Raw genomic sequence first — 280385 nt, 5'->3', positions numbered from 1 at the left:
TCCTGAGTGGTGCAAAAACAAGTGCTTCTTATTAGGGTAAACAGGAGGGCCAGAAAAGGAAGATACATAATGCAGATCAAAGGGCATCATCGTTTCTGGCAATCAACAAGGACTATATAGTGTGAATGTCAAACAGATTGTCCAGGGGAAAATACATAACCAGACGCCGTGGAGCAAGGAAAAATGTAATATAACCTGTTAATGTTCTCAGCAGACCAGACCAAACATAATACCATGCCCATTCCCTGCACGTGGTGTGTGTAGTTTGTCTGTGAGCTGCTGGTTGCCCTTCTTTAATTTGCTTGTATTTAGCACAGTAAGAAAATCAGGATTTGAAACCAAACCTTAGTTGGAATCTGTTGCATCATTTATTTACCTCTAGTTGGCGTTTGGCAGTTAGTAGTCGCTTAATACACTGCAACTAATACTGACTTTTTAAAAAATTAATACCAATATCTGTTTCTATATATCACAATTACACTTTTAAAGATTTTATTTATTTATTTGACAGACAGAGACCACAAGTAGGCAGAGAGGCAGGTGGGGGCGGGTGGGGGGGGCGCGGAGAAGCAGGCTCCCTGCTAAGCAGAGAGCCTTTGCAGACCTGGGATCATGACCTGAGGGAAAGGCAGCGGCTTAACCCATTGAGCCACCCAGGTGCCCCTAATACTGACATTTCATTTAACCCTTGCCACAAAAATGCGGGATTTCAGTTAATTCGGGTCAATCCTTATGCAATATAATTCCTCAAATCTTGGTCATTTTGGCTGTCTTTCTAGCTTTCTCTTCTTCCATGTGAGGTCTCTAAAAGGAAGGAAGGAAAAAAGTTCTGGCTGTAGAAATCCTATAACGTGTTCGTTGTCAGAAATTTGAAAAATACAGAGGGCATAAAAAAACTAAATCATATATCTTTGAACACATTCTGTAGAGATCTGTAGCCTGTTTTCTTTCTTTTTTTCCTGGTCTATCTCCCATGTTGTTACTTTTCTTTTTAAATACCATTTCTAATTACTACCAGTAGTCCACCATAGGGATGCACCATCAATTATTTTACCTTTTCCTCATTGTTAGAAGCTTAGGTTGTGTCCTCTGTTTCATTGGAACGGTAGTGAATGTTCCAGTACATAAATCCTTATCCCTATTTCAGATATTCCCACAAGATAAATTCCCAGAGGCAGGTGAAAGGGGGTAGGATCATATTTATGGCTTTTGCTGCCTGTTGCCAAAGCCTTCCCAGAAAAGTTCTCTGAGTACAATCACTCCCGCAGCGAGACAGCTACACTGTGCTATCTGCCACTTTCTTAGGGTTGGGAGCAGAATTGCAAAGGCATCCCAGATCTCAGGGCAGCACAGTAAAGACAACAAGCAAGTTAGATTGTAAAGTCATGGACAGGCCCTGTGTCATTTACCTTCATACCTCTACCTCCTAGCATAGGGCCTTGTCCAAAATAAGAAGTTCGTAAATGTTGATTGAATCGGTGGATGGATTTTTCTGTTGGTTTCTAATTCTTCCCCAGTTATTACGGGCCTGTCTAGTTGCAAGAACCCACAAGACCACTCCCACAATTCTTGCCTTACTAGTAATTATTTTTCCTTTGTTCGCGAAACATTAACCAAAGGATTCCACCCTTTCCTGGAAGACAATAGTAGATATCAGTCTTAAATTCATTTTAAAAATATACTTGTTAACATATTATTCCAGTTAAATATATCTCCACAGGGCACCTGGGTGGGTCAGTGGTTTAAGCCTCTGCCTTTGGCTCGTGTCATGATCTTGGGGTCCTGGGGTCGAGCCCCGCATCAGGCTCTCTGTTCGGCATGGAGCCTGCTTCCTTCTCTCTCTGCCTGCCTCTCTGCCTACTTGTGATCTCTGTCAAATAAATAAATAAAATCTTAAAAAAAAAAAAAATACATCTCCACAAGTGCTGTAAGAAAAAAACTGGTATGTAAAGTGCTACCTAAAGCTTATGACCGAGTTAGAGTATAGATAGCTCTTCAGTTGCCTAAGTCAGAAACTGGGAGTCAGTGATCTATGTCTTACCTTCTCTCCAATTGATAATGAGCTCCACTGCTTCGCCTTCTTGACATCCTCAACCCGGGCCCCTTGCCTTCTTGCCCTGCGCCATTATTTCATTAGGACTCCCCCCTCTTTCCTGTACCATGGCCTCCTGGGCTGCTGTCCATCCTCCCCCTGCCGCAGAATGAATCCTTCCGAATGCAGATCTAAATAGGTCATGGCCTTGAATGAAACCCTACTTGCTCCTCAGTGCTTTCAAGATAAAACCAAATTCTACCAGGAGATACCAGACTCTGCAGGAGTTTAGTCATTCAAAACTACTTACAGTTTCCTGAACCTCTAACCTTGAATCTTCTGAGTCTTTGAACATTCCTCCCTGGTGTCTGGCAGGCTCTTCTTCCAAGACTGTTGCATACTTCGTTGTCCCTCCCCATCCACTCAGAGAGAAGCCAAATTATATTTATCCTTCGAAACTCAAAAGTTATTGCCTAATTGCCTCTGTCCTTCCTACTGCCTGAGTTTGTCCTGCTAATTTATCACATTGTCACATGGTATTGTCACTGGGTTGGTTTGTTTCTTTGTTTTACTAGTCTCATATTTCAGACTTACTAAAGGCAGGGTCTCTGTCTCACTTATCCGTGCTTATTTTACTCAGCAGTTATCCCAGGTCCTGACCTAGAACCCACCTCAACAAAAGTGTATTAATGGAAGAACAACTACCGCCCTTCCAGAACCCCATCTTGATGATAGAGCTTACTCACTTGTCTGCAGGAACACCCCCACACAACACACCTACAATCCTCTGAATGAAGCTCACATACCATTCTCCTGATCCCACATTTCAGAGATTATCTGTAATAACTTTTTAGGGAGAATCCTGGGTGAATAACAAAATGCAGAAGATTGGTTTTCATAGGTTCCTTAGTCCATCCTGCTCCTCTAGCATGCCTCTCTCTCCTCCCTCCTCCCAGGACTGCCTTGTTCACCCCATCGAGTCCCCCAGGAGCACCTACTATTTCTGATCTTTGCTTTCGTACAAGTTACCTATTCATGCATAACAAATCTCCTCAAAACATAGTGGCTTAAAACATAAATCATGGGGTGTCTGGGTGGCTTAGTCAGTTAAGCATCTGCCTTTGGCTCAAGTCATGGTCCGAGGGTTCCAGGATCAAGCCCCACCTCAGGTTCCTCAAATAAATTAATCTTCTAAGAATTAATTAATTAATTATAAATAAATAAATATAAACATTTAAAATATAAATATAAATAAATTATAAAATATAAATATATAAATTATTAATTAGTTAATTAAAATTAGTCTTCTAAAGAAGATTTTATTTTTAAACAATCTCTACACCTAACCAAAGCTCAAACCCACAATCCTGAGATCAAGAGTCACATGCTCCCCCAACTGAGCCACCAGGCACCCCTTAAATAATCTTAACAAATACATAATTCTGGGGTGCCTGGGTGGCTCAGTTAAGCATCTGCCTTCGGCTCAGGTCATGATCCTGACGTCCTGGGATTAAGCCCCACATCTGGTTCCCTGCTCAGTAGGAAGCCTGCTTCTCCCTCTCCCTCTGCTTGTGCTCCCTCTCTGTGTCTCTCTCTGTCATAAATAAATAAAATCTTAAAAAAAAAACAAAACCCAAATATATAATTCTACTAAAAATAAACAATTTCCCAAAAGCCCTATAGGTAAAGCCCTAGTAAATACTTTTCAAGTCCAGGGCAGCCCTAAGGGGTAAATTTTTAATAGAGTTACAAAATTGAACTTGTTTACTCATCCTTTCTATAGGGTTAGTCAAGTTTAGGCTTATGCCTCCCATCTATTTTGATGCCGCTATATTTATCACTGTATGACTGTAGCTTATCTCACCTGGCCAAGCTTTTTCCCCGTCTGCTTCAAAAATGGAATACCATCAGAGATAAAGAGAAACATTTAAGGAAAACCTAACAATTATAAATAAGAAACGGCATCAAAATACATCAAGTGGGGTGCCTGGCTGGCTCACAGACTCTTGATCTCAGGGTTCCGATTTCATGCCCCACATGGAGTGTATAGATTACTTTAAAAAAAAAAAAAACTAACAACAACAAAACAAAATACATTAAATAAAAACAGAAGTAAACAGAGGCCTACACAAACCCACAGTCTTAGATGGAGATTGCATAGCCTCTTTCTCAGTAAAGGATAAAACGCAGGAGGAATGTCAAAGATTTGAACATTACCAATCATTTTTACCTAATTAATATGTGTAAAGTACTATACCCATCAGGTGTAGAATACACATCTGTTTAAAGTGTACGTAGAACGGGGGCACCTGAGTCACCCAGGTGCCCACAGAAGAAAATATTCATAAAACATATCTGACAAAAGACTAGTATCCAGGATATGTTAGTAACTACTATAACTCAATAAAGACAAATATCCTGATTTCAAACTGGGCAAAAATACAGACTTTTCAACAAATGATGCTAGAATAATCTGTAAGAAAAAAGAAAAAAGGAACCTCAACCTAAGCATCACACAAAAATCAATTCAAAGTGGATCATGGATGTGGTGCCTAGGTGGCTCAGTTGGTTAAGTGTCTGCCTTTGACTCAGCTCATGATCCCAGGGGTCCTGGGATGGAGCTGGAGCCCTACATGGGGCTCCCTGCTCAGTGGGGAGTCTGCTTCTCCCTCTGCCCATCTCCTGCCTCTACTTGTGCTCTCTTTCTCTTGCAAAAATAAATACGTAAAATCTTAAAAAACAAAAACAAAAAACAAAGTGGATCATGGATCTAAATGTAAGACATAAAACTATAAGACCTACAGAAAAAAACATTTGGTAAAATCTTCATATCTACTGCTAGGCAGACTTCTTACACTTGACAACAAAAATACAATCTGTAAAATAAAACAATGATAAATCTGCCTTCATTAAAATTTAAATATTTTTGCTCTTGTGAAAGACCCTGTGAAGAGGATGAAAAGACAAGCTACAGTCTGGAAGAAAATACTTGCAAATCACATATATGACAGAGAACTAGTATCTACAATAAGCAGTTCTCAAAACACACTGGTTAAAAAAACACACAATTTGATTAGAAAATAAAAGAAACAGGCATTTCACCAAAGAAGATATACAAATGGCAAATAAATGCATGAAAAGATGTTCAGCATCATTAGGCATTAGGGAAATGCATATTAAAACCATATGAAGGGGGACGCCTGGTGGCTCAGTCAGTTGAGCAGCTGCCTTCACCTTAGGTCATAATCCCAGGGTTCTGGGATCGAGCACCACATTGGGCTCTCTGCTCAGTGCGGAGCCTGCTTCTCCCTCTCCTTCTGCCTGCCACTCTACTTGTGATCTCTATCTCTCTGTCAAGTAAATAAATAAAATCTTTAAAAACAACAACAACAACCCATATGAAGGGGTGCCTGGGTGGCTCAGCTGTTAAGCATCTGCCTTCAGCTCAGGTCACGATCCCAGGATCCTGGGATCAAGGCCCACCTCAGGATCCCCGACCAGCTGGAAGTCTGCTCCTTCCTCTCCCTCTCTCCCAGCTTGTGTTCCCTCTGTCACTGTCTCTCCCTGTCAAATAAATAAATAAAACCTAAAAGAAAAAAAGAAAGAAAAAGAAAAAAACATAGGGAATCTCACTCCACACATCTGAGAATGGCTAAAATTAAAAATAGGGATTAATTGTAAATGCTGGCAAAGATGCAAAGAAACTGAATCACTCATACATTGCTGGTGGGAATGTAATTTGGTATATTTTACCATGTTCTCTAGAAAACAACCTGACAGTTTCTTGAAAAACTAAACATGCAATAATCATACAACCCAATAATTATACTTCTGGGCACTTATGCCAGAGAAATGAAGATTTATGTTTTCTCAAAAACCTGCACATAAATGTCTATAGCAACTTCATATGCAATAGCCACACATGCTACTGGACCAACAACAGTCTAGATGTCCTTCAATAAGTGAATGGTTAAGTAAATTGTGGTGCATCCTTGCCATGGACTATTACTAAACAATAAAGAGGAATAAGCTATTGGAACAGGGCATAGTCTGGGGTACCTGGGTGGCACAACTGGTTAAGCATCTGACTCTTAGTTTGGGCTCAGGTCATCATCTCAAGGCCCTGATCTCAGGGTTGTGGGATCCCGCCCCATGTCAGTGTGGAGTCTGCTTAAGATTATCTCTCCCCTCTTCCTCTGCTCCTCCCAGCTCAAAAAACCAGATAAGTAAAATCTTAAAAAGAAAAAGAAAAACAGGGGACCTGGGTGGCTCAGTTAGTTAAGCATCTGCCTTCAGCTCAGGTTGTGATCCCTGGACCTGGGATCGAGTTCTGCATCGGGCTCCCTGCTCAGCGGGGAGCCTGCTTCTCCCTCTGTCTCCCCCCTACTCTGTCTCTCATAAATAAATAAATAAAATCTTTTAAAAGGAGAAAAAAAAAAGGATATTGGGGTGGAGGGAAGTTAGGTGTGACTATAAAAGGGCAACATGAGATCCTTATGATGATGAAAATACTCTGTACCTTGATTGCATCAACAGCAATATTCTGGTGGTTATAGTGTTTTGCAGTATTTTATTTTCAAGATATAGTTTTGTAAGCTGTTACCATTAGGAGAAATGGGGTAGAAGGCACACAGTTCTCCCTGTACTATTTTTTACAACCGCATACAAATTTACAAATATCTCAAAATGAAAAGATTAATTTTTTAAAATTTAATTTATTTATTTGACAGACAGAGATCGCAGGTAGGCAGAGAGGCAGGCAGAGAGAGAGGAAAGGAACCAGGCTCCCTGTTGAGCAGAGAGCCTGATGCAGGGCTCGATGAGGGGCTCGATGTGGGGCTCAATGCGGGGCTCAATGCGGGGCTCACTCCCAGGACCCTGGGATCATGACCTGAGTGGAAGGGAGAGGCTTTAACCCACTGAGCCACCCAGGCACTCCGAAAAAAAGATTAATTTTTTTGAACGGTCAATTGTATTTTTCCAACTTTGTAATAGTACAATTGAAAAAAATTTAAGTCTAATTTTTAAAAAATTGGGCAAAAGATTTAACAGACCACCAACAAATTCTAAGGAATGGCCAATATGTACCTTAAAAAGTGTTCCACATCATTAGTCATCAGGGAAATGCAAATTAAAACCCCATGCATTACACCGGAATGGCTAACATCTTGAAATGTTTGAATTAAAAAGACTGACAATGTCTGCTGTCAGGAGATTGGGGAGCAACTACTGCTCTCATCCATTGTTGGTGGAAATGCAACAAGGAACAACCACTTTTGAAAACTGCTTGACAAGGTCTCAAAAAGTTAGAAAGATACCTATCATATGACCCAACAACTCCATTTCTAGGTATTTACCCAAGGGAACTAAAAATATATAGTTACAAAAAATTTGTAGAAGAATGTCCATAAAGCCAAAAGTTGGCAACATCCCAGAAGGATGTTGGCAACCATCCGTAGGAGGATGGGTAAACAAATCGTGGTATAGCTACATGATAGAATATTATTCATCCATGAAAAGGAAGGCACTATTGATAGACATATCAACATGCATGAATCTCAGAAAACTTATGCTGCGTAAAACAAGCCTTACACAAAAGAGTCATGCTATAGAATTCCATTATATGAAGTCCTAGTACAGGGAGAACCAACCTAAGGTGAGGGAAAAAACAGATGAAAGAGAACAGTGTTTGCTTTCTGGGTATAGGCAATGGGGATTAACTGGGAAGAAGGATGAGGAAACTTTCTAGAATGATGGTAAAATTCTCTATTTTAGAGATTAGGGTTACACGGGTCACACTGTCACAACCCAATGAACGTACACTTAGGATAGGTGTTTTTCACCTGTGTCAACAGTATTGATGTATAACTAAATATGTCCATGCTGAAAAATGGGGATAAGAGTACTATTGTATGCAATTTATTTAAAAATGCATCTTATTTTATTTTTATTTCTTTAAAGATTTTTTTAAAAATTTATTTATCAGAGAGAGAGAGACCACAGGCAGGGGGAGAAGCAGGCAGAGGGAGAAGCAGGCTCCCCGGTGAACAAGGAGCCTGATGTGGGACTCGATCACAGGACCCTGGGATCATGATCCAGGCCAAAGGCAGACATCTAACTGACTGAGCCACCCAGACATCCCTCTTTAAATACTTTTTTGTTTTTAAATAATCTCCACACCCAACGTGGGGCTTGAACTCACAACCCCAAAACAAAAGTTGCATGTCCACCGAATAGGTGCCCAGGTGCCCCAATAAATAAAATCTTTTAAAAAAATGTCCAACAGGGGCACCTACGGGTCTCAGTCAGTTAAGCACTGGCCTTTGGCTGAGCTCATGATCCCGGGGTCCTGGGATTGAGTCCTTCTGTCTCTTCCTCTGCTCCCCCCAAAATAAATAAATAAATAAATAAGTAAAATCTTTTTAAAAAATGTCTAACAAGCACATAAAAAATAGTGCTAAGATCACTTATCTAGTAACCATAAACTAAAACTACAATTAAATACAAGTTCACACTAGAAGGAGTAAAGTAAAAAGACTCACAACAGCAAATATTGACTAGCTAGGCTATGGAGTGACTGAAACTGTCATGCAATTGTTACATAGTGGTTGCCCAGTGAAATGAGCACACTGAAGAACTATTTAGAACATTCTTAGTAAGTTATAGCTGTGCCTAGTCCTAATGATTTATCCAAGAGAATGAATACAAATGTTCATCAAAAAACTTGAGCAGGAATGTTTGCAGCAGTCCTATTCATGATGACCTCAAACTGGAAGTAAGCTGAATGTGCATCAGTGGGAGAAAGGGTAAATAGAGGTATACTGATTCAATGGAATACTACTCAACAATAAAATAAAATGTACTGAGATCAGCTCTTCCAAAAGACAGGACAAAAACCCCAGGTACATGTAGAGCAACTGTTTCTGAGAATGACCCAAAGACTAGCATAATAGCTCTTCCACAGCAAATATATAAAGAAAAAGTCACATCAGAAGGTAGGAGAGGCAGAGACATGGTGGTCAGGACCCACAGGCTCGGTGCAGGGACCCACAAGCAGGAGGGATAACACAAATGTGAGGTCCTCCCTGAAGAGGGAGGAGTTTAAGTCCCACATCAGGCACCCCTGTCCTGGAGACCTGCGCCAAAAGATGAGCGCAAGTAACACCTGGCTCAGGAAATCAGCAGGGCTTGACGCTGGGAGAACAGAGGGCCATTGGAAACAAAGACTCTACTCTTAAAGGGCACTTGCACAAAGTTATTTGCTCTGAACCCAGTACAGAGCCAGCCATTTTATAAGGATCTAGGCCATATGAGAAGGAAATTTATTGACTAATTTTAGGGCATGTGCCAGAGGGGCAAGGATCTGTAGGAACTTTCTCTGGGAATGGAAGCTCTGGCAGGCACTGTTCTACTCACTCTCTTTCTATCTAGCTGGCTTGGCACTCTCCATCTACTTGCTAGCACCCCTCACCTGCCAAGTATGCTGCTGCGGACCTGACCTACCCAACCCACCCACCCTAGTAGATGCCCCTCCAAAGTGGTTTCCATCCTGCTGCCCATGGGGAGATGGGGGTCAGCCCTGCCCACCACCACACTCCATGCCTACATCCAGGCATCAAAACCAGCCAGCTGGGAACCAACCTCATGAACCAGCTGCAGCCCAGCCACCACAAGGGGCACCTTGGGCACCTGGTTCTAGTGACGAGGAGGGACCACACTTCTGGGCCCCACAGGATACCTTCTACGTAAGTCCACCTCTTCAAGACCAAGAGACATAGCTGATTTACCTTACACATGGAAACAAACAGAGAGTCAAGCAAAATGAAGAGACAGAGGACTATGTTCCAAACAAAAGAACAAGACAAAATCTCAGAAAAAGAACTAAATAAAATGAAGATAAGCAATCCACCTGATAGAGTTCAAAGTAATGATCTTAAATGCTCACCAAACCCAAGAGAAGAGTGGATGAACATAATGAGAACTTCAACAAAGAGAGAAAAGACATAAAAGAAACAATGAGAGCTGAAGAACACAATAACTGAAATGAAAAATACACCAGTGGGAGATCAAAAGAAGATTAGAGGAGGCAAAAGAATCATTCAGGGACCTGGAGGACAGGGTAGGAGAAATCACCCAAGCTGAAGAGCAAAAAGAAAAAAGAATTTTAAAACATAAGGATTTCGGGAGGGACCTCTGATACAACAAATGTCAAGTGTACCAACAATGGTATTATAGGGATCGTGGGCAGGGGTGGGGTGGGTGGGCAGAAATAGGTGAAGGGGATTAAGAAGTATAGTCTTCCAGTTTTAAATGAGTCATGGGGCTGTAAGGTACAGCATAGGGAATATAGTCAATATTATTGTAACAACTTTGTATGGTGACAGATGGTAACTAGACTTACTATGGTGATCATTTCACAGTGTATACAAATGTCAAATCACTAAGCTATATCCATGAAACTAATATCATATAGTATGTCAACTATACTTCTAAATAAATAAGAATACATGCAACAATATAGATAAATCCTCAAAATATTATGTTAAATTTTAAAAAGCCAGCCATGTAAAAACTATACATGACATAATTTCTCTAATATAAAATCTAAATATAGACCTAACTAATTAGTGGTAAAAGAAATCTGATAGCAGTTGTAGGGGGGTTGGAAAGGAATTGGTTGGAAAAAGACAGGAGAAAACATTCCAGGGGGATGAAACATTTTACACAGTGTTTCTACAGGTGTGAGCAATTGTCAAACTCATTGTACTGAATATCTAAGATCTCTGCATTTTATTGTATATTTATTATATCTTAATTAAAAAATCTGAAAGTTGATCACTTTTCATATCCTAGCAAAAATCAGTTGGAAAATAAAATAATTCCATTTAAAATATCACAGAAAGGGGCACCTGGGTGGCTCAGTGGGTTGGACCTCTGCCTTCAGCGTGGGTCATGATCTCAGGGTCCTAGGATCCAGCCCCGCATTGGGCTCTCTACTCAGCAGGGAGCCTACTTCCCCCTCTCTCTGCCTGCCTCTCTGCCACTTGTGATCTCTCTCTCTCTCTCTCTGTTAAATAAATAAATAAATAAATAAATAATCTTTAACCAAAAAATCACAAAAAGACTCAGAAATAAATTTAACAAAAGACTTTGCCCTAAAAAATTACAAAATTTGGGGGCCACCTGGGTGGCTCAGTCAGTTAAACATCTGACTCTTATTTTTGGCTCAAGTCATGTTCTCAGGGTCTTGAGATTAAGCCCTGTGTCTGTGGCTCTGTGCCTAAGATTCTTTCCCCCTCTGCTACTCCCCGTGCTCATGCTCATGCTAGCTCTCGCTTTCAAATAAATAAATAAATAAAATCTTTTTTTTTTTTTTAATTACAAAATTTTGTTAAGAGAGATTGAAGGAGATCTAAATAAATGGTGACATATAATCATATGAATGGATTGAGAGGTTTGGCAATGTTAATAAGTCACTTCTCCCCAAACTGATCCATATAGTCAAAACAATCCCAATCAAAATCATGGAGAACACTTTTTGTTTTTGTTATTAGAAATTGATAAACTGATTCTAAAAAAAAAATTTTAAAGATTTTATTTATTTATTTGACAGAGACAGACGTGGCAAGAGAGGGAGCAGCAGAGGAAGAACACAAGCAGAAGAAGTAGGAGAGGGAGAAGCAGGCTTCCTGCTGAGCAAAGAGCCTGATGTGGGGCTCGATTGAAGGACCCTGGAATCATGACCTGAGCCGAAGGCAGACACTTAACTGACTGAGTCAACCAGATGTCCCTAAAATTTTTTTTTTTTAAGATTTTATTTATTTTTCAGGAAGAGAGAGAGAGCACACACAAGTAAGGGGGAGCGGCAAACAAAGGAGAAGCAGGCTCCCTGCCGAGCAGGGAGTCTGATGTGGGGCTCGATCCCAGGACCCTGGGATCACAACCCAAGCCAAAAGCAGATGTTCAACCAACGGAGCCACCCAGGTATCCCCTGATTCTAAAATTTACATAGAATATAAAATGCCAACAAAATCTTGAAAAAGAAAAATGATAGGGGACTTCTCTGACACCCTAAAGCTATAGTAAGCAAGACTGATTTTCGTTAGGATAGACACGAAATTATACAGAATAGAGTCCAGAAATTGACTCACACTTAATACAATCAACTGATTTCAATGAAAAGGAAAATATTTCAAATAATAGTGGAACAAGTGGCTATTTGCAGGAAAAATAATGAGCCTTGACACATACCTGACACTATCTACAACAATTAATTCATGATGGGTCATAATGCTAAATGTAAATGTTAAAACCATAAAATTTTTAGAAGAAATCATAGGGAATATTTCCAGGGCCTGAGGTTAAGCAAAGATTTCTGAACAGGACCCAGAAAGCAGTAACAATAAAAGAAAAATACGATAAATAAGACTTCATCAGAATTTTAAAATTCTGTTCATCAGAAAATGGATAGCCATGAGGTCATAGGGTGCCTGGCTGGCTTAGTAGGTAAGCAACTCTAGATCTCAGGGTCGTGAGTTCAAGCCCCATGTTGGGGGTAGAGTTTACTTTAAAAAAAAAAAAAGAAAGAAAAAAGTAAAAAAAAAAAATGGATAGCCAAGCCACAGACAGGGAGAAAATATTCACAAAATTCTATTCCTGGTAATAGTAATATTAATAAAAGTATTACTGACAAAGGACTTTATCTAGGATATGTGAAGAACTCCCACCATTTAATAAGAAAAAAGACAAAAAATGGGCAAAGTTGGGGTGCCTTGGTGATTCAGTCAGTTGAGCAATGACTCTTGATTTAGGCTCAGGTCATGATCTCAGGGCCCTGGGATCCAGCCCCATGTCAGGCTTCATGCTCAGTGGGGAGTATGTTTGTGGATTTTCTCTCCCTCTTCCTCAGCCCCTCTCTCCATCGCATCTCTGTCTCTCTCTAAAGATAAATAAATAAATCTTTTATTTTTTTAAGATTTCATTTATTCATTTGAGACAGAGAGAGAGAAAACAAGCAGGGGGGAGGGGCAGTGGGAGAGAGAGAAGCAGATTCCCCACTGAGCAGAGAGCCTCAAATGGGTCTTGATCCCAGGACCCTGGGATCCTGATTCCAGGACCCTGAGCTGAAGGCAGACATTTAACCAACAGAGCCACCCAGACACCCCCCAAAATAAATCTTAGAAAAGAAGAAGAATGGAGTTAAGATTTGTGTATTTCAATTTTACCCAAAAATGCCTGCATTAAAAAAAAAAAAAATCTAGATAGATGACTGGGGTGCCTGGCTGTTGGTAGAACATGAGACTCTAGATCTCTGGATCATGAATTCAAGCCCCCCGTTGGACATAGAGTTTACTTAAAAAAAAAAAGAAAATCAAGGTGACTAAAATAACTGCAGTACGTCCTCCTAAATGGAACAGTACTCAATAACAAAAGGGAATGAATTACTGAAACATACAACATTATGGGCAAATCTCAAAACACGATGCTGAGCAAAAGAAGCCAGACAGAAAACATTAGATAAATGATCCCATTTATTTATCTAGTGTTCTGGAAAAGGCAAAACTAGATCAAAACAGCAGTTGCTGTGGTATCAACCACAACAGGGCAGCATGTGATATCTTTCTGAGGTTATGGCAAGGTTCCATTCGTTCTCTGTGGCAGTGTGGTCGCTGTGCAGACCCAAGTTCAGTCTACTATTTCCTGCAGGTGTTCAAGTGTTTTCCACGTGGCCAGCACTCCTGGTCAAATCTCTCTCTCCCGCCCTGTGCTTCTGCCATTACATCTCCATCTCTACCTCTCCTCTCTCCCTCCTTCCTTATAAGGACCCTTGCAAATGCACCATGGCCACCCACATAATACAGGATAATATGATTATACGGGATACCCAACTATATCTGTGTATCAAAACTCAGCACTGTACCCATATAAAGGATGAATTGTAATTGCATGTAAATTATACCTCATAAGCCTGACTTTTTAATTTTTTTTAAGATTTTATTTATTGGGGGGGAGGGTACAGAGGAAGACAATCTCATGCAGACTCCCCACTGAGTGTGGAGCCCGATGTGGGACTTGATCTCAATAAGCCTGACTTTAAAAAAAATAACTAAGGGGTGAGCAGGGAGTGGGTATAGAGATGGATACAAGACAGCAGGGGCATCTGTCAGTTAAGTTTCTGACTCTTAGTTATGGCTCAGATCTTCCAGATCTCCCAGCTGTGGGATCAAGTCCCACATTGGGTTCGTGCTCAGCGCAGATTCTGCTTTGGATTCTCTCCCTCTCCCTCATGCTTGCGTGTTCGCTTTCTCTCTCAAATAAATAGATAATATTGTAAAAGAAAATACAGCAACGACAAGAGAGGCAGAATGCTGGTGACTGGGGAAGCTCGGTGGTTGGTATGTGGTCGTCTCTTCTGCTCTTCTGTTTTATTTAACATTTGAAATTTTCCATGATAGGAAGTTGTGGTTGTTCATTTTGAAGGAAAGAGAAATTGTGTGATGGAGGCAAAGATGTCACAGAGTCATTGATTGTTCATCCCTCAGGACACTTTCTGCACATGAATGAACTGATGCCCCTGGAGTGTCAAACTGACTTCCTGTATCACCACCGGGCCCCCCCATGTCCCGCCACACACACTTAAATAAGCTAGAGTTCTTTCCTTTGACAGTTTTTGCTGGTATTCCTAAAAAATTTTTAATGCCACTTGATTCTTGGCTGCCACTTTTTTTTCCCCCTCTGTTTTAAGGTCTCCTTATTCCCTGGGCTTGGGTATCCTCTCCCGCTTAATATTTATTTTTAAAGATGCCCTTTTCCTCACAATGGCCTCTTTGATATGTCAGTAAACCATGCAGGGCTTATTTTTCAAGTGGCTGTTCTTTTGGATTTGTGCCATGCATTTATCACGGGCTTCCAATAAAGCACTCTGAAAAAGAAATAGGCTCCAGGCTTTCTATGGGCTGTAACTTTTTTAAACAATTCCTTTCATTTCTCCCCCTTAATGCCCTCATTCTGTCTCAGTTTCCCTTTCTAAAACTGAGCAATCAAATGATGGATTCACCCCCTCCCTTTCCCGTTAGCAGGCTGAATGTGTATTGTGGTCACTATTGACGGAGTGGTTTACCCATGACCACTCAGTGCTCCAGTGTGGTCACTGTGCAGACCCAGATCTGGCCTCCTATTGCCTGCAGTTCAAGTATTTCCCAAGCAGCCAGCATTCCTGGGCACATCAATCCTCACCTTTATATTGTTAATTGACTCTCTATCATCTTGAGATAAAAATCCAAGCTCTTCCCACCTCCTAGAATGGCTCTGATAAAAAGACTGAACAGGCCAAGTACTGGTGAAGAGAAGGAACTGGAACTGTTGCACTGCTGATGGGAAGTGTGAGATGGGGCAGCCGCCCTGGAAAACAGTCAGGCAGGTCCTCAAAATGTTAGTCAGAATTACTGCTAGACCCAGTGACTCCATTCCTAGGCAGATACCCCAGAGGGCTGAAAATGTACGTCCACACAAAAACTTGTGCATGGGTATTCACAGCAGCGTTGGTCACGGTTAGCCAAAAACTGAAAACAGCGCCAAGGCCCAGCAACAGGTGAATGGATTAAAAATGTGTGGCATAGGGGCACCTGGTGGCTCAGTGGGTTAAAGACTCTGCCTTTGGCTCAGGTCATGATCCCAGCATCCTGGGATAGAGCCCCACATCAGCTCTCTGTTCGGCAGGGACCCTGCTTCCTCCTCTCTCACTGCCTGCCTCTCTGCCTACTTGTGATCTCTGTCAGATAAATAAAATCTTAAAAAAAAAAAAGATGTGTGGGGCTCCTGGGTGGCTCAGTGGGTTAAAGCCTCTGCCTTCATCTCAGGTCATGATCCCAGAGTCGAGCCCCGCATTGGGCTCTCTGCTCAGCGGGAAGCCTGCTTCCTCCTCTCTCTCTGCCTACTTGTGATCTCTGTCTGTCAAATAATAAATAAATAAAATCTTAAAAAAAAAAAAATGTGTGGCATATCCACACAGTGGAATTCACACACAGCAATAAGGAAGTACTCAGGCAGGCCACAACACTGGAGTCTTAGAACAATGACGCTAAGAACCCAGACTACAAAAGAATGCATTCCTTACAATAAAACTCTAGAAAAGGCAAACTTACCTATATGACAGAAAGCAGAGCGCTGTTCACCTGGAGATGAGGGTGGGGAAGAGCAAGGGCTTACAAACAGAAGGAGACTTCTGGAGTGATAGATATGTTCATTACCTTGATTTCATGAGCATATCCGTATGTAAAAACCAATCAGATTGGATTTCTAAACAGATGCACTTTATTGTATGTCCATGATACCTCAGTAAAACTGAAAAACAAAAGAATTGAAAATAAGACACTTCCTAGACTTGGCCAAGGAAGCCCCAGCCTTCTCTAATACTCCACGGGGCACCAGCTGGGCCAGCCACCATTATTGCTTCTTCCTATTAGTCCAAACTGTAAGGTGTACTTCAGGTGGTCATGGTGACCCACGGGTCACAGAAGACCCACCAGCCTTCCTGTGGAGTGCACTTGCTCTCTCCTCCCTGAAAGCCACCAATACAACCAACCATAATGGCTAAGCCACTTATCACTTAGTGTGTATTTCTAGGTCTGCCTTCCCTAATTCTGGAGAAACTCTGTAGTAAGGATGTTTCTCAGTTACTTTCATATTCCCAATTTAGTTTTGAAGAGATTTTTTTTTAATTTTGTAAGTGTTCTTTCCACATAAGGGGATAATACAACATTTCAGAGACAACTCTTTAAGGACATCATTCATGCAGCTAAGAATTACGAAGGAGCTACTGCTCACGACGCACTGAGCGAGGCCCCCAGAGCAAGGCTCAGTGTCACAATGGAGAAGAAATTTTCACAGTTTCAACAGCCTGTTCAAGCTAAGAGATGCTGCAGGCACTAACGAGACACCTCATTTGATGTTAAAGGAGTAACTTCTCTCAGGAAAGGCTTCTTTGAGGTGATATTTAGTCTGAAGAATGAAGAATGAATAGGAGCCCTGAGTGGGTTGGGGTGGGAGAGTTTCCCTGAAATGGACCACTGCATGCAAAGAAGCTGAGAAAGACAGCAAGCTAGGTTAGCTGGGTCCTGGAACTTGGAGCCTTGTTTTGTTTGGTAGGCAGATACGAAGTTTTGATGCACCTTTCAGGCCATGTAAGGAGTTCAGCATTCGTTTAGATTCTAGAAGACTCTAGAAGGCAACACAGAGCTTTTGAAAGATTTTAAGCTGGGGAATATCTTGTTCACATTTGTGTTTCCAAAAAATAACCTTGGCAGGGCAAAGCTGGAGGCAGGGAACCTCTTAGGAAGGGATTACAGCAGTTCTGGGAAAGTTACCGGCTGCCTGAGGCGCCGGCAAGGAGGAAAGTTTGCAACAGGAGGATCTGTTATATGTTTGCTTCCACCTCCAGCCTGGTTGTCTGTTTGCTGGTAGATCACCAGATTCCTTCCATAACATCCTAAGACCACGTCCTTGTCCTGACAGCCTAACCAAAAATGGCCCTCTTACCCAAGTTGTTGATACTTTCTCTGAGAGCCAAGAGTCCTTCACACTCATTGGAAATAGACAAACCTTGTTCCCAGGACAGTGACCAAACCAGGATCTCTCTCACCCTTGGGCTTTGAAACAAGTGCTATCAACAAGATTTTCTCCCATCTTTCTCCAATGTTTTAAGAAGTAAAAGGATCAACCGATTCTAAGGGTTCAGCATTAAAGCAGCAAAAGTCCATGACCCCACGTATTCCCAAACTTTGGAGAAGAGTTTGATCATGAGTGAGCCTGTCTTTTAGTTCTGAGAGGCCTGGCTTCTGGAAACAAGGGCAGGGATGGGAAATCCTAGCCACCATGGGCCCACGCTGCCATGCTGGAGGCCCAGGCCAGGCACCCGAGTAAGGAGTGTCCCAGAGAGCCCTCATGTTTGGGGCTAGAGGACACATCCTTCTCAAAAACATCTGTCTCCCAGCCCCTAACATAGGCATATGGTAGTTGCTTCTTGAAGATCTACAGTTAGGACTTTAAGCGAATCACAGACTTAAAGCTGCTACTGGCACTACCTATAAGGGAGACTGTTTCAGGGAAAGGGGGTTTACGTATTGGAAAGTCAGTGTTGAACTAGGAAAATTTATCTTCAGCTGTCAGCACCCCAAATCCCTTACAAATCCTTAGCAACCTTTGTTGGTGGTAGTAGTGGTAGTGGGGTTTAGCTGGTGAGCTTCCAGGCTGGTGGGGAGATGTGAAGCTGTGATGCAAACAGACCCTGGATGATGGACCAGGTTGCCCCAAAACTTGCACCCACTACAGGCTGTGCTCCAGGAGGCCTCTCCCTGCCTTCTAACCGGCTGTATAGGTGATCTTCCTAGGCATTTGTAATAGTCAACATCCGTTTTTACCCAAAAAAAAAAAAAAAAAAACACAAAACCCTAATTTTTGATGAGAATTTCCTGACACCATCCGACATTCTGGTTTTCCTATAAAGGATGGAAAGCATCTTCAAGGTGCCTGACTGGTCTCACCCTTCCCCTGCTCCACAAACCCTACTCTGGGTCACTCCAGCAGTCATTCATCCCTTCCGCCCTGCACGTAGAATTCACTCTGGACATAATTATTTACCACTTAACAGTAGCTAGCATACACTTTTAAAAATTAAACTCTATGCCCAACGTGCTTGAACTCACGACCCCAAGATCAAGAGTCACATGCCCTACAAGCTGAGCCAGTCAGGTGCCCATGGCATACAGACTTTCAGTGTTTAGCTTTGGTTTTGTTTTCCTAGGTAGACTTAAGTCTTTTAAGGCAAATCTTGAGGCTTGTTTCCCAGAGCACTTATTAGCACTGATCCCTGAACAGCTAATCAATGATTATTGATTGGCAGTGGTATTCAATCTACCAATGTAGGGAGAGGGGGCTGGCCAGCAGCAGAAGAGCCACCTCTGTTGGCTTCTTTATGTCCACAGGCTACAATCCTACCTTGTATATTCCTTGGGTTTTCCCAGAGTCCTTGAGTGATGTTGGAGAATATATCCTGGAACTAATTTAAGTCATGAGGAAAGGAGTTGGCAAGGAGCCCTAGCCAAGAAAGTGACATTTAAGGGCCAGAAAATCAGCAAGGTTATAGAAGAAACCCATCTGCTTGCTCGCTGGCTTTGGTGGGAAACAGAAAGGCCGGGAGCTACTAGCATTTCATAGTGGAATCCAGGTTAAACAATCACAAGGCGTGTGAACACAGGCAAACCACTTGACATCACTTGAGCCAGCAGAAAAATTGGATAAAAAGCAATCTTTGGCAAGGAAGCCAAGGCCGCACTGAAACAGCTTCCCCAAACACCACCTCTTTCTGCCAAAGCAAGCTTCTACTTATTGGTGGCTCAGAATACAAAGCTCATCTCTTAAAACTAGTGTTTTAAGTCCTCATTTGGAGTTGCTGTCTGCTGCCACCTTGTGGTCCATATTACAGCCGCCTACCGAGACAAACAGGTTGCTGCTACCAGCACAAAACCACCTGTTCCCAAATGTTATGAATCTCACTTTGCTAACTGTCCAACTCTGCACAATGCTTGGCCTCTAGTATCGAATAAACAGGACTCCCAAGTCCCCCCACGCCCCTAAGATCCACTAGTTACCAGTTCCACGGAGAAAACTCACCTTGGCAGACACGTCCTGAGTTGTTGGCCCGAAGCTGCTGCCTCAAAGCCTTTGACCCCATTCCTGTGTACTTCCTACAACCATCACCAGTCATGGTTCCATCTGTAAGCCAAAGCCAGTATTTGACCCAGCAAACCTCTGCAGGATTATGCCCCTGAAATTCTCACTGGCTGCACCTTCATGGCACCAACAAGGTCCCTTGGGATCTTTACCAAGATGGCACTTGGCCCCACTGGGGAATGTCACCACTCTAATCCATTTACTCCCATCACATGTAGGGAGGGCCATCACTTAAAAAGGCTCCAGGACACTGGACAAGTGTTTCCTCCTTTTGAAGGAGCCCTGGACTGGGGCACCTGTGTGGTTCAGATGGTTAGCATCTGCCTTTGGCTCAGGTCACAATCTCCAGGTCCTAGGACAGAGCCCCATCTTGGGCTGCCAGCTCAGCAGGGAGTCTGCTTCTCCCTCTCCCTGTGCACTTTTAAATGAATAAATAAAATCTTTAAAATAAATAAATAAAGGAACCTGGGATGGCAAGAGTTCCAACCAGCTATTGTGATTATGTAAAAACAAAAACTCCCATGGGTTCTTCCTATGGCTGGTGGTTCCTTTCAGGTGTTTGTGCAATTTTAACTGTTTTCTCCTTCCATTCATATAAACCTTAAGCCTTGAAGGTTGAGACTAAATTCTGGGGTTAACAGAGCAGCAACATGCCCCCATTGCAGAGCTGCACCAGCAGGAACCACCTAGAGAAGATGCCCCGCTCTCCAACTAGCCCCCGAAAAGCAACCACACTGGACAGCACTCAATGGGACAGCATGTCCTGGAACACAGGGCCAGGACTGCATCCCTAAACAGCCACATGTGATGCCACCCTGCATGGGGATGACCCCTTACCCCAGTCCAGTCTTGCCCCATTTACATTGTAATCCTTCTGTCATTCCTGTTCAGGCCACATAATGCAAACCAAATAGGACACAACAAGATTAATTTTTTTCTGGCTACAAATTTATTCAAAACAAAACAATCTCCAACTTTACTGAGGTGGCTGACCACGTCCACGACCAAATCCGCCTCTCTGCAAGAGAAAACAGACGGCATGAGCATTAGTAGCAGGCTGAGCAGCAGGCCTCGTTATCACAGGACAGGGCCCCGTGAAGCTCAAGAGTTCAGGCCATAAATTCAGCCCTGCCTTTTACTATGAGGCCACATTCACCACCCAGGCCGGTTTCCACATCTGTAAAATGGGAATATGGATACCCACGCAAGGGTATGTTTACACACACACACACACACACACACACACACACACACACACACACACACCCTCAGCACAGGACAAGACCTTGTACCTGCCACACACACCACCTTCCCACAAACGAGGCCACAGAGAACACTTGTGCCATGATGACCTGCCACAGAACAGCTGTCACTCCAATAGGGCTACGCCCGCCCCTGTGCCAGGCACTCTGCCTAATCGCACAAGCACCTGCCACAACTACAATTGGAACACCTAATTTAAAGATGAGGAAAATAGAAGCACAGCAGGGATGTGTCCAATATCACATCATCTGAAAAAGAATGAAGACCCTGACCCCCAGCCATCTTGGTTCTAGAACTCATTCAATCTCTAGTCTGGAGTTCTTAACCCTAAATCTTAATTCATGAAAATAAGGGAGTCACAATTACGATGCTCACTAATGAAGAAACCAACACTATGCCACATGTAGTACTGATTTGGGAGACTCATTTCAGTAATATATCTATTTACAAAAGTTTACATACTCCATCTTCATGTAAAAACTCAGAATTCATGTTATTTTTGGGGGGGATCCACTGTAGCAAGGGGTGGACCCACCACACTGCATAGGATCCCTAGAACTTGTAGGCCCCCAGGACCGGGCCAGAACAATGACTAGGGAGAGCCAACAGGGATACTCACGAACTGGAACTCAGTTGCTGAACCAGCCCCGGCCTCAGCTTTCTTGTCGGCACCAGCTGGAAGGAGAAATACCAATTCGGAGTCATCTTATGTTATGATCTGTTACAGAGCAAGGGAAGACAAGGTCTCCAGGATGATTCTGCAGGAGAAGCCATGTCCGCAAACGTACCCCGGGAAGTACAAGTAAGTTACACCGAGTGGTGGGAACACCCTGTGAACCGCTCCTGCCCCCTCCCTTTCCTGGGGCAGCTTTCCTTAAATCATCCTTCCAAACTCACAGCCCAAACTGTCACTTCCAGAAAGGCTGCCCAGACCACAAAGCCTGGGATATGTGCCCCTCTCTATGGCCAAAGAGAACCCTCGTTTCCCACCGAGTTACTTACATGCTTCAGATTGGCATCTAGCTTACAGAAGAAGAGATAAAGGACACGAAGGCCCACAAAAGCAAAACCAACCAGCAGCATGACCATGATAAAGAGTAAGATGAAAGACCCAGTGCTGCCCTGCCTGTACGGTGGCCACTAGTCCAAACTGAGGTGTGTGCAACATACATGTAAGTTGTCAAGATTTAAGAGGATGCAAAACATCTTGCTAATGTTTATACAGATTACATGTTAAAATAACATTTTAAAATATACTGGATTTAGGGTGCCTGGCTGGCTCAGCCGGTAGAGCATGCAACTCTTGTTCTTGGGGTTGTAGGTTTGAGTCCCATGTTGGGTGTCTATCATTCAAAATTAAAAAAAAAAAAAAATACAATAAACCATACTGGATTTAAAAAATTATTGCTGTAAACTACCTTCCACTTGTCTTAGGTGTGGCCACTAGGAAATGTTATGGTTCACGAGGGATGTGGATGGGGACAGCACCATCAGGGGGCGTAGTCTCACTAATATCTCAACTGGGTCTCTCGCTGGCCCATTTCAGACCACATCCATCATTAGGCTCTTGCCCCTCACTTCCCTGCAGCCCAAGCTACCATGTCCCCAACTCTACTTTTGTTCAGGCTGCTCTCACCCCACCTCAACTTGGAGACCCATGAGGCTCAGGCCCAACCTCGTCTCCCTGACTGATTCCCCACGTGGTGTGACCTCTAGTAGGAGCAACCATTAACTTCTTCTGAACTGAGAGCCTGTTTGTTTGAAAAATTCTTACTATTCAGTAACATACTCAAGTCAAGTAATCACTTCTATTTCATGTTTCAACAATTAGCAGCCATGACCAGAGACAGGCAAGAGTAAAGAACTTAATGAAAATTCCCCTTCATGGGGTGCCTGGGTGCTCAGTGGGTTAAAGCCTCAGCCTTTGGCTCAGGTCATGATCCCAGGGTCCTGGGATCAAGCCCCACATTGGGCTCTTTGCTCAGCAGGGAGCCTGCTCCCCGCCCCCCACGACCTCTCTCTGCCTACTTGTGATCTGTCAAATAAATAAATAAAATCTTTAAAGAAAAGAAAATGCCCCTTCATACTTTGCTTTCATATCACCATCAACTGCCTCTCAACAAAGATATGGACTATTAAAAAAAAGTCCCAAGCCCTGGGATGGTTAAGTCACTCACGGTGGCTCAGTCAGTTATGCATCCGCCTTTGGCTCAGGTCATGATCCCAGAGTCCTGGGATGGAGTACCACATCAGGCTCCCTACTCAGCAGGAAGTCTACATCCCCACCCCCCGCCTGTGCACTGTGACAAATAAATAAATAAAACCCTTTAAAAAATAAATAAAATAAACCCCATGCCCTACCATGGCCCACAGAGCTATGAGACCTACATCCTCAATATGACTCTCCCACTGCCTTCTGCTTCAGAAAGCCATGCGCCTTCATGGTCGTCCCCCAGGGAGCCACTGGCTGACTCCTTCCTTCAGGTGTTTGCTTATTAAATCGTACTTCTGCAGCTTTCCCTGAAAACTGCACCACTGATCCCTCTGCTTGAATTTTTCCCTGCAGCACCCATGCCATGGACATACTAGACAGTCCTTTCTGCTTACTAGTTTCCTACTCAATTTCAATGAGAAACGTCTTTTGTCTGTTATGCACACTGTCTTTGGCTCCCAGAACAGAGCCTGGCAAGTCAGACACTCAATGTATATACATTATCTGAATGAACAAACATCTGTTATTCCAAATCAATGCAAACACCTGCTGTTTAAAAACGAAGTTTTTTTCTGTTTAAAACTATTTTTTAAAAAACAGTAAGGATAACTTAAGTGGGCGCCCTCAAGAATCTGTGACACAGGAACACAACTACAAAACTAAGAAAAGCATGTTGCTTTCTTCAAAGTTTTCAATTTTGCTCTAGAGGTCTTCAACAGAACTTGTTTTTGTATCCCCAATGAAGCAGGCTTTTGTCCTAACCCCACCCATCAAACCCCTGCAAGGACTCCAGCTAAAAAGGACCTGAAGATTGAGACCAAGAATCTTTCCTGGTCACCTTGGCACTTTCAAGGGCTGAGCCCCAGCCAGGGTGCCCAAGAATCCAAGGACTCTTCCCCAATGCCCCCCACAGAGAGGATGCATCACTCACGGGGCACAGCGCTTCGTCTGTAGGTGTCTCTGTCAGCTTCCCCTCGTGTGAGTCTTGCAGGTCGCTCTCCCTCCAGACCTATACAAATTAAATGACATGTGAATGTAGGGCAATGTGCAGACTCTGTGCCCTTCAGGATGAGAAAAGTGGAAACAACTTAGTTATGCTGGGTCAAAGGGGACAGAACTCTTGGACCCAGAGCTATCAGCTAGAAATTTTGTCATCACTGACACTGGCTTCTCCAGAGCCTAGAACACGCAAAATTAAAATGCCACCCATCTGTAAAAGGATCACTTTTTTCTGTTCTATTTCTCAACCCAGACACACATTTTCCAATTACTCGGCAAATTAAGCAATCCAACCGTTTCTACAAACATCTGAACAGCCAAAATTTGAACATTACCCATCTATGAAGTGGAAAATCTCCTGGGCAAACAGAAAAGGAGGTACCATAAGCTGAAAGCCCCACTTCCAATAGTCAGGGTGTAAATACAGAGGCCACCAAAGAGTCCTTAGTTGCTCTGGGCTTCTTCACACACCTCACTAGATTGTGGATATAACGGCAGATTTAAAAGCTACTCTTAAGGGGCGCCTGGGTGGCTCAGTGGGTTAAAGCCTCTGCCTTCGGCTCAAGTCACGATCTCAGGGTCCTGTGATCGAGCCCCACATTGGGCTCTCTGCTCAGCAGGGAGCCTGCTTCCTCACTCTCTCTGCCTGCTTCTCTGCCTACCTGTGATCTCTCTGTGTCAAATAAATAAATAAAATATTTGTTTAAAAAAAGCTACTTTTAAGATACTCTCAACAACACTGGAAGTTTAATCTGGTACCTTCACCAAGTTACCCTGGAACTTTCCTTCAAATCCACATGATTAGAATATAGATCGTAGTTATCTTGAATATCACAGGTTTGAACTGCATGGGTTCACAATCCCTTTTTCGATGAAAGTATAGTAGTACAGTAAATATGTTGATTATTTTCTTAATGTTCTCTTCTTTATTTTAAGGCTATCAATCAACTATTTCTCATCAGTAAGATTCTGGTCAACAGCAGGCTATTAATAGTTTTCAAAAAATCAAAAATCTTGGACAATGGTGGGGGATGGGAACGGGGACAATGACGTCACAGGCGCCCTGACCGCTAAGTTGTTCCAAGGGTCAACTATATATTTTTTTAGTATGAGAAGTTAGATTGAACCTGTAGTGAGTGACTAAAATAAATAAATGCCAGGTCCCATCTATGCCAGCCAAATCAGAATCAGTGGGGTCCAGACAATGGAACTTCCCCCACCCTGGGATTCCAAGATGTAGTGGAGAACCTTTCCTCCACTGATACATAATCCCACCCAACCACCAGAATCCCACCAGGAAGCTGTCATAAAAAAATACAAATTCCTGAGCGCTACCAAACCTGTCTCCACGGGAATCTGGGCAGTCTGGTGATCTGTTTTTAGGACCCTCTGCACCTCATCACCCAAGCCCACAAACTGCTGCTCCTACAAAGTTCCTGTGATAAGTTCTTTCAGAACCTAAAGAAAGAGAACCATAACCTTGACAACCTGCAACTGTGAGCCAACCATGATCTTGAGCCAGAATGTAATTCATCCCCCACAAGCACATCCTTTCATGCTACAACTATATACACACCCGTCCTCCCGTATCTGACTTTTGTTTTTGCTCTCATTGCCAAGAAACTCTAGAACACTCTCCATCTCTTTCACATGTGGTAAACAGCTTTGCTTTGGTCTCAATGCCCAACCATACATGCCAGGACGCAAACTATGCTCTATGCCTGAAGACCTGACCTGATCGCGGTTCCATGACAAGTCCCATGCCAGGGTACAAAGGTTCCAGGACTTGACCCAGGTCCGGCAAGCCAGAGCCCCCTCTTAAGTGGACACCAATGGTGTATGGTAAGACCTCGTCTGTCTGATCCCCCCCAAGTTTCATATACACTCCCCCAGAGAAGGATCAACTTCAGAGCAGGCCTTTACACGGGCAACATACCTTTGGGCCGTGGTCTGCCAGTCTCAGGGCGGCTGCGGCGCAGAGTGGCAGGCACAATCTCAGGGGGCAGGTGGAGGTAATCACGCAGATACTGGATACCCTCGTTGGTAAGGTACCAGTAGAAATGTCTCCAGGCAAACTGTTCCTTTACGTAGCCTCGTGATTTGAGAGACTGGAAGACAGAACACAACTATCAAGACAGAACCAGAGGCTTCAATCTAGAAGCTTGGCGCAAAAGGAAGCTAAATTGCATAGACGAGTTTTCATGGTGTATCTACCTCAGTGCCCTTCAAGGCAGCAAGCAGCTCTGGCTGTCCTGACCTCTCCTTGGAATGCGCCTCGAACATTTAGTGGAAAATCCCTCCATCTGCACCCCACTCGAGCAGCCCCCAGGCTACCTGCATGGCCTTCATGACGTGAAGATTGGGCACGTTCTTGTCTGCCAACTCAGGGTGTTTGGGCATGTGGACATCCTTCTTGGCCACCATCACTCCCTCCTTGAAAAGGAGTTCATAAATGGCAATTCGGTTCTTCTTGGGCATCAACATCTGGAAGGAAGCATATCATCAGGAACATTTCTGAGCAATGAAGCCAGGGCCCAGCAACCAAGTTCAGGACCCCAGAACGATCCCCAGGGAATCCCAGTCCAAGGGGCGGGTACCTAAAACCACACCGTGATCAACTTAAAGAGAGAACTTCAAACCCTGCAAAACTGAAAGCCCCCGGTTACCCTCCTCCACCTCCCAAACACGCTGGAGGAAAAACTTGCCATGATGTTTGAGCAAAACAGGAGTAGGGTTACTGCTCGCTACAGACTTTACTCTCACACCCACAGAAATATAACGTAGGGGCGGGGGGCAGCAAACCTTGTATTCCCGGACTATTTGGGGAAACATCAGCAACTGTACCTAGCGCGGAATACTTGCAGGGGCAAGGACGCAAGGTGGGCCTGGAGGGGAGCCCTCCCTTCGTGACAGGCCGCTGACCCCAAACCAAAAGGCCAAGGCCTTAGCACCCTCATCCCCTACCTCTCTTTCCTCCAAACCAGAGCTCCAGGGCCACCAGGAGGCGGCTAAGGATGAGGGACTCCGTAGCGAAACAAAGGCGGGCAAGGGGGGCCGCAGTCTCCCTAACCTCGCCAGAAGAGTCGCCGCTGCACCAGGGTTTCAATCCTCCCCTCCTCGACCTCCGCCAACCGGCCGCCAATCTTCTACCAGCTCCCCCCCGCCTCCCCCCGCCGTGCGCCCCCGGCCCATCTATTCAGAAATGGGCGCGCGGTGAGCCACAGGGGCTCCCCCGCCCCGACGCCGAGGACGAGCGGCGACTACGACAGCTGGAAAGCCAGGATGGACACCGATAGAAATCGGACCGCAGAGAAACGCACCTCGGCGGCTGCTACGTCCGGGGCCGGAGCTGGAAAGGAAGGGGCATGCGCGACGCGGCGCGGCGTCTCTTCCGGGCTGGCGTGCTCCGCCCCCCGCGAGGACCCGCGGGCTGCCTGGGGTGGCCTCGGAGGTGCCTAAAAGGGGCTGGATCGGAGGCGGCCGCGGACGCTGACCTCCCGGACCAGACGCGCACGTGGAAGCCCCCGCTGGAACTTGTGAGCCTGCGTGCTTGTTCGGAGCATGGTTACTTTTATGCTTGGACAGGCACTTTAGAAGCACGCCACTTCTTTATTTCTTATCGACAAATTAACATTATCATGGAAGTAATAGATGTTTTTTGAGCGGGGAGAGAATATATAGACAGAACAGTAACAGAAATAAAAGAATGAAACAGAATCTTATATAGGCTAAAGATAATGGCCATTCACATTTTGGTATATGTTTTTCCAAACTAAAACGCACCCAAGCAAATATATGTATGTATTTGAGGAAAATACATACCTGTGTTATGTAAGATGTGGTTGGTGACCTGTGTTTTTCTACTTAACAATACATTGTGAATCTTTTCATGTTAGTTAATATCTAAATTTGTAATGACAGTAGTCCACTGTAGGATAGTTTAATCAACACCCTATGACTGGATATATATTTTTAAAGCCCTTCACTATTATCAGTAATAATACCACACACATATGTGCACAATTGTCCACTATTTTCGTTAGAATATGCTCCTGGAAGTTGTAATTATTGAGTAACAAAGCACACATTTGTACATTTTTGACACAGTCTGCATTGATTTCCAGGAAGGCATTATCAATTTCATGCTAGGCAACAGTGACTAACAAGGCTCACGTTCCTATTAATCCTGCTAGGATTGGATAATATTCTTATTCATTTTTTATCACTCCGATAGTAAGAAATATTAATTTAATTGCTCTTTTAATTCACTTTCATTGACTACTTCTGCAGCTCATCATTTGTATTCCTTCTTTTATTAATGGTTCATTTCCACCATCAGTTTTCCTATTGAAAGTTTTTTCCTATTAATTTGAAATCACTTTTTACGTATAAAAGTTGTTAATCCTTTGTCACATACTTCTTCAAGAATTTACCCCATTTTTTCATTTGTTTTGATTTTCATGATATTTTGAAATGGAAGTTTCACATTTCTTTATATCCAAATCTTTATGGTTTCAGACTTTGGTACAATGTTTGAAAAGTCACTCAGCATCTCAAGATTATATAAATATTCACCTAGTTTTTCAAGTATTTTTTTGTGGTCTTATTATTTAAAAAGAAATATTTGTGGGCGCCTGGGTGGCTCAGTAGGTTAAAGCCTCTGCCTTAGGCTCTGGTCATGATCCGAGGATCCTGGAATTGAACCCCACATTGGGCTCTCTGCTCAGTGGAGAGCTTGCTTCCCCCTCTCTGTCTGCCTGCCTCTCTGCCTACTTGTGATCGTTGTCAAATAAATAAATGAAATCTTTTTTTTTTAAGATTTTATTTATTTATTTGACAGAGAGAGATCACAAGTAGGCAGAGAAGCAGGCAGAGAGAGAGGAGGAAGCAGGCTCCCCGCTGAGCAGAGAGGCTGATGCAGGGCTTGATCCCAGGACCCTGGGATCATGACCTGAGCCAAAAGCAGAGGATTTAACCCACTGAGCCACCCAGGCACCCCAAATAAATGAAATCTTATTAAAAAAAAAAAAAGAAATATTTGTCAATTTTGCAAGATGGGAAGAGTTCTGGAGCTTGGTTGCACAAAAAATGTGAATTAATACTACCGAAACTGTATCCTTAATAATGGCTAAGAGACACCTGGGTGGCTCAGTTGTTTGGGTATCCAACTCTTGATTTCAGCTCAGGTCATGATCTCAGGGTCCTGGGATCAAGCAAGAAGTTGGGCTCCACACTCAGCCTGGAGAATGCCTGAAGATTTTCTCTCTCCCTCTGCCTATCCCCCTGTTCATACACATTCTCTCTCTCAAATAAATAAATGCATCTTTTAAAAAATGGTTAAGATAGTGGACTTCATGTTATGTCTATTTTACCAAAATTAAAAAAATAAATACTCATAACATGTTTACAGTAGTTTTTCAGAAAGAATCTTGAACATATAGACTAGAAGCAACATAATCTAAGGACTGGTCAAGATTTGAAAACATACAGTAACACTTCCAGATGTGAAAATAAAAATGATTGAAATTTAAAACTTAATTTAAAAAGAATAAGCTATAGGGGCACCTGGGTGGCTCAGCAGGGATCCTGCTTCCCTTCCTCTCTCTCTGCCTGTCTCTCTGCCTACTTGTGATCTCTGTCTGTCAAATAAATGAATAAAATCTTAAAAAAAAAAAAAACAATAGATTTGGCATGCTTGAAGAATGAACAATACTTTTCACACGTTTCAGTGAAATGGAAGATAGAAACGAAAAAAAAAATTCAGAAATGCAGTCCAGAGATTAAAAGAGATGGGATATTTGAAAGAAAGGATAAGAGGTCTGAAGGTTAGAGAAAGTCTCCTATATGTCTAAGTGAAGTCTCATAGGGAAATAATAAAGAATGTAAGAAAGAGACCCTCAGAATACCTTCCAGAATTATTAGAAGGTGATGCACTTCAGATTCACCGAGCTCATCAAATCCCAAGTTGGATTACATAAAAACATATCCATCCCCACAAACAAAAAACCCCAAATATCCATGTCATTCCCTTGCTTAAAATCCCCAATGATTCCCTTGTCGCCTGCAAAAATATTCACTCTTTTTTGTGACATTATGTTCAGATCTTTTAGCCTCCTGATATGTTTTCTAATGTAAATTTTTGCCCTCCAAAGGGTTAGCTGCCCTCTCAACCTCATTTCCTCAATAAGCTAAGCTTCTGTTTCTCTGAAATAACCACTAAATTGTTAGGAGAGATTAATCCAGTTTTAGATTTTGCTGCATTTGTGCCTATGAGACCCACTGGTGAAAATACCAGTATAATCTTATTTTATTTTTGATTTTTCAGATTTTTATTTTTTTTATTTTTTTTAAAGGTTTTATTTATTTATTTGACAGACAGAGAACACAAGTAGACAGAGGCAGGCAGATAGAGAGGAAGGGAAGCAGGCCCCCTGCTGAGCAGAGAGCCCGATGTGGGACTCGATCCTAGGACCCTGAGATCATGACCTGAGCCGAAGGCAGCGGCTTAACCCACTGAGCCACCCAGGCGCCCCCAGATTTTTATTTTAATTCCAGTTAGTTAACACACAGTATTATATTAGTTTCAGATATGCAGTGTAGTGATTCAACCCCAGTATAATTTTAGATTAAGAGCTCAGAATTTGTCCTATGGGAGAGAGCTGGGTTAGATTAGGTGAGGGAATCATCTAAAATGTCGTAAGGATCTGAGATCATCTAGAGAGGGTGTGGAGGGAGAAGAGGATGAGGAGGTACCCCACAGAACTTCCCATCTCACCATTAGATGAGCTGGGAATGCACATGGATGGCATTGCTGTGGGTGTCTCCTTCCCTGGATAGAGCCTTCTGATGGGCAAGGACCATGCTTTTCCCTCTCAGCGTCCTCTCCAGCCGTGAGCACAATGTCTCACACGACAGGTATACTTAATAAATGTTTCCAGAATAAATAGCAACCTCATGGGAAGCAGAAAAGATTAGAGGTTATCGAGAAGGGAAGACTAGAGGTTACTGAGGAGGGAAGGACAATAATATTCTCTGACTTCCCGGAACACTTCTCCTTGAGTTCACTTGAATTCCATTCAGCAGTTCCGCACTGAGCCCCTAGTGCTGGGCCAAGGGGGTGGGGCAAGGGTGGGAGCAGTAACATACATGGATCACATGCCAAGCATCACATACCTCTGTTACGTGCTGGGAGCTATGATGAAAGTGATCAGGGAGACACAGAGTAATGGGGAGTGAGAAGATTGAAACCTATGGAGGAGTTGAGCGTGGGTTGAGAACAGGCTGGTTTCAGGCTCCTGCGAAAGGCTCTGCTGCAGAGGAGTGCTTGAATTGAAAGGCAGCCAGCATGGCTAGGACCTGGTGAACAAGGAAGGCACACTGGGACAGGCGTGAGTGGCCTCAGGAAGGAGTTAATGAAAAGCCACAGGTTTCAAGAAGTAGTGACAGGGGGTGCCTGGTTGGCTCAGTCCATAGAGCATTTGACTCTTGATCTCAAGGTTCTAAGTTCTAGCTCCACACTGGGGATAGAGATTACTTAAAATAAAATGTTAAAAAAAAAAAAAAGAAGTAGTGACAGGATCAGATGTAGGATTTAAGATTAACTTTGTAAAGATCAACACCATTTTTACCATTCCAATGCTATACGGTGCCTACGGTACAACTCTGACACCTGCCACTCGTTAAAAACACAGAAACCCCAAAGAACCTGGGTGGCTCAGTCAGTTAAGCATCTGACTTCGGCTCTGGTCATGAGCGCAGGGTCCTAGGATCGAGCCCTGCATTGGGCTCCCTGCTCAGCAGTGAATCTGCTTCTCCCTCTCCCTCTTCCAGTCGGCCTGCTTGTGCTCTCTCTCTCAAATAAATAAATAAAATCTTAAAAAAAAAAAAAAAACCTAAAACTGAAGCTTAGAGAAATAGTTGTTTCTTTTAGATCACAGAGGTAAGAAGTGATGGAACCGTGTCTGACTTCTGCCTTAGTCTGTCCCTCTACAGTGTTTTATTTTGTGTGTATTTTTGTTTGTTTGTTTGCTTGTTTTGTTTTTTTCCTCTGACCAAGGGCAGAGGCAGGGAGCCAGAGCCCAGAACTCGGTGCAGCTAGAGAAGGGGCTCTGGTTCATCCGGGATTTAGTCTCACCCTCATTCCCAGTTAGAATCCCTTGGGAGGTTTTTAAAAATCCATTCATCTAGGCCACACACCCCAGACCAATTTAGTCCACCGCTCTGGGGGTGGAGCCCCAGCGTATTTTATTTTCCCATTTTTCTCTGTGTGTAATGTATGTATAGTTAAGTGTACAACTCTTAAGCTTCCAACTCAATGTATTTTTTTGTGTGTGTGTGTGGATGTGAGCCCATGTTAATGAGCATCTGGATCCAGAGGATCAAGAGATGGAGTATGACCAAACCCCAAAGTCTCTAGTCAACACCCCACGCCCACTCCCAGGTCCAGCTATCCTGACTGATGGGTGGCTGATGTACCTGCTTGTGTCTGGTTCCGCCCACTCCCATCATTAATCAGGTCTGTGAGAATCCTCGCTATTGGGATCAGCCGTTTGTTGCTTTTTGTTGCCAGGTGATGTGCATTGTATAGACATATCACAAGTTGTTTATCTGTTTGCCAGTTGGTGGACATCTAAGTTGTTTCCAGTGTTTGGCCCCCATTAATAAAACTGTTGAGAATGTTCTACCCACGTCTTCCGGTGGACATGGGCAGCAGCAATTTCTAAAGCTGCTCACCTTGAGAACCACCAACTTGGAAGAATCTGTAAACTCAAGAGTGCTCTTGCAGAGGATGGAAGTCAGGGTCTGGGTTCCTGGGGCGCTGGGGAGCTCCAGGTCGGAAAGGAGTAAAACCGTGGCTTGTAAAGATTGCCTAGTTGCAGTTCCTTCCGCGTTGAGGTTCCAGAGCCTTTCGTAGGAATTCGTAGAAAAGCGCCAAGAATGGAGGAAGGCTTGGAAAGCAGTGCCCCCAATGGCTAGCACGGTGGCCTGGCCTCTATTTGGGAGTCTCGGGGAACAGTGTGGACACGTTCTTTCACAGCCCAGGTAAGGTGAGCGCCCCCCTCGCCCCCCGGGGCTGTAACAGCAGGGAATCACATGTCCCTGGCAGACACCTGGGACCTCACCGGTTCCCCACATCTCCCTTCACCACATCCAGAATAGCTTTCTAATCCTGTAGCCTGGTACTTCCTCCCACTCCTGAAGAAACCTCCTCAAAAGAGCCATCTGTGCTGCGAATTTTCATTTATAGCTTGCGCAGCATATGTGAGTTTGTGGTATGTAGGTAGATGGCTGCTGATACATTCCTGGACACACACACACACACACACACACACACACACACACACACTCACGCGCGGGCGCGCGCGTACATGTATGTATGCGCGCGTCACCCCCTTCGGGCGCTGACGGTGGGATTTCTCCTAGCTCAGTAGCCTCTGAATGGAGCCTGACCATCGCCTCCACGTGGGCAAACTGTATTAGAGACAACCTCTCCTTCAGTGACTGTCACTGCTTTGCCTGTCATTGTTTGGGGCAGCTCTTCTGACCTGCTTGGAGTGGCCATGATTATTCCCCTGAGTTATTTGATAATGATCAGAGTTGAGGCAAAAACGGTAGGCAGAGGTCAAGGAATGCCCCATTTTTACAGTCTGCTGGATCTGTTGTCTTGCAGTCCTGCTCTTGCTATTGCTGTCCGGAGATGAGCCACGTTGCTGTCAAGGTCTGGTTCGTCTCTTGTCACCTGCAAACCTCTGAACATTTCTCATACTCCCTCGTCTCTTGTCACCTGCAAACCTCTGAACATTTCTCATACTCCCTTGTCTTCTTTTTAACTGCCGAAATACATTTTTGAATACCTGTTTATAGCTGGGAAAACTGATGCTTGGGAAGTTTGGGAATGTCAGGTTCATGAGGGCAGGGATTTCTTGCCAGGAGAGTGTGCAATGGCTGAGCAGCCCAGGCCAGTGTCTGGCAAACAGGAGGGGCTCAGTAAAGACTTCTTAATAAAGAAAGCTTGTGGGTCATTTTGGTTTTGAAACTCCTACTTTGGGGCGCTTGGGTGGCTCAGATGGTTAAACGTCTGACTTGGGCTCAGGTCATGGTCCCAGGGTCCTAAGACTGAGTCCCATATCGGGCTCTCTGCTCAGCAAGGAGCCCGCTTCTCCCTCTCCCACTACCCCTGCTTGTGCTCTCTCTGTGTCAAATAAATAACTAAAATCTGGAAAAAACAAAAAAACAAAAAACAACAACAACAGAAAAGAAACTCCTAGCTCAATATCCTCTCCCTCCTGAGCTTCCTTCCTCCCGAGCACAGTCCACCAGATCAAGCAAGGTAACCACGCTTCTCTCTGGGATTTCCTCTCCCAGCGCCTGCTGGAACCTCTCTCTCCACCTTTGCAGTGGAGAGCACAGACTCCTACTCAGACTGCTGCAAATCTCAGCTCTGCCACTGTCCCTGTGGGGCCTTGAGCCAATCTCTTAGCCTCTCTGTGCCTCAGTTTCCTCGTCTCTCTTCTGGAAATAACAGTAGTACCAACCTTGTGGAGTTGTGGGAAGGATTATAAGAGTTCACACAAGTGATGCATTTGGAACAGTGTCTTGCACATGGCGAGCACTCAAGCAATGTATCATCTTAAATTTTTAAAAATTTATCTTTTACTATTTTATTATAGGAAACCACAGAAAATAAAGGTATAGGGGCAACTGGGTGGCTCAGTAAGTTAAGTATCTGCCTTTGACACAGGTCATGATCCCAGGGTCCTGGATCAAACCCCATATGGGGCTCACTGCTCAGCAAGGAGCCTACTTCTCCCTCTTCCGCTGCCTCTTCACCCTGCTTGTGCTCTCTCAGTCTCTCAAATAAATAAATGAAATCTTTAAAAAAAAATTTAAAAAGAAGAAAGAAAGAAAGGTATAGGTTTGTGAATTTTTATAAGGCAATTGCCCTTGTAACTACCATCTGGGTCAAGAAGCAGAACTTTGCAATGCCCCGCCCCATCCAGAAGCCCCTCCTTCCCCCATCCCAGGTACAACCCCTGGTTCCTTCCCACATTGCCCACCCTCTCGACTCATAGTATTCATTGCCATGGAGGGTTATCCCCTATGTGTGCATCTCTAGACACTGGAATTCATTCTCACCCAGTTTAAAAATTAACTTTATGGAGGTATAATTTATGTCCAAGAATATTCACCAATTTTAAGTGTGCAGTTCGATGAGTTTTGACAAATATATGCAGTCATGTAACCACCAATCATGACATAAGGACATTTGCATCACCCAAAACTTCCCTTGTGTCCTTCTGGGCCTCACAGGGCCCAGGCAAGTACTTCTCTGCTTTGTCACTACAGATTAAATTTCCCTTTTCTAAAACTTTATATACTTGAAATCATATGGGGTATTCTACACATATCTATGTGCTTATGCATTCCACTTTTGACAGACATCTGGATTTAGCAGTGTCGCTATCATGAATAAATCTGCTGTGAACATTAGTATACAGGTTTTCGTATGGACGTATGCCTCCATTCTCTTGGGTAAATCCCCCAGGAGTGGGATTGCTAGATTGCATAATAGGTGTGTGTTAAAATTTACATGAGGGGCGCCTGGATGGCTCAGTCAGTTAACCATCTGCCTTCGGCTCAGGTCATGATCCCAGGGTCCTGGGATTGAGCTCTGCATTGGGCTCCCTGCTCAGTGGGGAGCCTGCTTCTCCCACTCCCTCTGCCAGTCCCCCTACTTGTGTTATCTCTATCAAATAAATACATAAAATCTTAAAAAATATATATTTTGCCCCTAGGGCACCTGGGCAGCTCAGTAAGGTAAGTGTCCAACTCTTGGTGTCAGCTCAGGTCATAATCTCACGGTCATGGGATCGAGCCCCACATTGGACTCCCCACTCAGTGCAGAGTCTGCTTCAGATTCTTCCTCCCCCTCTGCCCCTACCATCTCACACGCATGCCCTCTCTCCCTTTTAAATAAATAAAATCTTAAAATAAATAAATAAACAAACAAGCAAATAAAATCTTTTGCCCAATACGATATTTTAAAATTGCGGTAAAATATGCATCCATAAAACTTATCATCATAACCATTTTAAGTATATGGTCAGTCTTTTGCCTGTTTCTAAACCTGGATCATTTCCCCTCATTACTGAATTACAGGAGTTACTTATATAATCTGGTTGCCAGTCCTTTTTCAGATACAGGTGTTATGAATATTTTCTCCTGCTCTGTGGCTTTTTCTTTTCATTTTCTTTTTTTTTTTTTTTTAAGATTTTATTTATTTATTTGACAGACAGAGATCACAAGTAGGCAGAGAAGCAGGCAGAGAGAGAAGAGAGAGGAGGAAGCAGGCTCCCTGCCGAGCAGGAAAGCAAGATGTGGGGCTCGATCCCAGGACCCTGGGATCATGACCTGAGCCGAAAGCAGAGGCTTTAACCCACTGAGCCACTCAGGTGTCCCTCTTTTCATTTTCTTAACAGGGTCTTTTGAAGACCAGAAGTTTTAAAGTAGTGAATTAATTATTCATAGTCTAATTTATTAATGTTTTAACAACCATGCTTTTGTGTTCTAAGAAATCTTTGTCTACCTGAAGGTCACAAGGATATGTTTTCCTTGAGAAGTTTCTTCATTTTAACTTTTACACTTACATCTATGATCCATTTCAAATTAAATTTTGTGTGTGATATAAGGATTGAGATTCTTTTTGTTTCCAATGGACATCTAGGTCTTCCAATATATTTGTTGAAAAGACAATTCTTTCCACATTGAACAACTTTGGCACCTTTGCTGAAACTCAACAGACCATAATTTGTGGATCTGCTTCCGGACTCTCCTCTCTTTCTATAGGTCTGTCCTGACACCAGCACCACACTTCTTCGAGGCTTTTGCTTCACAGAAAGTCTTGAAATCAGGTCATTTCTTAACTTTGTTCCTTTTTTTTTTTTTTTTAAGATTTTAGGTATTTATTTGACCGAGAGAGACAGTGAGAGAGGGAACATAAGCAGGGGAAGTGGGAGAGGGAGAAACAGGCTTCCCTCGGAGCAGCGAACCCGACTGAGGGGTTGATTCCAGGACTCTGGGATAAGGACCCGAGCTGAAGGCAGACGCTTAACGACTGAGCCACCCAGGCACCCCTTAGCTTTGTTCTTTAAAAAAAAATTGTTTTGGTTTGCTAATTTAAAAAAAATTTTTGAGGGATGCCTGGGTGACTTATCCTGGAATGGAGTCCTCTATCAGTCTACTTTCTCAGCGGGGTGTCTGCTTCTCCCTCTGCCTGCTGCCCCCACTGCTTGTGCGCGAGCTCTCTCTCTCTGACAAATAAATAAATAAAATCTTTAAAAATTTTAAAAAATTTTGATAAGCATCATTAAAGACAAGGAAAGACTTTTTTTTTTTTTTAAGATTTTATTTATTTGTCAGAGACAGCCTGTGCACAAGCAAGGTGAGCAGGTCGGGGGCAGGGGGACTCTAGGAACCTGGAATCATGACCTGAGCTGAAGGCAGATGTTTAACAACTGAGCCACCCAGGCGTCCCCCATCAGTTTGTTTTCTACAGTTAAAAGTCCCTTCTTTCCTTCCTTCCTTCCTTCCTTCCTTCCTTCCTTCCTTCCTTCCTTCCTTCCAAGATTTTATTTATTTATTTGAGAGATAGTACAAGCAGGGGGAGTGACAGGCAGAGGGAGAGGCAGGCTCCCCACTGAGCAGGGAGCCTGATGTGGGGCTCCATCCCAGGACCCTGGGATCATGACCTGAGCCGAAGGCAGATGTTTAACCGACTGAGCCACCCAGGCATCCCAAGAATCTGTTTCTTGGTTTGTCTCTTTTTTTCCTTCCTTTGTTCATGTGTTTTGTTTCTTAAATTCCACATGTAAGTCAACCCGTATGGTATTTGTCTTTCTCTGATGGACTTATTTCACTTAACGTTATACATTTGGGTCCATCCATGTTGTTGCCAATGACAGGATTTCACTGTTTTTTTTAATGGCTGAGTAATATTCCATTGCATATAAATACTGCATCTTCTTAATCCATTTGTCTGTGGATGGGTACTTGGGTTGCCGTCACGTCTTGCCTGTTGTAAACAATGCTGCACTAAACATAGCGGTGTGTGTATCTTTTCAAATTAGTGTTTTCATTCTTTGGGTGAATACCCAGTAGTGTGATTCCTGGATCACATATTTCTTTTCTTTTTTTTTTTTTAAAGATTTTATTTATTTATTTGAGAGAGAGACAGTGAGAGAGAGCATGAGCGAGGAGAAGGTCAAAGGGAGAAGCAGACTCCCCGTGGAGCTGGGAGCCTGATGCGGGACTCGATCCCAGGACTCCGGAATCATGACCTGAGCCGAAGGCAGTCGTCCAACCAACTGAGCCACTCAGGCATCCCTGGATCACATATTTCTATTTCTCATTTTTTGAGGAACCTCTGTACTGTCTTCCACAGTGGCTGCACCAATTTGCATTCCTACCAACAGGGCAAGAGGGTTCCTTTTTCTCCACATCCTTGCCAGCACTTGTTATTTCTCATGTTTTTTATTTGATTTTATTTAAAAAAATTTTTTTTAAGATTTTATTTATTTATCAGGGAGAGAGAGGGGGAGAGAGCAAGCACAGGCAGACAGAATGGCAGGCAGAGGCAGAGGGAGAAGTAGGCTCCCTGCTGAGCAAGGAGCCCGATGTGGGACTTGATCCCAGGACGCTGGGATCATGACCCGAGCCGAAGGCAGCTGCCTAACCAACTGAGCCACCCAGGTGTCCCAATTTTTTAAAAATTTTTAAAGATTTTATTTATTTGACAGAGAGAGAGAGAGAGATAGGGAGAGAGGGAACACAAGCAGGGGGAGCGGGAGAGGGAGAAACAGGTTCCACGCAGAGCAGGGAGCCCGATGCGGGGCTCGATCCCAGTACCCCAGGGTCATGACCTGAGCCATCCAGGTGCCCCTGTGTTTTTTTATTTTAGCCATCCTGACACATGTGAGGTGATACCTCATTGTGATTTTAATTTGAACATACATTTATTATCTCATACCTTCCGCAGGTCAAGAGGCTGGGCATAATTGCATAGGGTCCTCTATTTGGGGTCTCGTAGGCTGGAAGTAGTGTGTTGGCCAGGCTGCATTCTTATCTGGTTGTCCGACTGGGGAAGAATCCATGTTTAAGTTCATTTAAGTTGTTGGCAGAACTCATTCCCTACCAGTTGCATAACTGAGAACCCCAGCTGTTTACTGGCTGTCAAATGAGGCTGCCTTGAGGTTCTAGGAAGTGCACAAAATTTCTTGCCATGTGACCCTCTCCATAGGCTGTTCATGGCATGGCTGTTTTCTTATTCAAAACAAATAAGAGATTCTCTCCCTCCCGTTAATATGGAGTCTTCATTAATAAAGCACAGTTGTGCTAGTGACATCCTATTCACCTTTGCCACACTCTCTTGGCTAGGAGCAAGTCACGGGTCATACTCGCATTCAAGAGGAAGCGATCATATAAGGGCATGACTCATTGGGGGTCATTTGGGTATGTTGGCCACACACCCTACCCACTTCTCTTCTTAACAGTTAATTTGTGGAAGTATTGGGCTGTTACTGTAGAGTTTCCCAGTCAATATTTTCTTTCTTTTTTTTTTTAAGATTTTATTTATTTGTTTATTTGAGAGGGCACATGCATGATTGAGGGGAGGGGCAGAGAGAGAAGGTGAGGGAGAGAGTTTCAAACAGACTGTGCTAAGCATGGAGTCTGACATGGGGCTTGATCTCAAGACTCTGAGATCATGACTTGAGCCGAAATCAAGAGTCAGATGCTCAACCAACTGAGCCACCCAGGGGCCCCTCCGGTCTAGATTTTCTAGTTGCATGCACAGTTCAACACGTTCCTCTGTCTCCTGTGTTTCTGGCAAACTGGAAGCTGGGCTCAGAGGATGGATCAGACTAAGGTTGGATCCCTTTGGCAGAATTTCGGTGGCAGTGTGATATTCCCCCAGGAGGTGTTCAGCATGTGGCTGTCTCTCATTGTGATAGTTGCAGCCGTTGACGCTCAGTGCCTCCATCAGTTAATTCACAGGATGTAGTGACACGAAGATGTTCTATTTCTACTAGTTAATGTATTGGTTGCAATGCTTTTATAAAGAGAGGCTTCTCCTCATCTATTACTTGTTTACCCAGTGGCATAGCTCGTAGAGGGAAGGCAGGATAAATGCTTGAGTCATTTCTTTTGTTTACTGATTTCCAAGACAATAAATTGGTTCCCTATCGAGGTGGCCGATTATTCGAGGGGTGGGGAGGGGGATTCACTCCATTTTTTTCCTAGAGCCATGGCCACTCAGGGTTGTATCCCAAGCCTATAAAGGGCAAAACCCAACTCCTCCTTGGTGTAAACTTTCAGGAGAAGTGGGTCAGCACATTTTGGAGTTTCCCAAACTGGCTGGTGACGTGCAAGGTCAGGTTGTCCTGAGAACCGGGGCATGGCCAATTATTATTATTTTTTTAAGATTTTATTTATTCATTAGAGAGATAGAGAGAACACAAGTAGGCAGAGCAGCAGGCAGAGGCAGAGGGAGAAGCAGAATCTCCGCTGAGCAGGGAGCCGGATGTGGGGCTCTATCCCAGGACCCTGGAATCATGACCTGAGCCGAAGGCAGACGCTTAACTGAGTGAGCCACCCAGGCATCCCCATTGTGAACCCATGGGTTTAAGCCTATGTGATTGATTTGAATCCACTGCATTTCTTTTCCTTACTGAAGCTCACAGGGTCTGTGAGTCTCTCCAAACTGGCTCCTGAGTCTTTTTGACATGATGCTCTTAGTCTTCAAGATTTTCCTGCTAGCTGGTCCATTGAGGCTCACTGTGGACAGTGCACCTAGGACCCTCCTTCTCCAGACTTGAAACCACACATTTCTGCAGGAAGCCTGATTTCTATTCTCAGGAAATGATATTTCAAGACCATCATCTGGGCTCATCGCTGTTGGGTTGATCACTGTGTCTAGCTTTTTTGGTGGGCAGACTAGGAAATCTATATAATTCCTCACGAGCTCGTCTGATAGGAAGAAGAAACAAGGTGTTGTTGCTGAGAGGCAAATGAATTCATAACTGGCACATGCCCTTTTTCCCCTGGCCCTTCTCTTTCCTTCATTTCTGTTGTCCCTGCCCCGTGGCTCAACTTTGTTCCATGACTAGCAGCTTCTCCCCAGTGTAGGGAGAGGAGAGGCAGGGAGGCTTGGATTGACTCTCCAGAAGTTTATTTATTTATTTAAAAAAATATTTTATTTATTTATTTGACGGAGAAAGATACAGTGAGAGAGGGAACACAAGCAGGGGAAGTGGGAGAGGGAGAAGCAGGCTTCCTGCTCAGCAGGGAGCCTGATGTGGGGCTTGATCCCAGGATCCTGGGATCATGACCTGAGCCCAAGGCAGATGTTTAACGACCGAGCCCCCCGGGCACCCCCTCCAGGAGTTCATAGGGGTTACACCATAGCCCCTTCAAGCACCTTGCATATGGCCACACTCTAGTGTCAGCTGCTCTTGTCAAATTGGATGCCGTACTTTCCACGAATATCTGTTGCTTATTTTGGGGTTCTCCTGTTTTCAGGTCACCAGATGCTGCCCCCATTGCTTCATGCTGCTTCTTCCCCCACAGATGCAAGTCTCATAGCGTCTGCAATTTGTCCTCATCCCCTTGCATTTGAGGCTGCGTGGAGACAGCTTGTCACCAGTTGTGTTGTGAACCTTGTCTGTGGCTTTTGGTGACAGCTAGGGTCACTCACTCAGCTGGTCGCCAGGCTAGACTGGAAGGTCCAAAACGTCTCACTAAGCATTCCCCCGCATGGCCTTTCTCCCCACATGGTGGCTCTGCCTTCTGTCGTCAAACCTTTGTTAAAACATGGTGGCTGCTTCCCAGAGAGCAGAAGGCAGAAGCTGCTAGGTCTCCTGAAGGTCACCCCCACTGCGTTCTGTGGGTTGAGCCACAAGTCCCTCCCAGATTCAAGGAGAAGGAAACAGATTCCACCTGGTCAAGGGAGGAGCCTCAGGTGCAGGCGTAGGGAGATGGAGGGGGTCCTCTTCGGAGATCCCATGCCAGCTTATCTGACCCAGAGCCCAAGCAAGTATCATCCCGGCCCTTGGGATATTCACCTGGAGCCATCAGAAGCCTGTGCCAGTCACTGTCACTAAGAGGTGAAGTGAGGAGGGAGGAATGGGGGGGCTCCTGGCCTCCAGTTCCAGAAGGGAATCCTGGTGTTCCAACTCTACCATTCTCCACCCAGGTTGGAGTTTCCACCAGGGGTTCTGGGGAGCACCAGGATGGGTGGGCCTTCCACTTGGGGGTCAGCACTGTGAAAAGGGAAGGAATTAGCTCTCATCTTTCCTCCCCGCCCCTGGCACTCATTGGCCCTCTGCGGGCTGCCAGGACATATGGCCCTGCCAGTGGTAAGTCAAGCTGGGAGCCCTGCCAGGGAGGCCAGATGGAGCTGGAGGAAGGCACAAATCAGCCGGCAGGGCCGGCACCATAAATAACACTCCTGGGCGTAGTGGCTGCTCTGCGGGCCCATCTCACTGGCCTGGGAGTATCCTGGAGGTACCCCCTCCCTCCCTCTGGCCTGAAACAGCAGGGGCGGCCCGCAGTAGCTCCTTGGAGCCTGCAGGGCGAGGACAGCTGAAGGGGAAGGCAGATAATGTAACTTGTTAGGGCCACTCCAGAAGTCATCATTTGATTCCTGCCTTGCTGCTTCCCTGTGCGTGGGAGTGAGTCTCCTGGCTGAGTATGGAGACAAGTCATTGCCCAGAGCCCCGGCACAGCAATGGAGGAAAGGGCAGGGCATTTTCCTCTCTGATGCCTCAGCTTTTGTTCTGGGGCTGGCTGGGAGTGCCAGCAAGGCTGATGCCATATGGCAGTTCTACTTCCTCAGCAATAGAAGTGGGTTTTTTGCAAATTGGAGAGCAGGTCCTGAGCCATGTTCCAGCCGCCTTCTGTGCCTGGCTTTTCCCTTCAAGGTGACGATTTGACTTTCTGCCTCCAGTCAAATTCCACAGACTGAGCCTTTCATCCTGAAGAATCAGAAACAGGGAGTTCTACTTGTCAGGACTCCCAAAATATCTTCGCTGTTGGGCTCATGATGAGCTACGGTGTCAGCAGGACCACAGGAGGCAAAGACGAGCCAGGCTGAGTGTGGAGCCCACATTAGCTGTGGAGGGTCTGAGCGACCCCTGCTGCTGTCCAGTCCTGGTGCTTTTGCCCCCCACCCTAGATCTGGTGTCATTGGTATTTTTTTTTTTTTTTAAGTGGGAAACATCTTTGCGCTCTGATTCTCAATGTGAAATGTGAAGCCCTAGTCTCCTACGGGAGTCACCCGGGAGCTTTAGAAAATGTCAGGTTCCAAATCAAAACAATGAAATAGCTCTTCACAGACATTAATGTGACTACTCTCAAAAAAACCCAGAAAATGGGGCACCTGGTTGGCTCAGTCGTTAAGCGTCTGCCTTAAGCTCAGGTCATGATCCCAGGGTCCTGGGATTGAGCCCCGCATTGGGCTCCCAGCTCAGCAGGAAGCCTGCTTCTCCCTCTCCTGCTCCCCCTGCCTGTGCTCCCTCTCTTGCTGTGCCTCTCTCTGTCAAATAAATAAATAAAATCTTAAAAAATAAAATAAAACAGAAAACAACAAGTGTTGGCGTGGACTTGGAAAAATTGGAGCCCTGTGCACTGTTGGCAGGAATGGAAAATGGAGTACAGAGGTTCCTCAGAAAATGAAAATTAGCATTATTGTATGGTTCAGCAATCCTGCTTCTGGGTATGTCACAAAAAGAACTGAAAGCAGAGTCTCCAAGAGACATTTGCATACGCCATGTTCACAGCAGCCATCGTTCACAGTAGCCAAGAGGCAGAAGGAACCCAAATGTCCAAGGCTCAGTGAAGAGGGGGAGAAAATGTGGCATATACACACAAGGGAATATTATGTGGCCTGAAAAAAGATGGAAATCCTGGCCCGAGCTACAGTATGGATGAAACTCAAGGACATTATGCCAAGCAAAATAAGCCAGTCACAAAAGGACAAATGCTTTATGATTGCACTGATAGGAAGTGCCTGAAGTAGTCAAAATTATAGAAACGGAAATTGGGTGGTTGCTAAGGGGAAATTAGCATTTAATGGATCTAGAGTTTGGCAAGCTGAGAAAGTTCTAGACATCTATGGCACAGTAATTTAAATATCCTTGGGGTGCCTGGGTGGCTTAGTTGGTTAAGCCTCTGAGTCTTGATTTTGGCTCAGGTCACAGTCTCACGGTTGTGAGACTGAGCCCCTGGCTGGGCTTTGTGTTGGGCGAGGACTCTGCTAGAGATTCTCTCTCCCTCTCTTTGTGCCCTCCCCGTGGTTTCTTTCTCTCTCCCTCTCTCTAAAAATAAATAAATAAATCTTTAAGAAATAGATACTTAACACGAGTGAACTATGCACTTACAGATGGACCACCTCACTCCAACCCCTGCCTTCCTCTCTTCTGTAGTCAGAAGCCTCTCCCTCTTATAAGGACCCTTGTGATTATATTGCGTCCACCCAGATAACCTAGAATAATCTCTTCATCTCAGAAGCCTTAATTTAATAACTTCTAGACACTCCCTTTTGCCACATAAGGTAACACATTCACAGGTTCTGAGGATTTGGATGTAGACATCTTTTCGGGGGAGGGTGGTGGTGGCCATCTTTTGGCCTACTGCACAGGGCCCAGAAAAAAGGAGGAGTGAGGCAGGTGATCAATCATTAGTATCTTCTGGCCTCAGGTCATTGCCAGTTAGCTATGTGATCCCGGGTAAGGTGTTCCCAGTGTCCTCATCTGTGACCCGGGCATAATGATAGAGGTTATACAATGAGGGTGAAAGAGGTGAAAATGCCAGGCCAGGTCTGTTCTGTGAGTTTGCTGAGCAATGTGCAGAAACTGAGGTCCCTCGGGGGAGCACAGTGCAGGGTGAGGCTTGAGGAGGTCCCCCACAAAGATGGAGGAATTGGCAGGGTGCAGAGGCACGCTTGGCCTCTGGTGGATCTGGGATTCAGGCCTGTGTTGTCTCTGGGCCCAGGCGCCAGCTAGGCTCTGTGGCAGGGCTTTGGGGGCTCAGGGTGTTGGGCTATGTCACAATTTGAGTAAAGGCTGCAACTTTGGGAGATGGGACAGGGAATCTGTCTGTGGATGAGAATTTCACAGTTACCACAGCTGCTTTTCTTCCGTCATGGAGTTCAGAGCCTGTGGTATGCTCTCACAGGTGGACCTTATACTCAGCTCCTGCCTTGGCCTGCTTCACTGCAGGTGGGGTGAAGGGGACAGAGCGGGGTGGGGGGAGACAGACAAGGCTCAGCATTGCCATGGCCTGCCCAGCTTTCTCCTGTCAGGCCAAGTACAAGTTCAACTGTCTGGGGCAGGGACCCAGACCCAGAGAGGAGCAGAAGAACAAGGGCTCTCCTCTTTGGAGAAAGCACCAAACTCTCTTTCCCAGCCATAATCCAGATTTTATAGAGGTGGACATGCTGTGCGATTAGTGGAGTAATCACCACTACGCCCTCACATTACTAGTAGTCTCTCTGACAACACTGGCAAAGAGGTCCCTGTTTGCTCCATGTTGCAGGTGGGAAAGTTGAGCCCAGGGGTTCAGCCTGGGCTCAGGCTCATCTCACACAGCCTGCAAATGGAAGAGCAACAGTAATCAAATGGTGTGGTAATGGCATAAAGACAGACATAAGATCAATGGAACAGAATAGAGAGCCCAGAAATAAACCCTTGTGTGTATGGCCAAATGATTTTTGAGAAGGGTACTAAGCCTCCTCAAAGGAGGAAGGACATTCTTTTCAGTAAATTGTTGGGAAAACTGGTAGTCACATGCAAACAAATGAAGCTGGATCCCTACCTCACACCATATACAATAATCAATTCAAAATGGATCAAGGACCTAAACATAAGAGCTAAAACCAGAAAACTCTTAGAAGAAAACTTCGGGGAAATGCTTCACAACATTGGATTTGGCAAGGTTTCTTGGCTACAACACCAAAAACACAGACGACAGAAGAAACTGAAAAAGAAACAACAGACCAATTGGATTTCATCAAAATTAAAAGCCGTGTACATCAAAGGACTCTATCAAGAGATTAGTGAAAATTCTGATCTTGTTTTTTTACAATTTTGTAACCAATATGTAACATATGTAATATGTACATGACATAATAAATGATATGAGACATTCACAGAACATAAAATTCACCATTTACTTATTTATTAAGATTTTATTTATTTATTTGACAAAGAGAGAGCACAAGTAGGCAGAGCAGCAGACACAGAGAGAGGGGGAAGCAGGCTCCCCGTTGAACAGACAGCCTGATGTGGGGCTCGATCCCAAGATCCCTGAGATCATGACCTGAGCCGAAGGCAGAGGATTAACCCACTGAGCCACCCAGGCACCCCTAAAATTCACCATTTTAAAGCAGACAATTCAGTAACATTTAGTACACTCAGAATGTTGGGTAACCATCACCACTATCTAGTTCCAGAATATTTCCGTCACCCCAAAATAGAAGTCCTGCACCAATAGGTGTCACTCTTCATTCACCCCTATCTTCATCACCTGGCAACTGATAATTTACCTTCTGCCTGTACAGATTTGCCTATTGACTCATTTTTAAATACAAAATTTTAATCATATTGTTTCCATTATCAATTTTCACTGAGAAAACATTTTCTGGAGTGAATCGTATTAAGATGAGATAATTCTTTGAACAAGTTTCTAAAGTATATGGTGAAATTTTGTCCACTGTGATTTTTACTTTGTTGAGATTATTATCATGGGATCAATTCTTTTCTAATAATTTTTAAAAACCCCACGTGATTTATTGCCTATTTTGTGGAAGGAAAATCCATATCAAGTTTTACTGTCTAGCGCTCCTGTGATCGTGAGTTTTCTCTGTGCTCATATTTCTACCAACTATAATTTCCCTGATCAGATTTTGCAGATGTGAATTTTGTCTTTTGATTCTTTCTTAGAGTCATTTTTATGTTGTTTTGATGACTTCTCAGGAATGTTCATTGGGTCCTGTTATTCTTTGTAGCACTTATAACCACCTGCTACCTCTCTAAGCCTTGGTTTCCTCATCTGCAAAATGGGTTAATAATGATGCCTGGCTCATAGCTTCATTGTGAGAAGTAAGGCAGGTATTGTCAGTGGGGCACTTGGACTAGAGTCAAGGATAAAGCAAACCCATGGGAGTGGTGATTATGATTATTACTCCCCGTGGTATTTATTTCTACCTTTAAAATATGTAATTTAATTTTTTTTAAATAGGTGACACGCTGAAATCGTTCAGATATCAATAAGGAATACAAGTATCCAGCCACATGCTTTTCTTCCCAGGAGGTAAATTTCCAGTTACCTTTCCAGGTCCCCTGCTAGAAATACCCTGTGCATTTTTAAGCATATGTGGACATATATTATTCCACTACTACTTTCTTTCTTTTTTTTTAAATGTATTTTAGAGAGAGAGCAGGAAAGAGGGATGGAGAGGGAGGAGGAAAGCATCTCAGGCAGACTCCCCACTGAGCATGGAGCTGACTTGGGACTCCATGTCACCACCCTGTGATTATGACCTGAGCCAAACCCAAGAGCAGGAAGCCCACCAACTAAGCTACCCAGGTGCTGGGTGCATGCAACTCTTGATCTCGGGGTCGTGACCTCAAGCCCTGATTTGGGCGTAGAGTCTACTTGGAAAATAAATAAAAAAGAAAAAAAACCATTTCATTGCTTGGCTGTGTCGTGGTGTCTCTGATACACCCTCGGGGGGCAGGGGGCACTTCGCTGGGTTGCAGTCTTCAGCTCTAACACACTATGCTGTGATCCAAACTTATTGTGTGGATGAGGAAACCTGGGTTCAAGAGGCAAAATTCCTCTCCACCCCCACCCCAGGTCACATGGCCACAGTTGGTGGCGGAACCAGGATCAGCTTCTAGACCCCTGGCTCTGTATGCCATGAGGTATACTCTCATCCAATCTTTGAGCTCTGGGATTGGGGGTGGAGGGGGACCAGCATGAAAGGGGACACGTGGCTGGGGACGGAGGTGGTGAGCAAGCCAATCTACCAGTGTTGTGTTTTTCTCCTCCTAAGCCGAACACTGGCTGCGTGCTGAAGAACCAGTTGGAAGCAAGACCCCAGGCCCTCAGAGTGGAAAGCAGCCAAGCAGAGACCATGGGCTGAAGGGGGCGTTTTGCTGCAGGGAGCCTCATGGCCGTGCCCCTGCTTGAACCTTATTGCTCCTTCAGGTGGTGTTTGCTTTGGAGGAAGTAGAACCTGGAGCACAGTCCTGGGGTGGAGAGGAGCCCAGCCCTATAATTCAGGAGACCTAGGATCGAGACATGAGTCACTGACTCATGGAATCCTTGGGCAAATCACCTAGTCTCTCTGGGCCTGGAAGTTGGAAGCTTGACCCAATGGGGCCTCTCCAGTTACAAGATCTAGGTTTCAGAGCTGCCACTGAGATTAGGTTTCCTTCCTTTTTTTCTTTTCTCTTCCTTTTTTTTTTTTTTTTTTTAAAGATTTTATTTACTATTTGACGGAGAGAGACAGCGAGCACAAGGAGGGGGAGTGGCAGAGGGAGAAGCAGGCTCCCTCATGAGCAGGGAGCCTGACATGGCACTCCATTCCAGGACCCTGGGACCATGACCTGAGCTGAAGGCAGATGCTTAACCGACTGAGCCACCCAGGTGTCCCTGGGATTAGGTTCAATGCCAGCTCAGTCAAGGCTCCTTTGAAAAGTCTCATTCTCTCATTAACATAGAAGTCAAAGTAATACCAGATGTGTTAAGAGTCAAATGAGATAATGTATATGAGGGGCGCCTGGGTGGCTCAGTGGGTTGAGCTGCTGCCTTCGGCTCAGGTCATGATCCCAGGGTCCTGGAATCGAGTCCCGCATCAGGCTCTCTGCTCGGCGGGGAGCCTGCTTCCCTCTCTATCTCTCTGCCTGCCTCTCTGTCTACTTGTGATCTCTGTCTGTCAAATAAACAAATAAAATCTTTAAAAAAAAAAGAGAGATAATGTATATGAAATCCCTTGGAAAACTAAAAAAACTAGAAAATGGTATTCATTTTGAGGCTGATAATGGTGAACTCTGCCCATTACCACATATTCAATGTAAAAGACTATTAGTGAACCACATCTCTGTATTGTTCAGGACACAGAAATTAAAAATCCAAGCCAAAACACAAAATATTTGTTGGGTGTCAAAGTTGATACCCAGCATCTGTTTAGGTAGTCTGCCTGCATTTAAGGTACAGTGCCACTAGGTGGCGATGGTGTCCAGGCCACTGCGCAGTGCTCCAGAGCAGAAACCCTACCGACCATCTGGAAGTCCTTTGCTGTACTTTGAGAGGGCTTGAATGGAGACCTCGGTTTCCTCATCTGTAAAATGGGGATAACAGCCTAAATGAGATCATGTAAAGTCTACCTGTGCACAGTAAGACCTCAGGAAGTGTTTGCTTCTTTCCTACTTAAGTGATTAAGAGCTTGGTTTTTTAACCAGACTGCCTGGGTTTGAATCCCAGCTCTGTTACTTACCAGCTGTGTGACCTTGGGCGAGTTACCTCACCTCTCTGAGCCTTCGTTTTTCCCTGTCTGTGAATGGGGCTGGTAATTGTACCTATCTCTATAGTTAATATGCACAAAGGGCTTAGAAAGTGTCCAGCCCCAGAAGAGTGCTCTGAGTTTGCTGCTGTCTGTGTGTGTCCTAGGGCAAACCCTCTTTCATGCATAGCCTGGGTCCTAAATCTGGGCATCTCCCAAAATACAGTGCCTTGTCAAGACAATAGGTCTTCAGGGCATTTTTAACCCCCCTGGCATGAGTCATAACTAGAGAAAGCTACAATTCCAAGACTTCCAACACCCTGGTCTCTGGATCAGGGGCACAGCTGGCAACAGCCTCTGTCCACCAGGCAAGTGTTGGAAACCGATTTGCAAGTGTGAAGCCAGCTGGTGGGAAGATAAGGAGAGGGCAGAAGGGGCTGTGAGGCTGTTTTTCAAGTACTTTTGTCCCTTGGGGTTGTCTTGCTTACCGTTGCACATGCTGTTGGCAGGCTGCTCAGAAAATAAATCATGGGCCACTGGGCCAATAGCTCCCTCTCCCCTCCCCCTTCTGTCCTGCCCTACCTCTGTGCAGGTTTTCGGGGGAGGTAGAGGCATCTGGTGACGACAGCACCTGACCAGAAGTCAGGAGACCTGTTTTTAGCCCAGCTCTGTCTCCAGTGTGCTGTGTGACCTTGACGAGTCACTTTTCCTCTCTGGGCTTCAGACTCCTGCTCTGCCCAAATTGGGACACACTCCCTGCCCTTCCTTTCTGATCAGGGATGTGGTGCATATAGAGAAACTCCTCCAAACCTCACCTCCTCCTTGAAGCCATCCATATTGGATGGAACAAAGGGGACTCCAAATCTTTCCCATCTCCCCTCCACCTCTCCCAGTGTTAATGGATCACTAATTCATTATTCGCTCCTTGATTTATTCCACAGGCTTGCTCAGTGCTGGTTTCTCCTCCTGTCTACATGACCTTTTTATCTTGTCTGCATTAGAAACTCATCTGGGGAGGGCTGTGGCTGCCTCCTGGCTCTGAGGGGCATGCAGAATCTAGCAGAGGAGATTAGCATGACCAAGGCATGGTTTTGGGGCTCTCAGTGAGGAGGAAGTTCCGATTGAATCCCAGATGGGTTGGAACTTAGTAGGACTGAGAAAAGTGAATTGTCGGGGAAACAAGAGATATGAGAAGTGCCTTGTGGAGCAAAATGGATAAAAGTCTTACTCTCTGGATGGGGCAGAGAGTAAGAGAGGGAGAGGGAGATGGAGGGGTCAGCTTTGAAGAGCATAAGTTTTGCAATCAGAAAATCTAGATAGAAGGAAACTAGTTCAATTTTAAGAAGCAGGGAAGTTCTGTATCAATTTCCAAAATAACATTTTATTTTGGTTTACACACGGACAGGTGTGTGTGTGCATGTGTTTTCTACTCTCATTTTTTTTTTCACTTGGGCATACCTCAACTCCAAAGGGAATAAGCCCAGCTCCTCGGCTCCCTCACCTCCACACCCTTCCCTCCATCATCTGCCTGATCAGGTTTGTCTCTCTATTTTTCTCCCCACAGTTGCCCTCACTGGTTCCAGCTCCTGTGAACCTCCAGCCCCCCAGCGTTTCTTACCATCTGCCTGGGATATGCCTGTACCCTTCCCACTCTCGCCATCCTCCACCAAATGCCTGAGCGCCAAGGGACACTGAGCATCTTTGATCAGTCCTGTGATCAGCGGTGATCCAGTCACTGCTTTTTCAAAATGTACCAGTCCTGGGCTCTATTCCGTCTGCGTCAAAGTCCCCCATGACACACTAGGCATGCTGATGTAGGGGAGGAGCGGGTATCATATCTATCCATCCTAGAGTGCACTTTTAAGAGTGCTTGGGGAATTAGCCTCTTCACACTGAGAAAATTCTGTCCACCAGGGGAATTTCACAGCGCTGTGGAGACTCAAAGGGGAGAGATTTAGGGGTATGTGTAGTTAATGATAATAATCGATATGATTTATTGCACACCTATTATGTGCCAGGTATCAGGCTAGGTCCTTTACACCCTTTGCCTAATTCCAACAACCCTGCAAAGCAAGTGTAATTATCAAGGTAATAAAAACAACAAAATTCTCTGAGTACTTATGTGCTAAACAATTCGTCTTTGTTGTCTTGGGTAACATTCACACGACCTGTGAGGCAGGAGCTGTTGCTGTGTCCCTTTTCCAAATGAGGGAACCAAGGGAACCAAGGCACAGATCAATGAAATAAGCCGACCGTACAGCTATTAAGGAGGCTGAACCTCAGAGGGGTTAAGGAATATGTCCTTTTTAACCCAACAAACAAGCAACTGTGTGAATCTATGTTTTCCCCCCACAGCATGCTCAAAACACCTCCTCCTGGCAATGAGAAACTCCATGCTGACCAGGAACTTTTGGGTTGGGGAAGAGCATGGGATTTCCTAGTTCCAGACACGAGCACATCCCTTACACGGAGGCGGTCCAACACGGTCCAGGACCCCAGCCCTGCCATCTGCCAAATGTCTCCTGGCTTTGCTGGCCTGTCTCAGTAATCCTTCACTGCCTCTTGCTGCATCTTGCTCATCAGAATCCCAGCACCCTCATTGGAATGCTGCTTCCTTCGGGAAGACTTCCTGGTTGGCCCTGAACCACAGCCCTTTGACCTTCTCTGGGACACTCCACTCCCTTGGTTGCCCTCTTCATCCTTGCCTTGGGTGCTGTCATCTCACCTCCCTGACTAGGTATTGAGTACCTCTAGGCTCTATACCTAACATGGCATCAGCACTCAGAGAATTCTCACTGAATGAATAAACAATGGGTCATGAGTTTCCATGCCTCTGGTGAGGAGGAGTGGGGGTGGGTGGGTGGCAGGAAATATGTGTGGTTATCCCAGGTGCAGACAATAAAGAGTGGTGAGGTCTGTGGCAAAGGAGAGTTTCATGCCTATCCGAGGGGCTTACAATCAAATTCCACCACCCCCATTCCCCACTAATGTCTGGGACCTGATCGCCCTGCCAACGCTCTATCTTTCCCTTCCCCTGCCTTTATTGTCCTACTTTGTATGCACCATCTTAAAATATCATATATATAAATATATAAATACATATTTTATATAATAAATACATTTATTATATTCAACATCTGTTTTCTTTTACAAAGGCCAACTATACCCGAGGGCAAAGATTTGGTCTGTTTTGTATTCTGCTGTAGCCCAGCCCGCCCAGGCACCTAAAAGACCCTTAGCAGACAGGCATTGAACAAATCATCAGCCGCTGGCAGGTATCTGCAGTGGAGAGAGCTGCCCCAGTCCCTCTGCAGGTTCCAGGCTCCCGGAAACACTCAGGGTTCAAGTCAAGGAGAGTGAAGGCCTTTGGGGGCAAGTCTCCCGCAGAGCCCCAAGGAAAAGGCCTAGAAGGGTCTGTCTGGATGACAGCAGATGCGGCAGGAACTAAGGCACGAGGATTAGTGGCTACCCTTGGGGGGTTAATGGGGGCAATTCTGGGCGAAGCTGATGTAGGGGGGAGGGGAGAGCGCCCCCCCACCCACACCACCCACACCCACCACACACGCACCCGCTCGTACCAGAAGACGCAGGCTTGGGAGAGGCCAGAGACCGACAGACGGATTGTCAGACGGGGCCGAAGGAATGTCCCAGAAGGTGTGGAAAGGGGAGTGAGGGGAGTGGAGCGACACCCCCGCCCCCCCGCCCCCCCCTTCCGGGGAGCGCTTGTAGGAGGGCTGGGGAGAGGAGGAAAGGGGGGGTGCACCCGGCGCCCGCCCGTCCGCCGCAGAGCCCCAGTGGCCCAGCCGGAAGCACCCCCGGGAGGCGGCCCGGGAATTGGGGGAGCCCCCCCGCCCCCCACCCCAGGGGCGCCTGCTAAGCCGGGTGCTGCCTCCTCAGCAGCCTCGGCGCTTCCACCTGCGCAGGCACCGCGCCGCCCTGCGCCGAGCTGCCATTGGCTCGCTAAAAATGCCTCTCTAATCTGCGCCCATCTGTGCACGCCTCCCAACCGCCCCCCCACCCTCCGCCTCCTCGGCTCTGACCTTCCTCCTTCCCGCAGCCCCGGCGCGGTCCGGAGAGACGCGGTGGCGGCGGCGGCGGCGGCAGCAGCGGAGGCGGCGCAGCTTCCTCTTCCCCCGGGAAGTCGTCCGGGCTTGAGGCCGGCCCCTGACGCTCCGCTCTGCCCCGTGGCGCCACCGATGCTGCCGGGCGCATCTGCCCCCAGGTAGGGGGTTCTGACCCTGGGATCGCCGGGTGCGCAGGGAGCGGGGAGCCAGTCCGGGAGTGCGTGTCTGCGGCGGGCACAGAGGCTGACGTCTCCAGGGAGCGCTGGGGAGGACCGGGCAGTTACCTGGAGAGAAGCGGGCGCGCGGCCGGGGCTGCTTTGCGGGCACCGGGGCTCGCAGGCATCCCCCAGGCGGTGTCAGGATGCCCCTGCGCCGGACCCCTTGGGAAAGGCAGCTAGCGGTGGAGGCCTTTACCCTGGGTAAAACGCAAGAATTGGGTTCCTTGGGACGAGTCTCTGGCCTGGGCGGTCTGGGTCGCAGCAGGGTGTGGGGGGGGGCGCTTGTACCAGCGTGGTGCGTAAGCTATTTATGGCTCAGAGTGGGCTGGAAGAAACACAGCAGTTGATGCGTTCTGTGCTCTGTCTGGTTTGCAATTAGAGATATTTTTTTCTGTCCCTCCACCCCTTCCTCCGTAGCTGGGATGGTGGGGGGGAGAGGAAAAGGAGGTGATGCTACATAGCCTGCAAATAAGCACAAGCCGTGGTCTTCCCGGCACCCTCCCCTCCTCACTCCCTAGGCGACTTGCTTCGGGTTGGAACTACCTCTTTCTCTTATTTTTGCCTTAGGAGGGCATGACAAGATTCAAAGGTCATCTGGGTGTGAGGGCTGCGCTGGCGAACCCCGGAGCCTGGCCAGACCCAGCTTCAAGCAGCAACCACTCCCTGCCCCCACAGCCCAGCTCTTACCCCCTCGTTCAGGGACACATGTGGCTGCTTTTTTCTGGGCAAACCATAAATAACCCACATCCCCAGCTCCCCCGGGGTGCAAACAGCACTGTCTGTCCGCGATGTTGGAGGTGATGTTGGAGGTTCTGTCTCTTACCCACCTGACCTTCCTGTCACATGCAAATCACCACTCACAAGCCGCCCCCTCCCTGAAGCTTCCCATACCCAGGTGAGATACTTGCCTCCTGCCCTGCCTTCCTCGACCTAGTCTGCCTTGTGGTTTAGTTATTTATGTCCCTTCTGTCACCCTCTAGACCAGAAGTGCCTTCGGGGCAGGAATCTGTTTGATTCATTTCCGTCATTGACCCTGCGCCTGACCAGGGTCTGGCACCAAGTGAGTGTTTGTGGAATGAGTGGATGGATGGGTTTGAACTCTGGGAGATAGCTGGTAACCTGCAGGTGGGGACTGAGCCTCCTCTTGGTATATGTGCTGCCGAAGCGAGCACCTGAGCCTCCTCTTGGGCTTTCTTTCCATTCCCCAGGGCCAAGATCCACCAAAGTCAGACAGTCCCATTAGGCCCTTTCTGGTCCTGCAACTGATGGACACCTACGGCATTTGGGGATCAATGGCACAGTCCCAATGGCTCCGGAGGGTCTTTCTGGGCCCCTGGTTTGAGGTCTTGGCCTAAGCCAGGTTCGATGAAGGTCTGGTGAAGGTCTGGCTTTACTTAGGCCCCTGGGTTGACTGGCACTCTCTTCCTGGGGTGCTCAGATCAGACCGTGGGTGTCTGTCTCTGTCCCAGCACTGGGGCATCTGGGAAGGCCCCAGCCGGGCTGCCCTCAGCCTCTGGGGGTCCTCATGGTGAGCTTGAAGCAAATCTCACAAATACATTGGGGGCAGGGGAGGAAACCCAGCCAAAAGAACAGGCCAAGGATTCTGGGCTCTGTGAGAGACATTTAGCAGACCTTTCTCAGCCCTTGCTCCTTTGACAGCCATGCCAATGAGACATTTTCGAGATGTTCTTGTCCTGGCTTTATGGTGGCTGGGTGTGGGGGCGCGGAAAGATCGAGGCCCAGAGAAGGTCAGCAGCAGAGGCAGGGGTGACGCTTAGTTTCTGGCTCCAAGTCCAGTGCTCACTCCCTGGAGCTCGAGGGACCTAGGGTGAGGCCTCAGAGTCAGGTCTAGGTGGGATTGTTCTAGAACCCAGAAGTTCCCCCTCTCTGGCTTTGTCTTCACCCCTACCTAGTCATGGTACGAGGAAGAGAGTATGGAAGGGATGCTTCAGGGAGGAGGGGGAGGCAAATGGAGAATGGGTTGGTTAGTGCCTGCTTGGGGTCGGCCCTGGAGGGGTCTCCAGAAGAGGGTGTGGTAATAGCAGTAAAAACTAACAGCACATGTCATTTGTCACATGCCAGGTCCTGGTCCAACTATAACTCCTTCAGTCCTCACCATAGCCTGATGAAGTAGGTCCCGTTATTAGCCCCATTTTACCAATGAGGAGACTGAGGCACAGAGAAGTTATCTAAGATCACACAGTTGGTAAAAGTGGAGGAGCTAGGATTTGAACCTAGGCTCCAGAGTCTGTGCTCTTCCCCTGTATTCCCTATTGGGAGAGCAAGAGGGCTGTGGAGCTGCCGGCTGGGGCTTGCTGTCTCCAGGGAGATCCAGGTTTCAGGTGCACCGTGGCTCAAGTTCACAGATGGAGGGTGGGCTGCGCCCGATGGTGACTGTGGGTTGTGGCTGCGGAGAATAAGAATCCACATCAGTGAGCAGAAGTGGGACCTTTGTAGGACGCACACCTGACCCTGGCACACCTGACCCTGTGTCGCTCCCCTGCTTCGAGTCCTTCAGTGGCTCTCCATGGCCCTGAGGACAAAGGGCAGTCTCATTAATGTGGCCCTGTTGTCTTCCCCAAGTCTGGGTTTCTGCTTTCTTTTCACCCTCCCTCTGCCCTCCAGCTGCTCTGAACTGCTCTCAGTTCCTCAAGTAAGTCATGCTTCTCTCACCTGCAGACCAGCGCACAGGCTGTTCCCTGACTTGAACACTCTCCCTCCTCCTCCCCTCCGTGTTCCTTCTCACCCTGGCTGGGGGGTGGGGGTTCTGACTGGACTTCTGTTCCTCCCAGAAGCTTCCTGACTTGGGCATCTTGCTCACCTCCCCTCACCCAGCACCCTCTGGGGCATTGGGATGTTGCCCTATCTTCCCACTTCAAGACTGTGAAGTTCAAGGGGGCAGGTCCGTGTTCTGTCCCCAGTGTCTCCAGTGACCCCAGCGCCTGGCACCGGGTTGCCCTAGCTCACTTGTAGTATGAATCAGTGCGCGTTGGTCCCTCACATCATCAGCCTCAGGACACATAAAGCATTTTTCTTCTCCTGATAGGAGTTGAGGAAACCACTCATGAATTTGCATATAGCCCCCCAGTAAGGATAGGCTCGTGGTAGAAAGCCCTCACTGGAGAAGTGAAACAGCCTGTGGGCCTGGTGGGACAGGGGTGGGAGATTTCGCTGATCTGGGAGGAGTCCTCCCTGGAAACAGGTGGGAGGGATGTGGGAGGAGTGAGTGTGGAAGAGGAATGCTTGATTGGGTTTTACATTTTTCTGAAGTTTTTTGAAAAAAAGCTTTTATGTTCTTATTACCAAAGTAAGGTGTGCTTGTTGTGGAAAATTTAGAAAGTACTGGAAAGCCAAAAAAAATCCATCAGCCAGCACCACACCCACCTGATGTAGGCACTTTGTGGTTGGTTTCCAGCCCTGGGTATTAGTAGACTGGGGCAGGAATGGGGGTGGGGTGGGGTGGGGTAGAGATGGGGGAGAGGGGAGAGGGGAGCGGAGGTGGGGGGACAGGTAGGGTAGAAGGTGGAGGGAGGAGTGCAGGTTGGGAAGTGGTCCCTGAGCCTTGCCTGAGGTCAGCCAGGTGGGAAGCAGGCAGAACACGGTGAAGGAAAATGTGGAGCTCCGAAACAGCCCCGACAGGCAACCTCAGGGGCCCAGGGTGCACTCTGGAGCTAGATTGGCCCTCTGGAGCCAAACCTGGGAACCTGGGCCAGTCAGACCTCTAGACCTCTGTAGGCATCAGGCACGGGTTGGGGGAAGGACTTGCTCTCAGGCAGGTGGCTCTGGAGCAGGCTGCCACCTAAGGGTCATGTGCCCACATCACGCCCTCCCCCCTCCCCTCGCCAGCAGCTGGGGTGAGAGGTAGTTTACCCTCAGAAAGAATATGTGGGAAGGAACCTGCATGATGGGTCAGGGGAGAGGTGCAGGAAGCTGGCCCCAGCTGGCTCTGAGGGGATGGGAACTCCAATGCCAGGGAAGTTGGTGGGGCCATCTCTGGGCGGAGAGTGTGCTGTGGGGGTAGGTGTGATGCTCCTGGAGACTTTTCTGGCTGGGAGGGGCAGCAGGCTGCCTCTGCTCTCTGAGCATGGGGCAGAGGAGGCCCTCAGCCACTGTTTAAAAATCACTTGATATTAAAATGCTGGCTGGGGGCTATAGGAGGCTTACGGGATAAAATCGCAGTTATATCCCAGTTACGAGATAAAATGCCCAGTTATATTTGACCTCAGATAAACAACGAATTTGTTTAGCATGAGCGTGTCCTAAATATTGCATGGAACGTACTTTTATAAGAATTTTATTTGCTGTTTATCTGAAAGCCACATTTAAGTAGGTGCCCTGTATTTTGAGATGCTAAAGCTGCCTACTCTAGACCAGGATGGGAAGGAAGAGAGAGAGACAGAGAGAGAAGAGGAGTGGGTGGTCCTAATTTTTTCTTCTTTGGTATTGTGGGAGGGGTCAGTGGATACTTGCCTGAAGTTGACAGTTAAAAAAAAAAAAATTAACCTGTCCATTTTTAGAAGTCAATGAGATATTTCAGATTTTGCATCTATAAACCGTTTACTGTCTAGAGAATGAGTCTCCACTTGTGGATTTGGGTTCCCTAGGGTGGCTCAGAAATAAGAAAGAGTGCGCCCTCTCATTTGTGCAGGAGGGACAAAAGGAGAGTTGAGGATCCAGGGCGGAGTCCCTAAATAGTATTAGTTCATTTGAGAAATAAAAGCTTTCATCTTAATAAACCTCGGATGTGGCAGAGGGTGTGGGAAACTGGGAGAATAGGTTGGCACCGCCTTTCTGACATTAGTGATTAGAGCTGTGACCTGGCAATTTCTCCCACAGGTGCCATCTTCACAGAGTGCCGAAACAGCTGGGTGGGGATGGTCAGTGCAACAGAGCTATGTGTCCGGCAGGAGGGCTGGGGCATAAATAGGACATCTCTAGCCGGGGCGATTTTAGGCAGCTGATCAGTTCTTTCATTTGGTCAGTGACTCTCTCCACTGCCTGTCTCCTGTGTGCCAGGCACTGTTATAGATGCTGGGGGACGCTGAGAGAGAATAGATGGTCAGAATGTATGGGCAAGTGAAGGCAAGCGACTTGGTGGAATGATGTGTTTCATATGATCCCATTTAAGAAATGTACGTATGTGTCTGTGTGTGCTTATCACATAAAGATGTTTAGAAGGCTGCCTATCTGATTTTTATTCGAGCTTACCTCTGCGGGCAGGTAGCAGGAGGCTCAGTGCCAGAAAGGATGGGGAATATTTCCTTCTTCTTTCAGACATCCTGTGCAGTTTGCATTTTATACAGCAAATGTCATCCCTCATAAAAACATCATTGGGGCGCCTGGGTGGCTCAGGGAATTAAAGCCTCTGCCTTTGGCTCAGGTCATGATCCCAGGGTCCTGGAAGTGGGCTGCATCGGACTCTCTGCTTGGCAGGGAGTCTTTCTCTTCTCTTTCTCCGCCTGCCTCTCTACCTACTTGTGATCCCTGTCTGTCAAATAAATAAAATTTTTAAAAATTTTTAAAAAATCATTAAAATTACACTTGATAATAGCTGGGATTTTTCTTAGAAGTCTTAAAAAGGTGAGCATTTAAATTGCTTTCCCCTGGAATGCCTGGGTGACTCAGTCGGTTAAGTGTCTGTCTTTGGCTCTGGTCATGATCTTGGGTTCTGGGATCGAGCTCCACATCGGGCTCCCTGCTCAGTGGGGAACCTGCTTGTCCTTCTCCCCGTGGCCCTCCCCCTTCTTGTGCTCTCTCCCTCTCTCTCAAATAAAGAAATAAAATAAATTTTGAAAAGATAAAAAAAATTTAAAAAATTGCTTTCCTCTTAGTTTGATGGTATCTGACTCAGAGGCTGCCACTTGGGATTATATATTGATTTGTGGCTGGTTTTGAACTGGTCGCTGCATGGGTTTCTCTCTCCTCTCCTTCCTTGAGTTCCTGGGCTGGATGAGACCTGGTGGGATGGGCATGTGGGTGAGGTAAGTCTGGGTACCAGGAAGGCAGAAGCCAAGTCTCCGTGAAACTGGTGATTGGGTGCCCATGGTGTGTGTGGTACTGTGGTGTCTTGGGTTGGGGGGGCCCCACAAAGGAGGAAGATGGGCCCTGGACAGCAAAGCCAGGGGACCCCTGGGGGCCTGAGGTCCACTGACATTGGCCAGGCACAGTTTTGTTTATTCTTGTTTTTGAACTCCTATTTAGTTTTCCTCAGTAATATTATGAGGTTATCCCCATTTTACAGCTGTGGAAACTGAGGTCAAGTGACTTGCCTGAGGTTAAACTGCAGGTAAGTGACTGAGGCAGGATTCACACCCATGCAGTCTGGACCCAGAGACTCTGCTCTTTTTTTATTTTTATTTTTATTTTTTTTAAGTTTTTTTTTTTTAAGATTTTATTTATTAACTTGACAGAGATCACAAGTAGGCAAGCAGCAGGCAGAAGGAGAGGGGGAAGCAGGCTCCCTGCTGAGCAGGAAGCCCAATGTGGGGCTGGATCCCAGGACCCTGGGATCATGACCTGAGCCGAAGGCAGAGGCTTAACCCACTGAGTCACCCAGATGCCCCTCTGTTCTTTTTTTTTTTTTTTTTTAAGATTTTATTTATTTATTTATTTTAGAACATGGGGAGGGGCAGAGGGAAAGGGAGAGAACCCCAAGCAGACACCTTGCTGAACGTGGAGCCCGATGTGGGGTTTGATCTCACCACACTGAGCCAAAACCAAGAGTTGGACGCTTAACTGACTGAGCCACCCAGGCATCCCTAAAGGCTCTGCTCTTAACCTCTATGCTACGACACCTCTCGTTAGGGAGCACAGATAGGCATGCTAGTGAAGCCTGAACGTGGTTGACCATGGAAGGTCTTCTTCGGGTAGATCTGGAAGAAAAGGATGGTAGATTTGGAAAGTGCCTTCCAGGCAAAGTGACAACAGGGACAAAGATGCAGAGGTGGGAGCGTGAGCGGTGGACTGTAGGGTCTGGGGAGGAAATCAGTGCAGGAACCTGAGGGAGGAAGTGACAGATGAGGCTGGGGGGGCAGATGCCAAATACGTTAAGCTATTGGCCTCCTTGAACTTTCCGGAAGAGGTAGACTTGTGTCCCTCAGCCCCCTACTGTCCTGGCTGGCCCTCTTCCGAGGCTATATACCCTATCCCTGGTCTGCCTGGGTCCAGCCTTGGACTGACCACTGGAGAAGGAGAGAGAGATAGCTGAGGCAGAGCAAGAACACGGGTCTGGGAACAGGGGGGCCCGGGATGAGATCCTGGAGGGGCCTTGGGCCATTCGGCACCTTGCCTGGGACTCAGTTTCCTCTTCTGTTTTTTTATTTTGAAACTTTCTCTTATGGTGGGGGTGTACCCGGGTGGCTCAGTCATTAAGCGTCTTCCTTCAGCTCAGGTCACGATCCCAGAGTCTTGGGATCGAGCCCCGCATCGGGCTCCCTGCTCAGCCTGCTTCTTCCTTTCTCTCTGCCTGCCGCTCCCTCTGCTTGTGCTCTCTGTCTGTCAAATAAATAAATAAAATCTTAAAAAAACACTTTCTATTGGAAAATACAAGCCTTTGCAGAAATAGAGAGAGTATGATAATGTGCTAATGTACCTACCGTTCAGCTTCAACTTCTCCCAGCTCAGGGCCAGTCTTGTTCTATTTCTGCCCCTACCTCTGCCCCCTCCCAATTTGGACCAAATCCTGGACATCATTTCATCACAAATACATCAAGATGTGTCTCGAAAAGATAAGGACTTTTCCTAACATAACCACAATGCCATTATTCTACCTAAGAAGAAACTATACCTTTATAATGTCGCATATCTACCGAGTGTTACAGACATGTCTTCATTTTGTTTTGTCTTATTTTGTTTTTTTGCACGTAGTTTGACTCAGGCTGCAAATAAGGGCCACACATTATGACTGGTTGATATGTGTCTTGGTCTCTCTTAGTCGATAATTTCCCTCTTCAACTTCTCCTCTGTTCACGGCAGTTGATCTGTTGGAGAAATCAGATTGTTTGTCCTGTAGAATTTCCTGCAGTCTGGATTTTGTTGATTGTATTGATTGTATCCCCAGGGTGTAGTTTAACACATCCCTCTGTCCCCTCTGTAAATTGGGTAGTCTGCTGCATCTGTCTTCTGACTCCCCGTGATGCAGTCATCAGGAAACCTTCCTGACTTTACCTTCATGACACCCAGAATCGAACCTCTGCTCCCCATGTCCATTGCTGCCCTCCCTTCTGAGCCTGACCGTCGCTTTCCTGCCTTATTGCAGCAGCCTCTACCAGGTCTCCCTGCCTCCCTCTTTGTCCTAGCAGCCAAAGAGACTCTTAAAACCTCAATCAGATCCATCCCTCCTCTGCTCAAAACTTCAAAGACTCCCTTGTCTTTGGAAGAAAACCCAAAGTCCTATAAAATGTCCTGTAATGGCCTTCAAAGCCCTGGGTGACCTAGCTGCACAGTTCCTCTGACCTCATCTCACACCACTCCTTCCTCAGTCACTTCCCGGCCATTTTTTGGATGTATTGATATCCCCTGCCTCAGGGCCTTTGCATGGCCATTCTCGGGGAAGTGCCTAGTTGGAGAGGTGAGCATGGCTCGTGATGTTCACATCTCTGCCCCGTGTCACCTCCTCAGAGAGGCCTTCCGAGAGCATTTCACCTAAAATAGCTGCTATTAACTGATGAATTATTGAACTTTACATCTGAAACTAAAGATGTACTATATACTGGCTAATTGAATTAAAGTTAAAAAAAAAAAACCACACACATGCTGCTGTTATTCTCTATCCCCCACCCCTGCTTTAGTTTCCTTCTTAACACTTGCCCATCTTTGATGTTACAGTCTTGTTGCTTCCCCCCACCCCCACCCATCTGTGAGCTTGGTGAGGGCGGGGCAGCAGGATGCAGAAGTCCCCTTTCGCTCAGGTGGCTCTCAAGTCAGCTCCTCTCTTTTCAGCATTTCCTGGAAAATAAAACAATGCTTCAGAGTTTACAAAATACTTCCTGTCCTAGGTCAGATGCTGGGAAGCATAACCCAAGACAAGGATTCCTGGGCAAGTGATTTACTGCAGGGAAGCCTGCAGGAGGGAGGGAGGGTGTCTGCAGGGCAGGGAAGGTGTGCCTTGAGAGGGGGAAGCAAGTGCTGGGGAGGGCCCCTGCCTGGAGGCTTAGGCCAGGCTTCTTGGCTCGGCTTACCAGACAGTCACTGGCTGCCCCCAACCCTGGGAGGAAGGCATAACCTCCCAGGCATCTTGGGTGAGGCTGCCAACTCTCAGGAGTGGGTGGGTGGTGGTACAGGGCCTCTGGCACCCCTCCCCCACTTTCTTCGATCCATTTGCTGCTCTGAGTCTGGCCATCAGCTGAGAGGGAGGGGTTTATTATTTATTTATTTATTTATTCTTTTTTTTTTAAATTTTATTTTTTAAGATTTTATTCAAGAGTGAGAGTGAGAAAGCAAGAGACAGCATGAGCAGAAGGGGAGGAGCAGAGGAAGAGAGAAGCAGGCTCCCCACTGAGCAGGGAGCCTGCGGCTGGATCCCAGGACCCCAGGATCATGACCTGAGCCTAAGGCAGATGCCTAACTGACTGAGCCACCCAGGCGCCCCGAGTTCTTGGTCATGACCGGTATTTTGTGTCATCGATGAAGAAGCCCAGGTTTCTGGGGGGCAGGACGGTAGAATGACTTGCCTGATGTGGCACAGCCAGGAAGGGGCAGACCTGGGATTTGAACTTCTGTTCTTCCTTGAGTCAGTCTTGGTGGCTTCGGGTTCCTATCATTCCTCTGATACATTCGTTGAGCAAATAGGTATCCCGTGACGTGTGCTGTACTGAACGGGGTGCTGGCCGTTCCGGGGCGAGTGACCGTCCACACCCTGCTTACCCTCGGGGAGCCCTGAGCTTCAACCTTCTGTAATGACAACACGCAGCACCTGTGGGACACTTTGTGCGCCAGGCACTGTGCTAGATGTCCCCCCCATGTGGGTTAGCACATGGCAGCCTTACAGCACCCCATGTGGGTGAGCTGAGGCTGCAGAGGGGCTTAAGACTTCGGGCTAGGGTCTCTGGTGACTGCGTGGTGTAGCTGGGATTCACACTGGGTCTAAACACAGCTCTCCCCACTACCACCTGCCCTGCCCTGGCCCCACCCACAGTGGGCTATCTGGTGTCACCTCTATCAGCAGCTCCATCGGACACCAGGCTGCTACCTTGTCCTGCTCCCCAAGTGTTGGGTGACCAGCTGCCATCTCACCTGCCCCACTTGGCCAGGTCCCAGACAGGGCACCTTGATGGGAGGTCTCCCCTACCCTAGGGCCCTGGATTCCTGCCTCTGCCCCTTCCCCCAGCCCTTTTATCACTGGCACTGACTGGTGGGGTGGGCCCTTGGACCAGCGTCAGCCAGCCTGGGCATTGGGGGCCCCTCCCCCTCACACCAGCTGGCCTGATAAGCTGCAAAGCTGGCTTGGCCTGGGTGCCCCTGAACGGCGCTGGGGAGGGGGGGTGGCAAATCACAGCGGGCTTCCTTTGCGCCTCATCACTCCCCAAACAGGGTCCAGACGAGGGAGAAATCAAGTCGCAACATTGCATTAGGTTGTAAGGCTGGGGAGGGTCCCCTCCACCCCGCCTTGGGGACGGGGGTCTGGGACGCAGTAGAATGCGGTTGGGGCAGACCCGATTCCCGAGATCCCTGCTGCCCCAGGACTTTTTTCTATCCCATCCCCAGGCTGCTCTGTACGACTGCTCAGCTGAGCTGGGTGCCAGCGGTCAGGCTCTTTCCCAATTTTAGGCCTCGAGGCTTCCCTCAGGGGCTACACCCAGGAGGGGTCTGTGCCCCCTTGGCAAGAAGTCCAGGAATATTTGTGCTAATTCTGGACATGGAATAGCATGCAAAGCACATGGAAAGAAGCCCATTGCCCTGCTGGTGTGGCTGGTGGAGAAGTTACTCGGCCCATAGCCTGGCCTGGATGCTGGAATGCTCTGGGCTGCAGGGGAGTAAGATGCTCCCCACAATGGCTGCAGGGGTGCAGGGAAGGGGGGAGACCTGAGAGCTGTGGCCACCCCAGCCTTCCTGCAAGTTAACATCTGATTTCCATCATCTTTTCCTCCTCACCAGATGGTGATTTTCTAATTTGATCATTTTGTTTGCATTAGTTAGACTTCTGTAAAGAACTTTCCCTCTTCATTTATTCTGTTATTTTGAAATATGGTATGTATATTAGGATGAAGGCTTGATTCTTTCCCTTTATTTATCAGTTTTAAAAAGAAATGAGTTGGGGGAGTGCCTCGGTGGCTCAGTCAGTTAAGGATCTGCCTTTGGCTCAGGTCATGAGCCCAGGGTCCTGGGATCAAGCCCTGCAACAGGCTCCCTGCTCAGTAAGGAGTCTGCTTCTCCCTCTCCCTCTCTGCCCCTCCTCCCACCCCCCTGGGCTTTCTCTCTTTCTCAAATAAATTAACAAAATCTTTTTAAAAAATGAGTTGGTGCTCTAGCAACTTCCAAAGGTGAACAGTGAGTATTTTTCCCATTTTAAAATACAAAAGTATATAAAATAGGTTGTACATTTTAACAAATCAATATAAAGCCAATATCCAAGTTGCTACCATGTAGGTCAAAACCTGAGAATGACTCTAGTTGCAGAAGCCCCCCTATGCCCTTCTCCCCCACTGGTCCTCCCTCCCAGAGGGACCCACTATCCTGATTAGTGTTATTAACTGCTTTATTTTTGGCTTTACGATGTAAGTAGGCATCCAGAACCAAATAGTTCTGTCTTTGAATTTTAATTAATAAAATTACTATTCTTTAATAGTTGGGTTTTTTCTTTCTCTTTTTCTTTTAAAGATTTTATTCATTTATTTAACAGACATAGAGCATGAGTTGGGGGAGGTGCAGAGAGGGAGAAGCAGGCTCCCCGCTGAGCAAGGAGTCCAACGCAGGGCTTGATCCCAGGACCCTGGGATCATGACTTGAGCCAAAGGCAGATGCTCAACCGACTGAGCCACCCAGGTGCCCCTGGCTGTTTTTATCAATTAGCATTTTCTTTTTACCATGCATCTAGAGTGTTCTTTGTAGTAGTCATTCTTTCATTTTTTTCCTTGTTGTATAGCGTTCTGTATGTGAACAGACCCTTATCCAGGCTAGCATTTACATAATCAAGGTTGTTTCTGATTTGTGGCTATCGTGAAGATTGCTGCTCTGAATGTTCTCTGAATAAATCACTCATGCTCCTTTTTTTTTTTTTTAAATTTAAAGATATTTATTTATTTATTTGAGAGAGAATGAGAGAGAGGGAGAGAAGGAGAACACAGAGGGAGAAGCAGGCTCCTGGCTGAGGAGAGAGCCTGATGCGGGGCTCCATCCCAGGACCCCAAGACCATGACCCGAGACGAAGGCAGATGCTTAATCAGCTGAACCACCCAAGGCGTCCCTGCACTCATGCGATTCTGCAGGGTATATACCTAGGAGTGGAATGGCTGGGTCATGGGGTCTATCTTCAAACTTACTGGATAGGGCTAAACAGTTACCCAAAGTGGTTCTACCAGTCTTCACACATACAAGCAGCATGTGCTAGATCTCCATGCCCCACATTCTTTTTTTTTTTTTTTTTAAGATTTTATTTATTTATTTGAGAGAGAAACAGAGAGAGTGAGTGAGCGAGCATGAGACGGGAGAGGTCAGATGGAGAAGCAGACTCCCCACTGAGCAGGGATCTCCATGTGGGACTCGATGCTGGGATTCCAGGATCATGACCTGAGCCAAAGGCAGACGCTTAACCAACTGAGCCACCCAGGCACCCAGTGCTCCACATTCTTGTAGACATTTGGTTATGAACAGACTTTTAAAGCTATTTTATATTTTGATTTTAATTATCATTATGGATTTTTATAAACTTGATGAGTTACATTCCTTGTATTCGTTACCCTCAATGATGCTTAAGTTGTCCCACCTTTGGCCAGTGGGAGCCTCTTTAAGTTGTCTCTGGCATCCTTTTCACACAAGTGAACTGGTGCTTGGAAGTGTCCTTGCTTTCTGGAATGAAGATGTTCTAGGCTCCTCAGAGCTGCAATCAGACATTTCTTCAGGGAGCTCTGGGTCATTATATATATATATATATATATATATATATATATATATACATACACACATATATAGGTGTATACACACACACACATATATTTTTTAAATTGCAATATAATTCTATATCCTAATTTCATCCCTTTTAAAATGTACAGTTTGGGGGCACCCTGGTGGCTCAGTCGTTAAGCGTCTCCCTTCAGCTCAGGTCATGATCTCAGGGTCCTGGGATCAAGCCCCATGTCAGGTTCTCTGCTCAGTGGGGAGCCTGCTTCTCTCTCTGCCTCTGCTGCTCCCCCTGCTTGTGCACTCTCTCTCTCCAATAAATAAAAATAAAATGTACAACTCAGTGGCTTTTAGCACATTCACAAAGTTGTGCAGCATCACCACTGTCTAATTCCAGAACATTCCATCACTCCAGAAAGAAACTGCATGCCCTTGAGCACTTATTCCTCAAGCTCCGGGCAACCGGCTATCTCCTCTCTGTCTCCATAAATCCACCGATTCTGAATAACGAATGCCTAGACAGTAAGTGGACTCACACGAGATGTTTCTGATTGGCTTCTTTCATTTAGCATACTGTTTCTTTCTTTCTTTTTTTTTTTTTTTTAAGATTTTATTTATTTGACAGAGACAGAGATCACAAGTGGGCAGAGAGGCAGGCAGAGAGAGAAAGGGAAGCAGGCTCCCTGCTGAGCAGTGAGCCTGTCCTGGGATTTGATCCTGGGACCCTGAGATCATGACCTGAACCGAAGGCAGAGGCTTAACCTACTGAGCCACTCAGGCGCCCCTAGTGTACTGTTTCTAAGGGTCATGCATATTGTAGCCTGGGTCAAGACTTCCTTTTTATGATTGGATAATATTCCATCGTACGGCTATCCACATTTTTTTTTAAAGATTTTATTTATTTATTTGACAGAGATCACAAGTATGCAGAGAGGCAGGCAGAGAGAGAGGAGGAAGCAGGCTGCCTGCCGAGCAGAGAGCCCAATGCGGGACTCGATCCCAGGACCCTGGGATCATGACCTGAGCCGAAGGCAGAGGCTTTAACCCACTGAACCACCCAGGTGCCCCTGGCTATCCACTTTTTAGCCACGCATCCAGTAATGGACATTTGGACAATCCACCTATTGGTTGTTATGAATAATGCTTCTAGGAGCATTTACGTACAGGCGGACATAGGCTTTCATTTCTCTTGGATCTATACCCAGAGTCACATGGTAAATCTACCTGTAACTTCTTGAGGGTCTGCCAACCTGTTGCACAGACATTTCACAGGAAACATTTCCTATGAAATGTTCGCATTCCACCAGCAGGTGCACATTTCCACGGGTAGGGAATGAACGACCCAGTTTCTTCTCATCCTTCCCATCTTTTTGATCATAGCCATCTATTGTCCATCTTTTTTTTTTTTTAAGATTTTATTTATTTATTTGACAGACAGATCACAAGTAGGCAGAGAGGCAGGCAGGAAGAGAGAGGAGGAAGCAGGCTCCCTGCTGAGCAGAGAGCCCGATGTGGGGCTCGATCCCAGGACTCTGAGATCATGACCTGAGCTGAAGGCAGAGGCTTTACCCCACTGAGCCACCCAGGCATCCCTAAGGTCCATCTTTTTGATCATGGCTGTCCTTGTGGCTGTAAGGTGACATCTTCTTGTGGTTGTGATGGGCATTTTCCTAATGACAAAGGATGTTGAGCGCCTTCTCCTGAGCTTATTGGCCTTTTGTATATCTTCTTTGGAGAAATGTCTTTTCACATCCTTCCCCAATTTTTAATTGGTTACTTTTGTCTTTTTATTGATGAGTTTTTATAGTTCTTTATATATTCTAGATATGAGACACTTATCAGATATATGACTTGCAAATTTTTTTACTCATTTCTGTGATTTGCCTTTTCTCCATGGATCCATTTAATGAGGAATGGGAATTAAAGACTCAGTCTGGATGTTAGAGGCATTATGCTTTCTGAATTCTAGAAATCAACCTAAGAACCTACCCATAGCCTCAGAAGCTCTGGGCAGTAGGGACCAGCCTTGCCTGATCTCCTTGTTTTATAGGAACACTGAGAGGTGGAACACTGTTTTATAGGAACACTGAGGGGTGGGGGGTGGTTTGCCCAGGGGCACCCAGTTTTTATGTGACTATGGGGCACCAGAGTCAGGTCCCCATTTTAGTTCCCATTACTCCTCTTGGGGTCCTCACCCTAGTCCAACCCACATCCTTCAAGCCCCCAGACCCAACCATTCTCTTTATTTCTGTGCCTCTAGCTCTGCTTTGTGGCTCTCAACTTTTCTTCTTTTAAAGAAAAGCTTCCCTGGTTGTCCAGCCCAGAGGGCTTGTCTGGGATGAGCTCCTGTGGCTCCAGGAAGTGGAAAGTTGCATTGTCTGGTGCACTGGATGCATTGCCAGTGGTCAAATTTGGAAAAAACCAGATATACCCAAGGTAAAGAGTTTCCTTTATGCGGGACTCATCAGTGCCTTTAATCTACTCTTGTTTATTGTGAACGTCAAGGTATTGAATTGCCAAAACTTAGAAGCAAACCAAGAATAGGCAAATGGATAAATAAACCTTTATGTCCAGACAATGGCATACTAGTCAGGACTCAAAAGAAATGAGCCATCAAGCTGTGAGAGCCATGGAGAAGCCTTAGAGAAATTAATAAGTGAGAGAAGCTGGTCTGAAAAGGCTACATACTTTGTGATTCCAACTACATGACATTCTGGAAAAGGCAGAACTTAACGGAGACAATAAAAGGATCATGGTTGCCAAGGGTTTGGGGAAAGGGAGGGAGGGTGAGAGGGATGGGTAGGTCAATAGATAGAGCACAGGGGACTTTCAGGGTAATGAAATGGTAGACGGATACGTGTCGTTACATGTCTGCCAAAATCTGCAGAACATACCACACCAAGAGCAAACCCTGATGTAATATACGGACTTCGGTTGGTAATGTTGTGTCAGTGCTGGTTCATTGATTACAACAAGCACACTGATGGGACGTTCATGGGAGGGGAAACGAGGGAGTAGGATATGTGGGTATTCTCTGTATTTTCTGCTCAGTTTTGTTGTGAACCGAAAACTGCTCTAGAAATAATGTCTATTAATTGAAAAAAAAAAAACACCTCAGGGAGTGATGAGTGTTACAAAGGGAAAATAAAGCAGAAGGGGCTAGGGAGTGACGGGGTGGACTGGCTATTTTAGATGGGTTAGGGGTCAAAGACATGAATTAGAGATGTAACAAGGCAAGGAAGTGAGCCTTGTAGACATCAGCGGAGGACCATCCCAGCACTGGGAAGGTGCATACAAAGGCCCTGGGGCAGCAAAGAGCCTGAGGTGTGTGAGGGACACAGAGGGGACAAAGTGCCTGGAAGGGAGAAGGGGATGAGGGAGTGGCTGGAGGTGAGAGTAAACACAGAGGTTAGGGCCCTCCGTGTCCCACCTGTCGTGTCCCACCTGTCGGCAACGCAAGCCCCTGGGTCTTGTTCTCAGTGAAATGGGGAGTCCCTAGAGGGCTTTGGTGGGGGGTGTGGCAGGTCAAAATTGTATTTATGATTTAAAAAGAGGAGTGTCTGGAAAATAGATGGTAGGGGGCAAGGGTGGAAGGGAGAACTTTTAGGGGGCTGTCCTGTCCTACAAGCGAGAGATACTGTCTGTGTCAGAGGGGGTACAGAGTATCTGAGGGGAGAGTCAGTGGAATGTGGGCGTGAGGGAAGAAGAGGAATTTACATGGTTGGTTTGAGCATTTGGGTGAACAGTGATGTCATTTTGGGGGATGGAGATGGGCAGGGTTGGAGTTGACTCCAGGGCAATCAAGAGTTCTTTGGGGACAGGTCAGCTTGTTGGACATCCAGATGGGATGCTGGGGAGGTTAGGTTTATGAGGCTGGAGTTGGGTGCTGGAGTTGGGACTAGAAATATAAGGAGGGGTACATTTAGAGCCATGGGCCTAGAGGAGATCTCTTGGAGAGTAGATATGCCTGAGAAAGAGAAGAGGCCGCAGGGCTGAGCCCTGGTGTGTGGGCCACAGGGAGTCAAGAAAATATGGCAGCGAGAGTGTGGTATCCGAAGCAGGAAGGCCACAATGTCAGGGCTGATGGGGTGGCAGTGGGAGGGGGATTAGAGAGGGGCTGGGCCTTTGGTACCGTGGGGGCCAGTGGTGACCAGTGAGGGCCGCAACCTGATTGGAGGGGATTTGGGAAGGAGGGCCTGTGGAGGCCTTCCCCGAATGTCCTCCATGAGCCGCAGGAGCAGGGTGGGGTGCCTGGGAGGCAGAGCTCGGGGTGGGCGGGGGCGAGCGAGTGCGGGGGTGTTCTCGGCAGACTGCTCCCATTTTCTCCTGACGAAGGCAGCGGCGTCAGCTGGGAGCGAGGAAGGAGGAGGTGTTGTGAAACATTGGTCTCCGTGGCAGATCTCACAGCCGCCCTGTGAAGTAGGTGCCATCATCCCAGCCTTGCAGAAAATGAGAAACGAGAAAATGGGTCCAAGGGGAATTGCCAGAAAGGGGCAGGACCAAGATTGGAACGGGATCTGCTGGGTTCCCAGGGCACTCCCCGGATGTCCATACAGGAGTATGGCCGCACTCCCCACCTAGGGCAGCCCTTCCCCCGCACAGTGGGCACCAGGGCCCAGGCAGGGGAGGTGACTGCCCCAAGGTCATACAGAGGGGCATAGGGTGGACGCAGTGGACTCCCCCAGAGCCAAACTTGGGCCAGAAATCCATTGGGCATCTGGCCTCCATGTGCTCCCACCAAACAGGGGACCGTGATGAACGTTTGGGCCCCTGGACAGATATCCATTTGGACCCTGTGTTTAATAGTCCTTGAACTGCCTGTGTATTCTTCCTTCTCCAGTGATGCTAACCCAGAGAAATGGCTTGGAAAGTCCCTCTGGGGAGGGATTGGTCAAATTCTTATCACATGTATTTGTTCTGGGGTCACAGGGTCCTTCCTTGTGGGGACCTGGTCTCTCCTTCAGTCACTTAGATCTGAAACCTTGCTTAGGTCTGGAAATCGGGCAAAGGATCATTAGTCTTACTGATCCGCAGGCCTTGGTTTATTTTTTTTCCTTTTTTTTTTTTAAACATTTTATTTATTTATTTGACACAGAGAGATCACAAGTAGGCAGAGAGGCAGTCAGAGAGAGAGAGAGAGGAGGAAGCAGGCTCTCTGCCGAGCAGAGAGCCTGATGTGGGGCTCGATCCCAGGACCCTGAGATCACGACCTGAGCCGAAGGCAGAGGATTTAACCCACTGAGCCACCCAGGCACGCCCCTTGGTTTCTTTTGATTCTGTAGAGAGGACAGTGTCCTCGATGCCTGCACATCTGGCTTGCCCCGGGGCCGCTGGGTTCTGTTAACAATTCCCATAGCCCTGCGAGTCAGGCTAACCCAGCCATGGCTCTGACCTTGCCAGTAGCTGTGATCATTGCACCCACCTTGCTTCTGACCAGGAAGCGTTGCCACCTGCCTGCTTACGGGGGGATCCTACCATCTCATGGCTGTGGGGGGCGCCCAGTTTTGTAACAACAGCTCCAACTCTCGAGTCTTTGAAGGACACTCACCCCGAAGCTTGTCAGACTGCTGGGACCCCTTCAGGCCACCACGTTCCTTACGGCTTTGGCAAAGGTCGGGGGTTCTTCAGTCCTGCAGGAGGTAGACTCCCGGTGGGTTTTCTGGTGAATGTGCCCACGGGGCTGAGAGTTTGCCCCCTTCTTCCACTGTCTGACACGGCAGCCTGGGCGATTCTGCCTCACCTGCTGTGGTCAGTGCTTTCTTCCTCTAACCCTTACATGTGGAATTAACTCTCCTTCATCCAGCTTCGTGGCCCCCCCACCCCTTGATCCAGTCCTCAGATGGCTCTCCTGGCTTCTGCCAGGGCATGGTGGCACAGTCTGGAAGCCGGGCTGGCGTGTGCCTTACCCTAGTTACTCGGCTGGTGGCCAGGGCGGGGTGGGGGACAGAACTGAGAGAGGATCCTCAGCGCTGTCTTCAAGGGGAAGGCTTGCTAGGCTCTGATAGGTCACTTCCAAGTCCCACTCCTTTCAGAGCAAGGCCTGACCTTGGTGTCACAGACTCATCATGGGCTGAGAATTCAACCTTCTCTGACATTCTGCTCCCCTTACCATGAAGCCCTGTGTCTATTCCTTGGCTGTTCCCTCGCCATCAGCTGCAGGGGAAAATTTAGGTGCCGCTAAGGAGGCCCATGGCTTTCATACCTGGCTTTGAATTAGTGATTCATTGCTCTCAGCCTTTCACTGTCTTTTTCCAGGGCACAAGCCGGCCCGTTACTCTGGCTTTATAAGGAATGACGACGACTCCCCCAGCCTCTCCCACTCCAGAGGCTTCTCCCCTACAACCCCGCAAAGTGTTAGCAGCTTTCCAGGGGTCCTGCATTAAGGTGAGGGGTCTGGGCTTGGCAGCAGCCAGTTCCTGGATGCCAGCTGCCTGCCTGGAGAGGTTTATAAGGTGGATGGCCATTCTTGGGGAGGGACTGAGGCTTGTCAGCAGCAAGCACCCCCCGCAGCTGGGGTAGGGGCACCTTTGGCCTGAAGCAGGGCTCTGGGTGGCGTAGCACACACCACTGCACACAGTTCAGTCTCTCCACTGTCAGTGGACATTTGGGTGGTTTGGGCTAATATGATACCATCGCAGTGAGCATTCATGTACGGGGCTCCGGTGGCCATGGGCACTTGTGACCGTGGGCAGAGTCAAGGGAGGAAGTGTGGGCCTAAGGTGTGCATGGGGTAAACTTTGGTAGACATTTTCAAATGGTTTTCCAAAGTGGCCATTTTTCGCCCCCCACCAGCAGGATCTGAGAGTTCTGGTTGCTCGGCCTCCTTCCCAACTCTTGAGATCATCTGTCCTTTTATTTTAGCCACTGTGTTGGTCCAGATAGCACTGGTTCCTATGTGCAGTCAGGTGGGGAGCCACCCTGGGAGGTGGGTGGCTGTTAGATTTGGGGAGCCTGGAGCACCCCCACCTGACTGTCCCTGCTACCCATTTCCGAGGGTCTTCTTCAGATCCTGGCAGATGCATTAGAATGTTATCGGAAAATAACACCGTCACGTGACTTGGTTTGGCCACCTCCTTTCAGCCTGAGATTCCAACTCCGAAGGGTCATGGGAAGGAAACAGGTAAGTTTGGCTGCCTGTGAGGCCAGGCGTATGCGGGGTCTCCTGAGGACACCAGGAAGGAGCAGCAGTGACTCACTCTCTCTAGTGGTTCAGTTTCCAAAATGCTTTCTCATCGTAGCTCCTTTGGGCTCCATGACAGCCTTCACATTAGTGGTAAAGGGAGCCCTGCAGCTAGTGATGGACCCCCAAGTCCAGGACCCCCAATTTACTTCATCTTATTGGCCTATGCCCCCACTCCCTTCCTTTAGAAAGCAGCTCAGGGCCAGCTCAGTGGTGGGGTTTCAACCCTCCCCCAGTCCCCTTGCTTGTTTTATGAGGTACCCCTGCCCGTTGCCCCTTATGTTCTCCCAGAAGTACATAACGCTCTCTGGGGCTAACTGCTGATTGGACTAGAGCTTCTGAGGTGTTCAGAAGTCTCCCAGGGATTTTGCTAGAAGATTCGGAGTTGGAGGATCTGGTGGGCCCAAGCTTCTGCATTTTCCACAAACATCCAAGGGATGCCAGCACTGCTGGTCCGCGGACCACACTTGGGAGTTTCGAGGAATTAGATCGGTACCCAGCTATGGACTGTGCTTGGCCTCCCCAATGGAACTCAGGCGGACACTGGTTAGTTACTGTCCCAACTTTGGCACGAGTGTCAGTTACTACAAGTTCAAGCCTCTCTCTTTTCCCATTGGGAGATGCCAGTCAAGTCATTTGGCTCACTTCAACACCCCTGACTCTTAATACCTCTCTCAGGAGCATCTCTGTTCCCTCCCTCTCCCTCCTCCTGCTCACTTCTCTTTCCTCAACATTCCCCCGCCTTTTTTTTTTTTTTTTAAAGATTTATTTATTTATTTATTTGTGAAAGAAACAGAGAGCACCAACTGGGGAAGGGGCAAAGGGAGAGAATCCCCTCAGACACCCCACTGAGAGTGGAGCCCGACGTGGGTCTCGATCCCCTGACTGGGCCGAAACTGAGAGCTGGATGCTCAACCAGCTGAGCCACCCAGGCTCAACACTCCTAATTTCCATCTCCTCTTCCCCTAAATGGGCAGAATGTCAGCTAGACATTAGGCAGAATGCTGGCTGAGTAAACTTCTTTATACTAAAGTATGAATGACTCACATTTCTTCCCTTACCTCTTCCAGGGGTTATTTAGATGTGAGGAAGAAGGTGCTTCGGATTGTTAGAAAAGTCCACAGTGAGGGAAAGAAGAGAAAATATTTAGGAATTCTTTCCTGTGCTTCCCAGCATTTTCCACGCTTGGGCTTATTATTGAAATCGTGTGAGAGAACTTTGAAAAAAAATGAAACAAAACAAGACTGAGACGCTTAGGTTTTACCCCAGATCAGCAGACTTTGGGCTCTCCCGAGCGGGGACTAGGAATGTGCATTTTCTTTGAAAGCAATTTTGTCACACATCCAGGTTTAGAAACTGCTTCCCTAAATTACACCACGGGTGCTACTCGTGCATCCATTCCCCTCTGTTTCTGGAGGAGAATGACTCAGAGGGTCTTTCCGCCTCACCCAGGAAACTGTTGAGTGGGCATAAAGGGGATCCAGATGAGGTGTGAGGGGCCAGGTTCCACCCGAAATCAGCTGCTGATGGGCCACTCACCCTCAGTGAGGAGGGGCCTCTCTTTGCTCATCTCAGCAATGGGGCTGAAGCCAGCCACCGGCAGCCTACCCTGTGGTTGTGGCTGGAGAGTGGAAAGGTTGTGCACTTGCAGCAGATTATGCCATGGGACAAAAGGCAGCCTGTGGCTTGGGGGTGGGGGTGGATGGTAAGGGGAGGAGGCAGAAACCAAAGCATGTAGGGGGCTCGGCACCTGTGCCGAAGCCTGGTCACAGTGGCTCACTGGGAATAATTGCTGTGGTAATTATGAAGATTGCGCAGGCAAATGGATTCCACTTTATATTCTGCTCCCTTGCAAAGGTCATTCGTAATTGCCTGACTTCCTCCCCATGGCGGGTAGGAGGCTGTGGTGGGGGCCCTGTCGGGGGCGGGGGGTCTCTGGGATGCAGGCCCAAGCTGAGGGGGTGGGGGGACTGGGAGCCCCTGGGATTGACCTCGGTCAGCCTGAGCTGGGGAGCACGTGGCTCAGCGCTCAGTGCAGAAGCTGCTTTTCCTCTTCCTCCAGGATAACCCCCCAGGCTCCCGACTGCACTTCTAGCTGAGCTGGCTGCAGTTTGGGGCTCTTGGTGCATACTGATCATGGGGAGACTGAGGCCAGCGTGGTGCTCCGTCCTGCCCATCAGTCCACCTGGAAGCCTCAGCCCCAGTTCCCCTTCAGCCTGACATACTGTGGGGCTCAGAGACGTCACCAACCTTCTCGGGTTATCTGTCTCTACAAAACAAAGGAGACACGGTGGGGGGCTTTGGGAGGCCCCCTTCCAGCTCTGGGTTTTAGGAATCCAGCATCTGTTCCCAAGTTTTGTGGAAGATTTGTGCACAGCTTTGGAGTCAGACAGAATGGGGTTTTAATCCTGGCTCATTCCTGCTGGGTGATATCAGGCCACTGACTTTACCTCTCTGATCCCCAGCTTCCTCCTTGGAAAAACAGAGACAATGGTTGGTATCCATCTCCTAGGGTCACTGTGGAGATTAAAGGAGATATTAATGACGAAATACCTGGTCAGCACTATTGACTGCTTCTTCTGAGTCAGGGTTCCAGGGCTTTTCCTGGCCCAGGTCATGTCCTCCCGGCTGCACGTGCACCAGGAGCTGCTGTTTTCCCTAGTTAAAGGATGAGGAAACAACAGTGGAAAGCACAGGCAGAGAGGCTCCCAGCAGATGTCAGCTGCCGGTAGCATTACTTCCTTTTCTGTCCTCCTTGGGAGACTCCTCCACCTTTGCTCCTGGTGTACTCACCTCTATGCCTCTGTTGGAGTTCCTCTTCTGAACTCCACTCTCTGCATGGCCCTTCCAGGCGGTACCCCAGCCCTGCCTCCAGGCAGCCCTCCCCAGCAGCCAGACCTCTCTGACTCCATGGTGTGGACAGCCTGCGTTGCACTGGCCAGCACCCTATTACCGTCAGACTCTGGTCTCTCCTGAATCCACCTATGTTGCCCTGGAGCTGACTCCATGGCCAGATCTTATTTATCTTCCTACATGCACCTGGCATGGCATGGAAGGTGCTGGAGAACCATATGTTTGGAATGTTCTAGAGCCAGAATCTCCCACAGTCCCCGCAGGCCTGGCATAAACCCCATTGAATACCTCCATGGGCCACACCTGTGCTAGAGACTGGGCTGAGATCAATACAAGATGACCTGGGTCTAAGATCTCAGGGCAGCAGGACAGCGGTTCACAGACCAGGATATATTTGGGAAATGCCTAAGGAGGTTTTCTTTTTTTCTTAAATGATGCTTAGGCCCACTGTAGAGATTCTGGGGCACAGCCTGACCTCAAGGAGTTTTGAAACTGTCTTAGGTAAGAAAATTGGATATCCACATGCAAAAGAACGGAATTCGACCTTTACCTCACCCTGTATACAAAAATTCACTCAAATGGATCAATGACCTAAATGTTAAGAACTGAAACTATAAAACTCTGAGAAGCAACAGAGGGTAGTCTTCGTGACATTGAATTTGGCAATGTTTTCTTGGATATGGTAGCAAAAGCACAGGCAACAAAAGAAAAAATTAAATAGGACTTAATAAAAATTTAAGACTTTTGAGGCACCTGGGTGGCTCGGTCAGTTAAGCATCAATTCTTGATTTTGGTTCAGGTCCTATTCTTGGGGTCGGGAAATCGAGCTCTACTTTGGGCTCTGTGCTGGGTGTGGAGCCTCTTTAAGATTCTCTTTCTCCCTCTCTCTCTGCCCCTCCTCTAAAATAATTAAGACTTTAGTGCCATCATAGGACACTATCAAGAGAATAAAAGGGGAACATGCAGAATGGGAGAAAATATTTGCATACAGTACATCTGATAAGGGATTAATAATCAGAATATATAAAGAACTCCTACAACTCAACACAAAGGACCATGAACTGTGTTTAAAAATAAGCAAAGGACTCAAATAGATATTTCTTTAAAGAAGAGCTGCAGGTGGCAAATAAGCATTGGAAAATGTGTTCAACCACATTAATCATTAGGGAAATGCAAATCAAAACTGTGATGAGATACCACTTTACAGCCATTAGGATGGCTATTGTTAAAAAAAGAAAGAAAGAAAGAAAGTAACAACTGTCGGTGAAGATATGGAGAAATTGGAACCCCTTCTGCATTGCTGATGGGAATGTAAAATGGCACAGCTGCTGTGGGAAACCAGTTTGGCAGTTCTTCAAAAAGTTAAACACAGGATATGACCCAAAATTTCACTTCTAGGTATCTGCCCAAAAGCAGTGAAAGAACTCAAAAACAGATACTGGAGGCACCTGGGTGACTCAGTAGGTTAAGCCTCTGCCGTCAGCCTGGATCATGATCTCAGGGTCCTGGGATCAAGCCCCACATCAGGCTCTCTGCTCAGCGGGGAGCCTGCTTCCCCCCTTCTCTCTCTGCCTGCCTTTCTGCCTACTTGTGATCTCAATCTGCCAAATAAATAAATAGGATCTTAAAAAAAAACAAAACCCAAAACAGATGCTGAAACACAATGTTCGTAGCAGTGTTATTCACAGCAGCCAAACAGTGGAAACATCCCAGTGACCTTGGGCAGGTGCATGGATAAAGAAAAAGGGGCCTTAAAAAGGAATGGAGTATTGACCCAAGCTACAATAGGGACGAACCTTGAGAACATGAAGCTAGGTGAAAGAAGCCAGCCATGAAAGATACGGTGTGTGATCCCACCTCCAGGTAGAATGGTAGTTACCAGGGGCCAGTTGAGGTGGGGGAATGGGGAGTTTATTCATGGGGACAGAGTTTCAGTTTGGGATGATGGAAAAGTTCTATAGATGGGTTGTAGCGATGGTTTCCTAACAATGGGAATATACTTAATTGTACTTACACATGGTTAGAATGGTAAATGGTATGTTTACGTGTATTTTACCACAATTAAAAAAAAAAAAGTGTTCCCGGTAATTCTTACGCACATCTGGGTAGAAAAGCACTCTTAGAGGGACCAGCAGATAAGCATGAAAGTGATAGTTGCAGTTAACTATTACAGAGGCTGGGATAGACATGAGTGTGTATGCGGAAAGAATGGACACGTCTGTGTAGAAATTCAGGGGGTCAGGGGAGATATTTTTCCCCACCAGGCAGGCTGCTATAATCATTTAGAAGTCAGTTCCAGGGCCAGACTATTTGGTTTCAAATCCCAGCTAGCACCGTGGGTTTTGTGCAATAATTTGGGCACATTATTGCTATGTGTCTCAGTTTCCCCATCTGTAAAATGGGGATTCTAATAATGCCCGCCTTAGACGGATGCTGTGAAGTTAAACAAGATAATTCATGTAAAACATTTATAAAAGGCAGAATCTGCTCAGTAAATGTTAACTAATGTCAGGGTGCCTGAGTGGTTCACTGGGTTAAGTGTCCAACTCTTGGTTTTAGCTCAGGTCATGGTCTCAGCGAGGTGGAGCCCTGTGTCAGGCTCCATGCTCAGTGGGGAGTCTGTTTAAGAATTCTCTCTCTCTCCTTCTCCCTCTGACAAGCTCTCAGATAATGTTAATGTTGATGCTTCATCAACCACATTTCGAGTGGCAAGGGTTCTCAAACTTGGCTGAACATTGAGACACCCAGGGAAACTTAAAAAAAAAAATACCGATTCTTGGATTGTATACTCAGAGGTTCCAACTTAATTGATAGGGTGAGTTTTGAAGTTTCCCATGTATTCTAATGTGCAGTAAAGTTTGGGAACTACTTGCTTAAACTAAAAGGAAAACTTGCTATTTGCTCACCAGGATCTCCAGCATTAGTTCTGTGACTCAGCCACCACCAGGAACAAGCTTTCCATCTTCAGTGGGTAGGTTTGGCCCTCAAGCTAGCTCCTCCTGGCAGCCCAAAATGGCTGCCACGGCTCAAGACATCACATGGAGATTCCACAATGTTCAATAAGAAAGGACTGTTTTCTTCTCCAGTGCCTCTTATCATCAACAAAGGAACATTTCCTGGAAGCTCTTTCTCTCTGGTCTGATTGGCCAGGGGAACAGGAATGCCACGAATAACTTAGACCTCTGGTTCTCCAAGTGGGGTCCCTGGACCAGAGCATCAGCATCACCTGGATGCTCAATTGACATGCAGATTCTCAGACCCACCATGGATCTATTGAATCAGAAACTTGGGGATGAGGCCCAGGAGTCTGTGTTTTATCAAGTCCTTCAGATGATCCTGGTGCATGTTCAAGTTTGAGAACCACTGGCTTAGAGTTTATGCCTTAGGCCAGTGGTTCTCCACCTGGGTTAATTTTGCCCTCCCCTGAGGAGACATTTGGCAATGTCTGCAGAATCTGTCGTTATTATAACTCGGTGGGGGTAGGGGCTGCTATTGGCATCTAGTGGGTAGAAGGCAAACCTACAAAGCAGGACAAAGCAGGACAGCCCCACTAACCCTAAACCAAGCGTCAGTAGTGCTGAAGTTGAAAAAGCCTGCTTTAGGCCATGCAGCCTTTCTTCTGAGTCTCATAAAGCAGCCAGGGGTCTGGCCAGCAAGTGCCAAGGAGCACCTGCTCTTGGTTAGACAACCAGCGGTGTCTGCTCCTAAAAATTACTTTCACAGTAAATCAGATAGCCCACCGTCTTTCCCATGCTGTCCCCTTGCAGGGCAGCCCTTTAGAAAGAAACAACCCGGGCGCCTGGGTGGCTCAGTGGGTTAAGCCGCTGCCTTCGGCTCAGGTCATGATCTCAGGGTCCTGGGATCGAGTCCCGCATCAGGCTCTCTGCTCAGCAGGGAGCCTGCTTCCTCCTCTCTCTCTGCCTGCCTCTCTGCCTACTTGTGTTCTCTGTCAAATAAATAAATAAAATCTTTAAAAAAAAAAAAAAATAGAAAGAAACAACCCGGGGCGCCTGGGTGGCTCAATGGGTAAAGCCTCTGCCTTTGGCTTGGGTCATGATCCCAGGGTCCTGGGATCGAGCCCCGCATTGGGCTCTCTGCTCAGCAGGGAGCCTGTTTCCACCTCTCTCTGCCTGCCTCTCTGCCTACTTGTGATCTCTGTCTGTCAAATAAATAAATAAAATCCTTAAAAAAAAAAAAAAAAAGGAAGAAAGAAACAACCCCATGGGGCTGGCAGGGTCAAAGAAGTTTCTATCTGTCAGGATGAGCAAAGGCCCCTGCTCTCTTCTTTTTGAGGGTGGGGAGAGTCCTAGGGGGCAGGTTGTGGGTAAGGGTCATACTTGGTGGCTTACTCCAGATATTATTGGTCATACAGTTTTATCAAGACCTTAATCATCTTTTTTAAAAAAGATTTTATTGATTTATTTGAGATAGCAAGACAGAGAACACTGGGGGAGAGGGCGGGGCATTGGGCAAAGGGAGAGGGAGAAGCAGGATCCCTGCTGAGCAGAGAGCCTGACTCAGGTCTCAGTCCCAGGGACCCTGGGATCATGAACTGAGCCAAAGGCAGACACTTAACTGACTGAGCCACCCAGGCACCCCAGTCATCTTTCTTTAAACTTAGTACATGATTTGAAAGGTTGGCTGCATCCCAGGGTGCCTGGCTGGCTCTGCTGGTAGAGCACGTGACTCTTGATCTCGAGGTTGTAAGCTCAAGCCCTACGTTGGGTGTATAGAGATTGCTTAAAAATAAAATCTAAAAAAAATATATGGTTGGCTGCATTCCTAAGTGTGATTTTTCGCACTGTTTTAGAGCCAATTTTTTTCCCCCAAGAAATGCAGTTCCGTTGTATCATAGAATAGCAGAGCAGCTAGAATGTGATGTATAGGAACTCTCCTTTTGAGCCCCATCGAAGGGATAGCATTCGACATGCCTACAGTTGTATCTTTTTTTTTTTTTAAAGATTCTATTTCTTTATTTGTTTTAAAGAGAGAAAGAGAGAGAGATTGGGGGCAGAGGCAGAGAGAGAGAGCATGGAGCCTGATGTGGGGCTTGATCTCACGACCCTGAGATCATGACCTGAGCCGAAAACGAGAGTTGGATGCTTAACTGACAGGAGCCGCCCAGGCACCCCAAATTTTCAATGTTTTTAAAATTCTACTGAACTTAAATTTAAATAGCCAAATGGCCCTAGTGATGACCACAGTGGACAGTGTGTCCTTAGGCACCCCGCGTTTTCCCTGGGGTGCAGGGCAGTGTGCTGGCTGGTCCATTTCAGCTGGAGGCCGCCGAGATTACAGAGAGGAGCTCAGATATTTTGAACATTGCCAGAATTGTCCCCAGACTGAGCATTTCCCAAACCGAGGGAGTTCAGTCTGTCAAGTACCTCGGAGCACTTTGCCTTGCACAGGAGTTTGATCAGTTCAGTGTAGAAATGTTGGTAATGTCGTGCTGATCAGAAACTCTACCTTGTAATTAACTGAGTCAAAAGTAATTTGTTCTCTGGTTTTTAAAAAAAAAAAAAAAAAAAGTTTTAGCTCACGCAGTTCGTTTGGTAGACAAAAGTCTTCCCAAACGTGGAGCTCCTTGGGTGAAGAAATCTGGAAAGGGTCCCTTGGTGGTACAGAAGTTAGAAATCGTCCCTCTGGGCCAACCCCTTCACTTTTAGGGGAGCAGATTGACACCCAGAGAGGGATTGACCAGTGTGAGGCCACCTGGCTGGACTGGGGCAGAGTCAGGAGTCAAAGTCAGAGTCGAAACCTTGTTGGAGAAGCTGGTATTGAATAGTGTTCCTGTGACCCAGTGGGGGTGTGTCTATCCTGGGCTGTCCACCCCCCGTCCCCCGACAGTGATTGTGTCTGTGACATTCCCTTTGATCGGTGACCAGAACAGGTAGGGAGATTTAAAAGCCTCTTTGATGTTGGTGTTATAGAACAGGGGTAGGAATGGGATAGGACCAATTCTTGCAGCGGTCCCTGGAACACCTGTATCCCCATCACATCACAAAGAAGGACATAAAACATGCAAATCTATGGGCCCCACCAGTGAGCTACTGTGATGGTCTGGTACATTGGTGCTCACCACTGTCACCTGTGAACCCCATCTCCTGCTAGGTACGGCCTAGTGTAGCACCCTCCCCCATGCCTCCACCCTCGTTGACTCCGGGCTTGCTCTGTGACGTGCTTTGGGCATGTGACATTGGCCGGCAGAGGCAGAGGCTTGATGGATAATTTGAAAGACAAGTTGCACACTGGAATTTGTCCTTCTGCATGTCTACTCTTGGAGCCCTGAGCTGGCATGTAAGTAGGTCTAAGGTCCCCTGCTGGAGAGACCACAGCCTGGGAGGAAAGGTGGGGAGGGGGTAAGGGGAGGGGTTGGCTCAGCTGAGGGCTGCTCAGGTGAATGAAGAAGATGTCTGGGACACTACAGCCCCAGCTGAGGCCTCGTTAGGAGAGACAAAACACCCAGGTGAACCCAGCCAAGCCACAGAACTGCAAAACACAATAAATCATTGTTTTAGGTCAATAAATTCTGGGGAGCTTTGTCACGCGGCGACAGACAGCCGAAACCCCTACTGCATCAGAATCTCTACGGCTGTGGCCAAGATCTTCATTTTATCCAAACCTCTGGATGGTTCTGGAGCTTCCTAAAGCCTGATAACCCTTGGAAGAGGAAGGGCCTGATTCAGATCATCATGAGCTGTGTGACTCCAGACAAATTCCTGAGCTTCTCCCATTTTCCTTTTCCTCTTGGGAGTAAGGACAGTTTGCAGAGATTCAGGGAGATGAGGGGTTCTTCAGCCACCACTTTCTCTTCTCCCCCTGGGACTCTAACCGCAAGAATGTTGGCTCTTCTGTTAAGGGCCCACAGGGCCCTGAGGCTCTGTTCATTGTTTCCCCCCAATCCATTCTTTCTCTGTTATTCAGTCAGGGTCATTTCTATTGTTTTATCTTCAAGTTCTCAGATTCTTTCCTCTCTTGTCTCCACCCTGCTGTTGAGCCCCTCTGAGGACCTTTCGGCTCTCAAATTTCAGTTTGATGCTCTTTGGTGTCTTCTGTTTCTTTACTAAGGCCTTCTATTTTGTCATTTGTTTCCAGAGTGTTCCCAGTTGCTTGTTGAAGCATTTTGAAGACAACAGCCTTAACTTCCTTGTCAGATAGTTCCAATATTTGTGTCATCGTGCCGTTGGCATATGTTGGTTGCCTTTTCTCATTCAGATTGAGATTTTTCTGGCTCTTGGTATGACTGATGATTTTTATCTTGTATCCTGGACATTGGGGTGTTGTTATGAGACACTGGCTCTTATTCAAATCTTCCATCTTCGTCACAGGCTGTGCCTGTGGATGACAGGTTGGGGTGGAAGTCTAGTTCCCTCCTTGACCTCAGTTGACAGCCTGGTTGGGGAGAAGGCTACCTCCTTACCACTGGGTGAGTGGTGGGAGTTCTGGCTTCCCACCAGACCTCCGGTGATCTGTTACTGCTGGCGATGGCAGAAATCCTAACTAGGCCTCCTCTGTCCCCACCCAGCATAGAGGGGGAGGGGCACCTTCATACCATTGGTTGGGGGATGGAAGCCCCAGCTCCCACCTGTTCTTCTCTGTAATCTATTGGTGGTAGGGGAAATGGGACACTGGTTACACCAGACACAGCTCCCCACTCGGCGTCTGGTCCTGCAGATGGGGTGGTGCTATAGTTTTTTCTATGGTGTTTGGCTAGAGTAGGGCATTTATTGTTTTAAAGAATGTTTTGTCTTGCTAGACTGTGCCTTTCCTAGTCCTTCAGCTGGGGAGAAGAGGCTTTCTTGGGGCTGTTTTTGTCCACACTCATAGGTATTTCTGGGTTGCTGACTCCCCCAGCTCCAGATCTGAGATATGTGGGGCAAAAAAACCCCAAACAAACAAACAAACCCAGAGAAATCACCCCTGTGTTGTTCCTTGGGTCCTGAGAGCCCTAGTCAGTCTACCATCTTCTCTCCATTTTTAGAGTCTTTGTAGGTTTGTTTTATATATAATGCCCAGGGCATTAGCTGTGCTTTGCAGGAGGAATAGGGAGGTGTATCTGCTCCATCTTGCCCAGGAACCAGAAGTCAAGATGAACTTTGTATAAATAGAATCTACTTCATATGTTCTTTTAAGCTCAGCTTCTCTTGCTCAGCATGGTATCTTGAGATTATCCATGTGGTTGTGTGTAGTCCGATGTTTCTCATTGCTGTATACGATTTGACGGTGTGGGGGCGCCTGGGTGGCTCAGTCAGTTGGGAGTCTGTCTTCAGCTCAGGTCATGATCCGGGGGTCATGGGATTGAGCCCTGTGTCAGGTTCCTTCCTCAGTGGGGAATCTGATTTTCCCTCTCCCTCTGCCCCTCCTGCTTGTGCGCGCTCTCTCTCTCTCTCTCTCTCTTTCAAATAAATAAATAAAATATTTAACATTAAAAAAAAAAAAAAGTTTGCCAGTATGAACCAACACACCGTTGACTTTGCCCAGTGGAATCCTATGTGACCATGAAAAAGCAAACTGCCTACTTCGACTATGCAACAAACCACACAATTTGCTGGTTAGTCCTTCTGTAGATGTCGTCTGGGTTGCCTCCAATTTGGAGCTCTTATGAACAAAGCTGCTTTGAAGAGAATTTGCTGTTATGAACAAATGTTCTTGGGTGTGTGTTTCAGTGGCCACAGCACTCCTTTCTGTTGGGAATGAATATTTCAAAAGCCTCTTAACTGGTTTGCTTCCTTCTACTCATCTTTCCATGTGAAACCCACGTCGATCTTTTGAAAATATAAATTGGATCTCTTCTTCCCCTTGCTCAAAAATACCGAAGGCGGGACGCCTGGGTGGCTCAGTTGGTTAAGCAGCTGCCTTCGGCTCAGGTCATGATCCCAGCATCCTGGGATCGAGTCCCACATCGGGCTCCTTGCTCAGCAGGGAGCCTGCTTCTCCCTCTGCCTCTGCCTGCCATTCTGTCTGCCTGTGCTCGCTCTTCGCCCCCCCCGATAAATAAATGAAATCTTTAAAAAAAAAAAAATACTGAAGGCTTCGGGGTGCCCGGCTGGCTCATTTGGTGGAATGTGCAACTCTTGACCTTGGGATTGTGAGTTTGAGCACCATGTTGGGTGTAGAGATTACTTACAAGTAAAATCTTAAAAAAATACCAATGGCTTCCCTTCATACTTAGAATAAGATAGAATCTTCCCTATGACCTCCAGGGCCCTGCAGGATCTATCCCTTGCCTGCCTCTTCTTTATTCCTGCCTTATTTACTACCTCTCTCTACCTGCCATCCGTTTGTCTACTCAACAGTCCGCCCATCCAGACATCCATTCAGTTCTGGGGAGTCAACAGCGTGCCTGGCTTACTCCTGCTTCAGGACTTTGTCCTTGCTACTGCCTCTGCCAGAAAACACTGTACCTGCAAATCAACACATACTTGCCCTTCCCCTTTATTTAAATCTCTGTTCAAATATCATCTTGTTGAAGAGGGATTCTAGTGTGGGCCCCCATTCATCCTCTCTCTTTGCCCACATTATTTTTCTTGATAGCACCTAACACTACTTGAACTGCTATTGTGTATTTGTTGGGTGTCTCCCGCTTTGGGAGAATGTTCGTGAAATGCCCACAAGGTTTACAGATATCATGTGTCTGGTTGTCTCCTGGGTCCCTCGCCTAGCGCAGGGCTGCCCATAGTAAGTGCTCAGGAAAGAACTGTTAATTCGGGATTAACTGGTTCAGGCACCCCTTTTCTCTCCCAGCTGTGTGTATGTGAGGGCAGGTCCCTTAACAAGTACTTATCCCACCCTAGTCTTCCTGGGCCCTTGTGGCAATGCAGACTCTGATTTGGGGTCTGGCGTGGGACCTGATATTCTGCATTTCCTCCCAGCTCCTGGATGATGCCCCAGCTACTGGTCCTGGGATGCAGGTGTTGAGTAGCGGGGCCTTAACAGCTCTGAACCTCAGTTTCCACATCTGTAAAATGGTTCGCTGTGAACCATTTTAGCACTGTGCATGGACTTAGCAGGTGCTCAGTAAGTGTCTACTGCTCTTCCTTTGGGTGCCTTCCTGGGTCTGAACCTGGAAGTTGCCTCGGTTTTCTCCTTCTGCCCTTTCCCGTCCATCCGTGTTTAGCCCCCTACACAGACCCTCAGTGGAATTTTGTCTGTTTTATTTCTCCAGAGCTGCCTGTCATGGACAGGGGTTTGGGGAGGATTCTGGCATTTTGACAGTCGTGGGAACATTATGCAAATGAGATGCAAAGCAACAGCTAATGAGCCCTGATTGCATTTGCCCTGGCACTGGGGAACTGTGGGATAGCTGTGCTGGGCTGGGAAGGGGGGCAACGAATGTTTCTGGGTTGGATGAGGAGACGGTGACAGAAGGGGGTTGGCTTCTCCTGGGAGGCATGAGGCCCCCTCCTCATAGGTTGAGTGCTCCTGCCCGTGGGACTGCAGTATGGTTAAGGTCCAGGGATAGGGCTGAGGTCAGGCATGGTGTGTGTGTGTGTCCCTGAGCCTGCCTGAGCCCTGCAGGTGGGAGAGTCCAGGGCTGCACTGTGGTGGCTTGGTGGCCCTCCCCATAGCAGGAGAGACTGGATCAGGCTGACAGTGGGACAGCGTGGAGGTGATGATCTGCCGGCTGGGCACAGAGGGGGCGACAGAGGGCTCAGCATCTCCCACAGAACCTGTGTGAACATGGGTGGGAAGAACTCGGGGATCTGCAGGGCAATGGGTGGGGCTGGATCAGGCTGATGGAGGGGTGGTGCTGGGGACAGCTCTTTTTGGAAACCCAGGTTCTTTAGGGGAAAGATGATCTGGGGCTGGGGGGCTGGCACATGGGCAGGGGGTTCTGTTTACAGAGCCTGGAAGCCTAATACCTCCTCGCCCCCCAGCTGAGGTCTCCCCACTCTCCAGGGAGCCCCGGCTCTTAGCTGCCAGGCATCACCACCTTCCTGGCCTGGGCCTTGACTTGACCCTTCACAGAGAACCTCCAGGCCTGGGGACAACTGTCAGGCTTCTGGCTCAAGGATGATCAGGCTTGAAGTCACTTCTGAGGTCATTTGGTGGGGATGTCTTCACTTACAATCCAGTTCTTCCCCCCCCCCAATTATTTTTGTGAGAGAGAGAGAGAGAGCGAGAACAGGAGCAGAGGGAGGGGCAGGTGGAGAAGCTGATTCCCCTCTGAGCGGAGAGCCCGATTCGGGACTTCATCCCAGGACCCTGGCATCATGACCTGAGCCAAAGGCAGATGCTTAACCGACTGAGCCACCCAGGCGCCCTTGCCCTCACATCAACTTCTTGACTGGCACTTCAGATACATACGACCCCGTCCTGCCTTTGATCTAAGCATGAGAAATACACTTGGCTCTGAAACTTCTCGAAAATGGGTGGCTGTTGTGGTGTCACCTAATCAGATCTTAATGGAGCCAATGTAGAGCATTGGAAAAAGCTTGGCAAAGCTGTGGGTTCGAGTCCCAGCCCAGGCACTTACTGTCTGTGTCACCTGGAGCAAGTTGCTCGGTCTCTAGAGCGTCTGTCTCCTCGTCAGTTCTGTGACCTCACCCGTAGGGCTGCTGTGACAGCCAGAGGCACTGCAGGGAAACAGGAGGTCAGCACATCTACTAGCTCAGCACCCTCGAGGGCAGGCACTTTGTTTTGCTCGTGGCTGTGTCCCCATCCCTAGAACAGCCCCTGCTACCTGGTGGATACCTAGTAGCATCTGCTGAATGAACGAGTGGACCGGTTTCAACTATCCCAACATGATTCCACCACCCCCCCACCCCACGTTGACAGCTCTGATATTTGGATGTGCCGTCTACCACTTACAGCTTTGGTTTAATCGGCAGTCTCATGGTTGAGGGGGATCTTAATGGGACGAAATATGGAAGAGGCTATTATTGTTATTATTAACAGTTTTTTGGTGAGCTTCTGGGTCTTTCTGATTGTATCTGTCTTTTCTGGATGGTGTGAGGCCCCTGAGAAGTGCTCTGGGGCATGGGGTGTGGCCATGATCTTTGCCTGGGTCTTTCTGAGGTGGTGCTTGACTAGGGACCATGCATCCTGTGGGACACACTGTGGTTCCTGGGCATTCAGACCCGGCCTCCAGCAGATACTGCCCTTCCCAGGAGACAGCAAGGTTCTCGGAGCCTGGAATTCTCTCCAAGGATGAGGTGCCCATTTTACTGTATTTGTCATAATTCCAAGTCCCAGGACCTGACAGCCACTTGGAGGGGGTGAGGGGGCTCTTGGTAGGATTTAGTCTGGATGGGAGAGGCAGAGAACTTTGAGAATGAGGGAGGGACACAGGGGAAGGTGTGCCCTCTCTCAACCCCCACCCTGGGCCCCTTGGGCAGCAGGGCTGAGATGCTGAGAGGAGGTAGGCAGATCAGCGTCTGATCTCTGGAGGACGGGTGTGGAACCGACAGATCCTTTCCTGGAAGTGGATTCTGGTTCAGTCTCCTGGGTGGGACACTTGTTTGTGTCACTGAACCCCTCTCATGGGGCTAGTGCTGGGGGCTTATGTGGATGGCTATTGATTTTCTATAGAAAGGGCTTGTGTGTTGCATGTCCTGGACCCATGTAGTTGGGTGTACACGTGTCTTCAAGGTTTGCTTTGGAAGGGGGTGGGGTGCGATGTGATAGCCGTGGCCTGTGAGAGCAGCCCTGGAGCTGGAATCCCAAGGCTTCACTGCCAGTAACCAGCCCGCGAGCCTCGGATACCGGAAGGAGTTGTCTAACTATGCTGGGCCTCAGTTTCCAATCTGCAAAATGGGATAAGACGGTAGGGGAACATCCCATACTCCGTCTGACCCAGAACAGGTGCAAAATAAAATTGTGAGGACTGATCGAGGGAGTGTGAAGAATGAAGCAAACAAACGTTTACAGAGCAGTGGGTGGCAAGGTGTAAGGCAGGTGCAGGGGAAGGAGTGGCTCCCAAGGTCTGGAAGGGATGTTGGGAGGGTGGGTCTTGGGGAGAAAGAGAGGAGAGGCGCTGCAGCAGGGCCCCCCACAGTCAAAGGTGGCTGTGTGAGCCCGTCTGTTCAGCTGCGTCTCCGAGAAGGTGAAGTGTGCATGCTCCGCCCGAGGTGATGTCCTCCAAGCATGGAAGGCGGGCGTCCCCTGGTGTACAGGAGGGAGGCTGGCGGTGCAGCATTGCCCGGTTGCCATAGAGACGAGCAGAAGGAGGTGGGTGGCTGGAGAAGGAGGCGGGTCGGGAGGAAGGAGGGGAGGAGGCAGCGGTGGGGGGCGGGGAGCTGGCTTTTGCTGTTCTGGCGCTGCTGCCTTCCCGAGCCAGCAGTGGAAGGGACCCGAGAGCACCGAGCCCCCAGCCCGGGCACCAGGCCCCCTCCTTGCCCACCACCACGGATGAGGAGGAGGACAGCCAGCACCTCTGGCCCTGGCCTGGCCCAGCAGGGGCAGTGAGCTCTTACCTGCCCCCAGCTTGATGCCCAGACAGGCCCAGGTAGGTAGGCATCCCAATGGGAACAGCTGGAAGGGGCGGCAAGGAGAGTGGGGGCCCCCCTTCTTCCCAGGAGCACCCGGTAGGAAGTGTACAGTCTGGAGGGGTTGGGGTCAGGGGACCTGGGTGGGGAGCAGCCTGCATCCTGGGAGGCCCTGTCCAAAACCTGGATCCTCAACAGGAGGACCGGCCCTGCTGTCATCTTCCCCCTCTGCACCTCTGTCCCTCTCTCTCCACCACGGCCACAGGTCCTGACTGTAGAGATGCTCCCCTCTCCAGGGAAGGGGCCCGAGGGGGGCTTGAGCTTCCGGGGACCCATGGTATCACCATTCTCCAGGCTGAAGCTTGGGGGAGAAGTGAGGATGCCCCCTGCCCCCGCTCAGGGCACTGCTCAGGAAAGCTGCAGACTCACATCACCCCCCACCCCCGCCACACCCGCTGCCTCCAGTGCTGGCTCCAGATGGTCTCAGGCATTGGACTTAGACGCCCTGGTCAGGCAAGAAACATCTTTCTCCTCCCCCAAGCTCAGGCTCTTTTCTATCTTCATTCTCTCCACTGTCCTAGAGCCCCAGATGGCCCAAAGGACCCCTGTCCCCTCCCCAGCAAGTCCAGGGTCTCCATGTTGGAGGATCGGGTGGGGGTGCCTGTGGCCCTCCCTCCCCTGTCGCTGTCCCTCTGCTGCATTGCTCCTGGGGACAGATCAGGCTGCCGCTGGGGAGCTCAGGCACTGCAGAGAAGCCTCTGCCCACTGCTCAAGAGGGGGCGGGGCTGGGGCCTGGGGAGGCTGGGGGCCCTGCACTGCTTCCCTCTGGGAAGCAAAAGGATGGAAGAGGGTGTGGGGTCATGTGGTGGGTAAGTTGCTCCTGGTCCAGGTCTGTCCTGGGGCAGAGCAGAAGGTCCTCCTGGGCTGGCGTGTGTTAGGGGGAGATCCGAGGCTGAGAAGGGGAGGGAATTGGCACGCGGGCAGCCAAAGGTCTGTCTCCTTCTCTCACTGTGCTTCTCTCTCCGGTATATCCCACGAGCCTGGCTGGGTCCTTTGCTGGGCCCGGGCACTACATTATGGGGCTCCCTGTTTCTGTGGGCCTGTGGGGGGTCAGAGTAGCTGGCGTGGGGGCCAGCGTGGGATCTTTGGGCCTGCAATAGAGTGGGAGAAGCCTCATCAAGAAACTCATTCATTTCTGCAAACATTAGTTGCACCTGCTGAACGCACGGGGTGGGGGGCTCCCGCTTTGTGGTTCAGGGCCTGGGGGTGAGAAAGCCAGACAAGATGGGCGATGTTGATCTGCCCAGGGGCCGGCGACCAAGTAACCCATATCCACTGTCACTGTCAGCCCCCTCCCTGCTCCTCTGCACCCCACCACCCTTTTTGCTCATCTCTCTCCTTTGTAGGGAGCTAGAGAACCCCCCTTCCCCACCAGAGGCTGGCACGGACATCTGGCCTGCTTCACCTTCTACAGCCAGGCCTGCCTCCATCCCAGCCAGAACAGGGGGCTGGTGAGGCCCAGAGCTGAGCGGCAGGTTCGCTTGGCAAGAGCTGGAGGGGGCTGTCCCTTCCCCAGGCCCTCCAGGCCTAGGCCACCGGCTGCCTCACCTGCCTTCTCTAGGCTACTTTCCCCCTCTTCATTGTTTTCCGCCCCACATGTCCCTAGGGCATGTGCTTGCAGATCCTGGGGCAGAGAGCCCACCAGGATGGCCTCCTGAGGCACATTCCCCAACTCCACCCCCATTGCACCCAGTGGGGCCACAGTGGAAACCAGTTTGAGACCCAGGTGTCCTGCCTCAGTCTTCCCCGCGTCAGAAGGGGGTTGAAAGGAGGCCCCAGGCCCACTCAGAGGCCTGGGATTTAGTCATAGGCTGGGACGGGCTAGAGAAACAGTTTGGGCCCTGGGCTGGCCCCTCCTCACAGGCCTGCTGTGCTCATCCAGCTGCTCTTTATGGGCATCTCAGGGCGACAAAACCGAGGTCCTGCTCTGCTCCCCATCTCAGGACCCAGCACTCCACCTGCTGGTTGCTTGGACCCAAACCCCAGAGTCATCCGTGTTTCCCTCCCCGCCAGCGCTCTCATCCAGGCCATTAGCAAATCCCGTTGGCTCCAGTGTTGGTCTTTCCAGACTCCAGCCGCTTCTCGCTTCTCGTTCCAGCGCCTTCGGGGAACCCTGCCTTCTCTCACCCAGACAACCGCAGCCACCTGCCTGCTGGGCTCCTGCCCTGCTCTCCCCTGCTCTCCCCCAGCAGCCAGCGGTCCTTTAAAACCTGAGCCCAGTCACATCCTGCCTCTTCTCAAACCCCACAGGGGCTCCCAGCTCCCTCAGAGTTCTCAGTCTGACCCACAAGGCCTTCTGCCTCAGCCCCCCCTCCCCAAGCTTCCTATCCTCATCCCTTCCCTCTCTCCCTCCTCACTCTGCTCCAGCCACGCGGCCCTTACTCCTCAACCACAGCAGCCACGCTTCTGCCTCAGGGCCCCTGCAAAGGCTGTTCCCTCTGCCCGGATGCTCTTCCCGCAGATACCTGCATGGCTCCCGCCCTTGCCTCCTTCAGGTCTTCAGGCAGATGCCACTTCCTGAGAGTGGCCATCTCTGACCGCCCCAGCTGAAAGAGCATGACTGCTAGCGACCACGGTCACTTGTCCCCTTCCCTGCCTTGCTGTCCACTGCACTCGTCACCATCTGACACACCTGACCATTTCCTTATTCATCTGGTTTCTTGTCTGTCCAGCCCTTCCAGAATGTCAGCTCCATGAGGCTGTGGTGGGGGCTAGGGGGTGGTCTGCACTGCTGGGGTTGCCGAATACAGCTGGGGCTGGCCTCCCCCTACCGGCCAGGAAGGGGAAGAAGGGGAGCGGCTCGCATTCCACCCCCGGTGCCACAAAGACACCGGCCACCTTCCTCCAGGTCAGAATTCATCCCAGAGTTCAATGACACTGGGAAAGCAAGCTGTGCAGCCCTCAGGGGGGCCCTCTCAGAGCAGGCTGACTTGGGCCCTGCCCTGCAGGAGGCAGTGGTCTCAGGACAGGACTGACTCTTCCCGACGAGCCGTGTGTGGGGTGACTGATCTCAAGGACAGCGATGCACCCAGGACAGAGAGGCTGGGGGCCTGGGTATTGCCAGCTCCCACTCCTGCGCCCTCATCTGTGGTATTACATTTGGGCTCCAGGCGGACCAGGAGACCAGGATATGATTGGAGAGATGGAATGGCTTTACCCACTGGCTTTAACCATTTTCCAGTAAGGATGAGCCAACCTGGTACCCCCGACCCTGAGCCTCTCTGGGGCCCTCCAGCATCAGTGGAGACCCAGGCTCTGCCCTGACCCCAAGTTATCCCATTTGTGTTTCCATCGTCTTCCTTCCTCCCTACCTGGGGCGTCATCTCTGAAGGGAGGGCCCTTGGGGACTGCCACATGGACCTTACCTTAGAAGAGATTTTACAGCCAAAGAGAAGGTCAGAGGAAGGCAGGCCTGGGGTCTTTTTTTCACAGGACACCTGGAGACCTGGGGGTCCCAGAGGAGGCCCAACAGTCACGGAAGGGAATCTCCACTCAGGTGGCCAGGACAGAACACCATAGACTGGGTGGCGTGAACACCGGCTATTTATTCCCAGAGTTCCAGAAGCTGGACGTCCAAGGTCAAGGTGCTGGCCTGTTGGGTTCCCGGTGAGGCCTTTCTTCCCGGCCTGCGGACGGCTGCCTTCTCGCTGGGTCCTCACATGGACTTCCCTCAGTATGTGCACAGAGGGAGACAGGGAGAATCTCCCCTTTCCTCTTCTTGTAGGGGCACCTGTCCTGTGAGATTGGGACCCTGCCTTTCCAACGTCATTTACCTTGAATCACCTCCTAAAAGCCCTGTCTCCAAATATAGTCCCATGGGGCCAGGGGTAAGAGATTAACATACGAATCTGGAGGGGACACAAGTCAGTCTTTAGCAAAGGTCTCTGGGGCTATTGGCCCAAAGAGAGGAAAAGGGGGTGTGAAGTCATCCAGAGAGATAAACGTTTCCTGCTTCAAAAGCTCTGAAGGTAAAAAAAAAAAAAAAAAAAGCTCTGAAGGTAAAAATACCTCTGATACTAAATACTAATACTAATACTAATACTACTAATACTGATAATAACAATAATAGTTAACACGGTGCCTCTTAAAACACCAGACACTCATTTCACAATAACCCTGTGGGCTGGTATTCTCACCTTCATTTTGCCAATGGGGAAACTGAGGCACAGATAGTTTAAGCAACTTACAAGGTCGCACAGCTGGCCAGGCTGGGATTTGAACTCCATCCTTCTGTCTGCCCCCCTCCCCCCACCAAGCAGCACTCTCAACTGCTGTTCTAATGTAGCAGAATTTTCTCTATTTGTTGGGTGGGAACCAGTGAGATGTGGTTCATGGCAGGTGTGACTAAGAACTGCACCAGGGTGTAGAGGGGAAGTAGGTGAGGACTGGGGTATTCAGGGAGAGCTTCTTGGAGGACGTAGAACTGAGTTGGCCCTTGAAGGGAAGCAGGGTTATTTTATTTGGGGGAGAGGTGAGTGATAGGACAGCGTGCACCCCAGGCAGGGGGGAAGGCTTGAGCAAAGCAGCAGAAGCTGGATTGAGGAGGGGGTGGGTATGCATCACACGGAGGGGTGGAAGGACAGCGCCTTACAGCTGACCTTGATGCTTCTTCGGGCATCTGCAGCCCCAGCCAAGGCTGGTTAGAGTCCTGGAGTGGCCCCAAGTCAGGTGCAGCGAGCCCATCCGTCTCAGGGTAACGTAAGGAGCGAGGCTGCTGCTGGGAATGTTTGTGGGACCTGGGCGAGGGTGAGGCAGCTCTGGCTTCCCATGGCCCTGCCAGGGTTTGACCCAAGCCATTCCCTTGGGAGAATGTCTTAGGCCAGGAGGGCTGGTTCTGCCCTGGGTGCCTGGCGGGGGGCAGAGAAAGGACTTGCCTCCGACTCTGTGTCCTCCCTGCTGTGTGACATTAGACGAGTAATTTAACCTCTCTGAGTCTCTGAGAAGACAGGGAGGTCACTGCCCATCTCAGTGGGCTGTCGTGAGGATTGGAGATGAAGGGTACGAAGAGGCTGGCACGTAGCAGGTACTCAGAAATGGCTGTCATAGGTGATGTAAAGGGAGAGTGTGGGGGGGTAATATAACAGCCTATTCTGTGTGCTTCAGATCCCTGAGGAGGGAGGACTCCCCACTGAGGGCAGAATTGTCATGGGGGATCAAGGAGGAGGAGACCCTGGAACTGGACCCTGAGAGTTGGCCAAGAGGAGAGGAAGGGGAAGTCCAGAGAAGCAGGGGGCCTGAGAACAGAGGACAAGTAGGATCTGGGTGAAATTCTGGCTTTTGGTTGTATCACCATCATTATCAACATTTTTTTGAATATTGTGCAGGTGACTTTGTTTTTGGCTCTAGGGACAATATTCAGTATTTCTACTATTTAATGAATGAGTGTTCCAGAAGGTGCTTGGCATTTTTCATTCACCAAAAATGTACCGTGCATTTAACTGCCAGGCCCTGCTCTGGAAGCTGAAAATACAGCAGGGAACCAGACAGACAAAAACTACTGACCTTAGCAAGCTGACATTACAGTGAGTGAGGAAGACACAAACATGATGAATTCTTGAGGGTTGGGAGCCTGGCATATGGGAATACGTGCTATGAAGAATTATAAAGCAAGGAGGGGAGACTGGAAAGTGCTGGGGGTAGGAAAAGAGTGCCAAGTGAAACGCAGGGAGGTTAGGACATTCGAGCAGACATAGAAATTCAGGGCAGGGAGGCACTTCTATCAAGTGCAAAGGCCCTGGGGTTAAAGCAGCAAGGAGATCAATGGAGCTGGAGGAGATACAAGTGCCCCTGGAAAGTGATTAGACATTTTCTTGGAGGAAATGAGGAATCACAAGAGGATTCCAAGTAGAGTAGTGGTGGGATCTGACTTAGGTATTACCTGTGTCCCTCTTGTTGTTGCGGCAGGGAACAGACTGGAGTTGGGGCAGGCTGAGGGACACAAGGTTGGAGGCAGGAAGGTCTCTGAGGAGAGTGATGGGGCTGGGACCAGATGGTTGAGAGCAGGGCCCAGGATCTGCTGATGGGTTAGGTGGTGTGTGTCGGGGAACGTGCTCCTGTGATCGATAGTGACTCGTGCATGCTGCAGAAATCTACATGCCGCCTTTGTCCACAGCTGGCCCACCCTCTCTGGGCCCCAGCTCTTAATTTCTCTGTCCCTTCTTCAAGCCAGGGGCGGAGAGAACATGCCCCAGGCCCCTGCCTTCCAGGGGCATTTTAGAGGCAGCTGGCAGGAAGCCTGGGGCCCAGAGGAGGCACGCTTTTCACCCTGGGACTCCTTTCTCCAAAAGGTCAAGGCCAATGTGCAAACTTCACACTTCCATAAATGGTCTGCATTTTTCAATAATCGCCTTTTACCATTTGAGTGTCACATGAGACTGAAATATTGTTTTTCCATCCAATGAGTTGGAAAACTGAGATCCCATCAGGAAGTGGTGGGGCTGGAGCAGAGCCCATGCCCCCCTCTACCAGAACAGCACCGGGTGCCCCGCCTGCCCGCTGTGGGACAGCCGCCCCCACTACAGCAGCGATGACAAATCAATAACGAGAGCTGACAAGCTCTTTCAGTCACGTCCCAGCCTCTGGGCCCTCTCTGCAATAACGTCGGGGTGAAGTGGCACCTGCCGTGTAGGGGTCCTGGCAGGATGTGATGAGTTAAGACACTTGGACAGTCCTTGGCACCAAGTCTGTGCTCCATAAATGCCAGCTGTTATTCTCAACGATAAAGGGCTCGCAGGGTCGCAACTGCTTTATAAGCACTGGGGAGAAAAGTCCGGACGGCACCGTGCCCATTTGATGGGCTCTGCTCGGAGCGTGTCAGGCTCGTTCTTGGGCATGGCAGATTCTGGCTGTACCAGCTTCCTGACTCTGAGAGAAGCTGTGTTTTTAGTGAGGGCGGCTCCTGACCACCATTCAGGAGGGACCTGGCATTGGACCAGAGTGAAGCCTCCCCTCAGCGCCCAGGGTAGGGGGATGAGGCCGGTTTGCAGAAGGCAGGCACAGGGCTGGAGGTGAGTCTGGCAGGTGGTGCTGGGGGTCCACATCCCCCCTCCCACATCCTCTCCCTGATGCTCCCTGCCTGTCTTCCTGAGCCTGCCCCTGTGCGGGTCCAGCCTGGCCCCTCGCCATTTCCTCCGGTCCTTGCATTGGGTCTTAGTATCCTCATTTCACAGCGAGGCCTGTCACAGTCATGTGAATCGCCTAAGGTCACACGGCAGTTTGGTGACCGAGCGGGGACCCCCAAGGCGAGAGCGACATGTGCTACCCCAGCTGGGACCCCAGAGACCCTTGACTTGCCCACACTGAGGAAGGGGCCCCAGCAAGTCCCATCCGGGTCTGGACAGAGTAGAGATTGGTCTCTGCCCTCGTGCATTCCCAGACTGTCTGACACCCCAGGGCTTAGCTGCACGGTCCCTTTTGTGTCAGTGTACTCTCCGTCCGAGCTCCCAGCTTCCTCAACGCAGGCCAGGGCGTTATAAAAACTGCAGTTTAGGTACAAAGCAAAATTTAAAAGGCATAAAAGAACAACAGTGACAAATCTTCCCATCACATCTCCCAGCCACCCAGTTCCCTGAAGGCAGCCTCTTCTACCGGCTTTCCAGAGTGTTCGTGTTTGTATATCCCCCTCTCCCCCACACCCACAAATGGAAGCATCTGAAGTCTTCCTGTTCTGCACCCTGCTCCTTTTGTCTCAGCGTCATGGCTTGGGGAGGGCTCCAGTCAGGACCAGAGCGTTCTGTTGCCTAGCTGCACCAGAATTTACTTAAGCAGTCCCCTGGATAGGCAGCCGGGATGTTTCCCTCCTTTGGCTTTTTACAAGCCGCGCTGCAGCAAATGGAATTAGGCAGCATCAGTTGGCCCCACTGGCTGGAAGGTGAATTCCCAGGAGAGGCACTGCAGGATGAGGGAGGAGAGCCTCTGTGGTGGGGAGAGAAGACACACCCCCGCCCCTCCCATCCAGGCTTGTCAAGTCACCTCCCCCCTGCCTGGGGTGGGTTTGACCCCCACTCTCATGAGGGTCTGTCCCTACCCTCCACCCCCTCCTGCCCCTACAGCCAGCCTGCAGACAGCTTGCATTATTTGGATCCAAAGAGCACAGTTCAGTATGATTTAAGGGCTCTGTGCAGGAGTTTGTGGGAAAGTTTGTCTGAGGTTTTGCAAAGTGGAAAGGGATATATTTAGGGCCCGGGAGGGCAAGGAGAAGGCAGAAATGGGTTATTACTGCCCCTGGACAGATGGGGGACCGAGACCAGAGAATGGAGGGATATCCTTGACCAAGGATCCTCATGATCTGCTCCCTGAGCCCGAAGATGAGCGACTGGAAGGGCTGAGCATCCCCCGGGGTCCCCAGGTTAGGCTGAAGTTTGCTGAGGCCAGCCCTCCCCCAGTATCCTCATGGGATAGGATGCGTCGTCCCTGAACAGTGCAGAGACAGGGAGGCAGCCCCTGTTGTCCTCTGCCTCGAGGCTGGCAGGTACTCATGGGGTCATTTCCAGCCTGGCCTCACTGCCCCTTTGATGACCAGGTCCCTGCCCCTCTGGGTCCTGTCTCCTGACTACTGAGCCATTCTTGCTGGGGTGGGGGGGAGGGGTTGGCAGCAAGGCCTGGGTGGGGGATGGGAGAAGGCAGCATCCCCAGCCCTGGGGCAGCCCATGGCCTAGATTGGACCGCCGTGATGCCTGCCGACAGATCCAGGCCACGCAGAGCCGCTCCAGTGCTCACACAGATCACAGTGGTCTGACCTGTAGGCCAGGAAGCCACATGTTTGGGGCTCTTTAAGGAGACACGTAAGTGGCTAACAGAGGCTTTGAAGGTTGGGCACCAGGGCAGCCAAAAGGACTTACAGGGGCGAGGGCCGGCCAGAGATGGGAGGCGGGCCCTGCAGCCGGCTTCCCAGGGAACGTGGGTCCAGGCTCCAGGTGGGGCATCTGGGAAGGTTCTAGGGGCTGAGGTTGGGGACTCTGTTGGGTGGGAAAGCTGAGGAGGGTATTTTGGGTCCAGTGCAAGGGTTCAGCCAGATCAGGGTGAGGGACAGTGGGAAGAGGGGCAGATTGACAAGGCAGCTGGGGCTCCCCCACTGGGGCTCTGTGGGGTGCCAGGCCCTGGGGAGGGAGTGCAGGTCATGCACAATGATTAGGCTGCTTGCTGGCTTTGAGGAGCCCCGTGTGTCTGTGAGACAGCCTGCAAGCTCGTATGCAGCAAATACATGATTGCATTCCTTTAATTTAGCTGAATCCTGGAGCCCAAGACAGTTGTAGCTGGGGTGGCTGCCATACTGGAGCTGGGGAATGGATCAGGGGGAGAAGGGAGGGAGAAGATGTGGGGTGAAAGGCTCATGAAGGCGGGGTGGGGATGCGCACAAGGAGTGCTAAGAACTTACTCTTGGGATTACCCGGGTGGGAAGTCCCCAACCCAGTGCAAGGCTTAGGCCTGTGGAGCCCTCATCCCCATAGGACATGGGGGCCACAGGCCTGGAATGGGGAACGTGGGGCCCTTCCCCACTCTCCAGGGATCTCTCTTCTACCCTCCCAGCTCATGAGCAGCCCCGCCTGCTGACCACCAGCGCACACCTGCCTGTCCTTACCCCCCCACGGCTACACCATGTCTGGCTCCTACGACGAGGCCTCACTAGCTCCAGAGGAGACCACTGACAGCTTCTGGGAGGTGAGACAGCTCCTGTGGCGGTCCAGGCTCCCCTCACCTCCCCTCACAACCTCAGGCCTTGCTCCCTAGCCCCTCGGGTCCCGCCAAAGGCCTTGGTGTTCCATGAGATGGGGTAAGATGACTGCCCTACGGCTGCCCCTGGAGAGATCCTGCAGAGTTTCTAGATGTGCGTGAGACTCCTCCTGTCCGTCTGCTCTCAGACCTGGGCACCTCAGACCCCGGCTTTACTCTTTCCACAGGGGCTCCCCGCCTCCGCCCCTGTGGCATGAATTCCAGAAGCCCCACAGCAACAAAGAGGTGGCGACAAGCTTAGAAGCCAGCATTTCAGGAGCCTCCCAAACTCTTTGAGACCAAGAAATACAATTTTTTCGATTGGCTTCCAGAACCCAAAGCGAAAACTGCCAAACCTATATTAATAAGTGTTTAATGAGGTGTCTACAAAACATAATATTATGTCAAGAAGCTGCAGCTCAGCTCAACACTTACATGACTCTATAAATATGATACATTTAACTCACAAGAACAAAATGAATAATTCATTCTAGTCTGGGTCCAAATTATAAAAATCTTGCGCTTTGTGGCAGCGAGGAAGTTATGTGTCAAGTGGGGTGAGGGAGTGTATAGACCGTCGGGTGTGATGCAGGGCGCTGGAGCCCCCAAAATTGAGAGTCGGGGGAGCCCCCGCGGTTCGGCAGGGCGGCGAGGCGGGGAAGGGCGGGGGAAGATGGACGCGGCGGGCGCCCCCTACAGGACGCGGCGTCGTGGGTGGCTTGGGGGAGGCGGGGAGCCCGCGGGAGTCGTGCTCGCTCCTTGGCCGCCAGGTGGGGAACTACAAGCGGACGGTGAAGCGCATCGATGACGGCCACCGCCTGTGTAACGACCTGATGAACTGCGTGCAGGAGCGCGCCAAGATCGAGAAGGCGTACGCGCAGCAGCTCACCGACTGGGCCAAGCGCTGGCGCCAGCTCATCGAGAAAGGTGCCCCCATGCCCACCCCGGGCGCATCGCCCCGGCCCTCTCCGGCTGCCCCCAGTCTGGGGCCCGCATGCGCCCGCACCCTTCCAGCCACGGGGCCTTTGAAGGCACCGTCCCCACCCCCGCGGCCTGACCCTCCTCCCACACCCAGTCAGGTCTCCCTGTCCCTGTTCAACTCGACTTTGTACAATTTTAGGTTGGATTAAAAAGACAAAACAAACCCAGACAAACCTTTTATTTCCAAATAATTTTAATTTAGAGAAAAGTTGCAAGAATCCTGGCGAGAGCTACACAATCTTCGACCAGATTCACCAGGGAACGTGTTTTCCCAGTCCCTCTTTCTTCGATGCCAGTGTTTTTCTGAACCATTTAAATGGGAGACCTGCCACTTTACCCTAAATCCTTTGCGTAGCTCCCAAGAATAAGAACATTTGTTTACATAACCATAGTAAAGCGATCAAACTGGGGGCACTTAATATAGTCCATATGCAAACTTTATTATAGCAATTGTGCTGGTCCAGAAAGCAATCCAGAATCCAGACTTTTTAGTGGTCTTGGCTCTCAATTCTTTGATCTGGAACACTTTCAGTTTGGGGTTTCTGTGTAATTGTTAAACTTTTTTTTCTTCCACGAGACCTGAACTCCCAGGGCAGGGGCTGAGCCTGGTACTCCCCCGCATAGTGCCTGGCACAGAGCTGATCCCCAGTATACAGACCAACAAATGACTGTGGAATGTCTGGTCCCAGTGGCCTCCTGGCATCTGTCACCAGCTGCTTCCTCAGTTTTATGCTCAGTCAACATTCCTGAAGCTCTTACTGTGTGCTTGGTGCTGTACTGGGCTTGTGAGGACTTGCGGGTTCCAGGCTGCCCCTCATGGGGCTCACCAGCTGACAGGGGAGCAAGGGAGTGGTCACAGAGGCGGATGCTGTATGAAGAATTCAGTGAGGGCTGCAGGCTGTGGGGTGTGAGAGCAGAGCAGTCAGGGAAGGCTTCCTGGGGGAGGTATGTGGGCCCTGAAGGACAGATAAAACTGTAAAGAGAGCAGGGGAGGGCATTTCTGCGGACATGGCAAGTACAGGGAAAGCCTGGGAGAAAGGAAGCATGGGGGAGGCCCCTGGGCAGTGGGTGATGAGGGCTTCGTCACCCCATGACCATTTCCTCAGGTCCACAGTATGGCAGCCTGGAGCGAGCCTGGGGGGCCATCATGACGGAGGCAGACAAGGTGAGCGAATTGCACCAGGAAGTGAAGAACAACCTGCTGAACGAGGACCTGGAGAAGGTCAAGAACTGGCAGAAGGACGCCTATCACAAGCAGATCATGGGCGGCTTCAAGGAAACCAAGGAGGCTGAAGACGGCTTCCGCAAGGCCCAGAAGCCCTGGGCCAAGAAGATGAAGGAGGTGCCCAGGGGGTGGCTGCTGCCGATGGGGCAAGGGTGGGCAGCTGAGCTTGGCGGACTGGGGGCAGTCTGATCAGAGGGGGCGAGCCAACAGAGGGAGTGGGCAGGACATCTCCCACTGGGGTTGTGCCTGCGGGGGCGCAGCACTGCCTTGCTGGCTGAAATAGCCACATGGGGCAGGCACAGCAGGACCTGACGGGAGGGTGACTGTGGAGGCAGCAGGCAGCGCCACGCAGGGAAACATCCACAGATTGGTGGGCACGGCTCCCAGATACCTGGAGCCGGGTCCTACATCCCTTCTGCCTCTTCTGAATCTGTGCTCCCAGCCCCCGGCAGGTGGGAGGGCTTGATGAGGGGCCGCATCTGTTCCCGCGCCTAAGTGGGAGCTCTCCCTCCTGTTCTCTCCGCCCCACAGCTAGAGGCAGCCAAGAAGGCCTACCATCTGGCCTGCAAAGAGGAGAAGCTGGCCATGACGCGGGAGATGAATAGCAAGACGGAGCAGTCGGTCACGCCTGAACAGCAGAAGAAGCTGCAGGACAAAGTGGACAAGTGCAAGCAGGACGTACAGAAGGTGCCCCAGGGCCTGGCGGCTGAGAGCCCCTCGGAGTGGGTGGCAGCGGGGAGCTGCGGGCCTGGGTCTCACCCTTCCTTTGCTCCATTGCCCACAGACCCAGGAGAAGTATGAGAAGGTGTTGGATGACGTGGGCAAGACCACGCCCCAGTACATGGAGAGCATGGAGCAGGTGTTCGAGCAGTGCCAGCAGTTCGAGGAGAAGCGGCTCGTCTTCCTCAAGGAGGTGCTGCTGGACATCAAACGCCACCTCAATCTGGCCGAGAATAGCAGGTAGCTGGGCGTGGGGGCGTGGTGGTTGTGGGCACGGATGGCTGAGGGTGGAAGTATTGTGCAAGGCACCCTGGGCCCTGTGGTATCAGGACAGGAAGGGTAAGAACAACAGGGACCGAGAAGGAAAAGGTTCCAAAGACAGTGGCTGTCTGGGTACCAGCCGAGGCAGACTAGGCATGAGAGAAACAGTGAATGTTGCTCTGGAAGGATGGGGTAGTGGCTAAGGCAGGGATAGGGAAGGGGATTACTTCTGGACCAGCCCACCTGATCCCTAGCTGGGGGGCCTGCCAGCATCTTGGTTCTCTGAATGGGCTCCCTCTGGCCCTCAGCGAGGACAAGAAGGGGCCACGGTGCATCTCGCCCCCCACCCAATTCCCCATCTCCCCCGCACACAGCTATGTCCACGTGTACCGGGAGCTGGAGCAGGCCATCCGGGGGGCGGACGCCCAGGATGACCTCCGGTGGTTCCGCAGCACCAGCGGCCCCGGCATGCCCATGAACTGGCCCCAGTTTGAGGTGAGGAGGTGTGGGGATGGGGAAGGGAAGTTCGAAAAAACCTGGAAGCTCCCCTGCCTCACTGCTCCCCTGGTACCCACTAGGAGTGGAATCCAGACCTTCCTCACACCGCCACCAAGAAAGAGAAGCAGCCCAAGAAGGCAGAGGGGGTGACGCTGACCAACGCCACTGGAGTGGTGGAGACCACATCCCAGGCTGGGGACCGTGGCAGGTGAGTGCAGGAAGCTCCTGCAGAGCTTCCTGGGACCAGAGGGGCCCACATACCCAGGGAGATGAGTTTTACCTCAGGAGACAAGACATGGTCTAAATCACAGCGACCTCGAGCACCTACTCGGTGCCAGGCACTGTTGTAGACGTTTTCCATATATTAACTCATCGAAGCCTCCCGACACTCTGAGCAGCGTGTAAAGCGTCCCATTTTGCAGATGGAGAAAATGAGACCCGGAGAGATTAAGTGACTTGCCCAAGGGCACAAGGCTAGTAAGTAAGCCTCAGAGCCAGGATGTGATGTCCAAGAGGTCAAACTGCTTAACCACTAGGTGCCCTTCTCAGATGAGGGGTCAGATGTTCTCAGGGGTCCCTTTCAGCATCCCAACTCAAGGACTGGGTAATAATGCTAACTGTCCTGCCTCACATTTGTCCAGTGAGCTGTCAGTGAGGATCACTGGCTTGGAACCACCTCTTACAGGACCCATCCCTGCACCAGCCTCGGTGGGTTTTGGGGCCAGATGTCTGACTGGCAGGAGGGGGTTAGTGTGAGGGGCAAGGGGAGTGGCAGTTCACGCTGGGTCCTCTCCTTGCGTCTCAGCGTTAGCAGCTACGACAGGGGCCAGCCTTATGCCACCGAGTGGTCAGACGACGAGAGCGGGAACCCGTTCGGGGGCAGTGAGGCCAATGGGGGCTCCAACCCCTTCGAGGACGACGCCAAGGGGGTGCGTGTGCGGGCACTCTATGACTACGACGGACAGGAGCAGGATGAGCTCAGCTTCAAGGCCGGTATGGTGGGCGGGAAAGGGCGGGGCCTAAGGTCAGGGGATGCCTTGATTTGCCGGGAAAGCGGCTGGGGGCGGGGCCTGGTGCGTGGGCGGGGCCAAACCTGGAGTGGGACAAGGGAATGGGGTGGGGGGCGGGGTCTGAGGCCAGGGGCTGCTTGCAGAAGGGATAAGACAGGAAAAAGGAAGCCAGGGGCTGGGCCTGGGCTTGGGGGGTTTGGCCCGGGGCAGCACGTGGGTGTCGGGGTGTGGCTGGGGCTGGTCTCCAGGGCAGGCATTGGGGCAGTCTTGGGAGGGCCTTGGGATCAGGCCCAGAATATTAGTATCGGAGAGCTGACTAGCATTGTGGGGGAGTGGGTAGCCCTGCCTGAGCCCCCATCGACATGCTCCTTTGTGTCCCCTTCCTAGGAGACGAGCTCACCAAGCTGGGAGAGGAGGACGAGCAGGGATGGTGCCGCGGGCGGCTGGACAGTGGGCAGCTGGGTCTCTATCCCGCCAACTACGTGGAGGCCATCTAGCTGCCCTGCTCCCCTCCATGCCACCCTTCACTCCTCGTCCACTGCCTCCTCTCCCTACTCTCTCTCGTCCCTCTTCCCTCGCCATAGAGTTCCAGACATATTTTCCGATCAAGCTTTTATTTTTTTAAAAGTCAAAACAGAACAAAACAAAAAATACAGAGACAGAAGCATTTGCAGGGTCGCCTGGAGGCCAGGGTGGTGGGACTCAGGGTGATGGCCCCAGGGTAGGTGAGGGTCTTAGTATTTAGCCCAAAAGAGACGTTACAACATCTGCTCTTCAGATCCCACCAAAGAGTTTCCCGGAACCCTGAGGGTCGTCTCCTGGACCCTTCTCTCCTGCCTCACTCCCCACAGACTACGCTTCCCACTCCTTCCCCCAAAACCCAGGCTGCCAGCCTCTGTCCCCCTCCTCTTCTCTGGGCCTGGTTTTCTGACCTCTTTCTTGTGCCCCACCATGCTCCCCTCCCTCCACCACCCTGCTGTCAAAGCCTCCCCTCCGACCCCAGAGAAGGTGGGGGCCTCCTAGTTTTAGTCTTCCGTTTTGCCCTGAGGAGTACCCTTCTTCTCCTGCCCTCACTCCTAAGGACTGGTGGGGCTGGAGGAACAATGGTCTCTCTCTTTTCCCATAGACTTTTCCCGGGATCCCTAGACTCTCCCAGACATGACAAGGAGAGAGCTGGAGTTGATGACAGTGTCACCGGTGTGTAGGAGGGTGAGTGAAGGGGGCAGGCCCTCAGTCCTCCCAACGCCAGCTCAGCTGAGGGACCAAGACCCTGCTGGGGCCCTTCTTTCCAGCTGTTAGCAATTTGGGGCCAGGCTCTTAGAGACATACCCTGCGGTCACTTGCAGAAACCCTGCCCCGCTCTCCTAAGTCCTCAGTCCAGAGGCCTCAAAGCCCAGGGCAAAGCCAGCAACAGTAGCAACCTCCTCCTATTTTCTGGGGAGGAGGGCACCTTGCCTGCCTGCCTTCCCTCCATGGGCATCTAAAACCACAGACTCACCAGGTTCAGCCAGCCTCCAGGAGATAGCCTTGTGGCCTTGCATCGCTCTTTCCCCTTCTCTGGCCTTCCCGAGAAGACAGGGCAAGACCCAAAGGAGTCTCCAACCTGGGACCATCAGAAACCCTGTAGAGCCCCTGGGAAAGACTTGGCTTTGGCAGGAGGGAGGCACCGAGGCTCTGTGGAGCAGGACAGTCCCGTGTCTTTCCTCCTTGTCCCTTTCTCCCCACCCAGCTCTTGCCCCTGGAGCAGCTTTCCCCCTGGCTGACAGCCCCGCCGTATCTCTAGGCCCCGGTCTCAGTTAAAGGATTTTTCGGGGGAGGGTCAGGAGTGGGGAGGGGGCCAAGAGCCTGCCCAGAGCCAGGGCGTTTCCTGGGGTGGGAGAAGGAAAGCACTGCTGGGTCACTGAGTCACAGTACCTCGTCCCAGCTTCCACACATGTGAGCCCCAGGAGGTTTGGGAAGAAGACCAGGGCAGGACAAAAGCTCAAGGGGGTGAGGGGAGGGTTAGCTGGAAAGAGGAGTCTTTCAGGAACCTCTGGGTTGAGGCCCTCGGACTTCTTGAGCTCAAAGAGAGCTTCTGGGCCTCAGGACTGCAGACACTCTACGTAACCCCTTCCTCAGCACCTGGCCCCCGGACCTCCAGGTAAAGACAGTGTGATACCCCAGCTCTTCTGGCCCCCCTCAGTCCTCTTTTGCTCCCTGCTTCTTCCCCCAGCGCTCCACTGATGGTCTCTAGGCCCTGACCTCATTCATGTGTGCACAGAGGATCCTGGCAGACTCTGGCGGGGGTTGGGGGGGTGCCTGAGCTGGCCAGGCCTCAGTCAGGGGGCCAGGGGAGTTTGAGGGTGAGGACAATGGCACCCCCAGGGACAGGCAGACTGTGACCCCCACCCCAGCCCCCCATTTCCTGTCACTGCTCTCTGAGCATCTGCTGCCGCCTGAGATCTGCCCTAGGCCTCTCAGAGCCCAAAGCAAGATTTCAGAAGCTCTCTGCCCTCCCAAATCTAGATCAAAAGCCTCTGCAGCTTCTCCTCCAGATGGGAGTTGAGGTTAGGGGCCTTTGACCTTCACCATGTATGTACCCTTGGAAGGCAGGAAGCTGTACAGCCACGCCTTGGGGCCTGGGTTCCCTCTCTCCATGCCAATGGCTTTCTAGCACCTGGGGAGGGTCTGTGGTCCTATTTGGACCCCAGGCCTGCCCCCTCAGTGCTCCAGCTGCCCATTCCGGGGCAGGGACTTGAAATCCCATTCTGTCTGAGCAACCACCTCCATGGCCCGGTTTGGGACCACTGTCTCTCGGTCCCCAGGCTCCTCAGGACCCCGGAGTGGGATGGTCTCCCACCCAGCAGTTCCCCCCACCCCCAAGCTCTAGGGGCTCAGCCCCACCTATCAGTGCTGGTGTCCGGGTACTCACCACCACATGGGAGGGCCACGCCCCTCTCTGTGCCCGCCACCTCTTGTAGCCCCCTCCCTGCACCCTCAATGCTGCGCGGGCCCGCTCTGTGGGGCTTGGCGACTCGTGTGTTCGGTTCCCAGTTAACCACCATTCTGCGGCCTGGCTCTGCCAGGGGCCGGGGCTGCCCTGCCGCCCGCCACCTGCTGCCCTAGGCTCCCTGACTCCATTAGTCCGACACTTGTGACCCTCCAAGAAGTGCTGTGGTCTCAGCAATGCACATGTTTTGTACATGATCGTGTAATTTAAAGGTCTATAAATACAAATATATCTCTCTCAGTTGTGATTGTATGACTGTGGATAAAATCCAGAACTGTGTCAACCTGGCTGGATGTGGTCCTCTTGAGTCTTGTGTGTCTTCCGAACTCTCTAGAGCTATCTGTGGTGGGGAGGTCTGTCAGGGAGGTGGCGCCCAGCATGCTGAGCGCTGACCGGCTGACCGCCAATGAGCTGAAGGACTGAGGGCTGGACCTTTAACCTTTCAGGACCCTGAGCCCTGTCTGTGCAGGGTGGGTGACGGATGGTCTCTGGAGACTCCTGAGGCCGTGGCCCCAGGGTTCTGTGTGCCTGAGGGATGAACACTGACCAAGAGCACTAGGGGCTTTCGGGGTCCCAAACTCACAGTTCAAGGGTGAACCCCCCAAATAGGTGTTTTCTTTTTAAAAAAGATTTTATTTATTTATTTATTTATTTGAGAGACAGTAGTGGGGGAGGGAGAGGGAGCAAATGGAGAGGGAGGGGGAGAAGCAGACTCCCCGCTGAGTGCAGAGCCCCACAAGGGTCTCAATCCCGACCCTGAGAGTCAGGTTGTCTTATTTGTGCAGGGGCCCTGCCGGCCTGTTGGGGAATATCTGGGCCAATGGGGTTCTGATGGGCAGGTGTGCAGGGGAAGAGGAGGGATTGGGAGTTTGCTGTCGGCACAGGAGGTGTCCGTGGACGTGTGTGCACCGGCCAAGGAGTTGTGTGCCTCGTGGCGAAGCTACAACAGCAAGGAGGGTGCCTCACCCCACCACCCCAGACGCCCCTTTCTGGAGGAGCTCCAGCTCCCCACTCCTAGCCATGAGTCCCCTTTCCTCTCCTCCCTCCCAGCCCCAGCCTGAGACCCCAGGCTGCTCCAGGCCCAGATCCAGCTGGGGGCACGCCAGCAGGTGGCTCCAGGGACTCTGCTTGGGGGCAGGGCAGGAAGGCTGGAGACAAAACCAGTTCAGCAGAGCTGAGCTGAGTGCTGGCCAGAGTCCCAGTGGGCCCCCTCCCTGGGAGGAGGCAGACAGCCGGGGGCCCAGAGAGGCACAGGCCTGGGGCAGGGCCCCCTAGTCCTGTCCCAGTCCCAACTGACAGATGCCAAGCTGTTGTTTGCTCACTGCCAGGAGTAAACTTTCTTCTGGAGACAATAAAATTGCTGGGGGCAGAAGGCAGCAATATGGGGCAGCATTTAACCCTCAGTGGCCTGGGCAACACTGGCTGGCTCCCAGTCCCATCTCTTGGGAGCCTGGCATCAGAAGTGGAGGGTTATGGGAGCAAAAAGTGCTGACCAATCACAGAGCAAGAGGCATGGAGGGGCAGAGAGAGCACTGTCCTGTGGGTTCAGTGTTTGGTTCTGTCGCCGATCGACTGTGTGACTCTGAGTAAGTCACTTCACGGCTCGGAGCCTGTTTCATCGTCTGCAGAACAGCAGGGTAGCCCCCAGTTTTGTTGGGAAGGTTAATGATAGAAAACCAGTGCAAGCACCAAGTATGTATTCGGTACTCAGGACACGGGAGCTGGCTGAACAAATGTGAGGAGGCTGAGACATGCTGCCTTCCGGATAGTGGGTGGGAGGTCCCCATCTACCCCAGCGCGCAGGACTCCTGACCCCACTGCTCCCCATCAGTGTGGGGTGCTTCACAGGGAGCATCGCAGAGGTCTGTGACTCCTGCCAAGAGAGGGACACCGCAAACAAGCCAACCTCTCTTCCACCCTGTTTGCTGCTGCAGAGCCAGGGTCCCACAGCAGGGGCTGTAGAGCCCACCTTCCCTGCACCCCTGCTGTCCCGTCTCAGAGCCCCCGGGGTTGGCCAAACAGAAGCAGAGGCTCAGGATCCCCTTGCAAGTCCCCTCCAGCTCCAGTCCTGCTCCCTCCTTTGGGCACCCGCCTGGGAGGGGAGGAGATGAGGGCCATTCCAGGCCCTCCTTGGCCTTGATGGCTCACTGCCTCTCTCCCACAGCTTCTACCAATCAACGATCCCTTTCCTTGTAGGCTCAGCCCAATGCCGCCTCCCCCAGGAAGCCTCTTTTGACCACCCCAAGGGCACTGTGACCACAATGACTCTGAGAATTGGTGGCCTCGGGGCTGTGTCATTCACTTGCTGCACAGACACTGCTGTGTTGGTTCTCTAGTATCTTTATTACCCATTCCCAGGAGCACCCCTGGCTTCCCAATGCAGGGGACAGATGTGTCCCACACCACGCCAAGCATGGTGCAGAATGGGTGGCAGGGAGCACTGGACTACGAGTGGCCTTGGCTAAGTCATTAGCTATTTGGCTGGCTCCGCTCTGGAAATCCGAGGGTCAGAGCCTTCCCCGGGGAGCCATGAATACTGAGGATGGCCTGGATCCTTCTTCCATCCTCCAGAAGACCGAGCATGTGAGCAGTCAGACCCAAGGAGGAAGAACTGCCACCCTGGGGTCCCTTGGGCCCCAGAGAGCTCCCTTAGACCCCTGGGAGCTCTGGGCTGCCGCCTCCCTGACCTTGGACTCCAATGCCAGCAGACTGCCCTCTCCTGCAGCTCCGGCAGAGGCAGGGGCGGGCAGGAGGGAGGGCTAGTGAGGGCGAGTTTCAGGCCTCAGGCCTGGCCTGCCTAAGGCCTGGCCTGGCCCGCAGCCCTCAGATGGGGTGCACAAACTGGTAGACGAGGCGCTGGGAGATGTCCGGCTTCCGGATGATGCCTTTCTTGTAATACTGGCGGATGGAACGGCTCAGCTTGTCGTAGTTCATGGCAGGCCGATTCTTGCGGATGCCCCACAGCCGGGCCACCTGGGCGGAGTCCTCGATTTTGAAGATGCCTGAGGGGGGGGGGGCATGGCAGGAGGGCAAAAGACTGAAACCAACAGGTCAGACTCAGAAAGCCAAGGGGGCCAGTGTTGACTGGGAGCAAGGGCTAGACTGAGGGGCAGGGGACGGGGGCGGTGGGAGCATAAGACCTCTTCCCAAGGTTGCGGTGAGGGTCAAAGACATCTGTGCAGAGTACGTCATGGGGACCAATAACTTGGGAAATGCTACCTGGAGTCTCCCACCTCCTGAGTGCAGGGTGAGCCTGCGTTCGTTGTTGGGTTATCAGGGGCCCTGAGGGCCTGGCCCCTGCCAGCCTCTGCTCCTGCTATGGGGTTGGTACACCTGATCCAAAAGCCATGCGGGGCTCTGCGTTGTGCCCACGTCTCATCTGTCAAGGTCATCCACAACCCCACCACTGCGCCCGCGCTGGCCGCCTTCTCCAGCAGTTCCCAAGCCTGAAAGACCTCTTTGCCAGTCTCAGACATTTAAGCTAGCACGCCCTTTCTGGTAGGATCCATTCAGAGGATTTGGAGCCAGGCTGACCTGGGTTTGAGGCCTGGCTCTGCCATATTCTACCATTAGAAGCTGTCCCCTTAGGGCACCTGGATGACTCAGTGGAAGCCTCTGCCTTAGGCTCAGGTCATGATCCTAGGGTCCTGGGATGGAGCCCCACATCGGGATCTCTGCTTAGCAGGGAGCCTGCTTCCTCCTCTCTTTCTGCCTGCTTCTCTGCCTACTTGTGATCTCTGTCTGTCAGATAAATAAATAAAATCTTTAAAAAAAAAGAGGAAGAAGAAGAAGAAGCTGTCCCCTTTCTCCAGTTGGTGGAGGGGGCTGTAGTGACTACCATTTTTGAGTGGTGACAGAAAGAGCTTACAGTGGAGCGTGAAGGAGCTGCTCCTTGAGAGGAACTGTTACATGGTTTACACCCCAGGTCTCCTGGGAAAAACGCAGGTCAACATACCCCCTCCAGGAAGCCTTCCCAGATCACCCCACCCTCCCTTGATCTCCTTCCCCTGGAAGTCTATCATGGTCTATCCCTGAAGACCGGCTCACATTAAGTTTCAAATATGTACTTCAAATATACAATATATTTCAAAAAATACAATATATTTCAAATATACATTTCAAATATGCAGGAACTTCTCTCTACCCACCTCTAGCCCCATTCATCCTTCCCACTCAGCCCAAGTCACTGCCCTCGTGAAGTCCTCCTGGACCAAGGCACAGCTGCCCCCACCACCCTGTCACAGCCCTGCCATGCTCTGTAGGCCAGCTCCTTTCACGGCCAGCTTTCCCACAACACTGCAGGTCCCTCAAGGATGGTGTGCAGCCAAATTCTCCCTAGACCATGAGGACACTAATTCTCCATTAATGTTGCCCAGGCAAGTGTGCATAGAGGAAGTATTCAATGAGTGGTTGTTGGATGAATGGACCCAGTCCATTTTCCAGATAAGAAGACTGAGGTCCCATTACCCCTAGCTACAGATGACAGGATGGGGACTAAAACCCAGATTTCTTGACTCTGAGTGTTTTCCAACACTCTCTCTCTCACACACACACACATCTAGTCCTGTCCAATGAGGTAATATGTGGCCTTGAGCACTTGAAATCTGGCAAATCTGATTGAGATAGGCTATAAGGATAAAATACACATGAGAGTTTGAAGACTTAGAATATCTCATTAATAATTTTATATTGATTATATGTTGAAATTTTAATAATTTATAATAGCAGATTAAATAAAAGTAGTATTAAAATTAAATTCACCTATTAAAAAAGGCTTATGATGGGATTATGGGGAAGTCTAATACGGCCTATGCGGATCGCATGGGGTTTCTCGCTGGACCCCAGCGGTCTCCCCGATGAAGCTAACAATGTGTTGCAGGCAAAGACTGTGTCCAAGTCCCAGCCTTAGTATGTCCCAGGCACCGTGAGGAGTCAGTGTCCTAAACAAGACAGGGCGCGGCCAGGAGACCGGTTCGGACCGAAGGCACACAGTCCCCCGGGCCAGGCCCGGATTGCCCAGTGTCTGGAGTTCAGGGCCACGGTGGGGGCCATACGGCCTCTCTGCCCAATCCCCAGCCCTCCCCTGTGTCTGGCGCCAGGAGGCCGGCAGCGCCCGCGCCCGCCCCCGCCCCCGCCCAGGGCCCAGCTCACCCTTCTCCTTGTTGAGCCACCGGATGAAACGGCCGTAGCTGTGAGGCTTGAGCAGCAGCTCCTTGAGGAACTGCCACAGGTGGATGGGCTGCCCGGAGCAGGAGGAGTCCACCTCACTGTCGGTCCAGCTGTCCTCGCTGGCGGAGGCTAGGCAGCGGGGTAGGGTGACGGTGAGCGGCAGAGGCCGCCTGCTTCAGGGCCAGTCATCCCTCAAGCCCCGCCCCCAGACCCCGGGCCCCCTCCCCCTCTACCCTGCGGGCCCTGGCTCACCACAGTAGTGGATGGTCCCGGGAGAAGTCCTCTCTTTCATCCAGGCCGCTGCAGGGCAGGGAGAGAAGGCTGGAGACCCAGGGCCAGCTCCAAGGGTGGAGGAGGGGGCTTGGGTGGGACTGTGGGGCCATAGCAGCCACCCCCTGTGGCCAAGCAAACGGGGCGTGGAGGCAGTGGGCTCCTGCCCCCATCACCACCTGGCTCTTGCTTGGCTAGGACTGCTCCTACACTTGCCTGCCCCTGGGCTGGGGTGGGACACTGGTCTCCGCTGGTCATATTGGGTGGGTCCCATGCCCAAGGGCGGGGGCCTTGACTCTCAGCAAGCACTGCCTCTTCCAAAGCTCATAGCTCTGTCCAGGACATCCGGTGGGATGAGAGACGATTTAAACATTAAGGGGATGGCACCCAGCCATTAGAAATAGGGCGGATGTAGAGATGCTGATGCGGGAACAAGATCCAAGATACACGGAGCGCAGAACAGTGCGATTCTTTGGAGCTATTTATGTTACAAATGGGTGAAAACCTCACGTGTGTGTTTGCTCGCTGTGTGCATAGACTCTCCCCAGCAAGGTGCCCAGGAAACAGGTAACTGTGTTTGCCTCTAGGGAGGGGAACCGGGGGTCGGGAGTGAGCGGGAAAATTACTTTTCATAGTATTATTTTTCACTATTGTCTTTTTTTGAAAATTTAATTTATTTGTTTGACAGACAGATTACAAGTAGGCAGAGAGGCAGGCAGAGAGAGGAGGAAGCAGGCTCCCTGCTGAGCGGGGAGCCCCATGCGGGGCTCGATCCCAGGACCCTGGGACCATGGCCTGAGCCGAAGGTAGAGGCTTTAACCCACTGAGCCACCCAGGTGCCCCCACTATTGTCTTTTTAAAGATTTTATTTATTTATTTATTTGGCAAAGAGAGAGGGAGAGAGCACGAGCTGGGGGAGTAGTAGACAGAGCAAGAGGGAGAAGCAGGCTCCCTTCCAAGCAGGGAGCCCGATGTAGGGCTCAATCCCAGGACCCTGGGATGATGACCTGAGCCAAAGGCAGACGCTTAACTGATTGAGCAACCCAGGTGCCCCTCACTATGGTCTTTTTAGAAATCATGCACATGTATTACCTCACTACTTGTTTAATGAGAAACAGCACAAAATAAACAAATGAACTTTAAAAAAAAAAAAGGGACAAAGAGGGGCTTCATAGTACCCACGGTCCCCATCAACTATGCCATCTGTATTCTGCCTTCTAACTTACCCCATGCCCTGCCCTAAGTTCTGTGGGCTTGAGCGGGGCTGGGAGCGGGTCGAGGCTGGAGAGTTCGTCCAGGATCCCTGGAGGCAGTTGCCAGGGGTACTGAGATTTAGAACAAAGCCCAGACTGGGAGCAAGCAGCTGCCGCCCCAGCAGCCAATAAACCTGGCTAGTGTTCTGGAACGATCGCCCCCACCCCCAGTTCCCCCTACTCCGTGTCAGGACCTGGAGCTTGGGAGGCGCTGCTCTCCCAGGCCATGTCCCACCTGATTTCCAGATGTCCAAGTGGGCGTGGAGCACGTCGCCACCCAGAGGAGAGCGCTGGCGGAACTGCTCCTCCGACATGGCACACAGCTCCTTGCCCCCCAGCTCCTGGAAGGCCTTGCCCACGGGCGGCAGCCGGTACTGGTGCTCCGTCCACAGGAGCCACTTCTGCACGTTGCCAGGGCTCCAGTCTACGGGGTCTGGGCAAGAAACACTCCCTCAGTTCCACAGGCGGGCGGAGGGCATCACCTACATCTCGTGGGGTGCCCCTGGGAACTGGAAGCAGCTTGGGGCCAGGACCAGAGGCTCCGGGGGTGAGAACAGGCCAGACCAGACAGGCCTGTGGAGGGGGCACCTGAGAAGAGAGGGGAGCAGGAGGGAGCAGCCAGGGCCCTAAAAACAAACTTGGCTCTGGGCAGGGTAGCCTGGGACCTCTGCACCCCCCACCTCACCAGGACCTCAAGTCTTCCCGACCCCTCCAGGCCCTCCAAGGGGCCTTTCAGGAAGCCCCAGTCCTGGAGGGGAGACTGACATTGGTGACATTAAACCAGACACCTGAGTTTGTCTCCCAGCTGCCTCTTGCCTTCCCCAAATCCTTCAAGGAACCAGAAAAACAAACAGCTAGAGAGTAGTCCTACAACCCCAAACTGTGCTGCGTTTTACAGATGAGGAAACTGAGGCACAGAGAGTACTAGCCCCTTGTCCAACACCCAGCAAGGGGCCGGGTACATAGTAGCTGCTCACTGCGTCTACAGTGAATGAATAAATGGCAGGGCATCAAGCCATCGGGGGATAGCTATAGGCCTCAGGGGCCAGGAAGAGAATCACTGGTTAGGTCCTGGACATCCCCCTGGAGAGCTGCTCTGGGCTGAGCCCTGCAGGACTCATGGGGGGAGGCTGGGCTGCTAGGCATGGTCCCAATGGGGCCTCCAAGTGCACACTCTGGTCTAAGCTGTTGCCCCAGCTAGGTGACCTGCAGGCTGGGCTACCCCCACTTAATAAATTCGTTTTCCTTCCCAGGGTCAAAGCAATTTGTTTCTGTCCCCATTGTTCAGAGGGCAGGCCCCTCCTCAGCCCAGTGTGGGAGAGGAGGCACCATGGGAAAACGTCCAGCAGTGGGGACTGGCAGGGACATTGGGTAACTGGAAGACGACAGGGGTAGGGGAAGAGCTGCCTGGGGTGGGGGCGGGGGTACACCAGCTGGGATGGTCTGGGGGGACGCGCAAGTCCAGGATGACTCTGAGGAGGAAGGGCTGGGCCTGAGGGATGCCTGAAAGCAGCTGAGACCTCAATGCTCAAAGGCCGGGACCTAGCACCCAAGGAGATGCATCAGGTCTGCCCAAAGCTGGAGGGACGGTGCAGGAGCAGGAGGCTGGAGGCCCACAGCATCAGTGCCATAACCACACTTTCCAGCCTGCGACAGGTACACAGGTGCCTGTGTTCCTAGTGCCCCTTCCTCATCAGAGCCTTCATGACGACCAGACCAGGGACACACTTATCTCCGTATCTCTGATCCGTTTTCCTCGCTGTAATGTCAGCTTCCTGAAGAAGGGGGCCCTTGTGCAGTGTTCACCACTTAATCCACCCCCCCTCACCGTGCTAGAACAGGGCCTGGCATGTTAAGAAACTACTGTTTATCAAGCATCTACTGTGTGCAAGGTGCCATCCTAGGACCTGGGGATGTAGCCATGAACACAACAAAGGAAAATCCCTGCCCTTAGGGTGTGTACATTTCAGTGGGGGAGACAGACAGCAAATACGGTCAATCAATAAAATACGCAGGGTATCAGTACATGCAACAGGAGAGAGAAAGCAGGGAGGAGGAATCAGGTGGTGTATGGACAGTAAATTCAATAGATGTGTCAGGAAAAGCCTCCTCAAAACAGTGCCATTGAGTCTAGATCTGAAGGAGGCAAGGGTGAGCCAAGTAAGTATTTGGGGGAAGAGCGTTTTAGACTGAGAGACCAGAAGATGCAAAGGTCCTGAGGTATGAGTGTCGTGGGAGCAGTGAAGAGCCGGTGTGGCTGGAGCCGAGTAAATGAGGAGAACGTGCAGAGGAGTCCAGGAGGAGGTGGTGGGCCGGATGGTGTAGAGCTCAGGTTCACTGCCCCCGGTAGTTGGGGCACAGAGAGGGTCAGAACCTCCCCCAGGCACCCAGCTGCTATAGGCTATGGGCCACCCGTAGGTACAGAATCACCAGCACCACTGGGGCTGCTGAGGCTGGGTGGGGGGAGGTGGTGGTGGCCAGAGCACCGCAGACAGTACCCTTGCCAACCTCCCCACCCTCGTGACCTCCGCCCAGCTTGTACCCAACCTCCCAGAGGCGGCCCCGCGGGAGGCCTCACCGGCAGCAATGTTGAGCAGCTTGCAGGCAGTCTCGATGTCCTTGAGCACTTCACCCACCACCATGGACTGCACCTGCTCCAGGGAGTGCTCCTCCAGCGTCAGCCCCCCTGGTGCCAAGTCCAGGCTGCCCCCAGCAGCTTGGCTGTCGATGACTGGGCACTGCTCGGGCTCCTCGGACGGCTCCTCCCGCGCGCTGGCCCCGGGACCCTTGGCGGCCCAGCCGCTGTCCTCAGAGTACAGCATGTCAAAGTAGGAGAGGTAGAAGGCGGACAGGCCCTGCTCAGGCGTGGCCGGCGGGCTGGGGCTCCAGTCCCGTCTCTCGGGCCCCGCCACCTCTGCGGCTGCCTTTTCCAGGCCTGTCCGCAGCACAGTGTCGGGGTGCAGCAGGAGGCGGCTGGGGGACACGCTGCTCAGGCCGGGACTGGCGCTGCCCATGCCGCTATCGCTTGGGCCGGTGGCTGTGTCTGCGGAAAGAAGAGAGGATGGGGAATCAGGTTCTGGCTGCTTCCCCATCCCCCCTGGGGGCCACTAAGCTGGTTACGGGGATGAGGGGCTCAGTGGGCAGTGGCTGGGCCTGGGAGAGAGCTGGGGCTTCCGGGTCACTGGGCAGTTAGGACAGGGCTGGGCAGATAGGCTTCTGGCTGAGAAAGACAGTGAGGTATAAACGCACAGCTCCCTCACTCCCCAAGGAAACCAGGGTGGCTGAAAGCAGATCTTTACCCACGTGGCACTCTTAAAACAACCTTCTGAGGTTCTTGACCTCACTGAAGCCTCACCATTGAAGGCATGATTGGCCCCATTTGGTAGGTGAGCAAACTGAGGCCTGGTCAAGGAGTCTTTAATGTCTGGGCCTCTGTCCCTGGACCAGCCCATGCCCAGAGCCCAGTCCACTGCCTTGGAGAGAAAGTTCCTTCTAAGATCTAACCTCAATCTTTCCTGCTATAGCAGAGCTTGTTTTCTTTTATCCTTCCCTTAAAGAGGGTGGGGAAGGGAGAAAGTCACCATCACCTTCACCTCTAAGTGAAGGAAGGAAGAAAGGAGCAAGTGAGGGGTGTGATGGGGTAGAATCCCCTCTCAAGTCAGGGAGGAAGAACCCCCCCTTCCCCTCCCACAGGGCCATCTGGGGGGTGTGGATAAATTTCCAGCTGAACACCACTGAGATTGGGACCAAACACCCCCACACCCACTCAGGACTGGGTTTCTGGTCCCCATCCCACCTCACCCTCCCCAGAGATGCTGCCCCAGCCCCTCCTAGCTCCCAAGGCTCTCTCGTTTGCTTTTGCCCAGCACAGAGGTAGGGGTGGTGGGGAGGGGGTTTGCTGGTGTGGGAACAGAGCAGTGGGGGTGGGGAGGATGGACGAGATCAGGGGCTGGTGAGAAGACCCATGCTCTGGTTCCCCAGTGAGGAAGGCCCCCAGCGACTCACACATTGCTTCCTTCTACTGCCCCAAGGCCCCCCAGGGGTGTACCCCTGGTCTCAACACACAGCTAGAGGCCTCTTTTCCCATCAGTCATGCAGTCTGCTTTGCCTCTAGGCCCTTTGTCTCTGAACCCCATATTGGAGCTGGCAGCTTGGGGAAGTCAGATGTACATACACCAAGACAGCCAGGTTTCTGGGCTGTTCCTGTGATCTGTGCGCCCGGGACTCAAGAATAAGTCCCTGTGGAAGATTATCAACATATATGTGCCCTCAGTAAAATCAGCACGGACAAAAGGAACAGAAAAACACATTAAGGCCAAATTAACGTGTGTTCGTGTTCGGAAAGCAGTGTTTCTCACAGTGGGGTGCCTGGACCAGCAGCGACAGCACCCCCTGGGAACTTGGCAAAAATGCAGATTCTCAGGCTTGCCCCAGAGCTGAATCAGAAGCTGGGGGAAGCCCAGCAGTGCATTTCAACAGGCCTTGGGGGGTGATTCTATATTTGTTCACATTTGAGAATTGCTGCTTTAAAGACCTCTGGCCAGTAAGAGGGAGAGGCTTTAATCAAAGGACTGGTAAGCTCTCCTGGAGGCATTTCTTGTGCCATGCTGGGACTGGGAGGAAGTCTCCCGGCCCATCGTGAGTCACGCTGTGGGATTGACCTGCTTAGCCTTGGTGTTCATTTGCCCTAAAGAGCCCAGTTGGGAAACAATTCTGGCATCTCTAGGGCTGCTGTTAGCCCATTCCACACCTTCAAATATCTCAGCACAGGGTGACCTTTCTCTCTGGATAGCAGTTGGGTGACTGGAGCCCAAGTGGGATTTCAACTCCCTCTTCTCCCCTCCCTTGTGCAGTGCCCAACCTTCCCAACTGTACATGGCAGCCGTGTAGTTTCCTGTGGCAGAGAGAGTGCCAGCAAGAGAGAAGGGTGTTTCCTTTGATTTTTGACTCTCCCTTTCAAGGGTTCCTTTAAGTGACAAGGAAGGAAAGGTCAGGGTGGGGTGGGGTGAGCAGGGAAGGAGGGGGACTGGGGTTGCGGGGGACAGAGGGCAGGCCTGGAATCATTTCAAGGCCTTCTGTGCAAACACACATGTGTGCTGTGGGCCCAACATTATTTATCTAGGCAGCGCCCACAGCCCGCTCTGCTCCTGGGTCCCCAACCCGGCCTGCGCCCACGCCCTACCCCCTAGGAGGCCCCACCCCTGGAGAGCCCCTCTCAGACCCCCACCCCTCCCTCATCACCCCTACCTGCCTCCCCCCCCATCCACGTCCCCAGAGCTCCCATGCCTGCCACGTTAGGACAGTCTCTGCCAGCACCCTGGGCCATATGCCAGGAAGATGGGAGCTTTTCCAAGAAGCAGGAGAACACGCTTCTCTCATGGCCCTCCTGTTTGCTTGGCTGCAGCCGCAGGTAGGATGGGAGGCAGCTGCTGGGTTTCGGGGCACCATGGCCTGAGGGGTCAGTGAGGATGAATGGGCAGGGCGGGTGGCAGCATTCACTCAGTAAGGACATGATGACATGGCCCTGACATGTTGAGTGAGCGCCCTTGTATCCATCCCTCCCTGGAGAGAGGCAGCCTGGGCCCTATTCTCATTCCTAGTCTGTGGATAGGGAAGTGAAGGTGCACAGACCTAAGGGATTTGCATCCAGGTCTCGGGACTCCCGGCTCAGGGCTCCTTCATGGCAGAGAATTCCCACTTCCTCCCCACCCCACATTCCAGCTCCCCCCTCCCCTTTTACCTAAATGCCAAGGGACCTGCTCCCAACCAAGGCTTGGTCCCAGCTCCCAACACCTCCCTGGTGAAAAATAAGTTGAAAATTAACCATGTGGTGGGAGGAAAGATCTGACTGTCCACAACTGGGGAGGTGGTGGGAAAAGCTCTGACCCCAGCAGCCCAGATCTGGGGGGACCTTGGTTTTTTGGTCAGGGAGCTGGGGGTTTGGGTGCCCCGCCTACCACACTCTCTCCTCCAGGCTCTGGGGCCAGACTCAGGAGGGCACCACCTATGCCCTGAGTACTCATGCCCATTATCCCCTTCACTGCCCATAGCCCTGAGGGACAAAGGCTCGAGAGCCCCAGGTTATAGATGAGGACAGTGAGGCTCAGAGATCTTAGGCAGCTTGCTTGAAGTCCCCAGTTGGCCCCATGCAGGCTCTGCTCATTGTGCCACATTCCTTCTGAGGCTTTTGCTCTGGCTGGTCCATTTTCCCAGAGTCCTGCCCTCTTTCTGATTGGGTCACTTGATCTTCCATTCCTACCTCCCCTTGGCTCAACCCACCCCACTGTCAAGCTCATTTTCCTTCAACGTTCCTCACTGGTCACCCCTGTGCTCAAGAAACTTCCATGGCTCCCCTGGCCAGCCTTGCACCATTCTAGTGACAGGTACCTACCTCTGAGCCAACCTCCTACCCAGTCCAGATTATCAGAGTTGGAAGGGACCATACATTATGTGATCGTTTTGTAGATCACATATGGGGAAGGGATTCTTTTGTTGGTAAGAGGCAGGGTCTGGACCAGAACCAGGGATTGATCAACGTGGTGACCATATCCAGGTTCTAATGACAATGACATTTCACCCCTGGTTCCCTCTCTCCTGTACTGTGGGCACGGCTATTTTCTCTTGTGCTGCCATCCCCCTGCCCAAAATGCCCCTTCCCTCTCATCACAACTCAGCGCAAAGCCCTCCTCCCCCAGGAAGCCCCCCGCAACAGGTTCCTCCTCTGACTTCCCAGCTCTCCCCAACTGCGCCATGCAATTCAGCCATGATTATGTTCTCAGGTGATTATTCGCCCAAGAAGACATGCACACATGTGCATTGGGAAAAACGACACTCAGAGAGTGGCAAGGACGTGCCCACAATCACAGCAGAGCTAGGACCAAATTGGGGGCCTGCTGACCCTCAGGGTATGGCTCCATAGGACTAGGGTCCTGGGACAAACCCTGTGTTTGATCCACATCCTTAGGACGGCAGGCCCGGCCCTCCTACCAGCCTCTGCCAGGCCCGAGGTAATGTCCGTCTCCTGAGTGATGCCTTCAGCTCCCAAACCTCGAGCTGATCTTTTCTGGATTAAACCACTTGTCTGGATTAAGGCTCAGCATGTCCTGGCTCCCTTCTGCCCCAGAGGCTCTGGCTCAGACTCCAGACAAAGAAAGTTTGGTAACAGCTGGTGGAGGCTGAGGCCCAGATTCAGGGGGCAGTGGCCAGAGGGATTAGCCCCTTCTCTCAGCACTTCCCACTCCCTCAGGAAGACAGATCAAGGAGAGAGGCCAGAGGGACCCAGAGTTAGAGATTTGTAGCAGCTGTCTCCTGCCACTGTCCGGTCTGTGGTCTGCGTCTCCTCTGCCCGAGACCGTCTCCCACACCCTGCTCCATCCAGGCTCCTAGATCTCACCCCGGCTAGGGACTGTGGGTGGGACAAATGTTCTTGAACCCCTACCTCAATCCTGAGACCCGACTTCTGGCTCCCCAGAGCCCAGGACCCTGGCTGCAGACCCCAGTGAGGGAGCATCAAGGAGAGTGGGAGGGGCAGGGGGGTGACCAGTGCCTGCCACTGAGCTGAGGTGGCCTTTCTTTACCGGGGGGGCAGACCCACTCAGGCTTCCCCACTGCGGCCCACTGTCCTGACCGTCAGTCCCTCTCTCCTTCCAGGCAAGGGCCTCCTTTAACGGGAGAGCCAGGGGACTCTGGGGGGTGTGACTAGGGCCTGGCCAGAAGCTGTGCAGAGTGGGCCAGGGCACGCAGACCAGCCCCCCAGTTGGCTGGTCAGCACCTTGGAGAGAAGCTGGGACTGCCCAAGGCGCAGGGAGTCCGCAGCCAGTGCCCACAACCGGCCTGAGCAACATGATTGGATTCTCTGAAGCTTCCCTAAGTCTGGACCCAGCCTCTCCCCTCTACCTTCTCACTCTTCTGCTCCTCCTCCGACCCCTCACACTCTTCCCTCCACAGAACCCCATCTCCCTTGCCCTTTGAAATTGCTTTTCAAACAAGTTGGGCCCAAGAAAAGAACCCAACCTCCTCCTTACTGACCACCCCACTGTTCGGAGTCCTCCCTCTCTGCACGGGACAGGCTTCCTTCCTACCCAGGAAGGTGTCCCAGGCTTGCCATCTTCGGGCAGCCCCAGCTTTCCTCCAGCAGACCATTGTGCCCCTCCCCACACACCTGCTGCCCCTGGGGTCTCCAATGGTAGGAAGAAGGGAGGTGGGTCCCTGGGGGCGGCCACGGGGAGAGCTTGCCTATCTTGGGCTGGGCGTGAGAGCAGGGGAGGCAGGTTTCTTCTAGGCTTCCTGGCTTTCTCCCACCTCCTCAGATCCCAGACTCGTGCAAGCCACAGGCCTCACTTTCCCAGGAGCCCTCCTCTCTGGAAGGCTGAGGAGCCAGTCAGTGGGCCCAGGAGGTGTGTGTGGAGAATTGGGGGTGGGGGTGAGGCTCCAGGAATCAGGGACCACTGGCATCCAGACACACAGCCTCACTGATATCGCTTGTGACCCTTTCTAAGACACTTTCTGTGACCCTTTCTAAGTAAGCTGCTTTGTGGGGCTCTCACAGCCACACTGTGGGGCAGTCACTATCTCTCCCACCTGACAGACATGGGCGCCGTGGTGACTGAGCACTTCTCTCTTTGCACTTGGTGCTGGGACTTGGCAGCTCCCAGCCCCGAGGGTCTCCCCAACTGCCCACACCTGTCACTTCTGCTGAGGCCACCCGCTGACCCAGTCCCTTAGAAAGCAGCTCTGGGTAGCATGGAGGGCTGCAGCCTGGAGGGGCAGGAACCCAGCTCAGCCCCAAGCTCTCCCCTGTATTTGAGTTTGCTCGTAAGGGGGAGGGGGTGTGGCCTCAGCATCTGGAGATACGGTCCCATCAGGCTCTGTTCATGCTGTGTGTGAGGCTCTGGGCAGTGCCTGGGGCCCTCTTCAGTTCTCCGAAGCAGGGGAGTCATTGTTCAAGGCTTTTCTAACCCAGATACTGTCCAGACTCTATGATCCTATGCCTGGATCTTGCCCCTCGGCTTGGCTTGGAAGGAAGATGGTGGAGAAACAGAGGTGGACCCCCATTCGTGGCAGACATTTGGGCACAATAAGGGTATGGCTGTGCCCCCCCCCACACCCTCCCTCCTCTGAGAGACTCGGCCCCGCCTTCCGATCAGGCTGTCTCACAGATCACTGGCCAGGTGGGGTCTCACCCTAGTAGCATCCCCTGCCCACTTCACGCAGCCACCCGAGACCCCAGCCCAGACAAGTCCAGGGCTTGGAGTCACCGATGCTGGGGTGGTCGGTCAGGCCACAGCCCCAGTTTCCAGCCAGGTCAAGTTCAAATCTTGCTTGACTTTCAGGGCTTTACAGAAACTGTAAATCACTTCTCCATTCAACCCCTCATCGAGCACATGCCTGGTGTAAATAAAGTTCATGTCCCAGCACCCCTTCAAGCTCCTTTGCCCTCGCTCAGGGTCCCCTCGCTCCTGCCTCGGCTGGGCAGCCCTAGCCAGCTGGGTCGCCAGAGGTGTGAGAACACAGGGTTGCACCCGGCTTCTGCCATGGCACTGTGGTTCATCCTCGCAGCCTCCTTGGTGACACGGAGACTCAAAGACGACTGTGTCTCTGGGGTTTGGCAGGACAGACTTTGTAATCTCCCAGAGGTGTGTGAACACATTTGTTCCCCTCCTCTCTCATCTCATGTGCCTCGGCAGCTGCCCCAGGCCAGGCACAGCACTGGAAAGGCAGCTTTCAGGTTGGGAAATCCATAAAATCTTGACAGGGCTGAGGGAGAAAATGTGCCTTCAGCCCTAATCACAGGGCCAGGGAGCACACCTTGGGCCTTGGAAGGCGGGGTTCAGGACAAAGGGAAAGCACTCCAACATTGCAGAAAACAATCAAAGTCCAGAATGAGCTGCTGAGAGGTTAAGAACAGACATTGCTTCAAAAAGAGGTTTAAGGGCCCCTGGGTGGCTCAGTTGGTTAAGCGTCTGCCTTCGGCTTGGGTCATGATCCTGGAGTCCCAGGATGGAGTCCTGCATCAGGATCCCTGCTCAGCAGGGAGTCTGCTTCTCCCTTTGACCCTCCCCACCTCATGCTCTCTCTCTCTCAAGTAAATAAATAAAAATCTTAAAAAATAAGAAGGGGGTTTAAATGGGTGGGGAATTAGGGGGTTATTGGGGCCCACCCCCATCTGTGGGTGTCAGCAGGGACACATTGTCCTCCTGTCCTAGAGCCTGAGAAGGGGATGTGGGAGTCCAAGGTGGGAAGATCTTGCTGCCCAAGAGCAGAGAGACTCAGGGCCCCACCCGTGTCACTAGTCCCAGGCGCTGAGACCCTAAATGGGCAGTCACCTCCAGTCCCCTCTCCTGAACTCCAGAGCTGGAGGGAGAAGGCAGGGCTCCCCAGTTCTGGTGGCGGCAGAGAGACCTCACTGTCCCTCGCTAAGGTCCTGGGTAGGCTCTGGTCTGTCTGGTTCCCAGCAGTCACGCTCAGGTCCCTGGCAGGGGAGGAGAGGTCAGGAGGGACAAGGAGACTCACCCCCCCACCCCCACCCCCCCACCCCGGCCCTTCTGGAGGCCCCACCCAGCTGCTGAAAGGTGGGAGAGGAGAATCTGGCAGGGGGCACCTCCTGAGCAGGGAGCATGCAAACGAGGCAAGGGAAGGAGCCCAGCATTAAATGTCAGGAAGAGCCCAGGGCAACTCGGCTTGTGCAAAGTTTGCTTTGGGAAGAGTTGTTCTACCTGACAGGCTGCTCACTTGGCTGGGGGTACAGGGTGGGGCGAAGAACGGGATGGGGACAGTGGGGGCAGGGTGAGGGTCCCAGATCAGTTTTGAACCCTGTCTCCTTGCTCAGGGACAGGTGTAAGTGACTTGGCTTCCTTGGAGACTCAGTGACCCTGCCTATTAAATGGCCTGTCAAGAGCTTGCTCTAAGAGGTTATGAAGATTAAGGGCAAAGTGGATGAAAATTCCTTGTGAACTGTGATAGGCTGAACATTCAGGAAGGTGGCACCTGAAAGCAGGTGAGGGGATGGGGCGGGAAGAGGGGAGGGAAAGGTAGTGGGGTGAGGAATGAGGGGAACAAAGGGAGAAGGTGATGGCAAGTGGAGTCTGGGGAAGAGTGGAGGTTGGCCAGAAAGGGCGGCCCTCTGGGCCTTACCTGAGGTCATTCTGCTCTCTAGCCCAGTCCAGGGCAGCTGTGGGCCTTACTCATCTTTCCCTGGCCTCTAGGAGGAGCCAGAGCCAGGAGACAGTCTAGGGGACAAGGCTGGGAAAACACCCGTCTTAGAGCGCTGGCAAATCCAGCAGGCTGTCCTGCTTCCACCAACTCCTACACAGCCTGCAAAACCCTTGTCTAAACTTCTCATTACACAGACAACCAGCTACAAGTAAGGGGAGGAGAAATCACTGGCCCAAGGTCATCCATGGTGGGCCTTAAACCCATCCCTTCTTGCCCCCTCCACCAGAGTGTCTTTTTCCCTAGATCCGTCTGAAATGATATCCCCAGGTTACACTCAAGCTGCACCACATCATTTAAGCACAAAATGTGGATCGAACTCTTTCAGGGCTGTAACTTTACATCTGCAATGACCTCAGCGGTAAAAAGTGCCTTCTTCTATTTTGTTTTTCTTTCTTTTCTTTTTTTTTTTAAAGATTTTATTTATTTGAGAGAGAGAGAACACGAGCAGGGGGAGGAGCAGAGGGAGAAGCAGACTCCCCACTGAGCAGGGAGTCTGATGCTGGGCTTTATTGAAGGACATCAGGATCATGACTTGAGCTGAAGGCAGATGCTTAACCAACTGAGCCACCCAGGCATCCCTTCCTGGTTTTTTTCTACTTATTGCCAGCATCGAAATTTCGGATCATCAGTTGAGCACCTACTGAGTACCTACCCTATCCCCGTAGGCTTGATGGACAGAGGAGCTCCATCTCATTCAGAGAGGCTTTGTGACAATCAAATGGCATCACACTGTATATTTTATATAATTACATATATTTATATAATTATATCTTATCACACCTTATCATTACAATCAGTATTTTCTAACAGGTAAGTCACTGTACACAAGTCTAGCAGGGACTGAGTTCTCACCTCTGGGTAACCCCATGATGCCTGGAGCAGAGGAAATGACTGTCATTTCTCAAAGGAGAGGGTGGCTTCTACGTCCCTCCCCCACCCCGCCCCCCTGCCCCTGAGCATCTCCTCCACACTTCAACCACTTCAGGGGGGCACTGAGGTTGTCTTTCTCCCCACATTTCTGTGAGTCGGGGGTGATGAGACCCTGCGCCAGGAGTCCTTGGCTCCGGCGCCACCCCCAGCTGGGCTGGGCCATCTCCTGCCCATCCCATCCGCCAGCTGAGGCCAGGGGCAGCCTGATGCCTATTTGCTTTGTTACTCAGCAGAGCAGCTGGTACTGGGGAGATGCGGCTTTATTGGGGGTTGCTGTGAAGCTGTTTATTGGGGAGGTGGGGGCAGGAAATGAGGCCTGGTCCCAGCCTTGGCCAAGGAAAAGGAGAAAGGCCATTGCTGTCATACAGGGGACAGGCCCCTTGGGAGCTGTGGCCTGGGTATGGGCTGCTAGGTGGGTGAGGAGATCCAGGGCTTGCTCGGTGGCCCTGCCCACTCCCCAACACACACCCCCAGATAGATGCCTGTGCACGTGTTAGCGCACACCCCCACCAACACACACCCCTTGTCCAGCCTCAGGGGAGCCCCCAAACATCCAGACCTTTCAGCCTTCCACCCTGTCATCACCACCAGCGCCACCCTCTCTCCCCACAAGATACATCTGCTGAATCTGACAAAGGAGCATCTTCAAGGGCATCCCATTTCTTTCCTAGTGCACCCAGACTGGGGCTCCCAGGCTGTTAGCTCCCCTGGGTGCTTGAACCTGGGTGCTTTGCTTGGCAACCCAGACCACCAGGGTCCTAGACCCATCATTGCCCTGCCCCAACCCCTGGACTCTGGGCCTGGCCCCCCTGCTCCAACTTAGAGCCTAGCCCGGAGTCTCAGGGCTTCAGCAAGCCCCTGCCCGCTATGGCCAGGCCCCTGGTAGACTCTTCCCCTCGCAGAGCAGCAGCGGCCGGCAGAGCAGAAAGGTTGCCTGTGTTTTACTAGCCAAGCAGAACTGGCCATGTCGTGGGGGCCGAGGCTCTGCCCCTGGAGAGCGGCCTCCCTTCCGGCTGTTCAGACTGGGCTCAAGGTATGGCCTTGGGGGCTCCCACGGGCTCATGGGTCCACCCAGGGAGGCAAATGGGCTGAGGCATGGGCAGATAAGCCTGTGCAGGGGCTGGGGCTTCTGAGGGTGAAGGACCTGGATTACAGGACCAACAATACCCAGGGATCACTTCTGAGCTCGCAGTCCATGCCAAGTCCTGCCCCCTGTCACCCACCTCTCCATAGCTGGGAGGGACAAGCCCCCACACCCAGGTGCTCTGGGTTCCCATCAGACTCACGTGTTAGCTGCTTCGTGCCCGGGGAGTCGTCCACGGCAGCACCCACCTCGGGGGGCCAGGAGAAGGTGTCGGTAGTGCGGGCCACTGCTGGGTCTCAGCCAGGCATCTGGGGGAACCAGTGGGGCCAAAGACCAGAGGGGCTGGGGGCAGAGGTGGGTACTTGGGTGGGCTTCTGGGGGCCTGGCTCCCTCTGAGATCTTGGGGCCCTGTGCCCCGTAGGGAGTCGTCTGCCCCCAGCCCAGGACCACCTGTTGGCACGGTGGCAAGACCTAGCCCGAGGGGCTTACATGGAGGCTGTGGTGGGCTCAGGGGGCCAGGTCTGCAGGGCGGTGTGGACACGAACACAGTGCAGGAATGTGCTGGGAGGAAGTCAAGCAGCCGTGAGATGAAGAGTTGGCCAGGCCTGATTTCCCATTATAAGTAATCCTTCCTTATTTACCTGAACAAATACGCTCCCTGCTTACCTCAGACCACAGGCGGGCTCCTGGTTAACCCTTGCAGACCTCCCTCTTCTCGATAGGGGATCCACCTGCTGGCAGCTAGAAAACCCATTCATTCATTCATTCATTCACTCATTCATTTATTCATTCACTTACTCACCCATGTTTGTTAGCTGATGCATAGCTACCAAGTTTACACGCCAAGTATATGCAAGGCACAGAGGATACATCTAGAGGGACATGGGACGTGATACTAGAAGGGAGGAGCCATGACTAGGGAACAGACGAGCCAGCTCAGCGGAAAGTCAGAGCCACCATCAGTGGAGGGCTGTGGAAGCACCCAGCAAGGCAAGTCAGAGAGGGCTTCTTGGAGGAGGTACTGTCTGGGATGGAGGGAACTTCAGAGAACCCTGTGGAAAAGGACTGAGGGGCCCTTGCTCTCTGTGATGGGTGCAGGCCCATGATGCCCTGGTGCTCAGGAAGGATTGGTAGCTCACTCTCCCGGACCCAGAGTGGGGGCCGGCCAGCGGCAGCTCGCCCTCCAACAACAGTCCCTGATGGCTGGAGGCCATGAGGCACCCATGCTTGGCTCCTCCACCTCCATGAGGCCCAGGAGGACCACATAGCCAAGCTCTTGGCTTCCTCTCTGTCCTGCCAGGCCGGCTGAGGGATGTCCCTGGAGGGCAGGGGTTGGCTCTTCCTTTCTCTGGATCCCCTCAGAAAGGCACCAAACCGCTGTTCCCCCGGTTCTGTCAGATGAGATACTGATCATTGTTGTCTTCTGACGTCGAGGAGCCTGTGGCTGCCCAGACTGAGAGCATTCTAGGGCTGCGGGAAGATTCTAGGCCCTTCAGCACTCAACGCCTCACCTTATTGCCCGTTGGACTCTTCACCCCGGAGAGCCCTATGCTTGGCTGGTGTCACCCGGCACCAAGGCAAGGATGCATTTCCACAGTCATTCCCCAGAAAAAGTAGGATGGGCTGGAGATCATACAAAGTCCCCAAATGGCCACAACCCCAGACCTCAGAAAGACTCCTGATGGCCCAGGCGGGACCTCCTCTAGAATGCCTTTCCATATCCCACTCCCCTGCCTGGCAGGCAGACTTCTACTCCAGTCTCGCAGAATCCTGTGCGCTTCTCAGCGCTGTGATGCAGGGGTAATAACATCCCTGCCTCGTAGGAAGAAGCTTCTAGGTGCCGGGCACTGTTGGACGCTCAGGAGATAAGGTATTAATCACACTGTAAGTACTATAACATGGATAGGTACAAGGAGTCCCCCCCGCAAATGCTTTTTCGATGGACAGGGTGTCAGAAATAGATAGTTACTCCCAATGGCTATTCTCCTGATTTCCTCAGTAAACAAGTCCCTAATTTTTAACTGGGGACTTGGCTACCTGGAACGAAGGCTATCCAGACTCCTTTGCAGCCAGACTGTGAGACCAAGTAGAAGTGTTTTGTGTCAGTTTCTTTTCTTTTCTTTTTAAAGATTTTATTTATTTATTTGACAGAGAGAGATCACAAGTAGGCAGAGAGGCAGACAGACAGAGAGAAGAGGAAGCAGGCTCCCTGCTGAGCAGAGAGCCCGAGACAGGGCTCAATCCCAGGATCCTGAGACCATGACCTGAGCAGAAGGCGGAGGCTTTAACCCACTGAGCCAACCAGGCGCCCCTTGTGTCAGTTTCTAACAGTATTTCTTAAACTGGCTTGTGCCATTTGCCCCTTTTTTCTTGATCCTTCCTCCATCATGCTGCCTGGAATGCAGCTGTGATGGCTAGAATTCTGATTGCCATATTGGACCGTGAGGATAATCTGGTGGATCACTGAGCTGCAAGGAGCCCAGGTCTCTGAGGACTGACAGCATAAAACCTCCATACTGGCTCTGGACTGCCTGTGTTGGGAATTTTATGAGAGAAATAGACCTTATGCTTTTGTTAAGTGTGGTCTTTAATATTCAAAGCCAAGTCTGATCCTAGCTAAGACAAAGAAGACAGACAGGCAGATGAAGATAGAACACTCTTATAGCCAGAAATGATATCTCGTGGCTGGGTGGTTTTGAGAAGTCACCTGGTCATGCCACAAAAAACCTTGGGAAGGCTTCCCTTGAATGCTGTGTAGATCCTGGCTCTGAGTGCAAGGGAGAACTTCATAGGTCCCTCCAGGGATGGACGGATTTGAATGGATGGACCAAGCTAAGCTGAGCTGAAGACCAACAGGGCTTCTATCTGGCCAAGCCTAGGGTAGGTGCATCTGGAAGCTCCAGGAGGGAACAAAGGAGAGGACTTTCCATCTGCTCAGCTGGAACTCTCGTGGGCTGAGGTGATAAGAGGCTGCTTGGAGAGACATCAGTGGTGCGCTCAAGGCAGATTCGGTGCCCACCCAGGACACTCTGTTAGGTCCAGGGGAAGGGAGGGCCAATTATAAACTGTCCTTACCCCAGGAAGAGATTCTGGGGGGCATACCTTGATCCATCCAGCGTAGTGTTGTGACACAGCTCAGTATTTGACCCAAATACACAACCAGGTTCTGTCACCTGCCAGCTTCATGACTTCGGCCAAGAGTCTGAAGCCTCCTGAACCCCCCTCTCCCCCTCCCCAGAGAACTCTCAGAGCTGTTGTGGGGAGAGAGATAATATTGGTGAAAGTGTCGCATGAACCGAGATAGCCTATTCCGATGCCTTGCTAGCCACCAACCACATCACCCAGCTGGCGCGTGTCATCTACTCCCCATAGCAACCTCTCTAGGGAGATGTGACTATGCCCATTTTTCAGGTGAAGAAATTGAGGCCAGAATGTTGAAAATGTCTTGCCCCAGGTAATGCTGGGAAAGAGACTCAAACTCAAATCCGGGGTTTCTTTGATTGTCCTGTGCCTGATAGCACTCTGTTACTATCACTTGTCCCCTCAGGGTCAAGTCCCAGGTCCCTGGCGTGGGTCACTGGGTCTACTGGGCTTTCACCCTCCCCACATCCACCCCCCAGGCTGGTCTCCTCCTCTGGCCAGCTCCCATCAGGGGAAACATAGCCCCTCTTTTTCTCCCTCCGTCCACATACCACCCACCCGTTGTGGGCACCCTCCAGACCTGGGGGCTGGCACACCACTCACATTGGCCTAATGTCTCTTCTTCCTGGGACTCCTTCTCTGACCCACGGCGATAGCATATTCTCTCTTGCAGTGGGATTTCTGAGCCCCGACCCCAGGGACAGGATGCTGTGACAGCCCGATAGACCAGCCCCCCGGGAGACTTTGCTGAGTGAACATCTGGATGAATCAGTAACATCCTTTGTCTGTTGTGCAGATGGATTTGAGCTGAGTTTCTTCTGCTTGGGATTACTCCCCATCCTTCAAGCCCGTCTCCAGAGCTGTCATCTTCAGAACGCTTTCTTCTGTTCCCTCCAGCCCTCGAAGACCACCGCTCCCCTTCCCCATTTCTTCGTGCTCTAATGTCTTCCCGTGGTGTTTTTCTCCCAAAGCTTCTAACTCGTCTAGGGCAGGGACCCTGGAACTGTGGCAGGACAGGAGCCCGCATACAGACTGAGAGTCCCCCTCCTGGGGCGCTCCTGCCTGCCGCTCACCCATTGCGTGAGTCCAAGAGGAGCGTGCCCGATGGGGGCAGGACCCATTTACGGGCGGGGTGCTGGCGAGCTGGCTCAGGCCCTCTCTGGGCCTCCCTCACCTCCTCCTCTGTGGAGTGGAGAGAATACTTACTGACCTTGTGGACAGGGCACTGTGATGAGTCCACATCTGCTGACAACGGCAGCTGGGAGGACTTTGGAAAGGGCAGTCAGCCTTGGTTGGTTGGTCACCATCTTAGCTTTCTTCCTGTCCTCATCTCTCTGTTCCCCCATCCTCCACCTTGGGTCCTCCTAGGAGCTGCAACCTTGGGGGCGATGGCAGCATCATGTCTGGGCCTCATGCCAGCCACAGGGCGTGGGGGCTGCCCAGCTGACACAAGGCCCTGCTCTCAGTCTTAGGCTCCAGCTCCTATAAGGTGGGGAGACCGTGGGGGAGAACTGCCCTGCTGAGGTATGCAGGGCCTGGGGCTGGTCACCCAGATGGGACTGCAGGGGCAGATGAACAGGAAGCCTGGTCTGTGCCATCCTAGAGACCATGCAGTCCTCATGACACAGAGGAAGACCCTGAGACCAGAGAGACTAGGGAACAGACCCAAGGACACACAGCCAGGATATGTTTCTCTGTTCAGGCTGGCATGCATTTCCTGAGCACCCACTCTAGGCCAGGCCCTGTATGGGCGCTGGATGGCCAGAAATAGTCTGTCCTCAAGGAGTTCATGGACTGGTGGCTGTAGCTGCTTGGGATCTCTCTGTCTCAGAGGGCCCCGATGCCCCCCAGCGTCCCTCTGCTGGGTAGCCATCTGTGGGATCACTGGGTTCACCAACACCTATTACTTTAGTGAACTATAGTGAGTGACCCTCTCCATTCTACGAGCCGGAGGCCTTCTCAGCTTAAGGCCTCATTCCCCGGACCCTGGGCTTCCTTATCAATGCCATCCCATGCTCCTCTTCAGGCTGACCCCTCAGAGAGAGACCCCAGGCCCCTAGCAGGGAAGCTGAGTAGGCTGGCAAGTGTTCTCTGTGTCTAAGACCTGGTTGTATACCACCCTCCTCCCCGTGGCTTCCCCCACCCACCTATCCCCATTACCCATTCACATCTGGGATACCACTGGAGGAGGCCTCACGCCCACACAGGGCCCCGGCATAGCCGTCAGAGGCCCCAGAGTTTCCTGCGAACTGAGCCAGAGTGGGCTCTCGCCAGGGGTGGCCTCCAAGCCTGAGGAAGCTGACAGGCCTGTCTGGGAGCAGACACAGTGTCCTCCCCACTGGTTCATCCCTGTGATGGTAGAGCAGGGTGGTGTCCCGAGACACAGCTTCCATCCTGGTCCCTGCCCCATCAATCCAATCGCTCTGCACATACACGGCCTCCTGGTCTGCCTCGGACAGACCAGGATTCCCAGACGGTTCACTGGGATAAGCAGCGGACTTCACTGGGTTCACATTCTAGAGGGGAAAGACAGAGTCAACAGTAAATGTAAGAAATGAGTACGTTATATAGTACTCAGAAGGTGACGAGTGCCATGAAAAATAGGGCCAAGTATGTCAGGAGTGCCGGCTGGGGGGTGGGGAGCAACTTTAAATTCAGTGGTTGGAGCAGATCCCCTTGAGAAAGTGGGATTTGAGCAAACCCGTGAAGGAGAGAAAGGCCTGAGCGCCACCGTCAATCTGTGAGCATTCCAGGCCCCAAAGCTTGAGCCCTGAGGTAAGGTGGGCTAGTGTTTGGTATGCTTGTGGGCCTGTACCGCCGGGGCAGAAAGTGAAGGCCGTGGAGGGACATGAGGCCTGGGAGGCTGTGTGGATGGAGCCAGACTTCAGGGCCTCGAAGCCCCGGCTCCTTCATCTCCTGGCCCTCCCTGCCAATCACCCCAATTCCTGGGCTCACCCGGAGCAAGCTGCCATGCCCACAGCTGTACAGCATTAATTGATTTAATCGTCTCAAAGGCCCTCTCATTAAATGAGCATGACTATTTTAATCTCAGTGAGGGAACTGAGGCACAGAGAGGGAAGCAGCCTACAGGGCGAGGCGTGGGGCCAGGATCTGGAGCCAAGCCCCGCTCTCAGCCACCGCTCGGGTACAGAGCGTCAAGTGTCCCTCCGGCCCCGCTCCGAGTGCCAGGTGCACCCCCGGCCCGTCGTCGTGGGGGGTGGAGATGGAGGGGCCGCGTCACTGCCCACACCTAGAGCTGCCTTTCTCCCCATTAGCGCAGAGCCAGCAGGGCCTTAGAAAACCGCAGTCCCAGATAAGAGCACAATCGGAACCTGTTTTGCTCGCAGGCCGACGGTGGGGCTGGGCAGGCGGGTGGTGGGAGGCAGGGGGAGGCCGCTGGCAGCGCCCGGGCCCTGCTATCAGCAGCCCTGCCCACCCCCTTCCCCATTAGCCCCTTTGAAATTTACCCACCTTATCGGGCACAGGCTTGCAGAGCGCCAGCTTTGAGGGCCTTTGTGTCCAGCTGCGGAAGGCTGCCTTCCACCTGGTCTGGCCTCGGCCTCGAGACCACATTGGGGGACCGGGATAGGAAGGAGGACCTGGCCACCAGACCCCAAGGGGGCCTCCTGGAGTGCATGCACACACAGACTGCCTGGAGGGTGGGCGCCTCCCTGCGCCACTGCCCCTGCCCTTCCCACATGCCCCTGCCCTGAACCCGCAGGACCCTGCGCCCTCATTCTTTCCTCCAGAGTCTTCAACCAGCGGTTCCTCCTCCTTCTCCTCCTCCTGGCCCTCCTCAGCACCCCATGCCTAACCCCTCAGGCACACCCTCAGCAAATGTTTATTGAGCACCTACTAGGCCAGGCGCTGGGGCGCAGCTGGTCAGAGAGACCAATCTCGCTCTCCGGTGGAGCTGACGTTCGCCGGCTGGGAGAGATGATAAATAAACACAAATAAATAGCACATGGAGTGTGTCAGAAGGTGATAACTGCTGCTATGGAAGAAAAATAAAGCAGAAACACGGGCATGTGTTGGGGCAATGTGTGTGGGGAGGGGTGCTGGGGGTCAGGAAAAGCCTGTCTGCAGCAGGGATGCTTGACTCAAGATCGGAAGGGTTCTCCCCTGCTCCATGCTCTGTGGGGTTAGAACCACAAACACAGAAGGGCAGCACCCGGAAGATAGACATCAGCCAGTCCTATAGACTCCTTTTTTTTTTTTTTTAAGATTTTATTTATTTGACAGAGATCTCAAGTAGGTGGAGAGGCAGGCAGAGAGAGAGGAAGGGAAGCAGACTCCCTGCTGAGCGGAGAGCCCGATGCGGGACTCGATCCCAGCACCCTGGGATCATGACATGAGCCAAAGGCAGAGGCTTTAACCCACTGAGCCACCCAGGCACGCCAGACTCCTTTTTTTTAAACTGAGCCTCAGAGAGGGCAGTGAAGGGCTCAAGGTCACGCAGCACAATAGCAGCAAAGCCCAACAGGAGTTGGAGCCCAGTCAGGACGCTTCCCCCCATTCTAGCCGCCCCTCGCCTGGGGCACCACTAGGACCCTGGACAGGACAGTGTGGCCATTGCTGGGCGCCTCTGGGGAGTTCTGGGAGGGCAGATGCTCAGGGCCATGGACTCTGCCTTTTGTAGCCTAGGGCCTGCTGGGTCTTCTTGAAGGATGAGAGTCTTGCCCCCTGCCTAGTGTCATGGTCCTCTCGCCCTCTCACCCACCCCATGTACTCCAACTTTCTCGGGGTATCTAAGGGTTCCAGATGTCTGACCTCAAGGGCATGTTCTTCTAGGAGAAGCTCCTTCCTCCTCCCCACCACCTCACTCCCAACACACACCTGTTCTCCTACGAAGGGGAAGGGACTGCATCTGCTGGCAGGTAGCACGTGGGGTCCTGGGGCCGCGAGGCTGATGTGCAGACATGTGCCCGACGGGCTCAGAGGAGACAGGCAACGGAATGGATGCTGAAGTTGGCTCGAGCCAACTGGGCGGGCAGCTGGGCGGGCCATCTCCCGGGGTTCCTGGGGCTGTGGGGCAGAGGTCCTCAGGGCGCGGTTTCAATGGGACTGAAGAAGCCCAAGGCAGCCGGGCTGCTGGGGAAGAGCGCTGAGTCTGGAGACGGTGTTCAAGTTCCAGCTCTGCTGCAGTCTCACTATGTGACTTTGGGCCAGTCGCTTCCCCTCTCAACTTTCTTCTCTTCTCAGTAAAAGGGGAAAGGCCCTTGGTCTTCGGAGGGATGTTAAAGGGAGCAAATGACAAGACAGGAAGTGGGAGTGCCTGGCATGCAGGTGGCCTGTCTGCAGTGGCCTCTCTTCCCTGCGGGGATGTCTGTATCACTCAGCCAGACCATGGCCTAGGTGTGGGGAGCACTCAGCATGTGCCAAGTACTGCAGAGGCTTTTTATTTTTTTTAAAGGACCCACATTAATTGGATTTACCATAATCTTAGGTGTAGGTCACACACTTGTCATGTATGCACAGCACTCTCTTAATTTTTCATCATAAAATGAACCCACCACCAACCCAGGACCAAGGTTATTATGAGCAATGTTACATGTATTAACTCCCTTATTTCTATGTCAGTCCTATAGTTTAGCTCCGAATTGACCCCATTTTATAGATGAGGAAACTGAGGCACCATGGAAAGCTTAGGGCACCTGCCCCACTGGGCAATGCTGGAGATGCCCTGGGTGTATTCTTCCGGTTGACTTCCTTTTCTGGGCTCCAGGAAAGTGGAGCTCTGGAGAGTGAGGTCATCACAGGACCCCTACCCTGGTCCTGCCAGGCTGGGTAGCTCGGCTGAGCAGCTTACAGCCACCAGCCAGCTCCCGTCCCCTGCAGGGCCCTGTCTGCCACCTGGGGGAGCTGTGAGGAGCAGCCTCTCTGGTCTGTGGTCTCCCTGCCTACCTGGGGCTCCCCTGGCCCCTTCTTGGCCTCCTAGAGGTCCCCCCCAGCCCAGCTCAATGACACGAGAGCCTGGTGCTTCTAATCACTCTCCCATCCTCTTTCTTGGTGGTGCCCAAGAATGAATGAAAGAAATTAAGTGAATCAATGAATGAGGCTGCTAGAAGAGGGAGAGGGGTATTACACAGAAAAATGGAGGGGAGAAGGGTGGGAAGTGGGCAAGGTAGGTCTCAGCATTGAAAGACGTCCCTTTGCCAGCTGCCTGACTCAGATCTTCCCATCCTACTACTGCCTCTGTCTTAACCTGAGTCCTGCTCCCTCCCCCCGGGTGACTTCCCAGGAAACTCTGAAAGCTAACACAGCTGAAGTTGCTCCAGGGACCTGGGGTGTGGGCGGGACACCCTTGCTGGGCAGCAGCAGCCGGGAAGTGCTTGGTGCCCTCCCCGGCTGCCAGGAATGGTCAGCCCCTGACAGAGGCTTGGGGAGGGTTTGGCACCGTCAGGGATAGACTGAGATTGGGAAATTCTGGGCCCTGAACTTTTTCAGCAGTGTCTAGATGCAATGTTGGGTACAGGAGCTTTCTTCCTCACATGTGTGGGTCCTGACCTAGATGGAGAATTGGTCATGTCTTGAGAGTCTACTAAAAGTTGTGGACTCACCACCTCTGTGCGCGCGCGCACACACACCCACGCACACAATTTCAGGGGCTCACAGGCCCTCTGAATCCTCTCCACGAACCCTGGATTAAGAGTCCCCGTCCTGGATGGAGTGTACTATGCCAGCAGGCCTACCTGATTCACCTCCCACTCACAGCAAAACGTGTGGCGTATGGTAAGTGCTTGACATGTGTCTATTTCCACAAGTCAATGGACATCAATTTGTTGGATGAAGGAAAGGGGAGCTGCGGGGACCCACACACTGGGTCAGAGTCTGAGCTGGGGAAAGGGAAGGGAAGTGGGGGTGGCCGAGGCTGTCACTCTGCCGCTTACAATCCCCCCATGGCTCTCCATGGCCCTCAGACTAAGTGGAAAGCCTGGGAGGCTCTGCTGGGTTGGCCCCAGTCGTCCAGTTCACTTCCACTTGCAGCCCTATGTCAGCTTCAACCCCAGGAGCTGCCAGGAGCGCTCCCTAAACATCTGCTTCTTCTAGCACTTACCGAGCATCTGTGGCAGGCCCCCCTGTTTTAGACACTGGGGATACAACAGGGAACCAAACAGGCCTTGCCCTTGTGGGGCCGACAGTGGCTCTTGCTTCCCAACTTGCTACACACCTTGTCTTCAGAATCCACGAGCACCATCTCCTCTAAGAAGCATTCCCTGGTCCTGCCGTTCTCGAGCCCCTGAGATGAGAGCTCGTATCCCACCTTACCAAGTTAGTCCCTCTGCTGGCCTGTCTCCTGTGCTGGGCATGGAGTCCGTAGAGACAGGGCTTTGCCTAATTTGTCTGGGTATCGCTGTGCATGGAGTAGAGAGATGGATGGATGGATGGATGGATGGACGGACGGATGGATGGACGGGTAGGTGGATGGGTGGGTGGGTGGGTGGGTGGATGGACAGATGGATGGTTTTGTTGGGGCTGGGGCTACCAACCAGGAAGTGGGAGGGCAACAGGGGCTGGGCTGAGGTAGGCCTGGGAATGTCCCTGGGGAGGACAGAGGGTGTGGGGAGGGTGCAGGGCTGGGTTCCCTCCTCTTCGTTCCTGTGTGAGACCTAATTGCCCCGGACAACAATGGCCACAGCCGTGTGGGAAGGAAGGTCAGGGGAGGAGTGACAGAGGATAGGATTTGTTTCCTCCTCTGGGGTTTCCAGCCGCTCACACCCCACCCTGGGGCTCCAGGCAGAGGCACCCTTCCCCTGAAGGGACTTAAGACTTGCCAAGCAGGAAGGCTTGGAGGACGGGTGGGCAGCGCAAGACCACCTGCGTGGCCTCTGGGGGGTGGGGGGCATTGAGCTCTTACCTCCCTGGGTGGGGACCTCCACGTCACCAGCTTCAGGAGGGGCTGAAACTCAGGGCTCTGAGTCAGAACCCAAGATAGCCACAGAGAGAATATAGGGACTGCTTGGGGTCACACCAAAGACTGGGGCTTGACTCGTGGCCTCTGCTGTCTCCATGCTTGTCCCAAGCCTACCCAAGTGATGCCAAGCCAAGGAGGAGCTTCTTTGAGGATCGCCCCTCCTCCTAAGGGAGGGACAAGCCAGACCTGCCTCTGGGGGTCCCAACCCAGTTGGAGATGAGCACAGGTCAGGCCTGTCCCTGGGACTCCAGGGGTGCAGCAGAAACAGGACAGGGGCTGGGTGGAAGGGATCTCTCCCTCTCCTTCCCACCATCCCAACACTTGTGACTGCCTCCCCGCTCCCTTCACCACGAAGGCTGCCCCTCTCCCTTGGCTACCATCCTGGAGGAGGAGGAGGGAGAGAGGAAGAGAGAGAAGAGAGGCTGGGGAGGGGTCCTGGCCTCAGGTGTGCAAGGACTGTAAAGGGTGGGGGGGTGTGGTGTGAACGCCCCAGGACTCTGCTCTGCTGGACTCTGGCTCTCAAAGGTGGAAGGAGCCTCCGGCTGAACTAGTCTAATGATTCATTTTACAGGGAGAAAAAGCCCAGAGAGGAAAGGGACTCACTGAAGGCCACACAGCACTGTAAATGCTTGGCTTATGGAGTTTTTGCTCTGGTACCAGGCATTTTCCCCTGTGCATTATATGTATTACTCCTGAATCCTTCCAGCAACTTTATGAGGTTGCACTATTATAATCCCCATTTTACAGATGGAGAAACTGAGGTACAGAGAGGTCAAGAAGGTTGCTGGAGTCAACAGGTTGAGTTGAAGTGCTGATCTCTGAGCCTAGGTGGCCCGCCTCCGAGGCCTCATTCAGAATCCCATGCTTCGTTGCCTCTTGCTATAGATGTGAAGTAGGAGTCTCGGTCTGTCCCTGGCTACTACCTGCTGTGTGGCTTCAATTCAGTCTCTCACAGTCTCTGTGCATTTATACTAATAAATGTACCAATAACATGACTCTTGGCATTTATTGGACACTTTCTATGACCCAAGACCCGTGAACAAATGCCTTTTCCATGCAATGTCGTTCATTTTCACAATAATCTTATGGGGTAGGTATCACAACCTCCATTTGCAGATGAGGAAACTGAGGCCCAGAGAAGTTAATTAACTTGCCAGGACACAAGCTAGTAAGAAACAGCTGAATGCAAAACCAGCCCAGCCCAAGCTGATCACGACTCTGTCCTGCCTGTACACGGGTCAGGTGGGACGAGGGGGCCTCCGTCAGTCCCTGGAAGGTCATTCTGTCCAGCCCCTCCCCCCACCTTTGGAAGTCTCTTGCCATGTGTGCCCTTTGCTGGACCCAGCAGCCCTCCTGCCCCGCTGATGACCCATGCCCCCTCCTGCTACCTGACGCCACTCCTGCGTCACCATCAGGGAAGCCAGCATCCCCGCACCCAGTCTGGGACGTGGTTGGCAGCAGCTGCAGGAAGCAGGGCTCCCCTAGCATGTCAGGTGTCCCTCATAAGCCCTCTCCCTCCTCTGCTGGCTCCTTCTCTACTCAGGCCCGCTGTGTGTCTAGCAGGGCGCCTTGCCCTCAGGGAGCTGGGACCGGGGACCCAGTGCTAGCAGGAAGGACCCCTGGAGCAGGAAGGGGGCTCTGGGAGGCTGGGCTGGCATCCAGGCTGGCGCGGCAGTGGGCCAGGCCCGGAGGGAGGAGCTTGGACTTGGACAGAGGGGAGGGAATGGACACGGACACGGGAGGTCCCGAGGAGCTGCTTTGTGGGGAGCCTCTCACTGGTGAGGCACAGACAGGAGTGGGAGAGTGGGGGTTCTCTTCTGATTCCCATTTCAGAGATACAGAAGCTGAGGCAGGGCAGGGGTGAGGCGAACTGCCTGAGGCTGGGCAGGAGAAGAGCGGATAGAGCAAGGGCCTGCCTAACCAGCATCTCATCTCGGAGCCTGAGGCAGGAGTGGGTGGGATGACTGGGGGCAGGACAGGAGCTGAGGCTGGTGACTGTCTTCACAGCCCCAAAGCAGTTGGGCCAAGGGCCTGGACCAGGGAGCCCAAGACCCCAGCTCTGCCTCTGACTTGCTGTTCAACCTTCACCAATTCCTCGCCCTCTCTGGGCCTCGGCCTGGTCCTTGGAAAGCCAAGAGGCTGGATTAAACAGTCTGTCACTGGCTCCCTTGTGGGCTCTCCTTATTGTTGTGGGAGGGACTCCCAATCTTCCCCTCACTGAATTTACTCTCTATCACCATCCCCAACACCGTCATATTGAGTGGGTAGGCCCTTCTATAGGTTGTTTCATTTCATCTCCGCACGCCCTTGTGAGGAACCCTTCATTTCCAGTTTATGGATGAAGACATTGACACCCGGAGAAAGGAGTTGGGAGAATGAGGAGCCAAAATCTCCATGCCCTTGCTTCTCCTCCCAGCTTAGGCGGTCAGCTGGCTTGGGGGAGACCAGGACTGGCTTGTCCTCCAGCCCAACAGACCTGGGGGAGGCTGAGTTCAGGATGGGGTGCCTCTCGGCCTGAGGCTGCCAGGGCAGAGCGGGGCCCCCGGGGGCCTCTACAGCACCATCTCTTCATGGGCTGGCCTTTCCACGTACAAGGGCTGCCTGTGGGCATCCTGGTGGGTTGCAACGGCTCTTCCTCTGCACTGCTCCGTCTGGGAGCTCTTCTGGGTGCCCTCCAGGAGGAGGAGGCACCTGCTCACTAGGTGGACAAGAGCCACAAGGAGAACACGCACAGACCCTTGAGATTCTCAGCACTTGACACATTTAAACTGTTTAAGCCTCACGTCGACCCTAGGAGGTGGGCACTATCATCAACACTGTTTTACAGATGAGGGAACTGAGGCACAGGAGGGGGTTCCATTACTCCCCGGGGAGCACAGCTGGCAAGTGCAGAGCGAGGATTTAAATTTAAACCCTGGCAGCTTGGCTGGAGAACCACCAGGTTCTACCCCCTCCCAACACACATGAAACAAAGGAAAACAATAGTGGACAGGCAATCTGTAATTACCAATTTAACTGTACAGGACAGACTCTCCGTGCCCAAGAGAAGCTGAGTGGGGAGGCAGATCAAAGTTTCCAAGAAGAAGGCCTGAGTACTGGTGACCGAGCTGTTGGAAGGGGTAGGTCAGGGACGAGGCACGGGTCCTTCTGGTAAAGATGTTTGATCCATTTGAGACCCTGGGTCTCTGTCCCATATGTGTCACGCACTTTGCCCAGCCCATCTCCCTGTCCCCACGCCCACCCTCACCCTTCCATTGCACAGATGGGAAAACTGAGGCCCGAGCTCTGTCCAGCAGGACCTTCTGATTCCCAGAAGGTGGAGGGTGTTGACTGAAGGGATGAGTTTCTGGGGCCTCAGGAGGAAGGAGTGTGGACTCTGAACCTCAGTTCTCCAGGCTTCTTCCTAGTTCACCTGGGGAAGGATCGCCCTCCTCCCCTTTACACCTCCCTGTGCTCGGCTGTGCTAGGTGGCTGTGCTAGGTAGGGGCTAGGCAGATCTTTCAGCCTTCACAGCCAGCCCAGGAAGGCGGCCATTATCACAAAGGGAAACATTTAGAGTTCACTGAGTTTCAGTCTTGCCCAAGGTTATAACCACTGATTGGAGCGGGTCAGTTTGCCTCTCTTGAGAAGGGGGAGAAAGGGCAGAGAACACAGAGGACAAGAGAGGAGAGGGGAAGAGTGTGAGGAAGGAAAAGGGGAGTGGAGGGTTTTGGTGTCCTGAGCCCAGTTCTCACAGATCCCAGCCCAAGCCTAGGGCCTAGGTCTCCCTGGTTGACTTCCCTCCCGCTTCCCAGAAAGGACAGACCCCAGCCTTGGCCCCAGGCATGAGGCATGGTGGGAGGGGATGAGGGTTTCAGTGGGGTGTGGCCTCTGGGGAGGGGCAGGGGAGGGACTGTTTGTTCCCGGATGGCCCACGTTAGGGATGGCTTTATAGTGCCATCTGGAAGATGTGGCATGGGCGGGCCTAGCTGGCACAGGGCCAGGGCAGGGAAGGGGGCACTGGGGCACAGTGGGGAGCTGCCCCCCAGCTGTTGCCTGGCCCAGAGAGGAGGGTGGAGGCCCTTGGTGAGCGTGAGCCCAGCGTAGTCTGACAAAGATTCTGTGAAGCGGGAACTAGTCCCATTTCCTGAGTAGGGACACTGAGGTGGAGCAGATCTGCGAACTGCCCAAGGTCACACCTGGCCAGGTAATGACATTGGAGCCCCTGTGCCACCCACACACCCACCTCTTGGCCACATAGGCACAGGGCACCCATAGCAAGCCTGGAACTGGAGGACTTGGCCCAGATGCTCGGAAACCTGGGGCGAGGGTCTCTACCTCCATAGGGCCCAGTGGATCAGAGGGAGAAAGAGCTGAGACTGTTTGTGAACACAGTCTCTGGGTCTCAGTGTTCTCATGTGGTGGGGGGTGGGGGGGAATTCTCTACAGAGGATCCGTGGGAGGCCCCAGGAAGCCCCTGTCTGAAAACGCATCACATGTCCCAAGAGCGTAATTACTGAATAACAGAGTGGACCCTGTAAGCAAGGTCAGTCCTTAGCTCCTCAGTGAAGAATTTCTTTGGTCTTCCTAAGGGCCTCAGAGACAAGGTCTCCTGCAGTAGGACTTGCAGAAAGAGACAGTTTGGGGGCACTAGCACCCTGAGGCAGCTTTCTCCATGGAGAAGTGTGCTCAGGGCTTAGGGGCTCTGCCCTTGACACTGAAAGTTATTTCTCTCCTATGTCAAGTTGAGGGGTAGGGCTGGCCCCCTTCCAAGCCCGATGAGAGGCCAGGAGCGTGTGCCTGGGGATGTGAGGATCCTAGTGGAGGGAGGCCCTGTCTCTTTTGTGAGGCATCCACCATTCAACTACACACATGGGACCCGACCCACTAGAGAGGACTGCTTAGGGGACCCACTGGGATCAGTCTTGGGCCTTCACATTTGCTAGGTCTCTAGACCCCACAGCAACTCTGAATGCCTCTGTATGGATGTAGGACCTCCTACCCATACCCCCCTGTGATTCTTTTTGTCCCTTCTCCAGGCTTGGGCCAGTCTCTGGACTGAGGGTCCTAGCACCTGTCACCTGCCCTGGGCCCTTCCATCGGGAGCTGTGTTCTATCACCTGCCTCTCAAGGGTCTACAGGCTTTGGATTCTGGGCCACTTTGCTGAGGGCTAGCTATATTTATCACACACACTTACTGAGTGCCAACTATGTGCCTGGTGCTCCTTGACCACCTGGTTAGCCACTACCTACCACCTTTCCCTGGTTTATCTTCTTGGAACTTAGAGAAGCCTGGTAAGACCTTCTTCAGGTTTTGGTTTGTGTGATGCTGTCTCTCCCCATCAGAATGTCAGCTCTTGGGGACAGTGACTGGATCTGGTTTGTCCACGGCTATCTCCAGTTTAGGTCCCTGCTGAGCAGGGGAGTGGGGAGGCCCTGCACTTCCCCTCTGGTGGACATCATAGGCTGGTGTTCTGTGTTCTTAAAAGTAACTCCACTCTCCCCCTCTTCCACTTGAACAACCCTGGGGAAGGGGGTTCTGTTATTGGTTCAACCCCAACAGGATCAGAAAATGTGCTGTGGGCTCCTTACCAGAAAATAGAAGGGTGGGGGTAAGGATAGAGGGCCCCACAGGTGGCGGGAACACCATGGCTTTATTAAGGCATAGAGATGGAAGAGTGTAGGGCATTCATAGGGAAGATAGTGCTAGTTGCCTCCCTAATATCCACTCTTACCTCTCTTACTAATGGGATCCCAAATTTCCTGGATAGAACATTGCCAGCATTCCTTGTGGATGGAAAGAATAGTCAATCAACCAAGTTCTGGCTAATGAGATATACATAAAGTTGTTAGGCAGGGATTCCAGGACAGTTCCTTAGAAAGGGGACTGATTCAGGCTTCCCTTCTTTCTGCCTGGAACTGGGATGCAATGGCTGGAGCTATGGTGGCTACATTGTGACCATGGAGAGGTTTTGAGGATGGAAGCCAGCCCTGTAATTGCCTTTGGACTTTACATTTAAAGAGAGAAAATAAATCCCTCTCTTGTTGAAGCCACCGTCTTTCAGGACTATGTTACTTGCAGCAGAATGCAATTCCTAAATCACTTAAAAGGGTCTATAAATAACCCCTTCTTTGCCATCTCCTTCATCTAGATGGTCTTGGGTGACTATTTTCCTTAAGGAGGTCTTTGAGAAGCAAAGCTGATGAAGGGAAGGGGAAAAGGGCCTAGGTGTGGAGGCAATCCTGGGAGGAGATCAGGAGGTACCCAGGAGAGAGGTCCTCTAGTGATGAGCCATGCCTGGGAGTATCCAGGGAGGCTGGAGTCTGAAGGGAACTCATTCTCAGCTCTCATCCACTGTTCTCCTCAACAGTAATTGTGCAGATAACCGTATGACATCCAGGTCGCATACAAATCTCTAGTAATACCACCCCATTCCAAAGACACAGAACCAATATTTGAAAGTGCTCTAGGGCGCCTGGCTGGCTCAGTGGGTTAAGCCGCTGCCTTCGGCTCGGGTCATGATCTCAGGGTCCTGGGATTGAGTCCCGCATCAGGCTCTCTGCTCAGCAGGGAGCCTGCTTCCTCCTCTCTCTCTCTGCCTGCCTCTCTACCTACTTATGATCTCTCTCTGTCAAATAAATAAATAAAATCTTTAAAAAAAAAAAAAAAAAAGAAAGTGCTCTAATATCCAGGACCTATGTGAGCGTCTCCCTTATGGCAGCCCTGCCTGCTGGATCTAGAAGGGTCAGAGCCATGGACCGAGGCCATGGCCAGCCCCGAGTGAGGGTGGCCAGGCCAGAGGCATTGCTGTGACCAAATCTGGGGGTGACAGCAGATGTTCCTCTGCTGGTTAGGACAGGTCATTGAGGGCAGAGTGCTCAGGTGGACCCCGTGGCTCATGATCTCTCATCGTGAGGGTGAAGACTCAGAGCCCAGAGACGGTAGACTGGTTCCATCAGTCCCACAGACCTAAAGGTGGGGCAAGGTGAAATGCCAGAATTTACATTTCACAAAACCACCACTGGCCTCTAAAATCCAATGGGCACCTGTGTCTTTTCCCCTTCTTTGGCTGTTCTCCTTTTCTGGAACGCTCTTTTCCCAGACATCACAAGGATCACTCCATTGGCTGCTTCACATCTTTCTTCAAACATCACCTTCTCGGTGGGGACCTCCCTGACCCCCTGTCACTACCCACTTCTGGGTCTCCATAGCCCTTCTCACCAGCCAGCACACCACACATTTCCCACTGTCCAGCCCCACAATGCCGGGTACTTGGGTCTGTATCCTCAGTATGTAGGACAGGGCTGGCCTAAGGTAGGGAGTGCTTGACACTGATGTGTTAACCGAGTGAATAAGAGAAGGGACGTCCAGCCTCACTAACAGCGTTTCCACAGATGGAGAGCATGCTGGAAACGCTTGAATGGCTCCTAGCACAAAAGTGTCCTCCCCTGTGTCCGCTGTCCCCACAGACCCAGTGGCCCCCCAGGGCAGGAGCTGCACAGCACAGAGCTTGCTGATCCTTTGTGAGCCAAGACGCTCCCTTTTAAGGGCCGACTGAAAACAAAGCTGAGATTGTCTCTGCTGCTCTTCTCCTGGAGAAAACAAAATAGGCCCTTCCCCCTCTTGTGTGACCATGGCCTCTGTGACTGTGAGGGTGTGCACCTGCCTCACTGGGTGCTTAGTGTGGTCGTCTGGACTCAACTAGTCTAGTCTGGTTGTTTCTTAGTGTGTGACTGTGGGAGTAAGCCTCAGTCTCCGGCCTCTTAAACAGGAGTGATAATGGTGCTGATCCTGTCAGAATCCTGGCCCTTCTGGGGGGCGGAGAGTGGGGGGCTCGATTGGGAAGGCACACCAGGGAGCCTGCTGGGGGTCCTGGGTGATGGTGGCGCAGAGTGTTGGTAGGAAGGAGTTCATCAAGCTGCACCTGTAAGTTTTGTGTTCTTTACGTGTGTAAAGTATAGAACAGTAACAGGATAGCAGCGAGGCTGGAACAGAAAAATTAAAATAAATAAAAACGTACCAGCAAGAACTGTAATAAGCACCAGCTGTGATTATTACATATGAACATGTGCACACGGGGGTGAACTTCCTGTGGACACGTGGGGCTGTGAGATTACGTGACCCCGAGGCCACAGTGCTACGTCTGGCTAGGGACTACGGGAACAAGTGGGCACCTGTGTCAGTATGGGGGTGCACAAGCATGGTGTGTGTGTTCCTGCATGAGGGGAGCACAGCAGTGCACACCTATGCCGGATTCTGGGCTTGTCAATCTGCCTTTGAGCACACTGCCTTTGAACCTCTGTTCCTTGGACTCCAAATGCTGAGCCCGTGGGAATGGGAAATGGCGTGCTCCTCACTCCAGGTAGGTGGGAGCTGGCTGCCACAGGGTCTGCTCCCCCATACCCACCTCATGCAAGGGGAGGCAGGAGACTGAAGTCCTGGCCAAGGGCTCCTAGCCCCACTTCCCTTCCCATAGCTGTAACTTTCCAAAGATGCAAATTCCTCCCCACTTCATGCAAAAGAGTCCTGAGAGCCAAGGCTTCCTCCCCTGAGGCCTAACCACTGCCACTATGATTGGACCCCACCAGAGGCCTGGCTGCCTGGCTCGAGGACCTGAGCCAGCTGGAGTCTGTTCCTGTGTCCCAGTCACTGATTCTTTCTCTCCCCTAGGGGACCATGGCTCTCCCTGCAGGCCCAGGTGTCCTGGAGACAGCCTGGCCCACCGGTGGCCCACCGGTGCTCACCCAGGTCCAGTGGCCCACCGGTGCTCTCCCAGGTCCCATGTCCCCACAGCAATAGACGTCTTCATCAGCCCTGGATAACATACATGGGAAGGGGTTGCTGGGAGGGGTGCGGTGCATACACAGACTGCCCTTCTGACCTGTCTGGTAACTACTGCCCCAACCCGCAAGACTTCACTCCCAAGGCTTTTGGGCAAAGTGTCCTCAACTCTCAGGAAGCCGGGAGGTGTGGGAGGAGAGAGGTCAGTGAAGGTACAGGCATCCAGAGGATTTCTGCCCTGACACCAGCAACAGGAGTGAGGAAGGGGTGCCAATGCCACCGTGGTGCCCACCTGTGGCCTGGCCTCCGGCCCTGGCCCTGGTACTGATATGGGCCCTTGAGGGCACCTGGAAGCAAACGTGTCAGCCCCACTGCCCCACCCTCGGAAGTGGTAAACCACAGTGGCCAAACCAGTTCCCAAGCATAAGTTCCAGGCTGTCATTCTCCACCTCGGGCACACCTGTGACACCCTCTCCCTCCAGGAGCCCTGCCACCGTCTGGGGTCTGAGCTGTGCTGGCCAGGGCAGTGTCTGCCTCCAGAAACCAGCCCAGTCCCCCATAAGGTGGCCTCTCCTACACATTCGTCGGTTTCGCCACTCAACAAATGTGTATAGGGAGCCTACTGCCTGCAGTGCCGATGTGGTTCTTCCCCTTAGCGCCCCTTATTAGAGGGAATTAGGATCCCCTAGACTCCCTTCCAGAATGGTCCTTTCATGCAACCCAGCTCCTGCCCCAACCCAAGAAACAGCCACAAGGATTTGCTTGAAATGAGGGCAGTGGTGTGGGGAGAGACTCCCGAGCAGGCTGTGGATTTTTTGGACTCTGCCTCTCAAATGCCCAGTGTCCCAGGCTCCTCTCCTCAGGTCATGAAAACAATGGCTCACTTCATGTCAGACAATTACCATGTGCTCAACTTCTATGATGGGTTTCAATTCTCACGCCGCCTCTGGAACTGTCAGAACAGTGAACTTATGAGTGTGTAAGCTGACCAGTCCCACCATGGAAACACAGCAGAGCCTAGATTCGGGAACACAAGCTCATCTACCTGGAGTGGGGGATTAGGGCCAACGCACCCTGGAGGATTGGGGATCTGGAAAACATGCTTGCAGGGGGAGCCAGGCCTGGGCAGTGTCCATCCTTTCCCGACAGCCCCGGGCCACAGGGCGCCCTCTGCCGGACTTGGGCCTACCCTGCACCAGCTCTTAGGTGGCTGTACTCCCAGCGCCCCCCCAGAGACGTGCTCTTCACACGTGCCCCAGAGAAGGCATGCCTCAGATCTCAGCTGCAATTCTTCCCCGGCCCTTGCTGTCCCATTGCCCTCAAACTCTTTAGGGGGCCTCGGCTGCTCAGAAGCCCCAAGCAGTGACAGCCCAGCCTTTCAGGGATCTTGGAGGTCTCAGCTGCTGACCAGGGCCAGGTGGGGTCCCCAACCAGACACAGCCCCCATCTCCTTTCAGACTTCCCTTTCCCACAGCCTAGCAGGAGGAACTCCTAGAACTTGGCTCCAGGGCCCTAGACAATCTTTGGGAGGACAGGACCACAGGAATGAAATTACAACCTACCGGGGTCCTGGCTTCCCTCCTCTATGGCCCTGCCACCTGGCTCCCGGGTGAGAACACCCCCGGCCTGGACAGCAGGTTGCCAGGCCCTCATGCTCTCTACAGCCACCTGCAAAAATGACCAGCAGAGAGGGCTGGGACAGAAGGGACTGCCAGGATAGGAGAGGTCAATTGCAGCCCTCAGAGCTCTTGAGTCTGAGAGGGTCTTCTCAGTCAGAGAAGATCATCACAAGGGAGCTGGGGCCATGAACAGACTTTGAGGGAGTGTGCTGACAGATGAGGTCAAACCTGGGGGCACTCCTGGGATAGAGATCTCTAGTCCTGAAGCTCTAATTTCCACCTAATGATGACGACACCCACACCGTGTCCCCATCTCCCCAGTACAACAGACTTGCATATACCTGCCCCGTGCCTGCCACGGATGCAAACAGGCATCTCACACTGCACAGGTCTGGACCCGACCCCAGATTCTACCCCAAGAGCTGCTCCTCGGGCAGTCCTGTCTCAGGGAACAGCAACACCTCCATCTTGCACGCCATCCCCCTCCTTGCACTCCGCATCTTACCCACGGGCAAATACTCTGGCTCTGTTTCCCAAGTGTTCTGAGGATCTAACCACTGCTCCCCACCCCACTGACAGCACCCAGTCAACACTGCGTCTCCCCACTTCTCCCTTGTAACCTACAGTGTCATCTCTTTCAAAGGACGTAGAATGTGTCCCTCTCCATGCTAACAGTGCTCCAATGGCTCCTGTCTCGCCCAGAGTGAAAACCAAAGTCAGGTCAACCACCTCAAGGCCACACCTGACTTGATCCCCCCTCACCTTTCTGACCTCATTTTAAGAAACATTTTATTTGAGACAGAGAGTTCTCACGATGCTGAGATCATGATGAAACCAAGAGTCGGACACTTGACCGACTGAGCCACCCAGGCGCCCCTGACCTCATTTCTTACTACTCTTCTTGCTCACTCTGCAACAGCCATGTTCCCGTCTCAAGGCCTTTGCATTTGCTGTTCTGCCTGGAACCTTTTTACTTCACATATTCGTGCATGTTAATGAAGGCTTCTCTGGCCTTCTCTAGCAATCCTCTCTCCCTCACCAGCACTCCCTGTCCTTCTTTGATTTCTCTCTCTCCACAGCACCCGCCACCTCATAACGTATCACATCTGTGTTACTGGTCTGTCTTGTCTTCACCCTGACTACAGGGTCAGCTCTATGAGAGGGACTTCTGTCTCATTTGGCCACGGCCCTATCTAACGGTGCCTGGCATACAAGTAATGCTCAATAAAAGAGTGATCATACAAAAGGCAAAGCTGCAAGGGCAGCAGAATTCCCCCGAACAGTCACCAGGAAGGCCATTCTTCTTACCTCTCCAGATACCGTACAAACGGCCATAGGAAGTAACAGTCCTGGGAGAGGTGCTGATCTCCTTTCAGGGTCTCAGTACATCAACCCTCCCTCCCACCTACCCATCCCTCCGTCCTTCAGGGTGAGCTCAAGTGCCGCTTCACCCCAGACACCCCTGAGCTAAGTGGGGGCTGCTCACTGCATATGCCCGCGGCACCCGTACTTCTGGTCTCATGAGCCATGACACTTAGGGATTACTTGTCCATTAGCTGAGCACCAGGCCAGCCTGCCCTGGACCATCTTGTGGCTGTGAGCATTAAATGAAGTAATTCGTACAAATAGTTTAATAGGACTTGGCCAATAGCTGTCAACCAATATAACCACAATTACAGTGGAACACCAGTATTTGTTGTTTGTGACACAAACACAGTACACTAGAAGTGATGTATAAGCCAGAAATCACAGCCTTGGATAATCCCGGGGAAACGCTGGGGAACCATGGCCCACATTCTGGAGATCACTGTTCCAAATGCTGAAGATGACTGTTCAGCTCCCTCAGATTCTAGTGGGCCTGGCTACATCTGGCTCCGTCCCACCGACCCAGGGCGGGGGGTGGTGGTGGTGCTGGCAACCCCTTTGGGCATCCTCTGCCGTCCGTCCTGGGCCCAGCAGTGTGGGCTCAGCCGAGAGCTTATTAGGCATGCAGAATCTTGCTCTCTTCCCCAGGATTTACTAAATCAGAAGTTGCATTTTAACACGTTCACATTTGAGAAGCACTGCCCCAGATCAAAGCACCTCAGACTAAGGGCAAAAAAGGATATTCACCAACCCACCCCCTAAACCCAAGAGCTCCACAGAAGTCCTGGCTTTTACACATGGCCACGTCCATTTTCTCGAGAAGGCATCTGAGACCCCTGCTAATCTGTCAGAATCCATTCTCTGGACACCCTGACCCCCAACCTCAAACATGTTGTCCCGGCTCAGAGCAGCCTTGCCTGCTCCCTGTTGCACTCCCAGGAGCACCCTCCTTGTCTGTTCTCTTGGCCGCCACAGGGCTGGACACCAGGTGGTGTCTGGGAAAGTGGCCGGGTCACAGGCAGCAGGTGAGGGAGGCACCCAGGTACAACCTGAGCTGGGGCAGGGAAGTGGCTAGAGGACCTGTTTGTTCTGCCAGGAGGGTTGGGCCTGGACCACTGCAACTGCCTCCCCTGCACCTCCACCCCTACGCCAGGCAAGAGAGCCCCCTCCCTGTCACCCAGCCCCCGTGGGAATGGCTTGAGCCAGGAGCTACCATCAAACCTGCTCCCACCTCCCAGGGCCTGGTGACTTCTTGACAGGTTACAGCCCCAAAGACAAACAGATTCTGCCAAGCAAATAAGTGTCCAGCAGTAGGGGTGTTGAGGAAGGCCTGGGAGTGGGTCTGAGCTGCCAGAAGACCCAGGTGACAGGGTGGGGGCCCCTCTCCTGCAGAGAACAAACAGCCCCGGGCACCTGGAAGGAAGCAGGATGCTGGTGTGCTGTCACAGCAGTGGTTGGGGACTGGGGGGAGAGCACTCACCACAGGGGTCTCTGGGCCGGTTTCCCCTTCCCTGGGCCTCCGTTATCAGGCTAAAGGGAGGAACTGGAGTCCTATATTTAGGCCCATAGAACAGAAGCCAGTTCTCCCATGGTGCTTCCATTTCTTTCATCAATCTGCGGCCACCGGTTCCCTAAGCTGCCTGTGGGGAGATGGCCTCCCCATCCTTTAGAACACACAGCTTTGCCAGCTGGGGTTAAGGTTCAATGGCGGGATCTGCAATTAAGCAAACTTCACGCCAGCATCTGGGAGCCGAGGCCATGGGTCTCAACCTGTGTGACTCAACCAACTCCCTCCCTCTCTGGTGTTTCTCTTCAACACGGGATTATGTGACTAAACAAACGAGTTCTGAGCTCTCAAATATGCTACAGCCATGAAGAGGTGGGTGAAGGGAACCCCCCATTTGCTGTCATGCCAATTAAGTGCTTTTCATGCTGTCTGACCCCCACGTAAGAACTGCATTCCCCACCTGCCAGAGGCCCAGCTGGGGCCGGAAGAGGGACTCCCCAACTCAGCCTTTTTTTCCCAGGAGGAAAGATGGCCGTGAGGCTCTGTATTCCACCTGTGCTACTCCTCCACCTAGGCTATGGACCCGACACTCCGTAAATGCCCAAACGATGTCTGCTGGCCAATCAGCACGAACCTGGCCACTACTGCTTCTGTGCTGGGCACAGCGAAGCACTCAAGAGATGCACAGTACCGTGAGGACCTGAATATCCTTGGAAATAGTTCCCTCCCCTTTTTGGTCACTCAAGACAGGAAGGGCAGCAGATCTAATTATAACCCTAGGATGAATGTCCCAACCATAATGAACCTCAGGGTCCCAGGTTCCCCATGTGCAAAAGGAAGACCCAAGAACCAATAAGTGTCATCACAGCTTCACTGTGGGGGCAAACAGATACACAGATGCTTGAGAGCACAATAAAACTCACTGACACACATGAAAATAGTTTGTGTGCGTGTGTGTTAATTTAATCATACAAATATTCATTTATACAGTAAGGAAAAACCTCCCCATCTTCATCTCCTCCCAGGCACCATGAGGTCCCACCACAAACACCCACCCAGCTTGCTTGCTACACACCACTGTCCAGGTGGACGGGGCAGCCATGGCTGCTCCAGCATTCACCCAAGGAAATGAAGGAAAGGCAAGGCAGGGTGGGTTGGGGAAATCAGCTTGCATTTCTGAGCCCTAGCAACCCCACCATCCTCTCTTGCTGGGGCTCCGATTGAATTTGGGGATCCCATCTTGGCCACCCTCAAGCCACATGAGCTGTCTTGGTGAGCTTCTATGATGAGCTTAAAATTACAGACAATCCTTACTGGGGGAGAGAAGGCTGTTTCTTGTAGAAAAATACACCGAATTCAACTGCCCCCGTGGCAAAAGGAAAAAAAAGGCATGCACGCGTACACACATCCACACACACCTCATTCCATGCACACGATAGGTTCTTCCCAGCCCTGAGCCCCTCTACCTCCCTCACTGGGCCCAGGCCCCTATGGATGCTGTCTGCCTCCTCTCAAGGGTGCCAGACACTGGTGGTCCTGCCCAGAGGCAGCCTGCCCTTTGGGGAAGAGTCCGAGAGGAGCAGAGCCTACTGTGGCTGAGAGGGTTGCTTCTACCACCACACTAGGACGGGGAAGAGAGGGGCTCCGGGCACTGCTCAGAACTCAAACCAGTGAGAGGAGACAGAATGAATGGTACTGGCAGCCCCCAGCCCCGGGGGGGGGGCGTGGAATCCCTGACTCCTAACGCACTACTTGTGCTTGATCTGCCCTCTGCAAGGAGCTCCCCTCTCCAACGTGTACAGAAACACTTTGCTCTTGGGAGGGGAGTCAACGTGCTTGAGACAGTCACATTGCCTTACAAGCAACAGGAGGAGCAGGATGCCTCTGGCAGAGCCGGACTCACAAATGGCGACCTATGAAAGCCCCTGCTGAACAAAGGCAGGCAGCCCCTCCTGGGCAATGGGGAAGGTGCACCAGGTGCAGGGCCGACGAGGAAGCCAGGAAACCAGGGGATGTACAGCCTCCCAGGATCCTGCCAGCAACAGCTGGAGATGTGCTGTTTTGAGGGCTGGGCGTGTGTGGGCTCCAGGGTGGCCATGTCCCAGGAGGTTGGCACCAACAGTAGTGGCAATCTGGGCCTAACAGGGCCCTCAGACAGAAAGTCATGGTGAGCCCCTGGCTTGAGCCAGTGATAGCCTGGGCACCCAATGGGGACTCCCCTCTGTTCTGCTCAGGAACGGGGCACTCATGTGCACTGAAAACGGCTGCTCCAGTGTGAGCCTTAGTCCTATCCCAGCCCCAGCTGCCAGACCTTCTCAGCGGGTTGGCTCCACCCTCCCCCAGCACGTTTCCAGTGCACCAAAGTGTTTCCCCCCTTTGTTTTTTGAGAGGTGGGGAGGTGAAGGAGGAATTTCATACAAGCTTTTCTCCCACAATCAAGCTTTAAAAAACAACAGTCTCAGAAGAGGATGAGGAGGAACAAACAACACACATTTTTGGAACTCAGACACCCAGACAGAGACAGACGAGCAGGCAGACCCTCACCCACACCCAGGCTATATGACCCCTTGCAGCCGCTCATCACCTGGCCTCCCTGCTGGTCTCACACCCCCAAGATGGTGGAGGTGTGGGAACAGGCCGGTGACCTGGCAACCGCACCCTAGATCCACATCCCCGGCTAGCAAACCAACCAAGACTCAAGGGAAGGAGGGGGTGAGAAGAAAAGAGAAGAGGGACTTTGCATATTCTTGTATCTTTGGCAGACAGCTGTTCTAGCCTGGTTCAAGCTTCCCATAGAGAGGTCCACAGCTCAACCTGCTTGCAATCCACAGGATGCTGGTGGGGCCACGTGCCCAAGAGGGCAGCCAGCCAAGCAGCGTCTGCTCCAGCTGGGCTGCCCCTCGCCCACTGCCGCCCACTAGCCAAGCATCCTGCTCAGGGTCGGGGGGATCTCATTTCATCACACTGCGGTCTCCAAAATCACACAGTCAGTAACTGCGGCCCCTCCCCATGGCCAACTTCCTGCTTGGGGCTGTATTTCCATACCTTAACAGCTCAGCCTCCACTAACAGGCTGTGAAAATACCACAAAGGACAAGGGGCGGGAAACACAGGGAAGGGAGTTGTGTCACAACAGAGAAGCCTGGACACCTTTCCACCTGCCCGCTGCACACTTGCTGGTGAGCTGCACCAACACCCATGTGCGAGCACGTGGCACACGCGTGTTACGCAGCCCAGAGGCACTGTTCCCAGAGTGAACGGGGAGCCGCTGTGTATGAAGAATCCAAAAGAGCAGTAAGCGTGATGGCATTCCTCTCTGCCAAGAGAAACACGGAAGAAAAGCAATCTGAGTTGTCGTAAGTGTGTGCAGAAGGACACCTCTCGGCCTCAGAAACTTCCATGTCGCCCAAGATCTGTCTTCAAGGCTTCCTCTGCTGGCCACACAGGGAAGTTGGGTCTTCAGAGAGGTTCTGATGATAGCAAGCCACAGGGGTTGACAGATACAAATGTCCAAGGTGTAAATCAACAGAAGATTAAAGAGAAAAGGAGGAAAAGGGTGATAACTCATTGGCTGATGCCATTACAGACAAATGGGGTCCAAGACTGCTGGAACCGGGCAGCACAGGAGAGGCCCTCCTGCAGCATGGGCCTGCAGAGTCTCCCAACATGACACACCAGCTGGTAACCTGAATCGCCTCCAAAGCAAGCAGCTATTCTAGAAAGGGTATGTTATCCCTTATCGAAAGAAAAAAAAAACAAAGTGGGGAAAGGGGAAAAAATTAACATGTGCTCAAAACTACAACCTGTCTGTAGGCAAAATAATTTTTGTTTAAAAAGATGGCTTTTTTTTTCCCCCATTTGAAACTTTTTCCTTCCCGAGTGACCTAATGACTTGTTAGATTGACGCCTAATACACAAAACCCAAGGCGGCTGCATGGGTTTCTTCTTAGTAGCCTCAACACCATTCCGCGATTCAGCACTCACACATGCATACTGAGTTTACTCAAAACTAGTCTGTTCTGCTTCTTCTTCTTCTTCCAGGATGGGGGGACGGTCAGAGCCAGGGGTCCATGCGGTGTGGTCTGCAATCCAGAGGAACCCCCTGCCCTCCCCCCCACCCCAAAGTCAGGCCTTCTGTCTTGTGTTAATTTTTCTTCTTGCCGATGCCCGTTTAAGACTGGCCGAAGGGGTAAGGCCCGTGGAGCCCCTGGAAGAGAGTGAACACAGTCAGTGATGGTAAACAAAGCAGGTACAACTTGACAATCAAACCAAGTAGAAGAAGAATCTATGGTCCCCAGTGAGCCAGGAGGAAGCCCCGCCGCACAGACAAAGCCCGAGAGTTGTCCTTGCCATGCGAAACCTCAAGAGGCCAACTCTCAGCACTGCCAGTTGCTAAGCAGTCCCACTCCATCACGCCATCCTGACAGAGGGGAGGGGGTGGAGGGGGCCAGTCCTCATCTTTCAACAGCTGCATCAGCGCCAACTTTGCCTTCCTGCTGGACAGCAAGTTCTCAACCTCTCTGCTAAAGATCCCCATCCACCATTTTCTGCACCTTAAACCTCAGATGTAGGCTACTTCTGGTTAATGACCCTTATACCAACAATAAGACTGCCGCAGAAACTGGAACTGTCATTGGGCACCTAGATAACAGGCATGGTACTCAGAGCTTTGCATATATTGTCTTTAAACCTCACCCCATGGGGCGCCTGGGTGGCTCAGTGGGTTAAAGCCTCTGCCTTCAGCTCAGGTCATAATCTCAGGGTGCTGGGATCAAGCCCGCATTGGGCTCTCTGCTCAGCAGGGAGCCTGCTTCCCTTCCTCTCTCTCCCTGCCTGCTTCTCTGCCTACCTTTAATCCTGTCAAATAAATAAATAAAGATCTTTAAAAACAAACAAACAAAAAAACCCCTCACCCCATAGCCGGGTAAGGATTCCCACACTCCTTTATTATTATTATTTTTAAAGATTTTATTTATTTATTTGACAGAGAGAGATCACAAGTAGGCAGAGAGGCAGGCAGAGAGAGAGTGGGAAGCAGGCTCCTGCTGAGCAGAGAGCCCAACTCGGGATCCTGAAATCATGACCTGAGCCAAAGGCAGAGGCTCAACCCACTGAGCCACCCAGGTGCCCCTCCCACACTCCTTTAATTCCTGTCCATCTCACCGCAGAGACTAAAAGACCGGCTCCGAGTCACATGGGTAGGAAAAGGCAGAGCCAAGGTTCAAACCCAAGTCTGATTTTTCAAATAGCAACAATTGCGCCTCGGATAAACCTCATTGGCTACGATACTGCCACTGCACAAAGCTTCAAGTCTGATTTTTGTTCTCCCACATTGCCTCTCCCCTGTCACATGATAATAAGGTTTATTTTCAATTCTCAAAGGTATTTTCGGAGCCACCTGTCTGGGTGGAAAAGGCTTCATAGTCTCACTTCTCCCTTTTGTTCAGCATGAGATTGCCAAGACCAAACGCAATGGCATGAACTTGCTGGAGAATGACCTGTGTCTCCATGCAAGCCACCCTGCTTTAGGAGTGTGCGCTTTGAAAAGACCCAGCCAATGCCAGCACCTAGGAGGCCAGAAGTTAACAGGTGACCAGCCTCCCTAGTGTCCTACACCCTAAAGTGGCTTACAAGCAGCGGGGCCCTTGGACCAAAGGGACTAAATGGGTACCAAGAGCAGGTGTCTCAGCCGTAACCATGATAAATGACCTGAGGGAATTTGCTGATGCTTGAAAACTACCTTAAGAATCCTGAATCTAGGGGCGCCTGGTTGGCTCAGTGGGTTAAAGCCTCTGCTTTTGGCTCAGATCATGATCCCAGGGTTCTGGGATCGGGCCCCTGCATTGGGCTCTCTGCTCAGCAGGGAGCCTGCTTTCTTTCCTTTCTCTCTGCCTGCCTCTCTGCCTACTTATGATCTCTGTCAAATAAATTAAAAAAAAATTTATTAAAAAAAAAAAAAGAATCCTGAATTTAGGGGTGCCTGCGTGGCTCAGTGGGTTAAAGCCTCTGCCTCTCCCAGCATCCTGGGATCAAGCCCCACACTGAGCCCCACATCAGGCTCTCTGCTCGGCAGGGAGCCAGCTTCCTCACCTCTCTCTGCCTGCTTGTGATCTCTGTCAAATAAATAATTAAAATCTTAAAAAAAAAAAAAAAGGAATCCCGAATCTAGGCATAATTAGAATAAGAAGGTACAAGAATGACGGAGATGAAATTTCCCATTAGCTTGATGGGATGCAGGCAGTCAGAATTTGTCTTTAAAAAAAAAAAAGATTTCTTTGTGGAGGGAAAATAGTGCTTGGCTGCAGGGTAGCCAGTAATTAGAATCTTTTTCAGTATGACTTTGTTTTGTTTGCCTCCATCTTCCCAGCATCTAGCATGATGCCTGGCCCAACAGGCACCCAATAAACATTTGTTGAATTAATAACTAAAAGAGGACAGGTGTTTCCCAGCCTACTACCTGGAGTGTCAGACATCTCCGAGTCACAGGAATATTGGCCCTTCCAAAATCAAGTTTTGAGATACCTGCTTAGGCCTGGGGACACAAGTGTCTGGGGGTCATGCCACCATCTGGTCACAGGCTCCAGGGTCCCGGGTCTCAGGGGAGGCGGGACTCTCTGGCGGTGGTCAGGCTAGAGATGCAAGACCCTCCAGTTCCCACTGCAGCAGAATGCAGTTGGAGCAGAACTGAGAGGTGATCTGGGTTCTATTCCCAGCTCTGCACCAGCTCACCAAGTGACCTTGGATAAGGTCCCTTTCCCTAAGAGGAGCTCAGGTTCCACTCTAAGTCTTTCCAAGATTTAAATTTCTAGGAGTCAGGGGCACCTCGGTGGCTCAGTTGTTAAACATCTGCCTTTGTCTTAGGTCATGATCCCCGGGTCCTGGGATCGAGCCCCGCATCAGGCTCCCTGCTTCTCCCTCTCCCACTTCCCCCTGCTTATGTTCCCTCTCTCACTGTATCTCTGTAAAATAAATAAATAAAATCTTAAAAAAATAAATAAATAAGTCATAGGAGTCAATACAGTGCATGGCTCAGAAGGCTGAAAAACAGGCCTCCAAGAAAGAATAGCCCCTCTTTTGGTCATGCTTAGGCCAGAGGTCAAATCTGCTAAGAATAGGGATCATGAGATTAGATTAAAGTTTCTGTAGAGTTTTCAGGGGAAGACACTGAAATCGCTTTTGATTTTTTTCCTCCCCCAGATCAAGCCTCAAAAGACCAGATGTATGTTCCTATCTGCTTGGTGGTTATCATCAAAGAAATCCCGACCGTGCAAATCTGGAGGAGGAGCAGGCCAGGGCGAATGGAGCATCAACAACATGCCAGGTGCTGCTGGGGGCTTTAACCTATTCTTTGTAATTCTCAAAAAGATCCATTGAGATAAGCCAAGATCTCTAAACTCAGAGAGGGAACCTACTCAAGGGCACAGAACTGGTAAGAGCAGTGGTGTTTAAAATGACCCAGTGTCTGCCAGTCCCCAAGCGAACTACGCCTCTAGCAAACAGGCTAAGGCTGGAATTATCTCAGCAGCCATGTACCACCCGATCAACAAGGATGGGCTTGGGGAGTGAAGAGCTCTCTGTCTCCATTCTGTAGGGCCTGGTCGAAGGTCACATGCACCAGAAATAGAAAGTGTAGAAGCTTAAAACAAACTGCGCTCAGTAGTTCCCAGCACTTGTTCATTCAGCACAATCCAAGGAAAGCAATAAAGGCCTAGAATTCCCACAAGAGTTGGAACCAATACTATGCTCAAAGGTCTCTGAGCAGGAAAAAAATGCAGAGACAAAAGAAAACCCAAAAAACAAACAGCATTTGTTTTCTATGAAATATTTCCCCCTTAAATTTAACTGTTTTCCAGACCAAAGTTCCCTACACTTCATGTGGGCCTTTATTTTTTTTTTTTTCATGTGGGCCTTTATAATGCAAGTAACAGCCTTATGACTTGTCTGGAATGCTTGGAGAAGAGAGTTCATGACTTTGCCAAGGAGCTGTTGCACATTTCCATTTTACGGTAAATAAAAGGGGTCCTCTGCAACTGGTAGAGAGAGGAACAAAGACATGAGCATTTTCAGATTTCCATGTGAGTGCTCTGGCCCTTGGACATTAAGTGAGGTATGTAACTAGCTCAGATTATGGATTTTTGATCCTCTAACTTAGTGGCTGAGGTTCTGTGCCTTTTGAGGGGGAAAATGCTACCTAAATCCCTTTCACCCAGAGAATGGCATATTGGAAGTTTTTGATGTTCTACTGGTGCAGAAAGGTAGCTTGAGAACAAACTCTATTCCCACCCACCCACCCAGCCAAATTAACTACCATCACTTTGAGGAAGGGAGAGGGAGCCAATTCTATTCCAAAACAACTTTATCATCTAGACTCCCCACATGCAGGATTATAGGTGTTACAAATGGATCACAGAACACAGGCAACGCAATACCAGCTATGGAGGAAAAGCCTGGCAGAGATTCCAAGAACAGCCTGTCCAGGGCGTCCTATGGCAGGAGGCCAAGCAGGAAGTGCCTTTCCTAACAGTGGGATGGAGGTATACTGGACAATGGGAGGCCCATCCATATTTCAGGTTCCACTGGAGTTCCAAGACCCAGTGTAACAGGTTCTGGTGGCTGAAGTCTCCAACCCCAGCCTAAAAGCAGGATTTGGCAATAATGTCTATTCTCTTCTGGGGCCTAGCAACTCTTCAAGCTCTATCCACAGGAGAAGTAAAGGTCAATTATTTTAACTAACTTGGTATCACATGACACCTCTCCTAAAACAGCTGTGCCTCTTCTAATAAGGAAAACAGGGATAGAGGCATCAGGTGGTAGTTACCGCAGAGCCTTGGCTTAAACTGACTCAAGTGAAAATGGAGGCCAGAGGCATGACTGCAAATCTCAGAAGTCTGATGCAGAAGGCTGCCCTTCTCTCTGTGAGGAATCACTTCTCAGCACCTAGGGACTGGCAGCAAGGCTGGCTTTATCCATGCTAATAGAGGGTATGAATAATCAAACCCTGAAAAGAAGTCCTGTATCTGACTCCGGGTCTAAAGGCCAGTTTCCCAGCGCCTACCTGAGCTGCATAGTTTTCAAAGCTTTCAAAGGCTGCATCTGCTAGGGGACAAGAAAGTGTTCCTGGCAAAGGAGAGACAGCCTTTAGGTCCACGGGGACTGAGGTGTTGCCCATGTGCTCGGTCTTCCCTAAGCTTTTCACTCAATGGCTGTCATAGTGGTGAGCCCTGGGACCCAAGTTCTACTTGGCTACATGGCAGGCAAGTCCTCTCTTAAGAGCACGGGAATGCCAAACCCACCAGCTAATACAGAGATGCCTCTCCGTTCTTGGTGTCTGGGAAAAGGACCTTGGCCTCAAGCCGGCCAAATCATCACAGTAGTTGGGCCAGGTCCTGAGCTGCACTTCCACAATGGTGAAACAACTGAGAGCCATCATTTGGCTAATATTCTCAAATATTTTAAAATACTTTTAGAAGACAACATTTATAGACATAAAGCATAAGTTCAGTCCCATTCACCACAACCTCCTAGAAAGACAACTTAAGATCTAGTACTTGTGATTCTGTTCTCAAGCAAACCTAAAAATAATCTTGCTCTGATTTTTCACAACAGTATAGTTGACTCTGGGGACCAGCAGAGTCACTCCCAGCCAGTGATCTGGTTATCATTGATCTTATGTGAGTGCACACTTGCAACAGTTCTCTTAAAATTAAAGAGAAATCACAGTAACTTTTCCAAAAGACTACTAAAACTGTCACTCAGAGAAAACACTCACTGTAGGCTAAAGTGTTTTTAAAAAGACAGGACACTAGTTCGGTTTCGGCTGGAATATTTTTTTAAAGTTCCTCCATCAGTTTTCAATGGCAGGACGCACAGGGCTACCAAGAGAGCAAGCTGCCCTTGAAGAGGGTTTGGAAGCTGCTTCTGCCGATTCTTGATGCCTTGCGTCCAGTAAGCCGCAAGTGTCAGTAACAAGAACGAGTGGATGACAGTGAACGACTGTGTCCTGGTGTTTATTAACATTTAACTGTTTGCAATTTATTTTAAATGTTTATTAACATTTTAACTGTTTATCTGTTTATTAACATTTAACGTTCCAGGGTGGGAGGGAGGCTGAAAAGCCTATTGAAACAAGGGTGTCTTACAAGGGCTTTTGGGGCTATGCTTTTTCTATCTGAAAGCTAGTTGTTTAGATAAAGCACCACAACATGGAGACTTTCATATATCTGTGTTTATTTTGCTCTTCTTTGTGATTTAAATAAATAAAAGGGCTCACATATGTTAACAGAAAGACAGGCAGGTATGCGGCAGGGCAAGCGAAGTAACACGCTCTCCGTGTATACTGATGGCATCATCAGATACCACCACCGGGCCCTCTCCTCCTCACTTCCTGTGCCAGTCCTGAACAGCACTGCATCTGCCTAGTGCTGCTTTTGTACCACTACGTACACTGAATGCAAACACAGAAGAATACAGAGTTTTGTACTAAGTTCTGTCCTAATCCTGTACTGCAAACACAGTGTGGGGGGCCCTGCTCACACGGCTGGCTCCACTGACCCAGCCCTCAACAATCCTGTTAGTTTCTCATTAATGAGAAGTCCCATCAGGTCTCTACCAGAGTCACCAGCAGGGTGATGATATTATTATGATGATATGAATATTCTCAAGAATATTCAAACTGTGACCCTTCCCTCCACAGCTGCTGACCGCTTAAGGCACTTCCAACTCGAAGAGCAGGGCCATGTGAGTGGGACAAGAACTGTAGCAGAGGCTTTAACATTGGTGTTCGAGCCCCTCATGGGACAGTCCTCAAAAATTTCAAAGACATATTTTGTGCACTGGCTAAGGATGAGTATGAGACTCAGCCAAAGGAAAGAAAAGAAACCTATTTTTATGCACGAGGGCAAATCACAGGCAGGTCCGTTCACAGTCTTCTTTCTGTCTGTGCCAAAACTGCTCCAAAGCTTGACTCAGTCATAAAGTGTATGAATTTATTTTCAAAAAAAGACCCGCAAAACCGCTTTTTATACTTACCTCTGTAACAGTTTTTCCCTCTTGCTCTTAACTAACTTCTACAGTCCTATTGGGGACTTTGTCATCTGTCCATTCATCCTCCCTCTACCCATTCATCCAATCCTTCATCATGCAGCCCTCATTCTCCCTGCATCACCTATCTTTCCATCCTCCCTCCAGTCTTCCTCCCGTCCATCCAGAGCTCCCCACCGCCAAAGGCAACTCCCAGAGCATTCACCTACCCTGTGGCAAATGAAGAATATCACCATAAAGAATAAAACATGAACATCACTGTGAATGAAAATCGATTATTTAAAGGAGGATACTGGGGACGCCTGGGTGGCTCAGTTGGCTGGACGACTGCCTTCGGCTCAGGTCATGATCCCGGAGTCCCGGGATCGAGTCCCGCATCGGGCTCCCAGCTGCATGGGGAGTCTGCTTCTCCCTCTGACCTTCTCCTCGCTCATGCTCTCTCTCACTGTCTCTCTCTCTCTCAAATAAATAAATAAAATCTTTAAAAAATAATAATAATAATAAAGGAGGATACTGGCGCTGTGTTGGACTTCCCCTTTCAGTGAAGACTTCAGAAAAAGTTATCTGCAATTTGGAATTCTAGCTCCCAAATCCCATGTGTGAGCAAGCGTGCTAGAATCCAGGTGGGAGGCAGGCACACAGAGCTCTCTCAAGGCCGTCCCCCGTGGGAGAGATGCTCCTAAAAATTAAGAAAGACCTGGTAAGCGTCTCCCTGGGAAGGCTACCCCAACAGGAGAGCAGCTTATCCAAGCTCCTAGCCCTGTCATCACTGATGCAGGCTGACTGTGCGGGTTCTGCTGAAGCACTGGGTGAGGCTGTTGGTCCCATTTCCTCTTAGAATGTCCATGTGAACTCCTGTAACCTTCCATCAATTACCCCTTCCTTACAAGCTACTGTGTTCTCTCTCCTCTCTTACAATTATTCACAAAATCACCCCTGCCCACTCCCCCGCTGCCCAATGTCTGGCTGATTAAGGCAGGAGAATAAATGGGACTCTCCTTGGTCTCATATTTGCCTTCCTCTTGCCCTGCTGAAGAGCATTGTTGTCACTCTGCTTCCTTCCACCTTAAACACTGGCTCTCCTTTGCTTGGCTTTCAAAGGTCTTCCTTCAAAATTCACTCCACCCCTTTAAGCACACTGCACTCCATGGCCAGGCTGGCCAGTGTCCCGTGAACACACCCTGCCAGTGGATGCCTCTGGGCCTTCCTACGTGTGGGTTATTCTTCCCTCCAATTCAGTTTGAATCTATCATCTGCCAAGGTACCACTGCCTTCTCTGTCCAAATTCATAAGAACACTTACTTAAAAGTCAACTGGAACTCAACATACTCCTTTACTGGCTGTTAGTCTTTCCTAAGAGCTAGTCACATGTACGTGTCAGACAGGAAATTATTTGAAGATAAGGATTAGCATGGGTCGAGCACCTAGAAGGCCTCACGTATTAATTCAATAATATCAAAGCTATCTCTGTATAAGGCAGAGTTTAAACTGGCCTCTGGGCAATGAAATCACAGCAAAAAGCCAAGACACGCAAACTTGCAAGCGGACGTGTCTGCAGCTTTGGAAAATGTCTCCCTTGCAGCTGAGCTCTAAGGAAGCTCACGTTTCTGTCCTGAGGTCCAACAGCTCCCAGCTCATACCCTTGCATTCCACACCTGTCCTGCCTGAACCCAGCTAGAGCAGACTTAGCTGAGAACAACTTATCTGACACCTGAGCATCTATAAAATTCTCACACTTCTGCATTTCACTTATCTGTTTGAACCTGTAATTTCACTAGTTTCGACTTTGAAAACTTCCATTAGAAATTAAAATGTGAAATTCAGAGCCTAGGAAAGAAAATACACCCTTACTAAACAAAATAAAATATTCTGGCAATCTTGGGAACACTGGCCTGGGTTTCAGCTACAGGACTGCCCAGAGTTAGACCAGTCTAAAACAGTGCTCAGAGCCCCAAAGCAAATAAAATGGAGCTGAACAGCTTTGAAGCTGTTGAGGTACAAAAGGGAGAGTTCCTGGAGATACTTTTTATTCTCAGTCAGACAGTAATGTTACAAACAACAAAAGACATTTTCTAAGGCTCATAGTGTTTGCTTAATTTATTTTTAAAATGCACACATGACCCATGCCAATGCAAACACCAGCAAAGCTGGGAGGACTTTCCTCCCAGAGAGTCATGGTAATATCATTAAACCAGAGTTTCCTGACAATCCCCTTCTGGTACAGAACGTTCTAATCGGCCAGCAAATGGGGCAGGTTCCTCTGTTCTGCACTGCTTCCTCCCTGGTCACAAATTCTTCTGGAGCTCCTAAAGATGAACGAGAAAGTCCCTACAACCTGACAAAAAGTGTACAAAGCTCAGGGAACAACCGGCAGACTTTGCTTCTGCCAGCAAACCTCATCTGAATGTGGCCTAGAAGAACATTAGACTCACACTGGGTTTCTGGGTTCCAGTCCACGCTCTACCCCTAATTTGCAATGTGAATGTGAACAAGTCACTTACAACTTCCATATTATTTTGTCAGATGAAGACTATAACAACAGAAGTCATGAGACTGTTATGAACTGAGAAAAGGCACAGTAAATGTGCTTTGAGTAACATAAAGTGGTTTGTTTACATGCTGGACAGACAGTATTAAGCCCAGTCCAGTCTTTGGACCTCTTCTGTACCTAGGTCAATGGCTCACAAGTAGGGACATTTTGTCACCTCCCCGCCCAGGGGACAGTTGACAGCGTCTGGAGATATTTCTAGTTGTTACGCTTGGGCTTGGAGAGGTACAATGCCACATACTGGGTAAAGGCCAGGATACCGCTACACATCTTATGATGCCTTTAGACACCCTCACTCCCTGCCTCAAGACACACCTGGCCTAGTGTGAATAGTCTTAGTACTCTGGCTGAGAAACCCTGCTCTATACTCATCACTTAGTGGACTGCAGCCAGTCTCACAACATTAGATACAATCCGTGTCACAATTCCGCAATTTATATCTCCACCCAGACCTCTCTCCTGAACTCTATATGCAACTTGGAGTACAACAGCGCAGTTGATATCTCCATCTGGATATTTAAAGAAATCCCCAGTGTGTCCCCAAAATGGAACTCCTGCCCTCTCCCCACTTTTTTTTTTTTTAATATTTTATTTATTTGAGAGAGAGTTAGAGAGAGAGCACAAGTAAGCAGAGAATCAGGGAGAGGGGGAGAGAGAGAAGCAGGCTCTCTGCTGAGCAGGGAGCCCGATGTGGGGCTCGATCCCAGGACCCTGGAATCATGACCCGAGCCGAAGGCAGCTTAACCAACTGAGCCACCTGGGCGCCCCTTTATTATTTACTTTTTTAAGATTTTGTCTGAGATAGAGAGCGAAGAGAAAGAGGGAGAAACAGACTCCCTGCTGAGAGTAGAGAACCCTGCGTGGGGCTGGATTCCAGGCTGAGATCATGACCTGAGGCAAAGGCAGGCGCTCCAACAACTGACCCACCCAGGTGCTCCCTCTCCCCACTTCTACCATAGCTTTTTCCTCTCCACTGATGGCAATTCCATCATTGTACTTGATCAGGCCAAAAACCTTGGTGTCAACTTCACTCCATTCTCACATCCCGCTTCCAAAGGTAGGGGCTTTATTCATTACCTCTGCTCAAAAGCCTTCAATGGTTTCCTCTGCCCTTGCAGCAAAAGTCCAAAGATTTAGAAGGGCCCACAAGGCCCTCCATGATCTGGTTTCCATCTTCTAACTTCATCTTTCTCTACTCTCCTCCTCCTTCACTCTGTTCCTTAAACAAACCAGGAAAACCTCAACCTCAGGGTTTGTAATGGCTGTCCCTCTGCCTAAAATTCACTTTCTCTCTCTAGATAGCTTTTGCAGAAATAAAATCTGACTTTAAAGGGGATAAGGTAGCCCCCTGAGTAAGTTCTAGTCTAAAATATTAAGCATGTTCAAAGGGAGATTTTAGGTTCGTTCCAGAAAAGTAAAACTTTCAACACTGTATCTTTTGACAATAATAAAGGAATATAGATGGGTTTTGTGACTTTGAGAGATAAAGGTGTTGCCCTCACAAGAGTGACTTAATGGAAATTTCAATGTCAACAAAAATCTAAACCTAAGTGACTATGGAGCTTCTAGGGACTCTCCCATGGGAGGCTAGAGAGAAAGACTGGTTTCTATAGTTGCCACAGAATCTTGTGAGGGGCGGGGCTTTAGTAGTAGAGAAGTCATATAGTATTTAGTCAACAACTGGTTTGATCGTCATGTGAAATGTAGCACTATTATTATAGAAAACTCTCTCTCCCTAGCCCACAGCTGTTAGCTCAGCTGGTAATATGAACTTGAACACTATTTATGACTGGGAAGCAACGTAGTACACTGTTAAGAGAGCAGTCTCAGGGGTTAACAACACTCGTTTTTGTTCATATCCTAGTTTTTACCATTTCTTAGCTGTATGACCTTGAGCAAATCACAGAACCGGTGTGTGTACTTCTGCCACAGCAACTACAAAGGAGGGAAGAGTGCAGCCCCTGTGCCAGGTGCTGCTGTGTCCACTAAACTCGCATCGGACACTGAGCCTGCTCCCTCTGAGGAGCAAATGGTGGAGGCGGGGAGGAAGGGAGGTCACCAGTGTTTGTGTAATAAACTTTGCACAAGTACTTGGCTCCTTAAAATATGTATATTGATAATTTTAACAATAAAAATTAAATGTAAAAAGTTCTCAGCACAGTGCACGGACACAGTAAGTGCTCAATAAATGGTAGTTTGATAGTTCTGATTACTGCATTCGGTCTCTGCATGGGGGTCCTGTGCCTCTGCTACCCAGTCCTTGCAAAAAGAAAACAAGAGCTGGAGAAAATATCAAGTGATCCAAGTTTTCCTTTGAACCTTCTTTGAACCTTGCACGAAAGGGTCAGCATCTGAGAGCAAAAATTCAAGTCTCAGGGTAGTGGGAAGGTCACGCTGCCTTCTCGCTCCTCATATAACCAACTGGCCCAGCTCTGTAGCCCACCCACCTTCTGGTCAAATCCAGGGCCCTCTGAACTGAGCAAATATTGAACCCAATTCCATTATGTCACCCCAAACTCACCCCTTGTCGTTATATTAAACTGACTGGCTACTTCAAGGTAGATAATAAGATCCACTAGCCATTATATCCTCAGGCCCACAGAGCCAAGGAGCTGCCTTTTGCAAACCTCCCCCGGTAACCTCTACCATGATTTCTAAACTCTTCACCTAAACAGGGTAAATAATTCCTCTAGGCCTTAGTCAAAAGATAGCAGGAGGTCAGGAGAGAGCGGACTTCCAATGTGACAAAAGTAGATGTACTCCTGCTCTAGCTGCAGATCCAAAACATACTCAAGGGTGGCTGTCAGACAGAGATAGGAAGAGAAGCAGGTGGGAATGTGGGCAGGCAGGGCAGATGGCACTTGGCAGTGGCTGACGCTGGAGGAGCACGATGAACCTCCCCACAAAGATAATAACAAGTTTCTCCTTCTGAACCAGCATTTGGCGGAAGTAATAACAGTGGCTCAGACTGTAATCCAGTTTAAAGGAGGAATATATGACATATACCAGCTCCAAACATTTTTTTAAAGTAAGAACAAAACAGAAAATAGGAACCATAGGCCAAGTAACAAATAAATGAATTTGGGATTCTATTCAGTTCTCCCAGTGTAAATTATTACTTTTTTTTAGAGAAAGGAAACCAAGTATTTGGCCTTCCTCAAGTATAGCCCCTTGGTTTTTGAAAGCCACACTCTTATTACCATCTGGCCTGAATCAGACTGTTTGGAGTCTTTTTCCTCTGTAAGGCCTTCTCAGAAAACATTTAGAGATTTAAAAAATTACTGCTAAATAAGAAAAAAAAAAAAGCATCTAATTTTAACAGGACTTATTTTCTCCTTCCACACCTCTATGAATTGTTTTTTTTTTTTCACTATTCTCATACTGTCCAAAGCTATACTGGCCTCCAGGGATGAGTCAGAGAGCTAGAATTCATGACAAGATTAGCCTTGAGCCAAATGAGTGAGCACCTATCCTACTGGGACCATTTGTCCTCCGAGCCTCTTGAGCTAATCACATAAAAGGGTTCAGTAAAACAGCATCTAACCTTCATCAATACTTGATCTGACCGTTCACATGGGACCAGTCAGCCACAATTGAGCTGACAATGAGGTCAGCCAATTTCTAACAAAGGCGAGGAGTCAGATTTATGAATATTTGGAGGTCAGCATATACTTACTTTTCTGACTCCCTCTGACAGCTCTCACATAGGGGAGGGGTCAGGCCCTCTGGGTTGTGGGATGGAGCTAGAGCTGGCATTGCCACTCAGGGCATCCCCCCCAGACAGAGAGCACTGGGTCCGGAGAGCTTATGGTTATTCAAGTACAGCTAGGGAAGGGCCCCTGGGGTGTCTAGTTCCTGGCACTGACATATGTGCCATTATTTTGACATAACCACGCAGCCCTCACAGAGGAGGCGCATGAAGCAATCTTTTCATTTCATCCTACCAACCTTAACAAGTTAAACTGTAACTATAGAGGCAGCAGGAAACCATATCTGCCTGTAGTAACTGTGGTCCCAGGCTTCCAAGAGCATCATGTTCTTTCCCAGCCTTAATGGCAGGCAGGGAATTTCTTTAGAGTAAATAAAATCTACTGTCTACTCTGATCCTTGACCCCAGGGCATCAGGTACTCCTCCTCCCCATAAAGATGGTATCTGAGGCGAACTGAAAACACATGTCCCAACTCTAGAGCTCAGGGGTTTCTTTCTTCTTTCCACTCATTTACAAATAAAAGGGTGCTAATTACTATAAATACCACAAAGTTTTTGCACCCAAGTTCTTATTTTTACTAACCAGGAAAAGAAGTCACTACTTGAAAGACTCATGAACAAGGTAAGTCTTCAGAAAGAAGATGCCACAGGCAATCTTTGATTTACATGAGGGGCACTTATCTTATTTCAACTCTGCTGTTTTTTACTCCTTGATGATACCGATCAACCCAGTAAATGCCTTCACTCACCACAGCCTCCAACCCAACTGGAGAATCTAGGGAGAGCCCAGGTTCACTTACTAATAATACATGTTTTAGTAATGTGGCACCCTGGACTGGAATCCTAGCTCTGCCTCTCAACAGCGATGGAATATTGAGCCAGTTCCTAAGTCCCTTGGAACTTTTTGTTTTCCTGTCCAAAAAATGAGCGACTATATGTGAAGTACATGGAAACACAGCTGGCACACAGGACGAGCTCAAATCTAACTCTGGTATACCTCGTCTCACCACTGTGTCAGGTACACCCCTGAGCAGACTCAAAGGAAAGCACTGCAGATGACTGAGCCCATCTCTCATCGTCTGTCACCCACATCTCCTGACCACAGGTCTCTTAAGCATTCTGCCCTCAGCACTTAACCTGTTCACTATCCTTCCTGTCTTTCCAAATGTATAATTTGAAAAGCCCTTTCCATCAACTCAATCTCTTCTTCCTCTCTGCCCGAACTCTAATCCACAGCCATACACACAAATTGCACATTTTGACTGTGTTCTTGTCCCTCCGGACTTCTTGACTGAACTGTTCTGTAATTGCTATGTCCATATCTCATCTTCCCTACTGCACTGTAAGCTGCTGATAGGGTAACTTCTTTCATTCTTCAAATCTCCCACTGAACAGTGGACAATGATCTAAACAGTGCAGAGATGTGTTAGTAAATACTGAGTGCTGTCTGTCTACACCCTAACCCTGCTCCTAAGGAGACTTAAGAGGTGGAGCCAATTCCACTTTAACCAGAAATGCTTTCAGAGAACTTGCCAAATGCTCACGGAAATACATTCTGAATACGAGTCTGCTTAAATTAAGAAACAAGAGGGGCACCTGGGTGATGTAGTTGGTTAAGCAAGTGTCTGACTCTTGATTTTGGCTCAGGTCACGATCTCAGGGTCGTGATCTCAGGGTCATGAGATGGAGCCCTGCATGAGGCTCCTCACTCAGCGAGGAGTCTGCTTGTCCCTCTCCCTTCTCCTCTGTCCTTTTCCCACCTCTAAAAATAAATGAAGAAAAAAAAAAAAGAAACAAAGAAAAGCAAGAAACAAGGGAGGCTCCAGTTTCTCTTTGGGACCTAAGTGCCACATTCTCAATGCATTATAGCCAATAGTCTCTGAATAGCACCTCCAATGAGAGCCTTTTCTCTGGTTCTTGCAAATACTACTTCTAAATGATTCTACAGAGTTCATGAAAAAAAAATTAGGTGACATACCATGAATTCATCAACCACAAGAAATCTTAATAGCCTCTAGCCTCACCACAGCCCACTCCTTCAAAAACAAAAAAACAAAACAAAATGACAACATGGTAGGACCTCACTAAGGCTGGGAGGTAATCCACCCTGACCCCTGCCAACCCCATCTCACCGTCCCAGGCCAGGGCAATCATCACAGAACTGGAGAAAAGGCATCAGTCCCTGAAGGAGCTGCAAACAACTCACAGGTTCACAACTTAGGAAGATGAATGCATGCCCTGGCCAGGCACACCAGCCGTCTCCTAAGACCACAGTGACTACTGCAGCCAGGGAGCTCACAGTTGGGAGAGGGGGGCTTCCATTACACAAAGCACTGGGGCGACTGGCTCTGCCTCCTTCAGCTTTCATCTTCCCATTAAACTCAGCTGCAAATTCCAGTTCTAACAGGACATGCTTACCCTAGGGCTTGGCTCACCTGCCACCTGGAGAATCATACTGTGGATGGTTAAATTTAAGGAGGAAGAATCTGGAGAAATAGGAGCTTAAATGAAAAACCTTTTATAACAGTGTTATGACATTAAATCTTAACTCAAATACGGCCAAATTTACTGTCTTGCCAATTAACTTTCTTATATCCTGTACAACTAACATGACTCTGCAGAATCCTTTACAACCATCCAAACAACCAAAAAAATCAATCCTTTGTTATACCACTAGGGAATGAAGTCTCTCTTACTAGACCGTGAGGAGAAACGGGATTCACATGATCAGGTTTCTTTTCTTTCTTTCTTCGTTATTTTTTTTTTAGATTTTATTTATTTACTTGACAGAGAGATCACAAGTAGGCAGAAAGGCAGGCAGAGAGAGAGGAAGGGAAGCAGGTTCCCCGCTGAGCAGAGAGCTCGGGCTCGATCCCAGGACCCTGAGAGCATGATCTGAGCTGAAGGCAAAGGCTTAACCCACTGAGCCACCCAGGCGCCCTCAGGTTTCTTTCCTTAATTCACCTCTTGATCTGGACCATATATAAACCATTAGTCAGAGAAATACCATTCTTAACAACAGACAAGCAATCTGTCCCTCAAATAAACATGTTTTATTTTTCAAAATTTGAGGGTAAATGCCAACATGACCCAAGGGCAGACTTAACAGTGTTACGACTGTATAGGTGGGATGCTGGGCCTAATACACAGCATTATGAATCAGAGAAGAATGCACAGGAATGCTCACAGGCCCAAGCCACATGAAACAACTATTACATGAGCTCTTGGCATCAGGGCTTTACTCAACCAACCCAAACCAACAACCAAGAACCATCATCACCCTTAGCAGAGTGTGGAAGACACTGTTTAATCAGCTAGCAAGGAGAGAAGCAGGTCAAGAAATCAAACACCCAGAAGAGTGTCTCAGAACAATCAAAATATGTAAAATCATGGTCAACTCAAGAAATAATTCTCTCACTTACTGCCCCATACATAAAAAGTCAAAATATCACTTGGGCCACTCTGGGTTGTGGGTAAGGAGGTAGAAGGGCCATAAGAGACTGAAAATACATCGACAAGAAGAGATGCAAACAAGGTAAGTAAAGCAAAAGCCCAACAATAGTATTTAGGATAAATAACAGAGTTTGTCTTTTTTCCTTGGAAAAACAAAAGTCCCACCCAAAGCCAAAATAAAAACAACAACAAAGTAAGAAAAGATTCCAAAAGCATCTTGCTGTTCTAGGCTTAGTATACATTTACACTGGAAGGAGAGCTGGTGATATTTTGACTTTCATTTTTTTTAAATGCTAAAGGTAAAAAACCTTGTTCTTTCAACACCCAAACCAGAGCAGAGAGACAGTGGTAAATTATAAATGTGGATAAAGTAACATCCACAGGACATGAAGATGGGGGGGGAGGGGAGAAGGGGTAGGTTTTTGTATTGTTGCTGTTGGCAGAAGAGCTAAGCAGTCTTAAAGAACATTCTAGGCTTCTAGGTTTGCCATGAAAGGGTATCACAGGTCCCAAGGCCCACCACCTACCCCTTCTCCTCTTCTCCGAGGGCACCTACCTTACTGTAAGTCACTACTGATAAGTTGTTTGCGTGACTGCTGGGGGACAGATTTACAGAGTTCTGTGAGAGTCTATTCTCATCTTGCTCGGTTTGGTCAGGAGCAGGAGCCCATGTGTTTTTGCTGATCGAGTCGAACCCGGAACCCCCAGGGTCTTTTAAGTTGTTTTCATCTGATTGTCGGTTCTTTTGGGGAGAGGCAAACGGGTTGAAGTTTCCTTCTACCTTGCGATGTGGCTGTGTGTTGAACTCCGTTTCAAAAGATGACAGCTGCTGCGTTACTCCTAAAAGTCCACCCACCTCCACACTGAGAATCACCCAGATGACATCTGAAACAAAAAGGCAACTTACATCAGTGACAGGCAGACCCTCAAGGCCCAAAGCAGCCACCACCAGAAGCCCGAGAGGCCACCCAAACCATAGGAAGAAATGTCACGTTCAAACTCCAGTACACATTCAGTACAGGTCTGTGGTAAGACCCACGAAAGTATTTGTTAAAAGGTTACCAGTTGATTCTGATGCATAGCCATATTTGGAAATCACTGCTCCAGAGAACAATGATCTATAGACAGAAATCCAAAAACTATTTTCCCAGAATCATAAGCTCTTTGTGGTTTTTGCTTTAGCTTGAATGTATGTAACTTAGAAAAACTCAGGGCAGGCATAATTCCTAAGCCAAAAAATACTTACAATTCCCAGAATTGCAACTTATCAATGACCCCCTCTCCTCCCCCACCTCTCTGAGCAATTTAGAGTGACGACATATTGTCCAAACCAGGACAACTGAGAGTAAACGGGGAACCAATTAATAATGACACCAGGACACATGTGTAAACCACTAACCCTGACTATTAAGGGAAATAACACCTGGGGTTTTTTTTCTAATGATCTATGTGATCAAAGGATACCAAAAACTTAGTATGCCCCAGATTTTCTTAAATAATCCAATTTAACACCAACCCTGCCTTTGTCATATAGGGAAACCCCACCATCTACACTGAAACCGTAAGAGATTTGTTTTAAAAAGATGCACCACAGGACTTTTGGTCATAATTCAGCTATTTCCTCAACTGCTGAAACTAAGGGTTCAAACAGAAGAATAAAGAGACAGTTTCCTTCAATGTTCTGCATCTAAATTTAGAGAACAGTGACATCAACTTTTCTGCCGGAAAGCTTTTAAAAAGCAAGCTACAGAAAGGCCAAGAAGCTCTAACGTGTAAACCCAGCTGAAACAAATGTGAAAAGCTGTCCAAGACTCCTAAATAACTGCTGAATGGTTGAAAAGAAAAGGCTAATGAATTTCATCAGTTACCTACACCAAAATATATTAAGAACAGGAAAAAAGAAATCCACCAACTATAAAGAATAGTGAAAGAAAATGAGGAAAACTCTCTTGGGCCGTGCTTATTCTCAGTTTTCAATCTGGGGTCGGTATCTGATGAAGGCCATAAATACTCAATTTGCATTCAGTGGTTTGGGAACTCCATTAAAAACTTGGTTGCAAGTTGACAGGCTAGGAGCCAGAAGCCTAGTAAGTGGAGACGCAGTGACATCTGCTGTTCGCTTCTGGAGTTAGCAGCTCTGCAGCCATGGGCCTCACAAGTATGACACCCAGGAACGGGTTATCCACCCCAGACACAGCTTTTCTGATGGCAAATGTGAATCCTCATGTAAACGAGGGCGACAGAAGCTCAAGCTGTTGATTAACATTGTAAGCCAGGATATGCAGCGCGCTACTTCACTCGGAAATGTGGAATGGTGCCAGGAATACTGGGTCAGAGGACTTTCATTCAAAACTCTAAGTCAGTCTCATAAACCAACATGACATAGGTCTTTAAAAAAACAATTCAATGGCAGGCGGCTGAGGGAGATTCACTCCATGCTTTCCTAGCCTAGATTTCTAACCAAAGGCAACATCTCTTCACTCTATTATCATTTTCCCCAAACAGATGTGTCCTACCTTACAGTACATTAATTCTTCTCTTCTTTCACCCACCTATTTTCCAAAGTCCTTTTCTAAGTATATGATATGTTTTACACACTCAGGTATAGGTCATATGCTTCCTTCACTTTGCTCAGGAAACTAAATGCTTACGAGAAGAGATAGGACAGTTTTCTCAAGACTGTGATCAGTATATGAGACTAATGAGACATTTTCCCCCTAACTTTAAGAACTACTGTTTCTTTCATATAACTCACTGGACCATATCATACATAAGCCTCCGCACTCTCTTCACCTTGGCTATTCTTCTATACTGCTCCCAGATTTTACATAGTAGTTCTAAATAGAAAATCATTTAAGAAGCCAATGATTTATAAACACCAACAATGAACACTCCAGTTCTGATCCTCCCGAGTTATTACCATGATGGGTCATTATGAACAGCAAAATATACCTTCTACATGGTACAATCTAACCCATCTAGGTACTACTGCTAGCCCTCATGTTTCAGATGTGTTCATCCCATGCATACTGTGTGTGAATGAGTGTGTTAATCAAAAAAAAAGGGTGATAAAAATGGACCAAATAAGCTTGTTTCAAGAGGCTGACCATCTCCAATTCTTGCCAAAATGCCTTAATTACTGTGATAAGAACTGCCAGCCACATTTTACTATTTGTGATGATAAAATCACCTAATGGAATGGCTGTACTTTTTACATAAAGGATCTGAAGTATGGAGGCAGAAGTGATGGGTCCAAGATCAGACTTTAAGTTAAAAGTCAATGTACATGATGACTGAGAATGCTCAATTCTCACAACAGCTTTTACAACTCATACTTATTTTTCCTCAATAGGAACTGGGAATCAAGAAGAACCCAGGAAACTACAGCTATAGATAAGGAGTCCCATTTCCCAGCCAGAGTATCTTTACCCACAAACATATATGATCTTTGGTACCAATAATAAAGATGGGCCAATAAAGCAGACTCAAGTGCCAAGCCTACATATTCAGGGCTTAGTAAGCAAATGGAGAAACTGATTTAGAGTGTCTTGCCTTAAAATGTTTTTCAAAAAGGACCTGAGCCAGGACTCTGGAACTAAATGGTACTGTAAATAGTTTCATTCAACTTCTCCCTTTTACATATAAAACCTTTAATAAGTATATAACTTTAATGATAGTATAAACTTCCTTTTGTAGAAATGTGTAATAAATTACTAAAGAAAGACATGAACTTTTTATTTCTTAAGTTTAGATTATTAGACTTGCAGAGTAAAAGGAAAATATTTTGGGGTTCTTGGGTGGCTCAGTTGGTTAGGCATTCAACTTTTGATCTCAGCTCAGGTCCTGATCTCAGGGTCATGAATTCAAGCTCCGCATTTAAAAAAAAAAGGAAAATATTTTACTTGAAGCCCAACTCCATAATCTTAATGAACCATGCAGACAAAGACATCTCAGATTATGGTAGGAATGTTAAAAAAAAAAATTCTGCGTATATCTGAAGGCTAGTATCACAGATCAAATAACATGATAATAAACATGAACAAATATCTATTACTTGTCCACTACAAGAGAATTGCTAAAAATCAGTACAATATTCAAACTGGTAAATTTGTTTCTTGTGGGGTTATGAGTTATCATACATGCACAACATGGGTACATGTAAACTGGGGTTGAATACGTAAATGAATAGTGAAATGCTGGGAGCAAGGTTTCTTACTGTTGAAGGATATGACAGATGAGCAAGGAAGGCAGGCATTCTAAAATGAACTCTGTGGTACTAGATTAAAGTCAGAGACAGCAGTATCAACTCACGTTTATCTTAATACATATACAGATGAATAAACACAGAAACAAGAACAGATACATCTGTTTACAGAGGGTAGTATGTATACATAAGTTACCCACCTCTGCCCACGGTGGAGGAGGAGGCCTAGCGGTTTCTGAACAGTATTGTCTAATTAAAAAAACAAATGTTCCTCAGAGAAATGGCTGATTCTGGGGCTAAGACATGGAAAATATAAGATGAGCCTAGAATATCTTTTTAGTATCAGAAAGTAAGAAAGTGTTAAAAAGGAAGGAAATAAAAGGATAGGAGTATGTCATAGGGATACAGGAGATACCTGAAATTCTACATATCCCCCAACCCATCCTGAGTGTGGGACAGACTTAGTGATTTGCTTTCAAAGAACAGAGTAAGGAAAGAGAAAAACGGTAACTTTACAACAGAGAAACTGGCAACCAAACAATTTAATCAAGTGACCGATGTTCGTATCACCAGTGATATTACGTAAATATGAGGTACGCCCTGGCAAGGCACTTCACCTCTGCTGTATTCTTCCCAAAATCTATACCATCAGTCTGAACTGAGGAAAACATCAGAAAAGCTCCACTGGGATACATTATAAAGGATACCTGCCAGTATTCCTCCAAATAGTCATGGGTCATGAGAAACTGAAAGACTGAGAAACTGTCACAGATCAGGGGAGAGTGAAAGTCAAAACAACTACATGTAACACGGTACCAGAGACTGGATTCTGGGAACAGAAAGAAATCATGAATGGAACTGATAAAGTCTGTGCTCACTTCAGCAGCACATACACTAAAATTGGAATGATACAGAGGTTAGCAGGCCCCTGCACAAGGATGATACACAAATTCATGGAGTGTCCCGTATTTAAAAAACAAACAAACAAAATCTAAAGTCTGGAGTTCAGTTAACAGTAATATGCCAATGTTGAGGTCTTTATTCTAACAAGTCATCCATTCAAAACTAGACTTGAGTTCACTCCTATATGCTCTCCTTTCCTAGGCAATCCTTCTCAGTACCGCAGCAAGGGCCAGTTAATAGTCTTCAAACAGAAGGAACAGCAACAACTATACAAATGAGCCATCATCTTGATGTGGATATTAGGGAGAAGCTGCCCAGTGTCTTCCAGAGCAGGCATCTGGCCTGTATAAGATGCAGACAGAAGTCACTTAAAGCAATAATCTGCCACATCAGTATGTTGCACTTGGGTCTGGGCTTCCCAAGGGAAAAGGCCAGGGGACTTGAGAAAGCATAAACTTTTACAAATTCAGTTTACAAAGACACCTCAAAGTGGTTCAAACTGTGGCTCAGACTGAAATCTTGTAGGCTTCTGATCCCTAGAGCAAACGCCTTGGGCTTCTCCCAAGGAGTCATGAGACAAGAATGCCACAACACCAGGAGACACACAGCCTGGCTTGAGTCAGCATGCGCATGGAAGACTACCATGGAGGTCACGTCTAGGTCTGGAGGTGGTGGATTCAAATCCTTCCTAAAGCTCAATGCATCTTCAAAGCGCAACAGGAACCTCGCATGTGCCCTAAGGATTAAGAAATCACTTGGATCGGAGAAGTACACAGGCTCTCGTCAACTGCTGGGCTACAAACTATAGGTTCACATTTCATCTCCATAGGAGGGCTGAGTACATACTGCCTACCTTCTGTGACAGAGGCTGGAGAGGAGAGTTTGAGCACTGCCAATCTATGGACTGAAACATTCCCAGACAGTAAGCAGTGTGAAGTCTCAACCTGTGTCTGTCTCTTGGAACTACCAAGGCAGGAGTGTGTATGTACCACTGGGAAAAGGAGGCACTTCCAATTGTCAGCACTAATCTACCTAGTCTCAACTTCCAGTCTACATTTCCACATTATTTACTCAACACAAAACGGCCATGACAATGCCCAGGCACTCTGATACTTTCACTTTATCAATACACCACCTATCTCAGCACCTAAGTGGGGAGAAGGCAGAGCCAGACTCCAGTTCTTCAGCTGCTACGACTGATGGCTAACCACTGACTCTGCTCAAACCCTGTTCCCTACCCACCCCACCTTGCCACAAATGTATTAGAATCTTGTTCCTTGGTTTCAGTATTATCCTCAGGAATTTCCTTTTAAAATGCAAATGACCTTCAAAGGAATATATTAAGCTACCTTAAACTCATCAAATCAATCACTAGGCTCAAGTTCACAAAGGGGAAAAGAAAAAGGCCTAAGAAAGAGCAGTGGAAGCCTGGATGAGATGAGATGGTGAAGGGTCCCTGGGGCCCCCAATACATTGAGGGGCTCAGAAAGAAGAGCTGAAATGGCAACAACAAAGAAACTATTCCTACTTCACAATTTTCCTGAATCATGCCCTACTGAAAAATTATGAGCCTTTATGTTAATTTGGGGGTGGGATGGAGGACTACAGTGATCCTTAAACCACTCAATTATTAGCTTCGGTCTTAGGAAACAAGAATCTCTACTTCCAAATCCAGGAAATCAGTGCCATGGAACTGAAAGAGTAAAAACATCTGAGCTCAAAGATGAAAATCAGCTCAGAGTGAAAAAGAAAAAACCCTGCCCTCAACTGGGCTAGAAGGACAGACACTTATAAAGGCAGGTACAAAGGTAAGAGAAAACATGATTTCTCCCAAGGTCATGTAGCAGCTACAAAATGCTTTAACAACCCTCTGCGTGACTACTGCTTTCTTACCAATGATACCCGCAAACCCATTTTTTTGTAGCATCGATTACTAAGGACTGTTTGTTGTTAAACTGCCCCTGTCTCAAAGTAGCACCAAACCCTAATTAATCCTGCCTTCTAATCCTGCCTCAGAAATAGCAACCAGTCCAAAACTGACCATTTCCCTGAGAGCGTTCTCAGAATCCTTCAGCAGGAACCCAAACCGTACGAAGGCCGCGTCCCTCCTCCCTCTTGTGTGGCATTCCACAGTTCCGCTGGAGAGCCTGCTCTCACGTATTACACCAATAAATTCTGGTTGTGTCAGACTTCGGGCTTGTTTCAGGTGACCTTTGAAATGAGAAGCCTTCCTCTCTTCCCCTTCCCAGCTTCAACTTCCAGATGCAGAGCCTCCACCCCTTCCTACTTCCCTGCTTGGGCAGACCACCCTCTCCTGCAGGGGGCCTGAGCTGGCCCAGCCGCAAGCTGATTACCTCGGGAAAGCAGAATGCATTCATTCAATAAAATGGAGGTCATAAAAAAAGAGAGAAGGAACAGCCTCAAGAATAAAGAAAACCCAGGAGTATATGGTGTTCTAGAAGCCTCCTCACAAGTGTTTCAAGGAGGACAGAGTCATCAACTGGGTCCTGTGCAGCTACTAATTCAAGTAAGGTTGAGAAAGTGAGAACGAAGCATTGGAGGTGGCATCACATAGGTCACTGGTGTTTTGAAAAGAGCAGTTTCAGTGGAGCGGTGGGGACGGAGCCCAATGGAAAGAATTTAGGAGTCCAGAAATCAAGAGGTGGAGACAGCCATTTCTGATTGAAAATTTTCCAAAGAGTTCTGCTATGAAGGAGAGAAGTGAAATAGGGAAGAAACTGGAGAAAATAACAGCATTATATTATATGCAAGAGCAAGAAATTTTTAGAAACCTGAATGTCCATCAGTAGTGACTGGCTGGAAAAATAACACATCTACCTGAGGGGAGACTCCACAGCCATAAAATAGAATGATTTCTACAGTGATCTCTAGAAGATATTATTAAGTGAGGGGGGAAAAATAAGATGCAGATCAGTATCTATATAGTTATCACACTTGCGTAAGAAAAGAATCAAAATTACATATATTGGCTAGTATTTGCAAGACAAAGCAAAACAAACAATGCTGTACAGATAAACCTTAAATGAACAAATAAAAATGGGTATCTGGCTGAAGGAGGCGGTAATGGGAGACTCCTCTAAATATATCATTCCTAAACTGTGACTCAGGAATAGTAGAAACAGGTTCGATACTGAAAAAAAACAACAACAACAAACAACAAAAAGAAAACAAAAACAGGGGCCTCTAGGTGTTTCAGTTAAGCATCTGCCTTTGGCTGGGGTCATGATCCCGGGGTCCTGGAATTAAGCCCCACATCAGGCTCCCTACTGAGCAGAAAGCCTGCTTTCCCTCTCCACTCCTTGCTTGAGTTCCTGCTCTCACTGTCTCTTTCTAATAAATAAATAAAAATTGTAAAAAAAAAGAAGAAAATAAAAAAAGAAAACAATAGCAAACAAACCTAGGTCAAAGGGAGAGAGAGAAAGAACTGGAGATAAATTCTGTAGGATGGTGACTGGCATGGATAGATGTACACTAAATGCCAAATTATTTATGTTCAACTACTTAGCACCATTTAAGTAGCATTAAAACACAAACAAAAAGGGATACCCTGGTGGCTCAGTCTGTTGAGCCGCCTTCAGCTCAGGTCACGACCCCAGGGTCTTAGGATCGAGTCCTCTATGGGGCTCCTTGCTCAGGGAGCCTGCTTCTCTCACTGCCTGCCACTCCCCCTGCTTGTGCTTTCTCTCTCTGATGAATAAATAAAATCTTTTAAAAAAATGGAAGTTGCCCTATTGGAAGTCAGTCAATATTAAGATTAAATGTCTGAGAACTGGCTATGTCTAACTATAGTTGAAGGACCATAACGGCAACAGGAAACAAAAAAGCAGAAAAGACCTCCTGACTTAAACAAGTTAACATTTAATGTTGTAATTCAAAAATGAAATAGTTTCATAAAGATTGGGCATTAACTTCTCAGTGAACACCACCTGTGGTATGGAAGACAACACAACAAAATAGTAACCAGTTTTCAATCAATCATATTACTTCACAGCAGTCTGCTCTGTAGACCACCTACATCAAGGTCATGTGGCTTACATGTAAAAAAATACAGATTCCTGGGTCCCTAACTACAATGAACTAAAACAGGTTTCATATATGAAACCTAAGAATTCAGGATTCTACCCTAAAGAAGGGTATCTAAACTTTAACTTTCCTTCTTCATTTGTTTCCCTGAAAGCAACTAGAACACTAACTCCTTCCTCTGAAAACTGACAATTAAAGGTAAAGAATTAAGCATTTAATCTAGCCTTACTACAAAACTAAATTTCAGAATGTCACTGTTGATAAAGAAAACATTTTTTTAAAAAAAATCTCAGAAATACTCCAGCTAATGTATGTGAAAAAAATAATCACTTTGTAACCCCTGATGAAATGATTCAGACAACAATCATCAATGAATGAAACCATTAGGCAAAAGGTTGGTTGACAGAGAAGACCTCTGCAATGGAGGGATCAGGCTATCACTACTATCAAAACCTTTTGACTGCTCTTAGCATTACTAAAGCTATAACAATTTTCAATAGCCAAAAAAATTTTGAAAAAGAAGCAACCTGGAAGTCTCACAATTTCTGATTTCAAAATTACAGCATTACAGTAATCAAATCAATGTGGTAAATCAATGTGGTATTATTAAAAAGATGTACAGACCAACAGAAGAGAAGAGAGAGTTCAGAAGCAAGCCCTCATTTATATAGTCAAGTGATTTCTGACAAGACAGGCAAGGCCATTCAAAGGGAGAAAGAACAGTCTTTCCAACAAATGGTGTTGAGAAAACTGAGTATCATATGCAAAATAATAAAGTTGGACACTTACCCTCACACCATACACAAAAATTAACTCAAAATGGGTCAAAGACCTAAACATCACAGCCTAAGCTATGAAATTCTTAGAAGAAAATATAGAGAGGAAGCTTCATGAAACTGGATTTGGAAATCATTTCCTGGATATGACAAAAAAGCACAGGCAACCAAAGAAAAAATAAATTGGGCGACATCAAAATTAAAACTTTTGTGCATCAAAGGACACAATTAACAGAGTGAAGAGGCAACTCACAGAATAGAGAAAGTATGCGAAAACTGTGTATTTCATAAGGGGTTAATACCCAGAATATTTAAAGAACTCCTACCAAGGGGTGCCTGGTTAGCTCAGTCATTAGACTAAGTCTGCTTCGGCTTGGGTCAGGATACAGCCCCACATCAGGCATCCCTGCTCAGTGGGGAGTCTGTTTCTCCCTCTTCCTCTGCCCCTCCACCCACTTGTGGACTTATTCTCAATTTCTCTCACAAATAAAATCTTTAAAAAAAAAAAAAACAAAAACCTGATTAAAAAACAACTTGAATAGACAAGCTGAATGGCCAATAAGCACATGAAAAGATGCTCAAGATACTAATCATTAGGGAAATGCAAATCAAAACTACAAGATACCACTTCACATCTACCTATTAGGGTTGCTACTATTTAAAAAAAGAAAGAAAGAAAAGAAAATAACAAGTGCTGGCAAGGATGTGGAGAAACTGGAACTCTTGTATACTGTTGCTGGGAGGTAAAATGGTACAGCCGCTATGAAAAACAGTATGGCAGTTCCTCAAAAAATTAAAGTGTTATATGGTCCAACAATTCCACTTCTAGGTGGATCCCCAAAAGAACTAAAAATAGGCTCGCCAAAGAAATATTTCCATACACATGTTCATAGAATTATTTATAATACCAAAAGGTGGAAGCAATCCAAGTGTCCAATGATATATGAATGCATTCTAAAAGTGTGGTATATACATATAATTGAGTATTATTCAACCCAAAAAGGAAGGAAATTCTGATGCAACTTGGATGCATCTTCAGGATATTATGCTATGTGAAATAAGCCAGTCACAAAGGACAAATACTGTCTACTAGAGGATACCACTTATATGAGGTACCTAGAAGAGTCAAATTCATAGAGACAGAAAATAGGATGGTGATGTCAATTCAAGGCTGGAGAGAGAAATGAGAAGTTACTATTTCATGGGTACAGAGTTTCACTTTTGCAAGATAAAAAAGAATACTAGAGGCAGATGGTGATGACAGTTGCATAAAAGCGTGAATGTACTTAATGCCACTAAATTGTATACTTAAAAATGGTTAAGATGGTAAATTCTGTTATGTCTATTTCATAACTAAAACAAACAAGCAAAAAATACGCTGAAGCCCAGTAACTTTAAGTTAGTTGTTCAAGGCCAATCAGTAATAGATTATGTGGCAGAATCAAAAACAACAAAAGTCAGCTCTTTTTAATCCTAAACACTATGCAGCATTCCCACCCCTGGTCATTTTTTAGTGTTCCATCAACCAGGAAATAGGTAATAGTTAAGGGAGACTATTCCTGGCACTAAAGATGGAAATATTAACATCCTCATTATTTAAACTTCTACAGACTATTAATAAAGCATAATCTGAGTAGGTAATAGCACAACCGAAGAACATTAAGATAGATTGCAAGTATAATGAAGCAACTTAAAACACTAATTTAAATTTAAGTACAATCAGGTTTAAGAATATTGCAGGGAATTAAAACTATAGCTATAGCACATAAATAGCCAAACTTACGCAACTGGCATAAAAATATACAGATTAAACTGACATTTTAACAATCATTTTGGCAGTTATGTTGAAAAGCACTTAAGTATAACACTGGATAAAAGGACTTCATATTTAAATATTATCCATTTTATATGCAAATAGGTAGAAAGATGGCTGGTGTTCCTATCCTTTCACTACTACTGCTGAATTTCTCAACCAGTCTGACTGGGACACACTTGGAACTTCTTGACACTTACAGTATTTTTATCAAAGGGTAATTTAAAATAGAGTATTTAAGCAGAAGTACTTCCAAGTAAGTACTTAGTTCATCAGAAAGTCAAATTTTAGACTACCAACTGGTTTACCTAATTCAAACTTAAATACCTTTTTTTTAAAAAGGCCATTCCTCTTTGTACACATGCTTCTAAAATGAAGCTTAATTTAGGACTCTGATACTTTTCTATGGAGTTACTATTTATGTTCTGAATATTTAAAGGCATAACAACAAGACATAAGCTCCATTTGTCTTTTTTAAAAAGTCAAACCTTATCTTTGACATAATTTATGGACAAAACGTACAAAACAGCAGTGCTGATGGTAATTGGTTACTCCTGGTGAAAGCTTTTCTGTCCCAGAGATCTGGTAATATACTACATTAACTCTGACCTCCCTTCCCCCTCCTCCTAAAAGAGGACAGGCTTTGTTTCTGGCTTCAGAGAAACCGCTGCCAGTCAACATCACCATCCAAGCAGGGCCAGTGCAAAAACTAGCAAAACAAAACCCCTCCCCCTCATGGTTCTCTCCAAAGAGAATTACATTACAGACATCACAGTCACTGACAAGTCAGAGTCAGAGACAGTGACAAAGCAGAACTTCCTAAATATTTCTTCATTCTCCTCCTCTGCTCATTTTTCACTTTCTCCTTCGTTTCTTTGGTCTGGCACAACTCACACGAGCACCCTGTCCTCCTCTTCATTTCCATCACTGCCTCTTAATAGGCCAAATTCTCTTCTTGGCTCAAATCTGGACACAGAGCTTTGGAGAAATGAATGAGTACTCTCATCTCTAAACTGAAGTAGGTATAGCAAAATCCACACACGTGGCATCTTAGGGCTCACTCAAGACAATCTGGACTTCTCAACTCTACAAAAGAAAGTCCATCTCCCCACTCACTCACCTCCGAGGTACACAGCAAATAGAGATGTCCCTCCTAGGCCCCTTAGTCTGGGCCATGATGGCCTGCTACTCATCTCTCTTCCAGAAATATTCCTTAGAGTACTATCACCTCTAATCCACTTCCCATTCTTTCCCACACAGAACCCTGACCCATGCAGGCCAAACTGGACAAGTCACACTGAACCAGACTTTACTTGCTTCTTTACTGCAGTTTGGAAATGCGCCTTTCCCCTATCACCATGCTGAATCTATTCAGTTAAAACACTGAATAGGGAAATGCCCTATTCAGACCATTTAACCTGGAAAGTTATTTCTTAATGTTTATTATTGAGAAGTATTTTTAATAGACTTTATTATTTTTCAAGAATTTATTTGTAAAGCAGTTTTTAGGTTCACAGCAAAATTGAGAAGAGGCATGTATACACTCTGCCACGAATGTACAAGTTCCTCCCTCTATCGACATCCCACACCAAAGTTTATATAGCTTTATATAGTAAGTATTTATACAGTAAGTTTTCTATATAGCTTCGTATAGTAAGTCTTTGTTATAATCAATGAACCCACACAGGCACATCGTTATGACCCAAGTCCACAGTTATTAGAGGTCAATCTTGGGGTTGTACACTCCATGGGTGTTGATAAAAGCATAATGACATGTATTCACCACTATGGTATCACACAGAATAATTTCACCACCCTAAAAGTCCTGTGTTCCACCTATTCCTTCCCCCTCCCTCCCCCAATCCCTGGCCACCACTGATCTTTTTATTGTCTCCAGTTCTGCCTTTTCCAGAATGTCATATAAGAATCATACAGGATGTAGTCTTTTTTTTTTTTTTTTTAAGATTTTGTTTATTTATTTGACAGAATCACAAGTAGGCAGAGAGAGAGGAGAGGGAAGCAGACTCCCCGCTGAGCAGGGAGCCTGATGCAGGGCTCGATCCCAGGACCCCGAGATCACGACCCAAGCTGAAGGCAGAGGCCTAACCCACTGAGCCACCCAGGTGCCCCAGGATGCAGCCTTTTTAAATCGGCTTCTTTTACTTAGACATAGGCACTTAATGTTTCTTCATGCCTTTTCATGGACTGAAAGCTCACTTCTTTTTAGTGCAGAAGTATTCCACTGCCTGGATGTACCTCAGTTTATTTATCCATGTACCTACTGATAGACATCTTGGTTGCTTCCAAGTGTTTGCAATTACAAATAAAAGTTATAAATGGGGTACCTGGGTGGCTCAGTGGGTTAAAGCCTCTGCCTTAAGCTCAGGTCATGATTCCAGGGTCCTGGGATTGAGCCCCAAACTGGGCTCTCTGCTCAGCAGGGAGCCTGCTTCTCTCTCCTCTCTCTCTGCCTACCTCTTTGCCTACTTGTGATCTCTACCTCTGTCAAATAAATAAATAAATAAAATATATTTTTTAAAAAGCTATAAACACAGCAAAAGTGTTTTTTTTTTTTTTTTTAGGATTTTATTTATTTATTTGACAGACAGAGATCACAAGTAAGCAGAGAGGCAGGCAGAGAGAGAGAGGAAGGGAAGCAGGCTCCCTGCTGAGCAGAGAGCCCGATGCGGGACTCGATCCCAGGACCCTGAGACCATGACCTGAGCCGAAGGCAGAGGCTTAACCCACTGAGCCACCCAGGCGCCCCACAAGTATTTTAGTTTTATAAGAAACTCCCAAACTGTCTTCCAAAATGAATGTACCATCTTACATTCACACCCACAATAAAGGAGAGTTCCTGTGGCTCCACATCCTTGCCAGCACTTGGTGCTGTCAATATTCAGGACTTGGGGCATCTAATAGGTGCATAGTAGTAACTTGCTTTAATTTAATTTGCAATTCTCTAATGACATGATAATGAAAATCTTTTCATATGCTTATTTGCTATCTGTATATCTTCTTTCGTATGATGTCTACATTTAGGTTTATGATCCATTTTGAGTTAATTTTGGGGAAGAATATAAGGTCTGTGTCTAGATTCATTTCTTTGCATGTAGATACTTAGTTGACTCAGCACCATTTGTTGAAAAGACTATCTTTTCTCCATTGTCTCTGCTTCTTTAACAAAGATCAGCTGACTATACTTGTATCCACTTCTGGACTTTCTATTCTGTTCTACTGATCTATTTCTTTATTCTTTCACCAATACCAAATGGTCTTGATCCATATAGCTTTGTATAGTAAGTCCTGAAGTCAGGGAATGTAATTTCTCCACTTCTCTCTCCAATATGAGTTGGCTACTCTGGGTCTTTTATCTTCATATAAAATTTAGAATCAATCAGTTGATATCCACACAAAAGCTTGCTGGAATTTTGACTGGGGATGTGCTGAAGCTATAGATGAAGCTGGGAAGAAATAGCATCTTGAAAGTATTGTCTTCCTATCTCTCTACTTACTTAATTCTTTGATTTCTTTCATCAGAGCTGTGTTCTCCTCCTCATGTAAATCTTGTTCATATTGTGATAGATTTATACTTAGGTATTTAATTTTGGGGGGGATCCTAACATAAACAGTAATATGCCTTTAATTTCAAATTCAAGTTGTTCACTGCTAGTACGCCGGAAAGTGGTTGACTTTTACATATTAACTTTGTGTCTTGCAACCTTGTTATAACTGCTTATTAGTTCCAGGAGTTTTTGCCATTTTTTCAGATTCTCTATATAATCATGTCATCTGCAAAAAGCACAGTTTTAGTTCTTCTTTCCTAACCTACATACCTTCTTTCTTTTAATTGTTTTATCACATTAGTTAGAACTTCCAGTATGATGCTGAAAAGCAGTGGACTTTTCCTTGCCTTATTTCTGATTTTAGAGGGAAAGTTTCTAATTTCTCACCATTATGATGCTAGCTGAAGGGTTTTTATAGATATTCTTTATCAAGTAGAGCAAATTCCTCTCTGTAGCTTTCCAGTAGTTTAACCATGAATGGGTGCTGGATTTTGACAAATGGTTTTCCTGCATCTATTGATAAGAACAGGTCATTTTTCTTCTTACCCTATTGAGGTGATGGATTACATTAATTGATTTTTTAATGGTGAATCAGTCTTGTGTATGTGATATAAATTCCTCTTATCATAGTATGTATACTTATTATTATATATTATTGGATTGGGTTTGCTGCTATTTTGTTAAAAATATTAGCATTTAGGGGCACCTGGGTGGCTCAGTTGGTTACGCATCTGTCTTCTGCTCAGGTCATGACCTCAGGGTCCTGGGATTGAGTCCCGGGTCGGGGTCCCGGCTCAGCATGCAGTCTGCCTCTCTCTCTGCCCCTCCCCCTGCTCTGTCAAATAAATAAATAAAATCTTAAAAAGAAAAAAAGAATATCAGCATCTATGTTCTTGAAAGATAACAGTCTGTGTTTTCTTGTAATACCTCTGCTTTGAGTATCAGCATAATGTTGGTCTTACAGAATGAGTTAGGAATTCTGTTTCTGTCTTCTGGAAGAGATTCCAGAAAAGTAGTATAATTTCTTTCTTAAGTGTTTGGCAGAATTCCCAGTAAACTCATCTGAGCCTGGTGTTTTCTGTTTTGTAAGGTTATTGTTGATTCAATTTGTTTAATAGATAAAAGCATATTCATGCTTTCTATTTCTTCCTGTGTTAAGCTTTGGCAGATTGTATCCTTTGAGGAACTGGTCCATTACAACTAGGCACAGAGTTGCTCATAATATGCCTTTATTATCCTTTTAAAGTCCATGGGATCTGTAGTAATGTTCCTTCTTTCATTTCTTAGTTTAGTAATTTGTGTCTTCTTTTTTTTCTTAATAAGCCAATCTAGAGGCTTATTAATTTTTTTAAAAAAGATTTTACTTATTTGACAGAGGGACAGCACAAGCAGGGAAAGTGGGAGAGGGAGAAAGAGGCTCCCTCTGGAGCAGGGAGCCCAACACAGAGCTTGATTCCAGGACCCTGGGATCATGACCTGAGCTGAAGGTAGATGTTTAACCAGCTAAGCCGCCCAGGCACCCCAGAGGCTTACTGATTTAACTGATCTTTCAAAGAACCACTTTTTGGTTTTGCCAATTTTCTCTACTGATTTTGTTTGTAATTTCATTGATTCCTGCTCTAATTTTTATTTTTCTTCTTCTTCTACTTACTTTGGATTTAATTTGCTCTTCTTTTTCTAGTTTCTTAAGGTAGAAGCTTAGAGTATAGATTTTAGGCCTTCCTTTACATTAAGCTGACTATTCTTCCACCCTGGGTACTCTACACAAATGTTCAACACCTTCCTGATTGTAGGACCTAGAATCTTTGACTCCACCACCAAGATCCCACTAGAACTCCAAAAAACAAACAAACAAACAAACAAACAAACACACAAACAAAAAACACCAGACACTAGCATGTCTGAGGTGACAAAAGCCTTAAGGAACCTTTACTAAGAAGTTAATACAAAACAAGTTAACAGTTGAAGAGTAATTACTGTACATGATTTCACAATATAGTCAGATGTTTTAATAAAAAGAAAAAAAGCTAAAATAATAATAGCATCTAACACTTAATCAGGACTTATCATGCCAGATGCTGTTCTATAAACTTTTATATGCATTAACTCCTTTAATTCCCTCAAAATGCTATAAAGTAGGTAGTTTTCCTTATTTTATAGATTAAAAAAACCCAAGTCACTGAAAGATAAAATAATTTCCTAAAGATCACATTGCTAATTACTATTAACTAGAAGTCAAACCCAGATGATATGACTTCAGAGCTCATGCTACTACTCTCTTGCCCTATTTTACTAAAAAAAATTCATGAATTTAACTATAAATGAGCCAAATAAGAATAGTTTATTCATTCTTAGCAAGCAGTCCAGATTCTACTTCTCAGATGGTTGTCTAATACATTTATTATTTGGTCACTATTTATACACTTTGCCCCACCTCAGCAAAAAGAATTAACGACCCACAGAGATAGAAAGCACATTATTGGTTTCCAGAGGCTATGACAATAGTGAGTGACTGTTTACTGGGTACTGTTTTTGGCTCTGGTCATGACTTCTGGGTCATGTAGGGCTCTCAGCTGGGTATGGAGCCTGCTTAAGATTCTCTCTCTCTCTCTCTACCTCTCCCTCTCCTACTCCCTGCCTATCTCTGTCTCTCTCCCACTCTTAAAAAAAAAAAAAAGAAAGAAAGAGAAAGAACTATCTACAATATTTCCATTAATAGTAATCTAATGAAATGGTATTCAACTACTAAAAATTTTGTTTTTGAAAGTATTTAATAATGGGGAAAGATACTAAAATGTTACTGAGTAGGAAAAACAATAGTTTACACAACTATATGCAGCATAATGTCAAACTAAAAAAATTTTTTTTTGTTTTTAATACTGGATCTACATTAACAGTGTTTGTATCAATATAGAAAAGTAAATGTTTTTTGTTCTTTATACTTTTTGTATTCTCTAAGTTCTATATTTCTGTTATTGTCAGAAAAATATATACTTCTTTTTTAGGTTTTATTTACTTATTTATTTGAGAGAGAGAGAGAGAGAGTATATAAGCTGGGAGAACAGCAGAGGAAGAAAGAGGAGAAGCAGACTCTCTGCTTAGCAGGGACCCCAAGGCGGGACTCGATCCCAGGACCCGGGGATCATGACCTGAGCTGAAGGTATACGCTTAATTTACTGAGTCATCCAGGTGCCCCAGAAAAAACACACTTTTAAAAGAATTTAACTGCAAATAACTAATAAGTTTACTAACATAATAGACTTAAAAGTTCCTCAAATAAGAGAACAAAGAGAATACAAATAAAATGGTTGAACTAAATTTAAATGTATCAGTAATTACACTAAATGTGAGTAGTCTAAACCTACCAATTAGAAGACAGAGATTATCAGACTGGAGAAAAAAAATGACCCAATTATATGCTGTCTCTAAGAAACTGTCATATATAAGACACAGGTAGGTTGAAAGTAAAAGGCTGGAAAAGAATATATCATGCAAACAACAATCAAAGAAAGCTAGAATGGCTATATTAGTATCATACAAAGTAGACTTCAGAGCGAAGAGAATTACCAAGGAAAGGGGGACATCACACAATAATAAATGGGTCATTCACTTAGGAGACATAATTTTAAATGTGCACGCACCTAACAACTGAGTTTCAAAATGTATGGACCAACCCCTGATAGAACTGAAAAAAAAAAAAAAAAAAAAAACCCGCAAATTGAAAGCTGTAGTTGATGTCAACACCTCTTTTTCAGTAACAGATAGAACACTATTAGACCAAACAAAGAAGCAAATAATAAAGACAGAGAAATTCACTGTCCTCAACCAACTGGATCTAATGGACATTTATATAACACATCACTCACAACAACAAAATAACACTCTTTTAAAGTACGCATGAAATATTCACCAACAAGACAGACTGTATCTCCTGGGTCAAAAACATTTTAAATTTAAAATAACCGAAATCATATAAACTTGTGCTCCCTGACCATAATGGAATGAAACTGGAAATGATTAAACAAGATAACAGAAAAACTGCCATTCGGAAATTTAAAAACGTGCTTCTATATAACCCATGACTCAAACAGGGAATCTCAAGGGAAATTAGAAAATATTTTCAACTCAGTGAAAATAAAAATACAATATTTCAAAATCTGGGCTATGTAGCTAAAAGTAGCGCTTAGAGGGAAATTTACAGTTGCTATAAAATAAGTGCTTCTGTGCCTGCACCCCCAAATTCTTACAACGGAGACCGAATCTCCAGTGTGATTGTATTTGGAGGTGGAGTCCTAATTAGGTTATGAGAGTAGAGCCCTCAAGAATGGGATTACTGCCCCTATAATAAAAACAAAAAACAAAACCACCCAGCAAGCTCCCTTACCCTTTCTGCCTGGTGAGAACATAGAAGACAGCCTTCTGTGATCTAGGAAACAGCCCCTCACCAGATGTCAAATCTGTTGGGAGTCCTGATCTTAGATTTCCCAGACTCTAGAACTGTGGGAAATGAACTGCTGTTGTTTACCACCCATCTAATCCAAAACATTTTGTTATAGCAGCCCAAACAGGCTAAGAAAATAGTACTAAACATCTACGTTATAAAAGAAAGGTCTCAGGTCAACATTAACTTCCATCTTAAGAAACTTGGACAAAGAAAATAAACCCAGGGGCACCTGGGTGGCTCAGTTGGTTTAGCATCTGTCTTTGCCTCAGGTCATGATCCCAGGGTCCTGGAACTGAGCCCCCATTCACATCAGGCTCCCTGCTGAGGGGGCTGCCTGCTTCTCCCTCTCCCTCTGCTGCTTCCCCTGCTTGTGCTATCTTGCTCTGTCAAATAAATACATATAATCTTAAAAAAAAAAAAAAAGAATAAAATAAACCTGTATCAAGTAGGATGAATAAAATTAAAAGCAGAAATCCATATAACTGAAAACAAAGAAAAGTCAATGAAAGTAAAGGCTGATTTTCTGAAAAGAACAGTAACATTAAGAAATCTATCAAGAAAAAAGGAGAAAGAAACACAAAACATCAAGAATGAGAGAAGAGGGATGTCTAGGTGGCTCAGCTGGTAAGCACCCAACCTTGATTTTGGCTCCAGTCATGATCTCAGGGTTCTAGGATTGAGCCCCACACTGGGCTCTGTGCTCTGCTTGTCCTTCTCCCTCCGCTCCTCCCCCCAGGTGCATGCGCTCATGTGCACGCTCCTCTCTCTTTCTCTCTCTCAAATAAATAAATAAAATCTTTAAAAAAAAAGAAAGAAAGAAAGAAAGAAAGAGAGAAAAGATTATCACCACAAAGAAAGCATTAAAACAACAAAGGGTACTACAAACAACTCCACACGCAAAAATTTGACAATTTAGTGAAAACGACCAATTCCTTGACATTACCCAAAGTCATCCAAGACGGATAACTTGAACAAATCTAGAACTATGAAAATAAACTGAATTAGTAATTTTAAATTCCCAAAAAAGAACCCTCCCGGATGGTTTCACTGAAAAATTCCTTAAAAGAACACCACCAAGCTATACAATTTCTTAAAAGAAAAAACAATAGTACAACATGTTAGAGCTTATAGAGCTGCCTGGTCCAGTGAGGCAGGCTACTGGCCACATATAGCTACTGATTACCCAAAATGCTGAAATGATCCTATTTTGGCTATACTAACATAAAATGTACTATTAAACATTTAAAAAAAGATTTTATTTATTTGAGGGGGCGGGGAGAGAGAGAGCAAGAGCACAAGACCAGGGGGAGGGAGAAGCAGACTGCCTGCCAAGCAGGGACACTGGGACCATGACCTGAGCTGAAGGCAGATGCTCAACCGACTGAGCCACTCAGATGCCCCTATTATTAAACATTTTAAAAGTCCTCAAATAAGACTCAGTCAGAAATAGGATCTGCTTTCTTAATCACTTCTGATTTCTAAACATAAAAGAGAAACTAAAGGGTGCCTGGGTGGCTCCGTGGGTTAAAGCCTCTGCCTTCGACTCAGGTCATGATCTCAGGGTCCTGGGATAGAGCCCCGCATCAGGCTCTCTGCTCAGCAGGGAGCCTGCTTCCCTTCCTCTCTCTCTGCCTGCCTCTCTGCCTACCTGTGATCTCTCTCTGTCAAATAAATAAATAAAATCTTGAAAAAAAAGAGAGAAACTAAAACTAAAAAGGAAGAATGACTTTGAAGTGGTTACTAAGCCACACCCTAAATCACTTTAGAATTCAATTGGTCTCAAAACCAAGTACAAGCAAAACTCTTAGAAGTCAAGAAGTGGGCGCCCGGGTACACAGTTGGTTGAGTGTCTAACTCTTCATTTTGGCTCAGCCCCTGATCTCAGGGTTGTGGGACTGAGCCCTGTGCTGGGTTCCAAGCTCAATTCAGAGTCTGCTTGGGATTCTCTCTCCCTCTCCCTCTGTCCCTCCTACTTGTTCTCTTTTTCTCACAAATAAATAAATAAATCTTTTTTAAAAAAGGAAATCAAGAGGTCACTGCAAGGACACGGATCACTACAAAGCGAAATCCAGAGGTTAACAGGTACACAAAGCATCCTTTTCTAAAATCCGAACATCCAACATTGGCATTCTCTTTATAAAGAAAGGGAAACATAAGCTCTTTAAAGATAAAAGGAGAAAAATAAAGAGAGCTTTAAAAAAAAGTATAAAGATTACAGAATGAACTAATTTCTAACTGATAAATATCTTTGCCATTTCAAGAAAAAACCCCTTCGACACTATGGGGCTAGTGTCAAAGCTTCATTACAGAAACAGAATGCATTTGCTTTTCAGTAAGAAGACATCCTCCTCAAAGAGTTCCACCTTAACTACAAGACTAATGGGAGGTTTCTAAAAATAAAGTAATGACCACATTCTTGGCAGTAACTAAGGGATTGCATCTGAAAAACTAAGATATCAGACAAAGCTTAAGAGACCAATACATTAATCATTTTTGATGCTAATCATCAGTCTGTCACACACAATTTTCAGTAAATTTATAGCACATACTGATAAATTAGGTATTCACCATGATTTGAATGGAAAGCAATTACTCCTGCTTCCTTACTTTTATCAAAGATATGATCTGGCCTGCTTCAGTACAAACTGTACACTATACTGCACTTCCTAAAACTTCCATTAAACTTAAGGTTTAATTCCATAAAACCTTAAGAATTTCTCAGGTGAAGCAATTCAGCATACATGTGCACATTTTTTTGTGAAGGGGAAATGTACATACACCTCCATTGTTCTTTTTCCTCATTTTTATTATTTTAGAAATGAAAAGAATCATATGACCAAATATGTTCATTTAATATAATGGCTCTACCTCTCTTCCTGCAAGGAAGGTAATCATTAAGCCAATGATGCATATTAAAATCACTATCACCCAAGAATCGCAGAAATGCAGTTTTTATGTTTTACTATGATGGGGCTATACTAAGTAACTAAGCACTTTTTAAGTAGATCCAGCCCCAGCTACAGCCCTTACCAATGCATATGCACAAAAGTTAAGGATTCTATATACATATTTCTTAAAAGCAAATTATGTTTGAATAGTTAATCTTTAAACTTGTCAGGGATTTTAGAAATATTTCTTTTCTATTAACCAAGAAGAATATTTATATGTTAAGAAAGAATTATATTTGGTTAAAAGTATTTTTAAGGAGCGACCTCTAAATTTTGAATCCTTGAAATCTAACATTCCAGATTAAAGAAGTTTCTGTTAACAAAAGGGTTTTTGCTACCACAGAAAAAAAAGATGCTGCTTTCAAATTATACTTTCCCTTCTATCAAATAATAAAACTAATTATGAAGCAAACTGCTAGCACTAACACCACACATTAAAACTACTCACAGTTGGATTTCAAATCAGTTACAACATCTGATGATTCATACTCGGACATGCAAGTATTTTATTTACTACCTTTTACATACTTATCACTGTTTCGTCTGATTTCTTGATTTTCTATGCTGTGAACAGGTTCATGACACACATACGTGCATTTTAGAGGGTTAATCTGACTAGTACAGCCATTTCACATTGCCTTTGACTCATGTGAAACTACCTAGACACAACCACCAAATAATTACCACCATCTGGTAGCACTACTACCAAGAGCAGGTTTTCCTTCTCTCAAGCTAAAATAGCACATCACCTTATAGACTTGATATAAAACCTTACAACATAAAGATATTTAAGGATTTCAAATTCATTTACATTTGAAATGTCCTTCTAAAAATAAAAACATTTCGGGGCACCTGGGTGGCTCAGTGGGTTAAAGCCTCTGCCTTCGGCTCAGGTCATGATACCAGGGTCCTGGGATCGAGCCCTGCATCGGGCTCTCTGCTCCATGGGGAGCCTGCTTCTCCTCCCCCCCCGACACCTACTTGTGATCTCTGTTTGTCAAATAAATAAATAAAATCTTTAAAATAAAATAAAGTATTTTAAAAAATAATAATAAAAATGAAAACATTTCCCACACAAGTCACAATCAGCTTAGGCTAGCATTTCTTCATCCAAAAGAAATCTGTTGTTCTCAAGGCCTACTCTTATTTCTGATATTACAGAATTCTACAGACCAGAATTGAAACACAGACTGCCTTATTGAGGATCTTCTAGAAGCAAATGAAGCAAATTTTGAGTCGAACATTTAAAGAGAAGTTCTAATATAAGGTCAACTAAATAGACATTTTTCCAAAGATGACATCCAGATGGCCAGGAGACGCATGAAAAGATGCTCAGTATCATCAATCATCAGGAAAATCCAAATCCAAACCACAATGTAATACCATCACACACCTGTCACAATGGCCAGTATCAAAAAGACAAGAAATATCAAGGTGTTTTTGTTTGTTTTCTAAATAGGCTCCATGCCCAATATGGGGCTCAAAGTCATGACCCCAAGAGGAAGTCACATGCTCTACTGACTGAGCCAGCCAGGTACCCCAAGAAATACCAAGTTTTGATGAGGATGTGGAGAAAAGGGAACCATTATACACTGCTGGGAATGTAAATTGGTGCAGCCACTAAGGAAAACAATATGAAGGTGCTTCACAAAATTAAAACTAGAACTCCCATACCATCTAGGAGGTATTCATCCAAAAGAAAAATTAATTTGGAAAGACATAAACACCCCTATGTTCACTGTAGCATTATTTATAATGGCCAAGTTGATCAACAGAAGAATGGGTAAAGAAGATGTGGTGTATGTGTGTACACACACACACACACACACACACACACACACAATTTCTCAGCCATACCAAAAAAAAAAAAAAAAAAAAAAAAAAAAGAATGAAATCTTGCCATCTGCAATAGTGTGGATAGACCTAGAGGGTACCATGCTAAGTGAAATAAGTCAACGACAAGTACCATATAATTTCATTTATATGTGGAATCTAAAAATGAAACAATTTAACAAAGAAAACAGAACAGACTCACAGATACAAAGAACTCATGGGTGCCAAAGGGGAGGGTAGTGGAGGGATGGACAAGACAGGCAAAGGGGTTAAGAGGTAGAATCTTCCAGTAATAAATAACACAGAGGGATGTTACGTACAACATACAGAACATGATCAATAATGTTGCAGCAACTTTGTATGGTGACAGATGGCAACCAGACTCACTGTGCTAACCATTTCATACCGTATATAAATATCAAATTACTATGTTGTACACCTCAAACTAAAACAACAGTATGTTATTTATTCTTCAATTTAAAAAAAAAAAAAAAAAGCAAAAAAGGTTGGTTCAATAGGCAAGAGGGAAAGAGAAAGGGCAGAAGTGCCGAGTAAAACAGCACCTAAATGGAAGACAGAGTGGAATTTAGAGGAAGTCTATGTGAAACCAGAGCTGCTTTTACAACACTGACCAGTTAAAATACAGAAGGATGAGGAGGGACAGTCCAGCATCACCTGGCTAAGAAGGACACTCATAACTGGAGGAGGTGGAAGAAGAACTTTAAAAAGTTTTAGGAAGGGCGCCTGGGTGGCTCAGAGGGTTAAGCCTCTGCCTTCGGCTCAGGTCATGATCTCAGGGTCCTGGGATCGAGTCCCGCATCGGGCTCTCTGCTCAGCAGGGAGCCTGCTTCCTCCTCTCTCTCTCTCTGCCTGCCTCTCTGCCTGCTTGTGATCTCTGTCTGTCAAATAAATAAATAAAATCTTTAAAAAAAAAAAAAAAAGTTTTAGGAAATAGTGTGGTTTATAGAGCGCACCCAGTAAGTTTTCTAACATATGGGACATATTATGGTTTAGGAGCTTTAATCAGGAAAGTTCCAGGGATGCCTAGGTGACACAGTCAGTTAAGCATCCAACTCCTGGTTTTGGCTCCAGTTGTGATCTCAGGGTTGTGAGATCAAGTCCCTACCTCAGGCTCCCTGCTTAGTGGGGAGTCTGCTTGAGATTCTCTCTCTCTTTCTCTCTCTGCCTCCCCCCACGCACCTGCCCTCTCTCTCTAAAATAAATCTTTAAAAAATCTATAAGAAAAATTCCATTTCTAATCTCTGAGAAACTAAATGGACAATGTGTAAGTATTTAATGTACAAGTGCAATGACCCCAGTGACCATTGTGAACTACTAACAAACTAACAAGAGCTACTTCAAGGGGAGAAACTTTCCTCAGCACGTGCTGATCACACTATCACTTCACCTTAGCTTACTTCACAACCAGAATGCCTCTGACTTAGAAGGAACCATCACAGTGCAGGGGTACATTTCTCCTACGCAATTCTGTAAGAGGTTATTCCATTATTGGAAGGAGGCACGTTACTGCTGGTATCAAGACTAAAATGGTGATACTCATGCTCCTTACTGCTTCCCAAGAGTCAAGTGTCCTTAGTGTTCTTAAGAAGTGTGCCTCTCCCAGCAGGCAAGAACTCCTTGAGGAACACTGATATTTACCCAACAACCTAAGAGTCGCTTCACCAACATTAACCCCACTTCACTGCTAACTTACTCTGGAAATGTGGAGAAGACCTGGGAACTATATACTAAATCCTCCTTAAGCCCTGACAAGTATTCACACCCTTGAGCCAAAGTTTCCATGTGAACCCCATAGAGTAATGAGGGCCAAATTAATCACAAAGGCCATAAAACTATTTTTCTTAATTTATAATAATAATTTATAAATAATTTACAATCTTTATGAACCCTAGACAAATTATTAATTATCTCTGATCTTTAGTTTCCTCATCCATAAAATGTAGCCAATACTTCCTTTATAAAAGGTAATCTATAATGTACAAAACCCAATACAGTGCCTGACATATAGCAGGTATTAGACAACAGGTTGCTTTTACCTAAGAAGCAGAAGTCTGTAAATAGAAGATAAAAGAAAATGTTCGAACTTGAAAAATCAATCTGCCAGGAAATCAGGTACTTAGTGGTATTCAACCAAGGGGGTTAGAAACATGTGTCGTGGGGCACTTGGGTGGCTCAGTGGGTTAAAGTCTCTGCCTTCGGCTCAGGTCATGATCCCAGGGTCGTGGGATCGAGCACTGCATCGGGTTCTCTGCTCAGCGGGGAGCCTGCTTCCCCCTCTCTCTGCCTGCCTCTCTGCCTACTTGTGATCTCTGTCTGTCAAATAAATAAACAAAATCTTTAAAAAAAGAAAAAAGAAACATGTGTGATTCAAGAGGAGGGTTGCCAGGAAAAATGAATATATGAAGCTGAAGTATTTAGTGAGAGAGGGCCAAGGGTCGCATACACATGCCCCACATAATGAAGAACTGTCCACACAAGACGCCAAAAGCACCTCTCAAGAGAGACTGAGAGAGCACAATCCATTTTAAATGGGGGGGGGGACCCACTTTATAAATTATTAAATATAGCAAAAATTCCTTTTGAGGAAGAGAAATGAACTGAAACATAAGTGTTTTTATACAAATAAAGAAAATGATACTTTCCAGAGAAGACCATCTAAAGACTGTAAAGGAGACCACCCACCAAAAACAAAACAAACAAGCTTTGTTGTTAAGACAGAAAGATGAGACACAGTAGTTACCTAACTTGTCCAAGTTTATGCCCAGGCAACCTAAGCTGACTTTCCAAACTCTTCCCACTACGCCACACTTTATGAGCCTGCAAGGTGAGACTTCACAGAAAAACTGAGAAGAGCCAATCACAGTTAACAAGGCAGTTTATTTTCTTTTACATGTTAATAGTTGTGGCTTTATGTATACTATTCTCACATTCTGCCTGAAATTTACCATCTCTGCTATAAGGATGTGTTATAACCAAGAGTAATCTGGATTCAATGAAATAGTAATTTGTGCAATGAAATTAAATTCTTTACCAGAGAAGATGAACTGTTTGCAAACTCTATACCACACAGCACAAGAGGTCATCTGAACAGGCAACAAGGGTTAAGAAGGCTCCCAATTCAACAAAACCAGTTTCATTTTTAGGTTTTCCTTTTATTTGAGGGGGCATTCATATATGCTCTTATAAAGGAAAGGGTTCTATTGATTTTTTTAAAATGTTTTGAAAATCATGGAGCCAGATCTATTATTAAGATCTCTTGAAAGTATTAGATTTCACAAAATCCTGAGAAACAACTCACAGATTATATGACCAAGAAAGGCTTTAAATTCTTTATTGCCTCCAAAACTAGTATATTTTATACCCCAACTACTTCTAGAATTGGAGGGAATGTTACAAATATAAATTTTAAGGGCCAACACAGTGATAATTATTTTTATCTTAACACTGAATCATACACATACACACACGACCAGAGATCTCAAACACTAGAGAACAGTAAGAAGCAATTATTTTTGCATCAAAGAGATTTTTTTTTTTTTTTTAAGTCACATATGTGGTCATGCTCCTCCCTTAAAAACACTGGCATTCTTTTAAAAAAATCTCCCCTCTGCTTTGGGCTCAGCTTTTTGAAGTTACATAGAAAAATAAGACATGTATCACCTTAAGTTTTAAAGGTATTTGGGACACTCATCAAATAACTGGGGAGAAAGAGGTAAAGTGCCAAAGAGAGGCAAGGGAGTAAGAGGTGCAGAGAAAATGCAATGGTGGGGGGGGGGGGGGAGAAGAAGAAAATGCAATGGGAGCTCAGCAGTGGTAGAAACTGGTTGACCCTTGAACAATGTGAGTTTGAACCTCATAGGCCCACTTATATGTAGATTTTTTTCTTTTTTTCTTTTTTCTCTTTTGATAAATACAAGAAAGTACTGTAAATGTATTTTTGCTCTCAATTTTCTGAATTTTTTTTTTCTAGCTTACTTTACTTTAAGAACACAATATATATTACATATAACTACAAAATACGTATTAACTGTTAATGTTATTGGTTAAGATTTCTGTTCAACAAGGCTATTAGTAAAGTTTTTGGGGAGTCAAAGTTTTCAACTGTGCAGGGGTATCAGCACTCCTAACTCCCCCGTGTTATTCAAGGGTCAACTGTACTTCCAACTGTGCAGGTACAAAGGTTATTAGAAGGAGTGGCCTGTTCTGGAAAACAGTAGGGAGGTTCCTCAAAAAGTTGAAAATAGAGCTACCCTACGACCCAGCAATTGCACTACTGGGTATATACCCCAATGATACAAATATAGTAATCCAAAGGGGCACCTGCACCCCAATGTTTACAGCAACAATGTCCACAATAGCCAAACTATCCATCGACTGATGAATGGGTAAAATGTGGTATATATAGACAATGGAATATTCCTCAGCCATCAGAAAGGATGAAATACTGCCATTTGCAATGACGTGGTTGGAACCAGAGGGTTTGTGCTAAGTGAAATAAGTCAATCAAGAAAGATAATTATCATATGATCTCACTGACATGTGGAATTTAAGAAATAAGGTGGAGGATCATAGGGGAAGAGAAGAAAAAATGAAAAGATGAAACCAGAGAAGGAGACAAACCATAAAAGACTCTTAATCTTACAAAAGAAACTAAGGGTTGCTGGCGGGGAGACAGGTGAGGGGTAGGGTAGCCAGGTGACAGACATTGCAGAGGGTATGTGTTGTAATGAGCACTGGGTATGATATAAGACTGATGAATCACAGACCTGTACTCCTGAAACAAATAATACATTTTATGTTAAAAAGAAAAAAAAAAGTGGCTTGCAAAGAGAGTCCGGAAGGGAAGGGACAAATTCTACATTCTGATACACGATTGCACAGTCGTTTGTCATTCAACATATAGTTCACAGTCTAGTAGGAGAGAAAAGTAAGTAAACACCTAAAATACAACGTGTGAAGTATAATAACAAGCCCATGTACAACATTAATGAAAAAAGGAGGGACAAATTTCCATGGGGTCATGAGGAGAGTAAGCAAGGAGGGAAAGGGGAGGGAGGAATGGTGATTTCATCAGGGCCCTGAGGATGAGCAGGAGTTTACTGGAAAGAAGAGAAAAGATATTTCTGGCAATAGGAACAACACAAGCAAGGGCATGGTGAAGTGAAAGCATGTGGTGTCTTTGGGGACTGGCTGTGGGGGAGTAAAGAGGAGACTGACGATGAAAGTGAAAACGAGGCCAGATCGTGAGGAGCTTTAAGCCCCACGCCAAGGAACTGGGCTTCAGTACAGTAGGCATGAAGGTTTTAGGCAAAGAATAATGTCATATAAGCACTATGAGACACCCTTTCTAACATTAAAATTTTCCAAGGCTATAAAAAAAATGTAAAGTTTCCACCATAAAGTTCCACTATATGCGTGGAACATATAGAAAAACATTAATTCCAGAACCCCCTGAAATCATGCCAAAGTCCCCATTGGCTCTGAGTCCAGTTAAGGGTTCCCAGAAGACAGGAACTATTTACTATTTATTCTTCTTTGGATTACCAGGACATGGGATACAGTGGAATCAACAGGAACTGGTTTGTGATGAAGAACAGTTTTGAGACTGAACAAAAGATGACTCCAAGGTTCCTGCCTGATCACCTCAATGGGGTGCTGATGAGAAGAATGTTAAGTTTTGCCTGGGAGACATTAAGATTCAGAAATCTACAAGATACCCAAGTGTTCTGCCCATAAGCAGTTAAAACACAAGCTTGGGGCTCCAAAGAGAGTCTGCAGCCACAGATATGAATTTGAACATTGCTATGTTCTGTAGTGGTGAGAGCCACTGAACCCATGTGGATGGATGAGGTCACTGACCATGAACAGGACCCAGCTCAGAATCTAACAATCCCAGGGCAAATAGGAGACTAGACAGAGACAGAGAAAGATCAATCAGAGGAGGAGAAACAAGACAGTTATCCGGTGAGTCTAGGAAGGTACACAGTTCAGAAAACATTTGGAGTATGGTGTCAAATGACAGTCAATTAGTCAATTAGTATAAAGACTAAGTGGCTACTGGATTTGGAAACTAAGTAGTCTCTGATTTTCATTTCTCTGGAGTGCGTAAAGAACAGACAGGGTTGAAGCACAAACGAAAAAAAGGAAAGAAGAGGCAGTGCAGCTCACTCTGCTCAGTGAGTATGGCAACAAAGAGGAGACAGGTGCTGATGGGCGCTCTGCTTGGGAGAAGGACGCACACTTTGAGCATTATCTTTTTTTAGAGGACTTCTATCTAGAGACTCTGAGAACAGGACTGCCTTCAGTATTCTTACAGCACCTACTAGATTGTATAATAAAAAGAGCAGAGCTACTAAATTGCTATTTAGAGATGCATGATATAGATCTCTCACACACTTCACTAAATTTTAACTAAAGTGCCAGTGTAAAAGGGAGAGCACTAGACTGACCCAATTAGGCGGTCATTAAATTCAAGTCATTTACCTGCACGGGGTGACAGATGAAAGAGGCCACGCCTTTTTATATCATTTGACAGGCTCTGTGAGCAATGCTGGGAATGCTGTAAGACGTTACCTTTATTCCTTCACCCTGGGCTGCACAAGGACATACTCACCTCCATAGTAGAGTCCTGTAGCAGTGCACATCCGCCACTGTCCCTGATACATTCCTGCTCTGCTGGGGCTGCACATCTGGACGCTGACATCTGCAATCTCTTGGGGCTCTAGCGATCTCACCATCACCATGTTCACATGTCCAAATTGGTCTCCCCCGACATATTTAAGACAAACCCCTGGAGGCCAGGCCTCTGCCCCTGAGTTCAAGCAAAAGAAAAAAATGTTAGGCAATTAGTGGTCCTAGGATGGGTGCAGTTCATTACAAAACTGTAGAAGAGGGCTCTCTCTCTTTTGCACATACGTGAACATAGCCACATATCCTTGAGCTACATAATGTCACAAGACTGGCCAGAAGGAATTATCAGAGTTAACAACCTCTGACCAACAGTCTATCCCTAAGATAAGGCACATATGACCAAAGCAAGGCAGTTCCTCAAGAAGATGCGTTTCAGGGCACCCCGGGCGAGGTCACACATTACACTGAATCCATGGAATCTGAGAATGATGTTCACGAAGAGCCATGGAAATGAAGCACAGACCCACATCTTTGGAGGCCTGCTTTCTTCACTAGGCGGTAACACATGCCTATTTTCACGAGAACTTTTTAAGCTCACATTCTAAGTAAAAATACATCTGATTATCCCCAGTTTTTCTATCAAGGCAAGTGGATGAAACATGTGAGGGATAATTTCTATATTCCTTTCATTTTAAAATATTTCCCCTGATGTACGACTTTTCCTTCTGGAGTCCTTAACTATGAAAAGACCAAGGTGCAAGAGATTCTGCATATACGAGACAGAGGAGTCAAATGCAAGTTTCCTTTTCAGGTTCAAACAGTAATGGGATAAACTCCCCTAGTAAAAACACACTTAACTGTGGTCTCAGAGGTGATGATACCAGCCAGAAGTATGGGTACAAAGGACAGGAATGGCAATACAGGGACAAGGCACTGGCAGGTATGTCTTTCCTCCTTTGGGAGTGATAAAGATCTTATTTGGGTCCCTCCTTCTGTGTACCTGTTTCCATGCAAACTAATTCAAAATGAGCAATCCATATATTGGCTTGTTCTGACAAGTCACAGCGCCACAGAGAGACTAGAGGTTATCTTTCCAGTGAAGTCTCTTCAATATATTTATTTTTACTGTAGACAGAAACCTCTGTATCTTTTGGGGGTATATATACATCCATTATAAAAATAAATCACCGTGAAAAGGCGGACATGGCAGGAATCTAAGGACAAAGCACACTTGAAATGTGTCTCCTGAGAGTATTCTAGGATGCCTTGGTTCCTTGTTCTCAAAGTGCCAGACTGGTTTTGATATACCCAGTGAAAAGCAAACCAGAGAGAAAGGCAGCTACAGCTACACGGCTGAGCTCTCAGCCCCGTAATGAGCGGCACACTCTGTGGCTCTTGCACCTTAAGGGGTGGCAGAGGAAGAAGTTGGCAGTGTTTTGTCAGACCCACTTAAAAACACACCTGCCAGCAAAGTGCCCTCTTAAGTTAACACCATAAAGGGCAACTGCTGCTGGTGGAAAGCTTGTGGAGGATACCCTGGCCAGACATGCAAATTGTTTCACATTTCTGGGGCCTATGGTCTTGGCGAAAGCATATTTGTCTGAGGTCAAGAATAGTAGCAGCTGGCATGGAGGACCTTGGAAAATGTCAGTCTCTTTAAAGACCCAGATCCAGGAGGAAAATTCAACTGCTGTGTTAGGGGTGAATTCACAATTATTCTTTCAAATGCACACACACAGATGCACAACACCCATAACAAGACAACATGTGTTTGTATGAAAACCCAAGAATGTGTCTATTTTTGAACTTCTAAGAAAGTAAGGAAAACCAAGACTGTCTGGGTGCGGGAAATACTTGGCCGTCCCGAGCAGACAAGCACAAGCAGCTGAGGCAGTCAGAGCTCTCAGCTATGCAAAGAGGGAGTGCTTCTGTGCTCCCCAGAGATCAAGTTAGTTGGTAAACATTAAGGGATTAACAAGTTATGCAGCTAGGGTCCTGATCTAATTTTTTAGTACGCCAGACACTTTATTCATGTGGTGCCCGGAGAGCTTGTTGGAGAAAAAATTGGATGAATTATCCACCATCAACTCTAAGGTGTTAATTTGCTGTAAAGTGAAGAACCAATCATTTACCTTCTGAGACTTACCAAGCACTCACTACAACATTTAGCTCTTACAGTCTAGTAAGTCAGGTAACTCTAAAAAGGTTAAAGATACCAGTTCTTAATACAGAAGGAAGGGAGGAGCACCTGGGTGGCTCAGTGGGTTGAGCCTCTGCCTTAGGCTCAGGTCATGATCTCAGGGTGCTGGGATGGAGCCTAGCATTCAGCTCTCTGCTCAGCAGGGAGCCTGCTACCACCTCCATCCCCGTCCCACCTACTTGGGATCTGTCAAATAAATAAATAAAACTTAAAAAAAAAAAAAAAAAAGGAGGAAGAAGAGAAATAGTGTTAAGCTATATGGACCATCAGCATACCTAAAATCTGAATTTGAGAAATGTAATACAACAGGGCTTCAAATTAAGTCTCAGTTACAAACTGGCTTGATGCGGGGGACAGATACATCTAGAAGAAAGGAAAGATTAACCTATGTTTTATGACTTTCCAAGTTAAGTATCACAAAAACACATATGATCAAGGCTATGATTCTTCAGTTATCATGGGAATATAATTTTATTAAAAAAAAAAAAAGTAAAAACAAAACAAAAAAAACCTGACATGGCAATTTTGAGATGACAGAGAACATGGCAAAAATGAAATAAAAGTCCATCAGTTCCAGAAAGCCTTGACTTACTAGGGATAAGTGATTACACCAACAGTTGGGAGATAACAATGAACATCCGAAGATCAATGAGGAAGATAATCCTTAATGAAGATCCCCTATTCTTTTTAATCCCTAGAAGTTTGGAGACTGCATTTCAAATTGAGCTGCAGGCAAAAACGGGAACGTCATTGATCCTGTCACCATTTTCTTCCCATACCTGATGTAAAGTGACTGGAATATAACAACATCTGCTAAATGGATGAAGCAGAATTACCTTCTCTACAGTTCAGCTGAAGAGAAAGGCAGAGAAATTAACTATTTTAAGGACCCAAAAGTAAATGGAGAAAACAGTTGTTCTTTTTCAAGTTTTCTCAACTCATGCTTTATGTTCATAAAAAATAAAGTTGACTGTGAAGCCACTGCCTCACATGACAATCACCAACTACTTCCTCAAAGTCCAAGAAATAACAGTGTTGCCATAACGTGCTCAGCTTAACATTCATGATGACTGCAAAACAGAGGGTGGTTGTAACAAATAAGAAGCTAAAGCATTGATGAGGGAAATTGTTCCTTTTCACATTGGAGGGGCATTTTCAAATTTTTACTTTCAATTTTAATTGTAAGGTTTCCTGTTCAAGGTTCCCAAGCTTCTAAAATTTATATGGTGCCAAAAGCTTGCGTCCTGGGATTCCACATCTAAGTCATTAAATGTCTGGATTCTGTTTTTCCATGGTCTTAAAAGTTGAATTTTAAACAATGTGTGATATTAGCTTCTTTGGGGAAACTGCCAGGACAGCTATATGTAGTTCCTGCCAATCTCATCTGTTGTATATTCAAATGCCTGGCATGCCTAAAACATGACAGCAGAGAGATACCATGAAAATTATTTATGAAACTATTTCAGTGAGCACTTTTCTCTTAAGAGAAGATTATGAATGAGAGTAAGAGAGCCAGAGGAGAAATAGCTAAGGCCTGTTGTATTTCTGAGTTACTCTACTTCCAGAAAGAACTTATAGGCCAGATGAGAATGATGCTAAAGAACAGTACACATGCGTGCTTTCCCTGTTTCTCTTTACTAACATACCTATCGCTTAGTTATACAAGGCCAGGTTCTTCTTAATCAAATGGTAAGCATGTAGCTGATAGATACAAAACTATTTGAAAAAGGATGAACAACTTTCAAAAGGATAAAAAAAAAAACACTATGTGTTCAAAGTAACCTGAAGGGTAAAATCGCCAGCCAATTGTTGCCCAACTCTTCAAGAAGTGTTCAGGCACAAGAATGGCCTTTCACAGGAATAAAGACTGCAGATCCAGAGGCTGTTTTAAACTGGACTTTCCACGCAATACCAAGTGGAAAAAGCAGCCAGCCCCACCAACACAGCTTTTCTCCAACGTGAAAGAAAGGTAGGCTTTTTGGGGTTCTGATTTGACATTTAACCATTTTATATCAATCCCTCCCAATCCCCCATTAAATGAAGAACTGCCTGGAGAGTGAGTAGATGTATCGAGATTTCTAACATAAAAAATGACTTCTGCGACAAAAGAGTATCTCAAATATTTTAGTGGTACTCTAAGAACTTTTAATATTTAAAAACACTATAAAGAATTCACAGAAAGGCAGCCATTTTAAGTGTTTTCACTATAAATAAGCAAAGTCTTAATTTTTTTTTTTTTTTTTTCCAAAGTCTTAATTTTTTTAACCAAATAAAATTGAATTCATGTGAAGTTTCAAAAGCAGTTTTGATTAGCAACTAGCAGGTTTTAGTAATTCCGAGAAAAAACATGATGAACAGAAGCTGAACTTAAGAGACTGTTTCAGGGGCACCTTGGTGACTCAGTCAGTTAAGCACCTGACTCCTGATTTCAATTCAGGTCATGATTTTGGATCACAGGATCGAGTCTCATGTCAATCTGAGACGGGCTCTGCTAAGTGCAGAGTCTGCTTAAGATTCTCTCCCTCCCTCTCCTACTGCCCCTCCCCATGTGCGCTCACTCTTGAGCACATACATACATATATAAATATGTAAGATCTTAAGAAAGAGAGGGATTATTTTATATTTTTAAAAGCCCACATCAGGAAAAGTAAGAAATTAAACCCCCCCAAAAGGAAAGAAATAAGGCAAAAAATAATTAAGCTTTGAAAAAAAGAACTTCAAGAAAAATAGAAAACATGGCTACTTTTCCATATAGCCAAGTGTCTCTCAAACAAACAATGCCCTACACTGTTACAACCAAAAGGGAAAAGAAGCTAATGAAAATCTTACAAAGCCACGAATGTCTCCAGTCATCTACAACATTGGATTGATCCAGATTATATGCGTTTCCTCAGTGACACACTAAACTTTCATCCAAGGGAGAGTTACTTTTAATTAAGTCAGAAAAACTAAGAATAACAATCTGGTACATTAATTACTATATAAAAGGCTAGCTTAGTCAATCTTTCCCCATCATAAAAAAATTAAAGTACAAAGAACTAAAAAGTAAACAGTCAATAAAAGGTCACTTTTACAGGTTTATTACATCAACTCACATCAGATCACCTTGCTAGATAGGGTTCCCCCCCACACACAGGTTTTTAGCTAAATATGCCTTCTGCCTAGTTTCCATCTCTCAGAATTCCTCGTTAAGTCCTCAGTAACAAGGAGGTTAAAGCATTCTGATCTGATCAGCAGCATGAGTAATTATTGCATGAGACAAGCAACACTAAACCCACTCAAATTTAAAAAGTCATTACAAAAGAATTTAACAAGCAAAAGGTAATAATTGTTACCAGACACATATTCAGATCCTTCTTTCAAAGAACTATTGCTAACTTATTTTTAATTTTTCTTAAAGTCAGCAGTATAATACAACAATGTTTCTAAAAAATTCTCAATCTTTCCATCTTTCCCATTCTGAGAAAATCCCACATTTCTTACCCTATTTTTCAAAGTTGGTATTAACATTTCAGAGAGATATCTCAATGAAATTTCATAAAGAATCATCCTTGCACCTACAAAGAAAAGAGCGTTCAAAAGAGCAGATGCTCGCAGCTCTTTCTAACCACCTTGTTCTATTCAAGGATGTACCTCCTCTAGCCTGCTGGAAAGAACTGGAAGATTAATTAGAGCAGAATTAAAATGATGGAGTAGAACTGTACTGGTGGAGATAATACCACCACCACACACAGGCCTAGTTCCTGGTATCAAGTGAATATTGAATTGTTTAGAGACCATCAAGACCTAAATTTAAAAAAAAAAAAAAAAAAAAAAAAAGATCTGGATTATTTTTTCCTGATCTAGGGCAGGGGACATTTCACTGACGTTTGGTCATCACACCAGTACAAAAAAGTATTACATCAGGGTGCCTGGATGGCTCAGTCTGCCTTCCGCTCAGGTCATGATCCCAGGGCCCTGGGATCAAGCCTGGCATCAGGCTTCCTGCTCAGTGGGGAGTCTGCTTCTCCCCACTCTCCCTCTGCCCCTCCGCCCGCTCCCACTATCTCTCTTAAATAAATAAAATCTTAAAAAAAAAAAAAGTACTACATCATGTATAAGAAAAAACTCAGTTACAAAAGTATATAACTTAAGCTAAAACATTTCCTTGTTTGTTTTAACTACTAAAAAAAGAAAATAGGGCAATGAAGAACTGCCCGTTATCCACTTACCGGAATTCTGGATCCGCCATGTCTTTATAAACTGAGTATCAGGAGGTATCGACTCCCCTTCTCCTATGGTGACATCTTCAACAAACGACATAGAGGGCACACTGATGTTTGGGCTCTCAAAGTCATAATAGGCGCCAATTGCTGCTTGTAGGTTCCTACAAACAAAAAGAAAAGGCAAAAGATTTTACTTTAGTCCTGTCCAGGGTATATTACCTTGATTGTCAAAACAAATGGAAAAAGCCTGTTTCTCACAGTTTGGTATTGGAACACAGGCTTCTGGTATATAAATTTTTAGAGTCACTGATTCTGAGGATCAACAGAAAAAACACCAAGACCAACAAACTTGAGCAGCACTTTCCTCTCAAGTGCCCACATAAAAAGTAAGAAGACACTTAGCACCATCAGTAAAAGGATGAGGAAACCTCTTGCCCACAAGGATAGCAAGTATGGGTGAGGAAGTCAATTAAGAGAATGCTCCTCTATAACCACGATGGGAATTCAAAAAACTCTATTTTAAAAGATATTCTAATTATTTAATTTTTTTGAAAAGGCAACACATGCAGATGGTTCAAAAAGTTTTATACGGTGAAAAACAGCCATCCTTTCTCTTCTTTCCTACACACACAAACACACACATAAACACATGTAACTGCTCACACTACCTTCTTCCATATCCTTCCAGAACTTCCTTATGCGCATACAAGCAAATAATACATATTCTTATTTCTCCCCCTTTTACACAATTAGTGGCATATTTATTATACAATGCCCTCTGCTTTAGTACCATGGAAACATTCCTATGTCAGTACATAATGAATATCCTGTTTTTTATAGCTGTATCCATTGTACAGATACATCATTATGTCTACTTCTAAGCTTGTTTCCAATCTTTAATTCTTCCATAAACAGGCTTAAGCAAACACTGTTTTTACATACATGCAAGTGTATCTGTAGGATAAATTCCTTTAAGTGATACTACTGCTGGGTCCAAGGGTATACATTGGTGGTTTTAACAGATACATTCTAAACTTCCCTCCATAAAGTTGTACACTTACTGCTCCCATCAAGAAAGTATGAGTGTCTATTTCCCCATTTGTTCATCAACAGTGTTCTTCCAAAGTTTTGGATTTGTGTCAATCTGACAGGTTAAAAATAAGATCTCAGTGAGAACTTAAAACGGTTTTCTCTCGTTGCACAAAAGGTTAAGTATCATTTACATGTTTATGAGCTGTTCGTAGTTTCTGTTCTGGAAGCACCATTTTATAAATGATGGTGTTCTTTTTAATTACTCATAAACCCCCTTATGTCAAAAGGAACTACCAAGCACACAAACCAAAGTCCCTAATTGAACTGAAACACATGATTGACAGTGCACTCATCCATGCCAGAAACCAAATGCCACTAAGGGGTTTAAGCAAGCTGTGTTCATTAGCGAGATCAAAGAAATTGCTAGTAATTACATTAACTGCTCCTCTTAAGATCTTAAACTAGTGACATCATCTCCAGTCCCCACAGCAGACAACAACACAAATTGCATTTTTCTAAACATAACCCAACCATAAGCCAATGGATTCAGTGGGTTGTTTTTAATTATGCACAAACATAGCATGAAATAAGCTCTGACAGTATATAACTGTTCAATAGACATACTATTAACAGCAAATACTTTTCTGCTGGGGGCCTGCCTGCTCCTCCAGGTGTTTGCAGCTGCCAGAAAGGTCAAGCCTATTTAGAGCAGCTGCCTCAGGTCAAGCCTCACCCAATGGTGGCTTGTCATTTTAGTCAGTAATGACTGGAATTACACCACCACCAACTGCCTGCCTCTTGTGTGCCTACGAGATAAAATTTACACGGAGCAGAGCTGGGCCAGGGGCCAAACTGCCTGTTTGCCTGTCCATTCAATAGGAAGGCTTGGACTTTAGTCTTCCCAGCAACTTCCTTCTGTAGCTGAATGTGACTGATCAAACCTGGTGACGCCCAGCCTCTACCACCGACAGAGAGGTCTTAGGAATGTATCTGGAATCAGCCTTACATTTCGGAATTAGGGACATAATGAGGAAAAGAAAAGTGAGCCTAGTTTGTATTTTGTTCTTCTGAAAACTTTTTGTAAAAGCTATGCGTCCATCCTTTTATAAAGGTAATTTTTCTGCTGCAGGAACTCCAGCAAGTAGCCTGCTGAATTGTTTTCTGTTCACTTGGCTGTAAAATATACTTGGGAGGGAAGAAACTATTTGTGCACTCAGGACAATTGCCAATTCTCATCCCCAGCATGTGTCATATTTCACCACTTGGCTCTGCCTGATATCAGAAAGGACTCAAGACCACTGCAGTAGAAAGATGAACACGTTCACTTATCCTACTTAGATCCGGCCGCCTCAAATCTTGTTTCACACAGCCCAACTCACCCCACAGCCAAGCCAACAAAACTATTTTATTTATACCTGCTTTGTATAGGTAATTCAGCCAAAGAAAGATTAAGAAACACTTTTAAAGCCCAAAGTGAAACCGAAAGTAGTGAACTGGACTCCTGGCAGGAAGTAGGAGTGGAGGATGACAAAGCAAATTAATTTCCCAAGTACAAGGCCAAGTGTGGACTTTAGCCCAGTGGCGCTCTAACCCATTCGGCAGGTACACAACTTAAAATGTGGGTACACAGCTTCTTGGCACTTGGACCACTTAGATCACCACCTTACTGGGCCAACCACTGGCAGAAATAGACCAAACAGCTCCAACTCAGTTTGAGAACAAGCAGATACGAGTGCATGTATTCCTGTTCAAATCAACACACTCAGCTATTATTAGCCAACAAGAAGTTATATGTGAAATAGAACTGGCTGAGGAAATGGGAAAAGGAAGAACAGGGACTCCATATTCGGCCCAGTCTGAAAGTTTAAACTTCCAGTTTCCTCCAGTTTTTGCTCAAAAAAGTTTTTAATTTGATTTCAGACTAAACCAAAAGGACCCTGAAGAACAAAGGCAAGCAGTGTAACTGAGGAAAAAGGCATGGGTCAAGATGATGGTGACGGCTATGAATATGCCTAATACCACAGAACTGTACACTGCAAAATGGTTAAAATGGTAAAATTTTAAATTGCTTTGTTTGGAGGCAGCTCCTATGCCTGGCTGAACAGCTTTGAACAAGCGGCTATGCATCTATGTCCGCTTACTCATCTACAAAACTAAATTTTTTAATCAGAAGGATGGCTTATATTTTGTATTACAAAGTTAGGCAATGATAAGATTGGCTGTGAAGACTGGATGAGACAATGTGTGTAAATGCCCTAGGGTCAGCATTCAACCAATATTTAACTAATAATGAGCACTTACCCATGTGCTAGGCACTCAACCCGAGACTAGGGACAGAACAAAGAGCAAGATAGGCAAGGCCCCTACCTTTACACAGCTTATAGTCCAGCAGACTTCAGCAAGCCAGAGACATTCAAAAAGGGTATCTCCAACTGTCTCTCCCACTGAAGTTATCAGCCCAAGGCAGCTTTTCCTACTTCAGTGAAAAATGGGTTTGGTGCACAACAGTTTCAAATGCACTGATAATCAGGTTAACCTGATTTGGAGCAGAAGAATTTGGATGTTGGTATGTGCTCCCTAATAAAATGCAATTTTGTAACCCAAAAGCAATATTGTCCAACATTAATTTTATACAGAAACCCACAAATGCACTGACAGGTAAATAACTTGTCCCATGCTAGACCATCAATTAGGAGGATTTATTCAAAGGCATAAATCTTTTAGCTTATCCAGAACTTTCCAATTACCTAATAATATTCTGAACACCTTTCTTAAGAACATAATAATTACCATCATGAATTCCTTTTTAAAATTATTTATTTATTTATTTGAGAGAGAGCCAGAGCAAGAGAGCGCATGAGTGCACAGGCACCTGTGGGGGTGAGGGGCCAGAGGGAGGAGGAGAGAATCTCAAGCAGACTGCTCCCTAAGTATGGGGCCTGGCTCAGGGCTCGATCTCACAACCCAGAGATCATGACCTGAGTTGAAATTAAGAGCTGGACACTTAACCAAATGAGCCACCCAGGCGCCCCCATCATCTCATGAATCCTATAAACAAATGAGTTATGGGGCACCTGGGTGGCTCAGTTGGTTGAGCAGCTGCCTTCATTCGGGTCATGATCCCAGGGTCCTGGGATCAAGCCCCGCATTGGGCTCTCTGCTCAGCAGGGTGTCTGCTTCTCCCTCTCCCTCTGCCTGCCACTCTGCCTACTTGTACTATCTCTCTGTCAAATAAATAAAAATTTTAAAAAAACAAAACAAATTATTGTAACCCTCCCCAGATGAATTACTGAAAATGGCCAAGCATCTAATCTAACAAAAATTCACAAACACAGAACATTTATGTTTGCACTATGTATACATACACAGGTCAGATTACCAATCTTATGAAGGAAGAAAGTCTTCTATCTGCTGAATATACAATCAGGAACATCACCCAAAAATATGGGGGCAGAAAAGAATTAAGAAAATCAGGAAATCAGAATTAAAAAGGGGATGTCAGAAGACTAAGCAGATTCTCAGGAAAGTAAGATTAGATAACCTTCTCTTTCCATTCTCTAAATAAGAAACTAAAAAAGATCCGGATTAGTCATGAGAAAAAGAAAACTACCCAAATTCTGGACACAAATTAAAATGGGAAATCAGAATAACGAACTGATCCAGTTAAGCACAAACAGCATCTCTGGGCTGTGAGCAATACTTACTCTGAACCACAAGAAGTTTCTCACCTCTGGAGTGGCAATAATACTCTGCTAAGGCCACAAGCCCACTCTAATGTGACTGAAATTATCTCTAATGTGACTGAAATTATCTCTGAACGACTGAAACATCAGACTAGAAAAAGGATCAGCAAAGTCGAAAACGTTCTTAATAGGGCTTTCCAACATCAACTCGAGGGGAATTAAATGTAGAAGATAAGAAAGGGGGGTCAAAAAATAAGTATTTGTGACTACCATGAAGAAACTGAGAATTTCATGAAACCAGAAAGAGGATGGCAGATAGGCAATAGGAATTGGGCTGAAGAAGGCTCAGCATTTTCAAACCTAAAAATTAACTCATGGATGATACTATTTAATATGTGAAGACTATGAGAAAAAACTTAGAGAAAATTTCAGTAAGAGGAGTAAGTTCACACTAGCATTTACCCGCTTCTTAGAGCCCCTAGCAAGTCCAAGATTGTTTCTTCTCTCTTCTTTTCCTGTCTATTTGCTGATCCATTAATTTTTTTAGTTTTTAAAACTGGTCCTTCTAACTTCCATCAGCAGTTATACCCTTTCCAAATAGAAAGTAAAGAACAAGCATTCTGCCGTGAAAAGACAAGGAGGTGGTAGCACTGTTCCTAGATTTAAAGAGACGTAACCACCAACACAATACATGGTCCTTGAAGTCCTTGATTGGATTCCAATTCCTTAAAAACACAAAAGAGGGTTATAAAAGATACATCCAGGGGCAACTGAGGACATTTAAACATAGGCTAGGTATCTTTTACTAATAAAAAATTTTTGTAAAGTCTCTTCCTATCTTAGTTGTGGTTATTTAAGAGTATTAGTAGAAGCATGCTGAAATATTTAAGGATGAAGGGTTTTGATGTCTGCCAACTTTCAAATGATTCAAAAAATATTTATACAGAGAAAACAAATTATGACAAAAACGTTCATCACTGTTGAATCTAGATGGTAAGAATAAAGGTAAACACTACAATTCTTCAAAATTTTCTGTAGGTTTGAAAAGTTTATACTAAAAAGGCAAATGGAAAAAAGAGAGAGAGAGAAGGTATCCTTTTTTCCTCCTCCTGGAAGTCAAGAAAATTCAGTGAAGAGAATTACTGCAACTGCCTTGGGAACATGAAGAGACCTACCAGGAACCTCAGGGGACCTAATGAGGATGTGCCTGATAAGCTAAGGATGCAATCAGAGGGAAAAACTGTTGTGTCCTTGATGATATAAACCACTAAATTAAATCTGGAAGCCCCAGAGTCATCTTACATTGGGCATTCTTGTCATCTGAGATAATAAAACTGGCTTAGTGTTTGTTTCTTTAGAAAGCAAGCAAGCAAGCAGATTCTAAGTACTGAGCAAATTCAACTCCAGCACTGAAGAAGGTTAGTTTCTAAGTGCCTTTGACTAATGGGTCATGATCAAACTATTTTTCCTTTTTTTACAAAAATTGAGGTGAGAGTTACATAACATACAATTAACTAAAGTATCTAATTCAGTGGCATTTAGTATTTTCACGGTGTTGCGCAACCACCACCTCCCTCAAGCTCTAAAACTTTTTCATCACTCATACCCCCTAAGAACACCCCATACCCATTAAGTAATCATTACTCATTCCTCCTTTTCCCATCCCACCCCCCCACACCATTCCCTGGCAACAACTAATCTTCTGTCTCTATGAATCTGCCTATTATGGATAATTTACATAAAGGGAATCATATACTACGTGGCCTTCTGTGTCTGGCTTCTTTCACTTCGCATAATGTTTTCCAGCTTCATCCCAAGTTATAGCATGTTAATAAGTATTCTATTCCTTTTTATGGCTTACTAATATTTCATGCTATGTACATACCACATTTTGTTTAACCATTCATCTGTTGATAGGCATTTGGGTTGTTCCTACTTTTTTATTATTATGAGTAATGCTGCTACAACCATTCATATACAACTATCTGTGCAAGTATATGGCTTCATTTCTTTGGATACATAACCTTTGAGTAAACCTGCTAGGTCATATGGTAACTCTATGTTTAACTTTTTGAAGAATCACCAAACTGTTTTCTGTAGTAGCACAACCATTTTACATTTCCACCAACAATGTACAAGGGTTCCTTTTTCTCCATGTCCTTGCCAACACTTTTTTTTTTCCCAATTACAACTATCCTACTAGGCATGAAGTAGTATCTGATGGCTCTGATTTGCATTGCCTTAATGACCAATGACCTTAAACATTTTTTCATGTACTTGCTGGCCATCTGCATATCCTCTTCAGAGAAATGTCTACTCAAATCCTTTGTTCATTTTTTGACTAAGCTTTTATCTTCCTGCTGTTGACCTGTAAGAGTTCTTTATATATTCTGGACAGCTTACCCTTATAATATAGATGATTTACAAATAGGCTGGTTTTTCTTTTTCTTAATAATGTCCTTTGAGGAGCACCTGGGTGGCTCAGCTGGTTAAGTGTCTAACTCTTGATTTCGGCTCAGGTCATGATCTCAGGGTGGTAAGATCAAGTCCCAAGTCTGCCCCCATACTCAGCATGGAGTCCGGTTGTCCTTCTCCCTTTGCTCCTCCCCCTAACCCCTGCTCAAGTGCACTCTCTCAAATAAAATCTTTAAAAAGACAACCATGTCCTTTGATACACAAAAGCTTTAATTTTTATGAAATCCAATTTATCTAGTTTTTCTTTCATTACTCATGCTTTTGATGTCAAATATAAGAAACAACTTATAAGTTGTTATATTGGTCAAATCCAAGGTCATGCAAATTTATCCCTTTGTTTCTTCTAGTAGTTTGATTGTTTCAGCTTTTATTGTTCGCCACTGATCCGTTTTAATTTTTGCATAAGGAGTAAGGTAGTAGTCTAACTTCATTCTTTTGCCTGTGGTTATCCAATTGTCCCAGCACCACACGTTGAGGAAGATCAAAGATTTTTAGGAGAAAAAAACAGTTGGGCAAACTCTTGGGTATGGGTGGGATCCTGTCCTATGTAAGACCCTCGCCCTTGGTGACACATGGCAACTGCAATCAATGTGATGCTCAGATTTGGAAAATCAAATGGAAGAACAAGTGGAGACATGCATAGCACCCCACCTTGAGTCGAGTATGGTAATCCTTATGCTCAAGATCACCCTAAATACTTCCTATTCCCACTAGTTTCTAGGACTAAAGAAAGCAACAACATTTATCTAAGGATCAAATTACAAGATAAGCACAAAGGTTTTCCCTCTCTGCCTATCAGTAAATATGCAGTATTTACCCATTTATTTTATTTAAGTTTTAACTCCTTCATGACTGTAGGTACTGAAAACATAAAGATAAATAAGACAAAGTCTTTACTACAAAGAAAAGCTAAGTCTATTAAGATAGATTTGGGAACAATTAATCACAACTCAATGTGCTAAGTGTCAGAGAAGAAAAATAAGCAAGGGCTATGAAAGTACAGAGGAGGAAATACCTAATTCAAACTAAGGCATCAAGGGAAAGCTTCATTGAGGGAAAGGTATAATATCAAAACTGATGGCCTCGTTAACCACTTGAAGGAGTAGTGAAGGAGCAGTTAGAGGGAGAGAATGTGCAAAGGCACACAGATGAAGGAGGGCTGTATTCCTCTTTTCTCTGGGAACCGCCTTCCATGTCCCCAGGAGAACAGATATAAAATAAGACAAGAACCTAACATGTTGGTAAATGACTCTGCTCCAAACCACAAAGGATTAGTCCAGGAATGAACACCTGACCCAAAGCAGAATAAATCTCAATGCTTCCCTGAGAATCTTTGCACTGGAGCCAAGAGAAAGCAATCTCTCCCTGAGTACCTGGAGCACTAAAGAGTCATATTTTGCCCACTGGAAAAGGCACAGAAAAGCAGTCTTCAGAGAAAAAAGACCACAAACCCACGAACAACCAGAAGAGAGAGGCCTGACAACATTCAAGTCCCTGGTTCTGGCTGTTTCTGAAACCCAAATGAATTTCTTTCTTTCTTTCTTTCTTTCTTTTTTAAAGATTTTATTTATTTATTTGACAGAGATTACAAGTAGGCAGAGAGGGAGGAGGAAGCAGGCTCCCTGCTGAGCAGAGAGCCGGATGCGGGGCTCGATCCCAGGACCCTAGGATCATGACCTGAGCTGAAGGCAGAGGCTTTAACCCACTGAGCCACCCAGGTGCCCACCACCAAATGAATTTCTAATTTAGGTTCTAAGATATCCTCACAGTATCTCATTACTGATTCTCATTTTTATTTGAGCTAGTTTGACAGGGTTCTGTTCACCACCTCCAATAAAAGACTGAAGTACTGCAAAAGTGACAAACCCAAAATGTGTAACAAAGTTAAAGTGAAATGAGGCCTCACCCATGTCAGGCTGGGAAGCCCAGTAGTCCTCGTGTGTAGCAAACCAGTTGGTTACACTCCATATGCACTCCCAAGCTACATGGAGCTTTATGAACTTTGGACAAGAAAAGAAATTGCTCACAGAAGACTGTGCTAACTTCAGTAAGGGTCTGCAAAAACAATTCAATCTGTGAAACACAATCCAGCCCAATCCAGCCTCCTAGAGAGGAAATGTGACACATAAGACAACAATATAATGATTAAGCAAAGGCCTTTCTGCCTATAAAGCCAAAGATCCAAAACCTCTAGTAGTCAGATAATCACTTTGCTGAATTTCAGCAACTAAATTCCTTGTGCTACTAAGAAATTGTGAGACCCTGGATGACTACAATGTAGACAGCCCCTTTCAAAACACTTCTCACAGCGTTCCCTCAAACTGCCATCCCCTCCCCTCATTATAAAGCATTATCTGACAGAAATGCAGTTGGGGGGAAGGCAATATCCAGGGGTGACATTCCACAGAAGATTTGAAAAAGCTCTAAATCCAGAATTTTCCAGACCCCGAGGTAGGAAGATAAGCAAAACCAAGGAGAATTAAACCTGGTCGCAGCGATTCTCTTCAGCAATCTCAGAGACTAAAAAGCCTAAATACTACTAGAGTTGGTGGATATCAATGGGAACCAAACAGGATGAAATGGAAGATGAGCAGTGAACTGCAGTTTTAGAAGAGTTCTCTCAGCAGGAAGCTGGAATTACTGTTCTAGCCAAACCCTAGGTCCAAAAAGTGGCATCTTACTGGAAGGGGAAAGCTAAAGCAGCATGGGCCTCATAAAAGGAACTATTTCCCACCCTGTGCCTAGCCCCTTTCTCCTCCCAAGGTTGGTCCTAAAGAATATTGGACATGGGGAATCCTTTTGGGGCAAGCCAGGCTAAAGCCTTCAATCCTCTGCCAGTGAAATGAGTAATAGGGAACCATGAGACTTGCTGATTTTACTACACTGCTTCTACCTGCAGAAGACAGTATATGCTCTGTATGCTTCTGCTTTTATCCCCCAGGATAAGAATAGGGCCTGTCACATAGATGGTGCTTAATAAATGGAATGAACTTGTAACCAAAATACAGTACTTTTCCTTTCTCCTTTTTATCTGGTTTTCTTCTCATGTTCATATATTGGAACTCTAAGAGAGAGGGCAGGGGAATGACAACAACAAAAATCTATCATTTAGCCCACAGGCTGTAGCACCATGCAATAGTTTATCTGGACCAATCAAGACCAAATTAGGGAAAGCAGAGCTACCATCCTAAGACCCTCAGCTGGCAGGGTGGACACCTTAGACAGTAAGTCACAGTATGACAGCTGGACCTGAGTGGGTAGGGGTCATCTCCCACTGGGGAGGAAGAGGAGAGCATCTGTAGTAGTTATTTGTTTAGGTAATGCCCTCACTTCCACGAATGACTCCTTAGGACAGAGTGAGGTCATTCCATCGTTAACGTGAGGGTGGGGGAGCCCCAGAATTAGGAACTGAGAGTTTTCCCCACAGTATCTGGGCTATAAATACACATTTGGGAGCTTTTGACAGTCATGATTTTCTTCACCAGACAGAGACCATGGCAAACAACTACATAGAACATACATAAAAGAAACCTGAGGGGGTGCCTGAGTGGATCAGTTGTTACAGCACGTGATCCCTGACCTCAAGGATGTGAGTCCAAGCCCCACGTTGGATGTGGAGCCTAGTTAAAAACAAACAAACAAACAAACAAAAAAGACAAAGAAAGAAAAGAAAGAAACCTGAGATATTTTAAAGTCCAGTTTTTCCTAAAGCCTAAACATATGCAGGTCTTTGGGTTCTGTATAACATAGCAACATCCTTAAAATACCTCCCTCTACTCCAACACACACATCTTTAGCATTATCTAGTTTGAACTGAGTTTGTTACCTGTAACATAATAGGCCCAGATTCACTCAAAATTACACTGTGTGTCCAGGGATAGTCTGTATGTGTGGTGCAAAGTCACTTACAAGAGGCAGAAAAGGAACTGGAAAGATAAATTAAAACTTAACTCAGGGGGCACTTGGGTGGCTCAGTGGGTTAAGCCTCTGCCTTCAGCTCAGGTCATGATCTCAGGGTTCTGGGATCGAGCCCCACATCGGGTTCTCTGCTTGGCAGGGAGCCTGCTTCCCCCTCTCCCAGAGCCCTGCCTCTCTGTCTACTTGTGATAGATCTCTCTCTGTCAAATAAATAAATAAAATCTTAAAAAAAAAAAAACAACTTAACTCAGATCCAGTAATCCCACGTTTGGGTATATATCCAAAAGAACTGAAAGCAGAATCTCAAAGAGTTATGTGCACATCAATATTCAGAGCATTATTCATAATAGCCAAAAGGCAAAAGCAACCCAAGTGTCCATCAACAGGTGAATGGGTGAATAAAAATGGTATATGCATACAATGGAATATTATTCAGTCTTAAAAAGGAACATGTTACATTCTAAAACATGGATGAACTTTGAAGACATTATGCCAAGTGAAATAAGCCATCACACAACACACACACACAAACAAGTACTGTATCATTCCACTTATATGAGGTACCTAGAGCAGTCAGATTCACAAAAGCAGAAAGTAGAAAGATGACTAACAGGGGCTAAAGGAAAGGGGAAATGGAGAGTTACTGTTTAATGAGTACAGAGTTTCAGTTTTGCAAGATGAAAAAGTTCTGACATGCTTAAAAATGATTACTATGGTGTATTATATGTGTACTTTACCACAGTTAAAAAAAATTAATTAGGATGTGACCAATATGTTTCATTAAGAAATGTGGACTTCTAAAACCAAAAGAGAACATCTAGGTGTGCCTGGGTTGCTTAGTCGGTTAAGCATCTGCCTTAGGCTCAGGTCAAGATCCTAGGGTCCTGGGATTGAGGCCCACATTGGTCTCCCTACTCCACAGGAAGCCTGCTTCTCCCTCTCCCTGCTACTCCCCCTGCTTGTGCATGCTCTCTCTTTCCGTCAAATAAATAAAATCTTAAAAAACAAAAAAAAAGAGAGAGAGAGAACATCTAAAGGTTAAAAAATAACTTTATTAAAATATAATTTACATAGCATAAAATTTACCCATTTCAACTGTACCATGTAATGATTTTTTAGTAAAGTTAGAGTTAAAAGTTAAAGTAAAAAAGTAAAGGTAAAAGTTAAAAGTAAAGGTTAAAATTAAAGTAAAGTTGACTGTAAACCAATCACCATGTTTTAGAACACTTTCATCAGTGTTCTAATGCCCATAATGTCCGACTCCTCCATAATATGTAAATGTTAGGGTACATAAATTAAGGCTGCTAATGAGCTGGCCTGAAAATGGGGAAATTATCCTGGGTTATCCAGGGGAACTCAATGTAATCACTTCTCTAAGAGTAGTCTGAGGGAACTGGAAGAAAGAACCAGGAAGATCACCACATGAGGGCTCACACAGCATGCTAGATTTAAAGATGGAATAACGAGGCCATAAGCCAAGGAATGCCGTGGCCTCTGGAAGTGGGAAAAGGCAACAAAATGGATTCTCCAGCAAGAGCACAGCCCTGTTAACACTTCGATTTTAGCCCAGTAAGACCCATTTTGGACTTCTGAACTTCATAACTGTAAAACAGTAAGTTGGTATTTTGAAAAAAAAAAAAAAAAAAAGAAAGAAAGAAAGAGGGGCGCCTGGGTGGCTCAGTGGGTTAAAGCCTCTGCCTTCGGCTCGGGTCATGATCCCAGGGTCCTAGGATGGAGCCCCACTCGGGCTCCCTGCTCAGCAGGGAGCCTGCTTCCTCCTCTGAGGAACCATAAATAAAATTTTTCTTTCTTTTTTTTTTTTAAAGATTTTTTTTTATTTATTTGAGAGACGGAGACCACAAGTAGGCAGAGAAGCAGGCAGAGAGAGAGGAGACAAGATAGAACACATATGACCACTGCTGGCTTGTGTAAGTTTCCTGTTAGGTAAACATACTCTTGAAAATCATACTTAATTATAGATTTACCTGATCACTTCATAACTGCTACTTAAAATTATGTCCCAAAGAAAGTTTCATGAATAACAATATACCACAGATGTTTTGTTTATGAAGATAGCTTTGTTTGAATCACATTTTCTGTTTGGCATTCTGGGACATTTTTGGTATTGTGCATTTTCTTTTTTTTTTTTTTTTTTTTAAAGATTTTATTTATTTATTTATTTGACAGAGAGAAATCACAGGTAGATGGAGAGGCAGGCAGAGAGAGAGAGGGAAGCAGGCTCCCTGCTGAGCAGAGAGCCCGATGCGGGACTCGATCCCAGGACCCTGAGATCATGACCTGAGCTGAAGGCAGCAGCTTAACCCACTGAGCCACCCAGGCGCCCGGTATTGTGCATTTTCATGTCTTATTTTCTGTAAGAACAAAAAAGTAAATAAACCTTGACTAAGTTCTATGTAATATGATAAAGCCAATGCAATGTTATCATCACCACCAAATAATGCTACACAGCATTAATGCCAACTCCACTCTTTCTTCAGCCAACCCATCTCCAAATACTCTATGGCTATATTTGGCTACTCTCTGGTACGTATGAGATAGGTACCTTTAAAAAGCTTACTTACATACTTAAGCAGCTAGTAGATTATATTAAGTTAGATGGAACTTGGAGAAATGTAATAAAGGCAGATTTTATGATAGCTCACAAACCTAAAAAGACCAAGCCCCCTTTTCTTTTATACCATAATAAAATGACAGTATAAATATGTAAGAGATAGCTGCCATTTTTCAGTAACCAATCACTGAGAACACACAAGGAAGACAACATTTAAAGACAAGTTCCTTTAAAAGTCCTAGGACAATAAAGCATCGAAAACTTTTTAAAAAGCCAAAAAAATAAATAAATAAATAAAATCATAGGACACTTGAAAACAACCTCACATATTCTGTTAATGTTTTCATGCTCTAGGCAACTAGCTACAGACGAGAAGTAGTCAGGCCTAGACAGCTCATCCAACTATGGCAATTCTTATACATTACAAAAGAAAAGGATTTTTAAAAATAGCTAATTGGGGTACTTGGGTGGCTCAGTTGGTTAAGCATTTGCCTTCTGCTAGGGTCAAGAGCCCAGGACACCCGGACCAAGCCCTGCATTGGGCTTCCTGCTCAATGGGGGGAGTCTGCTTCTCCCTCTACCCCTCCACTCTGCTTGTGATCTCCTCTCTCTCTCAGATAAATAAAATCTTTTTAAAAAATAAAATAGTTACTTATGACACTGCATACTTGCCACCAGTTAGATGACTACCAAAAAAAAAAAAAAAAAAAACCACACAAAACACAAAACCATCAAAAAAACAAAACAAACAAACAAACAAAATAAAACCACAAGAAAAAAACCTACCTGATTTGGTTCACAAAGAAAAACTAATAAAAACACAGGGAAAAAAATTTTCTGTAGCTTTTTCTGATTCTTTCTAAAAAAGAGTGGTCTCTCAAAGAGAGAAAAGCAAGCAAACACACCAAAATAATGGAAACACGGAAGGAACTTTTATATTTCTAGCTTTACAAAAGTCAAGGGGATCTCTCTCTCCAGCACCTTTTCTCTGGATCTTCTGTGGCTGAGGGTAAAGCAAATACACTTCATGGCACACTATTAAGATATACTAAAAAATAACCAAAAATTTTCTTCTTTTAGCATAAAATCCTTTATGATTTTAATCTGGTAAATTCCACTTAAAAATCAGCAATATCTTTACAAAAGACTTGCCAACCAACAAATGAAGGAACAAAAGAATTAGAAAATTACCTTTTTGTAACCAAACAACTCAGAGCAGGAATCATCTATGGATACTAATACAGCTGGAAGAAACAGTGCTGGAGGGAAGGATATTCTCAGTCTCTCAGATTACTTATTAATTACAAAGGAAAAAAAAGAGGTAGACACTATCATAACTAAATACTCAAATTCAGCATAATAATGGCACAAAAACTAACAGCATATGCCTCCGAATGTGATACAACAGAAGACAGAGAATCATCCATGTATTATTTCTAACAACAACAACATTTAACCTGAACCGAACTATGAGGAAGCAATCAGACTCATCAACAATCAGAGTAATCATCAGGACACTCTAGAGGGCAAATGGGCTGAACTCTTAAAAAATGTCAATGTCATAAAACATCCAAATGACAAAGGTGAAGGAAACTTGCTCTAGACTGAAGGCAACTAAAGACACATGACAACCAAATGTAATTTGAGAAGTCTGAGAAGATTCTGGACTTAAAAGCAAAACACAACACAACAACAAAAAAAACCCACAACAGAAAAACCCCACGTTATAAAGAGCATTTGGGGAAGAAATAGGAAAATCTAGATATGGAATATATATTGGGTAATACTATTATTTCCGTGCTAAATTCCTAGAGAGTGACGAAAATATTGCAGTAATGTAGGATGATGCCATTGTTCTTAGGAGATATTTGCAGAAGGACCAAGGGGTAAAATTTCATGCTGTCTGCATTTTATCTCAAATGGTTCCAGAAAAAAACAAAAGTGTATAAATCCATACACAGACTTTTCATATATTGCTGGTGGGAATATAAATGGTAGTTACTCTGGAAAAGAGTTGGGCAGTTGCATAAAAAGTTAAATACAAAATAGCAATCCATTCCTAAGTATCTACTCAAAAGAAATTAAAACACACATCCATACAATCTTCCTGGAGAATGTCCACAGCAATTTTACTCATAGTAACCAAAAAACAGAAACAATCCAAATGTCCACCTACTGGTAAATGGATAAACAAAATGCTAAACATCTATTCAATGGAATACCACTCAGCCACAAAGATTAAGGAAATACTGATACATAAATAGATGCCTCACAAACATTATGCTAAGTAAAAAAAAAAAAAAAAAAAAGATACAAAAGACCACATATTATATGAGTCTGTTGATATAAAAAGTAGAGAAAAATAACTACTTAGAGATTAAAAAAAAAAAAAAGATCAGCGGCTGCATGAGGTTGGAGGGTGTAATGGGGATTAACAGTAAACTGGCAGGGGCACCTGGCTGGCTCAGCTGCTGAAGCTTATGATTCTTGATCTCAGGGTTGTAGGTTCGAGTTTGATGTAGGGTGTACAGATTACTTTAAAATAAAAAAACCAGTAAACATACAGAAGAAATCTTACTGAAGTGATGAAAATATACAACTGGATTATAGTGATGGTTGCTCAATTCTTACTAAAAATAAACTATCCATTTTAAATGGGTTAATTTATAATATGTATATTATGCTTCAGTAAAGGTGCTTAAAAATAAAGCAGAAATATTTAAAAATAAAGCGCCTGGGTGGCTCAGTGGCTCAGTGGATTAAAGCCTCTGCCTTCAGTTCAGGTCATGATCTCATCATCTTGGGATCCCGCCCCACATCCGGCTCTCTGCTTAGTGGGGAGACTGCTTCCGCCTACCTCTCTGCCTGCCTCTCTGCCTACTTGTGATCTCTCTGTCAAATAAATAAATAAAATATTTTTTTAAAAAAAGAAGATATGGTAAAAATGGCAATTATATAGGTATTCATGTGTTAGTCTTCAACTCTTCTTCAAGTCTTCTTCAACTCTTCCATAGTTTTTAAATACTTCAAAATAAAAAGCTGGGGGACAGGGGCACCTGGGTAGCTCAGTCGTTAAGCATCTGCCTTAAGCTCAGGTCATGATCCCGGAGTCCTGGGATCAAGCCCCACATCGGGCTCCCTGCTTCATGGGAAGCCTGCTTCTCCCTCCCACACCCCCTGCTTGTGTTCCCTCTCTCACTGTGTCTCTCTCTTCCTCAAATAAATAAATAACAAAAGAAGTTGGGGGGATAGATCAGAATGAACTCTGTAAAACACTCCCCCACCCCCAAATTTAGTGTCTATAACTGCAGATTATTACCTAAAGGAGGTAGAGGATATGCGTAACATCACTGTGAAAGATTGAGGATTAAATAAAAGAAGAGCACAACACTCTGGAATCTAGGGCCAATTTTTATCCAAGGATTTAACAATTCTTCTTAATTTAGGTGTTATTTCTTCCTAATTGCACAAGCAATGCATATTTATTGTAGAAAATTTAAGAATTACAATGAAAATGAAAGATTAATAAAGTGTAAAAAAAGAAAATAAAAACCAACTGAGAATAGCCAAAGAGAACCATTAATAATCTGTTCTTCATCCTTCAGATAAAACAGTTCCATTTCAGCAAAGGAAAGCTATCTGTATATAACATCATCACAACTTGATCAATTAGCATGCTGAAATTATATATTATATCCCAACAATCCCATAAATCATAGTAAGAATGGAAAGGCAAAATAAAGTTAAGATGTAAATCCAATGCTTCCCTTTCAGCTTCCAATTTAAAAATGCATGCACTAGCCTCAGGTCTCCCCCCAAAACCCTCCTAAAATACATGTATGATGCTCCAGGTTGAAAGAATGTTTGCGCCTCCCAAAAGTCAGATGTTGAAACCTAACCTCCAATGTGACGGTATTAGGAGGTGGAGACTCTGGAAGTGATTAGGTCATAAGGGTAGAATCCTCATGAATAGGATTAGAGAGATCTCCCTCCCCTTCCACCATGTGGTGTTTCAATGTGAAGTCAGCCATCTACGAACCAGGATCAGGCCCTCACTAGACACCAAATCTGCTGGCACTGTGATGTGGGACTTCCCAGCCTCTAGACCTTCTGAGAAATAATTTCTGGTGTTTATAAACCAGTCTACGACAAAAGAAGACAAATTGGGAAGGGATCATAAATTCAAAAGAATAAAGTGATCAAGTGAGGAAGCAACATTTGGGGCCCTGGAAGGTAGACAGATAAGTAAGTGGTAAATGATGGAGCCAACCTGAGAAAGCTGAATCCTCCTCAGCCAGCAGTGGGGAAAAGGAGAGAAGAACCCGACTGAAAATGAGGATTCCCAAAAATCTCAGGAATTAACAGCAGTGGGTACCCTACAAGTGAAGGTGAAGATCCGGATTAAAAAAAATATATATTTGCCTAAACCCAAATGTTAGAACTGTCTAAACACTGCATATGAAGGCTGGTGAATGCCTCACCCTGGAGGAAACAGTGGGGCTTTTTAAAGCTCTCACTAAACAAAACTACAGTCAAGTCCACAGCCTCCAATCCACTTTCTGTGTCCTACTTTTAAATAGGAGTAGACAGCCAAAAACAACCAAATACCTAAGGTAAAGTATTGAATATGAAAGAAAAGGACTATAGCAAGAAATGGAAACTTGAAGAAAACAACACTGAGATCTCCCAGAAAGCAGAGCAAAAAAAAAAAAAAGTCAAAAGCTGAAAAGAGAAAAAGACAGAGAACCAGACCAGAAGGTCCAATACCTGAAAAACAGGAGATCTAAGAAAAGAGAACACAGACAATGAAGGGGAGGCAATCAAAGGATTAATTCAAGAAATCTCCCAAGAACAAGAGGGCGATTTCCAGACGGAAAGGGCTCCCCAAAGTGAAGCACAAGGTAAGAAAATACACGCTGAGATGTGTCACCATCAAACTTAGAATACCAAGGACACAGCAAAGTTATCAAAAGCTTCCAGAGATGGAAAAGACGGGATTCATACACAGAACAAAGAACAAAGAATCAGAACAACATTTCTACTGAGAAACAGAAGACTAAGGAGCAGTGCCTTCAAAATTCCAAGAAAAATATTTCCAACCTTAAAATTGCTATCTAACCAAAACTGGATATCAATGAAGCATCAGAGTAAAATATAGTTTCAGAATACAAAAGTCTCAAGTTTTATCTCCTCGGCACTCTCAGGAAGTTTTAAAAAATGGGGTCCAGGAAATAAGGTTTCCAACAAAGGGTGGGGAGTAGAAGAAGTGTGAAAGAAATCCCCAGGGTCCCCGGGGTGTAAGAGCTGTGCAGCACACCCAGAGCCCTAACAGTCCAGATCAGAGGAAGTCAAATGCTCTGCAAGAAACTTCTTCAAAAAGGCAAAACTGATATAACACTGTCTGAACTTACTAAGAAGGAATTCACAGTTGGTAAGGGCTTTAAGGGTAACTTAGGGAAAAAATATCTAAAAGACTGAGCAAACCAAGAGTTAACAGAAGTATTGCCCTTGGGGCAGCAAAAGATTGTACAGAAAAGGAAAATGAATCTAAATGTACTAATAGCTCAACTGTCAATAAGCATTTAAACAGTTAAAACAACATAAACACTAAAAACTGACTTAAATTACGAATGATTAAATAAGGAGAATGGGAGATAGGGTGAGTGAAGCCAACAACTTCCATGTGCCAGGCACAGCTTTAAATGTTTACACTCATTAATTTATCTAATCATCAGATAAAAACAGATATTGTCCTTATATATGAGAAAACGAATGCACACAGAGGGTAATAATTTGCCAAAGGTCATACAAATAGTAAGAAGCAGAAGAGCTTTGAATTGGCTATCAAAGAAAGAAATCCTCATCTCCCAGTAGGGAATCAACAGGTAATGGTTAAAACTGGGGGGTTGGGGGGGTGGAATAAATCAGCAGAGAAACAAAACCTCAAAATCAGCTGGAAGAATTGAAAAAGACTGATTCTGGGGAATGAAAGAAGGAAAAAGGGGTCTAGAATCCCTGCAGAACTACTTTACTTTAGAAACTATGTGTATTTATAACTTAGATAAAAGGAAAATTAAATTATAAAAAGAAAATGTACTTGCCCTCAAAAATACCTTTTAAGTAAACCTTAAAACTTTTATTCAACCCTGGAAAACTGGACATAAATACCAATACAACAAAGGAAAAAGTGCAAAAATAAGCCCACATATATATATGCATTTAATACATGATAAAGATAGCATTTCAAATCTTGGGAGGGACATGAATTTCTCAAAAATGGGAAAAATGAATCATCTGAAAAACCTGTTAGAAACCGACCTCCCATCACACTGCCAAATGTATTTCAACTATATAAAAGGTTCACATGAAATTTTGCAATGATAAAGAAAACAGAGGTAAATAATAATTACATAACAATTATGTGGGGAAAAGACTTCTAAGCATGAAACCAAAAGCAGAAATCAAAAAAGACTGCTGGTTTCAACTTCGTAAAAATTCACAAAGTGAAAAAATGTTAAAAAACAAGTTAAAAGACAAACTAGAGGAAAGGCAAGTATTTAGCGAGATGCTCATTTCCTTAATATGCAAACAACTCAAATCAATTAGAGAAAGAATAACAATCCCATTGAGGTAGATAGGAAAACACTAGTAAGTCATAAAAAAGTACAAAACGCCTCAATAAATCTGGGGAAGATCACAAAATAAAGATATGGGAAGATGTCCTACCTCATTCATAATTAAAGCAATTAAATTAAAACGAATACATTTTTAACCTATCAAACCAGCATCAATGTAAGGACAAAGATCATTCTTGGGCTGATAAAAGTGTGTGGCAAAACAAGCACTCTTATACACTGATAGTAAAAATAAATTTGTTACAATATTTTTGAAGTGAATTTGATATTACCTATCAAAATTTAAATTGCCCATGTACGCAACCCCAGCAATTCCACTTCTAGAACTGTACTTACAAGTATATAAACATACCTGTACCACAGCAGCTTTATAAAAGCAAATACCTGGAAACTAGCTGTCCATCAACAAGGATATATTTAAATAAAATATAGTCAGCCACAATGAAATAAATACCACGCACCCATTAAAAGAAGTGATGTTCACAGCATACTGTGAAGTTAAACTAATCTGGGAACAATGCGTATAGTATGACTCCATTTGCATGTGTGTACATATGGGGGAGGAGATGAGACTCCTCTCCTACACCAGTGATCTACTGATCATGCTCTCCCAGTTAAAAAATCTGCATCTACAGATCATGCTCTCCCAGTTAGAAAGACTCTTGGCAGCTGAAGTAGATGATTGATCTGAAATGACATACTTGACAATGTATCAAAGTTTGTTTTAAAGCACTGTGGAGAAAATTTCCCAACAAGACCTAACATTTAAGACCGAAAGACATCTATCAAGAACTACTTTCGGGGTGCCTGGGTGGCACAGTGGGTTAAAGCCTCTGCCTTCGGCTCAGGTCATGGTCCCAGAGTCCTGGGATCCAGCCAGCCCTGCATCGGGCTCTCTGCTCAGCGGGGAGCCTGCTTCCTCCTCTCTCTGACTGCCTCTCTGCCTACTTGTAATCTCTGTCTGTCAAATAAATAAATAAATAAATAATATTAAAAAAAAAAAAAAAAAACTATGGAACGCCTGGGTGGCTCAGTTGGTTAAGCAGCTGCCTTCGGCTCAGGTCATGATCCCAGGGTTCCCACATCGGGCTCCTTGCTCGGCAGGGAGCCTGCTTCTCCCTCTGCCTCTGCCTGCCTCTTTGTCTGCCTGTGCCCGCTCTCTCTCCCTCTGTCTCTGGCAAATAAATAAATAAAATCTTTAAAAAAAAAAAAACTACTTTCATTGATTTTTAACTATCTATACAGAAGACAGTTCTTTTTCAGGAAAAAAAAAACTGTAGGAGGAAAGATTTAAATCTGTATGTAGAACAGAAAAGTATAGCAATAACTTCTCATTAGCATACATATGGACTCTGTGACCACTCTGATCAAATACAGGCTTACAAAGGCATGAGGTGTCTCTGAACAAAACAGAGTAATGGCCACTTCCGGAGAATAAGTTGAGAGAGGGAAAACACAGGGATTTACATACTATCTAAACTTTTCACCAGAAACCTGTATTAGTTTTATAATTATGTAACAAAATAAAATTTTGACAAGTAAAAAAATAGAAAACTGAAAAAATGCGCAAAATATAACTCACACATATCAATTTTTTAAATGCCGAAGACATCAAAAAGTAAGGACATTTATAGGTATTAAAACTATGTAGAACAACATCTGGGAAGGTACACAGGAAACTGACAGTAAATACCATCTCTCACAGAGATACAAAACCTAGACTTATAAAAAAACCTATCTTTCACTGAGAAAACTTCAGTACTATTTGAATAATTATGTTGTTCATAATAATGATTATTTTTTAATGTATGTACAAGATTCAGCAATAAAACTGTACAATGAATTTTCATAACTGATCCCTGCTACAACGCAGCTAAACCTCGAAAACAGCATGCTCAGGAAAAGAAGCCAGCCACAAAGGCTACATGCTGCACATTTACAGTTACATACAATATCCAGAAAATGCAAATTCAAGAGAGACAGACAGCAGAATGTGGTTGCCTGGTTGCGGGGGAGGGAACTGACCACAAACTGGCATAAACCTTACTGGAGGGGTGCCTGGTGGCTCAATCGGTTAAGGGAACAACTCTTGATTTCTGCTCAGGTCAGGATCTCAGAGTTGTGAAATCAAGCCCCACCTAGGCCTCTGAGCTGGGAGTGGAGCCTGCTGAAGATTCTCACTCTCCCTCCACACTCCATGCTTCCCTCCAGGCCTCTAGCATGCTCCCCATCAAAAACAAACAAACAATAAAAGTAAAATACTGTTCTTCCAGTGAGAAAAAAAAAGATTGGGGGGAAAAAAACCAAGACAGGGGTGCTTGGGTCCCTCAGTTGTTAAGTGTCTGCCTTTGGCTCAGGTCATGATCCCAGGGTCCTGGGATAGAGCCCAACATCCAGCTCCCGGCTCTCACTCCCCCCGTATTCCCTCTCTCACTCTTTCTCTCTTTCTTTCTTTTTCTGTCAATTAATTAATTAATTATTAAAGGGACAAAAAATTAATGACTCTGTAATCAGGATGACGGGTACACAGGGTTCATTATACTTTTTGTTTTTTAAGATTTTATTTATTTATTTGACAGAGATCACAAGTAGGCAGAGAGGCAGGCAGAGAGAGAGAGAGAGAGAGAGGAGGAAGAAGGCTCCCTGCTGAGCAGAGAGTCGGATGTGGGGCTCATCCCAGGACCACATGACCTGAGCTGAAGGCAGAGGCTTTAACCCACTGAGCCACCCAGGCACCCCTCGTTATACTTTTTCTTTTTCAAAATAAAAATATAAGTCTTTTAATAAAATAGCCAATGCACACACATAATACTTAAGATTTCACTAAGCAATCAAAGAAATGCAAACTAAAACATGTAATGCCTTTTATCTATCAGATAAATCTACACAGCAAAAAAAAAATTATCATTCCCAGAAAGCAAGTTTTAATGTGTAACTGTTCAGATTATTAATTGTTACATACTTCATGAAGGCAGTCTGTCAATGTTCAAAAACCTTCAAAAGGGCGTATCTTTGAGCTGGCAATTCCACTTCTAAGAATTTCTCCAATATAAATATATAAGCTATACATCACAATTTCTTAAAACATTAATAGAGAAGGAAATAATTAGGCAAGCAGACACACATTTGTAATAGTGAAAAACAACCACAACAATATCAATAAATGGCTTAACTAAGTTACAAAATAAGTAATGGAATACTAGCAGCCATGAAAAACAGACATAGCAAAATATCTACGCTCAGTGAAAAAGCAGGCTGTAAAGCATTACGTCTTATATTTTAACTTAAAAATACATCATACATATATATATTGATATACCCATTTATGTGAACACAAACTGACAACTGAGTAGTATTACAAGTGGCTTTATTTCTTTATTGTCTTTCCTCAACATTTCTGAATTTGCTGGTTTTCTGTATTCAGTATTACTACTCTAACAGGAAAAAAAATTTCCTTTCCAAAAAAGCTCACTTTCTGAGCAAAAAAAAAAATGGATAAAGGGCATGTTCAGCCAATTCATAAAAGAAATACAAATGCACATTTAGGACATAAAAGTACTCATTAGAAATGACAAAATATTAATTAAAACAAGTCACTTTTTTTAATCTACAAAACTGAAAAAAATTCTTTTGATTGTAATATGCTGCATTGATGAAGTATTAAAGGAACAGTTACTCACACAGTAGTGGTGGAAATACAAATTAGTCTGACCTTTACGAGAGAGACAATTTGGCAATTAAATATTAAGAGCATTAAAAGCCATGTTTATCTTTTTTTTTTTTTTAAAGATTTTTATTTATTTATTTGACAGAGAGAGATCACAAGTAGGCAGAGAGGCAGGCAGAGAGAGAGAGGAGGAAGCAGGCTCCCTGCCGAGCAGAGAGCCCGATGCGGGACTCGATCCCGGGACGCGAGATCATGACCTGAGCCGAAGGCAGCGGTTTAACCCACTGAGCCACCCAGGTGCCCCAAAAGCCATGTTTATCTTTAGCCCAGCAATCTAATTCTAGGAAAAAATTCTAAGGAAATAATTAAGGATACAAGCAAAGATTTACCTACAGGGATATTCTGAGTTTATAGTGATAAAAAATTAAAAACAACACTGATATCCAACAAAAAAGGTTTATTAAATTATTCTATATCCATGTAACGGAATACTATGAAGCCTTAAAAGTGCAGAAATGAATTAAAAATATAATAGTCATATTTTAAGTGAAAGCAGATTATAAGTAGTGTGTGTAGTAGTTAAAGAGTATCCACCAAAACTCACACAAACCCAGAACCCCAGTAAGTGATCTTATATGGAAATAATCTTTGCAGATCCAATTAGTTCAGAAGATGTCAGATTAGGCTGGGCCAGAAATCCAACCGACTGGTGTCCTCCTGGGGAGACACACGCACAAGGAAGAAGGCCATGTGACTACTGAGGCAGAGATTGGAGTAAAGAGCTACAAGCCTAGGCACCCCAAGAAATGCCACTGGAAGCTAAGAAGAGGTAAGGGAGTGTTCTTCTCTAGAAACCATCAGAGGGAGCACAGCCCCACTGATGGCCTGACTTCAACTTCTAGCCTCCAGAACTGTAAGAGAACAACTTTTTGTTCGAAACCAACCAGTTTGTGATAATTTGTTATGGCAGCCCTAGCAACCCACATGGTGTATAAAACACAGCAATGAGGAGCACAGGCTCTGGTTCCAAACTGCTTACGTGTGAATCCTATTTCTACCACTTATTATCCATGTAATCTTAAGCAAGTTATTTAACCTTACTGAGCCTCTTTTCCTTTTCTGTAAAATGAGGATAACAGTATTTATTTCCTAAAATGATTGTGAACATTAAATTACAGAGTAAACAATCACTTGAAACACTACCTAGAATACAGCAAATACTTCATTTTTGTAAAGCAAACAGGTACACATATTACAGTATGTATTACAAAAACACAGATGAAAAGATTTAAATTATTTACCTCTGGCTCCTGTGAGTGTGGCTTATTTTTGTTTTCTTTTTGTTCACTGGCACTTTCTAGCTGATCTACAATGATTTATGTCATAATAAAACTTTATGTCATTATAAAATAGTTTTTATTTTTAAATTTTAAAAAATGTAAAGGTAGCTGATTCCCAGTTGTATGCAAAACCCCATCCCTCAGCCAGTGATTTCTATTCTCCCAAAGCCTATTATCAAAGTATTTTTTTTTTTAATTAAAAAGCAAAATTTACTTTAGAAAATGAAAGCTGGGGTGCCTGGGTGACTCAGTCAGTTAAGCACCTGCCTTCAGCTCAGGTCATGATCCCGGGGCCCTGGGATGGAGCCCCACATCAGGCTCCCTGCTCAACGGGGAGTCTGCTTCTCCCTCTCTCTCTCTGCCTGCTGCTCCCTACCCTCTTTCTCCGTCAAATAAATAAAATCTTAAAAAAAGAAAAGCTGACCAGAAAGGATTTTAGAAGGACACTGTATCATTCAATCAATTGAGTAGTATGCTCTTGCTCCACAAGAGGCTGTGAATCACTGACCTCAAGCACAAGAATACAAGTGTGAACCCCTGGAAACACTCACAGAGCCAAGGCTTATACATAAGAAAACACAACGGTTCTTTTTTTTTTTTTTTAAGATTTTTTATCTACTTATTTGACAGAGAGAAAGGGCACAAGGAGAGGAAGTGGCAGGCAGAAGGGCAGGGAGAAGCAGGCTTCCGGCTGAGCAGGGAGCCCGATGCGGGGCTCAATCCCAGGACGCTAGGATCATTACCTGAGCAAAAGGCAGATGCTTAACTGGCTGAGTCACCAGAGGCGCCACAACTGTTCATTTTTTAAAGTGAGTCTTTTAAAATCTAGTACACAGTAAATTCAGTGGGGCTAAGTTCCATATTTGGAATAAACTGCTCTCCTCCCAAGATATATACTAACTTTGACAAATCATTAGAAAACCACTCGCAAAATCAATTACCCTTACAAGTTAAAAGTGTATTAGTTTCATCTGCACAAGGTGATTTTATAATAAGAATTAAACCTTTTCCATGAGTTTCAGTCGTGTTTGGGGTCCCTAAAAAGTTTAACTCATAAAATATGTTCCCTGACAATTATTTCACAAGCAAATTCAGACTAATTCACTAGTTAACACATTTTGCTCTTAACACAGCAAAACAAAGTTTTAATAATTACATGTAATTAATGGATGAGAAGACTCTCAATACAGTTGCTCAATACAGTGAAGGAATTCTATCGTATTTGAAGAGATCAAATCTACCACTGCACTTTTAGAAAACTACATACCTATTTGATGATCCTCTCCAAGTATCTTGACAACTAACTCAGTACAAGGGCTGTGGTATCCACTATACCAGATAGGAAGAACAATTATTCAAATTACAACACCGTTAAAAAATACACACACGCACGCACAAAGAAAATTCTCTAAGTATATGTGCACATACATATGGGTGCAAAATTCTATAGGCACGAAAATTTTCTAAAAGGTACAGAAGAAATACCTCCCACCTCAGCCTGGGGTTGGCTTCTCCTGCTCCCTCTGCCCCTCCCCTCACTGTGCATGTACTCTCTCTCACTCTCTGTCTCAAATAAATAAATAAAATCTTAAAAAGAAAGAAAAAAAGATATGCCAGAAAGTTAGAGGCAGATAAATCAGAACCAATCTTTAGAGGGTCCAGAATGTCAAGCTAAACTCTATTCTTTATCTGGTATGCAACAAGGGTATTGTTAAAGGTTTTTAAGAAAAAAATGGCCCAGATCAAAGCTGTGATTTCTAAGATTAATCTGGTAGTGCTAAGTCCACAAAATGGGCTGGAAGGGAGACAGCCTGGTGTAGAAAGCCAATTTAGAGAGTATTCCTGTTAAGGTGGAAGCAAGGGGAATGGAGAAAAGAGCTGCGAAGTACACAGTAGAGTGGAAACGAATGGGTTTTGGCAAATGATTTGAGGTGTCCAGGAACAAGAGAGCATTGGACAGAATTCAGTTCAAGCCTAACGTCTAGGAGACTAATGGAGCTATTAAAAGAAAAGAGAAAAAGAAAGAAAAGCTGGCTGGTAAGATGAGGAAAAGGACAGATTGACCTTTTAAAAACACAATTAGTTTTGGGCGCCAATAAAACATCCATAATACTTTCCCCCATCAGAAAACCTTGCACAGGGGCGCCTAGGTAGCTAAATATATTAAAGCCTCTGCCTTAGGCTCAGGTCATGATCCCAGGGTCCTGGGATCGAGCCCCACTTCGGGCTCTTTGCTCGGCAGGGAGCCTGCTTCCACCTCTCTCTCTGCCTGCCTCTCTGACAACTTGTGATTGCTGTCTGTCAAAAAAAAGAAAGAAAGAAAACCTTGCACACTTTTCTGGTCTAATTTTTACATTTAGCCAAAGATAGTATTTAATACAAGTAAAGGAAATAATGCAGAGTCAATGAGAAGCCAGTTCCAGGGCATCTGACATGATCAAAATTAAGCTACACAGGATTAAGTTGGACTCCTACCTCACACCCTGTACAAAAATTAACTCAAAATGAGTCAGTGACCGAAATATAAGAAGTGAAACTGTAAAACTCTCAGAAGAAAACACAGAAGAATCTTCACAACCTTGGATTAGCAATGGATTATTAGATATAATGCAAAAGGCACAAGCAACAACAAAAAAATTAGATAAACTGGACCACATCAAAATAAAACTGTGCACTGAAGGAAATCATCAAGAAAAATGAAAAGATAATCTACAGAATGGGAGGTAATATTTGCAAATCACATATAAGGATCTAGTATCCAGAATATATAAAGAACTCTTACAACTGAAGGAAAAGAAAGGACAAACAATCCAACTAAAAAAAAAGCAAAGGACTTGAATAAACACTTCTCCAAGAAAGTATACAAATGCCTAAAAAGCTTATTAAAAGACATTCAATATCATTAGTAATTAGAAAAATATAAATCAAAGTCATAATGAGGTACCACTTCATAGGTGTAAGAATGGCTATAATTTTTAAAAAGGAAAATAACAATGGTTGGCAAGGGAAAGAGAAATTGGGACAGAGACCTTTGTTCATTGTTAGGGGGGATTATCAAATAATTCAACCGCCGTGGAAAATAGTTTGATGGTTCCTCAAAAAGTTAAACATAGAATTACTGTATAATCCAGCTACTCAACTCCTAGGTATATAACCAAAAGAAGTAAAAACAGGTACTCAAATACATGCACATGCATCTTCATAGCAGCACTATTCACAATAGCCAGAAGTTGGAAATGGGTTGGCTCTCTGTCAACCGATGAATGGATAAATTGTGGTATGAACATCCGCTGAAATACTGTTTAGCCATAAAAAGGACTGAAGTACTGATACATGCTATACGACATGGATGAACCTTGAAAAACACTAGACACAAAAGGACTAATACTGTATGACTCCCTTCATATGAAATATCAGGAATAGGAACATGCATAGGGAAGAATTCAGACTGGCGGTTGTCAGGGCAAAGGGGAGAAAATGGACCTGGGTGGCTGCCAGGGCTTGAGTTTCCAAGGAATGATGAGCAACTGCTTTAACAGGTGTAGGGTTTCCTTTTGAGGTGATGAAAATGTTTCACTGGACATAGGTGGCAGCTACCACACTATGAATACATTAAATGCCACTGAATTGTTCACTTCATCATGGTTTCATTTTATGTTTCATTGATTTCATCTCAATTTTTAAAAAACCAACAATATTCCAAACAAAAAGTAAAAATAAGCTCTACGTCTTGTCATTCCTGAATCCATTTGTCACATTCTAGCCAAGCCAAGATCCTAGATGGCTCTGCTCCACTTGTTCTTTCCTGGTTTCACTCAGGAAACATCCTCTACCTACAATACACTGCCTTTCCATCAATTCAAATCCCCTAATTATTTCAAAACTTCTAAGAACACAACTTGCCCAGAGCAGTCATTCAATCTTCGTGAATCACTGGTTCTATTTGATTCAGTCCATCCCTACTTGTTCTGAAATTTTATTCAGTTAATTTAGTATTGCTAATTGAATGTTTCCTCATAATCCCCAAACTTTTCTCTGACCATTTCAGACATGTTCTTCTCCTCTTAGAGCACAAATTGTAATAGTGGCTGTCTTTTTGCGTTACACTGTCTGCGAAGGCTCTAGCCAAAACACATTGATTTAAATACTGTCTGGTTGGTAGTTTTTGCTGTTATATGCTACACAAACTTTCTGTGGAAGCAGTAGAAAGATAAGAGATGGCGAAGAAACCACCTCCATCCACCCTCATTGTAACAGAGACAAGTCCCCCAGCAACACTGTCTGTAAAGCACAACAATGTACTTTTTACTGCATTCCTTTTAAAACTAAAATGAATCTAGATGCTCTCTTTATAAACTTTTTTATATTATACCCAGAGTCTCAACTTGTATGTGCCACTCAGAAAGTTAAGAACAGGGTGGAAAAGAAGAACTCCAAACCAAGAACCCTCAACCTTCTTAAAAATGTCACAGAGCATGGGACACTAGGGTGGCCCAGTGGGTTGAGCAGCCATGTGCTCAGCAGAGAGTCTACTTGAGATTCTCTCTCTTCCCCTCCCTTTGCCCCTCCCCCCATGCTCTCCCTCTCCTTCTCCATCTTCCTCTCTCCCACTCTTGCCCTCTAAATCAATCAATCAAACATTTTTTTAAAAGTCAGAGAGCGCAAAACACTCTGTCATTAAGTGTTATGCAATCCTTCCCTACCCTCCTCCCAGAACTGCTGCTTGGCACACATTATATTCCAGAAACCCCATACTAACATCTTGGTTTATCTGTTATAAAGGGACTTGTCCTAGCCTCCTGCATATAAACCAGAGATTGGATCAGAAACTGATGTATCATGCAGGTGACAAGAAATGGATTAAGATTAGGCTGTAGAGGTACCATGAAATAAGAGATACAACTGATTTTCACATCTAGATTCTGATTTTGCTTCATTGTGTCAAATATACCTTTATTTTATCTAGTCCAGTGCCTCTGACAATCTTGACAAAGTCAACAAGACATGACTGTATAAAAATGTTTTTCCCTAGTTATTTTTCTAGAAAACATCTGTTCCACCCACGATGGACACATGTAATGTTCCAAAAAATACACACTACTTCCTGAAGACACCTGCAGGTAACTAGTATGTTGCAACACCACAACTGCAAAGTACCAGCCAAATGAACAGTCAACACTGGCTATATGCTAGTCAAAACTATTGTATTTATGCCTGTACCAAAAATAAGGCCAGTATTAATTCCGAAGTTAACGTCCTCTAAAAATCTAGAAGTATTAAAAAATAAAATAAAATCTAGGGGCATCTGGTTGGCTCAGTTGCTAGAGCATGCAATTCTCGATCCTGAGGTCTTAAGTTCAAGCCCCATGTTGGGCATGGAGCCTACTTTAACAATCAATCAAATCAAATCAAATTGAATCAAAATAAAATCTAAAAGTGTTATTTGCTTCTTGTCACAAATGCTAAAGAACAACTCACTTTAAAAACATGAGACAAATTATTTTGAGGGCCAGAAGTGAACTTAAAATCTTATGTAACATCAACTGTACACTTAAAATTGTTTAAAATGGTTTTATGTTAAATTTTTAAAAAATCATACGGAAGTTCTCCTCTGAATCATGTTGGTTCTCCCTTAAAACAAAGCAATCTATTTAGCTACATTAAAGGATGAGAAACCACTAAACTGAATGTGCTTAAATTATAAATGGTTAAAAAGCTTCAGTGATTTGAATTAACAGAAACTTTCTGACCTCTTAAGGAAGGTGTTTATTAGTCTTCATCTCCAAGGAGGATATATGCAATGAAAAAGTTTTAAATTGTAATAAAAGAGATTTAGTTTTGACAAAATTCTAACTAGAAATGCAATAAAACACTATAATAAGGTATCACACAAATCTCTACCCTCAGGGATGCACCAATAAGCTATCTGGGAAGGATTATATGCAATTCTTCAAGAAAAACTGGAATGAACTAGAGAATCTCTTAAGCCAGCTTCCAGTTTCAGAACTCCAGGTTCTATATTCACAGCCTAGTAATGTCTCTGCAAGACATTCCACCTGCAGAAAGTTCTAGTAATCTACGAGTCATTTCAGTTGGCTGCAGATACTAGGTCTTTCCAGCACACCATTTATTCACTTTATGTACTCACTTAGGAACTGAAAATTGACTACTTTTGTTAAGAGGCAGTTCCATCAATCTCCAGCAGGATGGTTGCCTGCCAGCTCAGGTATAAACACTTCAAAAATGCTTAAACTGAAACATACTTCATCCCAAATTAAACAAATAGAAATATCTACATAATGTGCAACAAGCTAAAGACTTGAGGGAAAAATGTAGGGTAGATAATTTACAAGACCAAAACATTCAATTCAGTCAGTTCTTCAACAGCTTCTTAAAAAGTTGTCTGTTACTGACAACAAAAAATACTTTTGAAAACAAAAGCATAGTCTTTCCAACCCAAGTTTCATTTTAGAAAATTTATGGCCTTCATTTTAAAATAATGATTTTGAATTTACCACATTATTTTCTAACCGTTATCAAACAATTGAATGGTGGTTATTTATTAAAACCCACAGCAAGCACTTACGAAGTCATAGTAAAGTTAATCATCTCAAATTCAACAGGTTAATCACAGCAATTTGAGATTTTGCCAATCTGTATTAGGACAATCTCAACAGTTTACAAAATTGGACATTTAAATGACACTTAAAAACAGTACATTTCTATATATTAACACAAATGTTGTGACAAGCACACATGCATGACTGTATTTATTTTAACTAGATTTTACTAAACAAAAATTTAACAAGACAAAGTATAGCCAGGTCAAAATAGGAATCAAAATACAATACTGGAGGGGCGCCTGGGTGGCTCAGTGGGTTAAGCCGCTGCCTTCGGCTCAGGTCATGATCTCAGGGTCCTGGGATCGAGCCCCGCATCGGGCTCTCTGCTCAGCAGGGAGCTTGCTTCCTCCTCTCTCTCTGTCTGCCTCTCTGCCTGCTTGTGATCTCTCTGTCAAATAAATAAAATCTTTAAAAAAAAAAAAAAATACAATACTGGAGCTAACTGCTTTCATTAGAAAGAAAAGAATAGCAAGCCTCACTCCCTTCAGTTCAAAAACAATTTTTCATTTTATAATCAAAAATAAAGAATATGACTTTTATAGCCAAAAAATGAGGTACTATCGCTTAAAGCTGAGTTATCACTTAATTGCCTGGATTCCTAAGCAGTTACTAACTTCTAACTGCTTTAAAACCTGAACCCATCTTTTAATGGCTCACTGCTTTGCTTAGAAATGTGTCACACCTTGATTTATACAAAGATGCCATCTCATTAGAATACATGCTGCTCTGTTAATAATTTTTCATTAAGAAATTCAAATAATGGGGCGCCTGAGTGGCTCAGTGGGTTAAAGCCTCTGCTTTCGGCTCAGGTCATGATCCCAGGGTTCTGGGATCGAGTCCCACATCCAGCTCTCTGCTCAGCAGAAGCCTGCTTCCCCTTCTCTCTCTGCCTGCCTCTCTGCCTACTTGTGATCTCTGTCTGTCAAATAAATAAATAAAATCTTTTTAAAAAAAAAATTCAAATAAAATTTCTATAATGCAACTATAATTTTTAAGTTTTTTTTCTTATCCACACTGTGCCTCACCTTTCACAACACCTAAAAACAAACAATCTTAGATGTTAAACAAACACACCTCAAACATATAAAATTCAGTACACTGGTTCTGTAGCCATAATTATACTAATAAATACTGAGTCTAAAGAACTAAAAACATACAGGGGCAGGGTTTAAACTGTACGACTCACAAGGGGGTGGGGAGAAATAATGATCCTTCCTACCAAACTGGCAGCAACAATATGCCAAGTTTCCTATGCTAAACTAGTGTAAACAAGGAAGAAAAAGACCTGGGGGTAGGAAGTAGGCAGGCAAGAGAACCCTCTTCAAGATACGGCTTTACTTCTAAATTTCACTAGTGTAATACCTGTTCTCAGTGTTTCCAATAACCCCTACCAAGGACTACTTAAACACCATAGGTTGGTCTTCTGAAAACTACTGTAGGCTGCAGTCCCTCTCTTAGATAATCCCAGATATAAAAGATAAGAAGTGGGGATCACAAATGCTTCTTCAATTATAAAGACTATCTCCTGCATTGAATGCCTCAAAAAGTTTTCTAAACATTTAGAAATTCAATTCTACTCTTGCTATAACAATCAAGTTTAAAAAGATAAAATAACAGGGCCTACCAATGATGCTCCAAAAAAAAAAAATATATCACACATCACCTTTGGCATGACCACAGCTACAGGTAAGATGATAAGATGAGCATCATTCCAGACAGGACTAGAAGAGGAATGGGATAAAGACTAGGCTTACCGCCTCTTTTTTTCTGGCATTGCCTGAGGCATTCAGTGGACATGGAATAAAGGGGAAACTGGCTGTATAAGTGATGCCAAGAGAAACAAGATTCCACATGTCAAGGGACTGAATGCCCAAACACTGAGAGCAAAGGGCACTCATCCCCCCTGGCTTTCTGACAAACGAAAAATGAGTTGTTTCACCTGAAATCCTTTCAAAGGAAGTCTAATGGTCTCTAGTTTATCACTCACCCTAAGTGAACTCAACCACCCTCCTAAGAGAACAAGGAGAAGCCTTGCTTATCAAAATAGCAAGCGCTACACATACAAAGCCAAGAAACACTCCTTTAGTCTAAGTGCCATGGTCTTCTGCCCCAATTCTACAAGGAGACTCCAAGCCAAAAAAAAAACTTGGTTCCCAGCCTAAGCCAAGTTCTCCATTTTCCCAAACATCCCAGACAACCGAGCTTTACTTCAGATAAGCCCTTCTCCATTCTGGCCTTCTGGAGTCCAGGGCTCCAGGGCCCTGAGAAAGTTCCCTCCTTCAAGATAATGTCCTTTCCTTCACTGTTCCTAAGGGTTTTCCAGACCCTGCCGCAGGTCTAGCTCTCCCCGGTCCTCCGTTAGTGGATCCCACTCCTCCCTGGCACTACTCTTCGGAAAGTCATCTCTCTTACCGTACTCACTTGTCCTCCCCCATAATATTTTTTTCCTTTTCCCTATTTGTCCTCGAATGAAGAAACACACACACACACACACACACACACACACACACACAATCTCCCAGGTCCTAATTCCCCAGTCTCTCCCGTGCCCCAGGTTCTTCCATAACACCTAATTCTCTCCCTCATCCCTGTTTTCCTCAACCCTAACTCCATACCCCAAGCTTTTTTCCCACCTCCCAAATTCAGATTTCCTGTGTTGTTTACTCCTAACCAACACCGCAACCTCTTGCTCCCAGGTCTACCCCTAAGCCTGGATACTCAAGTCTTTCCCCTCTTTCCACGTTCCTCGGCCCCCAATTCTCTGCGGAACCTCAGCAGCCCCTCCCCAGTCTCCCTTCCGCCCCTCCTGCACTCCGTGGCCCCCATTCCCCTCGTACGTCCTCTCTAGCCTTACTCAGCTCCCAAATTTCTCCCATGTCCTGGAGGCTCCCCCACACGCCCTCCACGACCGGAGAAGGGGGAGCCCCTGAGTGTCCGCCCGGCCCGCCCTGCCGCCGCGCTCGGGTGTCCCTTCCCTTCCCCGCGGGCCCCAGCGCTGGCGCGGCGGGGCCGGCTCACCAGTTGGTCATGTCCAGGAAGAAGGCGCAGCCGGCGGGGTTGAGCTGGAAGCCGAGCAGCCGCTGGAACTCGGAGATGAGCACGTCCTTGTCGGTGGTGCCCAAGCAGCTGAACTTCTGCATCAGCTCGGGGTCCAGGTCCACGTCCATGCCCTCCATGGCTGGGGCCGAACACCCGCTTCTCCGCCTCCTCAAAACCGAGCCGCCGCCGCCGCCGCGCCGCCGGGCCCGGGGACCGGGAGGGGGCCCGCTGCTAGCTGGCGCCGCGACCCCACTCCTTTGAGGTAGGCCCCGGGCCTCTCACCGCCTCATAGGGATAAACTCACTCAGCCACTCACTCACTCTCGCTCCCCCCCCTCCCACCCCCCCCAGCGCCGCCGCCTCCGCCGCCGCCGCCTCTAGCTTCGCCGCCGCCTCCGCCTCCTCCCGCGCCGCGCCCACTGCGCAAGCGCCGCCCGCCTGTACCCCGCCCCTTCCTCTCCGGGAGCCCCGCCCCTCAGTGGCGTCACAACCCCGTGACGTCCCCCGCGTGACCTCACCGCGGTGGAGCGACGGGGTGGGCAGTGGGAAGAAGGGAAGGGACCGCCCCGTGGTTGGGGGTGACTCCTGGCCTGACCTTCTCCTCGCCCCGCCCCCACACTCAAGGGGAGGAGTTAAAGCTCGGCGTCTGGGGAGAGGCTCCGGGAACTCCGTTTACAGCAACTCCACCATTTTGCAGGTGAGGAAACAAGTCTGGGAAGAAAAGAGACTAGGGCAAGGTCAAGTATCAAAGTGCACGCAGGACACAGTCTTCTTGGCCAGGGGTTTGCCCCTCGCCCTGGAAGGGCTTGGTTGCGTAAGTTTTAAAGAGCTGCTTTCCTGGATCGATAGTGCTGTGAATCCTTGGTTCCCAGCCGCCCTTCGTAGTGGTTACTACAATTTCTGTTTCTGTTATGCAACAGTAGGATCAAGTCTCTGGAAAGTAAAGGAGGCCTGGATACGAACATCAATCCCAGATCCAGACAGCAACACACGTAATCTCCCACCCATTCTGTCAAGACCAACCCTCTCAAGATAAATGATAAGTCACGAGAATTTAGCATGCCTTGTTCTGTTTTTAAAATAGAAAGAAAAATATTGCTGTGCATTGTGATATACCTGCCTGGTCAAGGCCCTGTTCCAAGATCAAAGAATGAGAAACGCAGCAAAGAGACCATCTTGTCTACCCCCTTGCATTCCTATTTGCTCAACACCGCTACATCTAAAAGGGCAAAAGATGAGTAAGATATGTCCTTCTCTCTTCAAGTAGCTCTCTGTTTTACAAGTAAGTAAAGTGAGATCCAAAAAGCTTTGATGTCTTGTCCAAAAATATAGAACAGTAAAACTTGAACCCACCTTTCAGATCCCTAATGGGCTTTGTTTTGCGTAACAATTTCAACAGGAGACAGCACTAGAGTAACTGTCTGGGTTGCAAGGAGGTTTTAGAAAGAGAAAGCATTTTGCCTCCTGTCCCAGTACCAAACAAGACTTAGTAAAATAGAATGGCTTTAAAAGCCTGGGTTCTGGGTCACTCACATTTAGGATTCAAATTCTCATTCTGGCCAATTATTGATAATCACAGTGCCTACCTGGATAGGATTGCTGTGAGAGTTAAATGAGATAAAATATGTGAGCTCAGTACAGTGCCTACTCCATAAAAAACACTTCAAGAAATAACTACCATGGCCACAAACACAAGATGACTATGGGATTAGACAATGGTACTAGTAGCCCAGGCCACTTCTTCACCTGGTTCCCCTTCTTCTTCATTTCCCTTCCTGGTCCTCTATTAAAATATTAAATATGTACACTTTCTCTTCTCCAGTGATTTTTTTCCCCCTCCAATATGATTATCTTAGGGGAGACAACTGTAACAGCATACAGGTATAATACTTAAAAACTCATACTCTACAGTAGTTATTAACATTTTATAAGAAACTGGTCTTGGGCCTCAAACGCCTGTGTGAAAGCTTAGATCACTGCTCGGGCCCAGTTTTTGGGTGGCCACAATGTTGCAGTATTTTACCAATATTAAGGAAAATTCTGTCTCTCTCAGAGGTGAACACTGTTGTTGCAATCTTATAGATGATGGAATGGGGACACAGATTATAAAAAATCCTAGTATTAGACTTGAAAGAAACTGAGACTGTCTAGCCCAGCCTCCCCATTTTACAGATGAAGAAATTGAAACCAAGGGAGAAAAACTGATTCACCCAAGATTACACAGCTAGTAAGGGATCTCTAAACACCCAGTCTACCACTCTCTCCACTATATCCTGCTACAACTCCCTTTATGCTTTGAGTTCATTTTGGCCTTATGTACAAAATAGTCAGAAATTTATTTTAGTCTATTCACTAAAATTAAATTAACTTCAAATACCCATGGACTAAAGTTGTGTTGACCAAGAATCCAAAAGAAGAAAACGTTATTGGAACCCAACAACTCCATTAGAATGCCAACCTAAGAGAAATAACTTTTGGCCAACCCCATGCAGTACTAGGGGTGTACTAGCTCACACACAAACAGCCCACATAATATAAAGAGATCCTTGCAAATAAGAGACGGAAGTGGCTCAGAACTTTCGTTCATGGCAGAAGTTATCTCAAAGGAGTGCAACAACTCCTCAAGTGAATTCTAAAGCACTATGGGGGTATTTTGGATCTCATAAGATTGGAAGTGGTACCCCAGTCATGAATGTCTTGAGGACCAAGGATGCTAAACATCTGTAATTCTTGGCACAGTCACCCACAATAAAGAACCAACCATTCCAATCCACTGCAAAAGCACTGACCAAGGTGGCCAGCACATTAGGTATGAAGGAAGAACCAACCTCTCTGTCCTCCATTGAATGATTCTCTCATGGGATGGGGTATGAAATGGAGAAAATGAAGTGTTGCCCAATCAGGACATTCACAGAAATGTGAGTTTCCACTTGAATCTGAGAGATTATTAACACACATGGTTCTGTTGTAATGGCTGTGCAGCTTTGTTTTGTTAGGTAGAAGACATGGAGAAGGACCGGGTGAGAGACAATGGGACAAATTGCTGAGCACCACCCTGAGGAAGAAAAGCTGATGGCAATATTCCAAAAGGGCTTCTAGGTCATATCTTAGAACAGTGTCAGGATCTATACCTGGAGATGCTACTGCTTGGAATATGCCCAATACCAGCCAGTGTAAGTCTGAATTTCTTGGGCTGGTGATCTCATATAAGATATTTAAATGACTCCCAAATCTCCAGACCAAGTCAGTTTTAAAGTTTCTTAAAGGAGTTAAGCCATTTTATCACTGTCTAGCCCAAAAGTGATTCATCTTACCAGGGCAGCTGAGATTGCCTCCAGATCGCTAAGTCCTTAAGATTCAGAATTGCCAAGACCAGATAGTACTATCATACTACAACATAACTGATTAAGAGAACAGAGGCCAAATAGATATGATAGCAGCAACTTGTAGTAGAAATCTTTGGGGTATATATATCCAAACTGCGATGACTTCCTTTTCTGCAAACCATTAATGACCCTCTTTGTGGCCTCTAACAGTGTATCTGCCCTACATGGCCTTGTCCTTTAGCCCCCTTGATTGGACAAGAGGGAGATGCTTGACTTAAGATCAACCAATCAGATTCCCTCTCCCAGGAATTTGGAACTGAACTGAAATTATTTTCTGGAACAGGCCTAGGCTGTTTATTTGGAAGTGAATGATAGAAATACAGAAAAGGGACCATCTTTGTAGGGCACCCATGAAAATGAGATAATGTCCATCTGCAGAAAGAGAGAAACAGAAAAACAGAAACAAAGATGAGAGACTTGAAGACTTGGGAGAGAGAAGTTCCTATCATCCTGAGTTTTGGTTATTCAGCTTCCCTTAGATTCCATGAGATTCTCCACATTCCTTTAAAAATACATTATCTCTTAGGGCGCCTGGGTGGCTCAGCTGGTTAAGCAACTGCCTTTGCCTCAGGTCATGATCCCAGAGCGCTGGGATCAAGTCCTGCACCGGGCTCCCAGCCCCATGGTGAGTCTGCTTCTCCCTTGACTTCTCCCTCTCATGCTCTTTCTTACTCTCTTCTCTCTCAAATGAATAAATAAGATCTTTAAAAAGAAATACATTATCTCTTAGATGAAGTAAAAAACAATCAAGTTATTTTTAAAAAATTAAGAATAAATAATATAAATACAGTATTTGATTTCTAGATAGGGATGGGCATCCTTCTCTTAAAAATAATGAAAACTTGGGGGCTCAGTTGGTGGAACATGCAACTCCTGATCTCAGGATCATGAGTGCAAGCCTTACACTGGACATAGAGATTGCTTAAAAAAAAAAAAAAGAGGGTGCCTGGGTGGCTCAGTGGGTTAAAGCCTCTGCCGTCAGCTCAGGTCATCATCCCTGGGTCCTGGGATCAAGCCCCACATCGGGCTCTCTGCTCAGCAGGGAGCCTGCTTCCCCCTCTCTCTCTGCCTGCCTCTCTGCCTACTTGTGACCTCTCTCTGTGTCAAGTAAATAAATGAAAAATCTTTAAAAAGAAAGAAAGAAAGAAAGAAAGAATAAACGTTAAAAAAATAATGGGGCCACCTGGGTGACTCAATCAGTTAAGCATCCAACTCTTGATTTCAGCTCAGGTCAGGTCATGGTGTCAGGTTGGTGAGATCCTAGTAGTTTCCGTGCTCAGCTGTGAACTGCTTAAGATTCTCTCTCTGCCTATCCGACTCCCTGTGCTCCTACTCCCCTCACCCCCCCCCCAACCATTCATGCATGCTCTCTTTCTCTCTCTAAAATAAATAAATAAATCATTAAAAGAAATAATGAAAACTCCTGTAGGAAAAAAAAAAAATGGGACACAAAAAAGCAATTCACAAAAGAAGAAATACAAATGGCCAATAAACATATTAAAAAATGTAATTATGCTACTCATAGTTAAAGAAATGGATTAAAACAATAATAAGGCATCACTTTTTCCTAATCAGATTGTCAACACTTTATAACATAACGGCTTTTGTTGGCAAAAGTATGGAGAAACAGGTTGTCTCAAACAGCACTGCTTCTGGGAATGTAAATTATTTTAATTTTTCTGAAGGTGAGTAGATGTCCATTTAGATGAGTTGATATGAGTTACCTTAATAATATTTATATATACTAGCTCCCAAATCCCCCAAGTAAGCTCAGTTGGTTAAGCAGCTGCCTTCGGCTCAGGTCATGATCCCAGCATCCTGGGATCGAGTCCCACATCGGGCTCCTTGCTCAGCAGGTAGCCTGCTTCTCCCTCTGCCTCTGCCTGCCATTCTGTCTGCCTGTGCTCACTCTCTCTCCCTCTCTCTCTCCCTGACAAATAAAGAAAATCTAAAAAAAGAGAAAAAAGAAAGAAATATAATACATATAATAATAAAAAGTTGGAAATAGACCAGATGTCCACCAATAGGGCAACTGTTGAAAAAAAAAAAAATGTGGGCAAGAGATTTGATTCATTCTTTTCACCAGTATGATTTTACATGAATCTGTGACCAAAAAAAGTAAGGAATTAGAAAGAAACTTGAATATTTTAATAATGTTAGAGAGAAGAAATCTCCAATTATCAAATCAAGAAAAGACTGATAGTTTCGCTTGTACAAAACATGTAAAACTTCTTTGCTGTAAAAGTTAAAAAATAAAATTAAAAAACACCATAAGCATGGTCAAAAGACGAACATAATTCAAGGACAATATTTGTAACACACAGGACAGAGTATTAATATCATCACTTAGTAAATAAAAAGCTATTAAGATCAACAAGGAAAAAATCTAAAGGAAAAAAATTGGTAAAGGACATGAAGGGCAACTGATAAGCAAAATTATAAATGGTGTATAAATGTGTAAAAATATTTTGAATACTGTGAGTAATCAAGAAATGCAAATTAGAACAACAGTACAATATCATTTCTACCTGTAAGTTTGGCAAAGATCGACCATAGCCAGGATTGTACAAAGTGTGAAGAAAAAGGCAATTTCATACAATTTTGATAGGATTGCAGATTGGTAGAAACCTTTTTGGAGGGCATTTTGGCAGTGGCTGTTAAAATTTTAAATGTGCACCTTGTATCTTAGATTTCACACAGATGGCTAAAAAAGATGGCTGAAGATAGATGTAGAAGGATGATCAGTACAGATTTGTAATGCTGGAAAATTGAAAATAGTGTAATGACCAAACATAGAGCTTTGATTCAATTATACTATATTTATGCTATAGAATACTACACCACCATTTACAAAATGAAATAGGGGACACCCAGATAGTTCACTCACTTAAGTGACTGCCTTTGGCTCAGGTCATGATTCTGGGGTCCTGGGATTGGGCCCTCACATGAGGCTCCCTGCTCAGTGGGGAGTCTGCTTCTCCCTCTCCCTCTGCCTGCTGGGGGCTCTCTCTCCCACTCTCTCTATCTCAGATAAATAAATAAAATCTGAAAAACAATCTGAGCGTTTTGAAGGGGCGGGAGATGGGAGGTTGGGGGAGCCAGGTGCTGGTATTAAGGAGGGCACGTATTGCATGGAGCACTGGGTGTGGTGCAAAAACAATGAATTCTGTTATGCTGAAAAGAAATTTTAAAAATAAATAAAATAAAAATGAAATAGGTCTATATGAACTAATATGACAAGATGTAGAAGACTGAGTATTTTTTTAAAAAGTGAGCTATGGAACTATATATATATATATATATATATATATATATACACACACACACACACACACACACACACACTATGATCTCTTTTGTATTTACTTGAAAGCATAGTGAGTGTTTATGTTTTTGTTGTATGTGGAATATATGCATAACAAAATATCTGGGGAAATATACACCAACAGTTAAGGAAGGTGGGCTTATGGTAGGGTGCCACATAAAAACCAGATATCCTGGGGACCCTGGGTGGCTCAGTGGGTTAAGCCTCTGCCTTCCGCCTAGGTCATGAACTCAGGGTCTTGGGATCAAGCCCTGCATTGGGCTCTCTGCTCAGCAGGGAGCCTGCTTCTCTCTCTCTCTCTCTCTGCCTGCCTTTCTGCCTACTTGTAATCTCTCTGCCAAATAAATAAATAAAATCTTTTTTTAAAAAAACTGGATATCCAGTTAGATTTGAATTTCAGGTAAGCAATTTTTAAAATATAAGTATGTCACAAACATTGACTGGGTATCCTGTATTTTTATTTGCTAACTCTAGCAATCCAGTTTATGGGAATGTTCATATTTAATGTTAAATTTCTGTATTGCTTGAATTTTTGCACTGAGCATATAGTCATTTTTAAAAGATAGAACTCTTTTAAATAACATTCTAAAATTAATTTATGTTGGTAAGGTAGAATTTTATGTAGCTCTTTGAAAACGCATTTTTGAGGAACATTTAATGATATTTTTAGAACTCCTTACATTAGAGTCACCTGGGTGGTTCAGTTGGTTAAGCGTCTGCCTTCAGCTCATGATCCTAGGGTCCTGGGATTGAGCCCCGCATCTGGCTCCTTGCTTAGCAGGGAGTCTGCTTCTCCCTCTCCCTCTGCCTCCACCCCGGCCCCATGTGCTCTCTCTGTCTCTCAAATAAATAAATAGAATCTTTAAAAATAAATAAATAAAAACTGCTTCAAAACTGTAAATACAATATAATCCTGTTTTTTTAAATGTAGGTATAACTCATTTTAGTAAGCACAGTAAAACAACTGAAAGAAATACATTGAAATATTACAACTGATTGTATCACACAGAAAAATTTCAGGAGATTTCTGTTTTTCTTTCTACATTTTTCTGTATTCTCTGAAGTTTTGACAATAAGCATGTATTTGAAGAAATTTTACCATGAAACCTGCCTATACTATATTAGATGAAAAAAGCAGCTTGTAGAATTAGTACACTGTATAAACCCAACCAAATAGCCAAATATTGGAAATATTAATAGAGAATTATTGATAATAATTTTAATTCTTTCTGTACTTTTTTGTATTTAAAGAAATAAAAAGGTCAACTTTGGTTTGTTTTTTTTAAAGGTTTTATTTATTTATTTGACATAGAGAGAGAAATCACAAATAGGCAGAGGCAGGCAGAGAGAGAGGGGGAAGCAGGCTCCCTGCCGAGCAGAGAGCATGATGTGGGGCCCAATCCCAGTACCCTGAGATGATGACCTGAGTCAAAGGCAGAGGCTTTAACCCACTGAGCCACCCAGGCACCCCTCAACTTTGGTGTTTAATTGATGAATCCATTATCTCGGCTAACATAAAAAGATGTTTGCAATATATTCTTAAATGATAAAAGCTATAAGAAAACAGTATTACCTATGCTCCAATTTCTAACAGATGCATGAATGAGTGTAAGAAATGTCTGGAAGGATATGCTTCAAGGTATTATGATGACAATCTCTGAGTGTAGGGAATGATGGATATTTTTTACATTTTTATCTGTATTTTCAGATTTTTAATAAAATGACCACTTCATAAAACATAAAGGGACACTTCATTTTGAAGAAAAGAAAACTGGGTGACCAGGGAGCTTGTCAAACATGAGTTCATTTGGAGATGCCTGGGTACCTCAGTCAGGTGACTGCCCTCTGCTCAGGTCATGATCCGAGGGTCCTGGGATCAAGCCCCGCATCAGGCTCCCTGCTCAAAGAAATAAAATCTTTTCTAAAAAATCCCACATGAGTTCATTTCAGCTCTTGACATTCTCTTCTCCATGTCAGCTGCCTTAAATTTGCAAGCTGCAAAACCTAGGAAGTAGCTAACCATCCAAAGAGCTATCCAGTTGAGCAAGCAAATGTTTGCTGACTTACTGTCAGCAAGGCTGAGTTAGGGACAATGGTCCAGAGAGATCGCTTCATCCTTGTGCTATGTGACCATCAACAAATTACTGGGCTTCTCTATAGACCTCAGTTTACTCATTTCCATTCAGAGAATGCTGCAAAAAGATCACTGAAGTGGAACAAAATAGTGAAACAACAAAAGAGAAAATTATTTGGAATTTAACCTACAGCTACAATTAGTATTTGCATAAACATAACCATGAACCAAAACTTACATTCTGTGCTTTTTCCCCAGGACTGGAAGTTCCAAAGAGGTAAACATAAGTGCTTGTTAAATAATAAGGTTTTATATGGCAATGGGGGAGGACATACATACATACAAGGACATACATTTCTATAAATAACTATATAAAAGTATCTAACCATACAAAGCAGCATGTGCTCAAGTGCCAAATGAGCAGTAGACAAAGACTGAGTAGGACTTAGGAGGAGGGGGGAGTCAAGGGTGGGCTGGGATGCCCAGACAGGTCTTCAAGAAGTCCTTACCCAGGCCCTGGATGATTTTCTACAGGATTTAGCTAACAGGCTAGAGATGGGACACATTACAACAAAGTCATTTATTTATTTTTTTTAACTTAGTTTATTTTAAGATTTTATTTTAAGATTTAAGATTTTATTTATTTGACAGAGAGAGACACAGCAAGAGAGGGAACACAAGCAGGGGGGTGGGAGAGGGAGAAGCAGACCTCCTGCTGATCAGGGAACCCCATGTGGGGCTCAATCCCAGGACTCTCGGATCATGACCTGAGCCGAAGGCAGACCCTTAATGACTAAGCCACCCAGGCGCCCCTAAAACAAAAGTAATTTAGATGTTTATTTGTTCTTTTAAGTGTGATTTTTAAAATAGATAGCAAAATTTATGGTCTTAACTATTTTTAAGTGTACAGTTCAGCAGTATTAAGCATAATCACACTGTTGTGCAGCCAATCCCTAGAACTTTTTCATCTTGTACAACTGTAACGCTGTTACAACTCCCCTTTCCCCCCTCTTCCCAGCCCCTGGAAACCACTCTTCTACTTTCTGTGTCTGTTAATTTCTAGATACTTCATATAGGTGGGATCATACAATATCTTTTTGGGATGCACAAAAGTTTTAAGTTTGATGTTATCCCATTTGTCTATTTTTGCTTTCTTACCTGCGCTTTTGGTGTCATATCCAAGAAGGCATTGCCAGGTCCAATGTCATGAAGTTTTTTCCCCCCATGTTTTCTTCCAGGAGTTATATAGTTTCAGTTTTACCTTTAGGTCTTTAATCCATTTTGAGTTCATTTTCACATGTTGTAAAATAAGAATCCAACTTAATTCCTTTACGTGCATTTGGGAGACTTTTAGCAACTATGAGACCCAGACTGTCCTCTTTATTGCCTCTTGTTTTCTATTCTACTCACAGAAATATACCTAGAAGTGAATCCAGGTAAAGGAAGTAAAATCTAATCTAAGTAAAATCTAAGGGGTACTTGAGGGGCATTTCCTCTGGGAAGTGAATGGGTGGGGTTGAAGAACAGCCTACTACAGTGAGCAGTACCCCTGCTTTCAACATCCACCCAAAGCATGATGGGAAAGAACCAGATCCCCCACATTTGGTTTTTCCAGTTCCTCTACCCTGTTTCCCTACTCAAGAGATACAAAAATAGTAGGCATCAACCTATTGCACTATCTTTTCTTCTGGAGAGAGCATCTGATGCCCTGGGTCTCTTTTTTCTTACAGTGGTGAATGGGACAATGTGAAAGAAAACCTGATTGTCTTTATCTCATGTCCCCCAGTCCCTTGACCTAGATACAACCAGAAGTAGTCCATTCTTTTCTTCTCCTCCTCCCCTCTTCTTCTTCTTCTGTGGCAGCTTCCTCCTCCCCCTCCCCCTCCTCCTCCTCCTCTTCCTCCTCCTCCTCCTCCTCCTCCTCCTCCTCCTCCTCCTCCTTCTGTGGTAGCTGCTGCTGCTACTGCTTCTTCTTAGTTCTTTCATTTCTTCTGCTCCTTCGTCTCCTCCTCCTTCTTCTTTCTCTTTCCTTCCTTCATCTTTCTTTTTCTACTCAACTCTGATTTTATTTCCATACTCTTTGTCCACAAAAATGATTTGAAAGTTGGAAAGTCCAAGCCAGTGATATTAAGAAGGAATTACAAGGCATACTAGGTCAGGATAGTTGATGGTTTGTAAACACTTCAAGAAGAAAGTAGTTATCATTAGTTGTCATCCATCGTCTTTCTTCTTTCATCTTTTCTTGGCCCCTTTAATCTACCAGAGCCAAGACATCATCTAAGTAAACACCAACTTTTCACATCTCTCTCATGAAAACAAACAAACAAACATGCCTCACAACTCTTTTTGCTTTACTATAATCACTCTTTTCACTCTCTCCAAACAGGTCATAATGTGTAAAGCATCTTACTATCTGCATCCAAGCTATCAGTAAGAAAGTAAAGGAAGAAAAAGGAAACAAATATTTAATGAACCCTTACAATATGCCCAATGTCTGGCATTTCAAGTACTTTGACTCATTTAATCCTCACAGCCAAATGAAATCAATATTATCCTTCTTCCCATTTTGCCGATAAGGAAATAGAGAGCGAGAGTTTAAATAATGCACCCAAGGGGACAGCCAGGATTTAAGGCCAAAGCTTAAAAAGAAGCCTGAGCCCTCTTTTACTCTAGATTTCTTTCAGTTCTCGGGAGTTTACATTTTCTCCATGTTCAACCTGGTTGTGTTTCTACGGAGCTGTTATTACTGCTTCTAATTGTGTTTCTTTGATAATTTCTAGGATACTGCCAGAAGAGATTGGGGTAATGAATACTAATACTAACACTAATGTTTTCAAATTTATGTAATAACACCTTACAATTTCTCAACATAGTCATCTGTTCACTCATCTCATTCTCAAGAAAAACAGGTTGTATTAATTTGTTTTTTTTTTTTTTTAAAGATTTTGTTTATTTATTTGACAGAGAGAAATCACAAGTAGATGGAGAGGCAGGCAGAGAGAGAGAGGGAAGCAGGCTCCCTGCTGAGCAGAGAGCCCAATGCGGGACTCGATTCCAGGACCCTGAGATCATGACCTGAGCCGAAGGCAGCGGCTTAACCCACTGAGCCACCCAGGCGCCCATTAATTTGTTTTTTAATAGCTTCATTATTTTCCAAGGTCTTGTCCATGCTTATTGCCAATAAAATCAAGCAATATAGAAAATTATAAAGGAGAAAGTAAAAAAAAAACCCACCCTAAATTCAATTACTCAGAGATACTATTATTAATATTTTAGTAAATATACCTTTCATATAACTCTCCATTTATATAATTTCCCTCAGTGATATCATACTGTACCTGCCTCTCTAGCTTGCTCCTTTCATTCACAGTATGTTGAAAATAGCTTTCCACATCAATAAGTATACATTTACATAATCATTTTTAATGGTTATATACTATTCCAATTTAGGAATGTATTTTACTTGACCAGTCTCCTACTGATGGACTCTCAGACTACTTCTAATTTTTATTATTGGAAGAAATTAATGAAAGGATATGCCCATACAAATACTTGTACATAAATTTTCATAACAGCTATTTCTAGTATTCAAATAATGTAAATAACCTAAAAATGTTTATCAACGGGAAAATGGCTACACAAATTCTGGTATATCTATACAATGGAATAACACTCAGCAATCAAAAGGTATGAACTATTGATCATACAACATGAACGAATCTTCAAAATATTATTTTGAACAAAAGAAGCCAGTCACAAATGACTACATACTGCATATCTCACTTATATGAAGTTCGAGAGGCAAAAGTAAGCTATGAGCATTGCAAGGTGACCAGTAAGGCCTAGGGTTGCAGGAAAACTTGAACGGATGGTGAAGGATTGACTGGAAAGGGGCATAAATAGAATTTTTGGATTGGACTGATGGAATTATCTTCTATCTTAATTACTTTGATGGTTAGTTGGGTGTATCCATTTGTCAAAAGTCATCAAATGATACACTTTAATTTTTTTTTTAATTAGAGGGAGAAAGGGTGAGGGAGAGAGAGAAACTCAAGCAGACTTCCCCGCTGAGTGCAGAGCCTGATGTGGGACTCAATCTCATGACCCTGAGATTATGACATGAGCCAAAATCAAGACTTGGATGTTTAACCAACTGAGCCACCCAGGTGCCCCTCAAATGATACACTTTAAATGGGTGAATTTTATTGTATGTAAATTATAACTCAATAAAGTTTTTTTTTTCTTTAAAACTGACCCTTTGTGTTTGTTTCCATGCTAGTGTACGGCCTGAGGTAGAGATAAACATTTGGCATAAATAATAAATATCAGTGAATGAATGGACTATATTGCTTAAGAGGCTGAAAGACACTTATTGGGTCCTTTCACACTAGCAGAGATTTACTACCTATAAGATGAATACATTGTCTTCACAGACTTGACCCTGAAGAGATGAAACACTGCTCAGCATAGGTGCCTGTAAGTATTGCGTCTTTGGGCGGCCAGACAGCACCTGGACTCTAGATAGTAGGGTCCCCCACAGTGGGCCTTAGGCAGGCATCTGGGTAGGATCGAGGCCTCAGGGACACAGCCCTCTGCTCATCGTCCACTTCCCAGGGGCAGAACTGTCCAGGAGGGCCACATTCATGACACCCCAGCCAAGCCACCACACCTGCAAAAGCTGAAGGGTCTGTGAGAAAGAAGCCTTGGTGTTAAAAATAAATTTTTGAAGGGGAACAACAAAAGCCATATACTGAAGCTGGGCAAAGGTGACCATTCCCTGGAAAGTTAAGTGCCTCAAATGTTAATTTGAATCTTAGAGGGCCTCGATGATGACCCAAGTGTGAGAGCACCTCAAGGGCCTGCTTCAGAGACGGAAGAATTTGCTGGCCTCCTTCAGTCTGCCTCCTGCCCAACCCAGAACCTCAGAGACAGCTTTTTTTTTTTTTTAAGATTTTATTTATTTATTTGTCAGAGAGACAGAGCACAAGCAGAGGGAAGTGGGAGAGGCACAACAGAGAGAAGCAGGCTCCCCGCTGAGCAAGGAACCCAATGTGGGGCTTGAATCCAGGACTCTGGGATCATGACCTGAGCCAAAGGCAGATGCTTCACCAACTGAGCCACCCAGGTGCCTCTAGGAGACCACTTTTAAGATGATCTCAGTTTCTGCAGAAAAGGGGAATTAAGTAAATTTCAGGTGCTCAAATGATTAGGAATGTCAGAAGTGTTTGCTTGGAAAAGAGAGCAAAACAAAACAAAACTGATAGCCCCAAAGAAGTATATAAATAAGTGTGCTTCTGTAACTGATCATGACAGCCAAAGCAAAATGTTTTCTCTGCAAAAGCATGATGTGTGTGTGTGTGTGTGTGTGTGTGTGTGTGTGTGTGAGAGAGAGAGAGAGAGAAAGAGAATGATATGAATGAGTCTGAGAGAGAAAGTGAATTTTTCATTTCTTACCAGACTTCACATGACCAAAAGGTACTAAGATCCCTAACCAACAAACTCCCAATCTTTCCCTGTGTATATTCTAAGCCAATGTTTCTCTTTAAGTGTAATTTCCTGCACCACTTACATCAGAGTCACTATGGGGAAAGGGAACTCTTTTAAAAATGTCCATTCCTGGGTTCAGGTCTCTAGAACCTGAGTCAGTGTGTCTGGGATAGAGCCCAGGAATCACCAAGTGATTCTTACAAACACTAAAATTTGGACATCATTACTTTAAACAAATGGTTAATTGTTTATTGATGGTTCACTCAATAGTAGATCTTGACTATAGGTTCACAAACAACTGTATTTTCACTGGTATATTTGAATTACATCTGTCTCAAGGAAAAGCAACTATGAATCGGTGAAGAAAGAGAAAGAGAAATCACCAGATGCTTGGAAATGTAACCCATACAATCTTTCTGAGATTGGTTGCAATATGTATCAAAATTGAGCCCCACATCTGGCTTTGTGCTCAGTGGGGAACCTACTTCTCCCTCTCTCTCTGCCCTTCCCCCAGTTGTCCTCATGTTCTCTCTCTCTCTCTCTCTCTCAAATAAATAAATAAAATCTTTTTTTAAAAAAAAGGATTGGGGGTGTGCCTGGGTAGCTTAGTGGGTTAATGCCTCTGCCTTCGGCTTGTGTCATGATCCCAGAGTCTTGGGATCAAGCCCAGCATCGGGCTCTCTGTTCAGTGGGGAGACTGCTTCCCCCTCTGTCTGCCTGCCTCTCTGCCTACTTGTGATCTCTGTTAAGTAAATAAAGTCTTTAAAAAAAAAAAAAAAAGGATTGGGTTTGGGGCACCTGGGTGCTCAGTTGTTAAGCGTCTGCCTTCCAATCGGGACATGATCCGGGGTTCCTGGGATCAAACCCCTCCCCCGTGGGCTCCCTGCTCAGTGGGGAGCTCGCTTCTCCCTCTCCCACTCCCCCTGCTTATGTTCCTTCTTTCACTGTGTCTCTCTGTCAAATAAATAAAAAAATAAATCTTACCAAAAAAAAAAAAAAAAGGATTGGGTTAAAATCCTAGATCTGGGGGCACCTGGGTGGCTCAGTGGGTTAAGCTGCTGCCTTCGGCTCAGGTCATGATCTCGGGGTCCCGGGATCGAGTCCCGCATCGGGCTCTCTGCTCAGCAGGGAGCCTGCTTCCTCCTCTCTCTCTCTCTCTGCCTGCCTCTCTGCCTACTTGTGATCTCTCTCTGTCAAATAAATAAATAAATAAATAATCTTTAAAAAAAAAAATCCTAGATCTGCTGCTTTGAACCTCCCTTTTCTTTCCTCTGAAATGGAGATGGTAACACATGCACAGAATACATCAGAGGGTACTTATGAAATAAAATATGGAAATGTTTTGTAAACTAAAAGATGCTTTATAAGGTTAGTGTATCATGTTGATTTTTCACATCAGAGACCTGAATTCATTCAATACCTAAATACAATATACAAAGATCTGTCATTAAAGCATAATGCTAGACCTTTACAAAAATTTTTTTGCTGCTTATTATGGAAACATTTTAAACATATGTAAAAAGTAGAAACAATAATACAATAAGCTGTCACATATATATTACCAGGCTTCAATATATCAACTTAGGGCTAATTTTGCTTTAGCTATAGCTACCACTTACTCCCCCTTTTCCCGTTAACAAAGCGCCAGACTTTAAACTGACATTGAGCCTCTGTAACTTTCATGTACATTGGAGAATGTTTCAGTTCTTAGTTCCTCACCTAAGAGGATAGAATTGAACACTTCAAAAAGCTGGATTTTCTGGTATTTGAATTACATTTCAACTAAAAAGAAAAACAGACAGGGATGCCTGGGTGGCTCAGTTGGTTGAGCATCTGACTCTTGGCTCAGGCCATGAGCTCAGGGTCATGAGATTGAGCCCCACATGGGGTTCTGCACTCAGCAGGGAGTCTGCTTGAGATTCTCTCTTTCCCTCTCCCTCTGCCCCTTCCCCCAACTCTCCGTCTCCCTCCCTCTCTCTCACTCTTGCTCTCTAAAAATAAATAAATTTTTTTTAAAAAGACAGGAATTAACATATGTGCAAAATTTAGCATAAATGTCTGGCATTTAGAAATAACTCGTTATGGGTAACTTTTCATCCATGGTGTTGTCATCACTTCAAGCTCTAAGGTGGCTACAAACCCTCCTTTTAAAAAACACTCACTAAAAACAACTAGAGTGTGAACAGTGACAATATAGTGTCAAGCGTGGTCATGAGATTATGGGTGACATTTCCCCCTCAATATATATGGAAACCTTCTGTGATTTACATTAAAATCTTGTATGATTCGTAATATACAACACTTAAGCTTGGGGGAAAAATACCTTAAAATGGTAGCCAGCCATATTATCTCTCCAGATTGTTCATTCTTGGAAGGCATTCTACCAGAAATTTAACACCACCATGAAGAGTTGATTTAATGCCATTCCTAAAGATTATGCATGCAAATCAGCATTGGGGTAATCATAGGAGCTTTGAAGCTTGACACACTTGAGTTCAAATTCCAGCCCTGCCGCCTACAAGCCATGTGATGTTGGAAAAATGAATTACTCCTTCTAAATCTTATAGTCTACCTCCTACAGTCAGTAAGAGAACCCAAATAGGAGAATGTATATAAAGCATTTAACCTGAGGCCCAACACATGGTGTATTGCCAATAACCTCCTATAAGATATGCCCTTCATTTATAGAATACTTCTAAGAAACATACTATAATATTGTTTTCCCTTTGATGGATGAAGAAACTGACAAACTTAATTAGTATTGCTAAGGGTGTTGAGCTAGATGATTACTCATTTGCTATGGGGAAAGTTAAAATAGGGACAACCCCTCAGCACAACCACTATTTAACAATGTCTAGGAAAGTGGAAGAGGCAGGTTTCCTGACATCCTAGTAAGTCCATTTCTAGGTATTTGCCCTAGAAAATATGTGGCAAGGAGACAGACACAAAATGTTCATTGCAACAATGTTTACAAGAGCAAAAAATTGGAAGCAATCTTAATGTCCATCAACAGGGAAATGGATAAATCAATTGTGAGATAATCATGAAATGAAACACCCACAGCAATTAAAATGACTGAACTGGTTACATGCACAACATGGGTAAATCTCAAAACTGTGAGGTTGAAGGAAAATATAGTGGTGGAAGAATTTGTACAATATGATGCGATTTTTATAAGGTATAAAAACAGGTGAAATTGGGACGCCTGGGTGGCTCAGTTTCTTGGACGACTGCCTTCCGCTCAGGTCATGATCCCGGAGTCCTGGGATCGAGTCCCGCATCCGGCTCCCAGCTGCATGGGGAGTCTGCTTCTCCCTCTGACCTTCTCCTCGCTCATGCTCTCTCTCACTGTCTCTCTCTCTCAAATAAATAAATAAAATCTTAAAAAAAAAAAACAGGTGAAACAATAGTTTACAATCTTTATGGAATCATATATACCAGCTTTTAAAAATAAGTAGGAACACCTGGCTGGCTCAGTTGGAAAAACGTGTGACTCTTGATCTCGGGGTCATGAGTTCAAGTCCCACATTGTGTGTAGAGATCACTTAAAAATGAAGGAATGAGGGGCGCCTGGGTGGCTCAGTGGTTAAGCCGCTGCCTTCGGCTCAGGTCATGATCTTGGGGTCCTGGGATCGAGCCCCGCGTCGGGCTCTCTGCTCAGCAGGGAGCCTGCTTCCTCCTCTCTCTCTGCCTGCCTCTCTGCCTGCTTGTGATCTCTCTCTGTCAAATAAATAAGTAAAATCTTTAAAATAAAAAAAAATGAAGGAATGAATAAATAAGTAAACAAAGTTTAAAAAAAAAAAACGTATAAGAGGGGTACCTGGGTGGCTCCATCGCAAAGCATCTGCCTTCGGCTCATGTCATAATCCCAGGGTCCAGGGATCGAGCCCCAAATCCGGCTCCCTTCTCAGCGGGGAGCCTGCTTCTTCCTCTCCCACTCCCTCTGCTTGTGTTCCCTCTCTCGCTGTGTGTCTCTCTGTCAAATAAATAAATAAAATCTTAAAAAAAAACATATAAAAAGTAATGAATTCAGGAAGATGGTTATTTCAAGACAGAAAAAGAAAGGACTGTAATAGGGGAGATCAACACGTGGGTGTGTGTAAATTGTTTCTGTAATATTTTGTATCTTTAAAAGTATCTAGGGGCTGGGGCGCCTGGGTGGCTCAGTGGTTTGGGCTGCTGCCTTCGGCTCTGGTCATGATCTCAGGGTCCTGGGATCGAGCCCCGCATCGGGCTCTCTGCTCCGCAGGAAGCCTGCTTCCCTCTCTCTCTCTCTCTCTCTCTCTGCCTGCCTCTCTGCCTACTTGTGATCTCTGTCTGTCAAATAAATAAATAAAATCTTAAAAAAAAAAAAAGTATCTAGGGGCGCCTTGCTGGTTCAGTGTGCAGAGTTTAAGACTCTTGATCCTGGAGTTCTGAATTCTACTCCCAGGTTGGTTGTTGACCTTATTTAAAAATAAAATCTTTAAGGGTGCCTGGATGGCTCAGTTGGGTAAGCCTCTGCGTTTGCTCAGGTTCTGATCCTAGGATCCCAGTATAAAACCCCACGTAGGTCTGCCGATCCCTCTGCTTGTGTGCGCTCTCTCTCTCTCTCTCTCTCTCTCAAATAAATAAATAAAATAATTTTTTAAAAGATTTTATTTATTTATTTGACAGAGAGCACAAGCTGGAGAAGCGGCAGGCAGAGGGAGAGGGAGAAGCAGACTCCCCACAGAGCAGGGAGCCTGATGCGGGCCTCAATCCCAGGACTCTGGGATCATGACTGGAGCCAAAGGCAGCCGCTTAACCAACTGAACCACCCAGGTGCCCCTAAATAAAGAAAATCTTGAAAAAAAAATTAAAATTAAATAAAATCTTTAAAAAGAAAATTAAAAAATAAAAATATCTAAAGTAAATACATCATAATGTTAGGATTTGTGTGTAAAAGTTTGGATGTTATATTATTCTTTATCTATATATATGATATGTTTATAAGCAAGAAACATATATAGCACTATGTCATAGGCACTGTTAGGTTCTTCACCTGTATTAAATAATATAAGCATTTCTACCTGTAAGAAAGTTACTGTGATTACCCCCATTATACAGAGGAGAAAACTTGTCCAAAGTCATGTGTAAGTGGTGATCCTAGAATTTGAAGGAAATCTGGCTTCAGAGTCTTATCTCTTAACAACCATACTGCTTCCTGAGAAACTTCAAAAAATTTTTTTAAATTTTTAAAAATTTTAAATTTTTAAAAATTTTTAAGTTTTTAAAAATTTAAAAATTTTTAAAAATTTTTAAAGTAAATTCAACCCCTAAAATGGGGCTTGAACTCACAAACCTAAGATCAAGAGTCACATGGTCTACTGACTGAGCCAGGTAGGAGCCCCTCAAAAAAAATTTTTTTTTCAAATAAGAGGGAAGGTGGGACAAACAGGGAGATAAAACCCTCTAGCAACACACAGGTTAGTGAAAAGGCATTTCAACAATCTTTCCTAACTTTCTTCGGCTCTTGGTAGGAAATGCTTACATTTCTTGCCAAACCACATGACAAAAGTCTGGACCTATAGACCCTACAACAACCTACACTACAGTAAAGGCCACGTCACCTGTGACCTGGTAACACTACAGCAAAGGCCCCGTCACCTGTGACCTGGCATGAGGAGGAGACGTCAAACAACAAACTCCTAGAAGATTCTTTGGAGACCTTAAACCTTCAAGAAATTCTCTGGACGGCAATGCAAAGCAGAATAATTAGCTCTACGAGTGAAGAAACTTTTTATTTAGAGTCTGAGCTAACAATCCTGGGAGTTTTGAGGGTTGCTAAATTACTATCTGCATTTAGGCAGGACCATTTGAATGGGCAAATTCCCAAATAGGTCACAATCCACACAAATAAAGTAAAAATGGGCTCCAAGCTTCTGCTGTATTATACCAGAGCACAATTAAGGCAAGATCAGAAATCAAAGGTGGTATCTGCTTCCAGATCTGTTAGTGACCTCCGCCAACCCTCTGGAATGGGTCAGAGACTATTATGGACAGCTGGCTTGTGGAAGATGGTAGAGAGCCTCCTCCCAAGACCTTGCACAGCCCTGCCTCTAAGTTCCCCATCGGGACATTGTGTGGTGCAAAGGTTTGGATGTGGATGAGTTGGACTGGTGGTGGCAATCGCACAGCAAAGAGAATTTAACTGAGTGAGCAAAATGCTTTAGGGACAAAATTAGCTGACCATTCTTCAAACGGGTAATTTATTTTTGGATTATAGAGGATATTTTCAGTTCTGTCATGCCTCTGAATTTTATGATTTTATTCTCCCTCTAGGAAGTCCCTGTGATGATCTCTCTATTCCCACAAAAGTCTGAATACCTCAGTGGAGAAGTCAGTCCTTAGATTTCCAGAGCCACTTCTTCTTTACAAAAGGTTCCATATCCATTATGTTATCTGGCTCTCAAGCTATTTAAGTCATAGGAAATAGGAATAACAACAATAATAGCAATAATTTTGAATGCTTAATGTTAATGAAATCCAATCACAAAAGATAGCAGATTATAGATTCCATTTTTATGAAATGTCCAGAATAGGTAAATCCATAATTGTCCGGGGTTGTGAGGAAGGGGTCATGGAGAGTATCTGCTAATGGGGACAAGGTTTATTTTTGAGGTGATGGAAAAGTTCTGGAATTAGATAGTGGTGGTTGTTGCACAACCTTATGAACATATGAAAAGCCATTGAATTCTACACTTTAAAATGGTGAATTTTTTGGAAAGTAAATTTTACCTTGATTTTTAGAAATTGCAAAACAAAAAATAAATTATACTCACCATATGCTGAGATGGGCTAAAGGGCTTTACATGCTTCAAGTCACTTCTGTCACCCAATCATCTTGACACGCTTACAAGAGATCATTTCCTCATTTTGTAGATGGGGCCACAGGCTCAGAGAGATGCTCGGTTTACATGATGTGGCAAACAACTAGCACCACCCAGAATTCTATTTTCTGACCTTCGCTGTCCAAATCAGACTCCTAATTGTCATTCCAGTAATTCAAAGAGATTTCCAAGTGTAATTCATCTGATAGTATTTCCTCTGTTCAACTATCTAAGTAAAAGTTCTTTAATGCTTTTACCTCTTTTGGTGTCTTTTTAAATCCCCAATTTTGAAGAGTTAAACATAACACTGATTTCCCCCCTGAAAGTCCTTAACTCTGTAAACTACCTCTCTTCTGATTAAAAAAAAAGGTTTCATTTCTTAGCTCCTCTCCAGGGAAGTCCCTTAGGATCACACAACCACAGCTGATTTTAGGTAAAGCTGTGATGTATATCCCCTATATTCATTCTGCACCAAGGACACGACTACCTTGTCACCCAGTTCCCAAAGGTTTTTGTTTACTCTGATGTAATAGATCGTTTGGATTACAAGTGAGTCACTCAAAATACTAGAGAAGGAAAGGACACATTGCAACAGCCCCTGTGATGGGTAAATCCCCAGACACTCAAAGCTGGAGAAAGCTTTATGAAATATGTGTTCTGACCTCTCTAACATGGAGAATTCCAAGGTGGAGAGATGTTGAGTGACTATGGCCCTGGCCATGGAGTTAGCAGCAGAACTAAGACTGAATTTCTGACACTATATATCATTGTCTTGGTAGATGTCTCAAATGATTCTCAGTCCTTGAGACAGTTCCATTTAGTGTAATTGATATTGCTTGTTCACATATTACTATGTGAACTTTACAATAGGCCTGGCAGATTCATATGATGCGTTATTACATAATCATTACAAGTTATGAGGATGAGTGTTTATTGATGTTTATATAAAATATGCGTTAAAAGTTTAACTAAAAAATAAACACAGTATAATCCCACTTTTTTAGAAAAAACACCAAAAACCTATATGTATAAACATTTATAAGTAATAGAACATGTACCAAACTGTTAACAGAGGTTATATCCCTGGATGGTATCATTCTGGGTGATTATTTTATTCTTTGTGATAATTTATCTGTTCTAATATTTTTATAATTTACTTTTGAAAAGTATGATTTTCTATTTTTAAAAAAGTGGGAGTAGACAAAAGATTCTTTTTTTTAAAAACAAGATTTTATTTATTTGATAGAGAGAGAGATCACAATAAGGCAGAGAGGCACGCAGAGAGAGCGAGGTGGGGGGGATAGCAGGCTCCCTGCTGAGCAGAGAGCCTGACTCGGGGTTCAATCCCAGGACCCTGAGATCATGACTTGAACTGAAGGCAGAGGCTTAACCCACTGAGCCACCCAGGTGCCCTAGACAAAAGATTCTTAAATAGGACACAAAAAGTACCGAGCATAAAATAAGTAACTGATAAAATGAACTACGTTAAAATTATGAAAGACACCATTAAGAGAGTGAAAAAAATGAGTCACAGACTGGAAAAATATATTCACAATACATGCATCCAATAATGGACTCAAATCCAAATATACATTATAAAAAATTTTACAAATAATTAAGGAAAAGATAGAGAGCCCAATAGTAAAATGTGTAAGAGACTGAAACAAGCATTCACAAAAGGGAATATCAAAAAATTCCAATAAGCCTGTACCTTTTAAGATGCTTCTTACAAATTAAAACCCACAAATGAGATTATATACTCATTAGAATGGTACAATTTCTTTCTGATGTTTAAAAAAAATAAATTCTAGGCCCAACATAGGGCTTGAACTCACTACTCTGAGACCAAGAGTTGCACACTCTACCAGGCAGCCCTAGGGTTTCCTTTTTTTTTTTTTTTTTTTTGGATGGCACAAGTTCTTTTTAAAATGGCAATACTGAATACTGGCAAGGTTGTGGAACAACTAGAACTCTCACGTATTTGTGGTGGGAATATGTGGGCACAACCACTTTAAAAAAATGTTTGTCTTTACCTATTGGAATTAAACCATGCTTACACTCTGATCCAACAATTTCTCTCCTGGGTATATAACAAAGGGAAGAGAAGACGTATGTGCATTAACAGAAATATAAGGATGCTCATAGCAGTGCAATTCATAATCACTAAAAACCAGAAACATCCAATGCCAATGAACAGGAAGAAGGACAAAGTGTGAGCTATGCACACAGTGGGATTCTATATACAGACGTGTACTCCTGCTATATGCAACAACATGGATGGATTGTGCAGACATAATGTTGAAAGGTATATACAGGTGTATACAGCATATTCTCTCTGATTGCACTGATAAGATTGGCAAAACAGATTTCTGCTGATAGAGGCTGTACTGTTGATTATCTGGGAAGATGAGGAGGAAGGACAAGCCTGGGTGGAACCATGACAGAGCCTTCCCAGTTGCTGGAAACATTCAATGGAACCTGATCTAGAGTTAGGCAGGTTTATATATGGATAAAAATTCATCACATGGGCCCAGGTGCCCATTTCCAGTTCATTGAAAGCTTAAGATTTTCACACACTTTACTAGATATAATCATACCTTAGTTCTTTTAAAGTTTTATTAAAAAGCATTAGAGCAGCAAGAGGAAAGCTATTTACTCAGTGTTTGGATAATAAATATTAAGACTAAAAATTAAGATCTTGAAAAACACAGCTCACAAATGATGGCCAGTCTTCCTCCACAGAAAGGACAGAGTCTGAGCTTTCCTCCTGAGAAAATTCAATATTTTCCTGTCCCTTCATATTTTACTCCTCATGGGTGACCAGAAGGCTGATAAAACACTGAAACCTCAGATTCCAGGAAAACTTCAGATTCCAGCTCTAATCCATCCATTTGTGGCTTGTCAGTTAAGGGACTGGATTAAACACAATTTATACATACACACTTACAAAGACATACAGCTATCACAGGGAGGAAAATAAACGATTCCAACCCTTTGGGTAGGAATTGGTATGTATAACCAAATTGTTGAAAGATGGTCGTGCCTGGATTTTCCCCTCAGGCAATCTAAATTTTTTTTTTCCACTATCTGCTTTCAGGTCTATAAAGTTTCTATGCAGAACTCTGGCCTCCAAGTGATCTTTCCTTCCCCTACAAAGGCCCAGCCCATATCCCATTCCTGTGGAGAACTGAAGCATTTATGGACAAAGAAGATGTTACCTGAAGAAGTGTCAGCTCTGCCTTTCTCCTGGGGGCACTGGCATTATAAAACGGGACTTTACAGACACTCTGTGCAGATATATGTGGGAGGAAGAAGGAGAGTTTACAAAAACAAGTTGCATTTGAAACGATTGTCAGGTTCCCTAAAATTTTTTGAGGAAATTCCGAGAAGCCCAGAGGTTTTAGATAGACCAAAAATTAAAATCTGTTACAAACCAAATCCCTCACTACATTCTCACATCATTATCCTAGTTGAGCCTCCCAACAATCTGTGAGGTGGTCTGGGTCACTGACTACATTTGACAGACCAGGAGACTAGGAAAGAGAAGCAGTTTTCACAGGATTCAGTAAATGGAGCTACAGGACTTAGAATGTGAACTTGAGGGTGCCTGGGTGGCTCAGTCAGTTAAGCGTCTGCCTTCAGCCCAGGTCATGATCCCAGAGTCCTGGGATTGAGTCCCACTTCAGGCTTCCTGCTCAATGGGGAGTCTCCTTCTCCTTGTACCCCTCCCCCAGTTCATGCTCTATCTGTCTCTAAAATCTAAAACAAGAAAAGAAGAGAGAAAATAATGTGAACTTGAGTTACTGAATCATGGCCCCATACTGCTTTCCTATTCCAGAAAAGCCTTTTAACCCACCTGGCTCCCCTTTCTGGAACGAGTATAGAGGAATTAAGAGTCTGTACAGAAGAATCTGCAGAATTGCCTCTGGAAAATTCTTTCTCTTTCTTCTCTCCTTCTCTAGTTTTCATTTTAGTCTCACTTCCATTATGTCACCCCTTGAACCTTTGGAAGGTGTTGATGGTAACTGCAAACTGCCACAACCTTTGATTTCGAATTTTCTCCACACTTTTATTTTCACCTCTGGTCAATTTTCACCCCTGGGTAGTGGTGATACCAAGAGGTGTTTGAGGAGAGCGTTAGCCTCCTACTCATCAAGCAACTCCAAGTAAATATGTAAAAAAGAAAAAAAATGCTAGGGAAATTCAGCTTCCTAACAATTTCCTGAAATTCAGAATCCCTAAGTTCCATAGCTCCAAGAAGTATCACTTGTGTGAAATACCAAGTAGGGATGCCCCTAGAATTGCACTAGAAAGGAGTCATGCCTAACCATCTTCCAAAGAGGCTACCCCATGTAAGAATCCCCATGATGGAAATTCTGAAGCCACATTTGATAAGCGGTAGGAAAATAGGACTTCCCAGGATCTGGCAGATACCAGCAGAAAGGAGTCAAGTCCACAGAGATCACTAAAGTGAGGGAGAAATGGAACAGAACCACAGGTCGAGACAGGTAAGGTCCAGAGTCCCAGAGGTTAGGGAGTACAGTCAGCAAACATAGCACAATTAAGCAGAGCCTAACATTGATCCTGGGGGAAGGCTGTCTGGACTCTGGTCTTGTGTGGAGATGAGAGGATTTCGGAACCCACTCATGTTGATTTCAGCCACAAAGAAGTCCAGGGATTGCAGTTAACCACTAGAAATGTTGGGAGGGCTTCTCATGAGGAAGACCAGAAGCTGCATGCCTGAGTTAAGACTTCAGTAAAAGTTGCTATTTGTTTCAAGTGGATTCGTATTTTGTTTTTGGTTTTTTGTTAATTTTAGATCTTTTTAATGTCTTTTTAAAAAGATTTTATTTATTTATTTGGCAGAGAGAGCACGAATAGGCATAGAGGCAGACGGTGTGGGGGATGGAAGCAGGCTCCCCGCTGAGCAGAGAGCCCAATGCGGGGCTCGATCCCAGGACTCTGAGACCATGACCTGGGCTGAAGGCAGAGGCTTAACCCACTGAGCCACCCAGATGCCCCAGGATTCATATTTTAGTCTGGAGTCTTGAGGTTTTTACTTTACTTTACTTTTTTACTTTGTTCTCAAATCTGGGACATCTACTAATCCAAGAGAGGATTAATTTGGCTGTACCATTATGAATTACATTGTTTACCAAATTTTCCAATCTTTTCAACTCTCAAAGACTGGTGGAAGGTTAAACCATTCTCTGTGTTGGATCAAATTTGGTTGTGTATAGAAAATGGAGTAAGGCCTATGTAAGCTGTAATTCTCAAATTCTTGCCCCAGGTGCCTATTTCCAAACTAAAAGGGACATTTCCATCTGGGAGAAAAGAAATGGTCATGCATGACTCTTTGGAGTCCATCCTACTCTTGCTCATGAATACCAGTGTTCTGTTTTTCAGGTCACTAGGAGGCCCAGATTGTCCCCAGTTGGGTCTCTTTGCACAGGCTTTAGTCGGGCCACTTACTACGGCACTGAGTGTGGAGAAAGTTATGAACACTGGACAAATGTTACATCTGACCTTTCCTGGATACCACGTCTTCCTTCCCTCTAGAGTCCCTCTAGATTCCTCTAGAGAATAAACTTCTTAGCCAACTTTATTGGAAATTTATCAACACCTGTTGTTGAGAACAATCAGAGGGCCCATCTCAACAACCCCAGGGGATTCAGCAGTGCCTGCCCTTCCCACATATAACTGAATTAAGATATGTTTTGCCAAATGACATCTTGTAACCCGTTGCTCTTCACATTGGATCCCACCACGTGGGCCCTGCTGTAAGGCCTTGACCTTTCTTTTTAAGGAGACTAATGCCCATTACATTGTGGTCATAGAGCAAAGTATAAATGGGCAGCACGTGGAAAGGTTTGCCATGAATAACTCCACCACCAGCCAGGAAATTGATATAACAAGGACTATCAGGGACATGAGAAGCTGTGGAATCCTAATCACATGCGTGTATGGTTTACTATGTGTGAGGCCCTGTGCTACCCATGCCATGGGCATCTGGGGCTTCATTTAATATGACAACCCTATGTAATCTCACTGTCTCCATTCAATGAATGAGAAAACCTAGAAAGAGTTTAAGTAAATTGCTTGTGTTTACATAGCTAGTATGGTAGAGCCAAAGGTGGTTGTTCACACAGCTGTTTTTATTTTCCTGCAGACCACACAGAAAATTACATTTTCCAGATCTCCATGCATTTAGATGAGAGCATGTGATTGAATTCTGTTCAATCAAATGTAGATTCTTTATACCCCATTTCTAGGTTTAAAACATTCTACCTGCACTTCTTTCTCTTTCTTATCTGCTCAGCTGGAAGCTAAGGACCACCTTGCCTCCTTCTCCCTCCCAAGGACAGAGATCAGATCCCCTAAAAAACTGCCTGCAGGAGAGCCCCTCCAGGGAGCTGACCAGCCTATGTTACACTGTAATGGGAACAATAAATAAACCCTAGCTTGGTTGTGCTAAGCTGCTGACATTTCAGGGTTGATTGGTCATTATTGTGTAACCTACCTACCTTGAGTAGTAGCCAAGATTTGAGCTCAGGTCTGTCTGACTTCAGCCACTTTTAACCACTCCCTTACAATTAGCACAACAGGATCAGGAGAGAATCTCTAATCGCCAACTCTGCCACTAACCTCACGTGGGATCTTAGATGAGTGACTCGGTTTTTCATTTGTCCATTGGGAATAAAAATATCCACCCTTCTAATCCCACAAGCTTTTTGCAAAGATCATATAAGACAATCACCATGAAATAACTTTAGAAATGAGCACCATACAAAGGCAAGGAAGTGTTATTATCCGGCCTATTTTCCTACCTCTGATTCGGAAACTATCCCACTGACCTTGGAATTGGCATGAAGCTTTAGTCTTATAACCCTGTCTCTATTATCCCTAATAGTTTTTCTTCTGGTATCTTTAAGTTTTAGCATAATCAAACTTACAGGTGAGTTGCAAAAATAGTGCAAGAAGCTCCTTTACAACCCTTTACCCCGATTTCCCAATTGTTTACATCTGGTCACATTTCTGATTTATTCAAAAGTAAGTTGGAGACATTGTGTGCTTTACCACTACCAAGGGAACATGATCTTGCGACACCTTGATATTAGCCCAATGAAACTGATTTCAGACTTCTGGTCTTCAGAACTGTAAGAGAATAAATGTGGGTTATTTTAATGTACCAAATTTGTGGTACTTTGTGACAGCAGTCAGAGGAAACTAATATAGTCCATATTCAAGATATTTGTCCAGATAGTATCCTTTACACCTTTTTATGTTCTCAATTTAATGTCCAGTTCAGAATCATACTTTGCATTTATTTGGTGTTTTTAGTTTCCTCTAATCTGGAACACTTCCTCAGCCTTTTCTTTTCTTGACCTTTCAAAAAGTGCAGCTTTTTATTTGTAGAATTAGAATAATTTTTTGTTTGGCTGATGTCCCTTCAACATTACATTCAGATTATGCATTTTGGCAGAAATGTAGTATGATTTCAGAAGCTGCTCTGTCTCAAGATTCGTAATGTTTATTTGGATCACTTGGTTAAGGGGAAGCTATCATATCTCTCTACTGTAAACTTATTATTTTTCTCTTTATATCTAAAAAGTAATTTGTGAGGAGATACTTAGAGAATTTTCCTCATCACACTTTAACTCTCAAGTTTCCATATCCATTATGATTTTCCAACTCCACCATTCCTTCTTTTTTTTTAAAGATTTTATTTATTTATTTGACAGAGAGATATCACAAGCAGATGGAGAGGCAGGCAGAGAGAGAGAGAGAGAGAGAGGGAAGCAGGCTCCCCGCTTGAGCAGAGAGCCCGATACGGGACTCGATCCCAGGACCCTGAGATCATGACCTGAGCCGAAGGCAGCGGCTTAACCCACTGAGCCACCCAGGCGCCCTCCACCATTCCTTCTTTATTAACAGATATGATTCTAGTGTAAGGAAGATCTCCTCCTTCTTCTTCACTATTTACTTATTCTCTTGTTTATTTATTTCAGGGGCACCTGGCTGGCTCAGCATTAGAGCACGTGACTCTTAATCTCAGGGTCATGAGTTTAAGCCCCATGCTGGGCATAGAGCCTACTTTAAAAAAAAAAAAAAAACCCACTAATTATTTATTTATTTCAGAATAGACTCATGGATTCTTATTTGATTCAATGGTTTATAATCCACTAAGATCATTATTTATTTCTAATCATTATTTATTTCAGAATTTCCCAGATTTGACTGGTGGGAGCCACTTCAGGCTGGTTACCTATGTTCTTTTTTTTTTTTTTTTTTTAATAAGATTTATTTATTTATTTATTTGAGAGAGGGAGAGAGAAGGAGTGAGCAGCACAGGAGGGGCAGAGAGACAGGGAGCGAGAGAATCTCAAGCAGACTCCATGTTGAGCCCCGACACGGGGCTCAATCCCAGGACCCTGAGATCATTACCTGAGTGAAATCAAGAGTCAGGCACTTAACTGACTGAGCCACCTGCACGCCCCTCCTGTGTTCTTTTGACATAGTCCCCAAATTTTTGGGCACTTTCCTTCTTTTTGGCACAAGAAAATATTTTGGGTCCATCTTATTCTTTTCTTGTAGGAGTCTGTTCTCCAAGACACCCTTGTTTCCCTTCTTCAATAATGATATTTAGAAATCAAGATCTGGCTGCTATAAATGCTCATTGTAACTGGTATGTCATTGCTTCTCTAGGCTCTTTCAGTGGACAAAGCCAGAACATGTGTATAAAACCACAAGTTCATACTGATACCTCCAGTTCTCACCCAGCATCTCATGGTATATTCCCCCTTCATTGTAACTCCCTTTATCCAACTGTTAGAAAACTGGCTCCCATTACCTTCAGCATATTTTCTCATTTATACTTTGCCAAGTATAGGTCAATAGTTATTTACAGATTTTGTTGGGGACCGGACAGTGAGAGACACACATTTTAAGTGCATAATTTGATGAGTTTTGACAAATGCTTACATTTACAAGGCCCACATCCCTATCAAAATATAAAGTACTTTCATCATCTTCATTGCCTCAGCAATTTGACTCCCTCAGACACAACCAATTTTTTCATTTTATTCCAACATAAATTAGATTTTCCTGTTTTAGATCTTCATATAATTAAAAACAAACTGTGTGCACTCTTTTGTGTCTGGCTTCTTTGGTTCAGCATAATGTTTTTATCTATGAAGTTCATTCATATTGTTGTGTGTATCAATAGTTTGTTCCTTTTTGTGGTTGACTAACTTTCTATTGTATGAATTTGTTTAGCCATTGCACTGGGATGCACATTTGGGTTGTTTCCAGCTTGAGGTTATTATGAAAAGAAAACTTCTTTGAAAATTTTTGGACGAGTCTTTGAAAGGACATATGTTTCATTTCCCTTGGGTAATTGCTTAAGAGTGAAATTCTTGAGTCAGAGGGTAGGTGAGTATTTGCTTTGTAAGAAACTGCCAAACATATTCCCAAAGCCGTTGTGCCATTTTCACTACTGCCAGCAACAAATGAGTATTCTAGGTGCTTTACCCTTGCCAAGGTTTTTCTATCTTTTTAATTTTAATTAAATTAATTTTTAAATTAAATTAAATTAAATTTATTTAAATTAATTTTTAAATTTAGCCATTATAGTGAGTTTGAGATGGTATCTCATTGCAATTTTAATTTACATTTCCCTAATGCATGACATTTTCAACAGTTTTTTATGGGTTTATTGGCTTTTTACACATTTTCTTCTGTGAGTGTCTGAGTCTTTTGCTCATTAAATATTGTGGGATCCTTTTCTTATTGATTTTAAAAAGATTTTATTTATTTATTTGACACACAGAGAGAGTGAGCGCACACAACCAGGAGGAACAACAGGCAGAGGGAGAGGGAGAAGCAGGCTCCCCTCTGAGCAAGGAGCCTGATGTGGGACTCGGTCCCAGGACCCTGGGATCATGACCTGAGCAGAAGGCAGATGTCTAACTGACAGAGCCACCCAGGCACCCCTCTTATTGATTTTTAAAAATACATTTTGGGGCACCTGGGTGGCTCAGTTGGTTAAGCGTCCGACTTTTGGTTTCAGCTCTGGTCAGGATCTCAGGGTCCTGAGATGGAGACCCAAGTTGGGCTCCTCTGCTCTTTCCCTGGCTCTCTCTTTTCTTCCTATCTCTCTCAAATAAATAAATAAATAATTGAAAAAAAACTTAAAAATATATATTTCAGATGCAAATTATTTGTGAAATAAATGTCTTATGATTATATAGCCCATGTCTTTCTTATTCATTTTCTTAACCGTGCTTAAAAGCAGAAGTTTTAAATTCTGATGAAGTCCAACTTATCAAATTTTTAAATGGCTCTTTGCCTTCTATGTCCAAAGAAATGTCTGCCTACCTCCAGGTTGTGAATCCCAAGTACTTTACATGAGTGCTAGAATCAAATGAACAAATTTTTCTTCTTTGAACTCAGAAAGCCTGAAGTCAAAACAGACTTTTTCAGTGAGCAAATGAAAGATTTTAAAGGATATCCAAGAGGTAAGGAACAAGAGCGTTGGGGTTCCTAAAATCTCAGGACTAAAAGCTTCTTTTTCAAGTGTTGTTGATGGAGCTTAGATTAAAGTCATCGACCCGGTTGAATCACTTGCAGTCTGAGAACACCTAACAAGGCATCCATTCCATTCCATCCTTGTGATCCATTCCAGGATCACAAGGATTTTGAGGGGGGGTTGTGCATTCACGGGTGCTGGTTTAGGAGACTACATGTTATTTGAGTGTTGTTTAATGAAGAGTCCGTTTGCTCAAGAAGGCAATTTGTAGAGTATGGACAGTGCAGCCAAGACATGTGGTGTGCCCCAATACCACATCATTTTTTCTTTTTTTTTTCCTTATTTTAAAAACTATCATACTTAATTTTAAAAATTCATGAAGTTTAAACGTCAAAATTTCAAAAAGGTATACATACAGTGAAATATATCCCTCCCACCCTTACCTTCCCCAGCAGAGAAGCACTGTTACTAGTTTTCTGGCATCTCGTTAAGAGATTTTGAATGCATTTACAAGATAATACATGCATGTAGTATCTGCCTTCTTTTTTATGTGAATGATATCTCCTGTATACATCATTCTGTGTCTTGCTTTTTTCATTTTTTTAAAAGATTTTATTCATTCATTTGAGAGAAAGACACACACAGAGAGAGAGCACTAGTGGGGAATGGGGCAAAGGGAGAGAGACAAGCAGACTCCCCACTGAGCAGGGAGCCCGATGTGGGAATTTATGCCAGAACCCTGAGATCATGACCTGATCTGAAGGCAGACGCTTAACCCACTAAGCCACCCAGGTGCCCCTGCCTTGCTTTTTCAGTCAATAATATGTCTTGGAGAGTTTTCCAATCCATACACAAAGATATTTCTCATTCTTTTCTACAGCTGCCTAGTGGTCCACTATATGGATGTCCTGTAATTTATTTAACCAGACCCTTATTGATACACATTTAACTTTTCAGAATTTTGCTGTTTCTTTCAAGTACTGTTTCAGTGAAAATCCTTGTATATACATCATTTGGCACACCTGCAACTATAACTGTAAAGTAAATTCCTAGAAATGAAGTTGCTGTGTCAAAGGGTATATACACGTGTTATTTTGGTAGACATGACCAAATTGCCCTCAAAAGGAATGAGTCCAGTCCTGATAACGTATGATGGCTCCTATTTAGCCACATTTATGGCTAATCTAAGTGTTCTCAATCTTTTGGATTTTCACCAATCCAATAAATAATTAGTTTAGTTTTTTTTTTTTTTAAGATTTTTATTTCTTTGACAGAGGGAGCAAGAATACAAGCCAGGGAAAAAGGAGAAGGAGAAGCAGACACCCCGCTGAGCAGGGAGCCTGATGCGGGGTTTTATCCGAGGGATATCCTGGGATCGTGACCTGAGCTGAAGGCAGATGCTTAAGGACTGAGCCACCCAGGCATCCCTTACTTTGAATTCATACTGAGAATGGCTATCTTTTTGTGTGTTTAGTGGACATTTATATTTCCTTTTCACTAAGATTTATTTGTTTAAATATTTTATTTATTTATTTGGAGAGAGAGAGAGAGAGAGATCGATCACACACAAGCCGGGGAGGGGCAAAAGAAGAGGGAGGAGTACGCTCTCCACTGACCTCGGAGCTGGACTCAGGACTTGATCCCAGGACCCTGACATCATGACTTGAGCCAAAGTCAGATGCTTAACTGACTGAGCCACCCAGGTGCCCCAAGTTTATTTTTAATTATTATTACTTTTAAAGTAAGCTCTACACCTAATGTGGGGCTTGAACTCACAACCCCAAGATCAAGAGTCACATGCTCTCCTAACTGAGTCAGCCAGGTGCCCCTCATTTGTACTTTTTAATTGAGTTGGTGATCATTTTATTTTTGTTTTGTAGGTGCTTTTTATCCCCAACATCTTTATTAAAAATTATTACATTATTTGAAGTATAAATGGTGCACATTAAGACTTAACTTTTCATGGAGGAGGCCTGGCTACATATTGGTGCTTTGGAGTACTTACTTGAAAAACTCAGCTTATCAGTTGCAGTAAGAGAGTTGTTGGAAACAGATGACACTCAGGCCACATTTCAAAAAGTTTCATAGGTACAAGCAGTGTGTTCAACAGGAAGAATTTAAGCTCTGGGTGAAGCTCTTGGGTTCGAATCCTATCTTTACCATGTATTTGCTATGCAGTTTTGTTCCGATTATATCACCTGTTTGGGTCTTGGTTTCCTCATCAGTTAAAAAAACCCTTGAAATTAAACGTCATCAGATAACATAATGAAGGCACATTGTCCAGTGCTGACACAAACTCGGTGCTTTATAAATGTGCTTCCCTTTTCTGCAGCAAAAGCCAGTCACTAAAGACCACATTCCCTGGAGCAACAGAACGGTGTGTGTGTGTGTGTGTGTGTGTGTGTGTGTGTGTGTGTGTGTGTAAGCGCACACGTGCGCGCGCGTGGACGCACATGTACGTGTGCTTGCGCACGCCATTCCGAACCATGACCTCAGATCCTATTAAAGTCTTAAGCCATGAAAAAGCCACTTATGTTTCTGTTTCCAGCTTTCCAAGTTCACACCCCTAGAGTCAGGCTGAAAGCTTCTTGTGCTAATAAAATGGGCTCAGAGAGAAAATACTACATCTAAGAGAAGACATTCCAAGAGTGAGTAATAACTCCTTTTCAGTAAAGAGTTACTCAAAACCACCCTGCCAAACCTGTTCTTCTGCCTTGTTGATTAGTGCCTGACCAGGCTTCCTCCTGATACCATGATCTGCCGACCCAACGGCATTAGATTAATAAAGAGTTTCAAGAAAAAGAACTTGCTCTCCAGATCCTGGGACTTGGACCTTTTTCATTTCCAGCTGTGAACTCTCTGCTTACTGTGAGGGAGACAAGACAATCACAGCAGAACTAGTGAATAATCATTCCCTCCCCATCAGCTGGATGAACACGAATAGGTCTGCTGCCATCTGGAAGGTGCCAGATGGGCCTCCTCACTGAGGTCCCAGTGTCACTCCAGCTAGGTTCCCAGAAGCCTTACGTGCAGGCACTGGCCTTGGAAAGCAGCAGGTAGGTCACCTCTCAACTAGTTTCGCTTTCAAGGTAGAATGACTAACAATCGAGTGAGGTCCTCAGAAGGACTTCCCTTCC

At 46.2% G+C, this 280385-nt stretch overlaps 5 protein-coding genes, 2 long non-coding RNA genes and 2 other non-coding genes across 18 annotated transcripts; 4 read left to right on the top strand and 5 right to left on the bottom strand.

Moving 5' to 3' along the window:
• Window positions 1–20688: 20688 nt before the first annotated feature.
• On the bottom strand, window positions 20689–27664 carry RPS10 (ribosomal protein S10). The gene is made up of 6 exons (XM_032340592.1): window positions 27557–27664; window positions 26571–26720; window positions 26173–26344; window positions 24169–24246; window positions 21645–21700; window positions 20689–20780 (listed from the first exon to the last, which is right to left on the bottom strand). The coding sequence occupies exons 2-6, from the start codon at window positions 26718–26720 to the stop codon at window positions 20739–20741; spliced, it is 498 nt and encodes a 165-aa protein (XP_032196483.1). The 5' UTR covers window positions 27557–27664; the 3' UTR covers window positions 20689–20738.
• A 25279-nt stretch (window positions 27665–52943) lies between these two features.
• Window positions 52944–55996, bottom strand: LOC116589395. The gene is made up of 4 exons (XM_032341362.1): window positions 55989–55996; window positions 53838–54330; window positions 53376–53531; window positions 52944–53215 (listed from the first exon to the last, which is right to left on the bottom strand). Exons 1-4 carry the CDS (start codon window positions 55994–55996, stop codon window positions 53033–53035), a joined length of 840 nt encoding a protein of 279 aa, XP_032197253.1. The 3' UTR covers window positions 52944–53032.
• On the top strand, window positions 53911–108333 carry PACSIN1 (protein kinase C and casein kinase substrate in neurons 1). Of its 4 annotated transcripts, XM_032340585.1 has the most exons (11): window positions 53950–54019; window positions 97542–97662; window positions 100184–100315; window positions 101137–101293; window positions 102454–102689; window positions 103104–103259; window positions 103357–103532; window positions 103928–104048; window positions 104132–104259; window positions 104857–105044; window positions 105449–108290. In XM_032340585.1, exons 3-11 carry the CDS (start codon window positions 100253–100255, stop codon window positions 105556–105558), a joined length of 1335 nt encoding a protein of 444 aa, XP_032196476.1. In that variant the 5' UTR covers window positions 53950–54019; window positions 97542–97662; window positions 100184–100252; the 3' UTR covers window positions 105559–108290. The 4 variants fall into 4 exon arrangements, with proteins under 4 accessions (XP_032196474.1, XP_032196476.1, XP_032196477.1 ...); XM_032340583.1 differs by lacking the exon at window positions 97542–97662 and having other exon boundaries at window positions 53911–54019; XM_032340586.1 differs by lacking the exons at window positions 53950–54019; window positions 97542–97662 and adding an exon at window positions 74142–74255 and having other exon boundaries at window positions 105449–108333.
• A 2041-nt stretch (window positions 108334–110374) lies between these two features.
• Window positions 110375–128572, bottom strand: SPDEF (SAM pointed domain containing ETS transcription factor). Of its 4 annotated transcripts, XM_032340580.1 has the most exons (8): window positions 128173–128572; window positions 120499–120539; window positions 118331–118335; window positions 117321–117787; window positions 114978–115175; window positions 113472–113519; window positions 113202–113348; window positions 110375–111052 (listed from the first exon to the last, which is right to left on the bottom strand). In XM_032340580.1, the coding sequence occupies exons 4-8, from the start codon at window positions 117754–117756 to the stop codon at window positions 110874–110876; spliced, it is 1008 nt and encodes a 335-aa protein (XP_032196471.1). In that variant the 5' UTR covers window positions 117757–117787; window positions 118331–118335; window positions 120499–120539; window positions 128173–128572; the 3' UTR covers window positions 110375–110873. The 4 variants fall into 4 exon arrangements, with proteins under 4 accessions (XP_032196471.1, XP_032196472.1, XP_032196473.1 ...); XM_032340581.1 differs by lacking the exons at window positions 118331–118335; window positions 120499–120539 and having other exon boundaries at window positions 117321–117785; window positions 128173–128312; window positions 128460–128572; XM_032340582.1 differs by lacking the exons at window positions 118331–118335; window positions 120499–120539 and having other exon boundaries at window positions 117321–117785; window positions 128173–128278; window positions 128460–128572.
• Window positions 128573–155030: 26458 nt separating this feature from the next.
• ILRUN (inflammation and lipid regulator with UBA-like and NBR1-like domains) lies at window positions 155031–245958 on the bottom strand. 2 transcript variants are annotated; one of them, XM_032340576.1, is made up of 5 exons: window positions 245578–245953; window positions 210621–210775; window positions 204193–204390; window positions 173584–173912; window positions 155031–156484 (listed from the first exon to the last, which is right to left on the bottom strand). In XM_032340576.1, the coding sequence occupies exons 1-5, from the start codon at window positions 245733–245735 to the stop codon at window positions 156449–156451; spliced, it is 876 nt and encodes a 291-aa protein (XP_032196467.1). In that variant the 5' UTR covers window positions 245736–245953; the 3' UTR covers window positions 155031–156448. The 2 variants fall into 2 exon arrangements, with proteins under 2 accessions (XP_032196467.1, XP_032196468.1); XM_032340577.1 differs by lacking the exon at window positions 204193–204390 and having other exon boundaries at window positions 245578–245958.
• LOC116589511 lies at window positions 157437–157583 on the bottom strand. The gene has a single exon (XR_004285300.1). It is a non-coding gene; the product is annotated as a U4 spliceosomal RNA (small nuclear RNA).
• On the top strand, window positions 178102–178204 carry LOC116589572. Its single transcript, XR_004285344.1, has one exon. It is a non-coding gene; the product is annotated as a U6 spliceosomal RNA (small nuclear RNA).
• Window positions 245959–246058: 100 nt separating the features above from the next.
• Window positions 246059–270110, top strand: LOC116588886. Of its 3 annotated transcripts, none has more exons than XR_004285117.1 (3): window positions 246059–246294; window positions 248594–248770; window positions 249510–249546. It is a non-coding gene; the product is annotated as an uncharacterized LOC116588886 (long non-coding RNA). The 3 variants fall into 3 exon arrangements; XR_004285116.1 differs by lacking the exons at window positions 248594–248770; window positions 249510–249546 and adding exons at window positions 266173–266271; window positions 269818–270110 and having other exon boundaries at window positions 246060–246294; XR_004285115.1 differs by lacking the exons at window positions 248594–248770; window positions 249510–249546 and adding exons at window positions 246518–246589; window positions 246682–247463 and having other exon boundaries at window positions 246060–246294.
• LOC116588887 lies at window positions 249581–257263 on the top strand. The gene is made up of 3 exons (XR_004285118.1): window positions 249581–249608; window positions 254641–254659; window positions 257163–257263. It is a non-coding gene; the product is annotated as an uncharacterized LOC116588887 (long non-coding RNA).
• Window positions 270111–280385: the final 10275 nt, after the last annotated feature.

Source organism: Mustela erminea, chromosome 4 (assembly GCF_009829155.1).
Source record: "Mustela erminea isolate mMusErm1 chromosome 4, mMusErm1.Pri, whole genome shotgun sequence".
Classification (NCBI taxonomy): Eukaryota; Metazoa; Chordata; class Mammalia; order Carnivora; family Mustelidae; genus Mustela; species Mustela erminea.
This window is presented reverse-complemented; position numbering and strand designations above follow the sequence as displayed.

Bases quoted from the DNA above. Each gene is read 5' to 3' on its own strand.
- RPS10 (XM_032340592.1), bottom strand. From the start codon at position 26,720: ATGTTGATGCCCAAGAAGAACCGAATTGCCATTTATGAACTCCTTTTC. The intron at 24,247-26,172 runs GTATGTTGCCCG...TAATTTGTATAG, and splicing joins TGGCAGACCACGGCCCAAAG to GTCTGGAGGGAGAGCGACCT. The intron at 21,701-24,168 runs GTGAGTGATGCA...TTCTCCTTCCAG, and splicing joins CAGACGAAGCGCTGTGCCCC to CTGGTGCCGACAAGAAAGCT.
- LOC116589395 (XM_032341362.1), bottom strand. The intron at 53,532-53,837 runs GTCAGAGCCGAG...TCCTCTCCCCAG, and splicing joins GGGCTGCGGGAAGGAGGAAG to CCCTCCTACAAGCGCTCCCC. The intron at 53,216-53,375 runs GTACGAGCGGGT...GCTGTCATCCAG, and splicing joins TCCCAAGCCTGCGTCTTCTG to ACAGACCCTTCTAGGCCTTT.
- PACSIN1 (XM_032340586.1), top strand. From the start codon at position 100,253: ATGTCTGGCTCCTACGACGAGGCCTCACTAGCTCCAGAGGAGACCACT. The intron at 100,316-101,136 runs GTGAGACAGCTC...CTTGGCCGCCAG, and splicing joins CCACTGACAGCTTCTGGGAG to GTGGGGAACTACAAGCGGAC. The intron at 103,533-103,927 runs GTAGCTGGGCGT...CCCCGCACACAG, and splicing joins AATCTGGCCGAGAATAGCAG to CTATGTCCACGTGTACCGGG.
- SPDEF (XM_032340580.1), bottom strand. From the start codon at position 117,756: ATGGGCAGCGCCAGTCCCGGCCTGAGCAGCGTGTCCCCCAGCCGCCTC. The intron at 113,520-114,977 runs GTGGGACATGGC...CCTGCCCTGCAG, and splicing joins CTTGGACATCTGGAAATCAG to CGGCCTGGATGAAAGAGAGG. The intron at 113,349-113,471 runs GTGAGCCAGGGC...CCCGCTGCCTAG, and splicing joins CGGGACCATCCACTACTGTG to CCTCCGCCAGCGAGGACAGC.
- ILRUN (XM_032340576.1), bottom strand. From the start codon at position 245,735: ATGGAGGGCATGGACGTGGACCTGGACCCCGAGCTGATGCAGAAGTTC. The intron at 204,391-210,620 runs GTAAGTGGATAA...GCTTGAACTCAG, and splicing joins ATGGCGGATCCAGAATTCCG to GGGCAGAGGCCTGGCCTCCA. The intron at 156,485-173,583 runs GTAGGTGCCCTC...ACTCTCTTCCAG, and splicing joins CAGTAGTGACTTACAGTAAG to GGGCTCCACGGGCCTTACCC.